The 243,903-nt window shown below is 44.3% G+C and overlaps 1 protein-coding gene across 2 annotated transcripts; it reads right to left on the bottom strand.

The window, feature by feature from the left end:
- Positions 1 to 12,538: 12,538 nt before the first annotated feature.
- UGGT2 (UDP-glucose glycoprotein glucosyltransferase 2) lies at positions 12,539 to 234,808 on the bottom strand. 2 transcript variants are annotated; one of them, XM_074989263.1, is made up of 39 exons: positions 234,567 to 234,808; positions 232,936 to 233,018; positions 221,078 to 221,208; positions 216,525 to 216,637; positions 212,180 to 212,354; positions 199,648 to 199,744; positions 197,476 to 197,548; positions 189,094 to 189,194; positions 183,831 to 183,930; positions 172,402 to 172,462; positions 168,622 to 168,713; positions 161,090 to 161,240; positions 153,925 to 154,044; positions 150,554 to 150,639; positions 149,518 to 149,653; positions 147,189 to 147,320; positions 144,640 to 144,804; positions 141,103 to 141,226; positions 140,925 to 141,023; positions 136,476 to 136,570; positions 128,796 to 129,002; positions 126,148 to 126,279; positions 121,876 to 122,003; positions 118,616 to 118,711; positions 102,778 to 102,880; positions 94,666 to 94,745; positions 93,571 to 93,760; positions 85,559 to 85,717; positions 84,206 to 84,291; positions 77,012 to 77,096; positions 74,356 to 74,435; positions 58,360 to 58,458; positions 57,588 to 57,672; positions 50,221 to 50,403; positions 45,671 to 45,831; positions 37,076 to 37,190; positions 32,242 to 32,358; positions 23,218 to 23,362; positions 12,539 to 15,167 (listed from the first exon to the last, which is right to left on the bottom strand). In XM_074989263.1, exons 1-39 carry the CDS (start codon positions 234,701 to 234,703, stop codon positions 15,145 to 15,147), a joined length of 4,545 nt encoding a protein of 1,514 aa, XP_074845364.1. In that variant the 5' UTR covers positions 234,704 to 234,808; the 3' UTR covers positions 12,539 to 15,144. The 2 variants fall into 2 exon arrangements, with proteins under 2 accessions (XP_074845364.1, XP_074845374.1); XM_074989273.1 differs by lacking the exons at positions 212,180 to 212,354; positions 216,525 to 216,637; positions 221,078 to 221,208; positions 232,936 to 233,018; positions 234,567 to 234,808 and adding an exon at positions 203,847 to 204,110.
- Between the last annotated feature and the right edge of the window lie 9,095 nt (positions 234,809 to 243,903).

Below are 243,903 nucleotides of genomic sequence, written 5' to 3' on the forward strand. Positions count from 1 at the left end.
GCTACAGTTGAGTTTGGGCATGTATGAAATTGATCTCCTTAGCCAGCATATTTTTATTGGTCCATTTACAGGTAGACATGACGGATGGTAGGGTTTGCCGTGTAATTTTTCTGAGGCCCAGGAGAGCCCCATTAAGAGGAATGTCTATTCTGGCCACTGAGGAAGAGTGTAGGATCTCGAGTTAGTGGAGAAAGTCAAGGACATTCACTAGAGGTGTCTGCAACTCACGTTGCAAAAGTGCTGGAAGTCATGAGCTAAAGATGGAGGCAGGGGCATGATTGCTTTATGTGAAGAGAAGGATATATTGGTCCTCAGAGTAACCTCTTCTTCAAATCTGCCGTGTACCTCCACAACCTCCTCTGGAAGCTGCAAGATTCTGGATGCCATAGCCAAGAGAGAATGTCTCAGGGTGTCATGGATGAGGATGGAAGCCCAAAGACTGTGAAGGTGATTACAATACTGCCAGGGATTCCAGTATGGTCACTGGGGCAGTGGAAATGGTGATGGCACCCCATGACTGGCAGTACCAAGGCAGTGGTTGGGGCGGTCTGAAGGTAAACCCGAGGAACTTCTTGATAGTGACCATCAGAGGAAGCTTAAGAGGAGTCATTAGAAATAATGTTTTTCTGGTTTGCTGGCTGATTCACCACTAGAAATTTGGAGGTGCATGGAAGGGACCGCAAAAGTCTGCTGTACTGGGGAAGACTCAGCATCCAAGTCCTGGAGCTAAGAGGAGGAGACTGGTATATCACTGTAACAAGGGACACTACTAGGAGTATCTCTACGTCAGGATAAACTGCTTAGATAGGGCTGCAGCAGCCCAAGACCCTGACTCCTCCACTATTAAGAAGGGCCCTACCAAATTGACAGCCATGCAGGATGCATAATGAACTGTTAAATCTGGTGTCCTCCCACAAAAAGACAGGTTACTCACCGTAGTAACGGTGTTTCTTCGAGATGTGTCCCCATGGGTGCTCCACATTAGGTGTCGGGCTCACCCGGCGCCGCAGATCAGATCTTCCAAGCAGTTTCTGCCGGACCGCGCATGCACCGGCGCGCGCCGCTCCCTTGCGCGCTCCTGGCCATGTGCGCGATCCGGTCCCCGCCAGTTCCTTGACCAACCGCCTCGGATGCCCCTGCAAAACACTAACAGAGATCCGAAGCGGGGAGGATGGGCGGGTAGTGGAGCACCCACGGGGACACATCTCGAAGAACCACCGTTACTATGGTGAGTAACCTGTCTTTCTTCTTCGAGTGTCCCCATGGGTGCTCCACATTAGGTGACTACCCAGCAGTAACCCAAGATAGGAGGTGGGTAATCGGATTATGTGCAGCTTGTCCCCGAGAGGACCGCTGTCGAGAGACGGGTATCCTCTTGGAATACCCTGTGAAGGGCGTAATGTTTGGCGAAGGTGTCGAAGGATGACCAGGTCGCCGCTCTGCAAATGTCTTTTAATGCAACGCCCTTGAAAAAGGCTGTTGATGCCACCACCGCCCTAGTGGAATGAGCCCCGGGAGTGGCCAATAAAGGAGTCTTTTTGAGCTCGTAGCACATTTTTGTGCAGGATACGATGTGCTTCAAGATTCTCTGCGAAGAGAGACCTTCTCCTTTCGATTTGGGAGCGAGGGAGACTAGGAGTCTATCCGTTTTCCGGAAGGACTTGGTCCTGTCTACGTAGAAGGCTAGCGCCCTCCTCACGTCCAGGAGGTGTAGGCGCGCCTCTTTGTTAGAGTTATGAGGCTTTGGATAAAACGAGGGTAGAACAAAAGGTTCGTTAATGTGAAACTCAGAAGAAACTTTGGGAACAAAGGCTGGATGCAGCCGTATGGTTACCGCTCCCTTGGAAAAAACAGTGCAGGGTGGCGTTGCCATAACCGCCGCAAGCTCGCTCACCCTGCGAGCTGACGTAAATGCAAGAAGAAAGGTCATCTTTATCGTAAGGAGGCGGAGGGGAACCGTGGCCAAGGGCTCGAACGGTGGTCCCGTTAGCGCGGTAAGCACCAGGTCCAAGTTCCACGAAGGTGGAATCGGTTTCCGAGGGGGGTATAGGTTTACCAACCCTTTGAGGAACCTGGTAACCATAGGATGGGCGAACACCATGTACCCTTCCTCCTCGTGTCTGAACGCCAAAATGGCGGCAAGGTGGACCTTTAACGAGGATAGTGAGAGTCCTCCTCTCTTGAGGTCCAGTAAATACTCTAGTATTGTAGGTATAGGCACCGAAAGGGGGGCCAGCTGTTTGGTAGAACACCAAGCCGTGAAGCGAGTCCATTTCTGCTTGTAGGTCTTCCTGGTGGAAGTCCTCCTGCTACTTTCTAGGACTTGCTGCACTTCCTCTGTGCATGTGCTCTCTAGGGAGCTGAGCCATGGATTAACCACGCTTGTAGTCGCAGGCCTTGGGGGTGCGGGTGCACTATGGACCCCTGGGCTTGCGTGAGCAGATCCGGCGCCACCGGAAGAGGCATCGGTGGACGGTCCGACATGCGCAGAAGTAGGGGGAACCATTGCTGTCGATCCCACGTTGGGACTATCAGGATCATCCGGGCTCCTTCCCTCCTGGCTTTCTGCAAGACTTTGTGGATCAGCACTGTGGGAGGAAAAGCATAAAGCAGGGGGCCCCTCCACGGGATCGCGAACGTGTCCCCCAGGGACCCCCATCCCAGTCCTGCCCTGGAGCAGAATCGTGGGCACTTCTTGTTGTGCTGAGTGGCAAACAGGTCTATCTGGGGAAAACCCCATGTGTGGAAAATCGGCCGTAGCAGATCGGGACGGATCTGCCACTCGTGCGTGAGTGCAAAACGCCTGCTCAGCTGGTCTGCCTTCACATTGTGCACGCCTGGTAAGTACGAGGCTTTCAAGATTATATTATTGGCGATGCACCAGTTCCATAATCGGACTGCTTCCGCACATAAGGCACGGGATCGAGCTCCTCCTTGCCGGTTTATATAAAACATGGTGGAGGTATTGTCTGTACTGATCCCGACGACTTTGCCTTGTATACGGTCTCGAAAGTGTCTGCAGGCGTTGAACACTGCTCTGAGCTCCAGTATATTTATGTGCAGTGACTGCTCCGTGGATGACCACAGCCCTTGAGTCACCTCTTTGCCCATGTGTGCTCCCCACCCTATGAGGGAGGCATCTGTAGTGAGAAAAACCGATATTTGTGGTTGGTGGAAGGGTACCCCTGTTAGCAAGTTCTTGGGGTTTACCCACCATTGCAGGGATTTGCGCACCTCCGCTGTGGGCGACACCACCCTGTGAACGGTGTGTACTGCCGGTTTGTATACACTCGCCAGCCAGTGCTGCATGCTGCGCACGTGCAACCTGGCATTCTGTACCACGAACGTCGCCGCTGCCATGTGGCCCAGCAGCTGTAAGCACGTCAGGACCGGCCCCGTAGGGCTGAAGGTGATGACCTGCACGAGGGAGCCGATGGCCCGAAAGCGAGTCTCTGGTAGATATACTCTCGCTGTAATAGAATTTATGCGAGCCCCTATGAACTCTATGTCCTGTGTGGGGTCTATCTTTGATTTTGCCAGATTGATAACCAGGCCGAGTGAAGAGAACGTGTTTGCTGTGACGCGTATCATGCGTAGTACCTCCCCCTTCGAGGCCCCTTTGAGCAGGCAGTCGTCCAGATACGGGAATATAAATACCCCCCGTCTGTGCAGGTAGGCTGACACCACTGCCAAGGTCTTGGTGAAGACTCTGGGGGCTGAGGAGAGGCCAAATGGTAGGACATTGTATTGAAAATGTTCGTTGCCTACCATGAACCGGAGGAATCGCCGGTGAGCCGGATGGATAGTTATGTGGAAATACGCGTCTTGTAAATCGAGGGCTGCGAACCAATCTCCATCGTCCAGTGCTGTAAGGATGGAGGCGATTGTGATCATCCGAAAGCGTTGCTTGCGCAGGTACCGGTTGAGGCCGCGAAGATCTAAGATGGGCCTCCAGCCTCCTGTCTTTTTCTCCGTGAGGAAGTACCTCGAGTAGAACCCTTTTCCTTGCAGTTGCTCCAGCACTCTTTCCACTGCCCCTATGAGCATGAGATGGTCTACCTCCTGCTTGAGCCTCGCTACATGGGAGGCCTCCTGGAGGTGGGGCCTGGGTGGAGGTCGTGGCGGTGGGAGCGACTGGAAGGGGATGGCATACGCCGTGGCTATGATCTCCAGCACCCATTTGTCTGTGGTGATCCTTTGCCACTGGTCGTAGAATGGTCGGAGGCGATGGTGGAATAGCCGCTTCGGATGACCTTGTGCGATGGTAGTGATGGCGCAGCCCTGGATCTGTGTGTCAAACTTGTGGCCTTTGGCCCTGCCCTGAGGACGCATGGCTCTGTTGTGAACATCGCCTGGGAGTTCTGTACTGCTGGTGCTGTTGATGTCGCCCTTGCTCGTAACCCCTGTGGTACTGGGGACGCTGTTGCTGGTACTGGTACCGTCTTTGTTGAGGGTAGTACTTTTTCTTTCTGTATGGAGGGGTGTAAATCCCCAGGGTCCTAAGTGTGGCTCTTGAATCTTTACTGGAATGAAGGACCGAGTCAGTTGATTCAGCAAAGAGCTTCTGCGAGTCGAAGGGAAGGTCGACTATCTTTGCCTGCAGGTCCCTCGGTATACCCGAAGTCTGGAGCCAGGACTCCCTTCGCATCACCACTGCCGTAGCTGTGGAACGTGCTGCTGTGTCCGCAACATCCAGGGCGATCTGAACTCCCGTCCTCGAGGCCGCGTAGCCTTCGAGAGATCTGGGACACTGGAGAGAGCGATTTGTGATAGTATTCCAGCGGTTCAAACCCCAGGAAGGGTGAAGGTGGTCCCAGCCAGGGCGAGGCTGGTTGTAAAAATGGAGAAGGGGGCTCCGGGTAGGCTAGGGGGGACCCCTGCCTTCTGGTTGGAGTCTGCAACATAAGCGGAGGGCTGAAAGAAAGCAACTCCACAGCCCTGTCTGGAGAGGGGCTGCGGTGCCTCGTCTTGTGTGCAGCCTTCCCCCTCCCTTGAGGAGGTAACTCCGCCCCCTGGCGTGTAGGGGATCTCTGCCCTGTCCGCGCCGTGCTCGGCACGCTCGAGGGCAGTGCCGCACGGACGGTGTCCTCCGGTGCCTGCAGGCTGCGTGCCTGCGCGCTCTGCACCACCGGTTCCCTGGGGGTCGGTGCCACTGCTTGCGGTGCCACCGGTACCGTCGCTTGTTTAGCCGCCGCCCTGCCTGCGGTGCGGGGTGGCTGTTTGATTATCGGAGGCTGAGCCGCTTCCACGTGGCTCTCCGTGCCGCCGCCGATCAGCTGTTGCTGTGGCTGGGGGCTGCGCGCTCCTCCCGTCCCGCTCGCTGTTGCTGCCGGCAGGGATCGGGCTGGGGAGGCTTTTCTCCGTTTTTGCGCTGATGGGGTGAGGGGAGGCAGCTTTCCTTTTATGGGCCCTGGAGGGTCCCTCCTGCTGCGGCCGCTCCGGCACATCTGGCTGGAGGGCCTTGTCGAAGAGCAGCATTTTAAGCCGCATCTCCCTGTCCTTCCTTGCTCTGGCTGTTAGTTTTGCACAGAAGGAGCATTTCTGCGTAACATGGGACTCCCCAAGGCACCTTATGCATAGACTGTGCCCATCAGATGCTGGCATTGCCTCTCGGCAGGACTCACATTTCTTAAATCCTGAAGAGGACATTGTTGGTGAGTCTTTCAGTTGTTAACGGGTACTTAGCACCTTCTCTGTGCTGTTTTTCCCCTTCTCTGATGGCCTGCCGCGGCAGGGGGGCTGATGGCCCTAGGCTCCTGGCCTCCGGCGCTTGTTACTGGGACTGGACTGAATGCCGTCCCGCTTGCTGTTTTTGTTTTGTTTTGTTTTTTTTTTTGAAAAACAACAACCGGCTAACTTGCAGTAGCCTAAGAACTTGAAAACTTTAAAGAAAAAACAGTTAAAACCATTGAATACGCTAACTTGGCCTTAGCCTAGTTCGGATTCCGTCTGCAGCCGACGGCGGTTAAGAGGAACTGGCGGGGACCGGATTGCGCACATGGCCAGGAGCACGCAAGGGAGCGGCGCGCGCCGGCGCATGCGCGGTCTGGCAGAAACTGCTTGGAAGATCCGATCTGCGGCGCCGGGCGAGCCCGACACCTAATGTGGAGCACCCACGGGGACACTCGAAGAAGAATCTGGACTTTTGTGTGCTTTTACCATAAGCTATACAGACTGCAGATGGGAGACCAGTGTTTCTCAAATTGGGCAAGCAAATTAACAGTTTGTTTTAGTGGGCAAAGTAGAATAAAAAGTTGTCCGTTACTTCCATTTCTAATTTGTGAAGGAGCCAAAAGCCTGGGCAGAGGAGAAGTAAATAGAAATCCAATATTTTAATGCTGTTTATTAGTTTCCCTTATTGTTGGAGGAAAAGTACACTAGAAAAGTCTGAGTTGACAAAATGGGTGGATGTAAGAAATAGATACGAAAAGAAAAGGGAAGAGTCTTTTAAAACTATTATATAATGTTTTGATAATAGGAAGTGTTCACATCTTAGCCCTAGCAAGTAGGGAATTCATGTGCTATTTAGCTCTAAACCAAAAATAAAACTGCTAACAGGTGATGCAGCCTTCTTTGACTCCTATTTGTTCTTTGAAAGAACATCATTCTTTACCTAACTGCTGGGAAAATCCCAGCTGGTGCTGAAATCCGTTACAGAATGGATGGATAAGTGTTCAGTCTTAGCAGGCTGAAAGCTAAGAGTAAGCAGTCCACCACATCTATTGTGCCAGTTCAGTATGCTGATGACCAGCAGTGTGTTTACCAATCTGAGATGGATCTTCAAGCTATCCTGAATATGTTTGCAGATGCTTACACACGTCTTGGTCTCTCACTCAACATCAAGAAGACCAAAGTGCTTCACCAGTCCTTTCCAAATGAGGTACCACATGCTTCATCTATTAAAACCAATGGAGAAGTAATGGAGAATGTTGACCATTTTCTCTATCTTGGAAGCCATCTCTCACCCAAGGCAGATATTGATGCAGAAATCCAACATCATCTGAGTTATGCCAGTGCAGGCTTTGCTCATCTACAGCACAGGGTTTTTGAAGATCATGACATTTGAACAGACACCAAGCTTGTTTTTTCAAGCCATTATTGTTGTATGGGTCTGAAATCTGGATAATCTATAGGACGTCTTTGAGAGGTATCACCAATGCTGCCTCTGCAAGATCTTGATGGTCAAATGGGAAGACAGATGCACCAATATTAGTGTTCAGGAATAAGCAGAGACCACCAGTATTGAGGCAATGATCATCCATCAGCAATGGATCCACTTGACTGATCATGTTGTCCAGGTGCCCGACCAGGCCCTCCCAAAACAGGTCCTTCTCTCAGTTGAAAGGAGGATATCCTAACATAGGAGGGCAATGGAAGTGTTATAAGGACTTCTTGAAGGATAATTTAAAGAAGTGCAATATTGACGTTGACACTTGGGAGACAGACACTTGCCTCAGATCCTTCAAAAATGAGAGAAGTAATACACAATAGTACCCTGCATTTTGAACTTGCACACCAACAAGCTGAGAAGAACAAGGAGAGATTGGCTTTCAGTTATGGTCAACAACCTCCTGCCGTACCTGGAAACATCTGTCCTGACTGTAATATAACTTTGTGGTTCAAGGATAGGCCTTATCAGCCACCTGAGATCCACAACTCCCATGGAAGATGATCATACTCAGCAATGAATGATTGACATCACAAAGCAAAAATATAACCACTTATATTGGTGAAAGGGTTACTAGCATCGCTGGTACATTTAAAAGTTCATTTTAGACCTCTTTTGAAAATAATGAGTGAGCTGTGGCTGGCATTTAAGAAGCCTTTGTGCCTCCAAACGTTTCCTTTGTTCGTTATTAAAAAGTGATGTGCTGTCTATTGGTGGTACAGAAAATTAGTTAATTATATAAACCACATACACAAGCTGAATAAAATCTCTATAAAAAGATATTTGTAGCATAGTAGTGTTTGATTACAGTACTGTTCAGCCCTAAAGTTTTAAAATTTTTAAAAAAGGCCAATTAAATCCCTTAAAATTGACAAGGCTTCATTATATTAACCTGACCGCTAGTGGCTTTTATATCTTATTTTAAGTAAGTTTAAAAATGGAAAATTGACATGTTAATGCTTAAGACAACGTTAAAATGTGTAATTCTGATTTATGGAAAATCCAACATTAAAACAGTCTTTGATTGAATTTATAAACTTGGGACAGCTTACAACTGCCCTTGTCATGTATTGTTAAGAGCAGGAAAATACCAGTTGTAACTAGACTGCTTTCAGGTATGTCATAAATGAAACTGTAAACAGGCTGATAAGGCAGAAAATGCTCTTTTTGACTAAAGGGATTACAGCCTTCAGTTTAAGGTGGTGATTCTACAGGAGGCTTCAGTGGCAAGTAGCCAGTCTGACAAAGGAAGTCGGTTATGTTTAAAACTAACTGCCTTAAACTGATCTTACTGTTAGTTCATCTTTGCAAAATAGTTTTATATAGAAGTTTTTTTCAAAAGAGTAATATCTGTATAGTCATGCACCTATATTGACTTTCACACATTTAAAGATACAGGAGTCACAAATTTGAAAAGCACCGCGGAGGTAAGGAGTAATAACTTGCCAAGGGATCAGAAATCTTTTTGCAGAGGATTTTCTGCTGACACATACTCTATTTTATGATAGTCACTCTGACATTATTTGATTCATTCAAAGAAGTCTAGCTACTGTATTTACATGGGCTTTTAATCAAATACAAAGCTTAGGAGAAGGTGAAATAAGTTAATTTATATTGGCCAAAGCAGAAATTTTATGCTTTAAGAACAAAAAATCTTTACACCTAACCTGGTGTAAAAACAGCTGAAATTGTAGAATGTTTTTTATGTAAAGCAAAAGAAACAAACACATAAGAATTTTAGCACCTAATTATATCACATTAGTAGATGTGCAAATGAACTAGTCCCTGTTAGTGTTGATGATGTGCCCCCTGCCATTGACATTAGCCAAACTGGGCTGTTTTTATTCAAAAACAAACACAAACAAACAAAAACAACAACAAAGGACAATTTCCAAGTCTATTATTGAGTGTCCAGGGAGATTGAAGTGTTGTACTAGTTTTTGAATGTTACCATCCTTAAAAGTCTGATGTGTCCTTTTTTGGTTTTGTTTGTGTTTGTTTTTGTTTTTGAATAAAAACAGTCCAGTTTGGCTACTGTAGATGGCAGAGGGGCATCGCTGAGATCTGTGACAGGAAGGAGAAATGAGTTTAGAGGCAGGAGGAATGAATGCATGGATCTCTTCTGTTGGTTGTACCCTTATGGGGTCCAGAATGGCCATGATTACGTAGAAGCTGGGTATGGTGCTGCAGGCCATAGAGATGACTATGTTCCTTTCAAGACTTCATAGCGTCCCCTCTTGTACAAGTATCCTCTGGAAATCTAATTACATTAATTAATAATTGTAACTAGAAACCTAAACTAATGAGAGAGAGAATCTGTGTGCAGAGATGCAGGTGCTGCAGAAGTTCCATCTCCCAGCCATAGGCAATAAGCAGAAACTTTGTTCTTGGCTATAGAATGCAGAAGGGCAACCAGGCACAGGCAGGGCCCTAACAGACACTGCTCTTGAGAGAGATTCTGATCTTGTATGCATGAGTAGGGCTGCCAATGGTGGGTGAGAGGAAACTGCTCCAGGGCCTGATGATATATAAGGGCTCAGGGCTCTTTGCAGAAGCCCTGACTGGAGTGCTGGGCCCTTTAAATCAGTGCTGAAACCCTGGCTGGCTTCCACCTGCTGGCACTGAAGGGCTGGCTAGGAAAGGCTAGTCCCCAGCCCTGCCCCTTCAGGCTGAGGCCCCTCCCCTCCTCTAGGCCCAGAGAAGTCTTCCTCAACCCTGTGACTGAGAGAAGAATTTACACTTCATTATCTGTAAGTTGCTCACTGTGCATAGATGCCTGTTGGTATGGAAGGAAGAGTGAAGGTTACTTCTACCCGTCTGAATGCGAGGTCACTCAGGTTACGTCTACACAGCAACGTTATTTTGGAGTAACGGCCGCTATTCCGAAATAACTTTGCAAATGTCTACAAAGCAAAACAGCTAATTCAAAATTTGGAAATAGTGGATGGCATGTGAGTTGTTCTAAGGTTTTAATACCTTTAATGTAAAATAGCTGAAATAGACGTGCAGAAATTAACAATGAAAAAAGTAAAACTCGTTACCTGACCCACAAACATTTAATATTCAAAATCTGACCTAGTTACCTATAAAAATCTCATTAAGTTTACCTTAAGTAAAAGATTAAGACCTGACCAAAGGAAAGCAACATGTGCTAAGTAATAAATGAGATTCAACATGTGTATTCTGAATTATACACTTTTGGGATAGATATTTAAGCTTACTCTTGTCTACTTTTTGTTCAGACTCCTTTTTGCAGACGGCTTTGGATCTAAAGGCTTTATTTCCTTTTCAATACAATGTGATGAGCATTCTTGGCAGCTCAATGAAATACATTAATACATTTAAATCATTTTATTAGTGTACAACAGCTGGAATTATCACTAATAGAGGAGGACATTCAGATGACTTTTTGGTGCAAAATGCTGGAACTGAAAGAAGCAAATTTATTCATGTGCCTTACAGTGACAATCTGTAACACATATTTTGCCAAGACAGGCTGACAGAGCTCTGTTCAAAGGGAACTGGGATTCAAATGAAGAATAACTTAGTCATCTTAAAGCACCTTACAAATACTAACATTCAAATAGGAATGTAACGAGCAACTCATCTTGTAGCAGGATAACCTGAGTATAAAAATTAGTGAAGGGTAAAGAGAATGTAGATCAGAAGCTTCCATCTCATAATGCAAGAAGGGTCATTCAATGAAATTGAAAGATGATAAAGTATTTCTTTTAACTGGTTTTGAATTTATCATACTGTGTAGTTATAGAACTCATTGCACCAGGAAGTAGCTGAGGCCAAAGCTTTAGCAAGATACAAATGAATTACATGACTGTCCAGAGGTAGAACAAAACAAAGCAGCAGAAATGTAGCATTTTAAAGACTAACAAAATGATTTATTTGGTGATCAGCTGTTGTGGGACAGACCTGCTTCAATGTGTCCCATGAAAGCTCATCAGTGAATAAATCATTGTTAGTCTTTAAAGTGCTGCATTTCTGCTGCTTTGTTTTGTTGGAGTACAGACTAACACAGCTACCTCTCTGTTACTATTCAGAGTTGGAATAGTCAATGTTACACAAGTAGTGGAAGAAAGAAAAAAGTGCAGGTCTAAAACCAATCTAACTATCTGGGATTCAAATAAGAGTTTCATGGGGCAAATTATCCCATGTATGCATATTGTAGGACTTCTGGCACTTCCCTCTGGGGCCGGCCGAATTGTTTAGTGGTTTAAATGAAAAGAAAAATGTGATAAGTAACCTAAACCAAACTCCTTATTTCTCAAATGAGACCTGGGTAAATTCACTTGAGCACACTTTACTCTTGACTACATTAGAGGCTGGCCACTATCAGAACTAGGATACTTGACTAAATGGACTCAGGATCAGATGCTGTATGGCAATTCCTATGGTCCTATGTACCTCAGCAACAGTTGGCTCAGCTTCTATACGAACCGTTTCTGTGTTTTGAAACCTGAATCAAAGGATAACAGCATAACGACAAGCCATGACCAGGAAACAAGTGAAGGTTAGCATCTCTGGGGTAGCCTAATCAAAAATGGACTTTTGTCTACAAGTGAGATGCATGTGCAATTGAAAAAAACAAAACAGAAAAAAAACAGTCCACCTGAAAAATGTTTTTCAGTTCCAACCACCCATGTTCACTTCAACATATTCTGAGCTACTCACTGGTTTCTTTATTTGCCTTTCTAACAGCAACGTTAAATGTACTCATCTTAAATCTAAACTGACAGGCGAGGCAGAAGAGGCCCAGAAACAACACATGCATATAAACAACCAGTTATATCAACTCTTCTTTTGAGCAGCTGCCTGATAGGCACCACAACTGTGTCTACACTCCAGCCTTAACCTTGCCTTTATACTGCCCCCCTTCACAGTGGGAAAGTGCCTAATATTTTGTTTTAGAGTACAGCTAGTTTAAAGATATGAGCCCTCATTGTAAATCAGGTGTGGGGAACTGATATGGTTCCTGGCTGTATGGACCATAAGTATGGGGTCTGGGCAGGAAGAAAGGTTCAGGAGCAGGCTGGGGATAGGTGATTGGGGCTGAAGTGGGGTGCAGGAGTGGGCTGAGGGGGGGGGGAATCTGTGCAGGAGGGGTATAGGAGAGGGTTGGGGGAAGCTGGGTGGAAGCAGGGGGGGCTGGAGCAGGCTGGGAGTGTGGGCCTAGGTGGGAGGAAGGGGCAGGAGGGTTTGGGGGGGGGGGGTCTGGAAAGGAGGGGGGGTCAAGGTGGAGGTGAGATGTCTGGGAGAAGGTGGGAAGGAGGTGCAGGAGAGGGGGGTGGGTTCTGGGCAGGAGGGGGTGGAGGGTTTGGGGCACAGGGTCTGGGAGGGAGGGTGCAAGTAGGGGGTGAAAGTGGGGTCTGGCTGGGAGGGGTGCAGGAGCAGTCGAGGGACATGGGGCCTGGCTGATGGCAGTACAGCTTCCCTGCCCACCTCCACTCCCAGGCACTGGCAATTCTGGCCAATCAGAGCAGTGTTAAGAAGCCTCTGGGCAGTACTGTTAAGGTCACCGCTGCTCCCCCTCCCATTTCCCCCACCTGGGGGAACAGCAGTGAATGGCAGTAGCACCCAGAGCCACGCCTGCCGCCCGGCAGAGCCTGCCATCTGGATCCGGCCCCAGCTTGGGGAAATAGTGGACGGCAGATGAGTTGTTCTAAGGTATGGAGCCACTAAATAGGTACTTGGACCATGCAGTAGACACACAAGATGAGGTGGTTGCCTTAGGGGGAACAGGAGGTAGGTGGAAGGCAGAGGAGTGAGAAGACAGAGTGAGGAGAATGTGGCACACTCAGGGCTGTGCTGGCCAGAGAAAGAGGTGACTTTCTCCAACTCCAGTGTTGCAGCTGCAGGGGAGAGACAGTGCTACTTCCCAGCCCCAGTACAGGGGCTGCTGTGGCAGGAAAAAAGAGAGCTCTTCCCAAAGTAATGCTTAAAGTTAATTGAAATCATTTGTCCAGACAAATAGCACTTTTATCCAAAGTGCTTTACAGTAGGTTTCTCACAGTATAAATAGCATTGGAAAACATCACTAAGTGTTCCACTGAGACTGCCCAGAAATTTTGCAAAGTGGTCTGTGAAACAAAAAATTTGAGAACCACTGCACTAGAGGCAATTCATTATTCTGTATACGTTGCTGTGCTGATCCCACCTCCAAGGCAAACAGGATTTTGTTTTATTAGGCCAATTCAGTGGCATCTGTAATATTCTGTATAATACACGCAGCCTGTTTCTTTTATCATAAAAGATCGATGATGATTCAAATACTGCCTTACTGAAGTCTTCGAGAAGTTGTTTATTGGAGCCTTTTATTCTAAAAGCAAAACAATACTTCAACCTGAAGGTTTCATATTAGTGGGCTTTTTTCTTGAAAGTATGCGTCCATAAATAGGAAAAGAAAAATTGTAAAATAGTACCTATAAATATAGGCAACATTACAAACAATAGAAGGAATCTTTCCCATTAAATCTTTTAAACCGTTCCCTGAAATTATTTTTATTTTAGAAAATAAATATTATTGAAACACTTTCTCAAAGAAAACTAGGATCTGTTTTCTTAACATTTAATCCAATGAAATGGGATGTTGAGAAGAGGATTGCACATACACCTTACAAATAGTTCTATGCAAATTAAAAATTTTCTGTGGCTTTGTAAGAGAAATTTCCCAGCTGGCTAAGGAAAAAAGGCTAATAAAGAGTTGCTTTAAATATGCAGCACTTTACCTATTCATTTCACAAGAGTTTCCCAGTAGAGATCTGAAATATGGAACTCCAAGAAAGAAATCATGAATGCAAAATGACGTAAGTGAAATCTCAAGAGAAACAGCAAGTTCTTGATTAGGAAGATGTTTCCTTTTTACATATGTATTATCATTTGTTCTCTTACACTTACTGCATCAATGGGAGCTGTGCACGTATATTCAACAGTCGAATCTGACTTTATGTAAGGCAGTTCTTCCAATACATTTCATTTTTTATAAATGTTCATGCATTCAGTGTTTCAAACACACCGATCCAGTTTCTGAAATCTATCCTAATTCTTTGTTAGATGCACTCAGATGTTGTTTTCAGATAGATTAATTATGGAACATAGTTACAATACTGTATTTCAAATATGATAAAGGAAATGAACATATAAAAGAACAGACACTGAAATTTTCAAATATCTTTTTAAAGTATTCTTTGTTCTGGATTAATATGTAATGAAATAAATAACAAAGTGTGACAGCTGTAAGATGACTTTTTAAAAATAGATAACAGTGCATCAGGCTTGCACAAATAAATTAAAAATAGCACCCTTGCTTCCGTAAAGCCTGGACCAATCCAATAATTTAAAATCAGTTTCAAAGCACTATATTTGAGTAATTAACTATGGTTTGCAACTGGACCTTGAAATGGTGTGAACTGTTCTTGGGAAACAGGTTCTATACAAGAAAAAACTGCTACATGTACATTATACTATTGAGTTTGAATATGCACAACTTTGATTATGTGTAGGATAATCAAAACAATGCAAACGATTTTCAAGTATCCCTTTAAATAGCTGACAGTGTGTAGCATCCTTTGACTACAACCAGCCAATCTGAAAAACAAAACAATACACTCTTACAACTTAAAGAGTCCGATCCAGCATTCTTTATAAACTGGGAGTTTTTGCTATTGGAGGGATGTAAGACCGGGTCTTAAATATCACTTGTCTTGGGCATAGGGTCAGTTAACAAAATAGAAAAGCCCACCTACCTTGGTAAAAACAAAACTATACAATCTTCATATACTGATCTTACATTAGCTATTATTCTCATTCTGTTTGACTGCTTTTGGCAACATACTAGTTATAAAATGTTTGACTTCACACTTGATGAAATGTTCAAAATAGTGTCTCTGCAGCATGTATATGGTCCACTCCATGTCACATAGAAGATTCCGTTGTGCCACCACAACTGCATTTTGGAAATGGTGCTAAAGTTCATCATGCTTAAAAACTGTAACCAAAAAAGAAAAATTACACGTTATTTGTTGGCATTTATGCAGCACTGCTGTAATAATGCTAAAAGGCCCCAATATTTTCAGAAGGCTTTTATTTCCAAGAGCTCTCATATTTAGAAATTGGCTGCATTTTGATAACAATTGATGATAAGCATTCACAAATAAGCAAAATGACTGAAGTGACACAAGCATTATTTAGGAAGAGAGTGCATTTATTTGGCTTCTAGTTTTTGAGCCCTTACAGGGCATGTTTTTCTCTACAATCAAAGGGGCTAAAACGTTTAAAAGTGGAAATTCTCATGTAACCACTCTGGGAGCTGGAACTTTAACAAAAAGCAAAAACTAAACAACTCCCTGCCGCACCAAACACTGCAAGCCTCCCAATCATGAGGGCTGTCAACAATGAGATTATGCTGAATTATATTACATGAAGTAAAAACCAATGCATCTGTAATTTAATGACCCATCATACTGTGATTTCATCACTTGTTAAAGGTGGATTAGTAGCCCAATGCTTTTCATTATAAGACCCCCATTTCAATTGCCTATAACTTTCTCAAACGCTCTGGGAAGATATTTAACATGCTGGACTAATATCTCATGCTGAACAATTTTGGAAATATCATCTTAGGTAATTCATGTTTCCAAGAATGAGACAAGGGGAAGTACGTTGTTTTGTCAGCATACAAAATGTTGGCAACTCTTCAGAGCCATTTATTTTGGAGCAGGGACTTGAAATTCAGTGTGTGGCTCTGGTGTCTGAGATATGTTTATTTGATATTTTCATGAAAATCCATTCAAATTTGAGCAGTTTATAAGCCTTTTAACCCCCATCCCTGCAATTTGCATGTGTTCAGTAGACACTTGCTAACCCATATCTAAACTCCCAAAGACTCCACTAATAATGGGCATGCTTCAGAAAACAGCTGACCAGGACTTGTCCTGCAATTGCAGATCTGCACTTCTGTGCTGAACCAAAGTTGGGGCAATGGAACTGCCAGAAGGGAGATAGTCTCTTGTACGTTCTCAGTGGCTCCAGGCAGTAATGAGAAGGAAACTCCCTGACGGGAATGCACAGAGGACAAGACCAAGACCAGCTTTATGAGGATGAGAGGAGGAGAAGATTTGGACAATGAGCCTGAAGATGAAAACTAGGATCTGGAGGCTGGTTTGGGGAAAGGAACAGAGAAACAGAGGCGGTGACTGGGAACTGAGTAAAGTGATAGTGACACTGGCTGTGCAAGAAGTCAGACTGGGAGGTGCAGAAGACGACTGGGAGCCAGGTGATGGGTGCAGGGGCAATTGAGATCAGATAGGAGCTGACAGAGGAGACTGGGCCTGGGAACAAGTGGGGTGGGAAGTAGGAAGTGACTATGGGTCACCAAAAAACATGGAACCAATAATCAGTGGATGGTGAGAAATGAAACACAGGGCCAGGCAAGGAGGGATTGGAAGTCAAGAAACATCACTGAAAGGTAATTGGGGTCAGGCTTAGGAATAAAAGGTGGAAGAAGCGTGCCCACTAGAGAACACTCCTCTAGAGGCTGGAATGGAGCCCAGGGTTTCTCATTCTCCACATTCCTGTGATGTTCTTAAATATCTGTCGAAATCCATTGGCAAAGTGTGTGTCTCATCTCCTTCTAATGATGATCCATATGGACGGTGACAACTATCTACTGCTATCAGTCAGTCTCTCAGCTCAAGTGGCAGAGATCTGCACAGGGACTCTAAAGAAGTGTCGATGAAACGTGGGTGTCAAAATGATACCACACTCTGGAAAAGGTTTAATTACATATGCAGTAACTGTTCCTTGAGTTTGGAAACATGTACCTTCCACTGTAGGTGTCTATGCACCCAATACACTTGAGCTGGACGCTTCCGCCATCCGTGCCAGTAGGTGGTGAGTGTGCCCCTGCTATATATACACTCGAGCCAAGTTGAGCATTTAAAGGGGCATGAATGCTGCCTCCCTCTTCATTTCTTTGTGCTGCCAGTAAGCAAAATCCAAAATTGCAAGGGCAGTGGAGGTGTGTAGTATTTATCTGTGGACCGTTTATATTGAAGAACAATAGTTACTGTACAGGTAATAAGAAATGAATGGTAAAAGGGGGCCTCACCATACTGACAGACACCAGAGAATTTGTGATGCAACAGGCAGACCAGTATATGTCTAATTTCTGTATTATGTGGAGATAATGTACAAGCTTCCACCTGGACTGAACATTTCTTCTACTTGGTTGCATGCTTCACTCTGATGGAATCTTTTCTGCTGTTCATCAGAATGATCTGGATGTTCTGGGAGCCAATCCTCTTCCTATTGCTCCATCAGCCATTATCTATCCATGAGCTGAAGAGACTGCAGATTAGGATACAGTGATTTGCCTTAATTTTGAGACAAGCAATATTTCACCAGCTGTATATCTATTGTTAGTTGAATTCAGAGTTGAGGTAAGCCTATGTGCCAAATTTGCCTTAACCAGATATGTGCTGAGGATTAAAGTTGGTTTTAGTTTCATGATTCCCCTCAAACAAAGGAACTGGAGAGGATGCATCCATCAGATGACTCCACCAGAGAAGAAGAGGCACTTCTGTCAGTGAACCCAGTCTGTAATCTGCTTTGGAGCAGAGCCTCCTGCATTTCTTGTTCAGGCTCATTACAAAGAGATCTATTATCATGTATCCACGATGATGGAGATATGCTGCAGAATGTCCCTCCTTACTGAACACTTGTGACGGTCTATGGAATTGTTGCTGAGGGAATACACAACAGTGTTCTTAATTCCTGGAAGGTGAGAGGCCTTTAGCAAGATATTGCTCTGTATATAGCAGTTCTGCAAGTGGAGTAACTCATTGAGCAGTGAGGCACCCTTTCTTGTTCAGATAAATCATAGCTGTGGTGGTGGTGAGAATTTGAATCACTTCTCTCCAATGGCGAAAATGAGCAGCCTCCAAGCCCAGAGAATACCTCAAAATGGCATTCCAGGCACTTGAATCTGAAGTTGACCAAGATAAGCCCCTTAACCATGACCTTGCCTAAACTAGTCAATCATTCAGAGCAAGGACCAAGTCATATGCTGGCTATTAAGAATGAAACAGCTGCTAATAAACAAGCAATGAGCAATCTGTTCACCGCATGAAGCATGGGTACAGTTGAGAAATACAAAATCATAATGTAATGAAATAACATTATAAAGCATATAAACAACAGGGCCAAATTAAAGGTTGTACAAGCATGTTCCAAATTTTCTGCTTGACTTCACAAACGTAAACATGTTCTTTCAATATTTTGGTGTGTAATTTGATCTCTCTCAACACTTTATAATACATTTACATCGTTGACTCGTTTCATTAAACTATATTTTGCAATACTATAAAATTTATACTAGAAAAAGTATCAAGAAATGTTTTCTACAGAATAAAATAAACAGTCAAGCAGGTGTGAAAAATTTCAAATGGAGGAAGAACCTTAACCAGACTACCATTACTACCCAAATAAGTTTTAATTTTGCGAACAGCAGTGAGATCACCACAAAATTAAACATTTTGGGTGATGTCCTGCCCCTACTGAAGGCAAAGTAAATTTTGCCACTGACATCAACAAGGCCAGGATTTGACCCTTTCAAAGTAGTTTTCGGGCACCAAGGCATCATGTAACTAAAGCAACATTTCTACTACGAAAAAAAACCCCATTTATTGAAGTCAACTTCTTACCACTAGATTTTTTTCATAAAGTCAAAGATGAGTGTCCACAAATGTCCAGAAAGTTGACATAGCGTGTCTCCATTGCCTGTGTCAGCAATGCATTGTGGGTACCCATCCCACAGTGCCTGCACTCCATTGCATTTTGGGGTTTTAAATGTGCCACAAGTGTTTGTGGGTGTCTGATGTCATCATCCCAGAACACATGTCCCCTGCCTCCTGCTGTTTGAAAGCAAACAGCCCAAGAAATTTCACTCCATTTTTCCGGCGTCTGCCCTGGCTCATGCCATTGCACAGTACTAGCAAGGATCCTGAACATCTTACAGCTGTTACAAAGTGTGTTATGGCCACTTCCTAAAGTGTCATGCATTATTTAATTAGACAAAGTGAGTGGGAAGATGTGAAGGTCGATTTGTATCATATTGAAGCATTGGAGACCAGGAATTCATAGCTGAGGGTTGCCCTGGCTGCGCTGCATGCAGTAGAGTGCCGGTTCTGGAGATGTAAAACCAGGACACACTGGTGAGACAGCATAGTTTTAGAGGCCTGGGACAATCAGCAGTAGCTGCAGCATTTCCACATGTGCAAGCCAACTTTCATGGATCTTTGTGATTTGCTGTCCCTTGGCCTAAAGTGCAGCAATACCAGAATGAGAGCTGCTTAGGCAGTTCACAAGTGAGTGGCAATTGCTCTGTGGAAGTTTGCAAGGCCCAACAGTGTGAAAGCAATTTGGGGTTGGCCGATCTAGAGTGAGGGACCCTGTGATCCATGTACCAAGACAATCAATAATTTGGCTGCTGTGAAAGCCATGACTCTGGGAAATGTGCAGGACATACTGGACAGCTTTGCTGCCACGGGTTTCCTAACTGTGGTGGGGGCAATAGATGGAACATACATCTCTATCCTGGCCCCAGTCCACTTGGCCTCAGACTACACAAACCACAAAGGGGTACTCCTCCATGGTGTTGCAGGAGGTGGTGGATCACAAAGGTCATTTCACTGACATCTACATGGAATGGTTGGGAAAGGTGCACAATGCATGCACCTTTAAAAATTCAGGTCTGTTCAGAAAGCTCCAGGATGGGACTTTCTTCCCAGACCAGAAAATAAAGATTGGAGCCCTAAAGATGCCCGTAGTGATACTGGATGACCTTGCTTACCCTCTGTTCCCTTGGCTCATGAAGCACCCTGGACTCCAGCAAGAAGCACAATAACAGGTTGAGCAAGTGCAGAATGGTGGTGGAATGTACCTTTGGCTGTTTAAAAGACAGATTCAGGTACCTTCTGACCCATTTGTACATCTGTGAAGCCAACATCTCCATTGTGGTTTCAGCTTGCTGTATTGTCCATAACAAAGCAAAGGGGAAAAATTTCATGCCAGACTGGGTGGCAGAGGCAGATGCCCTGGGCAGAGTTAATAAACAGTCAGACACAAGACCAATCAGCAGTCCACAGACAGATGCAATTAAAATCAGGAATGCTTTGAAAAAATAGCTTTATGAACGAGCAGACAGCCACATAAATCTGCTGTATTTAACTATTGTGATACAACCCCCCACCCTGCATGATGATGTGTGCTTGACCTTTATGAAAGCACCTCCAACAGCACCCCACCCCCACATTAACCAATAAACAACACTATGGTTTTCACAATGGCATTTTTTTATTTGGGGGGCTGAGGGTCAGGGGGTGGGAAAAAGAAAGGGAATCCTGCCATCATGTGGAGGAGAGATCCTGGGGGGTAGACTGTGAGTGTCCTTGTCCTTGTCCCCCATATGAGGGAAGGTTGGGCAACATCAAGGGGAAGTTGGATGACAGGGTACGAAAGCTGTATAACTGTGCATTCTGTGGTGGGTGTCCCTCTGCAGTTCCAGCATGGACCAGAGGATTTTGGTTTGTTCCTTGACAGCTGACAGAAGCTCTGCCGAGTCCTGGGCCCTTTGCTGAATCACGCTTTGCCACCACTGCTGGGTCTAGTTTCTGTCAGCAGCAGCTTGGGTTCAACTCCTTCTGGGCCTCTTGCAGCTGCTGCAGGAAAAGACCCTGCTTTGTTCTTTTCCTCCTGCGCATCACACCAACCCTGTCACCCCCATTCACGCTGCCTGTTGAAGACAGTCAAGGTCAAAATTTAGATACAATTTTAAAATGTGATACAATACACAGATCCATAAAATGAATGGACATCTGTTTGACAATCATTGCTACTTTTGTTTTCTAAGGCCACTTTTGGCTTCTTAAGGATGACAGAATCATCCTCTGCAGAAAAGAAGCTACAAACTTCTCCAGACAATTTCACTGCAGACATAGTAAGATCCTTGGGATTAAGGGAGGTGGGGGTGTTGAAACAAAGCCCTGTAAAATGTTAAGTGCAGAAAAAAAACAAACTTTATTGGCTTCTCCTCCTAAACCTGTAAAGGGAAACAAGCCTTTTAAAGGAGAGAAAGCCCATACTGAACATACCAGTGTCTGGGAGCAGTGTCCACACAGCCTGACAGACGCATGGTGGTAGTGGGAAGGGGGTGAGCCCGCTGGCCACATGGTGTGTTGGGGGAGCAGCCCTGTAAAAGGTAAAGCACAGAAAACAACTTTCTCAGGGTTTCCTCATAAATCCTTTGCAGCCATATGGTTGTGGGGGTGGGGTGGGGGTACCCAGACAGACTGCTAGGAGCATGGTGGGAGGGGAGGGGGCCAGGAGAGCATTCCAGCCACACAGGTGAGGTGGGAGATGGAGAGCCCACCAACCTTGTAGTGTGGTAGGGCAGTCCTGAAAAATTTAAATGGACATGGAGCAGTACAATAACGCTAAAGGGACAGATGTTCATGAAACCTCCCATGCTGCTTCTAGGTTGCAAAAAGAGACATCAGCCTCCTAAGAACAACAGAGAATGAAAAAGAAAACACATGCATACTCTGTGGGCACAAGTGTGTAAAAATTTGCCAGAACACTGTGTAGTGCCATGATGCCAGATTATTTACTGGTGGCTTGGCATGGCAAGGTGAGCTATCGTGGAAGCTGGAATAAATCAAGCTTCCCCAAAACCTTGTGAGAAAAATAGCAGAGTACCTGGCTGAGACCTTTATGGAGATCTCCAAAAGGATAAGCACTCCATCCCCAGAAATATTAACAAGCTGTTCTAGGAACCCTGGGCTGTGGATGCATAGATCCACCTCAGCCTACCCACAACCCACTTGTAGCAGTTTAAAAATATATGCTAAACAGAAGTAACCCCCACCCCAAACCAGCTACAACCCGCTCATAGCAGTTTAAAAAATATACTCACCAGAAGAGCCCTCTCCAGCACTGCTGGACTCCGGAGCATCCTGCAATGAGGGGACTGCCTCCAGAGTGATGAAGTGTTCCTGGCTGCTGGCAGGATCAGCTTCCTCAGACATATGCTGAATTGCTTGTTGACTGGCATCTTCCTCTTCATTGGCCTGTCTCCTTACCCTTGCTGCTCTCACCAGAGAGCCAAGCATTGTCTCCAGACGAGTCCATGCAATTCTTGGTGACTATGATTGTGTCCTTCCCAAGAATCGCATTGAGCTGCTCGTAGACGTGGCATGTTTTGGGACATAACCCAGATCACCCATTGGCTTCTTTCACCTTCTGATAATTCTGCCTGAGCTCATTGATTTTCATCCGGCATTGCTGAGCGTCCCTGGTGTGCCCCTTCACTACCATGCCCTGAGAAATCTTTTCATAAATGTCTGCATTTCTTTTGCTGGTTCGCAGTTTACTCAGCACATATTCATCCCCCTCCCACAGAAATGAGATCCTGCATTTCCTGATGGCTCCATGTGGGGGCTCTTTTGCAAACTGAGAACACTGATCAGAACTAGAACCTGAGACCTGATGATGGTTAGATGTGATCTCTCCATAGGTGCACTTCTGAGGTGTGCTAGCAACCCTTTTTTTTTAAATAAAAAGAAAATGCATTACAATTCCCGGGCTTCCTGTTACCTACTTCATGCATATCTGTAGAGCTGCAGAGGTGAAAGTGGCCAAAATGGACACATGTGGGACATTGTGGGATATCTCTGGGTTACCCCTGGAGGTGAATAAAATCATTTAAAAATAATGCTGTTTCCACACTAGCATTAATTTGACCTTTTGAATTCAAACTTTGCGTTATACCACCTCAGAGGGGGCGGGGCTAGAAAGTCAAACTTAGCACTCCTTAAAATCAATCTAACATGATGCACACAACTTTCTCAAGAATATGGAAAATGACTCAAGGCACAACATATATGTATATAACCCCATATGTTTTCTTAAATTACCAATGAGAAATCAGATAAGCATGCTTATTAAGTTGAACATGCAAGTGAAAATATTTATTCTCTTACCTTTTTGAGAAGTCCGAGCCAAGTTTTTCTTCCCTTTTCCAATTTGCTTTATTAGCTTTTGTATTTCAGAATCATACTGAGCCCATTCTGGTACTATCCTCAATGCAGCCTGTAGTTTGGGTTCTTTGGTTTTGGGGTTATTACACTGCAAGTATAATATATATCACACTCAAACAAAAAGAACAAATGAAAAACACATGAACCATGATAAGGAAATACATGTATTTTTCTGCTCATTGTTAGTGATGGAAGAATAATAGGTCACAAAACTGAACGCTGCTAAAAACTGGCTACAAAATTAAATACTAAGACAAGTGTTCCACTACGTAGCCCTTTTGAAATGAATGTGTACCGTTAATTCAAGGGGAAAAAATATGCCAAAATCAGTTTTGAAAGTTCTTAAAAATTAAATTAGCCATGCAAATTATTTGGATAAAAATCTAGCTATTAATATTTTACAGGAAAGCAGAACACAGTAGGACTATTATTTATCATATTTTTCAATCACCGCTATTTTAGTCAATCTAAACAACTGAGTAACATTTTTATATTTTACATACAGGACTGACCATTTGTCACCAGGCATGTCTTCAGTCTCCTATATAATCATTCATTTATCTAAATAACCTCAGACCTAATTAGCTGTTCTGTTAATGTTACAGATCACTTAAAGGGCAACATATATCTGGTAAACTACCTTGAGATTCATCAATAAAACAGTATGAAATGGTCTATAAAACAAAATCTGATGAAGTTATTTAAACCTTTTTGGCTACAGATATGCTTTGGAAAAACTTCAAAATGGCCATGCTAATGGCCAAAATGGAGAATACTAATGAGGTGCTGAAATGAATATTCAGCACCTCATTAGCATGCTGCCAGCCGTGGCACTTGCCGCATTTTGCTCACACGTGGCTCGTCTACATGGGGATCCTTTTCAAAAGGACCCTGCAAACATCAGCTGATAGGAATATGGGGATGTTCATGTTTGCAGGGTCCGTTCGAAAAGGATCCCCGTGTAGATGAGCCACGTGCGAGCGAAACGCGGCAAGTGCCGCAGCAGGCAGCATGCTAACGAGGTGCTGAATATTCATTGTAGCACTTCATTAGTATTCTCCGATTTGGCCATCAGCATGGGCATTTCAAAGTTTTTCCTAAGTGTAGACACAGCCTTTTAATTTAAATGCTCAATAGAAATGAAAGTTCCTCTGTGAAAAAATGATCAAATATTTTGTCAAGTACCCAGTGGTGGTACTATAAGCTTCGTTTGTTATTTCAGAAATTGCCAAGTATTAGAAATGTACTGGTACATTGAAACTAGGCAACAGATCTCAATTATCTAAGTCTACAAGTCTCTCTTGAGGGGAGTCTGCAAAAGATATTACCTACCTGGCTAAAAGAAGTGAAGTTAGATGTAAGTAATGGGAACAGGGAAAAGACCATAAGAAAAAGGAAAAAGTCAAACTGGTAAATTAACTGAAACTGCTTTAAAAAGTAACAGAGAGGGAGCCATGCCAGTCTGTATACTATCAAAACAAAAAAGCCTTTTTTGCTTTAAAAAGATCTCTAGTGCTTCAGATATGTGTCAGAGCAACAAAAGAATTTAAAAAAGTATTTTCCTGACCACTCTGTGATCTTTGGATTGGAAAAAAATTGAAGAATAATGAACTGATACTTACGTGATGGTACAAGGGAAGAAGGATGAGCAAAATAAATTCAAGGCTTTATATAAATTGAACCATTTTGAGTAAAGTAAAACGTAAATAATCCTCAAACAAAAACTTATCTATACCTGGGAAAGTTTGAACAAAGCATAGGATAGTGTGGCATCTTTTTCACTTTCATGTTGTTAGGGAGTAAACATTTGGTCCCTTTCTGTACATTTCTATTCTCTGAAATATTGCCTGATAATTAGAGATGGTCAAATAATGGAAAACTATTCACAATTTCTTCCTCCCCCTAATTTTTTGGCAAACATTTGTTTTGACAGAAATGTTCCTGCTACCTCCATAAGTAACCCTGGAAGTGGTTACAGCTGATATCCAGGAGGTAAGGTGCCCCACCCAGCAAGGTCTCCTCGCAAAGGCTCATTCTAATAAATCCAAAACCACTATGGGAGCTATAAAGCATACACCTTAAACCTTTGGTAACAGACACGGAATGATTATTTTTCCTCAGAACTATGGTTCTATAATCTGAGATTATGTTGGGTGAAGACTGCTAAACATATGTCTTCAGATATAAATTACACGTAAGGAACATTTTTCTCTCCCTTCTCCATGAAATTTTTACATTTTTAACAGTATGTTGTATATACATATAGACACTGTGACAGACCCAGCCTGATGGGATAAACTACTGTTGTAGAAGGCAGAGATACTAGCCACTAAATAAGCAGTTTTCTGTTCCCTAAATACATTAGATGGTGCGTCCGTTACCAATGAAAAGCATCTGATGCTGAGCCTGGACTGTGTTTCATGAATGAGCAGAACCTTTGAAACTTTCAGTTGGTTTGTGTGGCAAACAGGGCTAAATTGGGAAGACCCCAGTTCTGGAAAACTGATCAAGCCATGTCTGGTCTCAGCGACCACTTGCGAATGAGAAATGATCAACTGGGGCGATCTGCCAGGTCGTTCTGAATCCTGGGGAAATAAGATGCTTGTAAGTGAATTGAACTTTTGACACACAATTCCCATAGATCCAGGGCTTCCTTGCAGAGGGGAGAAGAACACACCCCACCATGCTTATGGGAAACATAGCTGATGTACTGTCCACCATTACTGCTGTACAGGTTCCCTGCATCTGTACTCTGCATGCCTGACATGCAAGTCTGACAGCCCTGAGTTCCTTCACATTACTGCGAAGATCCAGCTCCTGCTGGGACCACAACTCTCGAGTCCTCAGACTGCACAAATGAGTTCCCCAATGGAGTGCTGAAGCATTGGTCACCAGCGTCATTGCAGGCTGAGGCCTGGCAAAAGGCACCCCTGCATAGACCACATTGCTCTGATGCCACCACATGAAAGAGCGCAGGGTCGCTGGTGGGACGGTCAGAACTACATGCAATGGGTCCCAGCCTGATCTGTAGTTTTTTGCCAGCCACTTTAGTGGTCTGATCTGGAGTCTGATGTGGGGCACCATATGCCACCATATGCAAGTGCGTACGAGAGTGATGGGGTACTTGCAGAGATTCAAGCATGTTTTTTATTGACTGACAATGACACTCTGGTAGTGGCTCTGGCTAGATGAGAGTCCCTCTCTGAATCTATAAACTCTATGGTCTATGTGGATGTAAGGGTTGATTTGACTTAGTTGAGGATTAATCCCATCTCTTGGGATGTGTTCCTCATGAAGGTTACATGGTCCTCAGCCTGTTCTCAATACACAGCCTTGGTTACCCAGTTGTTGATATATGGGAACACCTGGACTCTGTGTTTGTGCAGGTAGGCTGCCATCACTGCCATACACTTTGTAAAAAACCTGGGGCAGGGGTCTGCAACCTGCTTGTGGCTCTTTAAGGAATTGTTTGTGGTTCCTGATGCTATAATTGCAAAGTAAAAAAGCAAACAAACAAACAAACAAAAAACACCTTCCTGATTTTTTTTGAGAAATGATGAACATCTAAAAAGCCAAACAAAGAAACATCTCATACCTAAATAGCAAATGATGTGATCTCAAAACACTGGACAACTCCCCCTTTAATATGTGCAGTGCACTGTGGGAGATTATACTGTATCTGTGTTTTGATCATTTTGCTATTTAAGTCCTGATTTGGAAAAGGAAGTTTGCAGCATTCCTGCTGTGAATGGCTACATGCATTTTAAGAAAGAAAATTGAAATTAAACATGAAGTTAAATTGGCATAATTAAACTGGGGATGGAATGGCTTCAAAAAAGAGGAAAATTTAAAACGAAAACAGAGAATTTCAAATGGAATGGACCCAGTCCTTCACAATTATATCTAGTTTGTACGGGCTGTCTTTATGTCTCATTTGCAATGAGAAATTCACCACCAACAAAAATGCAACCTTGAGAGGCATTTTCTTAAAAATGATACCACTTTTGCTGGTCAGTATCTAGCTGGTGATGCCAGAAAAAAAAAAAAGCCATGGAGGAGCTGCTACACAAAGCAGAGAAAAGTAAGAACACGTTCGCTAACTAGGTGAAGTCACCCAATATCAGAACTGTGGCTAGCTTTGTGGCAACTCAAGAGATTGTGAAATGAGGAAAGCTGTTCATGGATGGTGAATATATAAAAGAGTGCTTCATCAAAGTATCACAGCAGCTATACAGTGATTTCAAAAACAAAAATGAAGTAGAATACCATCCTCCAGAGAGAGAGAAAATTTGTGAGTGAAAGTTAGGAAGACAGTGGTTCAAACATACACGTGTAAAGTGTGAGGAAACAGAATATGTAAAAAGTTTGTGAATGTCCTGCAGTAAACATGTATCCCATTACAAATCATTGTGTGTGAGCTGTTCTTAAAATAGGGGTTACAAATGATACGGTTTGACATTATTTATTAAGGACTGTCTTGTATTCACATGCATTGCAGCTATTAAATGATTGAGTTTTTTACTGAATCCAAAAAAAAAAAAAAAAAAGCAAAAAAAAGGCTCTTCTTGCTATTTTGGTTGCTGACCCCTGCTCTGGTGGTTGATGAAAGGCCAAAAGGGGGAACCCTGAACTGATAGTGTTTTTTCCTGACTACAATATCCTGTGGGTCAGAGTGATGGCTATGTGCAAGAATGCAGCCTTCATGTTGAGGGTGGCACACCAGTCTCTGGGATTCAGGGAAGGAATTATAAACCCCAGCGTAACCATGTGAAACCACTTCTGTTCTTGGAAGGAATTGAGATAACGCAGGTCTAGGATAGACCGTACCCATTTGGCTTTTGGAATAAAATAAGGGGAATAAAACCCCTTACCCAAAAACTCCTGAGGACCCCTTGTATTGCTCACATGGAAAGGAGCAACTGCACCTCCTGAAATAAGAGATGCTCATGAGAAGGGTCCTTGAACAGGGACCGGGGTGGAGGATTGAAGGGGAGGGAGAAAAACTCAACAGAGTATCCTGATTCTACCAAGCTTAGGATCCAACAGTCCAAGGTGATGCAACACCAACACATGGTAGAACTGGGAAAAGTGATTCATGAAGGGAAGATGATTTGACAGAAAACTGGTATTCCAGCATCAGGAGCACCTTCAAAAGCTGGGTTTAGGGCCCTGGGATGGCTTGTTAGACGATGGGCCTCTACATGAGGATGACCTCGAGCAATGTCCCCTGCAATTGCTACCCTTGCACTGTCTCGGTTGGGCAGGATAATATCTGGGAGGGGGACAGATGTCTAAACTGCCTTCTCTGCGGTGCTGGGGTCTGTATTCCAAGGGACTTTTATGTGGCTTGTGAGTCCTTTAAACTATGTAAATGAAAATCTGTGTTGGCTGCCAATAAGCCCTGGCAGTCAAATCAGAGGTCTTGAATCATAGGTTGCACCTCGGGTCGACTCCCGAAGACATGAAGCCAGGCATTACATCTCATCACCACACCAGTAGCCATAGCATGAGCTGTGGAACCTGCTGTATCCTGGCCTGCTTGTAAGCTGGCCTGGGATACCACCTAGCCCTCCTCGAGGAGGGTTCCAAACTCTTGCTTAGAGTGAGAGGGAAGAAGGTCATGGGATTTCCTCAAGGCCGCCCAGCTGTTAAAAGCGCAGTGACTCTACACTGCTTGCTGATTTGCTATGTACACCTGCAATTCCCCAGAAGAATAAACTTTCTGTCCAAAGAGGTCAATTTTCTTTGCCTCTCTATTTTGAGGGTAGGCCTAGGTAGACTTTGTTGCTCCCTATGAACGGCTGCATCCATGACCAAAGTTCTTGGTTGCGGGTGGGTAAATAAATGTTTTTGCCCCACCTGGGGAACAAAGTATAACCTTTCAACCCCTCTAGTGGTCAGGGGAATGGACGCTGGTTATGGAAGTTGCGTTAATGTTTTTAATGAGAGGCAAGGCCATTCTAGAAGCGCCGTCCACTGCCAGTATATCCACCATGGGATTGGCCTCTTCCACCATCTCCTCCACCTAGATGCTGAGGCTAGCCTGTGCAGAAGGTCCTGTTGACCTATGAGGTCTGTAGTTGGCAAAGATGTAACCAAACCCCTAGGTACGGCTTCATCAGGGGAGGAGGAAGACAATGCTCGAGGCACTTCAAGTCCTCCAGCTCTCCAAGAAAGTCCTGTGAAATTGGAGCTTAGGTTGTGGGGTCAACTGGGACAACAGGTGTCCACCAACTGGCCCTACCGCTGAGGTTGCACTAGGTCAGGGGCTTTTATGGCCTCATTGTGAAAGACCTCTGTCACCAGTGGAGGACTCCTAGGTATGGAAACCATCAATATAGTCCAGAAATTCTGGCACTGAGCCTGGTGGAAGATCCAAGGGGTCCAAAATGGCCATCGCATGTTGCCCTGCCACTGAGGAGGCTAAGATGGAGCAGGTGCAGATTAGTGCATGTAATATTGGAGTTTTTTCTGTGCAATGCTGTGAGGGACAAATCAAGGCAAATTATTTAGAACAGGACTACTTGTAGCCCAAAACTGAGGGTCGTCCATCATGAGGCACAGCAAACCAGTCACACAGAGCACTTCTATTGCCACACTGGCCAGCAAGAAGTCACACAAACAATTCCCTTGCACAATCCAATTTTTCTTGTGCCACAATCAGTATCCCTCCTTATACAGGTGAGAGGTTATGGAAACCAATCCCACCAAGTCTGAACAGATTCTTCTTATCCCAAAGGACCAGCCACCTTCCCAGATCAATGTTTACCTCAGATCTTAGCCACAAGAGCACATTGTACCTACCCTTTAGAATCTAAAATCTAAAGATTCATTAATAGAAAGAAAGAAAGAAAGAAAATAGGTTGAGAGTAAAATTGTTAAAGTGATCAAATTACATACACCAATCACAAAGTTCTTGATGCAGGTTTGCAACAGAGGTGGAACAGGCTGCTATCTTAGAAGTCTCTGGAATACCTCCTTGTTAGGATGGGTCATCAATCCTTCTGGGCTCCGTTCACAGCACAGATGCTCCTGATGTGATGAGCTGGAATGAAGACCAGTGGAGGAACTCACCTGGCCCCCTTTGTACTCTTGCCCATGTGGAGGGAATTCCATTGTTCTCCCTGTGTTGAAGCATGTCCAAGATGGAGCCTGTTACATGGGCAAGTCCTTCATAGGCAATCTGCCATCGCCTGTCTGCTGAGTTACATGTTCACAGTTCAATTCCTCAGATGGTGACTGGAATCTGATAAGGCCCATTCTTTGTCAAGTACTGCTTCGTTTGACTAGGAACCCTTTCATGGTAGGTTGCCACACTTCCTGTTGAGGGCTCCCAGAAACGAACATTTCAAATACAGGGATAGAGTCGCTACTTATAACTCCATATATAATATTTCCAGCCTATGAGCAATATAAACAGATTCAGTGAATCGTACGCTTTCAGTAGGCATCTCACTTGACTGACTTTGCTCAAGATTTGGTGTAAACATAGAACAGTGGTTGCATTAAGGTTTTTGTATGGTCATCTTAAAATCCAGTAATGTCTTGGTGGGTATCCTGCTTCCAGGAGCGGTGCTGAGACTTGCGCCAAGAGCCGTGCTGAGACTTGTGCCAAGAGCCATGCTGAGAGTGATGCCGAGAGATGCTCCTATCAGAGACTGAAGAGTCAGAATCTGAGTACCCCTCAAATTCTGACCATAGCAGTGCTGATGTTGGGGTCCAGCTCTCCGGCGCTGAAGCACAGTGCTGAGGGGAAGTGAGCCCTTCCATAGCAAAGGGCTTCCCCCAGTGCTGGGTTGGCCTGCCCCCGAGGAGGTGTGACCGGTACCATACATGTAGGCAGTTGAAGAGGGGCTGTTGCCAGAGGTTGCTGGAGGGAAAATGGTGCTACAGGCACATGCACTGTGCACGTGGCTACAGTTTGAGGGCTCACCAATGCCAAGGACTGTGCTGTGGTCACTGATGTGCACGGAGCTGGTGTGAGCTATGGTGCTGCAATGCAAGTTAACACAGTATCGGACATTAGTTCGATCAGGTCCCGTGCAGCTTCAAATGTATTATGTGTAGCGGGCACTTTCAAATCACCATGGCCAGCATTAAGCGAATGAGTCACTGCATATTCATGGCAGCGCCTCATTAGCATCTGCCAAAGTGTCTCATTAGCACCCCCTTTTGAAAGGTGGGGGCTAGTGTAGACATAGTCATAGAGCAGGATGCTCCAAAGCAGGGGAAGGAGGGAGGGAAGTGGAGCACCCACAGGGACACACATGGCTTTCCAAAGCAGGCATGGTATCCTTGCACGTGGCACACAGCTTAAAACCCGGGGAGTGATGCAGCACTTCAGCTAACTAACTCTAACCCAACGAATCAAAACCGTTTTTTTGTAAATGCAGAACAAGGGTAGGCAACTTGGACTAGGGAACAGCTGAATATGAGCTACAAGCTAACTAGCTGACAAAATTCAAACTCTTTTGCAGAGACTGACGACGCTCCATCTGCAGCTCAGGACGGTAGAGAAGGAACTGAGGAGCCTGCACCGGGCATGCACCAGAGAGCACAAGGAGGCGCTTCTGCGCATGTGCAGGAAACCATGGCTATGCAAGAATCTCTGAGCGCTGGCGTGAAGATGCCCCAACACCCAGAGTGGAGCACCCATGGGACACTACTCGAAGAAGAAAGTGCTATTCCTGTAAGCTGCTCTGGGAGGAAAGGATGCGTATTACTGGGTTTTAGTCACTTATACATGGGGAGTTGGTACTACTGAACTTTCCAGCATAGCTGCTTCTGTCTCACTCAGTGGGTGATCTAAAATCAGTAGCCATCAGCACACTTGTACTTGAGAGGTCTTGGGGTCTTGTATCTGAGGGCCTTGTACTTGAGAGCACAGAGCTAAATATCACATCTGGTGAAAACTGAAGAAATCCAGGTTAATAAAATGACATTTTCATTAACTCCAAACTGACTTACCAAATCAATTGTTTTAGCTTTTTTCTTGGATTCATCATCACACCACGTTTCACACCAGAGCCATTCTTGCGGGAGAGATTTAATGGACAATTGATGAATCATATTATTGGGAAGATCCTGCACAAATTATGTAACAAATCACAAAATTAGTAACCTTGAATTCTGGTATGTGAATAACAGATTACCAAAAAAATGAATTATTAAACTACTATTACTTGAAGGAGACATAGAAAACACCCATCTCTGTTCCCATTTCTGTGACGTATTTTACTAAGTTTCTAAGTGTTTGTCTACTTATTTTTCAAATTAATTAATAACTGCTAAAGTCACTGGTATCCCATTCCATCTGTTAATTACAAATCACGTACAGAAGATTTCCTTGCAACGCCAAAAGGTGTGGTCTTTTCTTAGGCTGTGTCTACACTTGCATTCCTCCTTCAAAAGAGACATGCAAATGAGGGAAAACAAAATGCAAATGAGGTCCAGATGTACATTCATTTGCATATGCAATTTTCGAAAGAAAAAAAGCAATGTAGATGTGGCTTTTTCGAAAGTAAACCCCATCTTTGAAATAACCCTTCTTCTTAAAACAAAATAATATTTCCAAAATAATTATCTTCTTATTCTGAAATAAGATATTCTGAAATAGCTATTCTGAAATAGCTTATTTTGAAACAGTGCTGTTACACACAAAAATGCATTTTGAAAAAGCACTTAGCTATTTCAAAATACAGCATCTACACACATGAGCTACACCTACGCTATATTCCTCTTTTGAAAGAGAAATGCAAATGAGGGAAATCAGAAATGCAACTGAAGCTATAATTTACCTATCTCACACTTCATTTGCATAACCTCTTTTCAGAAGATATTCTTTCAAAAGAAAAAAAGCAGTTTAGATAAGGTTCTTTCAAAAATAAACCCCATATTTGAAAGAACGCGTATTCCTAATTCTTTTTAGGAATAAGGGTGCTTTTGAAAATGGGGTTTATTTTCAAAAGAACCACATCTACAACGCTTTTTCCTTTCCCAAGAATCTCTTATGGAAAGAGATTATGCAAATGAACGGTGAGATATGTAAATCAGCACTTCATTTGCATTTCCAATTTCTCTCATTTGCATTCCTCTTTCGAAAGAGGAATGTAATGTAGATGTAGCTATGAAGCCTATTGTGACTAGAGCCATTGGACGTACTATGGCTTTTTTCAAAATAGGCTCTATTCCCTGTCTTACAGGCACCTACATCAAAATAGCTGTAGCAAAACAGGTGCTATTCCTCATTGTTATGGGGAATCACTGGTATACATGCTTTAAGAAATGTTATAAGAAATTTTGTTCTCCTAGCTTAGCACTAGTCACTAAATTTGTTGAAGCCTTAGGCCCAGGTCAGGCTGACGTGAGCAGAATAATAGGGAGGCGGCTGCAAAACCAGTAGAAACTGGTTCTTGATGAGCAGAAAAGGAGTTTGAAAAGACAGCAATGAGAGAGGAATGCAAGGAGTTTGGATAACAATTGCTTGAAGATGATCGGGCGTCTACAGCAAGATCATCTTCCCAGCACCTGGATCCATCCAATTAGGAAGAGTGAAGACCCCTACTCAAGTTAGGGGATTGGACTCTGGGCAGGGGCATGGGCGGTGTTACAAACTGGGGGGGTATAATTGTTAATGGTTTCTGCAAGGCGGGGTCCCTCCCTGGAGGCACCCAGCTCGAGCTGTACTTCTGTACATCAATAAACCTGTGTTTTGGATCGGGCCCTTAATGTAGTATTTGCAGGATCCTAGAGTCGGACCTAGCCCTGTTGTGGTGGCCAGTGAGCAATTCCATAACACTCATGAAATGAGGGTTACCAATTTTAAAATAAGTCAACCATTATTTCAAATGTATCTCAAATTAGCAGTTGCGTTGTGTTGACACTAGCACAGTTATTTTAAAATAACGGCTCTTATTTCAAAATAACAGTGTGTTGTAGACCTATCCTTAGATTCAATTTATGTTGGTATATTTGATGCAAGTGATACTGCTTGTATCTGATATTTCTGGGCCTGCTTCTGCAACCTTATGTACAATAAGTGCTACTCTCAAAACTAGCAGACTGGGCAATGGCAGATGAATTTAATAATACTTATTGGGAAACAGGTAATGCTTATTGGGAAACAATTCAAACTATTAGCATAATATGGTGGGGACTAAATTGGCTGTCACCACTCGAGAGAGACTTTGGAGTTATTGTGGATAGCTCTCTGAAAACATCCACTCAATGTGCAGCAGCAATTTAAAAACACAAAACAAAACAAAACAAAACAAAACAAAACAACCACCAAACAGAATCTGAAATCACTGAGGGATAGAGAATAAGACAAAGAATATATTAATGCTTCTATATAAATCCATGGCATGGCCTACATGGTGCTGTGTGACTGTGGAATCTCCCATAGTTCTAGAGAAGAGTTTCTGACCATTAAATGGGAGGTTATCAATTGTGTTCTGAACTTCTTTCAAGAAACTTGCCACCTGGAACCATGACACTCTGCACATGACAATCACTATGTGTTGTATGTTCATCATCCAGGACATGTAATGATGTTTGGGAAGAGGCTCTGGCTAACAACTGACCCTCCTTACTGATGCCTTGGAAGTGCTTCCTATGCTCCTGTGCAACAAGTTCAATAAAGGTTGCAAACCTGTTGTAACTTATGGGCTACGTGTACACTAGCCCAAAACTTCAAAATGACCAGGCAAATGGCCGTTTCGAAGTTTACTAATGAAGCGCTGAAATACATATTCCGCGCCTCTTTAGCATGATGGCAGTCGCGGCACTTTGAAATTGCTACAGGTCGCTGCCGTGAGGCTCGTCCAGATGGGGCTCCTTTTCGAAAGGATCCTGGCAACTTCAAAATCCCTTTGTTCCTATCTGCTGTTAGGAACAAAGGGATTTCGAAGTTGCTGGTGTCCTTTCGAAAAGGAGCCCCGTCTGGATGAGCTGCACGGCGGCGAGCCGCAGCAATTTCGAAGTGCCGCAGCTGCTGGGCATGCTAATGAGGCGCTGAATATGTATTTCAGAGCTTCATTAGTAAACTTTGAAATGGCCATTTGCATGGTCATTTCGAAGTTTTGGGCTAGTGTAGACACGGCAATGAAGTTCTATCTGGCCATGAATACCTCACGGTTTTCAATATAAAACTGAAAGGTCATGAATGAATATGCCATTTGGCCAAAAATGTCCTCTTTCTTCTGATCCTTACTGTAAGGGGCAACCCCAGAGAAATGCTGTTCATCCCCATGTCCTTATGGTATCCATCACCAAGGAATCAGGTGGGGGATGGGAAAACAAAAATTCTGAGTACTTTCATGATACATGTACATGATAGCAGTTTTCAGGTATCTAAAAGGGTATCATAAGGCAGAGGGAGGGAACTTCTTCCTTGCCTCTGAGGATAGAACAAGAGGCAATGGACTGAAATTGCAGCAGGGGAGGTTCAGGTTGGACATTAGGAAAAAGTTCCTAACTGTCAGGGTGATCAAACACTGGAACAAATTGCCAAGGGAGGTGGTAGAATCTCCATCACTGGAGATATTTAAGAAGAGCTTAGATTGATGGCTTTCAGGGATGGTCTAGAAAGTGCTTGGTCCTGCCATGAGGGCAGGGGGCTGGACTCAATGGCCTCTCGAGGTCCCTTCCAGTCCTACTCTTCTATGATTCTATGATTCCAACTGGGTCATTAAGTAGTTCAGATTAGCTGAAGAAACATGATAGCACATGGCTGCTATGCTTGGGATCTTCAGGGTGGGACCTGGTAAGCCTATATCTCCCCTTCCAGGTCACCAGGGAAGTGGGGCTCATGTGCCTTCGGGTCCCTTTAGCTAAACTGATTTCAGTTTCCTGGGCCACTCCCAGAGGCGCCAGCCTTTACCAGAGTGTCACCTCTTTCTGTAGGACTGAAGTCATGCATCCCAGCAACCAGCCAGAAGCTTCTTCCCATTCCCTGTCTGACAGCAGTAAGCTCTCCAGGCTCTGGAGTAGACAAATACCACAGAAGCACCAACTGCGCTCCTCTGGCTCAAGTGAGGAATTGTCTCCGCAGGTCTTCTTCATACAGACCTCTCAGGCCCTGACTGGCAGCCTCCCACAGTCTCTCTGCTTGGTTAGCCTTTTGCAGAATCCCCCTGATTTGCTGCTCCCTGTGCAGTCTCTTGAGGCTACTTGGAGGACTTAAACTGTTCCTTTTCTGGGACAGGTATGGTAGAACACTGAGGTTTCCATCAGGGAGCATTGGGGCCTAGTCCATTCACCACACAATCCCATGTCTCAGTGACAGGATTTAAGCAATCTATGATTAACTATAGCAAATGTTGCAGTGTATATGAACAATAAGAACTGAAATTCTCTGCATTAAAAAGCTGAACAACAACAACTATAAAAATCAACAAATAGAACTCTCCTTGCATTTTGGTCTGTTTGTAATGAAGGGTGGTAGGCTGGATTCCACTGCACAGACTGCCCAAGAGAAGATTTACACACACTAGACAGTAGGAGAACTATTACCCGACATTCTATTTTCTTTAAAATGTGCATAATGCACATAATTTATTTGATAATATAATAAAAATACCTACCCCTGGATATTCTAGCTATACTTTAGTAAACCAATCACAACTTAAAAACATGATGTGACAACAGTACAGAAAGCACATTTTCAAACCTTGTGTGGAGAGCACCCCCTACGTTAATAAGAAAGTAACTACGTCTATATGGTAACCACAAATAGTAAAAACATTAGAGAAAAACGGGAAGAATATGTTAGAGAAAAAACGTTATTTATCTTCTTGAATACCTGATCTAGGTTTGATAGACTGTTTGGATCTTGACTTAGAGCCTGGTATTGGCCCCGAAGTCTGTCTCCTGCAGCAATCTTTCTGAACTTCTTAAGATCCACAACATATAAGGCACTACAAAAACAAAAAAATCATTAAGATTTTGCATATTTTGAGATAATTATTAGAAACAGGAAAAAACTTCATAACAAGGAGGCAAATGCCATATATGCATTAAAGGAAGGTTATTTTAACAAAGTAGCTGAAGCACAAACACAAGAAGTGAACTCAACATTTGCTAATCAGTCTATCACATGGATTTAGAGTGGATAAAAAATAAATATTTTGAAAATTTTAAATCAGTTTATTAACCAGATTTTTGATCTGTTATGTAAATGATCAGTTTTTCTTAAAAATAAACCTGTTTAAAATTAAATATAAGTTTAATACAGAATGTTAAGACAAAAAGTTATTACAATCTCTTAACATTTAAATAAAAATTAACATGCTGAATCCATAAGTCTCTATCAAATACTTTTAATTAAAGGCTATTTTTCTATATAATGAGAGAATCAGGTGGAAAACATCTACTTTTTGAGGTTAAACTTTATAAATATGTCACAATAGGTCATGCACCATACTGGGGGCTTGACTCAGTGGGGAACTTAAGGGCTGCATGACTGGGAGCAAGAAAGTAGCAAACACATTGCAGGAGTCAAGACCCAGCCACTGACCCCAAGAGACATACATCATCATGAATCTCATCCAGATCACCCAATGAGCCCATCTGTGTGAGATCATTCTCCTATTTTGCAGCTTCTTCCTGAGTTCTGATTGGCTCTAATTCTTATTATGAATATCTGTGACTCCACCCATCATGGAAACTTACTCTCTGGCTCAAGGAAAAATACCCATCGGCTGAGTAACTACCAGCCCTTTCTTCTGCATGTGCTCAGTACTTCAGGTAAAAGGCCTTATTCTGTGTCCTTGCATGTTTACACAGAGATACAAAAATAAATTCATGAATTTCTCAAGGTCTGTGTCTCTAAACAAAGAAAATACTGCAGGCTAAAAGACAGGAAGACAATATAAACAAAAGTTTTAGATTGTTGTGACTTGATCTGTCTGCTCTGGAGGTGAGACTTATATAACAAGGCAGAACGAGCAGAGTGTATAACCAGAAAGGAGCAAGACCAGTGGCAAAGCAGGGAAGAAGGGGCAAAATTATTCACAATGTAACCCTAGACATGGCTCACTTATTGAAAGCAGGCCACCTTTTCATCTGGCAGAAGAGACGCTGCAGGAAGACTACTGGGTACACTGAGAAAGAAATTAAATATTGTTCAGAAAATATTGAAGGGAAATTTGTTAATCTGAATCTTGATGAGTGGAGCAACACACACAACACAGCAGTATGTGCTCGTGTGATAAAAGAACGTGGAGTTACATATCTTGTAAAAACAACTAATACAAGTAATACTAATTACTAATACTAATTTAAAAGTATTAGCAACGAAGCAGAAGTAAAAGCTGTAGAAAACAGTGAACAAAAATTCAAGTGTGTAGATTTATCACAGGCAGTGTTGCAACTGCAGCAAAGCTAGAAAAAAATCTAGTAAAACATAATGGAGAGAACCTGAAATTTGTAACATAGGGTGTGTTTACAGTAGCAAGTACCTTTGAAATTCAGATCAGAAGACCGAGTTCTTTCGAAAGAAGCCATTGAGTGACTAAACTGACATGGCACTCTTTTGAAATTAACTTCGAAAGAACTCCCGTTCTTTCGAAGTCGGTCTGCGGTGGGACCGAGGGTGGCAGAGGAGAGCCAATGCTCCTGCAACCCAGACGGGGAACCCCAGATGCGGTCCCTGCAGGACCTCCGGGATGGGGTGGGAGGGACGGGGGGGGATCAGGGGGTCCCTCACTGGGACTAATAATGGCCTGTTCCTCTCCCCTTTTGTCTCCACAGCTCCAGCAGCCAGCAGCCGGCCCAGCCCCACGACAGGCACGGGGAGCCCGACTATCGAGGGAGAGGAGGAGCGGCCCAGGTCTTGGACAGGGCCAGCCCCTCCACTGGTGCCACCAGGCTGGGGAGGAGGAGGCAGGGGACATGGCCCACACGGCCGTCCTCAGGGAGCTGACGAGCACTGTGCGGCAGTGGCTTGCCATGGAGCAGCAGGCATGGGACCAGGTGGCATTCAACCTGGACACCCTCACCCAGCCTGTGGTTGGTCACCTGGCCCCTGCTGCCGCTCCATCATGAGTCACTCCCTCCCCTGGCGCCCCGCCACTCCCCCACCATCCCCCACGCCTGTGCACCCCCTCCCCCCAACAGCAGTTTCCCCCTGGCCCCAATTCCCCATCCCCCTGCCTCCCCCCGCAACAGCTCAACCTGAGGAGGCCAACCTTGAGGCTTTGCTCCCTCCCCACCTCCCCTGGCCAGCCTCATCTGCCTGGCCCACACCCTGCTACCCAGCGCTGGTCAGCTGGAGGCTGAGCCCACAACCCCCACTGCCCCCCCGTGCCAAGCCTGGCACAGGCGTGGGGACCGCACCCAAGCCGCACCCCTAACCTCCCTGTGCCACCAGCCCCAGCAGGGTCCCCGGACACGGAGAGCAAGGGGCAGGCGCAGGCAATAGGGCTCCCATCCATCGAGCCCCGTGGAGGGGTGAGGCCCCCCCATGCCGACTCCCTGTTCACCCTCCCCCCACCACATATATAGTTCTCCCCATTCACCTTCCCCCCGACGTATATAGTTCCCCCTAGAAAATGATGGGCACAGTTTTTTCAAAGTAAGTAGTTTATTTTTATGATTTACCCTGTGTCCCCTGCGCATGTGCACTGGTGGGTGCACGCATGTGCAGCGTGCAGGTGAAGGGGAGTGTGTGTGCTGGGTGAGGGTGGGGGGAGTGTGTGTGCAGCATGCAGGCGGGGGGAGTGTGTGTGCAGGGTGGGGGGGGAGTGTGCGTGCAGCGTGCAGGTGGGGGTGGGTGTGTGTGCAGGGTGCGGGTGGGGGAATGCGTGTGCAGCGTGCGGGTGGGGGTATGTGTGCGTGGCTTGCGGGTGGGGATGTGTGTGTGTGCAGCATGCAGGTGGGGGTAGTGCATGTGCAGCGCACGGGTGGGGGTAGTGCATGTGCAGCGTGCGGGTGGGGTGTGTGTGTGCGGCTTGCAGGTGGGGGTGTGTGTGTGCAGCATGGGGGTGGGGGTGGGGGTGGGGGTGTGTGCGCGCGGCTTGCGGGTGGGGATGTGTGTGTGTGCAGCGTGTGGGTGGGGGGAGTGCGTGTGCAGCGTGCAGGTGGGTATGTGTGTGTGTGCAGGGTGCGGGTGGGGGGGGACTGTACCAGGTGGGGGGGGTTACCATGGCCCCCGATCAAAGGCCTGGCACAGGGCCTCCCTTACATGCACACTGTCCCGCTGGGCCTGGTGGCACAGGGTGGCAGGGACCTGTTCATACCCGTGCCCCACCTCAGTGGCCCACCCCTGCATATAGGGTTCGTGTATGGCTGCATCAGCCAGGCCTGCAAGGGGTAGGCCACGTCCGCCACAATGCAGGGTGTCATCGTAGTGTCCCTGATAGGGAACTCCCACCGGGGCATGAAGGTCCCCTCAGCCATACAATGTCCCAGCCCTGAGCTCCTGAACACCCTCACATCAAGGGCGTGGCTGGACCAGTCCACGTAGATGTCCTCGAATCGGCCACTGGCATTGACCAGGGCCCGCAGAACCACCGAGTGGTAGCCCTTGTGATTCACATAGGCCCTGTGGCTGTGCTCCAGGGCCTGGATGGCGACGTACGTGGGTGCCATCCAGGGCCCCAAAGCAGTTGGGGAAGCCCAGCTGCTGGAATCCCCGTATGGCATCATTAAGGTCCCCGACATGAACCAGCTGCCTCAGGAGCACCTTGTTGATCGCCTGGACTACCTGCAGGGCATAGGGGGGTTCACTTGTGAGCGTGGGGTGGGGTGTGGCTTGCTTGTCCCTGCCCGTGCCCGTCCCCATCCCCGCCCCTATTCCCAGGGGCCCGCCCTTCTCCCAACAGTGCCCGTCGCCAGACTGCCCCCCTCATGCAGTCCAGGTGTGATCTGGGCACAGCTTACCTCAATGAGGACGGCCCTGACGGTGGCTTTGTCCACCCTGAACTGGTGGCTGATGGATCGGTAACTGTCTAGGGTGGCCAGCTTTCATAGGCCGATGGCCACCCTTTTGTGCAGGGGGAGCGCTGGTCTCAGGTGTGTGTCCCAGTGCTGGAGGACTGGGGTGAGCCAGTGGCACAGCTCCAGGAATGTCCCCTTAGACATCCTGAAGTTCTGTAGCCATCAATTGTTGCCCCAGTCCTTCAGCACCAGCCGGTGCCACCAGTCGCTGATTGAGGGGAAGCTTCAGAGGCAGCAGATGAACCGGGGGACCGGCTTAGGGCATTGCGCCCTAAGGATGGCATCCAGGAGGGTGGCTCTTGTGCTGGCCACCTGGAGCTGCTGCAGTACAGTGGCCAGGACTGTGGCCAGTGTGCTGGCCACAGCTGCGATGGAAGCGGAGGGTGCTGCTTGGGGTCCATGGGGGCCCGGAATGCCACCTCCACTGTCTCTCTTGCTTTCTCTCTGCCTGGTGACAGGGTTGCTGGCCCTCAGAGTGTGCAGGCTGAGGCACAGGAGGGGTCCCCTTTAAGGGGACGGTGGGCAGAGGCCCCGGAAGGGCTCGTCCGCCATTCAACCATGCCTGTGGCATTTCCTGCCCTGCTCTTTCGAAAGAGCGCCCTGGGATGTGCAGATGCTCTCTTTCGAAATTGCTCTGGAGGCCTTTCGAAAGAATGGACCAAACCTTCAGTCCCCGCTGGTGTGTGTGGACGCTCTGTTTCGAAAGACAATCTTTCGATGTTCTCTTTTGAAACAAAACTGTAGTGTAGACGCAGCCATACTGGTGCAGTACTCATTTAATGCATCTTTTAGCCTAATTATTCAAGTACAACTCCAGAAACGCTGCTGAAATTGAAAATACTTTTGCAACAACTACTTTGCTTCAGTTTTACTGAAGAAAGCAGGGGAAGCCCAAACTAATTTTCCTCCTAGATGTACAACAGAATTCAATTGTTGACTGTTTTGAGCTATTTATTAAGAACTGAGATATCCTGATGACAATTTACGGAAAAAATAGGACAAAATAGAAACAACTAGCACCGATTAAGTAGTCAACAACAGACTAAAGAGAAACATAGAAGATATGCTGAATACATTGAAATCTATTTCCATAGCTGTACCAAACCAAGAAAGATTGATTCTATGATATAGGCATCACCCATCAATCATGCTAAACATAATACAATTGGAAGGTTGGAGATGAACCATTTAAGTAATACATATCTCCTGATGATGTTTTAAAGAAAGTCACAGAACTGGTAAAGTCCTTAGCTGAGCACCTGGGACCAAAGTTTGTGGAAGTGCTAAACCAGCTTTTAACAGGAGCAGCCTAATTCGCAGACACAAAACATGTTTTCTTCATTTGGACTAATACTCTGAAAGTTGGGAAAGGGATCAGGATTTGAAAAAAAGCAAGAAAGCCTAGGTGTCTCTCTCTCCTAGTCCATGAATAAATGAGGATGGAAGGGATGAGGCCCACCAATTTGAAAAGTCTGAAGAACAGACTCAGGAACTTAGGAGACTTGTCTCATTTTCAAGGAGATTCAAACAAAAAGGAAAAAATGGTTACTAACCTTTCCTATCTGTTGTTCTTCAATATGTACTGTTCATGGCCTTTCCAACCAGGTGTGCATGTGTGCACAGAAATCAGAAGATTTTGCCTAGCACCATCTGTTGGAAAACCCTTTAGGCGCCTCCTGGAATGGTGCTGATATGGCGCCTTCCTGACCACCAATCCCCCCATTGCTTCTTGCCATTACTCCAACAGAGGGGAAGGTGAGTAGATATTAGAATGCACTTAAACAACACTTCCTGAAGTACAACAGTTATGAAATGTGAGTAACCATTTTTTCTTCTTTGAGTGCTTGTTCATGTGCATTCCAATAGGTGACTCACAAGCTAATGCTTTAGGAGTTGGGACTGGAGCTATGATCTGATCAGAGTACTGCCCTATTGAATGCTGTGTCATCTCTGGCCTGCTGGGTGATTGTGTAATGCGCAGCAAATGTGCAGATAGATGACCATATTGCCACCCTGCATATCTACTGAGTTGGGACGTGTGAGAAATGCTATGGATGAAGCCTGTGTCCTGGTAGAATGTGCTGTAGCTGCTGATACAGGGACTCATGCAAGGTGGTAACATCCAACAATACAGAAGACAGTCCATGAGATCTGCTGAGAATGTACAAGCTGGCCTTTCAGCCTATCTGCAGCAGTTAAAAATAACTGGACTGATTTCTAAATAGCTTAGTTCTCCTGGACCCCCATGATTTAGGGAAAATGGGTTACGAATATGAATATCAAAACAAAACGCAGTCAAGTAGCACTTTAAAGACTAGCAAAATAGTTTATTACTGAAAAGAAATTACCACACCGTTCTGGAAGGGGAAACAGCCGAGCTGGCTTTTATATTCAAATTTGGCACATTAACACATGGTTTAAATCATGATGGGAACTTTCTGAGTCACTATAGGGGCTCGTCTGCATACTTGGCTCAATCTAATTCTTGACCTTCCCCCCCACCCCTCCACTCTCTGATTTGCTCACCTTGATTATCTTTTTCTGATTTGTCCTCCGTGCCTTAAATATTGAGTCTGTTCTGGTCTGGCTATGGTCTGAAGAAGTGGGTCTGTCCCACGAAAGCTCACCTAATAAACTATTTTGCTAGTCTTTAAAGTGCTACTTGACTGCTTTTTGTTTTGATAGTGTATAGACTAGCACGGCTTCCTCCCTGTTACTATTGAATATGAATATGTGTAACTCAGAGATGCTTTGGACAAAATGCCTCTTGTTACCTAACATTTTCAATGATATAAGCTGCTGGATCTATAAATCCTATTTTTTGCATTTATCATTTTTGTAGTCAAATTTATAAGTATTACCTACATATTTGAGTTCCAAATGTACATCTCTGTGAAGACGTCAACAGGTGGTGTGGCTACCCTATTGTGAGGGGACAGCAGAACTTAGCTGACAAAGAGCCTTTAATGGGAGCCATTAACTGCTAATAAGATACTATTAAGAGTGTTCACATTAGTAAGAACAAGATATTTCAGCTGCTGTCATGGATTGTGGGAAGGGACTGGGGGGTTGGCGGATCAGCAGGACTATGTATTGGGCACCACAATGGCACTGCTTAAAGGGGGTCGTCCAGGATGATCCAAGCGATGCTGCTAGGCAAAATTTTCTGGTTTTCACACACACACACACACACACACACACACACACACACACACACACACACACACACACACACACACACACACACACACACACACACACAAGCACTTGAAGAAGAACTTATGCTCCCATCACTTTTCAGTGAGCACTATTGAAATTTTTTCCAGGTTGACTGGAAATATTCACTTTAATTTACTGACTACACTGAATCTTTCCATTCCTTAAACTGTTTAGTTGGAGATACACCATTCACCATTTTCAAGCATAATAAAATGTACAGTTAATAAGAATCTGAAAGTACTAAACTAGTTAATGGCGTACATAAATGCATATCATCATAAGTAGCAAAAGATACACCAAATATAGTGCAAAGGTTCTATGTAGCTGTAAATCAGTGTTAGGCACCCTGTGGTCCAACTGGGGCTTAACCTTTGGCCTGCAGACCCCCAGCTCTCCCCCTACCCCACACGTCTTACACACTGGGGCACCAGAGCCGCACACTTCCTTGTTCCTCTCCCTCTCTCCCAGCACTTTTGGAGCTGTGAATCACCTGATTTGCACTCCATCCCCACTCCTCCCCATCCCTCCCAGGGCTGGAATACCACACACAGCTGATTTACAGCATTCCAGCTCTGAGAGGGAGGAAGAGCAGGGATGGAGCATGAATCAGGCAATTCATGTGCTCCGAAAGTGCTGTGCAGTGGGAGGAGCAGCTTAGCATGGGGCTCTGGTGTCTCAGGACAGGAGAGGTGTGTGGGGGTTGAGGACAACTGGGGGGAGGTGTGGGGCAGCAGGTGGAGTCCCAGAGGGCCATGGGCTGCTGTGGCCTACCAAAGTGAGGTAGGGCCTCTCATGTGGCCCACCCACTATTTGGGGTTGTCCATCCCTTCTGTAAATTGCTGCATTTGAATGGTTATATTGACTAATGACAACACCCCTTTCTTTAGAAAATAACTGAAGTACAAATGGAAAACAGTAGAAATGTAGAATGGTTTAATTAGTCATTTTGTTAGTCTTTAAAGTGCTACATTTCTGCTGCTTGGTTTGCTGGAGTACAGAGTAACACGGCTACCTCTCTGTTACTACAAATGGAAAAGGTGATTACAATTGTTGATTTAAATCAAAGGTTTTCACTTAAGTAATTTAATGATTTAAACCAACCCACTTGCTTGGATTTTATGGTTTATTTCCATCTCTCTCAGGCTTTGTAAAACTATGTGATTGTTATTGCCTTACAGACAAAAGCCCATAATTTTAAACATTTCTACAAACAGTCCAAAATATAAATTAATGTTCTTACCTTATGTGGTATTTCTTTCTTCCAAGATGAGTCGCCCAATACCCTGATTTCCAGAAACGGTACCCATCCATATCTCTGCGACTGTCACAAAAGGGAGCATATCCATAGGGAGCTCCATTTAGATCTACATCTCTAAGTTCTTTGAGATCACTTCTTACAATCTAAACAACAGAAAAAACATAAACATATTTCTTTCTGGAATTTAATGAAGTTTCGACCCTTGTAGACAGATATATTCCAAATGTCAGCTCTGCTTCCACTGATTTATGGTAGAAATGAGTCTACAGCAGATACAGTATTATGTTTGAACATGTTTAACTAGCCATTGCTTGGGCAAAATCCACACTTTTATTGTGGCAGGGTCAGCCTTGCTGCACACTTCTGTGGCATTATTAATCTTGATTTTTTTTCCTTCATGTCTTCAGTGCTCAGCAGCCACCTCTAACATGGTCTAGTGCTAAAGTGACTGAGACTTCCATATACGGCAGGCCAAAGTTCCACATCTTCTGGCCTATTACCTCATAGGCTACGTCTACACGTGCCCCAAACTTCGAAATGGCTACGCAAATGGCCATTTTGAAGTTTACTAATGAAGCGCTGAAATGCATATTCAGCACTTCATTAGCATGTGGGTGGCAGCGGCACTTCGAAATTGACACGGCTTGCCGCCGCGCGTCTCGTCCAGACGGGGCTCCTTTTCGGAGGGACCCCGCCTACTTCGAAGTCCCCTTATTCCCATGAGCTGATGGGAATAAGGGGACTTCAAAGTAGGCGGGGTCCCTCCGAAAAGGAGCCCCGTCTGGACGAGACGCGCGGCGGCAAGCCGTGTCAATTTCGAAGTGCCGCTGCTGCCCGCATGCTAATGAAGCGCTGAATATGCATTTCAGTGCTTCATTAGTAAACTTCGAAATGGCCATTTGCGTGGCCATTTCGAAGTTTGGGGCACATGTAGACACGGCCATACAGTGCTGACTGTTCAGACTTTCTGGAGACTCAGTTCCTATCACATCTAAGCCGCGTCTACACGTGCCGACTACTTCGAAGTTGAAATCGACGTAAGGCAGCGAGACGTCGAAGTTGCTATCCACATCAGGGGATGGGAATAGCGCCCTACTTCGACGTTGAACGTCGAAGTAGGGCACGTGTAGCCGATCCGCGTCCCACAACATCAAAAGAGCAGGGTCCGCCATGGCGGCCATAAGCTGAGGGGTTGAGAGACGCTCTCTCCAGCCCCTGAGCTCTATGGTCGCCGCATGCAGCGGCCCCTTAAAGCTCCCCGCCCCCTGCCTTCCTGTGCAGGAAGCTGAGAGCGCGTGCAGGCAGCAGCACTGACACGCGGCCAGCCTGCATGCATCTCTGCAGCCCCAGGCCACCACCCCTGCAGCGATGGCCGCCCGCCAGCCCCCCAAGCGCCCCCAGGGCACCCCCCCCAAGGGGAGCCAGGGCTCCCAGCCTGGCAGCCAGGCCAGGAAAAGGCAGTGGGGCCCCTCCTGGACGGAGGCCGAGATCCGGGACCTGCTGGGACTCTGGAGCGAGGTGGAGGTGCTCCAGGTAATGGGGAGCAAGAGGCAGAATGCAGATGCGTTCGCTCAGCTGGCCGAGGGCCTGGCCGCCCGGGGTCACCCTGCCTGCACTCCTGACCACATCAGGAGTAAGGTCAAGGAGCTGCGGCAGGGTTACGCCCGGGCCCGGGATGCGGCCGGCCGATCTGGAGCCACACCCACCACTTGCCCCTTTTACAGGGAGCTCAGGTCTATCCTGGGCCCCCAGCACACCTCCTCCCCGCCGGCCACTCTTGACACCTCGGCCGACGAGCCCCAGCAGGCCCCGGAGGTGAAGGCCGCCCCGGAGGCAAGCCCTGCACCCCAGGGCCCCCCCAGGAGCCCACCCCTGGGGGACCGGAGGAGGAAGAGGAGGAAGGGGAATCCTCCTCCAGTGACGGGGGGCTCCACATCGCACTGCCGTCCTGGAGCTCTAGCAGGGCGTCTGCCCAGAGGGTGTCCCCCGACCGTGGGAGTGGACTGTCAGGTATGTACCCCCCCTGGTGCACACCCCCCGGGTAAAGGGGCGGGGACAACAGACATGACCAGGGCCCTCCACATGCCCAGATGACCATGGCCCCAAGGACAGCAGTGGCATGTCCCTCAGAAGAGCTCCAGGAATGTCTGCCGGCTCATGCGGAAATTCTGGAGCCAGTGCTCGTTCTCCCACTCGCCGAGCACCAGCCGCTCCCACCAGTCGGTGCTCGTGGGGTAGCTCCACAGCCGGCGGCATGCGGCGGGGGGGGTAATGAGGCGGGGGGCGGAGAACAGCAGGGTCTGGGGCTGCTTCCTCCTCCCCTGGGGGCAGCTCCTCTTCTGTGAATAAAAGGTGGTCAGCTGCCTCCTGCATAGCATTGAGCAGGGCAAGCACTGCTCCTGCAGGGGCGGCTGTGTGGACCTCTGGCTGCTGCTGCTGCTGCTGCCGGGGGTCCATACTGCTTCAATGGGTGTGCGTGCCTGTGGCTCTGCAGACCGCGTGCTGTGCAGGCTGTGTGTGTCTGGGAGGGGCCCTTTAAGGGAGAGGCTAGCTGTTGTCCCGGAAGCGCTAGTCCGCCCTGTGACCCTGTCTGCAGCTGTTCCTGGCACCCTTATTTCAATGTGTGTCGCTTTGGCGTGTAGACGCTCCCCTGCAGCGCCTACTTCGATGTGGTGCTGCCCAACGTCAACGTTGAACGTCAACGGCACCAGCCCTGGAGGACGTGTAGACGCTATTCATCAAAATAGCTTATTTCGATGTAGCCAACACGTGTAGATGTAGCTCTAGTGATCCCAAAAGCTTCCTACATAGGGGCTGTGTCTACACTACCTCCCTTCTTCTAAGGGAGGATGGTAAGTAGCGTGTCAGGAGATTACTAATGAAGAGCTGCGCTGCATATGCAGCACTTCATTAAGCTAATTCTCCCCCACGGCAACTTCAAAGCGTTAAACTTCAAAGTGCCAGCTCGCGTGTAGCCGCAGCTCACCCGCCAGTACTTTGAAGTGGCTGGGCAACATTGACGTCTCTTTACTCCTTTGAGTAAACAGCCTAGCACTCCTTTGAGGAGTAAAGGAAGTTGCCTAGGCACTTCGAAGTACCGGTGGGTTAGCTGCGGAGGTACTGCAGACAAGCCCAGGGTGTTTTTTTTTCCCTCCATTCTGGTTCTTCCCGGACTAGACCCTTATTTATAGTGTATATCCAAGGCATCTGCCTTAGTCATGGCCTTCTCGAAGGTCTGCCACAGGAGTTGCTTCCTTTCTTGCTTCTGTCTCTCTTTTGGTCCAGTTACAGGAATACACTCTCCTCCTTGTAGTTCTCCTCCTCAACTGAACTCTACTTGCCCTTAAGGGAAATCACTTGACTGCTTCCTAGCCGGGTCTGATAACTGACCCCAGCCAATCAGGATCAACTAGAGGTGGGTTGGGGGAGATGTGCAGTCACAGAAAAAGCTGAACTCAGCCCTTCTTAAAGGGCCAGCCCTCATGGTATAGGATATTATGTAATGTTTCACATGATCATATTTAGGCTTAAAAGGATTAGATTTTTACTGGTAAATGTAAACAAACATCAATTTCACCATACACGCAAATTGATGAAAAATATTTCTATCAATAATAACTGAAATTTGCAGATTGCCAAAATAAGAAAAGTGCTATCTGAGAAATAAGAATTTGATTTAAATATATTTACTTAATCTATTTTGGACCTGTGATAATGGCAATTTGTGTTTAATGGTTGTAAAGGCTTTAACTTTTTGAATCTTAGTGTTTACTCTCATTAAATAACTCTGATATGCCCTCAAAATTTCCTGCAACTTCAAAACTTTAAATCAATATTTTTTTTAAAAAAATTTAAATCCCATAATTTTGCACAAGAGTTAAAATTTAAATGGATATAAATAGGCACAAAAGCTTTAAAACAAACATATATAGACACCAAAATTATAAAAAATTGATTTCTACCAACTTAATTATATTTAATAAATAAAAGAAATTATAATGAGTCATAAGCATCATCATGGATGACACACCTTAAAGGGGTATAATTTCAAAAAAGTGATGCACACCTCCCTCCTGATAACCAAAACCTGTTACGTATGTCAGTTTGACCACCCAAACATTATGGTATTCACCTTTGCAAATCTAGGCAAAAAATACATGCAGCTTTCAAAAGTTTCTGAGGATGCTGTACAACAATATCTCATTTGGCACCAAAACACTTACAAAACCTATCCTGGAATTTTTAATGAATATGTTATCAAAACTTCAGCATCACATACCTTTGAGACAGCAAAATGGCTTCAAGTCTATGGTGCAAAGGTACTACTTAATTAATGAATAAGAATGGCTCTATACTGAATTTTGGACACCCAATCATGCAGTGTCTTCAGTAAAGCATAGTCAGGCCAATCTAGTTATTGAGACCTGATGAGATCAATATCTGAGATGGGCTAGCTATAGGAAATAGTAAGGGTTGACATGAAACAGTGCTAAACACTTGATTCCATTTTTTTTTCTAAAATTGCTTCTTACCTGGTCGGCATCAACAAATATGATTTTGTCCACAGCCAATGGAAAAAGAACATCCAGAAAAAGAATTTTGTAGCCCCAGATAATTCTCTGCTTTTCAGTTTGTTGATGAAGCCAGCGGGGCCACTTATACTGTACTAGCTCATAATGAAATTGATATTCTTTGGCCATGTGAGGAATAAACTCCTAAAAATGGAAACAAATCACAAAACATTATGCAGTGTAATATGCACAGAGGCTAAATGACATGAGCTAGGTGACACAGCAAACCTGACATTGTTGATACACAAACCCATAACTTCTAACACCCATTTCTATTACACCCATTCTTGTTTTCTCAATCTGCTATATATCTGAGAGAGTTTGTGCATCTCTCCATTCACGTGTCCGTCAATGAATCTGTTTGTTCAAGAACTCCTCCTAAATGGTAAGAGCTAGGACCACCAAATTTGGTATGAAGCTTCCTCTGACCATAACTTAAAGCAAGGTCAGAGTCTGGTTATACCAGAACAATGGAATGTGTGTGCAATGCAATTATTTCCCCTCAAATGGAAAGAGAGGATCGGGTAGCAGGGACAGTTATACTCCAAAATAACCACAGGAAGCACCAAAGAGAGCACCTCCACCAACCCTTCATAGCCATGGAATAGCTGCTGCCTGACCAGCATGGACCCCACAGTCCTGGCTGGCCCCTGGGAGCAATGCTGGCACCCAGGCAATATGGCTCCCATGCCCTGAACTGGCCTTGGGGAGCAGCTGCCACCCACCCCACATCCTTTCCTGACGGCCCAATTCTCTATCTGTCCTGAGTCCTTCTATGTCTCCAAGTCCTGCCCTGACTCTTACACCCTAACCTCCACCCCTGAGCCCTCCCACACCCTGCCCTGGCTCCTGCACCCCCACATTCCCAGCCCCTTCCCTGAGCCCCCCCATAGCTCTAAGTCCCCTACCCTGAAAGACCCAAGAAATGCTGGGTAAATATTCTAGTTGACTATATATTTGAGAGAGTTTTTCTGTCTAAGAACGCCTCCTAAATGGTCAGAGATAGGACACCAAATTCGGTAGGCAGCTTCCAGTTATAACTTAAAGCATGGTCAGGGTTTGGCTGTGCCAGGAAATTGGGATTGTGCTTGTAATGGAATCACTTCTCATAAAACCAAACAGAAGAGAGCCAGACTCATCAAGCAGGTGAAAGGGGCTGGTTGAAGGTGTTCCACCACCAGGCACCCTTCAGAGAGGATGGGCTGAAGCTACCTCCTCCCGATTTATACAGGGGACGTGGAGGGCTGTTCCCCTTTGTCAAGGAGCAAGAGGAAAGTGTCCAGTTTGCTCCAATCCTCGCTCTGGCCGAGGAGCACAAGGGGCACTCCAATCTGTACCTGCCCCAGCTGGAGGACATGCACCTTTCACCCAGGCCCGCCAACTGGAGCTGCAGCAGCCAGAGACAGGCACTTCTCAGCTGTCCCGAAGCTTCTGGGGTAGTCCTCTCTCCCCAGGACAGCCTGCATATTGAATTACTCAGCCCCACCAGAGCCTCCCTGAAGCATTCACCCCACCAATTTGTACGGGTACATTGCTGATCCAAGCAACACTGGGTAAATCTTCTAGTCCTACACATACTCTCATAGCTCAGTGGTTTGAGCATTGGCCTGCTTAACCCAGAGTTGTGAGCTCAGTCCATTGAGTGATCTGGGTCAAATAGATTAAAAAAAAATAAGTCAGAAATGGTGCTTGGTCCTGCTGTGAGTGCAGGGGAGTGGACTTAATGACCTTCTGAGGTTCCTTCAGATAGATGTATTCCCTCTTTTTAATGTGCTCCTGTAATTTTTTTCATCTTTTAGTCCTACCACATGCACATTAGTAGCACAATTATGCACAAAAATGTATTAATAGAGTTTGATGCAAAATGAAACTAACTAACATGACAAAGCTTTTCAGTTCAGCCTTGCAGCTGGCTCTAAAGGCGAAACATATCTGTGAAGGAACATAAGGCTATTCCCTATTACTCCTGATGATAATTTTATTCTCCTATTGCAAACAGGAGATTAAAAAAAATTGTCACCAGTTTAAGAAGAGCCCCAGGTGGAATATAGTGGATTACTAATTTTGACAGGTAAGGAAGATAAAACTCTTTAGTTCCATAAGAATGTGACACAAACCCTTAAAGGGAAGGTAACTGAGGAAATAATGAGTTCCAAGCACGCTGGCTTTTCTCCTGCTAGAAATAGGCATGGTCTCCTGATGCTATGATCCTATACATTTTAGCTGCATCTGCATGCGTACAAAACATCGAAATAAGCAGCCCTTTTACGAAAGAGTGGGATGAGCGTCCACGCATGTAACACTGCCTTTCGAAAGGAAATCAAAAGAACGGGGCACAGATGTCGGAATCTGAACCTCGATCCCAGATCAGGAAGATCGTCCCCTTTCGAAATACTAAATCGAAAGAGTACATGTGTGGACGCTCCACAGTCTGCTTTTTCGAAATATGGCTCCACCATGGCGCCAGTCAGCTAGAGCGTGGGGCCGCTCCAGCCGGCAGCAGAGGGGCTCTACGGTCCCTGCGTTTCTGTTGCCTTAAAGCTGCACATATGCAGGAAAGCCATGGCAGGAAGCTGAGAGCGTGCTAGGAGCAGCCTCTGCACGGGCTCCAGCCCCACGCTCCAGTGCTGGAGCATGGCCAGCAGCCAGCCCCCGTTCGAGTCCCATGCCCCCCCAACCCCGAGCCCCTGAAGGGCTCCCAAGGCTCCCAGGAGGAGAAAACTAAAAGGGCCCCCTCCTGGATGGAGCAGGAGCTGCGGGACCTCCTTGGCCTGTGGAAGGAGGCGGCGGTCCTGCATGAGATGGGGGTCAAGTGGCACAATGCTGCTGCCTTCGGCCACCTGGTGCAGGACCTCCAGACCAGAGGCCACCCGGAATGTACTGCAGAGCAGGTACTCTCCAAGGTAAAGGAGCTGCGGCAAGGCTATGCCTGGGCCAGGGACCAGGCCAGCTGCTCAGCGGCAGCTTCAGCCACATGCCCCTTCTTCTGGGTGCTCCAGGGCATCCTGGGTCCCTGGGACAGCTCCCCACCCCTGTCTTTCCTGGACACCTTGGACAAGGAGCTGCAGCTGGAAGAGAAAGAGCAGCCTGGATGGGGGACCCAGGAGGGCGAAGGGACCACAGAGTGGTCGAGTGAGGAGGAGGACCTCACCATCGTCCTCCCCTCCCACTCCTCCAGCTGGGCGACCGGGAGCCGGACAATCCCAGACATCGTCAAGGGACCCTCCAGTACGTACAGGGAGGGGCGCATATCTGCTCCATAGGGTGGGGGTGATGCAATAGCTGGTCACCCACACACAGGACCGGTGGTCCCAGGCCGCACACAGGCCACCCCCCACATGGGATGCGGGACCCCGCTTTGGCCCACCAGTGATGCCCAGCACCCGCCTTCGTGGATCACGCCGCAAGCTGCACAGGGGTGGTGGCCAGTCGGTGCCGGACAGCAGCTGGGGCCTGCACACTGCAGGCTGGGAAGGGCCACCTGCATGACAGACCCCTCGATGCACCCCCAGGCTGGGAGGCCCAGCAAGTGGGGGTGGGTCGGTGCCCCTTGGGGGGGTCAGTGTCCTGCAGGGGCCCCATGCGGTGGGCTCAGGTGGGTGGGCCACAGCCAGGTTGCTTCCGTCTGGGGCATATTAGTGACCTGCTCTCCTCCTCTCCACATAGCCACACCATCCATGGGCCGGGAGAACCCTACACCATCCCTCATCCTGAGAGCACCCCCCGCAGCCCTCGGAGGTGCCCAGACGCCACCCCACACAACGTGCCGTCTGGGCCACGGCCGGAGGGCCTCCCGCCTGGCCAAGGACCCAGCCAGCCAGGACCAGGCCAAGGGGGCCGAACAGCACCTGCAGCTCGCCCAGGCCGAGAAGGAGTGGCAGAGGGAAGCCTGGGAGAGGCTGTTGACTGTACTTGAGGGCATTGGTCACACCCTCCGGGACCATGCAGCCAACCTTGCCCGCCTCCTGGCCCCCTCGGCAGCTCCCCCGCTGAGCCCACACCCTCTGCCCCCGCTGAGCCTGCCTCCCCCACTGAGTCCACCTCCCGCTGCCCCCACTGAGCCTGCACACTCCACCTCCGCTGAACCCGCACCCCCCACCCCCACCAAGCCCACACCCTCCGCCCCCACCAGGCCCACTCTCCGGCATTACCTGCTGGTGCTACTCGCACCCTCTCCTCCCTGCCAGAGACCCCACACCCAGGGAGGCAGGGGATCCAGGGGCCAACGGGGCTCGCGGCCCACCACCCCTGCCCCAGAAGGAGCACCCTGCCCTCCTCCAAGTTAGGTTCCCCCCATTCCCAAAAGTTTGGTTCCCCCCGCCCCCCCCCAAGTTAGCTTCCCACCCCCTGTACATAGTTAACAAGAATAGTGTAGATAAATGTTTATTTTAATGTTCACCACTCCATGCTGTGCTCCTCAGGGGGGTGGTGGGTGGTGGATGTGTGGGTGCGGTGCTGGTGGGGGTGGCAGGGACGGTGGGTGGCAGATGTACGTGGAATAGGGGTGTGCATGCAGGTCAGAGGTGGCCATCTGCAAATGCCTGCCTGAGGGCTTCCTTGATGTGGTGGCTGTCCTGGTGGGCCTGGCAGATGGGAGCAGTGCCTGGCTCATCATAGTTAGCGCCAGCCAGAGGGCCCCACCCAGGACATAGGCATCCCCCTTTTCCTCCACATTGTGAGGATGCAACAGGTGCCCACCACCTGGGGTATGTCGAGGATCCCGACCTCCAGCCACATGTGGAGGCACCTCCACTGCCCCTTTAGGCGCCCGAAGGCCCACTCCATGATGTTGCGGGCGTGGTTGAGGCGCTGACTCAACGCCTCCCGGGTGGGGTCGAGGTGTCCCGTGTACGGCCTCCTGAGCTACGGGTGCAGGGGGTACGCCGCATCTGACACCATGCAGAGCGGCATGGGGACGTCCTCCGTCACCGGGATCTCCTGCTGGGAGATGAACGTGCCGGCCCCCATGCGCCGGCAGAGGCCGGAGTTCCAGAAGACCCGGGCATCGTGGGTGCGGCCAGCTGAGCCCACATAGATGTCGGTGAACCAGCCCCTCGCATCCACCAGGGCCTGGAGCACCACCTAGTGGTAGCCCTTCCTGTTGACGTACCGGCCGGCGCTGTGTGTCGGGGAGCAGATGGGGATGTACGTGCCATCCAAAGCGCTGATGCAGTTCAGAAAGCCCAGGTCCTGGAAACCAGCAACAGTGTTGTCCAGATGCCCCAGGCAGATGACCCTATGGAGCAGCATCACGTTGATGGCACTGATGACCTGCAGGAGGGGGAGAGGGACATGTGCTCTAGTGCAGGTGGCAGGCCATCTCCCCACCGCCTCGGGCCCATTCTGCCCCCTCCCATCCAGCCCCCGCCCCCACTCCCATCTGGCCCCTGCCCCATCCAGCCGCCTGCCCCCCTCCCATCTGGCCCTTTGAAGCGGTGGGTTCCCCTCACCCCAGCCCCCCACCCACCCATGGGGGACGCGTGACCCAGCCCCACCTTACCTCCATAAGTACTGCTCTGATGGTGGCCTTGCCCACCCCAAACTGCTGTCCCATGGAGCAGTAGGAGTCCGGGGTGGCCAGCTTCCAGATGGTGATCGTGACCTGCTTCTCCAGGGTGAGGGCTGGCCACATGCAGGTGTCCTGGTGCCGGAGTGCGGGGGCGAGCCAGTGGCAGATCTCCTTGAAGGTCTGCCTCGACATGTGGAAGGTCCACAGCCACCTTTCCTCACCCACTCCCCCAGCACCAGGCGCTCCCACCAGTTGGTGCTGCTGGGGTGGGTCCAGAGGCGTCGGGGGCAATCTCATCCAGGGGGACCGCCCAGCTACCCAATGAGATCAGGTGCAGCTGCAGCGATGGTGCACAGCACTGCCAGTAGGGTTTCCATAATGAGGGTGTCTTCCTGTGGGAGCTGTCGCTGTGCCTCCTTTGTGGGCATGGGTGGGCTCTGCCAGGTTGGGAAAGGCTGGGCAGCACTCGGCTTTTGCAGAGGGGAGGGTGGAGGGAGGGGCCCTTTAAAGTGGGCGCCTGGCTAAGGCCCTGGAAAGGCTTGTCGGCCATGGGACCCCATCCGCGGCATTTCTTGCCTCCCTTCTTTCGAAAGAGGGCTTGGAGCCGCGTGGACGCTCTCCTTCAAAAGACCTGCGGCGGCACTTCGAAAGAGCGCATCAAAATGCCGATCTGATAATGGCGTCGGGTGCTCCCTTTTGACGGCCACTATTTCAGTCACTGAACTTTAATTTTCGCCCTTTCGAAAGGGTGCTCACATGTAGACTCAGCTTTTCTGTTCTCCTTTACTGTTGCTTAAAAAAGATGGGTCAGTGAGTACACTTAACGTTTATCTGCTGCTCTGATAATTTCTACAGTGTTACTGGTATTCCCAACTATATACATTTTTCTGAAGTTGATAGACTCTATCAGGATAGAAAAAATTTTTAAAATGTACTATTCCACCTTGGTTTCAGAAGAAAAAATAGGTCTTATATAATGCCTGTTTCGAAAACCTTGATATTAATACATTCATCACTCGTTAAATGAGTACTTTACTTACGAGGACTTGCTAAAATGAGGGACACATATACCTACCTTTGTTCACTAGATGAGTGACCTCCCCTCCACTAATACAAGCCTTACCCCACTACCCACAGTCCCAACCCATGGCAGCCTTAACTCCCCCACCTGCCCCACAGCCCCAACTCGCTGCAGCCTGAAACCCTGCTGGCCTCACAGATCCAACCTGCTGCAGCCTTAACCCCGCAACCCGCTGCCCCATGGACCCAATCTGCAGTAGCCTGAACCCTCCCCCCACCTGCCCCACGGACCCAACCCACCACAGCCTTAACATCCTGCCCTCCCCATGGACCCATCCCACCACAGCCTTGACCCCCTCCACGCCCCACAGACACCACCCGCCCCCTGGTTTTAACCCTCCCTCCTGCTCATGGCCCCAAACTGTCCCCAGACTGTAACCCTCTCCAACCCCTCCCACCCCCCGCATCACAATGTTCACTCACCTTTCAAAAGCAGCGCTACATGCTGCACTCCTTCGCCAAATTAGGAGCACTTAGAAGGAATCAGAGACTTTTACATGTATTTTAATGGGAATTTAGTGTTCCTCTTACGAGTTTTCGCCATGAGCAGAAAGTTAGGAAACAATTGTGCTCATATAGCAAGGGATGAGTATATTTCCATAATGTAGTTATTTTAATACATTTGGTGATTTTGAATGATGAAAATATTAAATTTAGTAAAGTGACACTGCACTGTTATTTGTTTTACTATTCTGACATGAACAATACAAGCACAAAGCAAGAGGAACTTTATATCTACCTTAAATGTAGGAGAAAGATAATTTTTCAGAAACCAAAATTTAACTGGTGTCTTGGTATGACGCAGAACAGAAAGCATCATAACTCTGTGGAGAGATAAGTCTATTATAAACAAATCAATGTATTCATGAAGTCATATTTCAACCATAACATCAAAAGGGTTTTATAGTTTTAAGTCTCATTATACATTAGAAAAAAAAACTTGCAGCAAACTTGTTTTTATTTATGATTCTTGCTAATACCATTTTAAGCAAGGTTTAACTTCTATGATCATAAACTGCATTCTGGTATAGGTCTTTCTAGAATGCTTTTTAGACTGTTAAGAAAAACCACGCTGGCCAAACTTTACTTAAGCCACATTAAAAGGACCAGTGTTTAACTAAACATGGGTCTATTAAGAGGCTCTATTCTAAAGTACACACACATGTGATTGAAATGGGGCTGCTTTATAACAATTCATTCATAAACATTCTGTTAACTTGGTTATTGGGACATTTACCCTATAACTATACTGTAAAAACAAACAAACAGGAAGGAGACAGAATGGCTCAAGATTAGCCATTTTTGACCTTTGATCTTTCACTTTGATCTCAGTTGTTGAACCCAGAATAAATTTAATCCTTCCCACATACATTTTTTTCCTATGCCATGATATTACTTATACTATTTTCTTGAAAGGAAGAACCATACTTCCCAAAAACTGTTTTACTTTTTGATGAACTTTTAAAACACTCCCATTATATTCCTAAAGTTCTCCTTTTTGCTTAAATTACCTTAAAAAGCGTTCATATAAATGACCTGATGCAACCGAAAAAATATTTAGAACATCTTTTTTCTTCTCTTTTTCTTCTGCTTGAGTGTCTCCTGAAACACTTAAAAATAAATATCTGTTACAGGCTCTGTAACTAGTCAGAAAGACAAAGGCTGTGTCTACACATGCCCCGCCTTTTTGGAAGGAGCATATAAATGACATGGATCGGAACTGTTTAATGAGGCACTGATATGAATATTCAGTGTCTCATTAGCATAATGGCCACCTGTTGCACTTCAAAAGTACTGCTCTCAAAACACAAACTGGACATGTAGACAAGGGTGCTTCGAAATAAGCCTTGGACTTCGAAATTCCCTTATTCCCAAAAGAAATTTGGAGTAAGAGAATTTCAAAGTCTGGGGCTTATTTAGAAGCACCTGCACCTACACAGCCAGTTTGCATTTCAAAAGCAGCACTTTCAAAGCACGACTGGCCACCATTATGATAGTGAGGTGCTGAATATTTACAACAGCACCTCATTAAACAGTTCTGATCCTTTTCATTTACGCTTCCCTACCGAAAGGGAGGGGCACGTGTAGACACGGCCAAATAGCCCACAAAGCCACACAGAGTCAAAGAGCCACACAAAGAACTGCATTAATAGCAGGGTTATAAATTGACAGAATGGTAAGCAATGATTACTATACAAGTTCAGCTCTGCTCTCATCTTTTGCATTTGCACTGCAATACAGTCTTTAAAATTACATGTCAGCGTAACTATTTTTTCACAACACCCAGTGAATTTTCTTTTCAATGCACAGTGAATGAGACAGAGTGAGTGTGCATGAGTGTAAGACTTGTTTTTATAAACATTGCTCAGGAAGTGGATCACAGGATCTTACACTAACCACCATCCATCTAGTCTCCTGGAAGCTCAAATGTGCTCTTGATTAAGCCTTTTAAATTTTTAACGTATTGCTATATTACAAGTAGAAATTAGACTATGTGCCAAGGCGTAATGAGGCAGAGTGGCTGCCGACAAACTCAGAGGTGGAGGAACCTCTCCCATAGCCCTGGTAGGTGGAGGTAAGCCCAACTCTGCCTTCCTGCCGGAAGCCGGAGCAGGAGGAACAGGAAATATAAAAGGCAGGCCCAGGTGTTCAGTTGAAGCCCAGTCGATGGAGGAGCCAGACACCTTTTCTGAGCTCCTGAAGTGGAAACAAGGAACCAAGGACTGGCCAGGCCTGCCAGGATCATTGATGAACCCAGATCCAGAGTAGGTGGAAGCCCTGATGGAGTCTCCATTTCCCAATGACCCCGAGGACCTATTACCAAGTCAGGTATATCCAGAATGGAAGTTAGGAAGTAGTTTAGGAGTAGCTGACTCTGGTCTGGCTGAAATAGTGCCTGTGAACGAGTCAGCGCAGTGGTCAGAATCCCCACTGATCCAGAGTCAGATTGCTCCGCCACTGTTAGGGCCCTGGGCTGGGGCACAATGGAGCAGGTGGGTCTGCATACCCCACTGCCAAAGCAGTCTTGCTCCTTTTCCTAGGCAAAAATGCTTGCACTTGTCAGTTCTTCATAGAGCTAGAAGACCTGAACTGTTTTCTGCGCCATCCTGAATTAGGGCCTGGTCTTACTGACTGTCTAAAGGTTCAACCCAAATCTAGGCCTGAGCTCCTAAACTAACCGCCCCCACCCAGAGCCTGGACTGACTGTTCAGGCTGAGCAGAGGTTCCAGCTCCCCTGTCCTGACCTTGTGTTTGTGGGCTGGTCCCTGGCCAGAGGACTGTAGTCAGAACATCAGTCACCTGTCTGATTCCATGTGTTAAGCCCCCAAGTGTGCAGTGAGGTGGTGCAGCTGCTCTGAGGTGGAGCCACATTCCAACCAGACCGCACCAGCATAAGACACAAATCTACAGAATCCCTGTTTCATTCTCTACAATACAATACCCACTATGCACCATATACTTGTACACTGAATCATGAAGACAGGAATGGGGATATCCTGCAGAAAATATGGGGCTATAATCACATACTATGGCCCCTTTATGTCTCGAGAGATGGTGGTTAGCAGCAGCAGCAGTGAGGACACATGGGCAGTATTTGAGTCTGCAGCTTCTCTCGTGGCTTATCTGTCCAATATTGCATTTGCATGGTCAATTGTAATAACTGTATGTCAGTCTATTTCCGAATTCCTGAGTCTGAGAGTTTTTCCTTCTAAAACAAAGTTCTTTTGTGTGGCTTGCATGTATATTATTGAAGGGTGATGTGCCCTACCGTAGCAATTGTCACCAGGTATTTCGTTCTGATGATGTAGATTCCCAGGATGTTGAATCAATGTTGAATTTTTTCATGGCATTTTTGCATGTATCCTTGAATCTTAGCTTTTGGTCTTCCTCTTGTTCTCAACCCACATGATAGTTCACTGAAGATTTCTTTGGGAAGATGTTGGAGTTTAAGAGGGAGAGCAAGAGATCCTGCCGCAGCAGAAGCTACCAGGTGAGAGCGCTGGCTTTTGGGGTGAGTGAGTGTGCTTAACTGTTTGAATCTGTTTGAATTTGAACTGCCATTTTGATTTCAGGTGGGTCAGTTTCAGTTTCAGTTTCTGTGGCAGCTGGGACTGCCTGCCTGACCTTTGTTCCCTTGATTGGCCTTCCCCTGTGTGACTCACAGGCGGAGGGTCTGACCCAGGCCAGAAGGTTTTAAAAGCCAGAGGCAAGGGCGACCAGGGGAGTGAAGCGGACAGGGAGCTGCAGACAGGGGAGTTGGACAGAGGGAGGCCTACGATGGTTAGGAAGACCCACAACACCTGCCACCACTACTGCTGCCTCCTCCACCTGTGCCTGTAGCCAGACAGACTGCCTGACTATGGATGCCTCTACCCAGATCCTGGTGTGGCTTTGCAGGGACTGTAGCTTGCAATTCCCACTCACTGATATCCACGCTGGGGGGGGACCATCCAGTGTGAAAGGTGCCTGCTGGTGGAATCTCTCAGGCAGCGGGTATTAGAGCTACAGGAGGAGGTAGCCAGGTTGAGGAGTATCCCACTCCGTGAGCAGTTCCTGGATAGTATTCATGTGGAGACAGCGGAGGTAACTGTCCCAGCACACAGCACAGCTGATAAACCACTGCTGGAGGAGGAGACAGATCAGGGTGGACACTGGCAGCTTGTTACTTCAGGCAGCAGGCAATGTTCCACCCCTGCTCAGAACCCTCCCACTGTGGTACTAGGAAACCGTTATGCTGTACTTGATACAGGAGACAAAGGATCGCCCCGTACAGCAGAGGAGAAGCCTCGCACCCCCAAGGCTGGGAAGTCTGCTGCCACCACTGCGAGGAGGAAACGTAGAGTAGTGGTGGTTGGGGACTCTCTTCTGAGGGGGACGGAGGCGCCCATCTGTCGCCCTGACATTTCATCTCAGGAGGTGTGCTGCCTGCCTGGGGCCCGTATCCGAGACGTTACAGAGGCATTGTCGAGGATTATCAGGCCCTCTGACTACTATCCCATGCTTCTCATCCATGTGGGCACTAATGATACCGTGAGGTATGATGCTGAGCAGGTCAAGAGTGACTTCAGGGCTCTGGGGACGTGGGTGAAGGAGTCTGGGGTGCAGGTGGTATTCTCTTCAATCCTGCCTGTCAGGGGTAGGGGCCCAGGCAGAGACAGGTGCATCCTAGAGGTGAATGCCTGGCTTCGAAGATGGTGTCACCAGGAAGGCTTTGGCTTCCTTGACCACGGGATGCTATTCCAGGAAGGACTGCAAGGCAGAGATGGCGTTCACCTTTCAAGGAGGGGAAAGACCATATTTGGACACAGACTGGCTAACCTAGTGAGGAGGGCTTTAAACTAGGTTCGACGGGGGCAGGGGAGCAAAGCCCACAGGTAAGTGGAGAACATGGAAACCTGGGTGGTAGGTCAGAAATGGGAGGCAGCATGGGCAACAATGTCAGAGTAAAAAGAGTGTCAGGGCAAAACAGGGAGGCAAGATCAAATCAATATCTTAGATGCCTGTATACAAATGCAAGAAGTATGTGTAATAAGCAGGAAGAACTGAAATGCTAATAAATAAATATAACTATGACATCGTTGGCATCATGGAAACTTGGTGGGATAATACACATGATTGGAATGTGGGTATTGAAGGGTACAGCCTGCTTAGGAAGGACAGACAGGGAAGAAAGGGGGGAGGTGTTGCCTTATATATTAAAAATGTACACACTTGGACTGAGCTGGAGATGGACGTAGGAGATGGACGTGTTGAGAGTCTCTGGGTTAGACTAAGAGGGGCAAAAAACAAGGGTGATGTCCTGCTAGGCGTCTACTACAGGCCGCCTAGCCAGGTGGAAGAGGCGGATGAGGCTTTTTTTAAACAACTAACAAAGTCAAGCAGGGCCCCAGATTTGGTGGTGATGGGGGACTTCAGCTATCCAGATATATGTTGGGAAACTAATACAGCGAGGCACAGACTATCCAGTAAGTTCTTGGATTGTATTGGAGAAAATTTTTTATTCCAAAAGGTTGAAAAAGCTACTGGTGGGAAGCTGTTTTAGATTTGATTTTGACAAATCGGGAGGAATTGGTAGAGAACTTGAAGGCGGAAGGCAGCTTGGGTGAAAGTGATCATGAAATCACAGAGTTCACAATCCTAAGGAAGGGTAGAACAGAAAACAGCAAAATAGAGATAATGGATTTCAGGAGGGCAGATTTCGGTAAACTCAGAGAGCTGGTAGGTAAGGTCCCATGGGAAGCACAACTGAGGGGAAAAACAGCTGAAGAGAGTTGGAAGTTTTTCAAAGGGACATTATTAAGGGCCCAAAAGCAAGCTATCCTGCTGTGTAGGAAAGATAGAAAATATGAAAAAAGACAACCTTGGCTTAACCAGGAGATCTTGCATGATCTCAAATTAAAAAAGGAATTGTATAAAAAATGGAAACAAGGAAAAATTACAAAGGATGAATATAGGCAAACAACACAAGAATGCAGGAGAAAGATTAGAAAGGCTAAGGCACAAAATGAGCTCAAACTAGCTACAGGCATAAAGGGAAACAAAAAGGCTTTTTATAAATATATTACAAACAAGAGGAAGACCAGGGACAGGGTAGGGCCATTGCTCAGTGAGGAGGGAGAAACAGTAACAGGGAACTTGGAAATGGCAGAGATGCTTAATGACTTCTTTGTTTCGGTCTTCACTGAGAAGTCTGATGAAGGAATGCCCAACATAGTGAATGCTAGTGGGAAAGGGGTAGGGTTAGAAGTTGAAAAGAAAAAAGAACAAAGTTAAAAATCACTTAGAAAAATTAGATGTCTGCAAGTCACCAGGGCCTGATGAAATGCACCCTAGAATACTCAAGGAGCTGATAGAGGAGGTATCTGAGCCCTTATCTATCATCTTTGGAAAATCATGGGATACAGGAGAGATTCCAGAAGACTGGAAAAGGGCAAATATAGTCCCCATGTATAAAAAGGGGAATAAGAATAACCCAGGAAACTACAGGCCAGTCAGCTTAATTTCTGTGCCAGGAAAGAAAATGGAGCAGGTCATTAAAGAAATCATCTGCAAGCACTTGGAAGGTGGTAAGGTGATAGGGAACAGCCAGCACGCATTTGTAAAGAACAAATCATGTCAAACCAATCTGATAGCTTTCTTTGATAGGATAACAAGCCTTGGGGATAGGGGAAAAGCGGTAGATGTGGTATACCTAGACTTTAGTACAGCATTTGATACGGTCTCACATGATATTTTTATCAAAAAACTAGGCAAATACAATTTAGATGAGGCTACTATAAGGTGGGTGCATAACTTGCTGGATAACCATACTCAGAGAGTAGTTCTTAATGGTTCTCAATCCTGCTGGAAAAGTATAACAAGTGGGGTTCCGCAGGGGTCTGTTTTAGGACCGGTTCTGTTCAATATCTTCATCAACGATTTAGATATTGGCATAGAAAGTATGCTTATTACGTTTGCAGATAATACCAAGCTGGGAGGGGTTACAACTGCTTTGGAGGACAAGGTCATAATTCAAAATGATCTGGATAAATGGTCTGAGGCAAACAGGATGAAGTTTAATAAGGACAAATGCAAAGTGCTCCACTTGGGAAGGAACAATCAGTTTCACATATATAGAATGGGGAGAGACTGTCTAGGAATGACTACAGCAGAAAGGGATCTAGGGGTTATAGTGGACCACAAGCTAAATATGAGTCAACAGTGTGATGCTGTTGCAAAAAAAGCAAACATGATTCTAGGATGCATTAATAGGTGTGTTGTGAACAAGACACAAGAAGTCATTCTTCCGCTCTACTCTGCGCTGGTTAGGCCTCAGCTGGAGTATTGTGTCAAGTTCTGGGCACTGCAGTTCAAAAAAGATGTGGAGAAACTAGAGAGGGTCCAGAAAAGAGCGATAAGAATGATTAAAGGTCTAGAGAATGCGACCTATGAAAAAAGGTTGAAAGAATTGGGCTTGTTTAGTTTGGAAAGGAGAAGATTGAGGGGAGACATGATAGCGGTTTTCAGGTATCTAAAAGGGAGTCATAAGGAGGAAGGAGAGAACTTGTTCTTCTTGGCCTCTGAGGATAGAACAAGAGGCAACGGGCTTAAACTGCAGCAACGGAGGTTTAGGTTGGACATTAGGAAAAAGTTCCTGACTGTCAGGGCGGTCAAACAGTGGAATAAATTGCCAAGGCAGGTTGTAGAATCTCCATCGCTGGATATATTTAAGAACAGGTTAGATAGATGTCTGTCAGGGATGGTTTAGATTGTACTTGGTCCTGCCATTGGGGCAGTGGGCTGGACTCGATGGCCTCTCGAGGTCCCTTCCAGTCCTAGTGTTCTATGGTTCTATGATTCTCACACGACCAAGCCATCGTAGTCTTCTGCTGTTGAGGATCACTGTGTGGCTGGGTATGCTGGATCTTGACAGCACATCCGCATTTGAAACTTTATCTTGCCAGTTGATAGTCATAATTCTGTGGAGGTAGCGAAGATGGAAGCTGTTCAATTTTTTCTCCTGGTTCAAGTAGGTGGTTAATGCCTCAGAACCATATAGCAGGATATTCAATACACATGCCAGATAGATTAGTAATTTTGTTTTCACTGTCAGCTTAGGATGGTTCCGTGCTTGTTTCATGAGTCTGCTAAAAATAGTAGCTGCCTTCCCAATTCTGATGTTCAGTTCTTCATCTATGGATAGGTTTGTGGTGACAGAAGATTCAAGGCTGCGTCTACACATGCCCCCTCACTCTGGAGAGGGCACATTAATGAGGCAGTTTGGAAGATTCTAATGAGGCGCTGACGTGACTATGCACTGTCTCATTAGCATAATGACGGCCATGTGCAATTCAAAAGCATCGCTTTCGGAACGCATGCCATCCATGTAGACAGGGGTCTTTTGAAAGGACCCCATGACTTCAAAAGCCCATTCTTCCTAAAACCAAATAGGAAATCCCCCCACTGTAGAAGGCATGTGGACCCATCAGAAAGGGTTCAGCAGAAGGCAAATAAAATGATTAAGGGGCTGGAGCACATGACCTATGAGGAGAGGTTGAGAGATCTGGGCTTATTTAGTCTGCAGAAGAGAAGACTGAGGGGCAATTTTATAGCAGCCTTCAACTTTGTGAAAGGAGGCTCGCAAGAGGATGGAGAGACTATTCTCAATGATGACAGGTGACAGAACAAGGAGCAATGGTTTGAAGTTACAGAGGGAGATGGGTAGGTTGGATATTAGGAAAAACTATTTCACCGGGCGGGTGGTAAAGCACTGGAATGTGTTAGCGAGAGAGGTGGTGGAATCTCCATGCCTAGTCATGGCTGGGATGATTTAGTTTAGGTTGATCCTGGTTTAGGTAGGGGGCTGGACTAGATGACCTCCTGAGGTCCCTTCCAGCCCTAGAAGTCTATGATTCTATGAAATCATAAACTCCTCATAAACAGCTCACTAGGGCTACGTCTACACGTGAAGCCTACATCGAAATAGCTTATTTCGATGTAGCGACATCGAAATAGGCTATTTCGATGAATAACGTCTACACGTCCTCCAGGGCTGGCAACGTCGATGTTCAACTTCGACGTTGCACAGCACCACATCAAAATAGGCGCAGCGAGGGAACGTCTACACGCCAAAGTAGCACACATCGAAATAGGGATGCCAGGCACAGCTGCAGACAGGGTCACAGGGCGGACTAGCGCTTCCGGGGCAACAGCTAGCCGCTCCCTTAAAGGGCCCCTCCCAGACACACTCAGCCTGCACAGCATGCGGTCTGAGGAGCCATAGGCACACAGACCCCGGGCGACGCAGTCATGGACCCCCAGCAGCAGCAGCAACAGCCGCCAGAGGTCCACACAGCCCTCCCGGCAGGAGCAGGGCTTGCCCTGCTCCATGCCATGCGGGAGGCAGCTCAGCACCTCCTTGCTACACCGGAGGAGGAGCTGCCCCCAGGGCAGCAGGGCTCAACCCCCAACCCTGCAGCACCCCGCCCGCCCCCCACCTCACACGCCGGCGGCTGTGGAGCTACCCCACCAGCACCGACTGGTGGGAGCGGCTGGTGCTTGGGGAGTGGGACGACGACCGCTGGCTCAGGAACTTCAGAATGAGCTGGCAGACATTTATGGAGCTGTGCCAGTGGCTCACCCCCGCACTCAGGCACCAGGACACCGCCATGCGGCGTGCCCTCACAGTAGAGAAACGGGTCGGCATCGCTGTCTGGAAGCTGGCCACTCCCGACAGCTACCGATCCGTGGGACAGCAGTTTGGTGTCGGCAAGGCCACCGTCGGGGCTGTCCTCATGGAGGTAAGAGAACCCACGGGGGGAGGGCAGGGCAGGGGAGGGGGGCCCGGGCAGAGGAGGGTGGGGGAGGCCAGGCAGGGCAGGGCAGGGCAGGGCAGGGCCACGCACACCCTGCTCACCCCTCATTGGTGCTGTCCCATGTGCTTTCTCTGCAGGTTGTGCGTGCCATCAACACCATGCTCCTGCAGAGGCTCGTGAGGCTGGGGGACCCAGATGCCACCATCGCGGCCTTTGCCACCCTGGGCTTCCCCAACTGCTTCGGGGCTCTGGATGGGACTCACATCCCCATCCGCGCCCCGCAACACAGTGGAGGACGATACCTGAATCGCAAGGGCTACCATTCTGTGGTCCTCCAGGCCTTGGTGGACAGCCGGGGACGTTTCCAGGACGTTTATGTGGGCTGGCCTGGCAGCACCCACGACGCCCAGGTTTTCCGGAACTCGGGCCTGTGCCGCCGGCTTGAGGCGGGGACCTACATCCCCCAGCGGGAGATCCCTCTGGGGGACACCACCATGCCCCTCTGCGTCATCGCAGATGCGGCGTACCCCCTCCGGCCCTGGCTCATGCACCCGTACACGGGCCATCTCTCCGCTAGCCAGGAGCGCTTCAACGAGCGCCTGAACCACACGCGCCAGGTGGTGGAGCGCTCATTTGGCCGCCTGAAAGGACACTGGAGATGTCTCCTGACCCGCCTGGATGTGGGCCCCAACAACATCCCCCTGATTGTGGGTGCCTGCTGCGCCCTGCACAATTTGGTGGAGAGCAAGGGGGAGGCCTTTTTCCAGGGCTGGGCTGTGGAGGCCGGCAGGGCCAACGTGCAGCCACCCGCTGCCCCCAGTCGGCAGGTGGACCCCAAAGGGACCCGGGTCCGGGAGGCCCTGCGGGCCCACTTCGATGATGAGGCCGCGGGGTGAACTCTGCCAGGCCCCCCACTGCCCGCCCCTTCCTCCACCACACTCCTGCCCCAACGCCCACACCATGGAGCACCCAACCGCACCCCCCTCCCACTTTTCCTGGACAAATGACAGCACGCACTTGTGGCTGAACTTACACTTCTTTTTCTTTGAGAACTTTTTTTTTTAACTATAAGTATATAAAACAAGAACAAACTATATACAACATGTGGAACCAAAGTAATATGTACAAATAAAGCAATAGTAATAAAAAAGTGTCCTCATTAATAAAAAGAAAATCAGGGAGGATAAAGGGGAGAACTATTTACATGGGGGGGACGGGGCAAACGGGGGGCACAAAATAATAAGTTGAAACTATATACAAGGGGGGGGCCACGTCCCAGGCCCCTCGCCCCTACAGTCCGGCACTGGGCGTGGGCGGCCAGGAGCCCCGCTGCGGCCGCAGCCCTGTCCGGGGCTGGCTGGGGGCGGGCCGGACCGGAAGATATGCCCGGCGAGTCTCAGCTGGCTCCAGGGGTCCCTCGGCACTCCGGCCCTCGGCGGTGGGTGGCAGGGCGACGGCGGACGGGACGGCGATGGGCGGAGCAGCTGGTGGTGCGGCTGGTGGAGCAGGCACGGCGGGCGCTGCGGCGGCCAGCACGGCATGGGGGGCCAGGTAGTCCACCAGGCGGTTGAAAGTCTCCATGTAGGCCCCCCATGCCTCTTGGCACCAGGCCAGCGCCCGCTCCTGCAGCTGCAGGTGCTGCTCCGCGACCTCCAGCTGCCGTCGGTGGATGACCAGCAGCTGGGGGTCTGTCGCCATCGGCTGTTGGTGGCACGGGGTCCGCCGTCTAGCCCGCCGTGGGGCCGGTCGGTCCTCGGCCGAGGGGCTGGCCTGGAGCGATGGTCCCGGAGGGCTCTCCGGGACCACTGATGCCTCACTGGCGCTCTCTTCCGGTCCTTCTGATGGTGCAGGTGCGGGACACAGGAGAGGAGTGGGGGAAGAAGAATGGAGACAGGTGTTAGTGTGGGCCCCGAGCCGTGGCCTTTGTCCCCCCAGCCCTGTGCTGCAGGTTCCCCATCCCCGTCCCCGGGAGATGCTGCTGTGATGGATGGGGTTCAGGGGTCCCCCTGCCCTGCACCCCGTCCCCTGGTGGGAGCGACTCTCACTTCACTCCGCAGGGTCTGACAGCAGGAGAGGTTTCTTAGGCCACAGATGCCCAGTTTCTCCCAGGAGTGACAGCACCAGCTGTCGGAAGAGACAGTCCTTCCAACCCGTCATGGGGAGAAGACCCCAAGGGGTGCCCCTCTGGGATGCAGCTTTCCCCCTCCTCAGGCTGGCTGCCTTCCAGCTCTCCCTTCCCCTAGCCTCTACCTGTGGCCCCCGCCCTCCCCCCCCCGATTCCAAGCCAGCTCGGCTCCTCCCTCCTCTTTGTTCAGGGCAGAGGTGTCACCTGCCAGCTGTAGCCCCAGGATCATCCTTTGCCCCTGGGAGCTATTCGGCTCTTGTTGCTCATATGTAGCCTGAGTCTCCCTTTTGCACTCCCCCAACTCCATCACATGCTGCTGCTGCTGCTGTTGCTGCTGCTGCTGCTGCGGGGTGTCCCACCCCCTCCTCCCGGGGGCCCCTCGAGGTTCCGCTCCCCCCTGCCCCGGGGATGGGGCATGGCACTGTCGTGCGGGGTGGAGGGAGCAGGGGCTGATTCACTGCTGTGAGGGCCATGGCCCTGCTGTCCTTGGGGCCATGGCCATGTGAGCATGTGGGGGGCCCTGGACACATATCTATTACCCCCCGCCCCTCAAGCCCAGGGGTGTACACCAGAGGGGGGTACCTACCTGTCGGTCCACTCCCACGGTCTGGAGATCCCCGGGGGGCAGAGGCCCAGCTGCTGCTCCGGGATGGCAGGAGGAGGATCTGCAGCCTGGATTCTGCAGAGGAGGAGCCCCCTCCTCCTCCTCCTGCCGCGATGTCCCGGGGGTGGGCTCCAGGGGGGGGCCCCGGGGTGCGGGGCTTACTTCCGGGGCGGACTCCGGCTGCAGGGCCTGCTGGGGCTCGTTGGCCGAAGTATCAAGGGTGGCCGGAGGGGAGGAGGTGTGCCGGGGGCCCAGGATGTCCCTGAGCTCCCTGTAAAAGGGGCAAGTGACGGGGGCGGCCCCAGATCGGCTGGCCGCATCCTGGGCCCGGGAGTAACCCTGCCGCAGCTCCTTCACCTTACTCCTGATGTGATCAGGAGTGCGGGCAGGGTGACCCCGGGCAGCCAGGCCGTCGGCCAGCCGAGCAAACGCATCCGCATTCCGCCTCTTGCTCCCCATTACCTGGAGCACCTCCTCCTCGCTCCAGAGCCCCAGCAGGTCCTGCAGCTCGGCCTCCGTCCAGGAGGGGCCCTGCTGCCGCTTGCCAGCCTGGCTGCCCGCCTGGCTGGGCTGGCTGCCCTGGCTCCCCTTGGGGGGCGTCCCCTGGGGGGCACTGGGGGGGCTGCCGGGCAGCCATCGCAGCTGGGTGGGTGGCTGTGCTGGCTGAGGGACGTGCAGGCTGGCCGCGTGTCTGGGCTGCCGCCTGCACGTTCCGTCAGCTTCCTGCACAGGAATGGAGGGGGAGGGGACTTTAAGGGGCCGCTCCATGTGGCCACCATTGAGCTGAGGGGCTGGAGAGAGCGTCTCTCAACCCCTCATCTGATGGCCGCCATGGAGGACCCGGCAATTTCGACGTTGCGGGACGCGCAACGACTACACGGTTCCTACTTCGACTTTGAACGTCGAAGTAGGGCGCTATTCCTATCCCCTCATGGGGTTAGCGACTTCGACATCTCGCCGCCTAACATCGAAGTTAACTTCGAAATAGCGCCCGACGCGTGTAGCCGTGACGGGCGCTATTTCGAAGTTAGTGCCACTACTTCGAAGTAGCGTGCACGTGTAGACACGGCTTAGGAGGAATACTTTGTAGAAGATTTTATGCAAATATATACAAGTACAGTAAATTCTTTCATATCCGGCATTCTATTTGGAACTCTCAAATAAGCGGTTCGGTGGAAGTAAATACAACAAAATACAGCAAATACTGTCTAAGTTTACAGTGTACAATGCTACTGTTGTTGGTAAATAAAGAACTCTGGATACATTTTAGTTTGTTTCTTAATATCGAATCTTGTTTTCTTTAGTGTTATGCATTGCTAAGTATACCTCTCTATTATCCAGAATATCTGAACATCCAGCAACCTCCTGGTCCCAGGGCTGCCGGATATGAAAAAGTTTACTCTCTGTGTGTGTGTTTACACAGAGAGAGAGAAAGAGAGAGAGAATACCAGGAGTGATAAAAAGTTCTCAACCACTGGCTCTGCAGTGATTTCCAGGCATTGTGAATTGTTAGGCACAATTAAATTCATTTGCTAGGCATTGCTAGGTACACCTCTCTATTATTCAGAATATTTGAACATCTGGCAACCTTCTGGTCCCAGGACTGCCAGATATGAAAAAGTTTACTGTGTGTAACACACACACACACACACACACACACACACACACACACACACACACGGAGACAGAGAGTGGGGGGATACCAGGAATAATAGAAAGTTCTCCAGCATGGATCACACTGCACTGCCTTCCCTTTGTTTGCCTCTCTTCAACTCATGGTAGCAGCGTCTATTCAACTTGCACATGGACTAAACATCTTCATGTCCTCAGTTCCTTCTCTACCATGAAATCCTGTGAGATAAAACTCTGATGCAGAAGGGAAGGAGGGCAAATAGTGAAGTACTCACAGAGACACTCATCTTGAACTTAATTTACTGCACAAGATGAATAGTGTCCCTCTGGATGCTCAACTTAAGCAGCAGTAAGCTCACCAAGCAGTATACCATAAAAGAGGAACAGCTTTGGAGCTGGATCCAATACATAAGGACTGTCATGCCAACAGCAGGATTTGATTTAAAGGTACGTATGAAAGTAGAGTGTTTGGGAAAAAAATGCATGGATGTACAGGTTGTTGCTTTGCAAATTTCAGCAGTTGGCACATATTTTAACAGTGTCATGGAGTTAGCTGGGCTCTTTGTAGAATGAACTATTCAAGGCTCTGAACATTAGCAGACTGGCAAGAAGCCATAAATCCACTTTGAAAGTCTTTCTGTAGAGATTGCGGATCTTTCAGATCAGACCAAAACTGAGATAAGTAGTCCAGATGACTTTCTGAAGAACGCAGACAAAGCCAATGCACTTTTAGATCAGTGTGGCATTGGAGAGAGAATGCAGGATGAGAATATTTTAGGTATGACCTTCGGACATGGGCATAATGATATCTTATTCTTGAAGAAAACAGTGAATGGGCAGGAGAAAAATCACCTATTAATGACCTTGGTTTCTTGACTACACAAGCAAAAAGATGGCTATTGAGAATGCTATTGTTACAGGTTTAAGTGCATCAGAGGAAACTTCGCTAGTGGCCCAAAATGGGAAGAACAAAGATAGAATACTGCAGAGGGGAATGAAAGGCTGCAATAGCTGTCAAATAAAACCTCTGACGGAACTCATAGAAAGATCTGGCTTCTTGAAATCCAATAGGCAATCAAGAGCAGCATGGAGAGAAAAATTAACAGATGAAACCTTGTGACAGAGTACACCAATGGTAAAACCCCTTTCATCTTTGAAGATACATATTTCTATAAGACATGTTTCTATAGTTTAATAGAACCTGTTGTACCTCACACAGGAAACCTCTACTCCTAAGAACCATTGAAAAATCAAGCTCTGTGTTGGAGGATGGTTAAGTCAGATAGTGTTCAAGTGGAATCCTGAAACAGCAGACGGGAAATGGCCAATTTTGCCACTTGGACACCAGACCTGCCTTGGACAAGATGGTGCCACTGGAATGACTCTGACTTTGTCTTGTTTGAACTTATTTAATGCTCTCAGAAACAATAGCATCAGAGAATATGCACAAAGAAAGCCCCTCATCTAAAGAATGAGAAAGGTGCTTTCCAAGGACCGATAATCCAGATGCCCCTTCAGATCGAATTTCTTGCATTGTCTCCCAGCAACAGTTGTTAAGAGATCCACTTTTGGAAATGTACAAGGTCAGGAAATCTGTTTGTGAATCCAAGAACACCTGCCAGGACATTCTGCATGACTCAGCAGTTACCTAATATCACCTAGAATATTTGCGTCTATGCTCATCTGTCATCTATTTGAATTTTAAATTCTTTGGTGTAAGGCCAATGATGACACAGATGATGCAGCTCTCATTGCTCATAATGGAGACACAATATAGTCACTGATGGATTCTCTGTCCAGAGCCTGCAAGTTGTTTTCCCTTGACATAAGCATAAGAAAACTGTTATACTCACTCAATGCATACCACAGCGACCTAATGTCATTCTGGATAACAGCCCATTAGATGTGGTTCAGCAATTCTGATACCTTGGATCTACCATCACCACAAACCTATCCATGGACAGGATTGGGAAGGCAACTATTGTTTTTGTCAGACTTACGAAATGAGCATGGAACAATCCTCAACTGACAGTGAAAACAAACAAAATTACTGATCTACCTGGCATGTGTATTGAGTATCCCGCTATGTGGTTCTGAGGCATGGACCACCTACTCGAACCAGGAGAAAAAATTGAACAGCTTTCGTCTTCTCTGCCTCTGAAGAATTATGAATATCAACTGGCAGGATAAAGTTTCTAATGCAGATGTCCTGTCAAGATTTGGCATACCCAGCCTCACAGTGATCCTCAACAGCAGAATACTACGATGGCTTGGTCATGTGAGAAGAATGGGTGACCAACATCTTCCCAAAGAAATCCTCTTCAGTGAACTGTCATGTGGGTTGAGAACAGGTGAAAGACCAAAGCTAAGATTCAAGGATACATGCAAAAATGCCATGAAAATATTCAACATCGATTCAAAATCCTGGGAATCTACATCATCAGATCGAAATACCTGGTGATAATTGCTACGACAGGGCACATCATCCTTCGATAGTATACGTGCAAGCCATGCAAAAGAACTTTGTTTTAGAAGTAAAAACTCTCAGACTCAAGAATTTGGAAATAGACTGACATACAGTTATCACAATCGACCATGCAAATCCAATATTGGACAGATAAGCCACGAGAGAAGCTGCAGAAATACTGCTCACAGATCCTCACCAATGCTGCTAACCACCATCTCTTGAGACGAAAGGGGGCCAGGTTAGATGTAAGGTCTTCCTTTTCCTATGCATTTGTACAGTTTCTGACACATTTGGAAAACCAGAACGCTATTAAAGTAAAAAACCTAATAATCATTATAATCATGCTGTATTGGCATGATCCAAGTGGCAACAAACATCAGTTACCTTGTGATGGATTCCCGTGCTCCCTTTTCTTCCGTAACATCAAGGAGATCTTCATCAATTTTATCAGGTTTTTTTTGTACCTAGTCATTAGAACACAGTGCTTATGTAATCTGGGACATGAGCTAGTAAAGATACTATCTATAACATTGAAGTAAAATGGACTTATTGGCCAGACATCCGACAAGTCCTAGTTTTCTAATTCAGTGAGGTAATGCTTTAACTGTTTGAAATTACACTGTAACAACATAATTTCATACTATTCAAATATCAATATTTTGTACAGTGTACAATTAATGCTGTTCATCAAGATCTTGAAAAAGTGTCCACACTAGTGTATATTCTACAGTGTTATCTATATACTTTTCTCAGATTCATTCCTGTTCCTCTCTTAGATTTGTGACCCATCCTTTCTGTGTACTTCATAAAACTTGCTCCAGGTATGCCAGGGAGAATACAGGTTGAACCTTTCTAATCCAGAACTCTCTCATCTGGCAAATTCCATAATCCGGCATGATTTTAGGTAGCTGGACAACTATTTATCATGGATGTGGCCAAGTTTTCCGTGGTCCCATAAAGTTTGTTTACAGCTACCAGTCCTGGCTCACAACATTCTGTGCTGTTATTTAGCTGTAATTTATCCCTAAATGTCTTCTAAGAGCCCAGTAAGCAACAGAAGTGTTGGTAACAGGCTAGAAAATATTGACCTCCTGTCATCCGGCAAATTCTCTCATCCAGTACCAGTCAGGTCCCGAGGGGGCTGGGCAAGAGAGGTTCAACCTGTAGTAACTGATTATGTAATAGCTGATTACTCAAGATAAAATTGGGATTCGCATCTTCAAATCAAACAGCAGGCTGAATCCCTCTGTAAAGAGTAACTAATAATATACAAAATTAGTATTGCTCCTTCAATTTAATTAGCTTCAATTTAATTTGTTAGATGGTCCCACTCTCTGAACTACAGGGATAGCATTATCGTCAACACACATAGCTTTTCAAACACTTAAAATGTTTGAATGTATATGTAATTCTGTCCAAATTAATTCCAATTTTCTGTACTGTCAACCTGTTACCACCTTTATATCAGTACTGAAAAAAACAAAAGCCTGTGGCTTCACAGCAAATATCTCCAAAGATATATCCTGGGTTTGACTTACGAAAGCCAAGACTGCAGCCTAATTGAAAATTAGATACTATCTGCCACGTTCAATACAAGTCTATTTATTTAAATTTCCTGATTACAGCATGCAAAGGGATGCTAACTTTCCAACCAATATTGTTTACCTAAATTTAACCCAGATTGTGTGCTGAGGCTATTCATGCAGATCTCTCTGTATCTGCACAGTACAGGGTGGTGTCAGCTGCCTCCAAATTTATCCCCTTCCCATTGACCCTGGAAATTTACATCCATGGCACTGGGAAAGAGAATCAGAAGAATATAATGTTGCCTCTTCCCTGTAGAGCTGTATCCTTCTCAGCCTCTAAAGGTCCAGTACTGGTAAACACTGTATGAAGCAGACTCATAAGGAGAAACTTAAAAAAAAAAAAGCCAGAAATGTGAATTTGCAATGTGATGTAAGTAAAGGGACTTTTATTTTTTATGGAATGCAGGTAATTCTGGGACGAAAATGATTGATGCTTTTTAGAATGTTGGGAAGTTGAAAGGCATGCTTGTGGGAATGCCAAGTAAAAATTTCAAGAGGCAGAATAAGAGATGGAAAAACACCCTAGCAGCTCCAACAAAGCAAAGATACTGATAAAGAGACTGGATTGGAGGGATGGCAGAACTGATGCAGATAGCTTTGGTTTCCATTTGACTGTACAGAACCTGTTGATTGTGGGAGCTAAGCCCTGTTGTTTACTTCACCAGGAAGACCAGTCTTGCACCTTCACTGATTAAAGAAATCATAGGCCGCTTCTACACCGAAAGTGGCATGCTAACAAACAGCCCAAAATATGCTAATGAGGAGTGGATGTAAATTCCTGGTGCCTCATTAGCACAGGGTCACATGATTTGGAGTCCGGAAGAAACTCTTCCAGACTCCAAAACAGCGTGTAGAGGTGCAGGCCCTGGGGGAATCTTCCAGAAGGAAATCCTCCTTCTGGAGGCCCCTTCTTCCTGAAAATTTTCCTTCTGGAAGATCCCCCAGGGGCCGTGCCTCTATGAGCACTTTTGGAGTCCGGAAGAGCTTCCTCTGGTCTCCATATCACATCACCCTGTGCTAATGAGATGCCAGGAATTTACATGCATGCCTCATTAGCATATTTTGGGCTTTTTATTAGCATGCCACTTTCAGAGAAACCGGCATGTGTAGAAATGGTCATAGGGAATTCCATAAGGAAAAACTCAATTGCCCAATCACCTAAAATGATCTTTTCTATATAAGATACAAATTGGGGCTTAATCTTTATTCAACTGAAAAAAAGTACTTCCTCAAAAAAGTATCCTAATATGGTGTATTTTATGGCAATATAAAAACATGCAACAAATTAACTGATGGCATGCATCTTTGGATTTAGTTATCAAAAATATGAATAGTATAATCTGACATTCATCTTGCTGTTAAACATAACCTGAGGCACCTGAGCATTATCAGTACGTTTAAAGAAATCACACGCACGCACGCACGCACGCACACACAATTTTCTGTTTACGTACTTGGACTTTGAGGATTTTGCTTCTGAAGCTATTTAATAGCACAATAACATCTTCCAGGTCAGCTGGAGAATCTGCTCCTTCATGGCTATGAGGAAAAAAAAAACAGCTACATAAATTTATACACTCCTTAAAATGCTACATATACTGAATTTTATTTTTATTTTAGAACTGTTTATGTTTGTGGAAGCTAAAAATGTCTGCTAAAGCAGCACGCACTGCATTAGTTTTCTGATGTTAAAAACCTTTCTCAATTTTAAGTCATGGTGCTTAAGAGGAGTCTCTATATAGTTGTAGTAAAATGACTGACAGGTCCCCTCACAATAATTGGGCATCATTACTACATACCACAAGAGTGTCCTCATGTCCATGTAGGACTTTTCATTTTAAAATGCCAACACTTTGTTTGAGAAGAAGATTGTAAAGTGACATATTTTGCCGAAGTGTATACCTAAATATTCAATTTTTATTCCCTTGACTACTGTAGAATAACTGACAGGCTACACTATTTGAAGATTTTTCAGTCACAGGAGCATTGAAAACAAACAACCTATTTTATAATAAATGGGGATATTTATAAGGTTAAATGAATTTTCAGTTTTATTAAGTACTATGGTTAAATATATGATGAAAAATATTAAAGAAATTATTTGTTATATTAGAGACTGGTATCACTGTGTCTTCTTAAGGTTGCTCAATATTTCCCTGTAATGGGGTGCAAAAGAAATGGTTCCTCACCCTGTGCAGGAACTGCAGCTTATCAGGATGGCTGTGTCTACACGGGCACAAATCTTCGAAATAGCCATGTTCTGAAGATTACTAATGAGGCTCTGAATTGAATATTCAGCGCCTCATTAGCATTAGGATGCTTCCAGCAGCAGAGCTTTGAAAGCGCCGCTTTTGAAAGCTTGCGGCTCGGCGCAGCTACACGGGGGTCCTTTTCAAAAGGCTCCTGCATCTTTCAAAATCCCCTTATCCCGATCACTGAAAAGGACCCCTGTGTAGCCGTGCCGAGCCGCGCGCTTTCAAAAGCAGTGCTTTCGAAGTGCCGCAACTAGAAGTGTCCTAATGCTGATGAGGCGCTGAATATTCAATTCAGCGCCTCATAAGTAATCTTCGAAATATGGCTATTTCGAAGATTTGTGCCTGTGTAGACACAGCCGATGTGTCCCCCATCCCCACTCCCCATGGATGCTTGAGCCCTAGCCACCCTTGATGGGAGATTTTTCAAGCTGGCATCAGTTTGGCCCATGTATGCATGTTATTCCACCTCATGCTCCATGGAGTTACTATACAGCATTGTACAGACTAAGGCTGTGTCTACATTACGAGATAAAATCGATTTTAAGTCAGTTAGCCCTATTTTTCCCAGTGCCTGTTCTCACTGTAAATTTCATTAGCTGAATTTATGGACCACTAAAATCAACATGATATTGAAATCCTAAAATTGTAGTAACCCAACAGGTGTAGCATTCAGTTCTAATTTAAAATTCCAAATGAAGGGTACTGAGGATGTAGCATGTCTTTAAATAGAATTAATTAGCCTCCACAGATGTCCCATATGTGCCCCACAATGTACCACAGTTCTCTGCTCTTGCCTCTTACATCTCCACTGCTCTCAGGTGCACAGAAATTAAGCTACAGGACCGTTACAATTCAGCACCTGCAACCCCATGGCTGTAGGGTCATGAGAGGCTGAAAAACCTTCTCTGTCTTTTTGTTTGCTAGGAGTGCAGCTGTGGGATCTGTACTTCTGTGTCTACCCCTACTAGCTGCCTTTTTTTCCTGCGCTGCCTGGTGCCAGCTGCTGGCCCCCAGTACCATGTGGCAGCTAGGATGTGGGTGGGGGTCATGCTTGTCTGGTAGTACGAGAAACTTATTTTCAGCCACGTACATGTTGTCCTGACCCCCACATCCCCTCCCTTGTCTCCCCCCAGAGGCGCCACACAGTCTGGAACAGTCCCACGCCCAGCTGCATCATGTGGCTTGACCCCGAACCAATGAAAGGACGTGCTGCACAAGGTGCCCGGCAGATGGCGTGTGGTGAGGGTCACGATTTTCAGGGGCTGGCTGTCACTGGGAGTCTTGTAGCTGCCTGGGGGATGTCTCCCTTGGCAGTCACAATTTTCAGGGGCTGGCTGTAGCTGGGGCTCTTTTAGCTGCCCAAGAGATGTTTCCCTCAGCAGTCACGATTTTCAGGGGCTGGCTGTGGCTGGGGGTCTTGTAGCGGACCAGGGGACACCTCCCTTGGCAGTCAGGATTTCCGGAGGCTGACTGTTGCTGGGGGTTTTAAAGCCACCAGGGGGACATCTCCCTTGGCGGTCACGATTTTAGGGGGCTGACTGTAGGCAGGGCTCTTTTAGCTGCCTGGAGGATGTCTCCCTAAGTGGTCATGATTCTTAGGTGCTAGCTGTAGCCAGGGCTCTTTTAGCTGCCTGGGGAACGTCTCCCTCAGCAGTCACGATTTTTGGGATCTGGCTGTGGCCGGGGGTCTTGTAGCCACCCGAAGCCATACATGGCTTAATGAAGGCAATGTATTAGCTATACAATTACCACAGTTGTCAAAGTAAGACTTACAGCTGGGAATATTCTTGTCCTAAGGGTCTTCTTTTCCTGGTGCAAACCTGGCTGTAGTCTGGGGTCTTTTAGCCTAATGAATTTGAGTTTTAGTGTAGCAACCATATCTACTTAGACATAATGATCTTCATTGGTAGGAGGCCTAAATCCAGATTCAATGTCCTGAAAGGGTCTGCATGGGCAGTCACAATTTTCGTGGCTGTCAACAGTGTACCGTCTTTGAGCTGCCCTGGGCCATTACTGATGATCCATTCAAGTTTCAGTGTAGCAACCATGTCTACTCAGACATAAGGGTCTTCTTTTGCAGGTGGCCTAAATCCAGATTCAAGTTCCAGAAAGGGCCTCCGTGGGCAGTCATGATTTTCATGGGTGTCAAATTGTACTGCCTTTTAGCAGCTCTGGCCCATTACTGATGATTCATTCAAGTTTCAGTATAGAACCTGTGTCTACTTAAACATACTTAACACGGCAGGGGAAGAGGGGAATGAAATGTGGGAAGATGGCGTCATATACCCACATCTACTTGTGGGGCCAGAATGCAACGGGGCTCAGAGAACTGTGGGACAGGTTCCCACAATACACTGCAGCAGCACTCAATTTAAGCTACTTGTGTGTGGCAGCAGTAAGTCAATTTTGTGGGGAGCATGTGGGAACGTGAAGATGCTCAAAAAATCAAATGGATAAAACCCAGCGTTAAGAAACTGATTTTATCTTGTAGTATAGACGCAACCTAGCTGTCCTCAGTTCCTTCTCTGCCTCAAAGACACATGACAGGGAACTGTGAAGGAGAGGGGAGGATGCTGGGCAGTGGAGAAACCACAGGGGGACACATCTTGAAGAAGTGTAGTTACTGCATGCAATGAGTAAACATTTTCTTGGAGTCTTATCAGTGCTCTGCTCTTGGTGACTACTAAGCAGTTTTCCTTTAAAGATGAAGGGCTTTGGAGTCTATTCCAGCATGGAAGAAAGTAACAGCAGAGCTGAACACAATACTGGAAGCAGAGTCAGAAATTATTGCAGTGTTCAGAAAATGTATGCTTAGAAACTCACATTGCAGCTTTACATATTTCAATGATAGGAATGTTTTTAAGAAATATTGTGCAGGTGGAAACAGATCTCACAGAATATTCTCATGGGCCAGTCAATGCTTTAAGATTACCATATTGGTAGTAGTTATTAATACTGTCAGTTATCAACCTATAAAGTCTCTGTTGAGAAGCTGAAGCTCTTTTTGTTCTGTCATCAAAACAATCTCAAAGACTTCACGAAAGGTTTATAAGGCCAGGGTTATCTTGATATTAACAGTGTTGAACAATGCTTCTCTCTTATTTCAATGAGGTTTGGTTAAAAGATGCAGAAGTAAATAGGCTTGTTAATAAGGGAATGAGAAATTACTTTGACAAAAAACTCAGGGTGTGGACATCAGGTAACCTTATCTCTGAAAAATATTGTGAATAGAGATAAAGGAATAACTGAACCTATTTCTACCACTTATTGAGCTAATGAGATGCCAACCAGAAATGTTTTCATCGATAAATGGAGGAGTGAGCAGGGAACCACAGGTTCAAACAGTGATCTTGTAAAGCATGTAAGAATCAAACTGAGGTCCCAAACCAAGAGTAGGGCATTTAACTGGGTAAAAATAACTGCCTGGATGTTGGAGGAACCTGCTGGTGTTGGATGGACAAATATAGAGTAACCCTCTTTTGGGTAGTGGAAGGCTGATGGCTGCCAGAGGAACACTAATGGAGGTCAGTGATCACATGAGGTCTGTAGTTCTAGAATGTAGATCATTTCCTGCAGCATAGTAACATCCTTTTTACTTGCTGTGAACAGGTCGTTTGTATGTTTGTGAACCACTGAGTAGCCATGCTTTGAGTTAAAGTATTCTGAGACTGAGGTGAAAAATCTTCTTGGTCTCCTGAGAAAGTAGAGGTGGATTGGTATGGACACTGATCAGGAAGAACATACCCAACTGCATCAGCTAAGAAAGCGTGTTTTTCTGGGCCATGTTGTAGCAATCAGATAACTGTGGCCTGCCCTTTCTTATTTCAAGTATGACTTTGGGTATCTGAAGAGTTAGGGGGAATGCATACAGATGACTCAGTGAGCACCGGATGTGAAAGGCATCAACAGAGATTACTAGCCCAGGCCTGCTCTGCAGCAAAACTACGCATATTTCCTATTTGTTGCCAAAGGGAAGAGGTCTCACTGAGAAGTGTCCCACTGTCAGATTACATGGTGAAGAGTGGTGGAATTTATCTCTGATTCACAGTTTTCAAAGAAGTGGCAGCTGAGTCTGCCAATAGTCACATTCTGAATTTGTGAAAGCCAAGGTGCAGTGGTAACAATCTGTGTACACTCCACAAAAGGAGAGGTCTCTTGCTCCTACTTGCCACTTTATGGAAAACATGTTACATGTTGCCCATCATGGCATTTATGTGTTTGCCTCTGATTAGTGAGTTCCAGGAAGTTGATGTGCTGAGTGGTTTCTTAGGGCACCTGCCTACCTGAAGTGTGTAGGTGTCCAGAGACAAACCTCATCCTGACAAGCATCTGTTATGACAGTCACTTAAGGAGGGCGAGTGAAGGGAATTTTGGGGAGGGTTACTGCTGTCCAACTGAGGCCAGTTCTCACATGGCCTATGGGAAGACCCAGGCCCTCTCACTATTCCAAGATTCATGAACAGGAACCCCAAGAATAGCTCCCAACTGAAGTACCATCCAAAGTGGTCTGCCTTAGTTTCCCTCTAGTCCAGCCATAAAAAGAGTATAGTCTCTCTCACTGTCCATTCAGAGTCCCAGTCTGTGCATAACATATTCACACATTCATACAATGGCACATATAAACTTCAAAGTAAAGCTATTCTCCCAAATCCCACGGTAAAATATATCATGGCACAGTGAATTTTCATTCTCCTCTCCAAGGACACCATTTTCAGGTCACACACCCATGAGTCCACTAGCACTTGAATTCCAGTTCCTTGATGTCCTTGTTCCAGGACCCTACTCTCCAGGTCATCCACCCAAGAGTGTTCGGTCTTATGACTGTCCTACTCACACAGTCTAACAACTCAGTTATTTTCAATCAGCTCAGGAAGGCCAGCAAGTTAGGTCCTCCACGGGTTTCCTGGTCAACTCTTCTCTATTCCCTGGGAGGGCCTGCAGAGCTTTTTGCTTTCTCCAATGCGCTGGTCTCTCCCAGGCAGCTCTCACTTTCCCCTCTTCTCGCTCCTACAGTTTGTACTGTCAGATAGCTCCCACATGCCTTCTCTTATCTTCCATTTACACATGCTGGTGCCTTTTTAAGCCTAACTGGGAGCTAGCTAATGAGTAGGTGCACTAAGCTTTGTTTCTTCATAAAAGGGAACCCTCACAGACAGCCACCCTTCGGAACTGTTCTTTAAATTAGATATCACAGAGATAACTAGTGAATAATGACCTGACCTCTATTATTATTAATTACTGTGTGTTGCCTAGGAATCCTAGCCCCACCACTGGACCATGTCCTCATTGTGCTAGATGCTGTATAAAGCCAGAGCAAAGACAATCTCTGCCTTAAAAAAATTACATACATGCCTGTGTCACTTCTGGACCAGAAAACTACAGAAATGAAATGTATTTAGGCATGAAGCCATGAACCCTTAAGAACCTCCATCTAAGACAAAATGCAGCAGTGAAGTTCTCATCAACAAAAGCTACCACATACACATCAAATCTATCCTTTGCTCTCTACAAGCCACTTGTACACTGGATAAGATCTTTTTTCTTAATAACATGTCCTTTTAAATGATATTTGCAAAACAAAGAATTTTCAGCATTTCTGATTTATGTTACTGCTCAGTTAAAAAAACAAAAACAGCCTTGCACTTTAAATCACAGCATATTATACGCAGACTAGGGACCAGCGTTCCCTCTAATTTTTAACATTCATGTGCAAAATAAATTTTGTTACATACACCACTGCATGTACAGTTGTGCACCACCAATGTCTATTACTGCTCAGAATACAGCCCTGATTAACACTGTAGATGCAAGCGGATCTACTAAAAACAAGCATGATGTTGCAAGTTACATGATTCTGGCATGCCAGTCAAGAAGAGAAAACTGTCACAGTATTTATGGAACACACATTGTTCAAGATGTTTAACATAAAGATTTAGTGTAATGACACAGAAATGTTACCATAAATACAAGACTGCGGGCTGGCTCCATTATCCCCAGTCTCTATTTTATCTCCGCTAGCTACCAATTAACAAATGCAATTCAGGATGACCCTAATGAGGATTTTAAGTCTTTGCAAAATGTTACCTCATCCTCCCCACTTTATGAGGCTAAGCAGTAAACTTCTTAAGTAGTTTGCTCTACTTTTCGAAAACGCACTTATGTGAGAAGAGATTCTCACTGGTACTCAATTTAAAATTTAATCCATCCACAAGTATATTTTACCACTGCATGTGCTCAGGAGTATTACCATTATTGCAAGATTTTTTTCTTATTTGCGTATTTTTTATTCAGTAAATTCTACATTTTGTAAAAACTGTGATACTTTTTTTTATAAAGAATGTTTGTAATTTTAAGTTGCAATTGTGTTTGCTCAAAAATTAGGTTACCGCTTACACAAATATGTGGTAGATGTCTTCTGATCTTCCCTTGCGTAACCTTAGTGTCCATGCTCCTGGATTTGCTTTCAACTGAAAATACCCCTGTGAAGGAAGAGAGGTAACATCGCAATCTGGTTGTATCAAAACTTTGGAAATCACAGCCTTCATATATAAACACTGATTCTCCAGCATTCAGCATTATGAGTCTTGACTATACTAAAAAGTGTGTCAAGTTATGGTGAACAGTGCACAATAATGCCACCAGGTGGCCTGCACTTACTCTGAGCAAGTCCAACACTACCACATCATTATGTCAATGTGGACTGGTGCAGTGCAGGCACAGATTTAATAGCTGTAATGGTACCAATGTTGCCACTAGCATTATTCAGGTACACCCGTCACATCTTGGTTTTTCTGTATTCTGTTGGCCTGGACTTTTCAAAAACTTTTCATCTGGAGTTACTGGGTTAACACACTTACTTCTACATCACTGCATACATTTTCTTATCAGGATTCATCTCTTTAAGGCCACAGTGCAACTGAGCTGCTGCTGGAGTACTTCTCAGAAATGTATCTCGTATGTCCTAAGAGCATGCTGTCACACTCATAGGCTCAAGCTATCCATGAGCATGTTAAAAAACAAACTGTAAAATTTTCAAAAGCACCTAAGTCCTATTTTAAAAAAAATGATTCAAACACTTACAAGCCTCTGGTATGATTCACAGGAGACAACATATAACTCCTAGCTGATGTAAGCTCTTAAGCGCTTAGGTCTCTTTTGAAAATTTTACTCCAAAACAATGTATTTAACAAGATGCAAACTGAAAATTTCTACCCATGCTTCCACTAAACACAAATATAACAACGAACACTAATTCTGGTGAGACCACAGTATTCCATGTCCACAGACAGCAAAAAATGAGCTGAGGGCAAGATCTGTGTATTACCCTTTATAGACATGATCTCTGTGTGATTCACTATATATATCAAAGCATACAACTCTGAATAGTAACAGAGAGGAAGCCGTGCTAGTCTATACACCATCAAAACAAAAAGCAGTCAAGTAGCACTTTATAGACTAGCAAAATAGTTTATTAGGTGAGCTTTCATGGGACAGACTCACTTCTACGGTCTGAAGAAGTGGGTCTGTCCCACGAAAGCTCACCTAATAAACTATTTTGCTAGTCTATAAAGTGCTATTTGATTGCTTTTTGTTTTGATACAACTCTGAAGTACACCAACTATTTTAGGAGTCCAGATTTTGCTTGTTAGAAATAAATACTCAAAGAATGGACATTTTGAAGAAATTACACAAAGAAGAAGGAACATTTAAAAAAAAAAAACATTTTCCCCTAGTTTCAGTACCTACCAGATTGGCCATCACAGTGGTGTCAAACATAACAGGATTATTCTTCATGCCTAGAGTGAACTGTAATCCCCGAGGAGATTGTCCAGTGGTCACATCAAAGCAATGCCCCTCAAGTAGTAGATATTCCAGTTCAAACTCTGCTGCAACAATTCCTTCTACCTGTGGAAATCAACATTTTATATCTAGAACATATGAACCACTGAATCACTGAAGTAATCTCCCTCAAGCCTAAATCCTCCTATGGAAGGTTTAAGTTCAGGAATGAGAAAATACTTCGTTTCCAGGTACTCTCTGTTGTCAACAACAGTGCTAAGTGGTAAGATGATTTTAGAAATGTGGATACCTATCTGCCAAGGATTGGGATGACATCACTTGTGTAAGACGAAACAGCCCTCATCAGATAGTTTTCAAGCTGAATTACCTTGGCACCCATAACTCACAGGTAAAAAGCTTCATATACATTCATTAATTCCCTGGCAATCTAGTCCTCCAGTTTCATATGGAAATCCAATGTAAAAATTCAAGTTGAAAAACAATTATTTAAACTGAAGCTAAAAGTATGTTTAACAGGGCAAAAACACTTTAAACTGAATACAAAGCTGTATATTTCTGTGCAGACAATTTAGTACTGAGAAACTAAAAACCAGAAGGTTCCAAGTGTCTATATATTAAAGGTATACTGTTTTCTATTTGGCTATGTCTACATTAGACCAAATCTTCAAAATGGCCATGCAAATGGCCATTTTGAAGATTACTAATGAGGCACTGAAATGCATATTCAGCGCCTCATTAGCATGCTACCGGACACATCTCTTTAAAGTAGCTGCTTTTCGCTGCCACACGGCTCATACAGACAAGGGGCCCTTTTTGAAAGGACCCTGGGAAGTTCAAAATCCCCTTCGAAATCAGCAGATAGGAATAAGGGAATCTTGAAGTTCCCGGGGTCCTTTTGAAAAGGACCCATCTGGACGAGCTGCACGGCAGCAAAAAGCAGCAATTTCAAAGAGCTGCGGCCACCGGCATGCTAATGAGGTGCTGAATGTGTATTTCAGCACCTCATTAGTAATCTTCGAAATGGCCATTTGCACGGCCATTTCAAAGATTTGGGCTAGTGTAGACATGGCCCTTATGTCTAGCATTTGACTAAGCTCCATTTCTTTCCCTTTGGCTAGTTTCTATTAGTGCCAATACGTTTTCGCTAGTTTATACTAATCAGAGAGGCATGTAGTGACAACAAACATAATGAAATAACTATAACTCCATGTATGTTCACAAATAGACAAGGATTCTTGAATTTACATCAAAGCCTTTAAACAATTCAAATTCCAGATGCCATTTCTGTATTTCACACAGATTAAATAACTACCACAGCTAACACAAACTCTGCTAAGATGTGAAGTAATATTTCCCCCAATTCTTCCAGTCAAGGAGAAAGCTGTGAAGTGTCACCAGCTACAGACAACAGTGAGTAAGGGCAGAAGCAGCTAATGCGGAGACCTTGGGTCCTCTGGAGAATTTTTTAAAGTTCTGACTGGACTTTCTTGGCCTTTAAATGATTGGTTGTTTGCTCCAACCCTCCTATTTCCTTTCCTTCACAGATTCTTCACCACAGCATCACTCTTCCTTGCTCTGTTTACTTCAGTGTTCCTTTAGTTTATCCTCTCTTGTTGAAAAACAAAACAAAATGCGAGCCATTACATTGTTCTTTCTACTTCGCATTGTACTCTTTCCCCACCCTGTGGCTATCTTACACCCTAAAACTATAAACACTTCAAGGCAGAGTCTGTCTTTTTGTTGTGTTTTCATATCCACACAGCACAATACAGTGCCACTGACTGTGAGGCTGCTGTTGGTAGAGGAGTGAAGAGTCAGCTGTGTTATATCACCAGTAGACGGCAGCATGTTTGTAGGTTCAGGGAGCTTTTTGATACTGGACGTCTGGTTGGCTCTGGAGATGTTGAGGCATGGGCTTTCCCTTTCCCCTTACTTCCTGTGTCAGCACTGGCTTGTTTAGAGTCCTTATGTAAAAACACCAGAACATAAGAATGGTCATACTGGGTCCATCCAGCCCAGTATCCTGTCTGCCAGCAGTGGCCATACAAGGTGCCACAGAAGGAGTGAACCAAACAGGTAACAATCTCTCTTCTGCCATCCATCTCCAGCCTCTGACGTACAGAGGTAAGGGACACCATTCCAACCCATCCTGGATAGTAGCCATTAATGGACCTAACCTCCATGAATTTACTGAGCTCTTTTTAAACCCTGTATAGTCCAAAACTTCACAGACTCCTCTGGCAAGAGTTCCACAGGTTGACTGTGCGATGTGTGAAGAACTACCTTTTACTTGTTTTAAATCTGCTGCCCATTAATTTCATTTGGTGTTCCCTAGTTCTTATATTATGGAAACAAGTAAATAAGTTTTCCTTGTTCACTTTCTCCACACTACTCAATTTTATATACCTCTATCATATCCCCTCTTTTTTCTAAATCTCCTTTTTTCTAAGCTGAAAAGTCATAGTCTCTTTAATCTCACTTCATATAGGATCTGTTCCAAACATTTAATCATTTTAGTTGCCCTTTTCTGAAACTTTTCTAATGCCAATACATCTTTTTTGCGATGAGAAGACCACATCTGTACGCAGTATACATGATGTGGGCATAAAATTTTTTATATAAGGGCAATCAGACATTCTCCATCTTATTCTCTATCCCTTTTTAATGATTCCTAACATTCTGTTTGCTTTTTTGGTTGGTGCTGCACACTGCACAGATGAACTATCCACAATGACTGCAAGGTCTCTTTCTTGATTAGTTATAGGTAAATTAATCCCCGCACCCCGTCATATTGTATCTCTAGTTGGGGTTATTTTTTCCAATCTGCATTATTTTACATTTATGCACATTAAATTTCATTTACCAGTTTGTTGCCCAATCACTCAGTTTAATGAGATCTTTTCAAAGTTCTTCACAGTCTGTTTTGGCCTTAACTATTGCCACCTCACAGTTTAACCCCTTCTCCAGATTGTTTACGAATAAGTTGAATAGAACTGGTCCTAGGACCGACCCTTGGGGAACGCCACTAGTTACCCCCCTCCATTCTGAAAATTTACCATTTATTCCTCCCCTTTGGTTCACCTTCTTTTAACCACTTCTCCGTCCATGAAAGGATCTTATCCCATGACAACTTAATTTACGTAAGAGCCTTTGGTGAGGGACCCTGTCAAAGGCTTTCTGGAAATCTAAGTGCACTAATCTACTGGATTCCCCTTGTCCACATGTTTATTGACACCTTGGTAAGACATGATTTCCCTCAACAGAAACCAAGTTGACTTTTGCCTAACAAATTATGCTCTTCTATGTGTCTGGCAATTTTGTTCTTGATTACTGTTTCAGCTAATTTGCCTGGTACTGATGTTAAACTTAGTGGTCTGTAATCGATGGGACCACCTCTAGAGCCCTTTTTAAATATTGGCATTATGTTAGCTATCTTCCAGTCACTGGGAACAGAAGCTGATTTAAAGAATAGGTTACAAGCCGCAGTTAACAGTTCTGCAATTTCACATCTGAGTTCTTTCAGAACTCTTGGGGGAATGCCATCTCATCAGGGTGACTTGTTACTTTAAGTTTATCAATTTGTTCCAAAACCTCCTCTAGTTACACCTCAGTCTTGAGCAATTCCTCAGATTTGTCACCTACAAAGGACAGCTCAGGTTTGGGAATCTTCCTAACATACTCAGCTGTGAAGACCGAAGCAAAGAATTAATTTGGTTCCTTCACAATGAGTTGATCCTCTCTGAGTGCTCCTTTCGTATCTTGATCATCTAGGCGCCCCACTGGTTGTTTAGCAGGTTTCCTGCTTCTGATGTACTTAAAAAACATTTTGGTATTACTTTCCGAATTTTTGGCTATCTGCTCTTCAAACTCCTTTTTGGCTTTTCTTATTATATTTTTTACACTTAATTTGGCAGTGTTTATGCTCCTTTCTATGTTTTCTCACTAGGATTTGATTTCCACTATTTAGAAGATGCCTTTTTAGCTCTAATTACTTCTTTTACATGGGTGTTAAGCTCCGGTGGCTTTTTTTTTGGGTCCCTTACCGTGTCTTTTATTTAGGGGTATACAATTAAACTGGGCCTCTATTATGGTGTCTTTGAAAAGTTTCCATGCAGCTTGCAGGGATTTTACTTTAGTCACTGTACCTTTTAATTTCTGTTTAACTAACCTCCTCTTTTTCACATAGTTTCCCTTTCTGAAATTAAATGCCACAGTGCTGGACTGCTGAGATGTTTTTCCCACCACAAGAATGTTAAACATCATTATATTATGGTCACTATTTCTAAACAGTCCTGTTACAGTTACCTCTTTGACCAGGTCCTGCACTCCACTGAAAACGAATTCAAGAACTGCCTCTCCCTTTGTTGGTTCCTGTACAAGCTTCTCCAAGAAGCAGTCATTGAAGGTATCAAGAAATTTTATCTCTGCATCTTGTCCTTGGGTGACATGTACCCAGTCAATATGGTAATAACTGAAATCCCCTACTACTATCCCCTATTACTGATTTTTTTTTATTTTGATTGCTTCTCTAGTCTTCCTTAGCATTTCATGGTTAACTATCACTGTCCTGGTCAAGTGGTCGATCATATATCCCTATTACTATATTCTTATTTGAGCATAGAATTTCTATCCATAGAGATTATATGGAACATTTTGATTCATTTAAGATTCTTACTTCATTTGAGTCTACATTTTCTTTCACATATAGTGCTATTCCCTCATCTGCATGACCTGTTCTGTCCTTCCAATATATTTTGTACCCTGGTATGATTATGTCTCATTGCTTGTCCTCATTCCACCAGGTTTCTTTGAGGTCTATTATATCAATATCCTTCTCTAATACAAGGCCCTCTATTTCACCCATCTTATTATTGAGACTTCTAGCATTTGTGTATAAGCACTTTAAAAACTCTTCACTGCTCATATGTCTGCCCTTTCCAGATGCATTAGATTCTTTTTCATGTGATTGGTTTTTTTTCTGACCCAGCCCATACTTCATCCTCTTCCATCCTCTGCTCCAGACTAAAATCTAGAAAAGCTCTATTAATAGACTCTCCTCTAAGAAAAGTCTCAGTACAATCCATGTGCCTCCTCTGCACTTATCAGCTTTCCTCCATCTCTTAGTTTAAAAGCTGCTCTACAACCTTTTTAATGGTAAGCGCCAGCAGTCTGGTTCCACTTTGGTTCAGGTGGAACCCACCCTTCGTGTATAGGCTCCTCCTATCCCCAGTTCCTAATAAATCTAAACCCCTCCTCCTTACAGCATCGTCTCATCCATGCATTGAGATTCAGAATTTCTGCCTACAGGTGGAACTGGAAGCATTTCTGAGAATGCCATCATAGAGGTCCTGGATTTCAGTCTCATTCCTAGCAACCTAAATTTGGCCTCCAGGATGTCTTTCCTACCCTTCCCTATGCCATTGGTACCTACATGGCTTCTCCTCAGCACTACACACAAGTCTATCTAGATGCCTCAAGAGATCTGCAACCTTTGCACCAGTCAGACAAGTAACCATATGGTTTTCCTGATCATCACAAACCCAGTTATCTATGTTTCTAATGATCAAATGCCCCATTACTAACACCTGCCTTTTTCTACTGACTGAGTTCACTCCTCTGAAGAGGCATCCTTAGTACAAGAGGATACTACATCATCATCTGGAAGGAGGGTCCCGACTATGGGATGGTTTCCCTCTGTTTCCATTGACTGCTCTCCTTCCCTGAGCCTTTCATCCTCCTTAACAGTGCAGGGGCTGTCTGACTGGAGGTGGGACAATTCTACAGTGCCCCAGAAAGCCTCATCAACATTGAATCATAGAATCATAGAACAATAGAGCTGGAAGAGACCTAAAAAAGCCATCAAGTCCAGCCCCCTGCCCAAAGCAGGACCAAACCCATCAGATCAGCCCAATCAGGGCTATGTCGAAGCGAGGCTTAAACACCTCCAGGGATGGAGACTCCACTACTTCCCTGGGTAGACCATTCCAATGCTTCACCACCCTGCTAGTGAAAAAGTTTTTCCTAATGTTCAACCTGGAGCTTCCCAACCGCAACTTGAGACCATTGTTCCGTGTTTTGCGATCCATGACCACTGTGAGCAGCTTCTCTCCAGCCTCTTTGCAACCTCCCTCCAGTAAGTTGAAGGCTATTATCAAGTCCCCACTCAGTCTTCTCTTCTGCAGACTAAACGGTCCCAATTTCCTCAACCTTTCTTCATAGGCCATATGCTCCAGCCTCCTAATTATTTTGGTCATGGACCCTCTCCAGTGTAACCACATCCTTCCTATAATTGGGGGGCCCAGAACTGGACACAGTACTCCAGATGTGGCCTCACCAAAGCCGAATAAAGAGGAATAATCACTTCTCTGGATCTACTGGCAACGCTCCTCTTGATGCAACCTAATATGCCTAACATGCCTTCTTGGCTACAACAGCACGTCTTTCTGCCTTTCTTAGCTTCTCCAGTTCAGTCACCCTAGCCTTCAAAGCCTGCATTCAGTCTCCAAGGGCCAAGAGCTGCTTGCACTGAATGTACATATACACCACCTGGCCATGGGGTAGGTAATTATACACATTACTTTGTATGTAATAAACAGGATAACCCCCACTCTGCTGCTGGACTTCTGCCTGCATTTTCCATGGATAATTGGATTATATTATTATTATTTAAATGCAGTAGTTTGGAATACAGTTTAGTATAAAAGTTTTAAAGAACATCAAAAGTAACTAGCTCCCTCTCAACTCCCTCCTGTTTGCAATCGCGCTGGTCACTTACTAGCAGGCTTTATAAAACTCCAACCTTCCTGATTGGTAGCCCCGTCCCTTGGCTATGGCTCGACCAATGAGCAGAGAGTTATAGATTTTTCAAATCCTAATCACCAGTCTCAGCACATGGTCTCTCAAACACACAGACAAACACAAGCCCAGTACACAGTACAAGCAACCCCCAAACACAAACACATACTCCAGACAGACAGCCACTTACACCAAAGTCTTGTGAGTTGTGCCTCCTTCACGGGCAGAGTGCCCCTCTCAAACAACCCTCCTGTTAGCAATCACCCACTGGAAGATGCCAGTACCTCAATTGTAGAGATTGGCAGTACGATAGGTACCAAATGAGCATGCCAGCCTGGTGAACACCTCTATTTGACCATCACCAAAGCCTGTGAAGCAGGTTGCTTTTTAGCCATCTTTACAGCTGGTAAAGATGGTCTGCTGTCTGAGCCTTAAAAGGATAACCTCTCTCATTGGTGACATCTGTTCTGTAGGGGTCCTTGCTTCTGGCTCAGACATTGGACTGAGGGCCTTCTCTATCAAGAGTAATTTAAGTTGCAAGTCCCTGGATTTCTTGCCCTTGGTTTTTAACTTATTCCAGTGCAGATACTTTTAAGGGCTGTGTGCCTTGCCTAGGCAGGGGACACACTGAATCTGTGTGACACTGGTATCAACATCCTACACATGAGGAATGGTGTTCGAAGCCCAGGGAACCAGGCATGCCCCTGAGGAGAAGAAGGATAGAACTGGAGTTATTCTATGCTTAGTAAATTCTGAGATGTTGTTAAATGCTCTAACTCAATTATTAACAGATAATAAAATTAAGGATTCAAGAAAAGGATAACCTGGAACATCTACTTCACTGCTTCAGTCCTAACTCAAGAAGATGACAACATTATTGTTTCAATGTATAAAAATAATTGCTTTTAAAACTATTACACATTAAAAATTTTGTGATTCTTGTATAATTTGTTGCTAACTTCTTAACATTTTATTTATTTTTCTTTATTTTAAAAAGAAAAGAAGGCTGCTGAGAGATTTGGAAGGGAGAAGATGAGATTTAAAAGGGGGAATATTAGCAAAATAATTCACTGAAATAGTGAGCATTTATGCAAAATTTATCATTGACTTCTGCCTATATGATCCAGCTACAGATTTCAAGGTGTTTGGAAATGACTACTTACATCCTTTAAATTAATGTTATCGAGATCATAAGAACTGTTTACTGCTTCAACCAACCAGCTTTCAGGAATGATCATGTTTAGAGTTAAAAGTAGTGTTTCTGGCATTTCTAGGAACTTTGTCACAGGTTCAGAAGGAAAGAGGTTGTTGGCCCCAGATGTCAGTTCTGGCTCCAGAACAAAACGATAAAAGCTGTTGAAAATAAGTATATTGAAAGATTACATATTATGCAATATGCAGGCTGAATTTTAAGTAACCAGAAAGTTCTTATAAAAAACATGTTATAAGTCCATTTACTACATGAACAATGTTTGAGGGTCTGGCAGCTCCACGCATTTGTGAAATGCTTTCATGCAATACCTACCATTTAACACATGGGCTAAAGAGTAAGCATAGGAGGAATATTTCTCCTCTCACTCAGTCTGGCTTGGGAGAGTGAAGAGCCCTCTCTGTCAACATTCTCAGTGCTTCATAAAGTGAGGACCCAAGACAGGGAATCTGAAGTGGGAGGAGCAGTCTGGCTGTGGCGTTTATTAGACTCCCAGAATTCCTGCCAGTAGGTGAAGTAGCAGCAGCACCAGAAAGAAGCAGCAGCTCTTCAGGAAAGACATGCCTAACTCTAGTTTCAACATTAGAAGAGATACAAAGGGGAAGAGAGACATCTCCCTTCCTACCAACTACTACCCAAAAGGAACAGACCCCAGAAACAACAAAACTGGCCCTTTTGGCTTTTTTTTTTTCCACCTGCTGCTATGTACTCCATGCATGGCTCTATCAATTTTTTGATGCTTGAGAGATTAATTATTGCAGAAAAAACAATAGACGAGAAATTATCAGTGTTTATAAATGTAAATAGTTTTGTCATTTTTAATCTGGAAAATATAGTTACCCTAATTACTTCCATCTCACACAATATATTCTGTTATGTACAAATGCTACAGTACGATTCAATTTAAATTTACAGAAAATAACGAGTCAAGCAGCAAGAATCAACCTCATTGAAACATTACTGATTCCTGATGAGATTATATCACTGCAGCTCCTTTTAGTTTATTATATCACATATGTCAAAGAACAGTTTATAACTTGCCACTCACCTTTTCAAAGGTACTTCTGACAACTTAGATCTAGAGTTCATAAACAGCCTCAGTTTCATGTTGACAATCCCTCCAAGTACCTAACAGAAAAGAGATGTTTTCTTTATTAAAAACGGATTTGGGTAGTTATCAGCCTTCCTTTGCTTTGCAAACAAATTGTTCTCTTAACAAAACCTTTTTTCCCTCTCTGATGTGGTGTATTAACTCTACATTAGAACAGAAGGTGTTAAGGAGAAGTCCTCAGCCCAGGTGACTCCACTCCCCTAACTTGTAGACATGGGTGTGCAAAATGTGGGGGTGTACCTCCTTGGGGGGAGACATGAAATTTTATAAGGGGTCACAGCACGATCAGCTTATACTCCCTCTCACGGCTTCCACTACCTCCCCTGTGATCTCTGCTACCTCCCCCAAGCCTCCTCTCTGCCCTCATGGGAATGAGGCACATCATTTCCAGGAGACCGCTTGAGCGCTCCCTAATTCAGCACAGCACCTAAGCACATGCTTAGGGTTAAGTGTCATTGGAAGCCGGGACAGTGTACTCAACACCCAGAATGAAGCCAGAAGCCTGATAAAGCTACAAAGTGGTACACTATCTTAATTATGTGATGGCTGCTAATATTCCCAACCTTTCACAGTTCTATGGGTTTGAAGTCAGGCAACTGGTTAGGCCCTAACATAACCAAAATATTCATCAGTTTGAACTACATAACACAGGTTGGGTGTGGCCTTGATAATTGCTGGGACAAAAAGCAGAGCCTGACGTAAAAAGTTTGCTCTCTCCTGCTGTACAGCATGCTCCAGTTACAGCAAAGAGCCTTAAGTGGAACCAGACAACTCAGATAGGACAGATGAGAGAACAGGGTAGACCTGCCCTGGGAACTTCGGATCAAAGCTGCTAAAGCAGTGTCCACTGGGAAGGAAGAGATTACCTCAGTAGCCCCCATACCACTGAACCACTGGGAAGGAAGAGATTACCTCAGTAGCCCCCATACTGTGGGCTGCAACCCCTTCAGGAGGTGGGGTCGCAGATCCAATGGGCAAGATTTGGCTTGTGAGACAATGCTGTCTACCCACAAACATGTCCAAGCCTACTCCACATATGTCACACTTCCTGGGTTGACATTTGTGGATCAGACCCAGATATAATGGGTGTATAGAGGTGGCTGTGTGGACAGTACTTTGTCATTAGCACTAGTGAGCTATGCAAGCAATTATGTGAGAGACCTGAACACTGAAGATCCTCATTTGTGTGCAGCAAGCTTATCAAGAGAGCATCCTAGTTTTTTCTTTGGGCTTGTCTGTACAGTGGAGAAGATCAACCCGGTCAGGGTGAATCTTCCGGAGTTCGATTTTGCGCATCTGGTACAGGCGCGCAAAATCAATCTCTCTTGGATTGGCAGCTGACCCCTGTACTCTATGCTATCACACGGAGTAAGGGAGGTTGACACAAGAGTATAGAGGCTATATGCAAAAGCCGTATCTGAAATCGACTTATTTCTCTAGTGTAGATTTAGCTATAGATAAGAATTGCTAGTATCTCGTAAGCTCTTAAGGCACGCCTCTTATCTGCTTTTATATGACTGAGTATTTTGTTGGCATTTGGTAAGCAATTATTGTAAGCAGCATTTCCTCTAAGTTTTCCATTTATGGGCCAAATAAATTTTGTTGTGTGCACTAAGGCATGTGCTGATGTGCACCACCAATAGAATCGCACGTTGCTGGCTTTAGGCCTCTACTAATCAGTTAGGTGGTATCTGAATGTTTCCTGGGGGACAGCCTAAGTGCTCTGCTTACAAGGATCACTGATTGTAAGTCACTGTCTCTTCGTTGCAAACTCCTGGCTGACAATGACGTTATTCAGCCCCCACACAGGTGGCTGCTGAGCACCTTAGTCAGACAGAGCAACTGTTCAGAATCTTTTTGACCTGATTTGAATATGTCAAAGTCTGACTGTGTGTGAAATCTCTTTCATAGCAAGTCAGATGCCATGAATTTGCCAGTATCCCAAATCAAACTCATTGAAATGTCCTGCAATAAAGCCTTGCAAGTAATGTAAGTCCAGCTTTCTTCCCCAGAGTTTTTGTTCACTGTCAAGAATAAATATACCACACTCTCCGTATACGCCTTGAAACTGATGGTGCTAATTGTAAGCACAAATATTTGTGAAGCTGGGTTCAGTGCACTTGTGTCCAGGAGGTCACAATATTGACCTACCACTGATTTCACTAATGATCTATTTGAGAAAATCTGGGACACTGAAGAGATCCCACAAGACTGGAACCATGGCTACCTTACCAAGCTTACCAAAAAAAAGGAAACCTGAAGGAATGCAAGAACTGGAGGGGCATCATGTCACTGTCTTTTCCAGGAAAAGTGTTCAATAGGATTCCCTTGGAGAGAATGAAGACAGAAATTGATAAACAGCTCAGGGAAGAACAGGCCAGCTTCCGAAGCAAGAGACCCTGTACAGACTAAATCACAACTCTCAAAGTGATCATAGAACGGTCGCTCAAGCGGAACTCCCCACTGTACATAACCTTCATAGACTTTGAAAAAGCCTTTGACAGCGTCAATAGAGACACTTTGTGGAAACTGCTGCAACATCATAGCATCCCATCCAAAATTATTAACTTGATTCATTCAGTGTATGAACCCTTGATATACCAAGTTGTTCACAATGCTGTCTTGACAGAATCCTTCAGCATACTGTCGGGAGTGCGGCAAGGGTGCCTATTGTCACCTTGCCTGTTCTTGATCACAATGGACTGGATTATGAGCAGGACAACAGATGGCCATCAATGAGGCATTCAGCGGACACTTTTCAAACAGCTAGAGGACGTTAATTTTGCTGGTGATGTTGCCCTCCTTTCACACCAACATGAAAGCATGAAAGAAAAGGTCCCAACACTAGAAAAAACTGCCTCAATGGCTGCACTGAACATTAACAAGGGAAAAACGAAGCCAATGAGGATCAACCAGTCCAGCCAACACCATCAGCACACTGGAAGGGAATGAACTGGAAGATGTGGAGCAGCTCACCTACTTGGGGAGTATAATGGGCAGAGATGGAGGAACAGATAAGGATATGAATGCCAGGATAGAGAAAGCATTCTGCATCCCATATGGAGTTCACAAATAATATCTGCGAAGATGAAACCGTGGATCTTCAACACAAATGTGAAGAGTGTGCTCTTGTATGGATGTGAGACCTGGCGTACTAAAAAAATCTTCAAATCACAAGCTACAGACATTCATAAACAGATACCTGAGCTACATCCTTCACATAAAATGGCAAGACTTCATCACAAATGAGGAGCTTTGGAATACAGCAGGACAAGAACCCGCTGACATTGAAATCAAGAGAAGAAAGTGGGATTGGCTAGGCCACGCTCTCAGAAAACCATTATCCAGCATAGTTTGTCAAGCTCTCACATGCAAACGCAAAAGAAGACGACCTCAGACAATGTGAAGAAGATCCACTGAGGCTGGAGGACAAGAACTGGGATACAGCTGGGATCAGTTAGAAGTTTTGTCCCAAGACAGGGTGAAGTGGAAGAGACTTGTAGATGACCTATGCACCATGTGAAGTACAAAGGTTAAGTAGCAGTAGTAGTAATGTGACATCAGAGGTTAGATGTGCAATTTCCACCATACTGCCAGACTCAGATGTTATGGTGTAAGATGTAAGCCTACGTCTCATATTAAAAAGCATTAAATGGCATACTTAATGGTCAAATTACTTGAAGCATTTGCTGCGTTGTCTTGTACTCTCTGTGGTCACAGGAAACTGTATGTCTGCAAATGGAGTCAGGCAGACAAAAGTTTGGGAACTATGGACTGAAGATACAGTTATCCTCCTTTCTTCTCTTTTGCTATCTTAAGTTGGAATTTGAGACTGTGGCAGGGATGAATGGTAAGAAGAGACCCTGGGAGGCAGTCTTCAGCTATGCCTTGGTGCCTGCCATAGTTCGCTTCTCACAGGATCCTGGGTCAGAGCCTGATGGATTGGGAGGGCCTGGGCTTCCTTAAACAACACCCTTTTACCCCTCACAGGAGTAAAGAGAAGACACGGGCACTGAAAACCATGTGGCAAAGGCAAGCCACCTACAGGGGCTAGGAGTTGGTGCTCCTTCCCTCTTTAAAGAGCACAGGAATCTCTATAGTTCATTGGATACTGCTACACTAATTGAATTGAGGGAGAATGGAGCTAAGCTGAGCTGAGTTTCCATCCCTCAAAAGGCAGGCCATCCCAGGTTCTAGAAGAATTGTCAAGGAGGCCTAATTTTTTAGGTCATTATAGGGGCTTTTTTGCATATGTGGCTTAATCTAATTCTTGACTCCCTGCGTCTTCTTCCCCTTACTCTCTGATTTGCTCACCTTGATAATATTTTTCTGATTTGTCAACATTGATTATTATTTTTGGTTCTCTGTGCCTCAAACATCGAGTCTGGTATGGCTATAATCTGAAGAAGTGGGTCTGTCCCACGAAAGTTCACCACCTAATAAATTATATTGTTAGTCTTTAAAGTGCCACTGGACTACTTGCTCAGACTGTTTTTGAATGATCTGAAACTCCTAGCCCTGCCTTTGTAACCTAGGAAAGCCTGTTCATCCTGTTATGGTCTTAATACATAACAGTTTTAAGTTTCTTCAGTATAGTTTCGAGTGACTACCAAATGACATAAGGTATTATGAAAACAGAACGCTTTTACCAGAGCACATAAAAATCATGTATGATATTGATTAAAAACTGTTCACAAATGATTGCAATATTAATCATTTATTGGCAGATGAATCCTTAATGCCATAGAGAGTTACCATTATTAAGATCTGTAACAGAGAAGTAGTCATGCTAGTCTGTATTTTAACGGAACAAAACAGCAGTCAAGTAGCACTTTAAAGACTAACAAAATGATTTATTAGGTGACGAGCTTTAGTGGAACAGACCCACTTCTTCAGAAAGTATGACCCTTAGTAAGCAGATCTGAAGAAGTGGGCCTGTCCCACAAAAGCTCATCACCTAAAAAATCATTTTGTTAGTCTTTAAAGTGATACATGACTGCTGTTTTGTTGTATTATTATTTGTTGAATACCAGAAAAATGTTTGGTGCTTTGCCAAACAATATATCAATACAAACACAGCACAAAAGAGCTTATGGCCTTGACATATACCCAGAGATGGCCCAATTTGGTTACATGCTTGCTTAAACACATTAATTATCTTCTGGAGAAGGTGTGATGGTTTAATGTTTGTAGAGCATAAGGAAATAGGTACAGCCAAACAATTTTTCCACAGAAAATGCAATTTCTGATTTTTTTAATGAAGTTTGTTGAACTGACTCAAAATGTTCTGTTTTGACTCCTCTCGAAATTAATCTGCAACTCCCTATCATTGCGCGTTGCCTCTTGAGAGATGACATTCAGGTCCCATTCTCTCCTATGGTCTGGGCTCACTAGTTTGGTGGCCTTTTTCCTGATGCTTTGCAGCCTCCCCCCTAAGTGGCACAGTGCATCGTTGGAAATGTTCAGCCGCAGGTAAATCCAGGAGGATGTATTCCAGCTTGCGAGTCCAGTTCATAAAGGAGAACAGGAACCACAGACCTGAGCTAGAACTCCCATGAGGCAAGGTACCACAACAGAAAAATGCAGTTAGTGTATCAACCCACAACAAAAATATTTTGATTCAGAAACATCATCATGTCGTTCTCTGAAAAACAGATATTTCAACTTTCAACTGAGGATGAAAACAAATGTTGAAATACCAGAATTTCACATGAAATCAAAATTCTGATTTTTCTTAAATTCATCTTCAGGATAGTTGTGAGTGCAAAGTGAGTGGGACTCTGGCGTACTGAGACTGGAAGGACATTCCATTCACAGGCAATGCCGTGGAAAAAGACATGAAAATGGGAGTTGGAAAAAGAAACAAATGCGTGAGGTTTTTCAAGGAGAAGAAAATAAAGCAAATTATAACAGGAATCAAGACAAGCTAGAGAAAAAAATTTGCAGGGCTTTGATATTGAAGAAGGAATTTTAAATTTCACATGGTAATCTTAAAGGAATGGAATAATATGACTCATAAGAAAGGACGGCAATTTTAACAGCTTCATATCCATAACACTATTTTTCACAGCCATAGTTCTCCCTTTTGTTTCTAAACTCCAGAGCCCACCTGCATCAGAACAACTGTTTTTTCTACATATCCAGTAGATTAAAAGCTATATTAAATTCACAGTCATACACATCAACACACATATAATATAAAAAGAAAAGAATAAATATAAGTACATGAATTAAAAGTGGAATACTATGTTCAAATACTAATATGCCTGAGCCCCTTTGCATCAGGATGAAGCCCAAGTGCAAGCCCTACCATACAGGGCTCTCTGTGGTATGGGCCTTCAAGCAATTGCCCTGAATCCTTGGTGGGGAGAATGAGTTGTGATAGCAGGGTATAAAGGAAAGACAAGACTGAACTGGGGAGGGAGGCATTATTGAATCAGTGTTTTGGCTGTCTGCATATTAATGCAAGAAGTATGGTGAATAAACAAGAAGAACTTCAAATGGTAGTAAATAAACAAAACTATGACATAATTGATATTATAGAGACTTGGTGGGATAACACATGACTGTAATATTAGTATAGAAAGATACAGCTTACTCAGGAAAGACAGGCAGAGTAAAAAGCAAGGAGATATTTTAAAAATGTGTACACTTGGATTGAGGTTTAGATGGACAAAGGCAACAGACTTGTTGAGACTCTCTGGATAAGGATCAAAGGCATCAAAAACAAGGGTGTCATGGTAGAGGTCTACTACAGACCACCTAAGCAGTAAGAGGAGGATGACGCTTTAACTATCCAAATATCTGTTGGGAAAGTAAAACAGTAGGACTCAGATCATCCAATAAGTTTTTGTCGTATATTAGAGATATTTTTTATTTAAGAAGGTGGAGAAAGCTACTAAGGGGGAGATTATTTTATATTTGATTTTAACAAATAGGAAGTGACTGGTTGAGAATTTGAAAACGGAAGGCAGCTGGGGTGATCGTGATCATGAATCAGATAAGAGTTCATGCTTCTATGGAAGAAGAACAGTAAAATAAAGATAGTGGGTTTCAAGAAGGGAGACATTAGTAAACTCAAAGTTGGTAGGTAAGGTCTCGTGGGAAGCAAGACTAAGAGGAAAAACAACTGAAGATGGCAGTTTTTCAGAGAGACATTATTAAGTGTGTAAGAACAAATTATTCCACTGTGTAGAAAAGATCAGAAGTATGGCAAGATGTCACCCTGGCTTAACCAGGAGATTTTCAATGTCTAAAAACCAAAAAGGAGTTCTACAAAAAGTGAAAACTAAGTCAAATTACAAAAGATAAATATAAACAAATAATAAAAGTAGGTAGGGGCAAAATTAGAAAGGTGAAGGCACTAAACAAGCTCAAATTAGCTAGGGACATAAAGGGTAACAGAAAACATTCTACAAATATATTAGAAGAGGAGGACCAAGGACAGGGTAGGCCCATTACTCAATGAAGCAAGAAAACCAATAAAAGAAATGTGGAAATGGCAGAGGTACCAATAAGGTTGGTGATAGCTGGTTGCCTAGCAGAGTCAATACTGGAGAAAATGAGGCAGATTCAGAAGCTAAAATGATTCTGGGGAAGGAAGGAAGGAAGGAAAAGAATATGTTACAGAACACATTAGAAAAGTTAGATATCTTCAAGTCACCAGGGCCTGAAGAAATGCATCCTAGAATATTTAAGGAGATGACAAAGGAGGCATCTGAGTCATTAGCTATCATCTTTAAAAAGTCATGGAAGACATGAGAGATTCCAGAACACTTGAAAAGGGCAAAGATAGTCACCATCTATACAAGGGAAATAAGATATTCAATTCAAGCACTGATATGGGGTTAGATTTCATAGACATATCTTCTAAGGTAGACAATCATTTTTATATTGTTAAGCCTATATTAGACAATTTCAGTTAAACTAATCGGCCAGACGGTAATTTTACATTCTGTATTTAATGTACAAATAACAACAAATCAAAACATGCCTAATACAAGTTAAAGTACAAAAACTAGAAATTAAAAGAAACTGCCATTGTCTTACAATCAATAAATGTGCCATCTTCTGTGCTTCTCTTGTTAAAGGATCAACAATAGCAATAACATCATAGAATGGTTCATTTTGTTGAGGATCTATTTTTACTAGGCTGTTAAAAAAGATGTTAAACAGTGAAATAAAAAATTAAATTAATTTTTCAATTAAAGTTGTACAAATAGCAATTATCAATATGTTTGCTTAGTTCCAAATTTATCGTATTTTAGCATTTTACATCTCCTTTATGAATTTTTCAATACAAGACATTGCTCCAAACATCTGTCATAGTCAACTGTGAAGTGTCCAGAAAAGCATAGAAAAAAACGTTTCTTCTGCTCATTACAACCCTTTCATGAAAGCAATAGCCAACACCTCCTCCTGGAAGCAATAGCTGACAGAATGTTCCTCACTCTTCTACACACTACAAAGATGTGGTCACCTACTGATTGCTCCTTTGTAGTTGACTTTGGTACTCCCCACACTGCAAGTGAAGATCCCTCATGCTGCTTTTGCAAAAGTTGCAGGAGGAAGACCTGGGTCTTTTGCTATTGATCATCTTATAGATAGAATTTTTCTCCATCCTTTCTATATTTGCCTCCTTGTAGGAAGGGATCTCTGATCCCACTGATTACTCAAGTTTGAGGCTGCCCCCTGAGCATTTTCTCATAGCAAAGGGTTAAATGACAGGCATCCTGTCCCATTGACCCCCTCACATGCACCAGATAGTGTATATTAAAACTCATGGTACCTTTTTGTTGGGTTAATTTAATGACAAAGTTTACAGAAACCCCAGAATCTTCAATCATAAAGTATTGCAATCAGTCTTTGATATAATGTCCAAAAATTATAATCTCAACCTGAAGTCTCCAGCTCCCAGCCCCACTTTGCGACTTTCTCTATCCTCAATCATCAGATTTTGCAAGTGTCAGCAAAAGTCAACAGTGACAGAAATTTTATTTAAAAAATTAATTAAAATGGAAACTGAGTAATGTTTAATATAAGGAGAATTTATTCTGGCAAACCAGGTTAAAATGACATAATATATTAATCATAGGCCCTTGATTACAGGAAGATGGATCCATAGAAATGAACTACTGTAGGCCCTCATTAAATGTATAAGTTAATAAATCATGCATTGAATAGTGGATTTCCACTATTTGTATGAAGAGGAAGTTACTCACCTTGTGCAGCAATGACAATTCTTCACGATGTTTGTCCCCATGGGTGCTCCACTCTGGGTGTTGATGTGTCCTCGCACCAGCGCTCAAAGGTTCTTCTATAGCCATGGTTTCCTGTGCTATGAATGTGCAGAACCACCTCCTTGTGCTCTCTGGCATGTGCAGGGCACGGGCTCCTCCACTCCTTCTCTACCTGACAAAAAGAGCAGGATGCTCCAAAGCACGGGCAGGAGGGAGGGAAGTGGAGCACCCATGGGGACACACATCTTGAAGAACCATCGTTATTGCACAAGGTGAGTAACTTCCTTTTCTTCTTCAAGTAGCGACCCCAGGGGTGCTACTTGCTAGGTGCCTGTAAAGCACTAGTCGCAGAACAGAGGTGGGTTTGGAGCTCAGTCACTAACTCAGTAAACAACACAGATTGGCCCCCTAGGATAGAAGATGCGACAAATAAGAGAGCATAGTGCTGAACAAACGTGTTAGTGGAAGACCATGTGGCCGCCTTACAGATGTCTGTAAGAGGTACATTCTTGAGAAAGGTGGTAGTGGAAGATACAGCCCAGGTTGAGTGGGCTGTAATGGCACCAGCAGCTCCCCACAGTGAAGTGCATAACATGTGCAGACACAGGAGGAAACCCAATTGGAAAGGTGCTGGGATGAGACCGGCAGGCCTTTGGACTCCTCCATAAAGGACAGGAAGAGCCTGGGAGATTTGCGCCACAGTTTTATATGGTCAATGTATAAAGCCATTGCCTGTCAGATGTCTAACATGTGCCATCCTGTGTGCACAGGGTTGGAATGTGGCTTCAGGTAAAATGTTGGTAAGTGAATAGGTTCCTTAATGTGGAATGGCGAGGGAACCTTATGAAGAAACTTGGGATGAGGTCGTAAACTAGCTCTATCCTTGGTAAAGACCATATAGGGAGGCTCAGCCATTAGGGTTGCAAGCTCCCCTACATGCCTGGCCAATGTGATCACCATGAGGAACAATACCTTCATAGACCAGTGAAGCCAGGAGCATGTCGCCAAGGGTTTGAAAGGTGGCCTCAAAAGGCAATGAAGTACATGGTTGATGTCCCAGACAGGGACCAGGACACAGACTGATGTAAAGGTGTTTTGAAATCCCGTTAAGAAGTGTTTGGTGATGGGATGGGCCAGAAATGAAAACCCATCTTCTGGTTGGTGAAATGCTGCTAGGGCCACGGTGTGTGCTCGGCAGTGCTGAGGCTAAGGCCCGACTTGTAACAGTATAACCAATATGGTTTTTCTATAGCCATACTGAAATGGCCTTCCTCTACAGCCAGAATGAGGAGCAGCAGCTGTTAATTGTAGAACTACAAATCACATATTCACATTGCATCTAAAATCTCATTACAATAGTGTCACATCAGGCTGTTAAGTGGGAGACCACATCCTAATGCTACCCATTGTCACCAGATAAAGAAAGCAAGATGGCTAAAGAAAACTTAGTTAATAGCATTTCATCTGGCAAGCAATGACTTATCAATAGCTGAGGTTGTGGAATCACCTCTTTTACATACTTTTCTTTACCTGACTCTTGACTCCTCCCCCCCAGCTTCCCCTCTGCTCTTCTGATTTGCCCACCTTGATTACACTTTTTCTGATTTGTCAATCTTGATAATTTTTGGATCTCTGTGCCTTAAATATTGAGTTTGTTCTGGCATGAGTATGGTCTGAAGAAGAGGATCTGTCCCACGAAAGCTCACCACCTAACAAGTTATTTTGTTAGTCTTTAAAGTGCTACTGGACTGCCTTTTTCTTTTGATAGACTAGAGACTAACATGGCTGTCTCTCTGTTACCATTCTATGATGATTGTCTTCACTTTTCTACTGTTTTCTGTCTGATCTCTGCCTGCTTTGTAATTGTTTCTGTCTGCTGTACAATTAATTTTGCTAGGTGTAAATCAATTAAGGTGGTGGGTTATGACTGTTTAGGTAATCCTGTTACAGTAGATTACACTTGATTATTAAAATTATATTAAAATAATTAGTCAAGGTATAGCTAAGGAGGACTCAAGTTTCGTTACTTAAACTGGAGTCCAGGAAGGAAACCCAGAGGAGAGGAAAAGGAAGAGAAGGATGGAAGAGGGAAGGATGGAAAAAGAACATCAAAATGGGAAAAACCTGGGAGGACTCACCCCCAACACTAGAACTGCCAGACCCTGAGGTGCATCAACTAGCATTCAGAAACTGACTTAGTCTGTCCCAAAAGGGGGAGTCTGCCTACCTTTATCAGGATTGGGGAGCATGATACTGTGTGCTTAGCATGTATTCTGCTTTCTTGGTAATTGTAAATAAATAGAGAATAAGAATGTTACTGTGTAAGGCTTTTTCAGTGGCACAGATCCTGCATACACACAGGGAATTACTTGGAATTGGGTAAAGGTGGGAGTTTAAATTAACAGGGTCGTGCCTTGAGCCCTATGGTGTGGGTTAAGGTGTGTGTCCCTGAAGTGTGGAAGGGATAAAGACATTTGTGTGGATAACAGACTCACACAGGTGTGATAGATAGCCTAAAAGGATGGGCAAAGGCGTGGTATCAGGAGGGGTCGAATAATGGGTGTCTATCCAGTAAGAAAACTGCCACCTTTTACAAAGGTAAGACTTGCATGTAGATTCCCATCTACTGTTCATGAGGATCCTTTTTGCTCCCTCAGAGCACGTGGTTTCGGCATTTCGGGGCCATGAAGGAGCCATGCATGAAGATGCAGCCTGCAGGGATCAGAATGCAGAGTGCAGCCGAAGTCCAGAGGCAGAAGATCACAGTGAGGAGAAAACTGACAATGGGCTGCTACTGACATCCGAAAGAGGTAAGGCTACAAGGGCTGTCTGGGCCACGCCGGGGCTGCTAGGATGAGGACGGTTCAGTCTTCTCTGACCTTGAGTAATACTTTGTGGATCAGTGGAATGGGAGAGAATGCGTACAGCAGTAATGGTGCATTCCACATGATGGCGAAGGCATCCCTGGGGGGGTGCCTCCCAAGCCCCAGTCTGGAACAGTACAGGTGGCACTTTCTGTTGGTCCTGGTAGTGAACAGGTCTATGTGAGGGTGGCCCCACAGCTGGACCCCTGGATTGAGGGCAACTGTGCTGATTTCCCATTCATGACGGTTAGTGAACGAGTGGCTGAGAGCATCGGTCATCACATTGAGGACTCGGGGGAATGCACCCTGTCCATGGCCTTACAGCTTCTGCATTTAGAGATGGAGATCACACAGAAGACCAGCTTCAAAAACTGCTGGATCGGTTCTCCAACGCGTGCAAGGAATTTGGGCTCTCCATCAGCCTAAAGACGACAAACATACCCGATCAGGATGTTGCTGAATCCCCATCAATCAGCATTGACAACTATACGTTAGAGGTCGTCCACGAGTTCGTTTACCTCGGGTCCACCGTCACTGACACCCTGTCGTTGGACACTGAGCTAAATAGGAGGATTGGAAAAGCAGCCACAACTCTGTCCAGACTCAGCAAGAGAGTGTGGAATAACAACAAGCTGTACATTCACACCAAAATGCAAGTCTACAGAGCCTGCGTCCTCAGCACCCTCCTTTATGGCAGCGAGACTTGGACTCCGTATGCTCGCCAGGAAAAGAGGCTGAACGTCTTCCACTTGCGCTGCCTCAGGCGCATCCTTGGAATATCATGGAAGGACAGAGTGACCAACACCGCCGCCCTCGAGCAAGCTGGAATCCCAACCATGCACACCCTCCTCAGGCAGCGTCGACTCCGCTGGCTTGGCCACGACCACAGGATGAATGATGGAAGGATTCCAAAAGACATCCTGTATGGTGAGCTAGCCTCTGGCAAAAGACCTCCCGGATGCCCCCAGTTGTGCTACAAAGATGTCTGCAAGAGAGACCTCAGAGAGGTAGACATCGAGCTGGACAACTGGGAAGAACTAGCAGCCGACTGCAGCAGATGGAGGCAGGGGTTACACAAGGGCCTTCAGAAGGGCAAGATGAAGATCAGACAGCTAGCAGAGGAGAAGCGAGCGCACAGAAAGCACAATAAGGACTTGCCAGACACCTACTACATCTGCAAGAGATGCAGCAAGGACTGTCACTCTCGTGTGGGTCTTCATAGTCACAATAGACGCTGTAAATGAAGTCCTCAATTGAAACTTTAAAGGGCGCGATCCACAGTCTATGCAGACTGAAGGATGCTTACCTAGAGATGGAGAATGAACTCCTGCTCGGCAGTTGATGTAATATATCCAGGTGGTGTTGTCGGTGAGTATACGGACCAACCTGCTAGTTAGGCACTGCTGGAAATATTTGCAGGCATAGCAGGCTGCTCAGAGTTCCAATTGGTTGATATGAAGTGTTTGTTCAGTGAATGACCATCTGCTCTGCACCATGTGAGGACTGAGCTGTGTTCCTCAAACAAGGAGGCAGGCATCCATGGTGAGGGTGACCAATGATGATGGCTGATGAAAGGGCATGCCAGTGACGATGTTGCCCAGGCATGTCCATCACTGAAGTGAAGCGAGGACCCATGGAGGAATGGCTGTTGTCTCAGAGAGCAGGTCCCTAGCCAGGTCATGACTGCAGACAGCACACATGAAGCCTGGCTAGCTTGACCACCTGAGTGGTGGTGGTCTTATGGCCCAGCAATGCTAGGCAGGTGAGCACCACAGTGGTGGGTGACAGGTGCACTGCCTGAACAAGATTGCACAGGGTGCAAAATCTTTGGATAGGCAGGGTGGGCTGTGGAAGTGATGGTGTCTAGTGCACTCCTATGAACTCCAGAGCCTGAGTGAGGTGGACCGTGGATTTTGCATAGCTGAGTAGGAGATGCATGGTGAAATGCACCATGTATTGTGTTTTGGGGAGCTATGGTCCCTTTAGCAGGCAGTCATCCAGGTAGCAGAAGACAATGACCCCATGACATCACAGGTGAGTGGACAAACACCCTCAGGGTTATGGAAAACACATACAGAGATGAAACGGGAGGACCTAATATTGGTAGTGGGAGCTTCCCACTGTGAAATGGAAGAAGTGTTTGTGAGATGGATGGATGGTGATAAGGAAATATGCATCCTGTTGGCTGAGAGCTGCGAGCCAGTCGTTCTTCTCAAAGGCCAGAATAATGGTAGGGTTAGGGTTACCATCCTGAAACATCTGTAAATGACATACTTGTTGAGCCGTCTGAGATCCAAAATAGGTCTCCATCCACCACTCTTCTTCTGGGTGAGGAAGAAGGTGGAGTAAAAGCCCCTACCTCGGTATTCCTCAGGGACAGGCCCGACCACCCCCAAATAAAGGAGGTGCAGAACTTCCTGGTTGAACAGATTCTCGTGAGGAGGGTTCCTGAAGAGAGATGGTGTAGGGAGGTGGGTAGCGCATGTAGAAGTGAAGGGGATGAAGTAGCCTTGTGCCACCAATGCCACCACCTGTTTGTCCACAGTGATGGCTTTCTACTGGTGCAGGAAGGGCTGGAGACAGTGGCAAAATGGTTGTGTATCTGTGAAGCTCTGTTAAGAATGCTGGATCAGACTCTTGACCACACCCTCAAAATTGCTGCTTGGAAGACTGAAGGTGTGGTGCCAAGGGTCGCTCTGCCAGAGTGTCGGTGCTGTGATCGATGTTTCTGGCACTGTTCAAAGTGAGGATGTTGATCGGATTGTTGAAACAGGTCCTGAGGACACTGGTATGGCAAGTAGTGAGCTCGCTTAACCAGGGGCATGTACATCCCCAGGGTGTCTCATGAGGTTCGGGTGTCCTTCACTGAATGAAGCACGTTGTCGGTTTTGTCTGCGAGATGTTGGCAGTCAAAAAGTAGGTTTTTAACCTTCTGCTGCAGCTCTTTGGGCATCCCCAAGGGAATAAGCCACAATGTGCGGTGCATAACGGCTGCTGATGGCGTGACCCATGCCGCTGTGTCAGCAATGTCTATGGTGGATTGCACGGCCATACTGGAGATTGTGTGGCCTTCTTTGATAATGCTGCTTAATGTCTGGCGCTGATTCTTAGGCAGTTGTGAGACCAGTTCCTGTAATTTTAGAGATATTTTGAAAATCGTAGTCCGCCAGCATAGCCGTAGAGTTCGTGGCACAAAGAAGGAGGGTGTCAGAGAAATAAACCTTCCAACCCATATTGTTCCACGTTTTGCTGGGCTTGTCTTGCGGGGTTGAACAAAATGACTTTGTTTTGTTCAAGACTGCATCCACCACCAATGGAGTGGGATGTGGATGGTGAACAAGATGATGTTGATGAGGTGTGTTTGCGTTTTGGCGTGGAGTGCACCAATTTGGATGGAGTTGGAAGGGACAGTGCCAGGGAGCCGGAGGTTCTTCCTTCTAGCACAGCCTGCACAAACAGATCTGGAGGCCAGGAATGGGCAGGAGAAGGGCCCAACACCTTAGCAGGAAACTCCGTAGAGGCTGGGTGACACTTAGAGTACTCACCCTTAGCCTTGTCGTGGGCAGTCGGCATTACCAGAGATTTTGGATGTAGTAACTTTTCACAAAAAAAAGTCTTGAGCCTATTGGCTCGGTTCCTACAAGCTCTGGCCATTAGTCTAGAGCAGTGGATGTGACATTGCAGCTGGTGGCCTTTGCCAAGGCACTTTATACCAGACGCCTGACCATCTGAAACGGGCATGGCATCTTTGCATGCGGTGCATCACATAAAGACTGGAGAGCGTGGCACAGTGGTGATCCAGCTCTCTAAAGTAACAAAACCAATAACCTAACTATATTTTTTTAAATCTAAAAACAATGAACAAGGGTAACTAGCTTGGACTAGGGATCAGATATTCAAGAACTAGTAGCTAACTAACTAAAGTTGCGCTCTTTTGCAGGGACTCTAGATGTTCCATCTGCAGCTGAGGATGGTAGAGAGGGCACTGAGGAGCCCATGCTGCGTGCATGCTGCAGAGCACAAAGAGGTGCTTCTGCGCATGCACAGGAAACCACAGCTATGAAAGAATATCCAAGCACTGGTGCGAGGACACACCAACACACAAAGTGGAGCACCTACGGGGGGACTACTTGAAGAAATAATGTATCAGTTAGGTGCTGCCAGGAGTGTAGCCGCTGTGAATGATGTTCCACATCCTACCTGCCTTGGGAGAGTACTGTGTCAGCTCAGGTTCTCAGTAAGTTTTGAAATACTGATATTGTATTTGCAACTGGAAGTTGGTGCTGCTCTTCTTCCTCTCACTATGCTACAAAAGTAGGGCCAGACTCAGCACACTGTAGCAGCTTTGTCATTAAAACTGAACAGGAACTTGGGAGTGATGACTACAGAAGGATAAAAGAGCTTTCAGGAAGGTTCTTCTGATACTTCTTCAGTCTTGGTTCTAATGTTGCCCTGTCTTCCTTTAAAAATTAAAAAAGTCTCTGCACCCAGCCACTGCAAGAAAGTGAAACTAGAGCTGGCAACCATTAGCTTATCATTAAAAAGAAGATAGGAGTCTCGTTCGTGCTACCCCTCTTCTAGTCTTCCCAGTAAAGATTTACAGATGTGAACCACAGTCTCTTCCAGTTTCATTTAGCAACAGAAAGGCTCTACTGGCATACTGACTTTCACTGGCTCCCCATGTCTGGGGTCACTGAGACAGTGGGAGCAACAAACACACACACTCTAAACTCACTTCTAATGGCTTTTAAGCATAATGAAAATCTGCCTGATGGCTTTTAATATATTCTTCTTCTACGAGTGTCCCCGTGGGTGCTCCACAATAGGTGTCGGGCTCGCCCGGCACCACAGATCAGAGTTCTTCCAGCAGTTTCTCCTGGATTGCACATGCACCGGCGCGCGCTGCTCCCTTGCGCGTCCCCGGCCACGTGCGCGATCCGGTCCCCGCCAGTTCCTTCTCAATCACCATCGGCTGCAGACGGAATCCGCTCAGGCTACGGCCAGAGTCAGATTAGCTAGAGTTTTACGTGTAAATTGTTGTTTTTTTCTTTCTAAAAAAAAAAAAAAAAGAGAGAGAGAAAGCAAGAGAGCAAAAAAAAATAATAATAAAAATATATAATAAAAAGAGAGAGAAGAGCGGAGAAGACGCGTGGACGTGAAGGCCAGTAGGCCTCCCGCCGCTGCAGGCCAGTGTCCGCGACGGGTAAAAAGGCACGAATTAAGTGCTAAGTGCCCTATTAACAACAAAAAAAACTCACCACGATGTCCTCTTCAGGCTTTAAAAAGTGTGAGTCCTGCCACGAAGCTATGCCGGCCTCCGATGGGCAAAGCGAATGCATTCGGTGCCTGGGGGAATCACATGTTACCCAGAAGTGTTCCCACTGTGCTAAGCTCACAGCCAGGGCCAGGAAAGACAGAGAAATGTGGCTGAAAATGCTCCTGTTCGATAAGGCTCTCCAGCCCAACTTGCTGGAGAGGCCTCAACCAGAAGGGCCCTCTGGGCTCCACAAAAGGAATGTGGCTTCCCTTACCCCCTCGGTGCAGAAACGGAGGAAACTCTCCCCAGCCCGATCCCTGCTGGCGGTCTCAGCGAGTGGGACGGGCGGAGAACACAGCCCCCAGCCGCACACTCAAACAAGCGGCAGCGCAGCAGCGCACGTGGCAGAGGCTGAGCCTCCGATTACCAAACAGCCGGCATGCGTGGCACCTAGAGCGGCGACCAGGCAAGCGCTGGAACCGGCGGCACCGCCACAGACAGCACCGACCCCTGCGGCGCCAGCGGTGCAGGGCCAACAGGCACGGAGCCTGCAGGCACCGGAGGACGTTATCCGCGCGGCACCGCAGCTGAGCGGGCCGAGCGCGGCGCCGACAGAGGGGCCAAGATCCCCAGCACGGGAGGGGGCGGTGCCAGCCCCGCAGGGGAGGGGAAAGGCAAGAGCAAAAACCCGGCACCGCAGCCCTTCTCTGGACAGGGCTGCAATGCTGCTATCAACAAGCCCTGCCCTTATGCTGCACACGCCACCCAGAAGATCTGGGTCTCCACCGGCCTATCCAGAGCCTCCTTCTCCGTTCCTCCAACCTACGTCACCATGGCTTGGGCCACCTTCACCCTTTCTGGGATTGGATCCCTTGAAGTACTATCACAAACCAGCTTCACCGTTATCTGTATCGTCGCGGAGGTCTCGCTCTCCCAGACATCAGGGGGTACGCACCCCGAGGGTGGTCCAGGTCTCCATCCCCGGACCCGTGCCCGTGCTGCCATGGTCGTTCTTATCATGCTGGACACAGACACCCCAGGCCTACACCTAGGGGCAGGTCCCCCCCGGCCGTCCAATACCCCTGTGGACACTCCCGGCCGGGGACGGAAACACAGCTATCTCAAGGAGAGTTAATTTTAGAACCCCGAGATTTTCCTTCGCAATCCTCCAGCGAGCGGGTGTACCATCAGTCACAGGAACCTGAGAGTTCAAGGGAGGTTTACCCTAGTGGTTCCTCCTCGTCCTCCCCTGACGAGGCCACAGCCCCCGGGGACGTTGCTCCCCCGGATGACCTCAAACAGTTTCAGGAGCTGTTTAAAAGGGTGGCTTTCATGCAAGGCATCCAAACGGCAGAGGTGCAGGAGAAACATCACAAACTCCTGAAAAATTTGAGACCCCCGGCTTCATCCAAAATCGCTATCCCGCTCGACGAAGCCATCATGGAGTCAGCCACCACCATATGGCAGACCCCGGCCTCCGCTCCGCCTATAAACAAGAGAGCGGATAAGAAGTACTTCGTCCTGGCGAAGGACATGGAGTTCCTTTTTAGTCACCCACAACTAAACTCATTGGTGTTAGAATCGTCTCAGCAGAGATCAAAGACTTCTCAGCACAAATCGGGGGGTTCAGACAAAGATGCCAAGAAGCTAGAGCTGTTTGGCAGGAAGGTATATTCCTCCTCCACCTTGCTATTGAGAATGGCAAACTATGCAGCACATCTAGCGAACCATAATTTTGATAATTACTCCAGGCTTACTTCTCTCATGGATTTGCTTCCAGAAGATAAGAAGCCAGTGCTAAAGGCAATTGTGCAAGAGGGCTACGCAGCTTCGAGGACGGGAGTCCAGATAACCCTGGACGTGGCGGACACGGCGGCACGCTCAACGGCTACAGCATTGGTCAAGCGTAGAGAATCCTGGCTCCAGACAATGGGTATCCCGAGGGATCTGCAGGAGAAGATTGTGGATCTTCCCTTTGACACGCAGAAGTTGTTTGCAGACTCAACCGACTCGGTCCTTCACTCCAGTAAGGACTCCAGAGCTACACTTAGAACTCTGGGTATTTATACCCCTCCATATAGGAAGAAAAAGTATTACCCTCAGCAAAGACGATACCCGTACCAACCACAGCGTGCTCAGTACCAACGGGGCTACGACCAAGGGCGACATCAACAGCAGCAACAGTACAGAACTCCCAGGCGACATTATCAACAAAGCCGTGCACCCTCGGGGCAGGCCCAAAGGCAACAAGTTTGACGGGCATGTCGAGGGCTGCACTATCACTACCATCGTGCAATGCCATTCCCAGCTCATGTTCCATCATCGCCTCCGACCGTTTCACTCCCAATGGCAAAAGATCACCGCAGACAAATGGGTACTGGAGATCACAGCCACGGGTTATGCGATCCCCTTCCAGTCGCTCCCACCGCCGAAAACTCCTCCCAGGCCCCACCTCAGGGACGCTTCCCACAAGGCAAGACTCAAACAGCAGGTGGACCATCTTATGTTCACAGGGGCGGTGGAATGAGTGCTGGAACAATTCCAGGGGAAAGGCTTTTATTCACGCTACTTCCTCACAGAGAAGAAAACAGGAGGCTGGAGGCCCATCTTAGATCTTCGGGGCCTCAACCGGTACTTGCGCAAACAACGTTTTTGGATGATCACAGTCGCCTCCATACTCACGGCACTGGACGATGGAGATTGGTTTGCAGCCCTCGACTTACAAGATGCTTACTTTCATATAACGATCCACCCAGCACACAGGCGCTTCCTCTGTTTTATGGTCGGCAAGGAGCATTTCCAGTACAAGGTTCTCCCGTTCAGCCTCTCCTCGGCCCCCAGAGTCTTTACCAAAACCCTGGCAGTGGTGTCAGCCTACCTGCACAGACAGGGGGTATTTATATTCCCATACCTGGACGACTGCCTATTGAAAGGGGCCTTGAAGGCAGAGGTCCTACGCATGATACGCATAACAGCAGACACATTTTCTTCACTGGGCCTAGTCATCAACCTCGCGAAGTCAAAGACCGACCCCACACAAGACATAGAGTTTATAGGGGCACGTATAAACTCTATTACAGCAAGGGTGTATCTACCTGACGCCCGCTTTCGCACCATCAGTTCGCTGGTGCAAGTCATTACATACAGCCCCACAGTGCCAGTCTTAACGTGCTTGCAGCTGCTGAGCCACATGGCGGCGGCGACGTTTGTGGTGCAAAATGCCAGATTGCACATGCGCAGCCTACAACATTGGCTGGCGAGCGTCTACAAACCGGCATCCCACACTGTCCGCAGGGTGGTATCGTCCCCGACAGAGGTGTGCAGATCCCTGTAGTGGTGGGTAAACCCCAGGAACCTGCTAACAGGGGTACCCTTTCACCAACCACAAATCTTTATTTTTCTTACTACCGATGCTTCCCACACAGGATGAGGAGCACACATCGGCGACAAGGTGACGCAAGGACTATGGTCCCCTGCGGAACAGTCAATGCACATAAATATACTGGAGCTCAGAGCAGTGTTCAACGCCTGCAAACATTTTCGAGACCACATACAGGGCAAAGTAGTCGGGATCAATACAGACAATACCTCCACTATGTTTTATATAAATCGACAAGGGGGAGCCTGATCCCGTGCCCTATGTGCGGAAGCAGTCCGGCTGTGGAACTGGTGCATCACCAACAATATAACATTGAAAGCCTCATATTTGCCGGGCGCTCACAACGTGAAAGCAGACCAGCTGAGCAGGCGCTTCGCACTCACGTACGAATGGCAGATCTGCTCCGATCTGCTACAACCGATCTTTCACACATAGAGGTTTCCCCAGATCGACCTGTTTGCCACTCAGCACAACAAGAAGTGCCCCCAGTACTGCTCCAGGGCAGCATTGGGGCGGGGGTCCCTGGGGGACACATTCGCGATTTCATGGAAGGGCCCCCTACTTTACACGTTTCCCCCCACAGTGCTCATCCACAAGGTCTTGCAGAAAGCCAGAAGGGAGAGAGCCTGCATGATTCTAGTAGTCCCAATGTGGGATCGACAGCAATGGTTCCCCTTGCTTCTGCGCATGTCGGACCGCCCACCGCTCCCCCTTCCGGTGGCGCCAGACCTACTCACACAGGCCCAGGGGTCCATAGTGCACCCACACCCTCAAGGTCTGCGCCTACAAGCATGGCTAATCCATGGCTCAGCTCCCTAGAAAGCACATGTACGGAGGGAGTACAACAAGTCCTGGAAAGTAGCCGAAGGACCTCCACCAGGAAGACCTACAAGCAGAAATGGACTCGATTCACTGCCTGGTGTTCCGCCAAGCAGTTAGCTCCCCTTGACGTTCCTATACCTGTAATACTAGAATACTTATTGGACCTCAAGAGGGGCGGGCTTTCCCTATCCTCGCTAAAAGTCCACCTCGCCGCTATATCTGCTTTTCGGCATGCAGAGGAGGGGCCCACGGTATTTGCCCATCCTATTGTTACCAGGTTCCTGAAGGGGCAGGCAAACCTGTACCCCCTCGGAAACCACTTCCACCATCGTGGAACTTGGACCTGGTGCTCAGCACGCTAACGGGCCCACCGTTTGAACCCTTAGCCACAGTTTCCATACGTCTCCTTACGATAAAAACAACCTTCCTCCTTGCAATTACGTCAGCTCGCAGGGTGAGTGAGCTCGCAGCAGTTATGGCAAAGCCACCCTGCACAGTATTCTCAAAGGAGGCGGTAACTTTACGGCTGCACCCAGCCTTTGTTCCGAAAGTTTCTTCAGAGTTCCACCTTAACGAACCAATAGTTTTACCCTCGTCTTACCTGAAGCCTCACAGCTCCAGCAAGGAGGCACGCCTACATCTCCTTGACGTGAGGAGGGCATTGGCCTTCTACATAGACAGAACTAAGTCCTTCCGGAAAACGGACAGACTTCTAGTCTCTCTCGCTCCCAGGTAAAAAGGAAAGGGTCTCTCTTCACAGAGAATCTCTAAGCACATTGTGTCCTGTATAAAAATGTGCTATGAACTTCGAAAGACTCCTTTGCCGGCCCCGCCTAGGGCTCACTCCACCAGGGCGGTGGCAGCGTCAACAGCCTTCTTCAAGGGCATCGCGTTAAAGGACATCTGTACAGCGGCGACCTGGTCATCCTATGACACCTTCACCAAACATTATGCACTACATTGGGTATACCAAAAGGACACCCGTCTGTCGACAGCAGTCCTTTTGGGGGCAAGCTGCACATAAACCGATTACCCACCTCCTTACTTGGGTTACTGCTGGGTAGTCACCTACTGTGGAGCACCCACGGGGACACTCGTAGAAGAAAGAGAAGTTACTCACCGTAGTAACGGTGGTTCTTCGAGATGTGTCCCCATGGGTGCTCCACCACCCGCCCATCCTCCCCGCTTCAGATCTCTGTTTAGTGTTTTTCAGGAGCATCCGAGGCGGTTGGTCAAGGAACTGGCAGGGACCAGATCGCGCACGTGGCCGGGGACGCGCAAGGGAGCGGTGCGCCGGCGCATGCATGATCCAGGAGAAACTGCTGGAAGAATTCTGATCTGTGGCGCCCGGCGAGCCCGACACCTATTGTGGAGCACCCACGGGGACATATCTCGAAGAACCACCGTTACTACGGTGAGTAACTTCTCTTTTAGCAACCAAAGCACAACAGCCACCCTTATTGCAAATAGCATTAGTGGTGAGAAGTGGTACCATCATCCATCTGGAAGTGATATAATCCTGTGTTAGGATACTACTGAGTGCCAGAAGTGTTAGCAGAGGTGACATGCTGCCAATCCCTGTCTCCAGGGAACACATGATAACAATTATCATGACAACATGTATAGTAATTGGTAATCCACAACATTCAAAAATCTATAGCGGGCCTTCCCACATTAGTGAGGATTAGTGAGGCTCTCCTGTAGTATAGTTTACCTGTGATTTTGTTTAATAACTTCAGCTATGTTTATACTAGCATTCCTCTTTCGAAAGAGGCATGCAAATAAAGGAAATTGAAAATGTAAATGAGGTACAGATTTACATATCTGGCACCTTATTTGCATATTCTTCTTTTGAAAGAAGAAAAGCAGCGTAGACATGCCTCTTTCAAAAGTAAACCCTATATTCAGAAGAACCCTTTTTCCAAAAAGGAAATAGGAAGAAAGAGGAATGATAGTGTAGACGTAGCAGCCGTGTTTTGAATTTCGTAAGTAAATATAATGTATTGATTTACCTTCTTCTCTCCCAGTACCTCAGTTACACCCAATATAATTATATTTGTCACCTTTTTCAATGTTGCTTACAAATAGATAAAATTTGTAATCTTTTGCCAGTACTGACCAATATATCAGTAGTGATATTAAGATTGACTGTGTTACTCATTGGGTTCCTGAATTGTTTGTACAATCACAAAACCAATTTCTTCTTTTAGAAAAACAAATGTTTGTTGATGCTCTGGAAGATTTCATACAGTGCTTGAAGCATTAATAACTTTTCATATTAAGATGTCATAACTATATATTCGTTATGATGAAAGACTACACTTACCTGTGTTGCTCTTTGAGAAATTCAACATTTTGTCTAATGCCTGTTTTAGGCAATGAAGAGAGTAGGGCATCAACTTTCATGATCAAATCACTGCCACTGGTACAATAAAACAAACTTAGTTAATACATGATCTTTCTAATGGAAAGAGAATAAAAGATGTATTTTCAATGCATATCTGTCTAAAGGACTATGAAAATATGAGTATTTAAGGACACTATAGTCACAAGATTTTTAATCTTGAATCTCTAAACCTTTACATATGACTGTTCAAAAACTACTAAATCTATAGTTTTGAAGAGATGTGCCATGTTATACATTTACGAAAGGGAATGTACAATCCCTCAGTTTAAGTGCTAAACTCCACATGTATCCACAATTCTTGGTTCCTTTCTTGCTGTTGTTCACTGAAAAATTCAGCATCACAGAATAGAGTTTGACAATTAGCATGTGTCATAAAGATCTTAAATGGGATGGAGCAAGAACTTCCACCATGTGAGAAAGAGATATTAGCATTAATTGGGGCCCTAAAACATTGGGAATATTTAGGAGGATTATCTCCAATGCCTCTTAAAACGCCTGGTCTCTGGTAAAATGGGCTGACAGGGAAGATTAATGATGGTCAAGTTTTTAGTCCACAGGCAGCTTAATGGATATTTACATTATTAAATAAAAATGTGTCCATGGAAAAGGTGCCAGTCCTATCTCCATTTCTATATGGACTTATGACAGAAGTGGAAGATCACAAGTGGTCCCTTCTTGAAATTCTTCCAGAGGAATCTTAATTGTTCTAAGGTGGAGCAGTGTTCAGGGTGAGCAGAAAAAAGCAATTATAATCAAATATGTGGATGATGCTGATGATGCTGTAATGAAGGAAAACCATACACAAGACACTCTGTGATAAAGGTGTCCAGATACATAGTTTGACAAAACACCCCCTCTTTCAGTGGTCTCAGGGATCACAGATTTTTCCTCAGATGCCCACCACATCAACTGAGCCACCACTCCTGGATGCAACTCTTGGGGGGTGAGGTGATTGCCCAAAATCAATGGATTCAAAAGGAAGGTGTTGTTCAAAATCAATAGCTCTAAATATGGTATTGTGGATTCCTGCCATTCCAATGCTTCTCTCTCCCTCAAAATCTCTCTTCATCCTTTCATTTCCCCTTAACACCTCTCCTGAGCAAATCCTCTATAGCTTAGAGAAATATAACTGGAGGTACTTAATACACTATCCTTGTCGCTATTACTAGTTGACAACTGAATAGTTTCAATTCTAAATGTGTATACTCTTCAGCTTTTCACAGCTTTTTTTCAGGATTTCCCTTTGATAGCTTTTGTTTGGAAGGCTGAACCCATTCTGATACACATCTTTCTCCCTGATGAGTATCTAACAAACAGACAGTGGGGCTAGCCTTCTTTGTAGTTCTAACAGGTCATATATATGTTGGGCTGAGGACATCAGGTTTTTCATTGGTGTCTCTATATATCACCATGTTGCTAGTCTGCCACTCTTGTGGATGCAGGATTCATCTCACCTTTTTATACATTTCCATGGGCAGTGGGTATAATATGCCCCTCACCTGGTGTTGCCACCAGATGTTGGTTGTGGGTTTGGCAGGGGAAGTTTTGCTAATTAATATGCTCCACGCAGTTTCCAGGGCAGTTAATGAGGTGTTATCTGCTATTCAGTTTCGGATTTCTGATGAACCCAGGAAGCGGAGTAACACACACCACCTCCTCAGCCACCCTGGAATGCACGTGGTAATATTCCCGTTCTTGCACTCCACATTCCTTGACATTAGAAATGCTATTCTGAAACTGGTGAAACAAAGAATGAAATCACTGCATTTTCCAGGTAGAAGACTGTTTTTATGTGCATTGTGGGAGCGTAATGAACCCAAACATGTAGCACAAGGGTTTGATACTGAGCTGCAGATCATTGTCCATACTACAAGTGGAACCTTCACTACAAATAACAGAAGTGGCCACTGAAACAGCTTACTCCCACAAACAAGATCAGAGTAAGAGAATGTAGAAGTGGGGAGCTTATTTTGAAGCTGCCCCCATCTACTCTGTCAATCTGCAATTCAAAGTCTGCACTTCGCAATTCACGTGGCTGCCATTATGCTAATGAGGCACTGAATATGCATGTTAGTGCCTCATTAGCCTGCTTCGAATTGCCTCATTACCAAGGTACCTCTGACAGGAAGTGGCATGTGTAGAAGCCGCCTCAGTCTATGGCTACACTAAAAGTTTAACAGCAGCAGAACTGCAGCAATACAGCTGCACTGCTGGAAACACTCTAGGCTGCAGCTACACTACGCTCCCTTTTGGAAGTGACAGGTAAATGCAGCTCTTCAAAAATGCAAATGAGATGCAGATTTAAATATTTCACGTGGGATCTCGATTTGAAAAGGGGTTGCTTTTGAATCACAAGCAGCCGTGTAAGCTGGGATTCCTTTAAAATGAAACCCTGCTTTCAAAGGCACCCTTCTTCCCCCAAAAAAATATGGAAGAAGGGTGCTTTCAAAAGCAGGGTTCCCTTTTCAAAGGAAATCCACCTGCACAGCTGTTTGTGATTTGAAAGCAGCCCCTTTCGGAATCCAGAGCCCGCAGGAGTATGCAACTGAGGCACAAGATATTTACATCCACACCTCATTTGCATTTTCAAACACCTGCATTTACATGTCCCTGCCGAAAGGGAGTGGTAGTGTAGCCACAGCTTAGTAGCGTAACCTCTCCAAGCAGACAGAAGCAAGGTCTCCTGCCGGCTTAACAATTCAAATCCCATGTAAAGCAGCTGTGTCAGTGGGAAAGCTGGCTGACTACATCAATGGTGTAACTTCACATTGCTGAGGGAGGTTGCTTTTTCACATCCCTGAATGACATAGTAACATCATGGCAAGTACTAGTATAGGTGTAGCTGGAGACCCTGCCTAAGTGCTTACCAAAAGCCAGAGGCAGTAAGAAGGAACTAAACGACAGTTGGAGCTACTCCACCTTTTATACCTTTGGACGGTAGGCGTGAGGACACTTGGAGAACAAGGACAGTCCCTACAGAAGATGCTGGCGAAAAAAATACAAACTCAAACAGATGTGGCACATGTACATGAGAATGCACTACATATGGACAAAAACTGAAAGAAGATCTAGATATACTTTAGAAGAAAGTGAAATAATTACTTGCAGGTGATTAAAAAGAAACCCAGTGAATCTCAAACACACTCAGATAACATTACTAAAACCCAAAAGAGTATTACTGCTTAGAGCTGATCTCCATCTCTTTGACAATGACTTTAATCTTCTCTGCTGAGGTACTTAGTGTTATCTTTTCCAACAAATGAAAATCTTCTGTATGGAACTCATTTTCATTCAAAGGACCTAGGACCTGAAGAGAAAAATAAATGACACTATTTTAGTAGAAGCTAAGGTTTTCTCAAATATCTCTCTGTAAACAAAAAAAAAAAGCCCAATTTTTAATAAAATTTGTAGTACAGGTTGAACCACTCTAATGAGGCACTCTCTCATCTAGCAACATCCGTGGTCCAGCATTATTTTAGTTAGTAAGATGTCCACTTATTGGGGGTATGGCCACATTTCATGTGATCCCATAAAATTTGTTTATAGCCACCACTCCTGGTGCTCAGTGTTCTGTGCTTTTATATAGCTCTAACTTACCCATAAATGTCTTCTAAGAGCTCAGTAAGCAATAGCATGTTGGTGATGCTGTTAGACAATATTGACCTCCTGTGGTTGGGAAAATTCTCTGGTTCGGCTCCAAGGATCAGGTCCCAAGGATGCTGGGCTAGAGAGGTTCAACCCGCATGAAGAAGCTCTTTCCTGCATACCACTAGATTTTACTATGTCTACTGTGAAAACTCAAACATTTACAATATTCTATTAGCTAAACTGAACTTCAGAATATTTTATACATCCATTCCTCCTTTCAGGTGAATCCACAATAGCAATGAGCAAAACATCACATGGCAAACAAAGGATATATCTATTGTAAGAGAAAACAGTTACGACAGGAACATCCATGGATACACGTATGAGACTAACACAGCATTTCCATTACACATGCCTATTTATAGGAGTTTACTATTCATCAGCATAAATCCCTTTTAACCAAAACTGCAAAGAAAAAAGTATAAAATCTGAACACAAACCATCACCATTCTGCCTGGTGCTTTATTGTTTAATCCTGTAGTACCTTCATTGTGTCCTACTTCAGAACTATTTTAGTATATTTATGTGTACAAAGTCTGAAAAAAGAGAACTCAGTATAGTCTATTGTACACATGCCAATAACATCTAACAGTATGAATACATTCACAAACACACACACACACAATTTTTATAAAGAAAATAGTGAAGTTTCAGTGATCCAGTCTCAGTAGAAGCAGAAGTAAAAGGACAGGTAATGTTTTCAGAAGACTTAGGAGCAATGAAGGGCCTAACCAAAGCCACTAAAGTCAGTGGGAGTCTGTCAGTTGACTTCAATGGGTTTTGGATCAAACTGCAAAAACATTATGGCAATAGCACAAATTTTCAATTTCATTCTACAAAACTGCTGAAAAGGCAATGGGATGTAAAATAGGAGCCCTGCCGCTAACTTCTGTGGGGAATAGGATTTCAGAGAAGGTCTTAAAAGGTCTAATTATTATTCTTAAATTTTCAGTTACAATAATTGATTGAAAAGGAGAGAAATATAAACTGCCCTTTTGGTCAGGAAAATGATTCTGAAAAACCACATTATGCTATTGAACATATTAACTGCTGCGTGCATTTAGAAGTGAAAATACGTAACTTGGTTCTTGTTGAAATGGCTCTTTTACACCACATTGGACGTAATATGGCAAAAGCTTGTTGCACCTTTCATATTCTTGCACTGATGTCCTCTTCAGTGCCCCCATTCTTGCTGATAACACTCCCCAAGTACAAAAACTGGTCAACTTGTTTAGCAACTGATATATGGAGGGGAGGTCCCTTGGTGTAGGTTGGAGATTAGACTTTGAGAACTCTCCATCATGAAGAAACAAAGCTTTCCCTCTATATTTTTTCTGGCTCTTGATTTCATGGCCAGACTAGAGTTGCACTACTGCACAGCATATGATTGCCCAAGACAATAGATACATCAGGAGCATCCACCACTCACCAGGTTCACATCCTAGCATAACAGACTCAGTTGAAGTCAAGGGAACCTGGTATTCCCTCACAATAAGAAAAAACATAAAAGCTGTGTAACTGCTGTCAAAACAGTATGTAGAAAAAATGGGAAGAAACAAATTTTATTTTTTAAAGAGAGAAGGTATATTAAAAGTATTTACTATGAAAAACTAAACACTAAGGCTACGTCTACACGTGCCCCAAACTTCGAAATGGCCACGCAAATGGTCATTTCGAAGTTTACTAACGAAGCGCTGAAATGCATATTCAGCTCTTCATTAGCATGCAGGCGGCAGCGGCACTTCGAGATTGACATGCCTCGCCGCGCGCGGCGCATCCAGACGGGGCTCCTTTTCGAAAGGACCCCGCCTACTTCGAAGTCCCCTTATTCCAATGAGCTGATGGGAATAAGGGGACTTCGAAGTAGGCGGGGTCCTTTCGAAAAGGAGCCCCGTCTGGACGTGCTGCGCGGTGGCAAGGCGCGTCGATTTCGAAGCGCCGCAGCTGCCACATGCTAATGAAGCGCTGAATATGCATTTCAGCGCTTCATTAGTAAACTTCGAAATGGCCATTTGCGTGGCCATTTCGAAGTTTGGGGCACGTGTAGATACGGCCTCAGATTACTACTAATTATCAGTAAGAGAGAAAAACAGTCCCTCTTCTACAATATCTTTAGGATGAGAAACTATCTGCAGTGGAAGCTTTTTCTTAGGTACTGAGTTAGAACTTCTTCTATGGATCTTTTCTACAGCAGAATCTCCTCTTCTAGTAATAATCACTTTTGAATATGGATGGGAAAAAAGTTTGGAGGCAGCCTCAAGCAGAACTGGATACAGTACGCATTCTGCCCAATACCTAGAACCTACCTGTCAGATCATTATTTGTGTGGTCTATGAATAATTACTTCCTTTTCTTTGTTTTAAGCCTGCTGAATTCCAGTTTCATTGAGTGATCCTGGTTCTTGTGTTATGTGAAGGAGTAAATAATTCTTCTTTATTTACTTTCTTCACAGAAGTCATGACTTTGTACAATTTTATCACCTCTGCTTTGTTGAACTCTTTTCCAAGCTGAAAAGTCCCAACCTTTTTAATTTTTCCTCTCACAGAAGCTCCATACTCTCAATCAATTTTGTTGCATTTCTTTCCAATTCTAACACGTATTTTCTGAAACAACCTGATGAGAATTGCACACAATATGCTACGTCTAAGCATAGCGTGGGTTTATAAAATGGATTTATACTGTGGAATTATGATATTTTTGGTCTCATTATTGATCCCTTTCCTAATGATTCCTAATATTTTGTTAGCTTTTTTTAACACCGCTGAACACGGAACATATATTTTCAGAGAACCGACTATGATTCAAAGTTCTCTTTCTTGAGAGGTAACAGCTAAATTCAATCCCATCATTGTGTGTGCAAAACTGGGATTACATTTTACAATGTGCACTACTTTGCATTTATCAACATTGAATTTCATCTATTACTTTGATATTCAATAACCCAGTTTTGTGAGCTCTCTGTGACTCAGTCTACTTTGGGCATAACTAACTTGAATAAACTTTATGTCATTTTCAAAGTTTGCCACTTCACTGTTTACTTTTTCCAAGATAATTTATGAACACGTAGAACAGCACTGGTCCCAGTACAAATAACTGGGGAACACAACTACTTAATTCTCTCCATTCTGAAACCTGAGAGTTTACTCTTACCCTATCTTTTGTGTCTTTTAACCAGTTACTCCCATGAGAGGACCTTCCATTTTCTCTTTCTGGACAAGAGAGAAACCACAGATCCAGCTGTTGCTTCAGAAGCAACTGCCTCTTAGTAATACTAATAAAGTATTTTTACACTAAGAATTTGAAGGAAATTAAGGGTAAAAGTAAAAAGTCCTCTAGGTTCAGCAAAGGCTTAAATTTCCACACGTAGTCACATTAAGGAAATTAAACAAACGAACAAAAATGGCAGTGGCTGGGGCTGATTGTCCTTTATTAAATTGTCTGGAGTTTATCAATCTCAGACTGAGAACTGATGAGCACATTATATAAATATGTATTTTTATAAAAAAATTGTGTAAGGGATATAATCTGTTACACTATGGCAAAAGACTACCTCTAATTATTGGAGTTAGAGGAAATCATCCCTGGAAGCAGGAGAGCCCAGAACAGTTATTGCAGAATTTCTCAATTTTTTTTCACACGTCTGGACACTGCCAGAAACAAAAGATACTGAACCAGATGGAGCCCTGGTTAATTCCAGAATGGGGTTTCTTATCATCCTGAGTACTTACGTCTACAAATAAAAGTTCAAGGGAGGAAATGGAATATACATGGAAAATAAGAAAATGAACTGTTTGTTTACTTACCCTCCCATTGCTGACAACAGCCATTTGCCCAGGAAGTAGTTTAAGAACTTCTTGACAGTACATCTGCTGAGTTTGAATTATATCCACTCCTAAAGTATTGTATTTCTTCTCAAAAGTACTGTCATCCATTCCCTAAAGCAGAAATAAGGTGTAAGCTGATGGCCAGATACAACAAAACCAAAACAGACTGATAGCCAGGATTTTCTTCAAACTGTTTATAACAACAACAACAAAAGTCACACAAGATAAAAACATGGACAATGGGAGATAACTCCTCCACCCTTAACTTTAGACCCAGTCATATAATCGCAGGAATGAAGCCCTGTATTATCTACATTCCTCACGGTCTCTGCCACACAGCTAATTTGTATTTCTTTCCCCTTGAGCAACAGCACAACAGAAAAACCAGCCTGGGTCTGAGTTTAAGCACTCTTGGAAGTACTCAGAACACTGTCACATAAAGAATGATGTTTCTTACTAAAACAGAGTCTACTATATCATTCATTTACCCTATCTGGTTCTCTTAATCATAAAAAAAACCCATGGATTACATAGGAGGAAAAAGGAAAAATTTTCATTCACAGAAATGACAGGTACCCATTCGTAACTGGAGTTCTTCAAACTGTACTCTGCATATTCACACTTGGGCTCAGTTTATACTACAGAGATCTTTCGAAAGACGCTCTTTCAGAAGATCTCTTCCGAAAGAACTTCTTTTGAAAGCGTGCATCCACACACAAAAGTGGATTGAAAGAGTGATCTGCTCTTTCGAAACAGAGCGTCCACACAGCCCCCGCTCTTTCGAAAGCATGGGCTAGGGATCTACAATAAAGACTGTTCTTTTGAAAGAAGGGCCCTAGGAGTGTCTACACACGTTTTCTTTTGAAAGAAGCTTTTGAAAGGGGGTGCTTTTCCTGAAACAGGAAAGGAAGAGCAATTTTGAAAGGAGCACCACATCCTTCCAATTTACTTTCAAAACAATGCTTTTTGTGTGTAGATGCTCCATGGGCTCTTTTGAAAAATCTTCCAAAAGAACTTACTCGTGTAAGCACAGCCTTGTGGAATAAGCTGTTCAGGTGCAGTTTAAATGGTGAAACTTAAATAAGCAGTGCTTGTTGGAGCACATATGCATCACCCCCACCCTTCCTTTCAAAATGAATAGTGGGCCAGCCATTAATGCTTGCAGTTTGCAGACTCTTATTGCTTGAGTTGTAGACATTACTGGTTGTCTTAACAGACAACTAAAAGAAGGAACATTCACCCATAGCTATTTCATGAGTCAAAAGAGACCCAAACTAAGATTCCAAGAATTTATGCAGACTTTAATTGGAAGGTAAACATAAAATAATTCCTTAAGAAACTTGGTCACCATATCTTAACTAAATCGTGATTTCTCAAGACCCAAATAAAAAGCATATCACTGTAAAAAAATGCAAGATAACAAATGATAAGCAGATTTAAGATTGAGTAAGTAACCTAATATGAATTGAATAGATGCCACATGTGGAACAATACCCTTAGAAAGCCCTTTACCTAACATAACATATCTAATATAACATGTGTATTACCTAACATAACATGTATATGCAGACTCTTTCCTATCATTCGATAAAATCTACTCATTGACAGAACAAGTCCACTCTACATCCATTAAAATTCTATCCCACATCATGAGGTGGAGAGATCTCAAACCAGATTATAAACCTGTCCTTTCTGTTGTGTAAGTTTGGGGATGGGGGAAGGGGACATACGATTCCTCTGAACAGCTGAAACAGTTTGGAAAATACTGGTTACTTAATGTGGTAGCTCAAGATGTAGTTTGCAAAGATCTTATTCTACATGGGAATAAGCCTCATATATTATTTTTAACATCAATTTCCACTTGGGCCATGACTATGGCCTGTGTTTTCTCATGCTCCTGTAAAAAGACATAAATGGCACAACAACAAAAGACCTTTCTTCAGTTCCCTCCAAATTTGAGCTCACAAAGGAAGGGAGGGTGGGTCATGGGATACACACTGACATCTCAAAGAGCCACAGTACTAGTCTAAATAAGGTAGTGAAGACCAGGATCCAGCCAAAACATGGAACTGTTTCTGGACCTGGGAGGAAGGAACTGAGGCAGCTGGAGTGCCACACCCCTTTATATAGCTGCACACTTAAAATGTTCACTAATGCTGAAGAGAGGAGTACGAAGGGAACATGAGCACTCCAACAGGCACTACTTGTTGAGGTTCCGTTGTCTAAGCTACACCCAAACAAACATCTAAAATTGTAAATTAAGAAATGGCCTTAAATCTATCAGTGATGACTAGAGCTATTTGTCTCTCAATGACCTGCTATCCACATGGTTCAGTAAACTATGTTTTATTATTTATATAATAGAAAAATCTTTCAAAATACGAACAACATACCCACTAATTATATTTAAAAGTATTTATTTTATGGTTAAAATAATTTCCTTTGACTTCATGCTTCTTGACACCAGGCAATGGAAAGATAGTACATTTTTAGCTGAGTATCTGTCATAAAACTGAAGTAATGTATCTATGAAAAGGAAAAAAACACAAAAAAAAGAAGAAGAAATAGGCAATAGTTTATCTAAAACCAATAAGTGATTGTTATTCAATAAAATGTTATTCACTGACCGGAACAAGAAATTTCTTAATTTTAGTTCCTTTAGCAAGGGCTTTTGCTGTCTCCTCCTTAGCTATTTTACTCAGGAAACTTTTCAAGCTGTTGTTTTTCTGTGTTAGAAAGGCAGTCAAAATTGCCCTTGCAACGGCTGTGTTATCATCTGTTATTTTTGACAGTGGATTGTTCACAATCCCAAGTCGCGTATGACTGCTTGATTTCTGCAAAGAAAAATATATTATTGCAGTCTTATAATTCAACCTACTTACATGTGATCTTCATATATTTATCTTCTGAGTCCTCTGTGCAGTGGAATATCCTTATAAGATTGGTTTTCAACCTTTCCAGACTACTGTACCTGTCTGATTTGTCTTACAATTCTTTAAGTTTTACCTCACATAAAAATTACGTTGTTTAAAAATTAGACATAAAAATACAAGTGTCACAGCATTTGCTTATTTCTCAGTTACCATATAATTATAAAATAAATATAAATGTTTCACTTAATTTCAGTGATACCATGTAACAGTAAAAAAGCAGGATCAGCAAGTCATCCTATGAAATTTTATCAAAACAAAAAGCAGTCAAGTACCACTTTAAAGACTAGCAAAATAGTATTAGGTGAGCTTTCGTGGGACAGACCCACTTCTTCAGACCATAGCCAGACCAGAACAGACTCAATATTTAAGGCACAGAGAACCAAAAACAGTAAGCAAGGAGGACAAATCAGAAAAAGATAATCAAGGTGAGCGAATCAGAGAGTGGAGGGGTGGGGGGGAAGGTCGAGAATTAGATTGAGCCAAGTATGCAGACGAGCCCCTATGCTGACTCAGAAAGTTCCCATCACGATTTAAACCATGTGTTAATGTGCCAAATTTGAATATAAAAGCCAGCTCGGCTGCTTCCCTTTCCAGAACGGTGCGATAATTCTTCTTCAGTAACACACATACCTTTAGGTCACTGACAGAATGCCCCATTCCATTAAAATGCTGACTAACTGGTTTGTGGATCTGGAGTGTTTTGATGTCTGTTTTGTGCCCATTGACCCTTTGTCTAAGGGGGTTAGAAGTCTGTCCAATATACAAAGCATCTGGGCATTGTTGGCACATGATGGCATATATGATGTTAGTAGAGGAGCATGCCATCATGTGCCAACAATGCCCAGATGCTTTGTATATTGGACAGACTTCTAACCCCCTTAGACAAAGGGTCAATGGGCACAAAACAGACATCAAAACACTCCAGATCCACAAACCAGTTAGTCAGCATTTTAATGGAATGGGGCATTCTGTCAGTGACCTAAAGGTATGTGTGTTACTGAAGAAGAATTATCGCACCGTTCTGGAAAGGGAAGCAGCCGAGCTGGCTTTTATATTCAAATTTGGCACATTAACACATGGTTTAAATCGTGATGGGAACTTTCTGAGTCAGCATAGGGGCTCGTCTGCATACTTGGCTCAATCTAATTCTCGACCTTCCCCCCCACCCCTCCACTCTCTGATTCGCTCACCTTGATTATCTTTTTCTGATTTGTCCTCCTTGCTTACTGTTTTTGGTTCTCTGTGCCTTAAATATTGAGTCTGTTCTGGTCTGGCTATGGTCTGAAGAAGTGGGTCTGTCCCACGAAAGCTCACCTAATACTATTTTGCTAGTCTTTAAAGTGGTACTTGACTGCTTTTTGTTTTGATAGTGTATAGACTAGCACGGTTTCCTCTCTGTTACTATGAAATTTTAGTTTCTACAAAATTCACCAGTTCTTTTTCATGTAGCTGGTTGTAAAACTAGTCAAAAATCTAGACAAGTGACATAAATGCTGGAAGGCCTCTGCATACCCCTGGGGAACATCTATATCTGGTTGAGAACCACTGCCTTAACATGTTTATTTTTGGCTATTCATTTTAATGACAATATGTGTGTGACTACTAAATTTAGCTGTCCAGTAAGCAACAGAAAAAACAGACAGTACTCAGATATTTAGCCTGTACCAAATATTTAAAGATAAGATATTCTTCTTGGAATGGCCACTTTTGGGTACTCTGATAGTTCTAGTGAGTACAATTTTAATTAGTGTTAAGTACATGCCATATTTCACTTGCATAACTTTCAAAAATGACTTCATGGACTTTCTTCCTCTTCTTCAAATTTCTCTAAGAGGGGCAACTTTACTTATTATCCCCCAAATCTTAAACATAAATCAAAAAGGAAATCTGGAATAGTTATATTAAAGACAGTGATGTCATAAATGGCTCCGGAAGAAAAAGAAGATAAAAAACCATTACTCCTGAGAGATTAATGAATAAATACAGATTGATCAGGTGACTTTCTAGTCCTCTCAACTCAAGGAAAATCAAATGAAATGTATTGCCATCAAGGATTAAATAAGTAGCATTTAAATTGCAGCCTCTGAGAGTCTAAATTGTAGTCTTTGAGTATGACTCCTGCTGACCAAAAACACTGACCATATTTGCAGAGCTCTGCAAATCCACAGATACCTGTTTTATATTCATGGGCATCAGTATCCGTGGATGTGGATGCAAATACCTATGGGTTTTTTTTTGTTTCTTTGTTTGTTTCAGATGAGGATACAAATTTCATATCTACACAGGGCTCCACATATCTGAAACTAGCAACCTACATTTAAAACAGTCCATAGCCCAGTTCTTCAATCTGACTACTTTTCTGGGTAGCTAACTTACCAAGTGGTATGGGAAAATGAGACTTAATAAAAGTAGTCCTGGTATCAGTACAATATGCCACAGTTTCTCCAGTGATCATTATGTCTGGCTTTGTTTACGTGATGAGCTAAGGTTTTGATTCCAAGACCACAAACCCATATTCTCACTATCAGCATAGTTGCATGACCAGCAGCAGCTGAAACACAGATTAGCTGCGCCAAGCACAAATATGCCCAAATCCCAGGGGGTATGTGCATGGCATTGCAAAGTCATGCTGTCACTTTTGCAGCTACACTTCTCTAACGTACCAGCTCTTATTGAAGTAGCATGACCACATGTATGCAAGCTGCAAATCACCCCTCTAGCTCACAGTGCAGATATAGCCTTCAAAAGCAAATTTTAGAGGTAGGCTACATCTACACTATGAAATAAAGCTGAATTTAATGAAGCTGACCTTTCACTCTTAGATTTTATAAAGTCAAAGATGAGCATCCACAAATGTTCAGAAAGTTGACTTAGCGTGTTTCCATTGCCTTACCTATGTTCAACTGCATCAGCAATGCATTGTGGGCACCTATCCCACAGTGCCTGATGCCCTGTTGCATTGGGTTTTTGTGCCAGTAGTTTATGAGAAAAAAGAACCACAAGCGGGTGTCTGGTATCATCCCATTGTGCAAAACACCCACCCCACACTCGCTGGAAAACAAATAGACAGCAAAAGTGATTTTGTGCCATTTTTCAGGTCATCTTCCCAAAACCTGACCTTGGCTCATGTCTCTGTATGGCATGAGCATGAATCCTCAACAGCTTACACCATTCCACAATGTGTTATGGACACTTCCCGAAGTGTTGTGCAGTATTTATTTGGACAAAGACTGTGGGAGGATGAGGTGGATGAGGATAATTTTGATTATGATATTGAAGAACCGGAGAACAGGAATGCAGAACTGCTTGCCCTGGATGCATTGCTTACAATGGAGCGCCAGGTCTGGAGATACGAAACCAGCACACACTGGTGGGACCATATTGCTTTGGAGGTCTGGGATGACAATTAGTGGCCGCAGAACTTCTGCATGTGCAAGGCCACTTTTATGGAACTTTGTGATTTGCTGTTCTCTGCGCTGAAGCCCAGTGATAACAGAATGGGACTTGCTTTGACAGTAGCTTTGACAAGTGAGTGGCAATTGCTCTGTGGAAGTCTGCAATGCCCAACAGCTACCAGTCAGTGGGAAATTAATTTGGGGTGGGCAAATCTACAGTGAGGGCCGCAGTGGTACAGGTAGCAAATGTAATCTGTCACTGTCTGATGCAGAAGACTGTTTTTCTGGGATATACCCAGTACATGGTGGACAGATTTGCTGCCCTGGTTTTCCTAACTATGGTGGAGAGATAGATGGAATGCATATCCCCATCATCGCCCCGGAACACCTGGCCTCAGAATACATAAACTGCAAGGGATACTTCCTCATGGTTTTGCAGGTATTGGTAGGTCACAAAGGTCATTTCATCAACATGATGGCATGGTCAGGAAACGTGCACAATAAGCGCATCTTTAGAAATTCAGGTCTGTAAAGAAAGCTCTAGGATGGGACTTTCTTCCCAGACCAGAAAATCAAGACTGGTAAAGTGGAAATGCCCATACTGATACTGGGTAATTCTGCTTACCCTCTGCTCCCTAGGCTCATGCAGCCATACCCAGGCACCCTGGACTGCAGCAAGAAGAGCTTCAACTACAGGCTGAGCAAGTGCAGAATGGCAGTGGAATGTGCCATTGGCCATTTAAAAGCCAGATTCAGGTACCTTTTGACTCATTTGGACCTATCCTAAACCAATTTGCCCACTGTGGTTGCAGTGTGCTATATTCTTCACAACATTTGCAAATCAAATGAGGAAAATTTCATGACAGACTGGATTGCAGAGGCAGATGCCATGTGCAGGGCTTATGCACAGCTGGACAAAAGTGCATTCACCAATGCACATGCAGAAGCAATGGCAATCAGGGAGGCTTTGAAAAATAGCTTTATGAATGAACAGCCAGCCACATAATTCTGCTACATTCAACTATTGTGATACCACCCTACCCCCTACAATGATGTGTGCTTGCCCTTTATGAAGCACCTTCAACTGCACCTCACCCCACGTGAACCAACAAATGACAAATGACAAATGACACTGTGGTTTTCATTAAAAATATTTTTATTTTGGCTGGGATTAAGGAGTAGGGAAAAGAATGGAATCCTGGTACCTCGTGTGGTGGAATAGCCTTTTGCAGATGGGATAGGTAATGAGGGGTGGCTCTGGCTCTCTCCTTGTAAGGCTTCTCCAGCTGCTGCAGGATATGGTCCCGTTTTCATCTTTTTTTTCTCCTTATCACAGCAACCTTGCCTCCCACATTGACACTGCCTGCTGAAGATAATGAAGGTCAAAATTTAGATACAATTTTTAAATTTGACACAAAGTGTTTACCCATACAATGAATGGGTCCTTGTCTGACAACTTTGCAACTTTTGTTATCCAAGGCCAAAACTGTTGTTTTGGCTTCTTAAGGATGATAATGAATCAACCTCTGTAGAACATGACTTATGCAGACCATTTCTTTGTGGGCATGTTAAGATCCTCCTGGCTTAAAGATGGCAGGGGGTGGGGGTAGTGTGGGGTTGAAACAAAGCCCTGTAAACTGTAAAGTGTGTGGTGGGGGAGGGGTTGATCCTGCCAGCTGCATGACAGGGTGTGTGTGTGTGTCATTCTGGTACACTCTAAAGTGTGGGAAAAAAAACTCTCAGTAGCTCCTCCTCAATGCTGTGCAGTGCAAAAGCCATTTAAAGCAGGGAAAGCTCATGCTGGACATGCTGGTGTCCAGAAGCAGGGTCCACACAGCCCGGCAGCCGAGTGGCAGGTGGGGGGAGGGTCGAGCCTACTGACCGAATGGTGGGCTGGGAAAGGGGAGTTATTCCTATAAATTGTGAAGTGCAGGAAAAAAACCCTCATAAATCCTGTGACAGGAAAAAGCCAGCAGCATGGTGGGAGAGGACAATGCCAGGAGAGCCTGTAAGCTATTTGGAGGGGGGAGATAAAGAGCCCACCAGCCATGTGGTGCAGTAGGCCAGTCCTGGGAAATTTAAACGGACAGGGGCAGTGCGAAAAACTTTATAGTGGAAGTTCTTGTGCTTCTTCTCGTTGTAAAAAGAGACATCAGCCTCTTAAGAACGACAAAGGGTGAAAAAGAAAATATGCTCATACAGTGTGAGCACAGGGCTGGAAAATTTGCCATGATACCAGATTACTTACTGTTGCCTCGCATGGTAAGGTGTACTACCATGAAAGTGGTAATAAATCAGGCCCCCCAAACACCTTGTGCAAAAAATAAGAGTACCTGGCTGTGACCTTCATGGAGATCTCCAAAAAGGATAAGCATTTCATCCCCAGAAATAGTAAAAAGGTGTTTTAAAGAGTATAGATCCACCACACCTAAGCCACAACCTGCCTGTAGCAGTTTAAAAAATGTGCTTCACAGAAGTAAGCCTATACCCCATTTCAGCCACAATAAGCTTGTAGCATTCTAAAAAAATACTCACCAGAAGAGCTCTCTGCACCGTTGCTAGACCCAAAGAACCAGGTGTTGATGAAGGTGCTGGGTCAAGGTTGAGGGTGATAAAGAACTCTGGGATGGCAGGATCAGCTTTATCAAGTGCCCGCTGAATGTCAGTGTCCTCCTCTTCATCAGCCTCCACCTCCTGCTCCCTCTCTTGTCTCCCCCCAGAGTCCTAAGGATGGCCTCATAAAGAATCCCAGTTAGCCTCTAGGAGTAGGTTTGGGCCCCTCCCAAGAATGGCATCCAGCTGCTCGTAGTACTGAGATGTCTTGGGAAATGACCCAGATCACTCACTGGCTTCTTGGACTTTATGATAGGTCTGCTGGAGAGTCTTTGTTTTCACCCTGCATTACTGAGTGTCCCGGGAGCAACCTTTTTCAATCATGCCCCGCAAAATCTTCTCACAAATGTCTGCATTTCGCTTGCTGACTCGCAGTCTGCTCAGCACAGATTCCTCTCCCCGAACAGAAATGAGATCCAGGATCTCATTATGGCTCCCTGCTGAAGCTCTTTTGCAAACCTGAGAACTCAGATCAGAAGCCTGAGTAGTCACGATGACTAAATGTGATGATGGCTAGAGGCAATGCAAGGGATGGCTCCTTAGGTACGCTCCTGAAGTGCACTATCCATGCTGGTAAGGAAGAAAATGAATCCAAATTCCTGGCTTTGTGTTACCTACTTCCTGCGCACCTGGAAAGCAGGGAAGGTGAAAGTGGTCAGAACAGACACCTCTGGGGCACTGTGGGATACCTGTTGGAACCATATGGAGACCAATAAAACCAATTTAAAGAAACGCTGTTTCCACGCTAGCATTGACTCAATCTTTTAAATTTGAACTTGACATTATGCTGCATTAGACGGTTGATTCCTTAAAATTGACCTAATGGTATTCGCAATGAAGACAGTCACATTGTAAAATCGAGAGAACTACCTCAAAATCAACTTTAAGGCTATGTCTACAGTATAGCATAAAGTATTAAAATTTGTGTTATAGTTTACTGCAAAAAGTAAGATGTTTTGTCCACTCTTCTGAACAGTCCAAAAAGAGTTTAAGAAACTTCAAGGGAGATTGAGTAATTTTCTCTTCTGTACATTCCCCAGAAAGTTCTTTTGTAAAAATTGATCTTCAGATGGCATTAACATGCAGTCCTCTAAATTCTGTTGGAAACATTACAGAACTAACACAGAAATACACAATCTCAAATGCAGAAGATCCTTCATGTTTTCAAGAAAATGATGAGTCTATTAAAATGTCATATTATTTTACTAAGCCTGCCAGCGGTATTAAAACATTTATTTCTTCAATTAAGACTACTCTTATATCAGCTATAATTAAAAAAAAACCAGACTTGTGGACAGTATTCATATTCTTCAAAATGACAGACGCTAAAATCATTATTTTACAAAATGAATTCTTAGAAACTTACCAGGTGTTTCAAAGCTTTAGAAAGCAAATGTCTCCCAGGTGGCTTGTCAAAATCAGCGATAATCCAGATGGTAACAGGATATATTACATCGTCATCTGAGAACAATAAATTATGCAAAGAATTTCACTCTAAAAGTTTAAGCAGATGACATATATATATGCCAGATAACCAAATCAAGGAAAGGCTCTCATCAATATAACAGAATCAGATGATAAACATTAATATTTATTTAAGAAACTTATTCTCTCCTGTGATGTGCTCCCTACACATTACTTCTTATCTAGATCACCACTGCTCTTGGTCTCTGCTCCTGCCTGTTAGTAAGGTGGGAAAAAACCAGTTATTCACCTTTGCAACTGTTGTTCTTCAAGATGTGTTGTTCATATCTATTCCAATTAGGTGTGCATGCACCATGTGCACAGCTGCCAGGAAGTTTTTTACTAGCTGCTACCCACCAGGTAGGCTGTGCAGCCCCCTAGAATGGTGCTGGTGTAACACCCTATATATGCCCCCGCTAACCCAATCACCTCACAGCTCCTGGTTGCTGGCTGCTCCAACACGGGGGAAGGAGAGTGAGTATGGAATAGATACGAGCAACACATCTCAAAGAATAACAGTTACAAAGGTAACTTTTTTTCTTCTTCAGGTGAGGTCTTGGGTAAAAACCAGGGAGGAAGATGTCCTGACCAGTGTGGAAGCCAAAGACCACCTTTGGGAAGAAAACCAGCTGTGGGTGGAGCTGGACCTTGTCCTTACGGAAGCCCATAGAGAGAGGCTCTGACTTACGGCTGTAAAGCTCTGACACCCATCTGGCCAAGGTGATGGACAACAGGAAAGCCAACTTCCAGGAGAGATAAAGCAGGAAACAGGAGGCCAAGGGCTTGGGGCTGGGGGACCCAGAAGTGCCTTAAGGGCCAGGTTGAGATCACAAGCTGGTACTGGGCTCTGGGCTGATGGCAGGAGACGATCCATCCAGTTCAGGAAGCACCTGACCAAGTGGCTCATGAAAATGGAGCAACCCACATCCCCTGGGTCAAAAGCCACGATGGCTACTAGATGGATCTTCAGTGTGGAAGTTACTAGGCCTGCTGTTTTACAGAAACCAGCTAGTCCAGCACCTGGGAAATGGAGGCTGATAAGGGCTCCCGGTCACACTGGAGGCACCAAGAGAAATGCTTCCACTTAGCCAGATACATGAAACAGGTGGAGGGCTTCTAACTGCTAAGAAAAACGTGATGGACCTGTTCGGAGCAGGCCTGCTCAGCTGTATTTAGCCACAGAGCTGCCATGCCATGAGGTGAAGGCAGCAGAGCTTTGTGGGGAGAGGTGACCATGGTTCTGTGTGATGAGGTCTGGGAACAGGGGGAGTGGAATGGGTGGCTGCACAGAGAGTTCCAGCAAGGTGGGGTACTAGTGCTGGTGGGCTCAGGCCAGGAGTATGAGGATAATATCCATACAGACCCTACAAAGCTTGAAGAGTACCTTGTGAACCAACAGGAGTGGGGGAAAGAAGTACACCAGGCCCGAACTCCAAGATATCAGGAAAGCATTTGCTAGGAAGAAAGTCCAAGGCCCAAGAACAAGCAAAATTGTGAATACTTCCAATTGGCTTGGGTGGCGATAAGGTCCAATGGGGGAAACCCCCACGTCTGCAAGATGGAGTGAAGAATGTCCAGCTAGAACAACCATTTATGCATTAAGAACTGCTGACTGAAGCAATCTGCCGATGGGTTTTGGACCCACAGGAGATATGATGCCTGCAGGTGAATGGAATGGGCTATGCAAAGTTCCCATGGGCAGAGGGCTTTGGAAGAAAGCACATATGACCAGGTCCCAAGCTGCCTGTTTCTGTAGTACATCGCAGTCATTCTGCCTGTCAAGACAGCCACACAACAACCCTGAAGGTGAGGCAGGAATGTGAGACATGCAAGGCAGATCACTGTAGTTCTCCCACACTGATATGGAGAGACAGCTCTTCGGCTGTCCACATTCTCTACGTGGTGAGGCTCCCCAGATGCCCACCCTGCAAACCTCCACCCTCCGCTAACCCAAAGCAGACACATCTATGACTAGGCTAACATGGGTTGTGGGACATGGAAGGGAATGCTAACCATCACTGACAGAGGGTCCAGCCTCCATTAGAAAGTGTCAGTGATGTGACAGGGCACCACGATTACCATATTGCCCCAATAAACTCGTTCATTTGGGTGGAGATGAAGGTGGAGTTCCCAGAGTTTAGCCCTAGACCCAGTCTGTCAAGCCTGGACCTGCTAAGAGCAACATGTGCCTCCACCTGTTGTGAGGTGTGATCCCAGAGGCGCCAGTCACCCAGGCAGAGACAGACCCAGAACTCTTGGTGTTCGAGGAAGGCCACCACCACCGCCACACACTTAATAAGTACCTGGGATGCCATGGAAAGCCCCAAAAGAGAGGACGATGAATTGAAAGTGTGACCAAATAACATAAACTGGAGGTAATGCCTGTGTCAGGGCTTGATTGTGATGTGAAAATAAGTGTCTTTTAAGTTGAGGGCAGTGTATCAATCCCCTGGATCCAGGGAGGGGATGACAGAACCCAGGGTGACCATCTGGAACTTGCAGGTGACAATGAACCTGTTGAGGTCCTTGAGGTCAAGGTGCTTTGCACTGGGGATGAGGAAATATTGGGAGAAGAAATCCCTGCCCCTGTGCACCTGAGGAACTTCCTTCACTGCCAGCAGATCCAGGAGCACATAATCCTCCCGGAAGAGAAGCTTCTTGTAAGAGGAGGTCCTGACAAGGGGCGGGGAGGGGAAGAAAGCGAGGTGGGGGGCAGAGGGGATGAAATAACAGAGGAGGAGGAGGCTAATTTTCCCCCACAGCAACTTTGAAGTGTCAAACTTCGAAATGCCGTCATACGTGTAGCTGTAGGCACTTTGAAGTGCCCGTGTTACTTCAAAGTGCCTTTACTCCCCAAAATTCACTGCAGCACTTCATTAATAGTCTCCCATCACCCTGATTAATGTGCCCCCTTCGAAGCTGGGGGCAAGTGTAGACAAGCCCCCTCTTCTCCCAAGACACAATTATAATAGATGTAAAGACTAAACAAGTGTGATGGGTTCAGGGGTCCCCAAGCTCTGCACCCCATCCGCAGGCAGGAGTGACTCTCACTCAGCAGGAGAACAGTGTGTTTATTAGCCGACAGGGCACAGCGTCATACAGAAGAGTCAGTACAGCAGGCAAGGACAGTCAGTCCAATCCATGTTGGGGAGAGGAGGCCCAGAGGGACGCCCCAAGCTCAGGCCTTGCCCCCTCCTTTGTCCTTCTCTCCCAGCCCAGACTAACTGCTTTCCAAATTTCAGTTCCAATTCAAACCCCTCAGGCTCCACCTTCCCCTTTTTCTGCAGTGCAGAGGTGTCACCTGTTTCCTTAGGTTACCCTCAGCAGGAACCCCACACCCTCTGTGAGCCACTCACGTACACACATGTATCTCCTACTACATCACAGCATGGTAAACAGAGAAAAAGTTATCTTTAAAATAAGCAAAAGGAATTGAGAAAGTCCACAAGGCATGAACAGCCACAATATACAAGTTGATGGTTGGAATACCTCCAGTAATTTTAATATTAATAGAAATCACAGAGAGGCTACGGCTTTCTTTATACGTAATGCTGCAGCTAAGTTTCTGTTTTAAATCGAAATTTGCACTCTCTCTAAAATCCTCAAGTCCAGTCATATCAACCTTAAAATCAGATTTTTGTGGGGAAAATCTGAAGTAATTTAAATAAGGAGTTTCCAAAACAAAGCACCTTAAATATTAAATATTCTTGTAGGTGCAAAACCTTCCTATAATTTATGACTATCACTATACGGAAAAAAAGGCATTAGACATGTGACTAATGTGGTTAGATTCTGCTTCAGTAGTAAGTGTCATATTTTCTAGAGGAATCAGCATGTATTTGTTGAGAGAGTAGTGTGGTGGACTCTCATTCATGCTTCTTCAGTACCAGTCAATTTTGAATCAGTAGCCAAGTGACAACCATTTTCAAATTTACTATGGCTGAACTGGGCATCAAGAGATGATTGTGTCTGCAAGAACGAAGACAGATTTGTAAAATTAAGTAACAAAGCATTCTCTTAGTTTTTTGTTTGTAAGTAATCAGATTACTTTTTAAGATTACTTTTTGTTTTAACATAATCTAATTGCATTAAGCCATTGTTTTAACAACTATGATAGTGACTTCAACTCCATCATCAAACAAGTTTACTAAACTAGAGATGTTGAATGTTGTAAAACAAACAACCCCCCCAATCAGAGCTCACATATCGTTCTTAGACCTCACCTCAACCAACATGAACATTTCTTTATTATTCTTAATCTCCACATAATTACTCAATTGTATGGATTATTATCATAATTGCAAACAAACAGTATTTTACATAGTTAAAAGGTTGTGCAAAATAAATTTACCATTTTTTGTTAAATATTTCATGTTCTGTGAAATTACAGCACTTTTGTCATGTGCATCCAAAAAGGAGAAAGTGGAGAACTCTTCCACACCAACAGGAACTGTAAAATTTAAAATATAATTGGTTACAATTAGGAGTTGAAAAGACATGACAAGAAGACAGGCAACAAGAGTATTTACCTGTTGTGGATATGAAATTTATGTATCTTCTTTTAGTGTCAAGAACAGTGGGATTTATACGTGAAACTACATTGTGCTGATCCATGAGGAAATCTACTGCATCCATATGATCATTTAGCAAACCCTGTAATAGCAAAACAAATCCCACTTTTAATTCCCATTTAATTCAACAAGTTTAAAATCGATAAAAGATGAGCATTTATCAATAAAACAAAATTCAGGATCATGTCTGTGTGTCACTCTGAAGCCTAGAATGTCCGTGGGGTCACTGTGAAGAAATGGAAACAGCTGCAAGCATGGTTAAAAGTATTTTTCATTCAGAACATCTTTGGGTTCAATCATGACTGGACCTTGCAGCTGTTATTCTCCAAGTTTTAAGTTCTCAAGCCATTCTGACTTTATGAATTACATCGCTCGGACAGCAAATTAAAACAATTTACCAAGGGTCATAGCAGACTCTTCATCACTGACAAATTTTAAATCAAGATGGGATGTTTTTCAAGAAAATATTCTCCAAGGAAATTCTAGGACCTGTATTATACAGGAGGTCAGATTAGATGATCACAATTGTCTCTCATGGCCTTGGTTGAAACACTTTTTATTCAGAAGACCTTCAGGTTCAGTCATGACTGGGATTTGCAACTGTTACTCTCCAAGTTTTAAGTTCTCAAGTCATTCTGAGTTGTAAATTTTTTTGGGAAGGGTATATTCGAAATTGGGGTTTCCCTTCAAAGGAACCCCATCTACATGGCTAGTTTGAAATTTGAAAGCAGCACTTTCGACTCGCTGGGTGACCACCATTATGCAAATGAGGCACTGAATATTCAGCACCCGATTAGCATTTTCAAATTGCTGTATTTACATACCTCTTTTGAAAGGGAGAGGTAGCGTAGATGCAGTCATAGGGACCAGCATTTGAAGTAGCAGCAGCAGTTCTTAAAACCTTGTTTACCTGTCCTTTAAGCTTGGGAGTGAAAGACCAGCAATTAGAACACCCAGAGCAAGAGAAAGTATTCTTTGTCCAAACATTTAAGACACAATAGGCTTGTCTTCACTTGCCCCCAGCTTCAAAAGGAGCATATTAATCAGGGCAACAGGAGATTACTAATGAAGTGCTGCAGTGAATACACAGCACTTCGTTAGGCTAATTCTCCCCCACAGCAACTTCGAAGCGTCAAACTTCCAAGCACCGGCATACATGTAGCCAAGAGCACTTCGAAGTGCCTTTGATCCCCAATTTTGCAAAATTCTTGGGAGTAAAGGCACTTCGAAGTACCCGCAGCTACATGCATGCCGGCATTTGGAAGTTTGACACAAGTATATTCTCCAGCCATACCAAAAACTGTTCTCTCCTATAAACTACATTAAGGATGAACAACTATAGTTATGAAATTAACAAGGCAATAAATATGGAGAAAAGGGCTAGGGTGGTTAACTTCCAATCAGCCAAGGTGGTTGGAAGGAACTGAGGCAGAAGGCAGAGCATAGCCCTTGCCTTCAAGAACCTTCAAAGACACCTACAGAGGGACTAACAGGGAGCATATGTGTGGTCCAACCATTACCATTTGGAGAAGGTTTTACCAATAAGCACCATCAGGCAGTATATAGTACCCATAAATGGGAATATGCAGAACTACTCAAGAAGAAGCCCAAACACATGCAACCCCTCACACGCAGCACATATCCCTTATTTGACATCCAGACAACAACAAAATCAGCACACACAACAACCCTCCCAGGCTCTCAGGGCACACCATCCCCATCATGTGCAACTTGCACATAGCAACACAAGTTTTCCCAGTTTAATCTCCTAGACACATATGAAGACAACTGCCACGAAACAATATTCACACACAGTAACCCAGCTTGAAACCTAGAATATCTGTGGAATCAGCAAATAGCTACAAACATGACTGAGAACTCTTTTTGTTTAGAATGTCACCAAGTGGAACAACCACTGGGCTATTCAGAAGCTGTTACCATCCTATATTTAATTCTCAGCCATTTTTGACTTTTAAACATATACAGTTTACAAATTACCAGAGCTGTCCTTATCCACACACAGACTATGCAGCTGTGTAGGGCGCCCATAGATTTGGGGCAAAACTGGGTTCTAATATCTACCCATCTGCCTCTTCCTATCCTTTTTCCGTGGCTCTCCTCCAGCAAAGATCTAGTTAACAAGGAGAAAACGTGTGGTCCCCAGTGAAGAAGCAGGAAGAAAAGACATTCAACTTTCCACACTCAAGGTCCACCCGAGCCTAGGGAGACTGGGGATGATAGATTTTGTGGAGGGACCCTAGGCTCCAGGAAGCAGACACACCTGAGGGGGTCAGTGAGCAGGAGGGGGCTGCTGGAGAGTGGATTAGGGTGGGCGTGTGGGCAGGAGGTAGGGTACAGCAGTGAGCCTGAGGTGTGGGATCTGGGTGGTACACAGACGTCTGGACAGGCAAGAGGGTGCAGAAGGAGCATGGGAGTCGGGGGTTAGGAGGGAGGCAGGATGCTGGCATGGGCTGATGGTGGGGAGGTAGCGTCTGGAAGGAAGTGCAGTAGTGGGGAAAAGGTGGGGGCTTGATGGGACAGTGGGTGCAGGAGCAAGCTGGGTATAAGGATGCAGTGTCTGGGTGGGAAATAGCAAGGGACTGTATCCCTATATGGGCACCTATTTGGGGCAGCTCCAAGGGGAGCACATGCGGCTCTGCATGTGGGAGGGAAGTGCTTCCCACTGACACTGTCCCCCGCCATTCCCACTGGCTATTTCTTCCTCCCTGCCAGGCAGAGCCCACGTACCAGTTCAGGCCCTGGCTTGCCTGGATTGGGCCCATGTGGCTTAGGGCTCCCCCCGCAGTAGGATGCCAGGGCTGGTACTGGGATGCCAGATTGCACCCCATGGGGGGACCCTGAGCCTCATGGGCCCATTCTGGGCTGTAGGGTCCCCATTGCTGGTTAAAAGTTATTTTAAAAATATGTCATTAGTGTGTTGCTGAAGATTATAAAAGTTTCATCTCTTAAAAATTGTCCCGCTGCCCTCTTGGCTGCCACCAGGCGTAGGGGCACCTGTTTAACAGTACTGTGTAGGGCCCTATAAATGCTAAATATGGCACTGCAAATTACAGTTGTGTGACAGCACAGACAATCAGGCTAGTAGGAAGTTATGTTTCTGTTTAGTTTAGAGTTTTTATACATATGGTGCAAAGATAAAGGCAGCTTAAACAGAAAAGAAATATGTAAATAATACCTGCTTGAGATTTTAATATCTTAGGTCTACATGTTCTTATGAATGGCTACAATTGGGCTTTACTTTTTGGTTGAAAATATCTCAGATTAACACGTACTAAGTCATATCTTAGAACTTCAATGATCAACAAGACTTAAATTTCAAACTCATAACTGCAAATTAAAGTAATGATGTCATTTCAGCTTTCATAACAGTAATTTCATACCATCTCGTTATAAAAAATACAGGTCGTAAGCATGACTGTAACAATTTACTGACAAGTATTTCACCTTGTGTTCTTTCATAAATGCTAAACGTACCACGAAAACTGCTCTCTGGAAGAACCCCGTAGCATCAATGATCCTCTGGAGAATAACTGTCTCTAACTCTGCAGCAGCCATCTTTTTACCAATAAAGGGGACACCATTAAACAGAGCTTGAGGCAATGGACCCAGGCCAGTCTTTTTATAAAAGGTTGCTCCTGCCTGTTCAAATCAGGAATATCACAGAATTAAACAGAATGTGGTTGGCTGTATCAAGAAAGAAAACTAATATTATGAGACAATGAACATTAAAGTCTAAGTACTCTGTATTATGGCCTACTTTTATGAGTCATAAAGATTAAATTGAATTCACAGTTCTGTTAGGATTTTTCAGAATGCAGCTTGGAAAACTAAATCAGTTAAATAGTACATTTATCAAAAAAGGAAGAACAAAACAAGTGTACATCTATATTATATTAAGAAACTTTTTAGACCTTTGTTTTTATGCTACTTTGTGGCAGTCTTGCTAAGGGCTACTATTTATCATGCACTATTTAAAGGTATTAACGAAACACCGTACATAAGATTTTACAGATCAGATATGGTTGAAGATATATGGTTGAAATAACTCTTGTATAGACTTCCTCAGAAAATTATCTACATTATTACAACAGAAGAAAATATTGCCTTCCAGTACTATGCATAAAATTCAGTGTTCTATTTCCTGTTTCCCTTAACCATGCCACTTTGAACTTCACTAACAAGGAAGTATGGTGACTCTCCTCTGTGTACAGTGGTTGACCTTTGTTACAATAGTCTATCTCAAATACAGTAAACTCTTTCATATCTGGTAGCCATGGGACCAGGAGGTTGCCGGATATTCAAATATTCTGAATAATAGACAGGTGTACCTAGCAATCCATAACACTAAAAAAAAAAACCAAGGTTAGATATTAAGAAACTAAAATGTATGCAATCTATTTATCAACAGCAGTACTGTACACTCACTATACACTTATAAGCTGCATCTACACTAGTGACTACTTTCAAAATTTCAGGCTCTTTCAAAAGAGAGTGCAGAGCATCTGCACATACTGCACATGCTTTTGAAAGGAAAATGGAAGGAACACACCTCCCGCTTTCAAAATTGCTCTACCAAACTTGAAATAGGAAAAGCCCCCCTTTTCAAACGGCTCTTTTGAAAGAAAACGTGTGTAGACTCACAACGACCTGCTCTCTCAAAGGAGGAGGTCCGCCATTGCACTAGCCAGCTGGGATGCAGAGACCTGGTGCCCATTTGCAGACTGCTGTGAAAATTCCTCTTCATTAAAACGCAGACTTTTAAGTCATTAACAGAACGGCTCACTCCATTAAAATGTTGACTGACCGGTTTGTGAATCAGGAGTGTTCTTATGTCTATTTTGTGCCCATTAATTCTTTGTCTGAGAGAGTTTGAAGTCTGTCCAATATACAATTTTCATAACAGTCTGCAAAGAGAGGCTGCTGAACTCTCTTTTATATTCAAATTCAACACATTAACACATGGTTTGAACCGAGATGTGAATTTTCTGGGTCATTATAGGGGCTCTTTTGCATACTTGGCTTAATCTAAGTCTTGACCTCCCCCCCAGCCCCTCTACTCTCTGATTTGCTCACCCTGATAATTTTTTTTTCTTATTTGTCAACCTTGATTACGATTTTTGGTTCTCTGTGCCTTAAATATTGAGTCTGTTCTGGTATGGCTATGGTCTGAAAAAGTGGGTCTGCCCCAGGAAAGCTCCTCACCTAATAAATTGTTTTTTTAGTCTTTGAAGTGCTACTTGACTGATTTTTTGTTTTGATAGAAAAAACCAGCAGTTTCTCTTTATGCCAACAATTCACATGTATGCATCTCCAAAGTCTTCTAAATAATCCTGAATCCAAGACTTAACATTCTACTCTGGGGAATGCATAGTTAATTCCCTAAGAAGGTCTCTTGCTTTCATTTACCTGTCAAATACACATGCATATCAGCTAACCACATCTATATGCTTTAGAATTTATGATGTCATGATTGTAATCAAAATTTTCACAGTGCACAGTCACTGTCTAAAGAACATACACTTCAGATCAGATGACAGCTTGGAAAATAAAAAAGGTCTCTGCCAATCTCCCTGATTGGTCAACACTACATGCACATAAAATTTAATAATCCATTTGTGCCTTCAATACCACTCCACTCTCTTCCACTTGGAATCATGTCATTCTGAGTCAGAATGGCTGTACCCACCAGACAAATTCTCTCCCAAGAAGATCTGATTTGCCAAATAGATAGAATTTCTTCCTTCGCCAGGCTGTTTGGACAACCTAACACCTACAGAAAATGATACATATCCAATAGGCTTATCACTAGGTGCCTTCCATAGTAGCAGCAGTATATAGTGGATAGGAGTCAATACTAATTATTATTCTTGAGGAAAATAATCCAAATGAGCCCTTCCAACTCTGAAATATTCTGAAAAAAATCCAATCCAATTGCATTTAAGCATTTTAACTCTTAGAAATCACTAAATGAAAAATTAAGCTCTGTGCAGAGAACTATTTGTTGAACTCTTCTGTTAACATACCTTCCTTTTCTCATCATACTCAGAATCAGCTCCCAGTATACTCTGAATGTCAGCATGAGGAAACTCATTTCTAAGAACATTCCTCACATGGTTCACAGTCAAAACTTCTCCTTCTTCTATTTCATGGTACATCTGTAAAATTACAAAACAGATAAAAGATGAAGGTATTCTACCTGCATATTACTATTAGTTTATCATAACAATATGAACCGTTTTCAGTAGAATATAGGATTTTCAATCAGAGCACTGATATACCTACTGTCCTAATTTTGGTCAATATCTGATATCGCAGAGGAAAGTATATCCAATGCTCTGGATCAGTTAGCAACACTTTTAATGGCTGAGAAGAATTCCATTTTACTTTCTATTCAGTTCTTAGCATCAACTTCAGAAACGAAAGACATGAACTAGAAGGTATGTCCCTCCCCAGGTTACAGAGATCTGTCTCCCTCCATCACAAGCAACCCTGTCATACAGTCTCACTTATACATTTGTCCAGCTCTCTCCCAAAACTGATTAAGTTGTTTGCACAAAAAATATTGGATAACTGATCCAGAACCTCACTCCACCAATGGTTAAACACCTAATTTCCAATCTGCAAACATTCAGTTACTTTTTACCCATATGTTCTTGTGTTAACACTGTCCTTCAGCTTACATACCTCTTTACCCATCCTCACATTTACTGCCCCCACACACCTCTTATGTATTTGTATAGAGTAATCATAACTCCCCTCTGTCTTCTTTTTTGCTAGGACACACAAGTCAAGCTCTTCTAGACTTCTCTCAGAAGACACCCCTTCCATTCCCTTGATCAACCTAGCAGCTTTTTGCTATACCTGTTCCAGTTTGAATTCATTTTTCTTGAGCATGGGTCAACAGAACTGAACACAATATTCCCAGTGAGGTCTTACAAGTACCTTGTACATTGGCATTAATACTTCTCTTTCTCTACTGCAAATGCCTCACCTGATAGGACTGCAATTGCCTTTCTCACAGCCACATCATACTGGTCACTTATAGTCACTGTATGATCAATCCACGCACCCGTGTCTATCCTTTACTATAATTTCCAACTCATCAACCCTCAGCTCATAGAAGACATTATTATTATTATAGCATAAATGCATGACACGTGTTATACTGAATTTCATTTAATTTTTGTCATTCTAACTTTCAAGTTCATCCAGATTTTCCAGTATAATATTCCAGTCCTCCTTTGTACTAAAAATGCATCTCATCTTTGTACCATCAGAAACTTTCACTAGCACACTTCCACTTTTTCCCCAAAGATCTTTAATACAAATATTGAAAAAGATCGATCCCAAGACTGACCACTGAAGAACTCCACTAGAAACTTCCCTTGAATTGGAGAGTTCATTTTCAGCATCACCAATTGTCTTCCGCCTTTCAGCTAGCTCCTTACCCACCTTATTATTCTTGCCCCATCTTCTCTAACTTAGTTCCCAGTTTGTGTAAAATGCTCCACTGATGTTCAAGTATATTAGAACTACTGTATTTCTCCCAACACCTTAACTTTCTGTGCCCTTACTCCTAGAGAAGGAATGGCACAGGACAGTGAGAAGGAAAAAAAAAAACATAATTATATATGCTAACAGAATTTTTAAAAATCTACTTGCATTCCATGCTTCTGCTTTTCTTGTTTGTTTGGTTTTTGTTAGGAGTTCTCACAGGGATCTTGTTCTTCAAATCAACCAATTTATCTTATCTAAGTCCCTAAATAATACCTACATTTTCCTCCTGAAGCCACATCAGACTTTTCTCACAATCTCCGAGCACGTAAGATTTCCATGTTCTTTGAGAGACATGAAAAGAATCAAGCAGACTAGGTAAACACTTATCTAGTCTGCCCCATTTTCTATTGCACTGAGGACAAGGGAAGTCTTCTACACCATAAGGAATAACCATTTTTTTTTTTTTGGAATACCATTACTCCATTGTGTGCCAGAATACAGATGAAAAAGCAGTCAAGAAAAGGCCATATAGAGTCCAGAACTATGACACCTCATGAAAATACTGACTACTGAAAGGTGTACGTTTACCTTCTTTTAATCCTTGAAGAAAACATGTAGGACAGACAGTACTACTAGAATGAATTTGTTTGAGGAATAGAAAAATATTTTTCAGTAAAGGATCCTGCAGCAAACTAATAGCCATGCCTAGAACAACTTTGTTTCCAACTGAAGACAGTTGTTGTTGCACAGTAAACATACCTTGCAATCACAAGGAGGGAAATATTTTGAATTTACAGGTAAGTGAAAGCTTTAAAATATATAAATGATTATTTTTATCTATTTACAGGTACTAACATTTATCATGGAGGTAAAAGCTTGAGCGGTATCAGATTCTTCTGTAATATAGTTAAAAGCTCTCAAAAGAGCTACTCCAGCATCCTCATTTCCATCAATTTCTTCATCAGTATTTAAGATGAAAACAAATCCAATTCTGTAGAGGAAAAAGATTCCCTATAAATATTAATTATCTGGATTTTTAAACCTTATTAAAAACAGACTGAAGATATTCTAACTTCTCATAATTGTTCAGATACAAACAATGCAACGCTTTTCTAACAATATCCGATAAGTTAATATATCAAGATTCAATGGTATAAAACATGTGTAGATATATATTAAAACTGTTTGTGCTATTTCCTCTAAAGTTAGGCAGAGAGGACTAAAAATGAAACAATGTTCTACAATATTATTGCTTTATATATTTTGTGGTCTCCAGACTATTTGTAACGTACAAAAGTATTATTTAATCTATACTGTGCTATCCATGTAATTCATAGAACTGAGAATACAAGTACAATGCAATGTTGATTGATTATGGTAAAAGTTCAATTGGAAATAAACAGCAAAACTGATCCGAGGAAAATATGGGTGCTTGAAGTACTTGATTTAAAAGCTCCATTTAAAATGTAGGTTCTATATGTTTTTACAGTGCAGCAATAACTCGGGCTGAGATCTGAATTCATCAACACTCCCTATCTCATTGTACTCCAACTGTGTGCATGCTTTTCAAAGGTTTTGCTTTAAATACTGCCCCACATGGATATCCAATAGCATTATTTCTGATGCTAATACCCAGGAAAGTGTTCCCAGTCTATTCTCCACAAGCTAGTATAGGATAACTATGCCCTACCAGACTTTGGAAAACTTACTCCTACAGTATGTTAAAAACACCAAGGCCTAGTTGGTAAGCCTAGTGGTATTTTTTTACACCACCGTGAAGGACAATTGAGTTAACTTCACATCTTTAACTTTCAGATTTGGAGAGGAAGATGTCGAAGTAGTATTGATCTAAAAGCAATTACTGTCAATTAACACTGAAATTTTACCTTACCTAAGTGGTATATTGTGATGATAGAATAATTCTGCCAGTTTCACAAATTCAGTTGCATGTTTCTGGACAGGATCAATCAACAGAATCTAACAGAAAAATACATTTTATAAATAACATATAATACATATAGTTACTTTTAGATTTAAATTCCAATGTAGCATAATGATTCCAAAAGGAATTATGCAGCTCTCTATTGTCATCTCAGAAATTCATCACAAGAAAATATTAGGAATACATATGAAAACAACTTCAGAGTTTATCCATTTGTACTAACAGCTGGACATTTTGAGATAAACACCAAGTAAATTTCATCACAGCTATACAACTTCCATTCTCTTTTTTAAATTTACAGAACTATATCTTTTTCATAAACTTACACCTGGTTCTGAATATGCTGTCCCTGCCTGCAATACATCTTCTTGAAAAATGAAATCACCAATGGGTAAATCAATATACAAAGCCTAAACAACAACAACAACAACAACTAGAAATAGTTTTATTTTGTAAAAAAAAAACAAAAAAAAAACAAAAACCCTCTACCAGTGTTCTCTCTAACTTTTTCCATCCATGGGCAGAATAAATTTTGTTCTGTGTACCAAAGTATATGTGGATGTGAAACATATGCCTCCAGCTGTCGGTGCTCTACTAATCAGCTGGGCAGCACCTGAATCTCTTCTGGGTAGATACCTAAGTGCTCAGCTGACAGGAAACACTGACCTTCACCTTTTTCCCAGCTGCACTTTTGTTTTTAGTTTTTGTTGTTGCTCTTGTTGATTTGTTTGTTTTACCTTGAATGCAAAATCATCCTAGTTTAGTGTTCATCATAATTTACTTCCTATTTAACATACACTACATATAACCACATTTTAGAAAAAACCTCAAAGCTTATTTTTTGACTAAAAAACTATGATGCCTTTTCCTGTGTTATAAAGTTTCTACAACGTAAGAGTTATGTGTACAAATATGCACACCTGGACTTTGTTACATATAGGCTGTGTCTACCATGCCCCCTTTGAAGAAGGGGCTAGTGTAATCAGCACGAGCAGGGAATAATAATGAGGTGCTGCGACAAATATGCAGTACTCGTTAGGCTAATTCTGACCACAGCAACTTGGAAGTTGCGAACTTCGAAGCACTGGCAAGCCGTGTGCCGCAGGCACTTTGAAGTACCCATGCACCTTCAAAGTGCCCTTACTTAAAAAATTTTTGGAGTAAGGGCACTTTGAAGTTGCATGGGAACTTTGAAGTGCCCGTGGCTACAAGGCATGCCGGCACTTTGAAATTTGCAACTTTGAAGTTGCCGTGGTGAGAATTAGCCTGATGAGGTGCTGCATATTCATCACAGGACCTCATTATTATTCCCAGCTCTCACTGATTACTCATGCCCCCTTCAAAGAAGGGGGCTAGTGTAAACACAGCCCTAGACACATGTATGAGCACACATTTTAATTATAAACATATACTTTTTTATTTTATATAGTGTTATGTGTTTATGGTTGTCATGCATTTTTATTACCATATTAATAATTTTGTTTTTAGCAGAATCTTTTTCCCACCTAGTTTTGTAACATGTATAAAACTGAAAAGACTGTCAGCTAGACACAATATACTTCACATCAAAACAACCAATTAAAATGAGCAATTGTTTGTAACTAAATATTTTGAACTCTTCTTCTTAACTATTTAGTTAATAATGAATTTAAACCAGGTAGTATTACCTTCAATATTTTATGTGTTAACATTTCACAAAAGTAACTTTGTTAATGGAACATATATTTAACACTGCATGGTTAAGACAGTAAAAAAATGGAGAATTTCCATTACAAGACCATGTTTTCTGTTATTTTTAACTTTGTCAAGCACGGTCTGAAATGTTCTGTATCATGTTTCTGCCTCACTAACATTCAAAACAGTTTAACTCTTTCTCAGAATTAGATCAGGGAAGAATATAGTATTTTCCGATGTTAAAAAATTCTTCCAACCATGTCACTGAAAAGTTGTAATACCTTCATGCTTTGTAGCAGAGTCTTGGGCTACATCTATACCAGAAGCATCTGCCTACAGACGTTATTGTTGGAAGATATGTTCTGCCAAAACTTCTCTCACCAGATCCCATCTACCCATAAAAGCGGATCAATCTTTTGACCTGTTCTGTTGACAAAAGGGCCCCCCTGAGCATCTACACAGCATTTTTGTCAACGGTTTTTGTTGACAAAACACATTTTGTGTGTTGATGCTCTGTGAGTTTTGTTGACAAAACACCAGTTTTGTCTACAAAACTCTCTAGTGTAGACGTACCCTTTAAGTTTAATTAGGGGACGGGCATCAGGGACATGTTTTTTCCCAAGCTCGTGAAAATTCACCCAAATATGGTCAAGTTTTTTCCCTCTGAAAAAGGCAGTTTTTTGCACCTACTCAGTAGCAAATTATTAGAATTTAGAGGCTAAATTCTTCAAAGCTTCTGTTTGTAACAAGCATGCTCGAACACAGGGTCACTAGACTGAGAAAGAGTTTGCCACCAGTTGTTTCTCTCCACAGCCACAGGGCACTGGACGCAGGAACTAAGAGGAGAGAGAGGGCACCAGCAGCACTAATTTTGGAGCTTCCTAACTTTTAAGTGCTTTACTTTGCAAATTTTACATTCTTTTGATGTGATGTTACATATAATAAATAAAATAGAATTTCCAACACATGGGCATGCTAGGCAGTTAATTCTACTCATTTAACAATGATGGAGGCAATTCAAGCTTCCCTCCACCTCCTCCCCTATTTGCGACCACATTCTTTCTTTGAGTTCACACTCCTTTTGCTGGACTGCAGCAAAATTGCATTTTAACCAGTTTATTCTCCTTCCATCTGAGAAAGTGCAAAAATGTCAGAGTGTATTGCCCAATATTTATATCTGGTCACATCCCCATGCTGCCATGGGGCAGGTGAGGGCTCCAGCTCCAGCCCGTGCACTGCCATGGGGCAGACAAAGGCTCTGGTTACCAGCCCTGCGCTGCTTGGGCAGACAGGGGCTCTGGTTCCCGGAATACACTACCGAGGAGCAAACAGGGTCTGCGGCCCAACCTTGCGGACCCGAGAATGCTGGTCTGGCCCCAGACCTGGGATTCTCTGGTCCTGGAACATCAGGGTCACAGACGTTGCTGGATGAGAGAATACCAGATTTAACTGATGTGAGCTGTACACTAGAAAATTTTAACTCAGATCTCAAGGGCCTAAATGAAAAGTGGGAATTTCCAAAAAAACAAAACCTAAATGCAATGCTATAAATTTCCTCATAACATATAAGATCCATACATAGTTCCGTCCATACACGAGGCAGCAATGCATGAATATTCTCATAATGGAAGTAACTTAAAACTTACCAAATTATACAAATTGCGCCTAATTTGATGTATACCTCCTGGAAAGGTCTGCTTAAGCAATTCCTGGAAACTTGTGGGCCATTTGTTGTAGAAGTGATCATCTTCTATGTTATTAGCCCACTAAAAAAAGCAATACAAACCATGTGCATAATTCAAGGACACAAAGGTTTACCACTGGATCAAATACTTATAGGCAAAGCCATGCTAACAAACACTATTTTCTTACAAAAAGCTTCTTTCTAAACAGAGAGTAACAGAAAATAGACCCTCAAATATAACAAAAGAGAAATCCTGATTTGTTGCTGTATTTAACACCTTAAATATGTACAATTGTAAAGCCTGCTCTAACTTTAAATGTTTTCCTAGTATATCTACAGCAGCAAAACGTTGCTAATGTAGACGCAGCCTGTATTTGCAAAAAAATTACCCACACAAGTTGGGTGAGTGAAATATGTTATGCTTGTAAAAGTACTTTTACGCCACATTAATCACAGCTATACCAGCCATTTTGTTAGATATAAATGTCAACAAAAATTACTTCCTAACTGAAAGCACTATATGAACACAAATGTCGAGTGCAGACCTGGCCAAAGTTAAGTTTATTTGAAAAAACAGAAGTTGTCACCAAAATATTTTGTGTTTATTATCATTTATATCCATGTTTAAACGTGCTTAAAACTTTTTGACTTCACTTAAAAACTATTTATGCTCAATTGCTCTGTTGCGCATATTGAGTATGCTACTGAAGTATATAAAATAGGTTAGTGGGACTTGTTAAAATAGCAGAATTTCATTAACTGTGGTAAAATATGACGGCATATAATGATTAAAAATTAAATACAGCTAGCATATCAAATGTCCTGAAAATGCGGAGAAGCATGATTACTTTTAGGTTACCTTCTTTAATTCAAACCCTTAGCTTTCTGAATTAATATATGTAATGAAACATTGATTTAACAGAACCAAGGAAAACGAAAAAAATATCTTTAATTGACATGACCTTTATGCTATCAGAAGAAGTATATTATTAAAATTCTATGCTGCTGAATGACTAAAACCAATCTGAATTCTTGCAGAGCAGAAAAGTTATATAAAACAGGTAAAATAAATGCTTATCACTCATGGGAATACATAAATTGTGCCACTACGGATACACCTACATTATGAAACAAATTCAAATTTAAGGCGGTTAGCTCAATATTACCATGTAACTGTCTTCAATGTAAATACCATTAGCTTGATTTAGGAAGCACTAATATCGATGGCATAATATTCTCGAAACTGGCTGGGTGTAGCATCAAGTTCGAATTTAAATGTTAGAATGAAGGCCAGTGTGGAAGCGCCATGTCTTTGAATTAGATACATTAGCCCCAGAGCTGTTCTGTGTGTATCCCACAACCCCCACAGTGCTCCATTCTGTCTCCTTCCATCTCTGCTGCTCTCCAGGTGCACAGGAATTAGGTAACAGGAAGACCATGAATTTGCAAAGCTGTAGGGTCATGCTTGTGTGAGAGGCTGAGAAAATTCTTTCTGTCTTTGCTGTTACTTCAGTTCTGGTTCTGTCTCTACCTCTGCAAGCTGAGAACTTGTTTTCTTTTTCCTTCTTCTTCTTTTTTTTTTTTCTGAGCTGGTGCAAGCCCCTGTTCTGCCACACCACGTGTCAGCCAGGCTGTTAGGGGCATCATGCTTGTATAAGAGGCGCAGAAACTTCTTTCCTGTGCTTTACTTTTGTGCAGTGCACCCCCACCTTCCCCACAGGTGCCATGAAGTTGGGGTCTTTCACACACACAACCACATCAAGTGGCAAGCCCCCACCCTATAAGGCTCACTCCAGAGGCTAAGATTCAGGGGATCACAATCATCCACCCCTCCGGGACACCCAGCCGAGCCTCCTCCAGCTGAGTCTCACCCAAGCCCCAGGACTTCACAGCCGGTACATATAGGACAAGCGGGATGTTGCCAGGGATGGGGATGGGACCTATCAGGAACAGCCCCGCAGTCCACACACCTGGGGAAGGGGGAGAGAACACAGCCCAACCCTCACCTAGCAGGAACCCCTGGGCACCTGGGATCCCACAGGGCTCACAGGCCATCAGGCGGCAGGGGAGTGGGGTGGGGGCCAGTGCAGCAGGGGTCCTTGCCCCCCCATCCCCTCATGTCTCCACAGGTCCATCATCAGGAAGGTGCCACAGCCCACCGGAGCAGGCCGCAGCCACAGGGGGCTGAGTAGCTTCCCCATCGCCCCAGCCTACATCCCACCTATGGCTGTGGCAGGGCCTCCCACAGATGGCACTGAAAGGAGAAGGTGGCCACCAACTGGGCAATTGTATGGGAGATGACTGGGGTGCTCTAAGACTGGCTGGTGATGGAGTGGGACATGTGGGTGTGGCTGGCCAGCAGACTGGAAACTGTGGCCCAGGCCTTGGCCATCTGCCTTATCCAACCACTCGCTCCTCACCAGCCCAGCCTGCAGCTGCCCCCCCCACAGCTGCCTATCTCCCAGCAGAACTGTCACCATCCACCCGGCTCTAGCTGGGTTGGTGGCTACTGGCTGAGGTGGGCACACCTGGCCCAGCTCCAGTGGCACCCCCCTGCACACCGTAAGGAGGCTGAGCCTGTGGCACCTCCACCCCAGCCCTACCTCCCTGTGGTCCTGGCCCCATCACAGCCCCACAGGGGATCCCAGACCCAGGGCAGTAGGGGCAGCCATGGCCGACATGGCTCCCAGCCCCCCCACACCCCTGGCGACTGAGCCTTCCCCACCTAGCCCCACTCCTCCTTCCTGCGGAACGTTCCCCCACATGCACTCTGAATAGTTTCACATATTGCTCTGTTTGGTTTTGCACGACGAGTTTATTCCCCCGACAGTAAAGTTTGATGTTCTCACCCTAACTCTGTGTCCCCAGTGTTTGGTGGGAGAACTGGGAGACTGGCGGTGTGGTGAGTGGCTGGGAGGGTCAGGGCAGACCCTGTCCCCATCCCTCTGTGCCTCACAGCATGGGGCAGCAGGCAGCTACTCATACAGGGCCCCCAAGTCTGCAGCCTAGCCCTGGATGAAGGGGTCCTGCCAGCCCTCCAAGAGGTTGTGGAGGGCGCAGAAGGCGGTGATGACCATGGGGACATTCATGAGGCTGACATCCAGCCTGGTGAGGAGGCAGTGAAACCTCCCTTTCAGCCTCCCAAATGGTCGCTTGTTCGTACCCCTGGTATGGTTGAGGTGACTGTAAAAGGTGCCCTGGGCCAGTGTGGTGCGTCCAGTATAGGGCTGCGTGAGTCAGGAGTGCAGCAGATATGTGGCATTGGCCACGATGCAGGGGACCATCATGATGTCCCTGAGCTGGAGCTACTGCAGGGGGACAGACGTGTCCTCCTGTATCCGATGTCCCAGCCACAAATTCTGGAACACCCGGGCATCATGGACCCTGCCCAGCCACCCCATGCACATGTCCAGGAAACGGCCCCTCATGTCCACCAGGCCCTGGTGTACCACCAAGTGGTACCCCTTCCTCTTATTGTAGGCATCCCCACTGTAGTCTGCAGCCTGGATCACCACACGCATCCCCTCTAGAGCTCCGAAAAAACTGGGGGAACCCAGGTCCACAAACCCAGCAAGGGCACCATCCAGGTCCCCCAGGGTCACAACTCATGGCACGAGCACCCTGTTGATGGCTTGGATGACTCGCAGGGGGAAGGAAGACACGTCCATGAATGGCAGACCGAGAGGCCCCCACTACATCCTGCCCATCAGGGGCCCCTGTCCCCTGCCTGGTAACTCTCTCCCCAGAGTGGGTCCATGGAGGGGGCCAGACATACCTCAATCCTCACCACTCTAACAGTGGCTTTGCTGATGCTGAATTGGTGGCCAATGGACTGGAGGCTGTCGGGGGTGGCCAGCTGCCACAGGGCAATGGCCACCCTCTTTTGCACCAGAAGTGCTGGCTGCATCTGTGTGTCTAAGTGCTGGAGGCCTAGGGCAAGCGAGTGGCAGAGGTCTTCAAATGTCTGGCAGGTCATTCTGAAGTTCCCTAGCCACTGTTTGTCCTTCCAGTCCTCCAGCACCAGCCAGTCCCACCACTCGCTGCTGGTGGTGAAAGCCCACTGGCACCGGATCAGAGTGGTCCAGGGGAGATGCAGCAGTGCCATGGCCAGGGCCTGCAGGCTGGATCCCAGGTGGGCGACCCAGTTGCACCATTGGAAGATGAGGGCAACCAGCATGGCCAGCAGCCTGGTCAGGGTTGAGAGGACCTTGTCCTCGGGGAGGCTAGGAGCAGGCATGTCCCTTGCTCTTCTCTCCAGCACGTGCTCTGCTGCTGTCTGCAGCCTGGCAGCCTTGAGCATGTGCAGAGTGGGGGTGTTGGGAGGGGCCATTTAAGGGGTCGGCTGGTTGCAAGCCCGGAAGGACTTGTCAGCCTTGTGACCCCCTGCCTGCATCATTTCCTGGCCCCTTACTTTGAAGTAGGGGCTAATTGTATGTAGACGTTTAACTTCAAAGTAGGGGGAAACCTACTTCAAAGTAATGGAGGGTGCATTTTGTGTGTAGACACTCTGCTTCGAAGTTGTTTTGTAGCGTAGACATAGACTGTGTTTTTCCTGAAGGTAACAACATACTGTCAATTAATACTACTGTGAAATGTGCGTATTAACACTATATAAGGAATCATGGCTATTCACTGACAAACAGCTGTAGTCTCCCCAGACAGTAGGGTATGTCACAGATATCTGTCTCTTCCATAAATTAACCATGTTGGAATCAAACAAGGGAAGTCTGATTCATGGGATGGGAAGCCCAGAGAAAAGGAAGAACACAATGAGGACAGCCTGCCTCTTAAAGCAAGTTCACTGAACTTTGGGAGAGAGAAGCAAGGAGAAGCCATCTTTAACATCCACCACAGGACAGACTTAAGAAACTTGAGCTTTTGTAAGCAGACAAAATGGGTCCTTCGACCAAGAGGAGGATGAAGTCTCTGGAACTGAATATAGGTAACAAACCTGCTTAGATAAACAATTTTCACCTAAGATGACACTTAAAGCATTTTGCACTATCTTGGAAGGTCCTGATTAAGGAGAAAATCAGCTATGGCTGGGAAAAGAAGTGTGACTGGTGAGAAAAACCATATTGAATAAAGCTTATTTCTTGCTAGATAAAGTTTTAGATCTTTAGAAGCATATTTAGTTTTGTTTTAATTGTAACTTTCGATATTCAAACCGTATGCTTACTTATACTTAATTTACTTAATCTTAAATATATTTTGTTAATAAGCTTATTGTTACCATAAATCAGCTCAGTGCTGCATTCAAAGGCAAGGGTATATATGCCTCTAGTTAAATTAATAAGTGGTGGTGTGTTCTGTAACTTTAAAGGAATAAATGAAACATATTATTTCTCTGAAATAGAGTGGGGTGGATATTGCAGACCCTAAGGTTCTTGGATAATCTGGGACTGAGAGTGAGTTCAGATCATCCTGAAAATAGCTAGCAAAGCTGACAGAAGCCAGAGTGGGACTGCAGACAGGCTTCCGCAGTAAGAGCTGCTGAACCAGAGTTCTCTGGCACAGACACTCACGGTGTGACCTGTCTGCTGGCTGTGAGCAGCTACGGTTGGAAACTACCACAGCAAGGCTGTGGCCACACTTGGCCAAAACTCCGAAATGGCCATGCAAATGGCCATTTTGGAGATTACTAATGAGGTGCTGAATTGAATATTCAGTGCCCTATTAGTGTTAGGACACTTCCGGCCTCGGCTCTTGGAAAGCGTCGCTTTCGAACACTCGCGGCTCGGCACAGCTACATTGGGGTCCTTTTTGAAAGGACCCCGCACCTTTAGAAATCCCCTTATTCCTCTCAGCGGAGGGGAATATGGGGATTTCGAAAGGTGTGGGGTCCTTTTGAAAAGGACCCTCGTGTACCCGCGCCGAGCTGCGAGCGGTTGAAAGCAGCACTTTCGAAGTGCTGTGGCCAGAAGTGTCCTAATGCTAATGAGGTCCTGAATATTCAATTCAGCACCTCATTAGTAATCTTTGAAATGGCAGTTTGCATGGCCATTTCGAAGTTTTGGCCAAGTGTGTCCACAGCCCAAATAACTGTGAGGCACCCAAGGTTACAAGGTAGGAGGCGACAACCCCTTAGTGTTCTGAACTGAACCCACTAGACTGTGACAATAATATAAGTTGCAATAAACAAAAAACTAAAATTTGCTCAGTTATTATTAGTCTTCAATATAGAAGCAATTTGGCATTCCATGAGATTTTTTCTTTTCAAGTTTTTCCTCAATTAAAAGACACATAGCATTTGTCACTGCAGACGGTTCTTTAATTGTTTTTTCATGGAAGCCTAGGCATTGTAAATAAATTAAAGAATGAAATATGAAGCTTTCAGATAAGGAATGATTAATATTTAATGCTTTTTTCTATGTATACACAGAGCTTCTAAAGCAAAGTATACCAAATTCTTTGACAGAGCTTAAAAAAAAGACAGAGGGCTTCGTGGGTAAAACAGGGGTGCAGGAGTCAAAATTTCCGGATCCTATTCCTGACTGTCACTGAATTATTGAGTACTTATTGGCAGACAATCTCTGTGGCTTATCTCCTTCTTCTGTAAAATGGGTTTCACAGTCATCTGCCACAGAAAAATATGGTGAAGCTAAATTCATATTTGGTACAGACCTCAGATAGTCAAGATAAACATCCTTTTTAAGTGTAGATATGATTGTTCAACAGTGTAGTTGTACTCAGAGTAGACATTTAACACTTACTCTGAACTAGCGTAAACCCTTGCACATTCCAGAACTAGCTGCTCCAAGAAACAGTCATTAATAGTGTCCAGAGACTGTATCTCAAAATCCTGTCCTGAGGCAACATGTACTTGTTTATGCTGTATAGACAGGCATCCACATTTGTATCCCGAAATAGAAACCCCATAGCCAAACACTGCAATCAAAATATCAGAACTATTCTGATTGTGGTATTTCGTTCCCACCACCGCTCACTGTGAGAGGGACAGAGAGAAGTTCGAAATAAGTTATTTTGAGATAGTACTAGTCAAAAACATTAAGGCTAATAGAACAGAACAGAAAATATATAAGGAGAAGACATATAACTCAAAAACACAAAATGACAAATGCTGTCATCATTATATACAACAAATTTAGAATTAAGTGTTTACTCACTATTATCGAAGAGTGACGAATATCTAAAGCACAACTGTCATCCACAGGATGGATCTGTAATCTCATAAATTTTCTGAAGGCATCCTCTTTGATTCCAAGGTCATGAAGGCCATGAAGCACTTTTCCTTCCACTTTCAGAGTTTCCAAAATACTTTGTATTAAAACAGAATGCAAGTTTTATACACATACCCCGCCCTTTATAATGACATATTTAGCAAACTATGTTCCAAAAGTTGGAGGAAGAAATAGATATTTTTGGTGTTATATGTTAAAAATGCCTTCCTCTTGAAATCAAAGGCTTGAAACTAGATTTTAAAAAGGTAATTATTATTTTAAACTCCTTTCCAAAAAGCATTAAGACATGGTTTAACTACATTTATAATTTTTTTTCTAGAGATCAGTAATGGGTAAGGCAAGAAGTTTGTACCAGGAAATAGATGAAGTCACAGCTTTGTCAATCACAAAATCCAAGAATTCTAATTTATCTGAAAAATAAGGTACAGCAAACTTTTCCCCAAATATATTAAACTTTTTTTAAAAAAATGTATTAAATACACATTACATGCATTCAACTAGGAAAAATCCATAAATCGCACTGAATAATCATACAAAGTTTTTAATAATTATACAAGGCCTTTTTTGAAAAAAATGGTTACCTGAACTCTCACATAATTTCGAAACACATTTTTTATATAAACAAAAGAAGCACCCTGAAAGAGTCATAATCTTTGTTGACCAAATTAAGGATGACAGCGGAACATCACTTATGTACTTGGATCATATTTAGAAAAAATTTTGTTACAATAAAGTAATACACTTTTTTAAACACAGGAAAGCCGAAGAAGCTCAATACAGGACAACTGAGTAACCAATTTTAAGTAATGTTTCCTGAACTGCCACTGACTAGCCCTTCTCTGCTTGATTTAATTAGTCAACAGCCAAGCCATGAGCTGCTGGAACAAAAGGTCTGTCTGGAAGAAGAGGTGAAGACTCTGAAGAATGGGTCAAGAGTTGGAGGAACCAAAAACCAGCACTATCTCGAGTAAACCGGCATGATAAGAATTAAATTGGTATGCTCTGTTTCAATATGAGAATCACTTGTTGGGCAAATGAACTAGGGGTAATGGAAAACATGAGACTTGATCCTCCTCTCCAAAGAAGGGTGTTGCTCTATGAACCTGAAATGTTATCTATTCAGCAACAATATTGACAGCATGTATTGTAGTCTTTCATTGTACTTCAGACTTGAAAGATGGACCTGAACATGATGTTCTTGAGGGACCATTCGTGATTCTGAGAAAATCTCCTGTTAAGATGATCCGGCAACTGATGTTGGGAGCCTGGTTAGAGAGCAATGCCTTCCTTGATGTAAAAATCCCAGATTTATGCCTTCTGACAAAGAGGACTAGAACATGTCCCTCCCTGTCTGCTTAGGTAGTATGCAGTGGTTGCATTGTCAGTCAACGGCAGGATCAGTAACCCCAAGAAGTGAGGGAGAAAAGCATGGGAAGCTTTGTGAATTGCCCAGAGATTAAGGACACAGGATCACAAAACCACAGAATCACATGGTTAGCAGTATTGCAAGGGTCATCTAGTACAGAAGTCTTCAACCCGTGTGTCTGCAGACCATATCTAAGAGGTCTGTGAAAAACTGTGTCATATAACAGTGGTTTTCAACTTGTGGTCCACAGATCCTTGGTGCTCCACAGACTATGTCTAAGACTTCCACGGCGTCCACACTACCATCTGAAACTTGGCTTGGGGTGGGCTGCAAAGAAAAAAAATATCTAACCCCTGGTCAAGATGCAGCGTTTGTTGTGTCTAAATCATTGAAAAAAGAGGGCTAGCCAGCCTCTTTTTTGAAATCTCTAAAGATTCAACTACTTCCTTAGGCAGTTTGCCCCAATGTCCTCTTGCTAATACAGTTAAGAAGATTTTCCTAAGATTTACTCTAAATCCACCATGTTGTAGTTTGAATCCACTGCCTGTTGTCCTGTCCTCTGTGGTAAAAGAGAACAAATTCGCCCCATCTTTTTTATGTCACCCTTTCAAGTATTTAAATCAGCTATCATGTCCCGCGCCTTAATCTGTTGTTCACACTAAACATGCCCAGTTCCTTCAGTCTTTGCTCATATGACCTGAAATCCAATCCTTTGCTCACCTTTATTAGTTGCCTCTGGATCCTTTCCAGCTTCTACACCCTTTTTATACATTTGTGACCAAAACTAGGCACAGTACTCCAGCTAAGGCTTAACCAGTGCTGAGTAAAACGGTATTATAGTGTGAACCGCTAAAATCTGGGACACTCTGGTCTGGCAACATCCATGGTCCAGCAGGACCACAGATGTTCTGGGACCAGAGAACCACGTTGGCTGGGAAAGTGGGAAAACTGAGAGACCAGCAGTTGGGAGACCTGGCTGGTGCAGCCACACCCAAGCTGGCAGCCGGGGGGAGGAGATAGTGGCTGGGGAGCTGTGGCATGACAGCCACAGACAGGGAGCATCAGCCCAGGAGCTGCATCCATGGCTGGGAAGCCACTGGCCTTGGGCGAGGGCTGGGAAGTGGCTGGCCCATGAATGGGAAGCTAGCAGCCAGGTCCAGGGAAATGGGTCTGGAACTGGGGAGCCAGCAGCCAGGAAACAAGCAGACCATGGACAGTCTCAACCATGGCTAAAGCGTGAAGCCAGCAGACATGTCCAGAAAGTCAGGGCTGGGTCCAGGGAGCTGCAGCTGGGACTAGGAAGTTGGCAGCTCACAGCTGGCTGGGGCAAGAAGACACAAAGGCTTGGGGGGCAAATTAAAGCCTGTGGCCAGGAGAAAGGGTGGAAAGCCAGCAAAAGAGCATTGACCTCCCCTGGTCTGGCAAAATCCCTGGTCCAGGACCACTCAGGTCACAAGCGTGCTGGACAAAGGAGGTCAAACTTATACCACCTCCCATCACTTATATGCTATACCTCTGTTAATGTAACCAACAAATACATTTCCTTTTCTTGCAACAGAATCACATTTGTTGACTCCTGTTGAGGTTGTGATTCACTACAATTCCCTTATCCCTCTCAGAAGTTCTGCTGCCAAGCCTGTTATCTCTCATGTTGTATTTGTCCATTTCATTTTTCTTCCCTAAGTATATCAACTTACATTTGTCTTTGTTGAATTTAATTTTGTTGTCAGTAGGCCTGTTCAAAATTTATAATTTCTTTGAATGTTAATTCTACCAAGTGTTTGAAATCTGTCCCCTCCCAGCTTTGTATTATCTGCAAATTTGATCAGTATGCTCTCTATTCCTACATCCAAGTAATTAAATAAAGACGTTAAATAACATGAGACCCAGAATGGATCCCCGTGGAATCCCATTTAAGACCCCTTTCCCACTCAACATCTTTCCATTAATTACTTTGTGTACAGCTGTTTAACCAATTATATATCCATTTAATTGTAGTTCTGCTGAGCAGTACTCCAGTTTACCTATGATTATGTCATGGATCACTTTGTCAAAAGCCTTAATACAATTTAGCTATATTATGTCCACCACATTCCCTCAAGCCACCAAATTAGTTGCCATTTCAAATAAGAAAAATCAAGATCTTTTTTGGCCATGATTTATTTTTAGAATATCCATGATGGCTACTAGTGATCATCTCTTCAATCTACATTAGCTCTTGTCCAGTGTTCCAGGATCTCTACAGCATCCATGACTTAGCAATTATTTTTGCCCATGGCACAGAGATTTCCTTAGCTTATTTCTTCAGCAACCTGGAGTAAATAGTATCAGGTCCTTCTGAGTTGAACCAATTAAAATTAGTTAGAAGATCTCAGACTCAGGCTTTCCTTATGCTGACCTGCATTCCTTCCCCTTTGTGGTGTATGATAACTTCATTAATCATCTGGTCACATGTTTTGTGTGAAGACTGAAGCAAAGCAGGCATTGAGCAGCTTAACTTTTTTATCTTTCTTTGCTAGCTTGCCTTCCCTATCCAGAAGATCCACACTATCCCTGATCTTTCTTTTTTGTCTAATACATTTGTAGAAGCCTTTCTTGTTGTCTGACATTATGGCTTCCTAAGCATTGAGGAAATGGGATAATCTGTCCCCAGACGAGGGTGCGAGGTGGTAATTAAGAATATCACCAATGATGTATTGTTGTCCTTAAAGGAGAACTCAGATGAGCTGCTTACCCACATCTGACTAACAAGAAGCTGACAGTGTTGAGCAGAAAGGCTTTCTTTTCTGTGATTTGTGCTCCTTCCTTGAAAAGTTGCAGTGCTTCTGTGAATATATAAAGATTATCTATGGTACTGATGTTGATACTGTAACTGCAAGGGGCTACACAGAACCACAGTGGACGAAGTGTAGTACTAGTCTTTAAGTTAATGCAGATTCATCAGTTCTGTGCAATAACAAAAAACTGACCAACAAATGAGATGTCCTTCATGATTTGCTGGAGGCTCAATACTATGCCTGAGTTTGGAAACCATCAGGCTGTCCTGAATGTTATCATGAAAGAAAACCTCTAAAAGAAATTGCATCAAGTACATACTGGAGTGATGTCTTAACTCCCATATAACGTTCTACTGGAAAAGCCTTTTATTCCTTTCTGATGTTGTGTCCCAGTTGACAAAGTTATATTTAAATATCAATACACGCTGACTTGCTATCCTCCTCTGCAAAGAGGACTTGGAATAATTAAGTCTCTCGGCTCATTTTCTTTGAGAGTTTATTTAACTCTCCCCTGATGTGATGTCTTATTGGAAGACACAACTAGAAGAGCTTTTGAGACAGAATGGGAACAAAAACAGGTGAAGGCTTGCAGTGGGACATAATATTTTGTTGGTGTGGTTAGCTATAGGAACTAAAGAGGCTGACATGTGCCAGGGCTTTGTTGGTTCTACATAAGCCTCATTAACCAGGTATCCTCTGGGGGCAGCCACCTCAAGAAAGCTTGTGAGTGCTCGCTTGCACAAGCTCAGCAGGAATACATCAGGCCTCAGCCATTCTCCTTAGCAGCCCTGATAAGACTTAAAATCCTATGTAACTGGCAAAGAGTGTGGGATCATTGAGTTGACAGATGAGGAGGAACCTGGGTTGAGGACTTGATACAGCCTCCTGTGGTTCTTGTTTCCCCTACAGTACTGGCTGCTCCTGGAGACCAGTTTCTCTGTGTGCTTTCGACCTATGTGGCTGTGAAAACAACTTTGCCAAACACTTTAGTAACCCTGAACTTGACTGAACTGGTGATCGAAACATGGGAGGATCAGATGCACCCCAGCAGTAACATGGCTACTGAAGGACAGCATCTGGTATAAGACGCTGATACGTAAGAGGCCACTACAATCTATCTCTGCTGTATGAATGGTCTCACTCCAGGCACTCATATTCTCCTTCTGGAAGTCTCCCCAGGAGATTTTCTAAACTGATTGTGCCTAAAGAGGAGGCGAGGAAGGCCTGGAGGACCCTCAACTCAACTTCAAGGAACCGTCAAAATAGTCAGTTGGTTACTGTGGAGTAGCAAACCTCATGGGGCCATTAGCTGACCTGACTTATTTGCTGACCGTTGTGAAGATGCTAAGATTGGTACCGAATCAGAATTGGTTGATGGTACCAAAAAGGCATCCCAAGACACCAAAAGTATTTTCTCATAAATTGAGCCTCTGTGATACTCATCCTGATACTGAAGATGCAGAAAGACCTTGCAGTCAGTGCCAAAATACAAACTGTAATCAGTACCCACTTGACAAACATTCCAGTATCAAGGCCACAGACAAGAAGCCAGAGAAAATGAACAGTACTGATGTCAAAGACCAGTACTGGTGCTGACACTGTATGTGCTGGTGCTGAAGATGGTACTAGGGATAAATCTGTGCCACATTAGTTAACAGGTACTGATACTGGCAATGCTAACAGTCTCTGTACCAGAAGTGAGAAGCCAGGGAGGCCCAAGACAGTGGAAGCCACTGCAGTGGACTCCTGTATCATAGAAGAGTCTGAAATGGAAGACAGAGCAAATTCCTTAGCTGCCTCATAAGCTTTTGCCATTATCAATACTAAACAATGTTAATGCTGAAACAGAGTTCTTGGTACCAGAACTGACCACACCAAGGAGAGACAGGTTGGTGGCCCAGCTCTACCATGAATGACTGAAGAGTCCTAATGATGTTCCAAGTCCTTTTGTGAACCAGAGGAACCCTTATTGGACTTCAAGAGGCTGTACTCTATCTTATACACTCTCATTCAGGGAAGACCCTTGAAAAGATGACTGACTCCTCTTTCTCTGTGGAGAAGAATCTGAGCCTAGATTATGAAACATCAGTGGTAAAGTGGCAGGGCATACAAATGAGGGCCCTGAGGCTGATGTGGGCATCACCACCAGCTCTATGAGATGTGTGAGGCATATGTATTGTATGAGATGTATAAGGAGGAGATGTATTGGTTCTTTTATCAAAATAATAGCAGACACTAAACCTCTGCTTTATATGTTGCTCATCAAGACACAAAAGGCAGCACAGAGTGGAAGAGACATCCTACATGAGGAATAAGCCTGAAGTCTAGCAAATGCTGCATGCCACCGGTGCCAAGCATCAAAAACTGGTGTAAACAAACAACAAGACAAAGTAAAAAAAATTAACCTAACTTTTGGGTACTAACTATTGTAGCCATTTGCTGATAAAGTAGAGAGCTAAACTCACTGACTATGCAAAACAAAAACGCTTGAGGAAAATCTCCACAGGAAGCTATAACTCAGATTACTGGTGGCAAGAATGAACTGAGAGTGGGAAGGACAGAAGCCTCCTTTTTTAGCCACAATGATGTGTGGGCATTACTCACAGCCCTAATGGGTAGGACAACAGACTACTCTCCAGCTCCAGTCCATAGGATGAGGTGCACCGGCACACACACCAGAGTGCACCCTAGGTGCATGTAATCACACAGAGAACTGTACTGACTAGACAATCGTAATAAGAATGACTTGTCATGTTAAAAAAGCTTATTTCAGACATTCAAAAATATTCAATCACACAAAATTAAAAAATGAGCATTATTATGCTTCTTTCAGTGAAGATTAATAAACAATAAGTTGTGCAATAAAAATATTACATCACCCATCATGTCTCTCTTATGGAAAATGTGATACAAAATATAACTCCTCGAAGACTATTTTAACTTTCTGAAAATTATGAAGAGGAGAATGCTTATAATGTACCCTGAAAATAAACACCTTCACCACTGATTTTATATATGCATACAGAATTTGTTCCATTCTCTACTTTCACTTTACATAGCACGTTGTCGAAACTGTAAGCAAGATCTTCCAAGAGAACATTCTATCATATATCAGCATGAAACATTCACCTACAAGGCCATGTAACTTCCCACCAGTAGTTCATATATATTCTACAAGAATCCAAGCTGTGATACTGATTATAAATTTGACATATCTCAAATTATGGAACACATAAGATTATCGAACATTGTGAACACAAAAGAACTAATTCTACAAAACATAGCATTTATAAATTTAATAATGAAAATCTTACCTAAATGTATCATGAAAATCTAGATCAATAGGAAGGCCATTTAGAAACAAGCGTGCTTCTCCAGGCTGAATACCAAGTACTTCATGGAAATGCTTGATAGGGAAAGCAGAAAAATTGCGTGCTTTCTAAGATGTATGTCAATAATAAATCAACCACATATTCAGAATTTCAAGTAAATCCTACTATAATATCTGCATATCTACATATATATATATATATATATATATATATATGTTAACATATTATTAATGTTTCTTGTCAGAAAATTGACACTATTCAGCAATATAGGAAAGTGGCACTTAATTGTTCAAAAACAATCCATACCATTTTCTCCCACACCAGCAAAGCTGAACAAAACCCCACTTTTGTTGCATATTACTGAATTTTCACCCAGAACTAGTATATAAACACTGAAGTCAACTTCTTCAGATGTCAGCCTCTGTACTACAACATGCAAAACACTGAGTTTTGCAACATTTAAGAGACAAGGTGAAACTTAAAAGCACACTCGTGTATAAAGATTTTTTACCTTCTAATGTTACAGATAACCTGTGAAATCACTAAAACTCTAAAAAGTTAGTGGAAAATTATTTTTCTGTGTTTCCCCTGATTTGTTTCTTTTATGCATTTGACAACACTTGCTAGGCAGTTGCTATTCTGTTAACACTTCCTGTCTCACAAACTACATCATACTCCTGTACTGTTCTGGAAGGGGCTCATATATATATCCCTAGATCTGCAAAAGGGTGTGGTAGCAGCAGCAGCAGCAGAGCAGCTGCTCTGAGTGTTATGTGATATTGATATCTCTTTCTCTAATCTCCGTCCACCCCTTACTCTGTCCACCCAGGAAAACTGCACAGAAACACGGTAAGATGGATAAGTGGCTAATTCGCAGGAAATATTTCTTCATCTCTAAAACTCAGCATTGCATAGGGGAGCAATGACATTCTGAAAGGGGGAGACAGAGAGATTCTCAATCACTCTCAATCTCTGCTTGTAGCTGGAGTGCTTCCTCACATTCCTTTCACTGGACACCGTCCTCATACCAGCGAAAGCCATGCAACTTATCCATATGGACACAGATCACACAGGGAGAAGACATTCCATAATGAACTGAGAAAAAAGACAAATCTGGCAAAGAGAAAAGATAGTAGCAGCTGAGTGAGGGAGGACTACCACACATACTGCTGTGCTGAGTTACAACAGACCAACAGATACTGCCTCGGTTAGCTTTCTGAGGAAGACGATTATTTTAGACACTCGACTATTAATTCAACAATACCTGTCTTACGGCTTGTTAATTACAAAAACTCTAACAAAAAAGATTCATAAAAAAGTGCAAAATAAACAAAAAGTATTCTGTTTTTATAGATACCACCAAAGTCTGCCTTTTAAGCTGTGCTTGTAGTTTCCTCAGGGCTCTAAGGGCTTGTCCACCCCTCAGATGATGCAGCTGCACCAAATGTAGCACTTCAATGAAGATGGTTCCCCTGATGATAGGAGGGGTTCTCCAATCAGCACAGGCACTCCACCTCTCCAAGAGGCGGTAGCTAGACCACCAGGAGAATTCCGCCATTGACCAAGCGTTGTCTATACAGCGGGTAGGTGGGATTAACTGCATCACTAAGGGGCCACCAAGCCCAAGTGTAGACCAGTCCTTAGTTGCGAACCTTCTTCTCATGGCAGAAACACCAGCCACCCCGTGGAGCTGGGTGACAACTTATCACTCAGTCTGTATCTTCTCTTTAAGACAGAAACCCCAACTCTGCTCTGGGAGGCCGGCAATTCAGAGAGTCTGACAGCCTTTCTACTGATGTCCCTCAAAAAGCTTTTTTTACTCCTTACAGAGGCTGCTGGCATCATCCCATTCTGATGGAAGAGGCCAGCATTTACGCTGGCTTTCTCCCAGCTCATTCCTTGTTGGCAGGGTGAGAAAGAACCCCTGACCTCACCCTCTCTGCAAAGCTCCAGGACCCAGGTTTTTAAAGATATAGTAACAGAATCCCTACTAACTACTACTTCTTCCTGGGATCTCTCTTCTTTCTTCCCTTGTCTCCTGAACCTTTGTGCAGGGGCAATCCAAAACTCCTAAATAAACATAACAAGGTGACAGACAGTAAGCCATACAGCCCTTTAGAGGCAGACTACCTCATCACAGACACCTACTATCTCCTTCCTGCGCATAGTTTCAGCACCTTTTGGAAAACATAAATCCTTGGGGCTTCCCAGACTGTTCAGTGTGACTGTATACATATCAAATGTGCTGGATCCTCATGTCTTTCAAAAAAAAAAAGAACAGGAAATTTCTACTGTGTGTGCTCAAACTGAGCTTTCAGTTACTCAAATAGATCAAATACTTGTTGTTGACTGAGATGACTGCTCCTTTTTTTTGACGTAAATGTACAGTATCAGATAAAAAGTGAGTAGCCTTCTAGACCACAAGAACACAGGATATTTCATCAGTGGCCAGTTTTTAAATCAAGGTTCTGATGTTTTTTTCTTAAAATAAACAAATAAATGACCTAGGAACTAGCTTGTGGAAATTCTATGACCTGTGCTATACGTCAAACTTGATAATCAAAAATGTCCCTTCTGGCCTCGGTATCCATGAAGATCCAGAGCCTGAGAAGATTTTGAAAATTGCTGTACTCCTAAAGTGAAATAGCAGACAAGCAAACACTAACACTAGTAAAAGGAGGAAGAAGGATGATACACAGGTTGTTCCTAAACTTTATTCATGCATAAAAATCCTTCAGTAACCATCTTCAGGAGGGAACAGGCATCAGCCAACTAAGAAAAGAAAGCTGGGCAAGAAGTTCTTATAACTTGTATCACTTAACATATGGGCCTTTCAGGGAAATAAGGAGAAAGAAGGTCCATGTTTCTCTAAAGTGTTTAATAGGAGACTTTTCCTCAGAAGACTGACTGACCTATGCCTACCAGGGCATTGGATAAGGAATCTATACAGAACAAGATTATTGGCCATTAATTATTTGAAGGAGAGTTGGAAAGGACCAATATGGATAACATTACATTCCAGAAAGTGCAGCATCTTCTGAAATGGGAGCTGGTGACCAGCCCACAGACTGAATGAAACACATGACATAAAGCATGAAACACAGACATAAAGGGAGGATCTCAGACCTTAGAGTCTCTATGGAGAGACTGAGACTTCATCAATAATGGCAAAAAGATCAGCCTCTAGAACAGAGAGTCTGTGCTCACGAAAGCTCATGCTCAAAACATTTCTGTTAGTCTATAAGGTGCCACAGGACCCTTCGTTGCTGTTACAGATCCAGACTAACACGGCTACCCCTCTGATACTAGAACAGTAATGTGAACGAGTGGTTGAGTAAGTATTGCACGCAGATGAAAGCAAACTTCAGAAGGCAGAGCCTTAATTAGCTCCAAAGGTCAAGGAAAAGATACACCTGAGATGGTAATCCAGGCCATACAGCAACACCTTACAGAACTGACATATGATCTGTTCTCACCATCGACACTGAAACAGAATATTCCAGCTTTTTTGCAGACTTACAAAATCAGTGTCATGTCTTTTGTTTAACTGAGGACAGAGCACAGTAAGTGATTCAAACACAAGAGAAGTGAAAGAAAAGAAAGGATTTGAAATCAATTGTTCTAAGTTAGGAAAAGATCAAAATTCTAAATGAGTTTTCTCTTTATTAGAAATCAGTTCAAAGTAGCTACACTAATACAGAAGTATCCCATAGCTGTGATTTGGTTGTCACTTTATGCATAATTCAAGGAACAAAGGCATACCTTCTGATTTTTCTCTATTTCATTTCGCATTTGCTGGTTAACAGGAATTTTGGTCAATGATCTGTAGGAGTAAAATACGTTATTACTCACCCATTCTATATTTAAATAAATATTATACATAGATTATTTTAAGGCACGTTGACCTGAGTCTGAAATCACACGTACACTGCGAGCAAAATAACAGCAGCACATTTTTTTATTGTAATCAGTATTAAAAATCTCACACAGTCAAGGCAATGATCACATAACAGATTCAATCACCCCGGTCAGTTACATAAATGCAGCATGAGTATACAATTGCAAATGTCTAGTATACCATCATGCTCATGCTCCCTCTTGAAGACCTGATGAGTTGAAGGACCAGCCACAGTCTGCTGATGGTGAGAGGTGAAAGAGTATTATCGCAGAAGAAACATCAAAGATTCAGAGAAGTACTAGCACTAATAAAAATAGGTCTGACGAAGAAAAATCCACTCTCTGAGGAAAAAAAATTACTTTGAGGAAGGGGAATCCACCTTAATGCTGTTGGCTGTGGGGTGTTATAGGCCTTTTTTCATCATTTTGGCCCAGGCTCCTAAAACTAAAACTAGACTTCCGCACCTGTAGATTTTGAGAGTGCACACATCTAATTAGAGCATTAAACTTCAACACACCTTTGAATATGCATGAGATGTCACTTCACAGCCTCATAAACAAACTCCTAAAATGGCCATCCATGCTTAGACTGCCAGGAAGTACCACATGATGGCCCTAGGTGATCCTTGCCTCTACTTTACCGTAAAACAGGATGTCCAGTCTGACAGTGGGCCATTTTTGTCACTTTCAGATATCACACAAGGTAAAATGTTGCAGTCTACATCAGCACACTGGGCCCTTTGCAGTTAAACTAGTCGAGTTATAAGGGCTAGAAATCTCTACATACTCACACTTACTTAAATATATAAGTGCGAAAGTTAGCATCTTACAGTGTGATCTCCTGCAGATCCCTTGCACTACTACTAAAATAGAATATAACCGTGAAAGATTAAAGAGGATATGCTTAACTATAGGCTTACAAGCTATAAATCAAACACATATATATCCCTATAGGCTATAAGGGTACAGTGATCAGCCTTAAAAAACAAAACAAAACAAAACAGAGTTAAACATATAAGGTTATTACCCTTTGCCACTTGTCCATGTAGGAACAAATGACACAGCAAAGAATGACCTTGAGCAGATCACTACAGATTATGTAGCACTGGGAAGAAAGCTCAAGGAATATGGAGTGCAAGTGGTGTTCTGTTTACCATCCTCCCTGTTTAGGGAAGGGATCCAGGTAGGGATCATCAAACCCTGGAAGTAAATGAGAGGTTGTCCAGTTGGTATAGGAGAGAGAGGTTTGGTTTCTTTGACCATGGGATTCTGTTTCGGGCACAAGGATTGCTAGGAAGAAATGGGATCCACCTAATGAAGAGAGGACAGAGCATCTTTGCGGGCAGACTTGCAAACCCAGTGAGGAGGGCTTTAAACTAGGTTCATCCAGGGATGGTGACACAAGCCCTGAGGTAAGTGGGGAAGAGGTAAGTATCGAGAAGAAACACAAGGAGGCAGTAACAACAAAGGAGGACCCCTGATTTGAAATGAGATGGTAGGCCAGTAAGCTAATTATCTAAGGTGTTTGTACACTAATGCAAGAAGCCCGGGGAACAAACAGAAAGAATTAGAAGCCCTGGCACAGTCAAAGAAGTGTGAGGTGATTGGAATAACAGAGACTTGGGGGGATGACTCACATAACTGGAGCACCATCATGGAAGAGTATAAAGTGTCTAGGAAGGAGAGGCAAGGGAGAAAAGAAGTGGGAGTTGCCCTGTATGTAACAGAGCAATATGATTGCTCAGAGTTCCAGTACATGGGGGCAGAAAAGCCGGTTGAGAATCTTTGAATTAAGCTTAGAGGCAGAAGCAACAGATGTGATATTGTGGTTGGTATCTGCTACAGACCACCAGATCAGGTAGATGCGGTAGACAAGGCTTTCTTCAGACAACTAAGAGAAGCTTCCAAATCACAAGCTCTGGTTCTCATGGGGGACTTTAACCACCCTGACATTTGTTGGGAGACCAATACAGCAGCATACAGATAATTCAAAAGTTTTTGGGGAATGTTGGGGATAACCTCCTGGTACAAGTAATGAAGGAACCAACCAGGAACCATAAGCAGCACGACCTGCTGCTCAAAAACAGCGAGGAACTAGTAGGAGAAATAGAAGTGAGTGGCAAACTGGGCTGTAGCAATCATGAGATGACAGATTTCAGGATTCTGACAAAAGGAAGAAAGGTGAGCAGTAAAATACAGATCCTGGATTTCAGATGAGGAGACTTTGACTCCCTCAGAGAACTGATGGGCAGGATCCCTTGGGAAACTAATAAGAAGGGAAAAGGAGTCCAGAGAACTAGCAGTATTTTAAAGAAGTCTTACTGAAGACACAGGAATAAACCTTCCCAATGCACAGGAAGAAAAGCATATATGGTAGGCAACCAGCTTGGCTTACGAAGGAAATCCTTAGCGAGTTTAAACTAAAAAAGGACGCTTATAAGAAGTGGAAGCTTGGAGAGATGACTAAGAAAGAATATCAATATATTGCTTGAGAATGCAGGGGAATAATCAGGAAAGTGAAAGCACAACTGGAACCACAGCTGGCAAAGGATATGAAGGGTAACAAGAAGCGTTTTAACTGACATGTTAACAATAAGAGGTTGATCACGGTATGCGGCTGTTACTGGATGAGAGAGGTAACCTTGTGGCACAGAATGTGAGAAAAGCTGAAGTAATCAATGATTTTTTTAGCCTCTGTCTTCCCGGACAAGGTCAGCTCCCAGATTACTGCACTAGGCAATGCAGTATGAAAAGGAGGTGAGCAGCCCTCAGTGGAGAAAGAACACGTTAAGAGCTATTTAGAAAGCTAGAGATACACAAACACATGGGTCCAGATTTAATGCATCCAAGGGTACTGAGGGAATTGGAAATGTAATTGTACAGCCTTTGGCCATTATCTGTGGAACATTGTGCAGACCGGGAGAGGTCACAGATGAGTGGAAAAAGACAAACGTAGTGTCCATTTTTAAAAAAGGATAAAAGAACAATCCAGGGAACTATAGGCCAGTCAGCCTTACCTCAGTCCCTGGAAAAAACCCGGAGGGAATCCCCAAGGACTCCATTTGGAAGCACTTGGAAGAGGGGAAAGTGATCGGGAATAGTCAACATGGATTCACCAAGGGCAGGTCATGCCTGACCAATCTGATTAGCTTCTATGTTGAGATAACTGGCTTTGTGGACATGGGGAAGTCAATGGATGTGATAGACCTTGACTTTAGCAGAGCTTTTGATGCAATCTCCTACAATATTCTTGCCCCTAAGTTAAGGAAATATGGCTTGGATAAATGGACTGTAAGGTGGACAGAATGCGGGCTAGATGGATGGGCCCCGACGGGTAGTGAACAATGGCTAAATGGCTGGTTGGCAGTCAGTTTCAAATAGAGTACCCCAAGGATCAGTTCTAAGGCCAGTGTTGTTCGGCATCTTTATTAATGACTTGGATGAGGGGATGGATTGCACCCTCCGCAAATTTGCAGATGACACTAAGCTAGGGGAATAGGTAGATACATTGGAGGTAGAGATAGAGTCCAGAGTAACCTAGACAACTTGAAGGATTGGGCCAAAAGAAATCTGTTGAGGTTCAACAAAGATAAGTGAAGAGTCCTGCACTTGGGATGCCTTTCTCCTCTATAGTAAAATATTCTTCTCAGTGAGAACAGAAAAACTTAAAAGCCGTTGTTTGTTTTCTTTGATTTATCTTTCTCTTATTTCATGCTTTCAGATAAATTTCTATGGAAAGAAAATGGTGGTAAGATAACTCCACAAATATAGCCTCCCCAGACCTCTCCAGCAGCAGGAAGTCAGGGCCAGCTGGGAATCCAGTGGCCAGGAGCCCAGAGAGGGAAACTGGCTGGGGCTGGAGAGCCCTAACTAGGGTGGGGAAGCTGGTGGCCTGCAGCCCATGGCAGGGAGCAGCATCCAGAGTTGGGAAACTGATAGGAAGGGTCAGGGAGCAGTGATCCACTGTTGGGACTGGGAAGCCAGTGGCCTGCAGTCAGGGCCAAGAAGCCAGTGGCTGGAGCCAGGGAGCTGGAAGAACGTGACCTGAGCTGGTGGCTGGAGAGGGTCAGCAACTAAGAGGGGAGCCCTGGGAGTGGGGTAGCCAGGGCCAGTAGAGGAGCACTGATATCCTTGATCTGGCAAAATCCCCAGTTCAGGACCATTCAGGTCCCCAGAGTGCTGGACCAGGGAGGTCTAACCTGTATTAACTGTATGCATTTGTGATGACCTCTATGCTCACTCATGCCCTCACATCTCCTGAATAATGAAATCATCCCAAATTCATCCTTATAAAACTTTGATAACCAGAGGACCATGTACTTCTCTATGTACACAAAAACACACTGACTATCCTGCTATCTGTGTCAACTGGTGTTTCTAAAGTAACATTTTAATGAAGGAGAATAAGATGGAAACATTATTTTTTTTCAAAAATGCAAACAGATTTAAGTGAAAATTTATAATAAAAACAGAAACATAATGATTGATGAGAAAACCGGAAAGTAGTTTAGAGAGGCCAGCGAAACACTCATTGAGAAATGAGAAAAAAAACACCATTAAGTTAAAAGCCTGAAAGCAACTGGCTTTGCAGCAGAGTTTTGAGAGAGTCTGCTACCAGCAATAAGCATCATTTATAATGGGGGTGTCCAACATGTGACCCGCAGGCCAGAATCTAACCTGCGGAGCCTTTTTATCTGGCCTGCAGTGCCGGCAGCAGCACCATTTTTAAAAGGCTGCTGGGTGGCTCCAAGCCACATGTGGCTCCCGCCTCTGCCACCTGACTCCTCCTCTGGCTCCTGTACAGAGCAGCAGGGGCAGAGAGAAGCAGAAAGGGGTGATAAAGTAAAGTGCTCATAGCCATGGGAGTGGTGTGTGCTGCTTTGCGCATGCATCCCTCCCAGCATTTGGAGGGAGAAATGTGTGGCAGCGGCAATGGTGGTGGTAGCAGCAGTTGCAGCTCCAGTGAGTTGCTGGCATTGGATTATACTGGGAGGGGGCTGGCTCTGGAGGATGGGATAAGGTGTGGGGAGATTGGGTTAAAGCAGGGGGACTGGAGATGCCTGGCTCTGGACAAGAGGAGGGTGGACTGGGTTAAAGTGGAGGACTGGGGCTGCCTGGCTCTGGAGGAAAGGAGAGGGGATTGGGGATTTCACATGTCTGAAAATTGTGGGTACTGGGGGTACTTAATTGTTTTTTTGAAGAAGGGGTATTTTATAAAAAGAGGTTGAGAAACATGGGAGTAGAACTCAATTAAATTGGCTAAACCAGTACCTTTTTCCTAGCTGAAAAGGAGCCAGAATTCAAGTCCCACTGACAGCCTCAGCCCTGGGATCCCTGGCTCAGTCTCAGCTGTGGGACCCCCAGCTGGGGAGTGGGGAAGACCCCTCAGCCCCACAGATGGAAGCCAGCTGTGGCATGGAGCCCTGGCCAGCAGCATCATCCATGGGAACCCCAGCAAGGGGAAAAAGGGTGCCAGAACACAGTTCCACTGTGTTCCAGCAGAAAAAAGGCCCTGGGTTTAACGGCCAGCAGGAGGGATCCAGCTGTTAAACCAGTTAAACTCAGTCCTATTCTCTCAGCGCGGCAGGGTGCTGAGAGCTGCAGGGAGCCGCACAGCCACAGTGAAGAGAAGACGGCGCAGCAAAGGAGTAGCAGGGGGAGGCAACACACGGAGCTCCTGGGTAAGTTAATCCTGGGCTGGGGGGTTGGTTTGGGGCTGCGAGGGGAGTTAAGCTTGGAGGTGGGGGGCAGTTTGGGGCTTTGAAGGGTTTAAGCCCGGGGGCAGGAGGGCAGTTTGGAGCTGAGAAGGGTTTAAGCCAGTGCGGGGGGGAAGGAGAGGGTTTGGGGTTAGTTTGTGTTCGGCCCCAGTAACATGTAAAAAATTGCCATGTTGCCCCTATGAAAAAAGGCTGGGCACCTGTGATTTAGAAACGCTGAGTTTATATAACATTTTCCCAACCATAAGATATTTCTGTGTTTGATGGGAATTATTACTAAGAGTTAGTTTAGCCAAACGAATAATTTAGCCATTAAATAAGTAGGACGCACTAGGCTAAAACCTAAAGAGCAAAATATAATAAACACCAATACAGTACATAACTTTCTGTCCCTGTATCAATAATTTCAAACATTCTTGAAGTATCTAGTCATTATTTTAAGAAAAAGTAACTCAGTTTTATTTGAATCAGACTACAATTGGCATAATTTATAATTCATTACATTATTATTATTTATTTTATTAGTAAAAAAAATTAGCTCCTACAGGTCTCAAAGTGAATCAGCACCCCATCACGAGGAGCACTATCTACACATTAAACTACAAAACGGAACATAACATAGCACATGTTATCTTAAATGATTGTAAGGAAGGTGGTGTTTTGTTTTGTTCTTTGGTGTGGAAGCCGTCTTATATAGAAGCCATTTCACATTTCTTACTTCTGCATGCACACAAGAGCTTCAGCTTTTCCTCACCTATTTGGGAATGGCAGGGAGGATGAGCTCTATGGAACGCGCTAATGAACTGTTTGGATTTGGGGCTCCTACTCCCTGACACCTGTTCCTCCTTGCTGATAACAGTTTTCTCTCTGAAAATGATTTGTTTCTCTAACTAATCGCCTCTGGCACTGGACTTGTTTGTGTAAGGGTATAAAATAATAGAGTTAGCTGCATCAAGCAGCCTTGCTGGACCTGATTTTACCTGTGTCCAGTTTGGCTCATCTGCTGCCTTATTGAATTCAATAAAGCCGAATGTTAGCCGCCTAAACTCAGAGAAATCTTGTGCTTCAACATTGGTAAGAAGATAAATGAACAACAAATATTAATGAATCAATAACTGGCCCCTATGTCCAGCCATTATTAGGCATCGCGTTGTGTTTTGGGGAGGCAGGTTATAAAAATATGTTAACAACGCAGGATAGTTGTGTAGGACTGAGGAGAATGTTTCACGGATAAGAAGGAGAATAGAACAAGATGTAAAATTGCTTGTGGAAGACATGTCAAATATGGTCAAAATTTCATTACTGACCTGACAAAAAGTACAAATAATTAGGAATAATGCACAAAAATACTGTGACAGACACTGAGCTAAAATGTAGAACAGACTCTTTCTGGTTATGCTATGTTATAGTTGTCACCCTCCCCCCCGCATGCTTTATGAAAATTGTCTTATGAATATGAATATGCATAACTCGAAGACACTTTAGACAAAATGCTTCATGTAACATTGCTTTTAAAGTTATGATCTGCCAAATATGTATATTCTATTTTTGTGTGTATATCATTCTGGTATGTGAAGTTAGAAGTATGATATATGGCTCTATTTATACGTGCCAAGGAGGGCCATTACTGTACTGGTGGTCAAGGTAACAATCTGTAAATTGTTTTGTTTTTCCTGTAGGCCTGGATTGTGGTTGGTCATTCCAGGACATGTAGCCAGGATGCTGGAAGCCATTTTAGATCTGGTACTCTTCCACTCAAGGAAAGAAAAATATGAACTGGACACAAAGAATTCTCACTTTGGCAAAACGGATTTAAAAAGGAGAACCAAACACCAGATGCCAGGAGACCCCTGCTCACCACCCATGATGTCTTCTGGAAACATCTAAGACTGAACAAGGGGAAGGACTGGGCCCAAGCTAGGAGGCAGCCTAGCTTGCGAAAGAGATGATTAGCACAACTGTGAGGGTGAGAATTTGCATTTAACAAGTCTCCTACTCTATTAAGATTAGCTGGTGGGTTTTGTTTATTTTGGCTCAGTAACATACTTTGATTTGTCTATTTCAACTGCAGTCAATTAAATCCTAGTTTCTATATTTATTAAAACACTTTTGCTTATTATCAAGCCCAGTGTAAATAATTGTTATCTAGGGGGAACAACCACTGTGCATATCTCTTTTTTCATTGCTAAAGAGAGCAAACATAATCTTTTTCTTTGTAAAACTTTTACAAAGAGTAGGACAGATTTATTTGGGGTTTTGGTTCTCTTGGAGGCTATATTCCTGGGTGCTGTCAATGGCCTTATAGTTGAGTGCTCCCAGGCTGAGCTGGTTCAGCATCTGTAGTGCTCTGCTGTGGGCTCTTACCCCAATTTTGTGCGTTCGCTGGGGGAGGCCAGAGGTTCTGGCCCAGCCGACACAATCATGGGTGCACCAGAAAGCAGGTTGGTGAGCTCAATTGCATGACCAGCACACTAGGGCTACGTCTACACGTGCACCCAACTTCGAAATAGCTTATTTCGATGTTGCGACATCGAAATAGGCTATTTCGATGAATAACGTCTACACGTCCTCCAGGGCTGGCAACGTCGATGTTCAACTTCGACGTTGCTCAGCCCAACATCGAAATAGGCACAGCGAGGGAACGTCTACACGGCAAAGTAGCACACATCGAAATAAGGGAGCCAGGCACAGCTGCAGACAGGGTCACGGGGCGGACTCAACAGCAAGTCGCTCCCTTAAAGGGCCCCTCCCAGACACACTTTCATTAAACAGTGCAAGATACACAGAGCCAACAACTAGTTGCAGACCCTGTATATGCAGCACGGACCCCCAGCTGCAGCAGCAGCAGCCAGAAGCCCTGGGCTAAGGGCTGCTGCCCACGGTGACCACAGAGCCCCGCAAGGGCTGGAGAGAGAGTATCTCTCAACCCCCCAGCTGATGGCCGCCATGGAGGACCCCGCTATTTCGATGTTGCGGGACGCGGATCGTCTACACGTCCCTACTTCGATGTTGAACGTCGAAGTAGGGCGCTATTCCCATCCGCTCATGGGGTTAGCGACTTCGACGTCTCGCCGCCTAACGTCGATTTCAACTTCGAAATAGCGCCCAACACGTGTAGACGTGACGGGCGCTATTTCGAAGTTGGTGCCGCTACTTCGAAGTAGCGTGCACGTGTAGACGCAGCCTAGGTGACAGTCTCAAGTGGACCCCTGTGATCCAACCCATCACAATAATAATGGTCAGACTTTTCAGTTTTATTATTATAAACAACAAATTTAAATAAGAAAATGAGTCCCAAACACCATAAAGGAATCTGAATAGAATAAATAAAATAAAGAGCAGGACAACAAAATACATTTATTCGGAAAGCATCATTTCAGCTTACTTTGCTGCGTACAAGTTAAATGTGCAAGGGGAGAATATTAGGATACACAGAGCAATACAGTGTTCAGTGAATATTCCTGAATCCAACACAGAGACTTAAATTCACCTCCGTGTGCAGGTAAGTGGTTATTAATAAGATCACCGGGTGATTTTCAGAAGTTTTTGTAATATTTAAATGTGGTGTTTTACTTTCTTTACTCATCTTTTTTCTCTTCTATATGGAAAAATAAAAATGCTACTGAGATAAATGCACATTAAACTATAACTTTTAATATTCTCAAGATATTAACATTTGTAAGTTATCTATGGGACTCAGGAAATCCAGGCTATGCACTGGTACTACATATGGTTATAAGATTATGTAATAGCCAAATACTTAAAACTAATAAGTGGTATGTCAACTAACAATCTTCCAAATATGTCATGTATTTCACTGCTTATATGCTGTCAAATATACTGGTCTCTCTTACCTTAGAATATGTCATTTTGTAAATACTACAGTAATTCATATTGAACTTTCTTCTGGGAAATGAGATGAAAAGGAAGCTTACCAGCAGAAAGCCTGGGAAAAGGACACTTCTAAAGTTGTAATTTTTTTAAAGTAAAAGGACCATTTTGAGACACAAATCTCTCTTTTTTAATTTTAATTTGATAAATTTAACTTTTGTATTGATTTAAATGTTTATCTTCAGAATTTGCAACCCAAACTTAATTGCCCTAGTTCATGACAGCCAGAAAAGGACTGTTCCATTTTCACCATCCAAAATGGGTGATGTGCAAAAATAGCATAAACTACTTCGAAGTCCCCTTATTCCCATGAGCTCATGTTATTTCTGTCTAACTATTAAAGTATCATTGCTAATGCAAGTCAGAAAACTTAAATTTATTTTGTTCAGTGGCTGATTCTTCTCTGATTCACTCATTCAACTCTACTTACTGTCATGGAATTAATAAAAAAATCATGACAAATTATTGCAGTGGAGAATCAGAATACATGAATTCTTTTTACTTGATATTTTACAATATAAGGCTGCTATAAAAAGATTAGTGCAAAGGAATCGATTTCTATTTGTAATTTAGTTATGTCTATTTTCATTACAACTTATTCTCCCTGTCACTTGTGTGAGTCTTTCACAAAGCAAAAGGGATGACAAACACTTATATTAAATGGGAAAAAACAAGTATATGTGATTGTAGAAACACAAAAATTGCAGGCTTTAGGACTGGCGTAGTACCTGAAATTGCGTTTAATTCTTTTCTTTTTTCTTATAAAAATATTTGATGATTTAAAGTATTTCTTCACTTGATCATTTAACTGGATGATTTTTAACTCGATGAAACTGTCCCTTCTCACTCAATCTTTTTTAAATAATAAGAATAGAGAGAGGCTTATAACTTGTAATTTTGTACCTTTCCTCCTGCGTTCCAATAATGAGGTGCATTTTTCTAAGTGTTCACTTATGCCAGCTTAGTTGTTCTATATTTCTTTGCAATTATATTTTAGACATTTTTAAAAAAATGTTATTTACTCTTCTTTGTAATTAGACATGATTAAACTAGCTCTTACATTACGTGGCAGTTTTTCTTTAACAGAAAAACAACAGGGACAATAAAACAAAAAGGAGATCCTTACGTAAGGATCTGTAATATGCTGTGAGATGGTCTCAAGCAGAAAACCCTACTTAGCATCTCAGTTAACTCTGTAATTCACTTTAAACACTTTGGGACAAACTGTGACATGCAGTATCTGACACATACAAAAATTCCCAGTGATAAGGCATGTCTGGCTCTCAGAAAAGCAAACTTTTACATCAGCAGAGCTATAAATGTTCTAAAAGACAACTGGTTTCTAAATTAGAGGAAGCCTGGAATATCCACCAGTCCCACAGACATAAAGGAGGGCTAGTCCCATGAGCAAAGTTATTCACGTACAGAAGTGTTTGAAGGATTAAGCCCTGAGTTTATAAAGATCACCAGGCATCAGATAGACCATTAAGATATTGAGCTTCATTCCTTCTAGAAGTTACTCTCCTCTCACTGAAGTCTCTTGGACTCCTTCCCAGAATAACTGTGCAAGAGCATGATTATCTGTTTCCAGGATTCCACCAAAATCTCTAAAATAGTCATCAAATTCAAACACACCCATACATCAGTCATCAGTCAATACTCAAAAGGTAAACAATTTTATCATACCTGGCCTTTATTGGGAAGTTCTGAGCAATGTCTTTCATAACTTTTAAGGCACTGAAAACCGGTGTGGAGATAATTTGAGAAGCTGCTTGAAAACTTAAATCTGTAAGAAAAAAAGCCATCACTGGAGAACACAACTACAAATCAACATAGTTTATTATTTTATAAAACTCTTCAAATGCACACCAAAAAAATTGGAACTTTTCATAGTTAGAATAAAGCAGTATTTGACAACCATTATTAAGGTTATTAGACAACTTGGATGAAAAAATATCTTTTATTGAACCAACTTTTCTTGGTGATAGAGACAAGCTTTCAAGCCACATAAAACTTTTCTTCAGGTTTGGGAAAGGTGTGGCTCAAAAGATTGTCTCCCTCCCCCACAGAAGTTGGTACAATAAAAAAAAAAATTACCTCACTCACCTTGTTCAATATCTTGGAACCAACAGGCTAAACCACCTTGTATACAATATTAAGGGTGGAAAGTCAAGCACATAAAAGTTATGAAATGCCAGAATTAAGGCTGCTTTGTGTAATATCCTAGGTTTTTATAAAGGCAGACTTTCAAAACAGAAGTTCCATCATATGACATCACACTGACACACATGTGGCTTATTCGCTTATTCTCTGACAAAAATGCATGGGACAAGTATCTACAGTGGAATGAACATACAGAATCACTTTAAGAAGAACTTGAACTTCTAATGGGGGAGTATAACCCAAAATTTAATTTCATACCAATGAATGCTCAATGCACATCAAGGCAATCATTAATTAGTACCTCTAGAATTCATTTTATGCACCAAGATTAGAAATATTCACCTGTTTTTTTTGACAATAAATAGTCATAGCTAATAAATCAAAAGAAATAAAATCATATGGAATTATAAAGAATTAGAGTTACCAATTAATGTTACTGATTGTGAAAAATGGAGCATTTATATTCAGATTTTGAGATCCTATAATGTTTCCACTAGGAATCAAACGTTTCATCAAGCATGTATACATCCTGCACGAGACACAGCAGAGCAAACAGCCACCACAAACCTTGGCCGTGTCTACACGTGCCCCAAACTTCGAAATGGCCACGCAAATGGCCATTTCAAAGTTTACTAATGAAGCGCTGAAATGCATATTCAGCGCTTCATTAGAATGCGGGCGGCCGTGGCGCTTCGAAATTGACGCGCCTTGCCGCCGCGCGTCTCGTCCAGACGGGGCTCCTTTTCGAAAGGACTCCGGCTACTTCGAAGTCCCCTTATTCCTATGAGCTCATGGGAATAAGGGGACTTCGAAGTAGGCAGGGTCCTTTCGAAAAGGAGCCCCGTCTGGACGAGACGCGCGGCGGCAAGCCACGTCAATTTCGAAGCGCCGCGGCCTCCCGCATTCTAATGAAGCGCTGAATATGCATTTCAGCGCTTCATTAGTAAACTTCGAAATGGCCATTTGCGTAGCCATTTCGAAGTTTGGGGCACGTGTAGACGTAGCCCTTGGGTCCAGTGCTTAGGGAGGGACTGAGGATGGAGGAGTAGGGCTGAGGGAAATCAGACCATAGCACTACCTAGACAGCTGCCTGCCACTCCCAGCACTCAGACCCATGTGGATCAGTGATCCGATGGCAACTAAAAGGGGCCCAGAGCTCCAGCCACCACTTCTGCTGCAGTAGCAGTGGCTGGGAGCTCTGAGCCCCTTTGAATCTCCAGGTTCAGGTGCAATTGCCCTCATGGGCTGGGTAAACAAGAAACCATTTACTGAGCATTCAGTTTTGAATGTGCAGAGCTAAAACTTGTTATTCTATATTATACTTCTTTAACATCATCTTCTCCTGCTCAATCTCTTGGAGCCACAGAGAGTAACAATTTAACATATAATTCTCTAAACAGGACAGCTCTTTTATTAAGTAAGCATGCGCCTCCACAATACTCTTTTCCTCAAACAACCCACAAAAATGGTTATGCACATTGTAACTGTTGTTCTTCACCAATATATGTAACTCGTACCTATTCAAAGTAGGTGTGCACACACTGTGTGCACAGCTGTTGGAAAGTACTTACCTTAACTGTTACCCACTGGGTCAGCTGTGGAGTCCCTCTGGAGTAGCGCCAATGTGATGCCCTGTATATGACCCTGCCAACATGACTGCCCCTGAGTACCTTCTTGATAGCTTCTCCAACAATGGGGAAGAAGGGAGTGTACTGAACAGAGATGAGCTGCACATCTCAAAGATAAACAGTTATAAAGGTGAGTAACCATTTGTCTTCTTCAAGGGCTTGCTCATATCTATTCAAAGTAGGTGATTCACAAGCCTTACCTAGAAGAGTGGTCAGAGTCAACACATGGCTGACCCAAGAATAGCAGTACCAAAGGTCGCATCCTGTCTGGAATGTTGTGATGTGAAAGTATGTACAGAGGATCGTATCACAGCCCCGCAGAGTTCCTGGAGAAGAACTTGGGCCAACAAGGCACTCAAAGAGGCCTGTGCTCATGTAGAATGTACCATAACAGATGGCAAGACAACCTTAGTGAGGTCATAACACATGCATATGGAAGACATGATCCAGAAGGAAACGTGCTGTGATGAAACAGCTAACCTTTTCATGTGGTCAGTAACTCCCATAAAGTGCTGTGAGTACTTGTGGAAGGGCTTGATCCTGTCATAGAAAAGGAGTGCCCAACTAACATCAAGAGAATGCTGTCTTTGCTCCTGCAAGGAGCAATGAGGTTTAGAAGATGGGAAGGAAAATATCCTGACCACTAGGAAAACTGGAGACCACCTTTGGAAGGAAGGATGGATGTGGACGAAGCTGAACCTTGTCCTTACAGAAAAAGATATACTGGGCCCTGACAGGAGGGCACAGAACTTGGACACTGTTCCAGCAGAACTAATGGCATCAGCTGGATCTGTAACAGCAATGAAGGGTCCTGTGGCACCTTATAGACTAACAGAAAAGTTTTGAGCATGAGCTTTCGTGAGCACAGACTCACTTCATCAGATGCTGGACAAGGAGTTCATCCAGTTCTTCAAGTGCTTCTCACAATATGCAACACTCTTCGTGTGAGTCACAAGAAGTGTCTCTGTCAAGGAGGTGGGTATCTGGAGTCCTATGTGACAAAAAAAAAAAAAAATGCAGAAATGTCCTGGCCAACAAAAGCAGCAGTTTGTACTTATGTAATGCAAAGAGTTCTGTGAGTGTGAGACCTCTACATCTGTAACACTTCCCATAGAGCTGGGTAATGCAACTCCCACTTGGGTTCTGTGGAAAAATATCTGCTAGCAGATGGATAAATACCTATAGCCAGAGTTATTTACATAGGTATGCATGAGTTTTAGAGGGCAGTGGCCTTCACAAAGCTGTGAGAAACAGGATCCTCCCTGCTTGCTGACTCAGACCTCCATCACGTTGTCCAATAATAATTGGACTAACAGGCTGCAAACGCGGAAAGGAATTGCTTGCAGGCCAGCCTCACTGCTCTCAGTTCCAACATATGGATGTGGAATACAAATTACTAAAGGAGACTTCATCCCTTGCATTGCTTGTCTCTCCACATGTGCTCTCCAACCTATAAGAAAAGCATCCACAGTCAAAGCATCCCTATGCTGGAACAGACTGCCCACCCAATACGAAAGGGAGACTAAGATCTTCTTGTGAAACATGACTTGCAAGCCACGACCGTGCTTGTCTCTGGTGTGCAAACATGGGCCATAACCAAGTTTGAAGATATTTGAGAAGCCTTGAAAATGGGGACTTGAAGATATTTTCAGCTCTATAACTCCAAAAGTGTCAGGCAGGACCTTAAAATTGTCTTGGGACACATCAAGAAATGCAGCACGAATCTGATGATGGAGAGGAAGTGGTTATTTTGCAATCCAGCCTCACTTCAATAAATTTTATTGATTGGTGATTTTCAGGGTGAACTTGTCCAGGTTCTATCTGAGATCCATGCAGGCCTGTGAGATTCAGCACTTTGAATGGGTATGTATTCATGGTGGTTGGTCTTTATGCATGTCCCCCTTCTCCATGCCTGCCCTTGCTCTCTTCTCCCTACTCACTTGGAGCCAGGGGAGTTGGTGGTGGAAGTCTTAGAATAGGAACAGAAAAAGGAGCCATTCCTGCCTTCTTCAGACCATTGTGCAAGGCAGTCTTCTCAGCTATAGATTTTTCCTAACTTCATGAAGGAACCTTTGGTGTTAGAACCCACTCAGCTGCTTGATTACACTCTGGAGTAACATGCACATACAGCACCTAGAAGTGACATTAGTTTCCCTCAACCAGTCCAAGTGTCCTCATAGTAAGTGACCAAGGAGGGCTCGTGACCTTTGATGTGCCTTTTAAAGTTGAGTGCTGTTAGCATATTTTTCTGCAAATTAAGAGACCAGGAATTGAGGTGATGAGATGTGTTTGTACTTATAAAAATATCACTTCCTACCTGGGATTGGTGGTTCCTAGAGTTAGGGAACCAACTTCATACAATTATTTCATAACTAATTAACTATATTAAAAATATTTACAGAGAGATGTTAAGAAGTCAGTATAAACCATGAAGCTCCCAAGAGTAGTAAGGAGGAACCAAAAGAACTGCAGACCAGTAACTCCCTCTATTTCCCTGGAACAGAGCCTAAGGTGGCAGAAGTGTGAGCATTGGCAATATGGAGGCTGCTATGTAAATATTCCCCAGGTCCTGGTGTGCATGTGAAACCTAAAGTCCAGTACGCATATGGACAATCACCTAAAGAACACAAGTAGTTTTTGTTATAGCACCAGTGTTCATTAGGAATTCAAAGATGGACACACTTGTGGTTGTCATCTTTTCGAATTTCATATTTGCCACATTTGCCACAAAACTTCATAGAGCCAGGCACTCCCAGCCACCTCCCTCAAAACAAATGCCCCCTCCCCGCCCCAAGCAAGGCACCTCCAGCTCCCTCCCCATTCTAATTCAATGCTAGCGACTCACCAAAGTCACCAGGGCTGCTGCCACATGCTTCTCCCACAAAGAAGTGGGGCACTTGCGTGGAGTGGGTGGATGGCACTCCCCATGAGGAGCCACATTTAAAGGCTACAGTAACTGCATGCAGCTCAGGAGCCACAGGTTGGCCACCCCAATACTCACCACAACACAGTGTCCTATTCCCCACATGTGGTGAGTGATGAATATATAGGACACCCCTGCATTATAGCTTTTTATAATCACTAATACAAAAAAGAATTAAACAAAATGAGTGTCAATTCACAAACCAACAAACATACATAACATACCAAATACATACCTTGTAGCTCCCAGGGTTTCAGAGGTTCCAAGTTATTACTACTTTCAATTAGGTGTTTTCTAAACTCCTTCAGGTTATCTTTAAGGTCGGGATACATCTGTCTAGATCAAAACATTTGAAAAACAATCAAATTACTTCTCTCCATCACTTACAAAACTGTTTGTTGGCTTCATCATGCTTCTCTATATAAGATAACACACAAAAATTTAACCCTTTGAATTCACTTCTATAAACAGAGATTACGATTTGTGAATGTGGCCACAGCTTCAGGGCCTCCTCTTGAAAATGCTAAACACAAACAGCTTCTCCTCATGTTTCCAAGGAGAAGTATTTCTCTGACTTGGACCCTAAATAAGTTGAGTTATTTTAACATAATTTAGGTTTCTAATAATTAGACAAAATGATATTGTCATGAAATGAACTTTGTATTAAGTGAACTCAAGGTCTGGGAAAACGCTCACAAGTTTAGATGATTTAATGCAAACATGGGATTATGTATATCCATGATTACTTTCATGGAGTTACACAAAGATTGCATTTTGTGTATGTGCTTATGATATTTTCACCATAGTCACCCACCAAAATGTATTATATATTAGAAGGTCACACACTTTCTTGATTCTGCAGGCTGAACTCTTCACGTGCCATGGTTCCTTGAATCCCTCCATTCAACCCCAGAAGCTCCCTATGTTCTAGCCTCCTATTGCCCTCTGTTTTGAGACTCCCTGTAACCTCCCCACCCATGACAGGGCCTCTGTCTGTTCCCCATTCCTCTCCCATATACCAAGGTGCCCCATTTTCTCTATTCTTGTCAGGAGCTCTCTGTTCCTACCATTCTCCCTTTTCCTCTGCTTCTTCTAAAAGAAACAAAACAGCAGTCATGTAGCACTTTAAAGACTAATAAAATGATTTATTAGGTGATGAGCTTGCGTGGAAGACCCACTTCCTCAGATCTATAGACTTTCCAGTCCAGACCCAGTTATATAGTACAGAGGACCAAAAAAAATTGCAATAAAAATGGACAAATCAAATACATAGAATTGAATGAAGGGGTGAGGGAGGGAGCATGTTGAGAGGCTTGCCTGAGATAATTACAAACATCAAAGGAAGGGAAGCAGTCTTTGTAATGCATAAGATAATTGCTGTCTTTGTTCATGCCAAGTGTTAATGTGTTGAATCTGAGCATGAATCACAGTTCACAAGTCTCCCTATGTAATCTGCTTTAAAGTCTCTTTATTGTAGGATGCATATGCTCAGGTCTTTAACAGAATGGCCCCCTCCATTGAAATGCTCTGAAAAGTTCTGGAGGAGAGTAGAATGTGGCATCCATGTGGATACCACACCTCAAAGAACCAGAATTACAATGGAGGAAATAACCATTCTTTCTTCTCTGGGTGGTTGCCCACATGTATTTCCCCTCTCATGATTCATGAGCACTGAATTCAAGTCCTGGAGGTGAGTGTTTTGAGTTTATATAAGTAAAAACTATGGGGCAGCTTTGCTGAAGTGGGTGCTGGATCTGAACCTCTTCTACCAAAGAATGGCGCTGAGGTAAGGTGTGAACTGAATTCCAGGTAACTGCTTTGCAAATCTCTAGAACTTCACCACAGTGAACAAGACCTGGCTCAATTGGTCCTAACCTGCTCAAGTGGGGTTTAAAGGGACCATTGCCTACCATATCCTAATACGATCTGTGGTCCATTTATACAACCTTTGAATGGAGACAGCAAATGCTAGAAATAATTTAGAGTTCATCAAAGGCTTTGCTCCATACAGATAATAAGGCTATGTCTACACAATCACACAGTTTGGACTACAAGGATGTGAACTTCAGTGTATAGTAGCACGCTGCACTATAACTCCACCATGTGGATGCTGCTGGTACAAACCAAAACTCTTTAAACAGGACTATGTTAACACACACTAGGTAACTTTTTAGTTACCTAATGTGCGGTGGTGTAGATAAGCCTTAAGACAGAGATCTGAAAACATCCAGGATATGAAGTTTCCCTTCTACCCAAGTGTTGTGAGGAAGATCACCAAATTAAGGTTAAAATCAGAAACCACTTCAAATAAGAACCTTGCTGAGGTTTTGTTCTTATGGATTACTATAAAAGGTGGCCTCACCATAAGGATTTGAATTTCCCCTATCCTTCTAGCTAAGGTTACGGCTATTAAGCAGATGGTTCTCAAACAGCAGGTCACCAAACTCTCAAAAGGAGCTACCATCAAACTTGTTAAAACAACTCTGAGGTCTCAGGAAGAGAGAAGGTCTCTGCTAGTAAGACATGAAGGAGAACCTTGAGAAATCTATCCCCTGTCAGATGACAAGATACAATGTGGCCTTCCAGAAGGGAACAGGGAGGGAAGACAGCCACCAGGTGCATTCTTAGAGAGCTTAGGGAAAGACCTACACACTTTAAGTTGACCAAGTACTCTATAATATCAGCCCCCAGTGCTTTCAAGAGAGATAACCAATTCTTCAAATGCCTAAGAGAGAGAACCTCTTCTACTTAGCATCTTAAGTAAGTCTGGTAGAGTCCTCTCTCCTGAAAGCTAAGATATTTTCAACTACTAAGGAGCATGATCCATCAATGGATGTCAAACAACCACCATCTAATCTATGAAATAAAGAGATACTGCATCCAGAAAAGCTTTTCCCTTTCACTGCATCATCACTTTTGGTATTTTCAAAGTGTGATTAGGGGCCACGTTAACAGGTTAATGAGACCAGAGAACCAAAAGAGCTTGGGCCATGATCATAGGCATTTCTTGTTCAGGCTGATACACACAGGTCCAATCCTGGGTTTTCTAACAGTGAAAGATGTCTTGCAGATGGAGTCTTTGAGGCTGTGTCTATGCTATGAGATAAAATTGATTTTATGTCAGTCAGCCTGATTTTTCCCAGTGCCTGTCCTTACTGTAAATTCCATGAGCTCGATTTATGGACCACCAACATTAACATGATAACGAAATCCTAAAATCATAGTAACCTGACGGCTGTAGCATTCAATTCAAATTTAAAAATCCAAATGAAGAGTAGCAATGGTGCAGCATGTCTTTAAATCAAATGCATTAGCCTCCACAGATGTCCTGTATGTGCCCTACAATGCACCACAGTTCTCCGCTCTAGCCTCTTACATCTCCACAGTTCTCAAAGTGCATAGGAATTAGGCCACAGAACCATTACAATTCGGCACCAGCAAACCCGTGGCTGTAGGGTCATCAGAGGCTGAAAAATCTTCTGTCTCCTTCTTTGCTAGGAGCACAGCTGTGGGGTCCATGCTTATGTGTACACCCCTACTAGCTGCCTTTTATTCTGAGCTGCCTGGTGCCAGCTGCTGGCCCCACATAGCACGTGTCAGGTAGGCTGTAGGTGTGCGTGATGCTTGTCTGGTAGTATGAGAAACTTTTTTTCAGCTGTTTACATGTTATCTTGACCCCCACATCCCTTCCCTTCCCTTCCCTCCCCTTGGAGGCACCACACAGTCTGGAACATTCCCATCACGTAGCTTGACCCCGAACCAATAACAGGATGTGCTGCGCAAGGTGCCAGGCTGATTGCGTGTGGTGAGGGTCACAATTTTTGGGGCCTGGCTGGAGCCAGGGGTCTTGTCGCTGCCTGGGCAACGTTTCCCTTGGAGGTCAGGATTTTGAGGGGCTGGCTGAAGCTCTTTTAGCCACCCAGGGGATGTCGGCAGTCATGATTTTAGGGCTTTGGCTGTAACCGGAGGTCTTGTAGTCACTAGGGGAATATCTCCCTTGGCGGTCACAATTTTTGGTGTCTGGCTGTGGCTGGGGGTCTTGTAGCCACCCCGAGCCTGCATGTCTCAGTGAAGCCAATGTATTAGCTATACATTTACCACAGTTGTCAAAGTAAGGCTTGCAGTGGGGAAGTTCTAAAGGTCTTCTTTTCCAGGTGCAAATCTGGCTGTAGTCTGGGGCCTTTGAGCCTGATGAATCATTCAAATTTTAGTGTAACAACCATGTCTACTTGGACTTAAAGGTCTTCCCAGGTGGCCTAAATCCAGATTCAATGTCCTGAAAGGGCCTCTGTGGGCAGTCACGATTTTCGTGGCTGTCAAACATGTACTGCCTGTTAGCCACCCTGGCCCACTACTGATGCTTCATTCAAGTTTCAGTGTAGCACCTGTGTCTACTTAAACATACTTAACATGGCAGGGGAAAGAGGGGAATGAAATGTGGGAAGATGGCATCATATACCCACATCTACTTGTGGGGTCAGAGTGCAACAGGGCTCAGAGAACTATGGGATATGTTCCCACAATACACTACAACAGCACTCGATTTAAGCTACTTGTGTGTGGCAGCAGTAAGTAAGAGCTTTTGTGGGGCAGACCCACTTTGTCAGATCCGGAAATAGTGCTGAAAAGAAACTGAGATCATTGAAGAGGGAAACTGCTACTATGATTTGGCAATCTTAAGGATCCCTGGGTGGACAGGCAGCATGACTGGGGCCTGGGTGGAGTAAGTGTAATAGGATGGGATTTCTGTGCACACCTAGAGAAAACAATCCAGGGTACCTTGCTTAAAATCCAGGCCACTTACCGCCCTGGGATGGGATTTCCTTCTCACTAAGGCAAATCCAGCCAGCCACCACAGCACCTCTGCCAGCCCCACTGGCCAGCCAGAACCCACACAAGCAAACCCACAGACTTCTCAGCTGCTGTATCAGCCCAGACCAACAATCCCCAACATAAGGTGAGAGGCTCTTAAGCCTATTTCACCAAACACCACACAGATTCTTCCAGACCGCAAAGGGCCCAGCCCTAGACCCCAACCAATATATATTGGATCTTACCCAAACAACACACTCACCAATTCTTTATATCTAATATCTAAAGAGTTATTAATAAAAAAGAAAGAACAGGGTTAGGGAGAAGAATTGTTAAAGCAATACTTTATATACATCAGTCATAACTACCAATGCAGGCCAGCAATGTTGTTTGCTTATTCTTGGAAGTTTATTTCAGGTTACGTACATTCAGTTGTTAAAGCATTGTAGATATGACCCTCTGGGGTCCACATGCTGGCACATGGATCCTTGGAGAACAAAAGACAAAGGATCCAAGATGGACACTGCTAAGTCCACAGCACAGCTCTCTCCCTGTTATTATCTCTTCTGTACCTCCCAGTTCAGGGAAAAAGCCCATAGTCCCTTGAGGGTCCACCCCCACCTGAGTCAGGTTAGCTATTGTGGCAAACTGCCATTGGATGAATCCCAGGAGACAGTCTCCAATTTCTGAAATGGACCTATGTTCTATGGCTATGTTCTGAAGAAGTGGGTCTGTCCCATGAAAGCTCACCTAATAAATTATTTTGTTAGTCTTTAAAGTGCTACTTGACTGCTTTTTTGTTTTGAAATGGACCTGTCCCTTTGTTTCAAGCCAGGTCACCTGACAACTGGGCTGAATCCTATTGACATGTCCCAAGCATTTGAAATGTGGACTCAGTGTCTGAGCACCAGGTTTCCACCCTATCGTCCAGCCCAATGTCCTAGCTGAGGCTAAGTTCACACCACTGTTGTGAAGCTTTGCAATGAAACATTTTCTAATACAGCTACATAGCTCCAATCTATAACTTTACCTACATACTTGATACAGACATATGAGTTGCAAACATAGACTCAGAGCATCATTAGCTTTCATTAGACACCTCACATGGCCCCCCAGCACAATATTGGGGGCCAATAACCACACTAGCCATTAAAATAACTTCCACACTCAATATAAAAATCTAGTCACATGACAGTAGGATAACTTGTTGACAAAGTTGTCGGGCTCCTCCACAACATCCCTAGTTTTTAAGTTAAAGTTGGTTAACACAGTCTAAAGGAAGGCCTAGTGCTTCTTGAAATCACCATAGGGGGAGGGACTTGACACTATTTTGTCCACAGACAATGACAGTGAGTTCACCACTGAAGGAGAGGCAGATTCTCCTTCCTTCTCCAAGTACACCTCCTCAAGAGCTGAAGTCTGATGCACTGCCTCAGTTTTGGATTTGGTACCATGGTCTGACTCCTAAGAAAGTGCTGATGGGGGAAATTTGTCCAAGGCTGACAGAGAGCATTGATAGGAATACAGGACCAGCATTAAGCGTATGTCCCATGGCTTCCAGGATAGCCATTAAGTAGGGCTTCTCTGTTTTGTAGGCTGCTCCAACTGACTTGAGCCAGGGATGTGGGTGGTTTGACCTAGTGGTTAGAGTCAGAAACTGGCATAAGAAATAAGCATCAGAGCTAGAAACAGGAACTGGGAGTCAGAGACAAGCATCGGGGACAGAATCAGAAGCCTGGTAATGGAGCAGGATGGAAACAAAAATAGGTACTGGTACCAAAGGTGCTGGGGTTACTGCCACATTCTCTGGCTTGAGCTGGATTCCATTATATACCCAGTTTACAGTTTGGCCCAATTGTTCTCAGGACCCCTTCTATAAAAACTGTTCCAGCAGCACAAGAAACAAGGCAGGCACAAGGATGGAAACGAGGTGGGAGTGAGGCTGGGAATGAGGTGAAGACAGGGGACATTGCAGCTATGGCATAAGCATTAAGCAGCTGGCAACATGCTGCAACTGAGCTTAAAGGCAGACCTGTATGTTACTTGCAGCCAATGGGATCTGCTAGCCAATCAAGAGATCATGCCACAACTCAGATGAACTCATTAACCATCCTGAGGACTAAGCTGCTAGCTCCACACTGAGATGAGGTCTAAGCCATAGTACAACAGTTCCCAAACCTTTTCTGGTCATGGAACACTTGGACATCATGGCACTGTCCGCAGAACACTTCATCTTTTTTACGTCATACTAACTATAAGGAATATTACTAGCAAATAATATATCATAATAATATTAATTATAATTATTGGACAGTAAATGCAACTCAACAAATAATAATGAAACCAGACATTAACAAAACAAATATAGTAGGGATGACAGATAAAACATAAATAATATCAGTACACTTAATTAGTAAATTTAACATGATGGATGAGTGGGTTAGGGCTGCAGGGGGGCTAGAGACAGAATCGGAATCAGCTTCCAAGTTGCAGGTAGCTTAATCATATACTGTATTCCACTGTCGAGTACTATGGCAGTGGTTCCCAAACCGTGTTATAGCGGAACAGTGGTGTTCCGTGAGCTGTTGCAAAGTGTTCTGCCTGTGAAACTGATTAATGGCAGTCTCTTCCCCATTCTCAGGGAAGAAAATAAATAAAGTGGAGTTCAGCTGGGGCTGGGTGGAATTTAAGCCAGGGCTGGGGGGTTGAGCCATGGTTTACTGTTAGTTTAAACCAGAGGTGAGCAAAACTGTAAAACTGAGCAAATTGCATCCCAAAATTTATTTTCTTCCCTGATAATGGGGAAGAGACCACCATTAATCAATTTCACAGGCAGAACACTTTGCAATAGCCCACTGTTCCACCGGAACACCATTTGGGAACCACTGCCATAGTACTTGACACTGGAATACAGTATATGATTAAGCTACTGTAGGGTGCGAGAAGAGTTTGTAACGGTCTCATGAGAGCAGATCATCCCCTCTGTGAATCCTCAGGAGAATCTAAACAGACCAGTCTGTGCAAGGTGAAAGCTGCAAAATAACTAACCCTGCCATGGGAACAGCTGCAGAACAAGCCGCGCTTGCCAAGACTCCAAGGCTACGCTGGCAGTAGGCCACAAGAGATAGTGATAAGAAATGCATAGGCAATTTATGGCAATCTTATGCTAATGAGTTCAGCTTTATCAGCTAGTGTTAGGAGGCTTGTTACTGAGCCTCTCCCTGAGCGAAGCTCCGATGCGTCGGGTTTTCCCCCACGGCTGACGGCGGCTTCTCCGGGGCTCCCGCCGCGGGTGTCATGCACTTTCAATAAAGCGAATATAGCACTCGCCTTCGGGGTGCAGCCTCGTCTCTGGGGAACCCGAGCCTGGTTGGCTACAGCTACTTACAATTTGAAAGTTCACATGCTGATTCTAATAAATAGAAAATAGATTTCCAATTTCTGCCATGATTTATTTCAATAATGATTTTCTTTATTTTACTTTCTACCCTAGTTCAGGAAATCAGTTAATTTTAATTGTCTACATTCTGAGAGTATTAATCTACCAGCATTTTCTTTTAAAAATTAGGTTATGTTTATGCGCCAAGAATAAGAATGTCATAGTTAATAACCTGAAATGAGCAGAATAAGGAACTCATCAATACATTTAAACAGTGAAGTACACAAACAAAAAAGTTAGTATTTTAGCCAATGTTAGTTCAACTCATTGCCACAAAAGATTTTCATATCATATCTCTGGTCTTTTATCTTAAGCTCAAAACCAGGTATTTTACAAATGAAGAAGTTTAATCACAAATTAACTCACTTTAATTTACCAAAGAGGAATCCTTGGACTTCACTCTCATCATCATCTTCCTCTCCTGTTGTGTCATTTGTGGCTAAACACAGACAATACATAAAACACAAAGCAAGACATTTACCCGTACATTTTGTTCCCCAATATTATAAAACTGTTAAAGAACATCCTACCATTACAATTATACAATCCAAATGTATACTTCTCAAATGTGATTACAAACTGTAGATTAATATTTTGGCCTCAGCATGGCTGTCTGCAGAGGACATGTGATCCCAAAGTTTTACTCTAAAACAAACAATTAGAAAAAATGTCTATTTTCTCAAATTAAAATAAAAAATGTTAGCACAGAAAACAATTTCACTTTAAAAAATGACTTTTCCTCAGTTTGATCAAATGGTAACCATTGTGGATAACCAAATATTACTTGGTTCTATTATTTTTAAATGTGTGAATTTAAACCCATAAACATAAGATATTTACGGCTTTCGTTTTGAAGCAGGCACCATCCCAACTTCCACATGCTGCTCTATGTACTGACAAACAATTTAATTACATACAAATAATTTCAAAACAAAAAAGCAGTCAAGTAGCACTTTACAGGCTAACAAAATAATTTATTAGGTGAGCTTTTGTGGGACAGATCCACTTCTTCAGACCATAGCCATACCAGAACAGACTCAATATTGAAGGCACATATTGAGTCTGTTCTGGTCTGGCTATGGTCTGAAGAAGTGGGTCTGTCCCACGAAAGCTCACCTAATAAATTATTTTGTTAGTCTCTAAAGTGCTACATGACTGCTGTTTTGTTTTGATAGTATATAGACTAGCACAGCTCCCTCTCTGTTACTATACAAATAATTGTTTTTCTCTTTCACTCCCATTCATAAGCCTTATCTACTCTACAAAAGCTATCCAGTGTCAGAAACAGGATGTAGGCAATCTGACCTAGTGGTAAGAGCTGTGTTCAGGAGCTTAGAGCCAGAGCCATGGACCAAAGACAGATTCAGGAACCAGGAATCAAGCCAAGGGTCAGAGCCAGGACTCAGTAACCAGAGACAAAGATCACAGTCAGAATCTGAGCAATGGAAGAGGGCTGGAAAAAGACAAGAACAGAATGAAACTGGACAGGAACAAGTTGGGAGCAAGGGCTGGTACAACACAGACAGTTACAGATGTTAGTGTTGAGTAGCCAGTGGCCTGCTCTTGGTGCTGAACTGATATGGAAGTCTATGGGCTACTTTCAGCCAGGCAGGCAGGCAGGCTGGCCAGTTAGTCCAGCTGGGATCATTAACAGGCACGAAAGGTTGAAATAGTCAGCTCCTGGCTCAAGGGAGGGAACTCAGCTCTATGGTTCCAGTGCCTATGCCCTATGCCCCGTCCTGACAAAATGTGCTAGTAGTGGACTTAGCTGTATATAGTACAGGAACTCCAGACTTGATGTTGCAGTTTATGTTCCTGAAAAAAATGTTACTTTAAACAAAAAAATGTAAAGCAAATCCAATTTCCCCATAAGAATTAATATAAACAAGTTGGGGGTTAGGTTCCAGAGAATTTTTTCAGCAGACAAAACACAGTACAGATTGAACCTCTCTAATCCAGAACTCTCTCATCCGGCAACACCGGTAAGCCAGCATGATTTTAGTTAGCCAGATGACCACTTAGCACGCATGTGGACAAGTTTCACATTGTCCCTCTAACTTTGTTTACAGCCTCCAGTCCTGGCTCTCAGTGTTCTGTGCTGTTATTTAGCTGTAATTTACCCTTAAATGTCTTCTAAGAGCCCAGTAAGCAGTGGAAGTGTTTGTAATGTGCTAGACAATATTGACCTCCCATAGTCCAGCAAATTCTTTCGTGGCTATAAACAAACTTTATGAGACCACATGAAACTTGGCCAAGTTCATGACAAGCAGACATGCAGCTAACTAAAATAATGACAGACCACAGATGTTGCCTGATGAGTGTGTGCCTATCCTCTAAACATTGTTGTCTATAAAAACTCCCATGGTTGTAGATTTCCATGTTAATTCTCAAGCCTGAGACTTTTAACGTATCCTGTATAAATAAACTATATATGCCATGAAATTTTAACATACCCAGAGTATTATTCACAATTCAAGATGGTGGCAAATATTGTGAGATACCTTCTCCAGTAACACAGCACAGAGAACAAAATTATACCTTTAATATGAATGTCATCCACCGCTTTGTATTCTGTACTCTTTATTGCAAGTTCCACCCCATATCCAGACAAATACATTTTCCTGGAGCTTGGTTTCTAAACATTAACAAAATCAAAAATATAACTTATAAATGTCCTTAATTGAAAATCTACATAATCTAATGTAATCAAGACAAATATGAAAGAGACAATTTTTACTTATCAGTAAGAAACTGACATTTTCAATTACTCTTCACAATACAGCTTATTCTTGCTATGAGCCAGAAAAAAACCTACAAACCTGTTTTATAACTGTTGTTTTTCAAGAAACGTTGAACATCAATTTCGTTCTTCATCTCAGTGCACCCACTACATAGCTGTCAAAAACTTTTCTCTCAGCAGTACCCATAAATGACTCCCTCTGCTGCCACACTCCACTGCATGAAGGTGAAAGACTAAAGCTGCCCCTTGCCCCCCTCTTTCTTGCCACAGTTCTGACAAATAGGGTAGGACAGTGAGCTGTGGAGCAGACATGTGCAACACACCTTAACGACCAACAGTTATGGAACAGGATAAGGAAGATATTTCTTCTTCTTCGGGTTATTTTGAACAAGCATTCCACTCTCAAACCATAAGACACGAGGAAGGATCAGATTCTATGTCAACAAATATTAAAGAACAACTTCCACCCTAGCATTTTCTCTGAAGTCTTAAGGCTCAGCAGAAAGGGAGGCAAATGTAGGACCAAGATGTCATTCTGCAAACATCTTCAACTGGAGCTAGTTCCAGAAAGGCTGTCAACATGATTGTGACCTCAGTGAATGAACTGTGACTGTGTCAGTTGCACAACATTAGCCACATTATAGCACATGGGATCCAGGAAGAAATTCATTGGATGGAAGATGACTGATCTCTTAGGGCAGGTGTACATTAGACATTAAAGTCCATCTCCTGGCAAGCGTACATGTACCCTTACTCTGTCTGCCTCTGATATGACTAGCTAGGAAGATTTACAAAGTGACTGGTTCTGTGTAGAGTGTCAATGCTCTTCTGATGTCTAAGGCATGCAAATGCTCACCCTCCCTAGTTGTATATGGTTTGCGGGTACAATATGGGCAAATTGATGGTTAACTGGAAAGAGGAAATCTCCTTGGGGATGAACTTTGGGAAAGGACACAAATAAACACTGCCCTTAATAAAGACCATGTATGGAGGCATCACCATTAAGGCCCACAGCACTTCTGGACAAGATAATGTCCACCAAAATGGCCACCTTCATTGTAAGATGCAGCAGTGAGCAGCTAGCAAATGTTCCAAATTGATAATACTAATTTTACACACCACCGGAAAACAGAGGCATGCCCTTGAGGGTATAATTCACTATGCCCTTTAAAAACCTTGGCTACGTCTACACGTGCAGCCAACATCGAAATAGCTTATTTCGATGTTGCGACATCGAAATAGTCTATTTCGATGAATAACGTCTACACGTCCTCCAGGGCCGGCAACGTCGATGTTCAACTTCGACGTTGCTCAGCCCAACATCGAAATAGGCGCAGCGAGGGAACGTCTACACGTCAAAGTAGCACACATCGAAATAGGGATGCCAGGCACAGCTGCAGACAGGGTCACAGGGCGGACTCAACAGCCAGCCGCTCCCTTAAAGGGCCCCTCCCAGACACAGTTGCACTAAACAACACAAGATACACAGAGCTGACAACTGGTTGCAGACCCTGTGCCTGCAGCATAGATCCCCAGCTGCCGCAGAAGCAGCCAGAAGCCCTGGGCTAAGGGATGCTGCCCACGGTGACCATAGAGCCCCGCAGGGGCTGGAGAGAGAGCATCTCTCAACCCCCCAGCTGATGGCCGCCATGGAGGACCCAGCAATTTCGACGTTGCGGGACGCGGATCGTCTACACGGTCCCTACTTCGACGTTGAACGTCGAAGTAGGGCGCTATTCCTATCTCCTCATGAGGTTAGCGACTTCGACGTCTCGCCGCCTAACGTCGAAGTTAACTTCGAAATAGCACCCGACGCGTGTAGACGCGACGGGCGCTATTTCGAAGTTGGTGCCGCTACTTCGAAGTAGCGTGCACGTGTAGACGCAGCTCTTATGAGCATGTTGTGACATTGCCTAATTAAAATATGACCACATAGATCATGGCTGCAGTCTTGTAGAACTGCAACAAGTCTTGTAGAAAGTGTGTCATGTAAGATGTCCATGGAAAAGTTTGGATTTACTGAATATGATTATGCTATTTGTATGCATGTATCATCTGCATAGCTTAAGTTATGAATATTAACTCTGTACTGTATTTCAAGTGTTTGCTCTTATGATAACATCCATAAGGTATTTAGGCTGCAAGTGGTGAAGGGACTATTCAAGTTAAATGGCCAGGAAGGTACACTTACATCACAATGAACCATTGAAGAAGCTAATTTTCACTTCATGGACTTTCCTGTCAACATTCTAACTGTAGTGTGAGGAATGTCCTCTGCAATAACTGAATGAAGCATGCACAGACATGTGACTTGCCCATTTGATTCCAAACACCATCTTATGTCCTGTAATTTTCCACAGAGAGAACAATGGGATTCCCTTCACTTGGGAGGAGCTATAAAAGGCTGTTTAAATGTTTCTATTTTGCCTCTTTCCTGCTCAAATCTCTAGACTATGATCATACACTAATGGGAATTGTTCAGTTTGAAACCAAATGGAGAAAAATCTTATTTAACAACATAAGTAGTTGGTTGTGGGAGAACAAACAGAACCAAACAGAACACATCCATTGGCTGCAGCTATTTACCAATGTAGGGAGGTGAGAACATAGAACACCACTTTGTCTATGTGTACCCTGGAAGCATCTGTCGACAGAAGTTACTGTCGACAGGGAAATCTCAACAGAACCACTGTCAACAGATTGCATCTACACACAACTTGCTCTGTCGACAGAGAACTGCCAGATTGCACTGCCCTCTGGTGCCAGAAAGCGGAACCGAGGTCAGCAGGAAGGGCATGCCACTGCCAGACCCAAGGGATGGCCCCCGTGGACCCCCAGCTCCTGGCAGCTCTCCAGAGGCAGGTGGAGGTGGCCAAGGAGCAGCTCTGCTTTGAGCGTGAAGAGTCCACCTGGCGCCAGGCGCTGTGGCAAGAATTCATGGGCATGTTACAGGACATAGCCGGGTCACTCCAGGAGGCTGTCGCCCAGCTCCCACCCCCTGCTACCCTCCTTGTCATCCTCCCCGCCACACCACCCAATGCCCCCTGCCACCCCACCTGCCTCGTCCACCACCCCACCTGTCTCGCTGCCTCACCTGCCCTGCCACCTGCTGCACCACCTGCTGTCCCGCCTGCCAGTCCACCAGGATTGGAGCCCATTGGGGTTGAAGACCAGCCGGTGGAAGCATCCTGGCCTTACCTGCCAGTCCTCCTGGCCCACAGCCGGCCACGCTGGGGACCATGGACAAGATGTGGGCTGTGACCCGTACCCACCAGGGGCTGCACCCATCTACCCCCACCCCAGATTGATGGGCTGACAGCCGAGCCATCTGCTGGCCCCCCATTTGTATATAGTTGTTCCCCTTCGTATATTGCTTTCAGTTTTTGTTGTGCACATAAGACAGTTTACCAGTATTCAATAATCCACAGTTTTATTTTCCACAGAACCTGAGACATGTGCTTGTTGAGTGGATGGTGGGCAGATGGTGGGGGTGGTGTGTGGGAGGCCCTCTGGGGAAGGCCAGAGAGGTGCTCAGGGGTCTGCCTGATCAAAATGGGCCCGCAGGGTCTTGCAGACCCATAACCCCTCGCAGTGAGCCTGCAACTGGGTGCGGCAGCCGGCTGGGGGAAGCCTGCGCTGGCATTGACTGTGCACTCCTGGACGAAGGCCTCCCCCTTGCTCTCCACAATGTTGTGGAGCGTGCAGCACGCACCCACAGCCTCGTGGATGTTTTGGAGGCTGACGTCCAGGCGGGCAAGTAGGCACCGCCACCGGCCCATCAGGCGGCCATAGGTCCTCTCCACCACCTGGCGGGCGTGGTTCAGTCTGGCATTGTAGCACTACTGGCTGATGATGATGTGGCCAGTGTATGGGCAGATTAGCCAGGGCTGGAAGGGGTAGGCCGCGTCCACCACAAGGCAGAGGGGCACGGTGGTGTCCCCCAGAGGGATCTTCCTTTGGGGGATGTAGGTCCCTGCCTCCAGCCAGCGGTACACACCCAAGATCCTAAAAACGCAGGCATCGTGTGTACAGCCAGGCCAGCCCACATACACATACTGGAAGCAGCACCAGTTGTCCACCATGGCCTGCAGAACCACGGAGTGGTAGCCCCTCCGGTTGATGTATCTTCCCCCACTGTGGTCCACGGTGCGGATGGGGATGTGGGTCCTGTCTAGGGCCCTGAAGCAGTTCAGGAATCCCATAGCAGCAAATCTGGCAATGGCTGCATCCAGGTCCCTGATGCAGACAACCCTCTAGAGCAGCATGGCATTGAGCACACGGACCACCTGTGGGGAGGGGACACAAGCACCCATGAGGGTCTGCAGGTGTCCCCAGCCCCTCCCCCCAGGTCCCCCTCCTGGGCACCTCCCCAAGCACCCTCCCACCCAGCCCCTTCCTCCCCGACTCCCCCAGGCACCCCCTACTGGGCACGCCCCTGCCTAGCCCCTCCCTCCCCAGGCCTCCACCCGGCCTCCTCACTCCCCAGCATCCCTCCCTCCCCAGTCCCACACCTGGCCCCCCCACCCCCCAGTGGCTGCACGCCCAGGCCTCCTTAAGAAAGGTTACTTACCGTAGTAACGGTGGTTCTTCGAGATGTGTCCCCGTGGGTGCTCCACATTAGGTGTCGGGCTCGCCCGGCGCTGCAGATCGGATCTTCCAAGCAGTTTCTGCCGGACCACGCATGCGCCGGTGCGCGCCACTCCCCCGTGCGCTCCCGGCCATGTGCGCGATCCGGTCCCCGCCAGTTCCTTGACCAACCGCCTCGGATGCTCCTGCAAAACACTAAACAGAGATCCGGAGCGGGGAGGATGGGCGGGTAGTGGAGCACCCACGGGGACACATCTCGAAGAACCACCGTTACTACGGTGAGTAACCTTTCTTTCTTCTTCGAGTGTCCCCGTGGGTGCTCCACATTAGGTGACTACCCAGCAGTAACCCAAGATAGGAGGTGGGTAATCGGATTATGTGCCGCTTGTCCCCGAGAGGACCGCTGTCGAGAGACGGGTATCCTCTTGGAATACCCTGTGAAGGGCGTAATGTTTGGCGAAGGTGTCACAGGATGACCAGGTCGCCACTCTGCAAATGTCTTTTCGCGCAACGCCCTTGAAAAGGGGCTGTTGATGCTGCCACCACCCTAGTGGAATGAGCCCTGGGCATGGCCAGGAAAGGAGTCTTTTGAGTTTGTAGCACATTTTTATGCAAGATACGATGTGCTTCGAGATTCTCTGCGAAGAGAGACATTCTCTTTTTGATTTGGGAGCAATAGAGACTAGGAGTCTATCCGTTCTCTGGAAGGACTTGGTCCTGTCTATATAGAAAGCTAGCGCCTCCTCACGTCCAGGAGGTGTAGGCTCGCCTCTTTGTTAGAGTTATGAGGCTTTGGATAAAACGAGGGTAAACAATAGGTTCGTTAGTATGAAACTCAGCAAGAAACTTTAGGAACAAAGGCTGGATGCAGCCGTATGGTTACCGCCTCCTTGGAAAAAACAGCGCAGGGTGGCGTTGCCATAACTGCCGCAAGCTCGCTCACCCTGCGAGCTGACGTGATTGCGAGAAGAAAGATCGTCTTTATCATAAGGAGGCAGAGGGAAAACCGTGGCCAAAGGCTCGAACGGTGGTCCCCTTTTCGCATTAAGCACCAGGTCCAAGTTCCACGAGAGTGGAAGCGGTTTCCGAGGGGGGTATAGGTTTACCAGCCCTTTAAGGAACCTGGTAACCATGGGATGGGCGAACACCATGTGCCCTGTCTCTCCGTGTCTGAATGCCAAAAAGGCGGCAAGGTGGACCTTAAACGAGGATAGCGAGAGTCCTCCTCTCTTGAGGTCCAGTAAATACTCTAATATCACAGCCATAGGCACCGAAAAGGGGGGCTAGCTGTTTGGTAGAACACCATGCCGTAAAGCGAGTCCATTTCTGCTTGTAGGTCTTCCTGGTGGAAGTCCTCCTGCTACTTTCTAGGACTTGCCGCACTTCCTCCGTACATGTGCTCTCTAGGGAGCTGAGCCATGGATTAACCACGTTTGTAGTCGCAGGCCTTGGGGGTGCGGATGCACTATGGACCCCTGGGCTTGCGTGAGCAGATCCGGCGCCACCGGAAGGGGCATCGGTGGCCGGTCCGACATGCGCAGGAGTAGGGGGAACCATTGCTGTCGATCCCACGTTGGGACTATCAGGATCATTCAGGCTCCTTCCCTCCTGGCTTTCTGCAACACTATGTGGATGAGCACTGTGGGAGGGAAAGCGCAAAGCAGGGGGCCCCTCCATGAGATCGCGAAGGCGTCCCTCAGGGACCCCCGTCCCAGTCCTGCCCTGGAGCAGAATCGTGGGCACTTCTTGTTGTGCTGAGTAGCAAACATGTCTATCTGGGGAAAAACCCCATGCATGAAAAATCGGTTGCAGCAGATCGGGATGGATCTGCCACTCGTGCGTGAGTGCGAAAACGCGTGCTCAGCTGGTCTGCCTTCACATTGTGAGCGCCTAGGAAGTACGAGGCTTTCAAGGTTATATTGTTGGCAATGCAGCAGTTTCACGACCGGACTGCTTCTGCACATAAGGCACAGGACCGAGCTCCTCCTTGCCGATTTATATAAAACATGGTGGAGGTATTGTCTATCCTGATCCCGACTACTTTGCCTTTTATATGGTCTCGAAAGTGTCTGCAGGCATTGAACACTGCTCTGAGCTCCAGTATATTTGTGTGCAGTGACTGCTCCGTGGAGGACCACAGCCCTTGCGTCACCTCTTCGCCCATGTGTGCTCCCCACCCTATGAGGGAGGCATCTGTAGTAAGAAAAACCAATATGTGTGGTTGGTGGAAGGGTACCCGTTAGCAGGTTCTCGGGGTTTACCCACCATTGCAGGGATTTGCGCACCTCTGTTGTGGGCGACGCCACCCTGTGAACAGTGTGTGCTGCCGGGTTGTATACGCTCGCCAGCCAGTGCTGCATGCTGCGCATGTGTAACCTGGCGTTCTGTTCTACGAACGTCGCTGCTGCCATGTGGCCCCGCAGCTGTAAGCACGTCAGAACCAGCACCGTAGGGCTGAAGGTGAAGACTTGCACGAGGGAGCCGACGGCCCGAAAGTGAGTCTCTGGTAGATACTCCCTCGCTGTAATAGAATTTATGCGTGCCCCTACGAACTCTATGTCCTGCGTGGGGTCTATCTTTGATTTTGTCAGATTGATAACCAGGCCGAGCGAAGAGAACGTGCCTGCTGTGACGCATATGATGCGTAGTACCTCCTCCTTCGAGGCCCCTTTGAGTAGGCAGTCATCTGGATACTGGAATATAAATACCCCCTGTCTGTGCAGGTAGGCTGACACCACTGCCAAGGGCTCGGTGAAGACTCTGGGGGCCGAGGAGAGGCCAAACGGTAGGACCTTGTATTGAAAATGTTCTTTGCCTACCATGAAAAACCAGAGGAATCGTAGGTGAGCCGGATGAATAGTTATGTGAAAAGACGCGTCTTATAAGTCGAGGGCTGCGAACCAATCTCCATCGTCTAGTGCCGTAAGGATGGAGGCGATTGTGATCATCCGAAAGCGTTGCTTGCGCAGGTACCGGTTGAGGCCTCGAAAATCTAAGATGGACCTCCCGCCTCCTGTCTTTTTCCCCGTGAGGAAGTACCTCGAGTAGAACCCTCTCCCTTGCAGTTGCTCCGGCACTCTTTCCACTGCCCCTATGAGCATGAGATGGTCTACCTCCTGCTTGAGCCTCGCTACGTGGGAGGCCTCCTGGAGGTGGGGCCTGGGTGGAGGTCATGGCGGTGGGAGCGACCGGAAGGGGATGGCGTACCCCGTGGCTATGATCTCCAGCACCCATTTGTCTGTGGTGATCCTTTGCCACTGGTTATAGAATGGTCGGAGGCGATGGTGGAATAACCGCTTCGGATGACCTTGCGATGGTAGTGAAGGCGCAGCCCTGGATCTGTGTGTCAAACTTGTGGCCTTTGGCCCTGCCCCGAGGATGCACGGCTGTGTTGGGAACGACGCCTGGGAGTTCTGTACTGCTGGTGCTGTTGATGTCGCCCTTGCTCGTAACCCCTGTGGTACTGGGGACGCTGTTGCTGAGTCCGCAACATCCAAGGCGATCTGAACTCCCGTCCTCGAGGCCACGTAGCCTTCTTGCATGATGGCCTTGAGCACTGGTTTCTTGCCCTCTGGAAGCGAGTCCATGAGGGAGGTTAACCTAATGTGGTTATCGAAATTATGGTTCGCTAGATGCGCTGCGTAATTTGCCATTCGCAACAGTAGAGTGGAGGAGGAGTAGACCTTTCTGCCCAACAGCTCTAGCTTTTTGGCATGTTTGTCTGTTCCCCCACATTGCGACGACTCCACCACCAAGGAATTTGGTTGTGGGTGGCTGAACAGGAACTCCGTGCCCTTTGTCGGCACGAAGTTTGTTTTTGTTTTTTTGTTTTTTTTTTCCGCTCTCTTGTGGACAGGCGGAATAGTCGCAGGAGTCTGCCATATCATAGTGGCAGACTCCAAGATTGCGTCATCAAGCGGTATTGCTATTTTGGAGGAGGCCGGAGGTCTCAGATTTTTGAGGAGCTTATGGTGTTTCTCTTGCACCTTAGCTGTCTGGATGCCTTGCGTGAAGGCCACCCCCGTAAAACAGCTCTTGGAACTGTTTGAGATCGTCCGGAGGATGGACGTGCCCCAGGGCCGTAGCCTCATCCGGGGAGGAGAGCGAGGAACCGCTGGGGTACGTCTCTGTGGACCCTTCCGGTTCCTGCTGGTGATGGTACACCCTCTCACTAGAGGTTTGCGAGGGAAAATCTCGGGGTTCCATAACCAGTCCCCCCTGAGATGCTTGAGTCTCTGTCCCCGGTCGCAATTGCCCTCGGGGGTACGAGATCGTTTGTGGGGATCTTTCCCCAGTAGATAGCCGATGGTGTCTATGCCCCGCGTGGTAGGGGCGACCATGGCAGTATAGGCACTGTTCTTGGGAAGGTGCATACCCTCTGCGTCTGGGGGAGGGCTGGAGAGAGCGATTTTGCGTAATAGTCCAGCGGTTCAAACCCCAGGAAGGGCAAAGGTGGTCCCAGCCAGGGTGAGGCTGGTTGCAAAAAAAAATGGAGAAGGGGGCTCCGGGTAGGCTAGGGGGGACCCCTGCCTTCTGGTTGGAGTCTGCAACATAAGCGGAGGGCTGTGAGAAAGCAACTCCACAGCCCTGTGCGGAGAGGGGCTGCAATGCCTCCTCTTGTGTGCAGCCTTCCCCCTCCCTTGAGGAGGTAACTCCGCCCCCTGACGTACAGGGGATCCCGGCCCCGTCCGCACCGAGCTCGGCACGCTCCAGGGCGGTGCCGCAGGTGCGGTGTCCTCTGGTGCCTGCAGGATGCATGCCTGCGCGCTCTGCACCGCCGGTTCCCCGGGGGTCGGTGCCGCTGCCTGCGGTGCCGCCGGTACCGGCGCTTGTTTAGCCGCCGCCCTGTCTGCGGTGCGGGGCGGCTGGCTGATTATCAGAGGCTGAGCCGCTTCCACGTGGCTCTCCGTGCCGCCGCCAATCAGCTGTTGCTGCGGCTGGGGGCTGCTTGCTCCTCCCGTCCCGCTCGCTATTGTTGCCGGCAGGGATCGGGCTGGGGAGACTTTCCTCCGTTTTTGCGCTGATGGGGTGAGGGAGGCAGCTTTCCTTTTAAGGGCCCTGGAGGGTCCCTTCTGCTGCGGCCGCTCCGGCACGTCTGGCTGGAGGGCCTTATGAAAAGCAGTTTTAAGCCGCCGCCCTGCCTGCGGTGCGGGGCGGCTGGCTGATTATCGGAGGCTGAGCCGCTTCCACGTGGCTCTCCGTGCCGCCGCCAATCAGCTGTTGCTGCGGCTGGGGGCTGCTCGCTCCTCCCGTCCCGCTCGCTGTTGCTGCCGGCAGGGATCGGGTTGGGGAGACTTTCCTCCGTTTTTGCGCTGATGGAGTGAGGGAGGCAGCTCTCCTTTTATGGGCCCCGGAGGGTCCCTCCTGCTGCGGCCGCTCCGGCACGTCTGGCTGGAGGGCCTTATCAAAAGCAGCACTTTAAGCCGCATCTCCCTGTCTCTCCTTAATCGCCTCTGGGCAGGACTCACATTTTTTTTAAAGCCTGAAGAGGACATTGTTGGTGAGTCTTTCAGTTGTTAAGCGGGTACTTAGCACCTTCCCTGTGCTGTTTTCCCCGTCCGATGGCCTGCCTCAGCAGGAGGGCTGATGGCCCGATGCTCCTGGCCTCCGGTGCTTGTTACTGGGACTGGATTGAAGCTGTCCCGCTTGTAGTTTGTTTTGGTTTTTTTTTTTTGAAAAATAACAACCGGCTAACTTGCAGTAGCCTAAGTACTTGAAAAACTTTAAAGAAAAACAGTTAAAGTCATTGAATACGCTACTTGGCCTTAGCCTAGTTCGGATTCCGTCTGCAGCCGACGGCGGTTAAGAGGAACTGGCGGGGACCGGATCGCGCACGTGGCCGGGAGCGCGCGGGGGAGTGGCGCACACCGGCGCATGCGCGGTCCGGCAGAAACTGCTTGGAAGATCCGATCTGCGGCGCCGGGCGAGCCCGACACCTAATGTGGAGCACCCACGGGGACACTCGAAGAAGAACCTCCATGATGATGGCCCCAACCGTGGCCTTTCCCACTCCGAACTGGTGTCCCATGGAGCAGTAGCTGTCTGGAGTGGCCAGCTTCCAGATAGCTATTGCGATCCTCTTCTCAAGAGGGAGGGCACACCTGCATCTGGGTGTCCTGGTGCCTCAGCACGGGGATGAGGCACTGGTAGAGCTCCAGGAAGGTCTGTCAGCACATGCAGAAGTTCTGCAGAGACATGTCGTCATCCCACTCCCCCATGACCAGCTGCTCCCACCACTCGGAGCTGGTGTGGTAGCTCCAGAGGCGGCGGAACAACTGGCAGGGGAGGAACAGGGGAGTCTGGTGGTCGGGGCGCCCCCATCTGCCTCCGGGGAGGGCCCCCCTGCCAGGAGCTGCTAGGCAGCCTCTTGTGCAGCACCTAGCAGGGTGCTTGCTCCTTGGGTATCTACCTAGAAGGCTTCCGGGTGCTGCTGCTGCTGCTGCTGAGGGTCCATGGCTGCTGCACATCAGTCTGTGAGAGCGTGGCTAGCGTTCTCCAGACCTCGTGCTTTGCAGGCTGGGTGTGTCTGGGAGGGACCCTTTAAAGGAGTGTCTTGGTGTTGCCCAGGAAGGGCTAGTCCAGCCGGTGACCTTGTCTGTGGGTTTTCCGGGCCTCTTATTTCGACAGGGAGCGCTTGTGTGTGTGGACACTCCGCGCTTCCTTCCGGGACAGCTCCTTTCGACGTTCCCCATCACTACTTTGACACTGAACATTGATGGCACCAGCCCCGGAGGATGTGTGGATGATACACATCAAAGTAGCCTATTTTTATGTTGTTACTTCAAAACAGACTACTTTGACGTAGTGTCCTGCTAATAAAGTCTTGATTTTGAAAAGGAAAAGGAAGCATGTGGTATTCCTGCAATGAAGGGCAACATGCATTTTAAGAAAGAAAATTAAAATTAAAAGTGAAATAAAACTGGCATAGTTAAAGGGGATTCGGGAGTGAAAGTCAGGAAGACAGTGGTACAAACACACATGTAAAGTGTGAAGAAACAGAATATGTAAAACATTTGTGAACATCCTGAAGTAAACATTTATTGCATTACAAATTGTATGTGCACTATTCTTAAAACAGGGGTTACAAAAAGTATGGTTTGATGTTATTTATTAAGGACCATTTCATATTCACATGCATTGCAGCTCTTGAATTACTGAGTTTTTACAAAATTTGGGGCAGGGGGGAAGCTCTTCTTGTTACTTTGGTTGCCGAGGGAACGAGAAAGCGAGGGAGGAACTAAAGGAGGGAAAGTCTATTTGTCCAGATGGACAATGGCAATTCAGGAAAAAAATATTAATAAATTCATTGTTGATTAAATGACCCCATTGTTTATATCAGGCTGTAAAGTCTGGGGCTATAATTCTTAATATTGTTATACTACTAAGTTCGTAGCAATCTTTGTGAACTGACAATGACTTTGCCATACTATATGTTTTCAAATACTGCCTTCATAACTGCAAGCAATTAATTTTTATGTCTATGTTGTATTATTTTTAATAGAGAAAAAATATGGCAATTTTGGAACTAACAAATAGTTACACAACCCACAGTGGAAAATGCAAAATGTTACTATTGCCTTTTCCAGTTTCAAAGTCCATTTTAGGTGCTTCGATTTAGCTAATACGCTTCACAATGTGTGTAAATTGGGCACAGTACAAACTAGAGATATGCCCTGATCAAAAACCAAGATAAATACAATTCCAATAATGTTCATTGTATTATTGTGAATTTGAGTTGCTTACCTGAACATAATGCCGGAGAACATAAACAATTTCCTCCTTTTGCACTTTTTCAGACAAAACTGTGTGAAACTTAACAAAGTCTTTTGTTCCAATTTCTGCATAAAGAATAACCACTGGAACATTTTCATTGAGTGTAGGAAATTTATGCTCGTCTTTAAACAGATATGGCCTGGGCCTACAATTAAAAACAAGTAATTCTGGAATTATATTTTGAGTTGACACTGATGTTCAAATGAAAGTATAATAAAGAAGAAAATTAGCATAAACAACTGATGAATTAATTACATTTTACCAAGTCATTGCCAAAAATGTACAACGGAAGATCACACCTTCAGGTTCACAGCATTTTAATTACAGTAGAACCTCAGAGATATGAACACCAAAGTCATGAACTGACCATTCAACCACATATCTCATTTGGAGCTAGAAATACACAAATCAGGCAGTACCTGAGAGTCACAGACACCTCAGGAATGGTGGCTGTTTGTAACCCGGAAATATTCATAATTGTGAACAAAACATTCATTGCTTTTTTCGAAGGTTTACAGCTGAACATTGACTAAATACAGCTTTTAAATGTTACTATACACAAGAGAAATGACACTTTTAGCATTCTTAATTTAAATGAAAAAAAGCATAGAACAATTTTCTGACCTTGTCAAATCTTTTCTAAAAACATTCTCTTTATTGTTTGTAGTTTACTTTTAACACAAGTAATGTACTGTAGTTGCTTTTTTTCCTTTTTTCTTCTTCTTTTTTGTGGTTGACTGGTGAATCCATAATTTTGGTGTACATAACTCTGGGGCTCTACATTTTAGTACAACAGTCTAATCTACTAAGAGAAACTGCACAGAAATGACACCTCCTTTACATATTTAGGAGCTCCTAAAGCTAAAAGTCTAAACAACTTCCTAAATATCCAGAAACAAAGTTTAAAGCACCATTGAAATCTAGTTTATTGTTTCATTTCTCCCCAGTAAAGAAAGAGATTTCAGGGCCAAATTTCACTGATGTTAAGACACAAAGTCCAGCTCTAATGCCAATCCAATTTGACAATCCTCCCCTGTCTCCATCTGTGAAGGGGCAGGCATGCCAAATCACAGTAGTAGTGCAGCCACATGAGTCCAAGTCACTATGGCCAGGTCTACACAGAAAGTTGTTTCAAAATAGCAGCCGTTATTTCGAAATAACTATCCTACCATCAACACAACGCAACCGCTATTTCAAAATAGCAGCTGCCTTACTTTGAAGTTAGTCAAACTCATTCTACAAGGAATAACACTGATTTCGAAATAGGTACTGTTAAGACAAGGAGTAGAACCTGTTGCAAAATAAGCCATAGTGCATCCAATGGCTCTATTTTTAAAAAGGCTCTACAGCTGCATTTACACTAGCCCCCTCCTTTCGAAAGTGGCATGTTAATGAGGCAGTTCAGAAGGTGCTAATGAGGAGCTGACATGAATATGCAGTGCAGTATTAGCATAATGGTGCCCTCACGCGATTCAAAGTGCCACTTTCAGAATGCACGCCACACATGTAGACAGGGGCCTTTCGAAAGGACCCCCCTCACTTCAAAAGCCTCTTCTTCCTATTTGCTTTTAAGAAGAAGGAGCTTTCAAAGTCGGTGGGATCCTTTCAAAAGGCCCCCATCAACACGGGCAGCATGCATTACAAAAGCAGAACTTTCGAATCATGAGCAGCCACCATCAGGCTAATGAGGCACTGTGTATTCATGTCAGCACCTCATTAGCATCTTCTGAACTGCCTCATTAACATGCCCCTTCCAAAACGAAGGACTAGTGTAGACACAGCATACATACGTAGATCTGTACTGCAAAATAGCTAATCAATATTTTAAAATTCATTTTGGGTGTAGCTGTGTTATTTCAAAATGAGATATTTTAGAACAGCTCTTCCAGAACAGCTTATTTTGAAATAAGGCTACTGTGCGGACATACTCTGTGTCTGGAGCAGGAAACCAGGCCCAGGTTTCCGCCACTAATGCCATGACATGTATTATACTTTTCTATGAAAAAAAAAATTGTAGTCTCAGTCATGAAATTTAAAGTGGGAGTTAATTCAGAAATTTAAACTAAACAATGTCTCAGAAACTGTCCAAAATCACAAACTATGAAAGGCTATATTAAACTACACAATTTTATATGGTCAATGTAACATTTTTATTTTTGTTTTGCATGAAGCAAATATTCCTGGACCTACTTGCAAATCACAGAAAGGATAGCCTATGGCAATTGGGGATCACACTTCCTTTTTATAAGCTATGTTTGGACATTGCCAACTCACATTTTATTGCAAGTCTCCTGATATTTATTTCTCCTAAAGCTCCAGCTTCTGGAACCCTGTGATTATGGAAGAATCCCAAATTTCATTAAATTTTATGTCTCTAGCCCTCATAGGTGCAGAGTAAAGCTTACTAATCTGATTTAAGCACACTCTAAACATCCCCAAATGAAAAGGCAAATAAAAAAGTCTAATATTTTAGGGGCTTGTTTTTCTGTTTCCTGACTTCTTAGTCTGTCTCATGATTATTTTTAGTTTAACTAATTATCTTTGAGCACCTAAGGATTCTACTTGAGTATTTGGTCCTTTGATTTTCCTATAGGGCTCCTGAAGCTCATTAGTATCTGTGCAAATGTTACTATGCAAAAACCATCTTGCAGTAATACTTGCACTAATAACCAAAGAGTTTATAAAAAAGGCTGGATGCGAGAGACAAGGTCTCAAAATGCCCTAATACACTGGCAAAATTATTTAATTTTGTTTTTAAAGAGATAATATTCTGGTATATACTTTAAGTTAGTAGTAAGTTTTCAGAGAAGGACATACACTTGAGTTGCCAGAAGAAGCCTGATTCAACCACCACACTGAAGTATTCAGGTAGAAACCAGGGCATTCAACAGGCAAGCAACTGCATTATATACTGTCATTCCAGCAAGAGGCTGTGGTAATAGAAAAAGCATTTAAGTAAAACTTAGAAGGTTTCCGACACAAGTAGAATACAAAAAGAATACATTTATAGGCACATAATGGACACGTTTTGTGGTTTAAATTTTATACATAAAGTCTTGGATTTCTGCCTTGAAGGTATTTCTGTTAGTTAGTAACATTTACGTCTAAAGAGAAGTAGAGGTACTATACTGTTTCCCAAAGTTATTTACCATTAGAAAGAAAAACAAAAAATCCAGAACACTTAACACAGATCTTGTAAACCACATAAACTAATCTTCTTTTGCTCCTTATTACGTGTAGTTGTATTAGCTAGTTCTGTTCGTGTATTTAGTAAGTGACTGACTTGTTATACAGATTTTACCTTACAAAATAGATTATCTAGGGGCCATGCTGTTTTTTGCAGGTATAGATTACAGGACATCTCCAAAGGAGGGAAGTCTAGCAAGGCTGGAAGCAAGCTTTATTAGGTCTGTGAAAATCAGTCACAATCTCTACTCCACTGAGTGGCTACTGGGGTCCAGAAGTCGAAAACATGAATGACACTGACTGGATGAAGGAAGAAGTATAAGAAAAGAATACACCAATTCAGCATATTGGCTGAGGAACACCAGTGGAATGCAATGTAATGTTATGGGATGGATTAAATTTTCCTGAATCAGGTAGGTGCAACATCTGGTTGGTGTAATATCTGATCTTAATTCAAGTGCCTTGCATGTTGAATAGTAACAGAGAGGAAGCCGTGCTTGTAAAAAGGAAGTGAACTCTTTTGCAGCTAAGTGCTGGTTTGATAGGCGCTTGGAAGTACAAGCAACAAAAATAAATGGTCCCCTGAAGTTTGATTCCTGCTGAATTCAGGAAAACAAGATTTTATGTGCATTATAGGTAAAGAAACAGGACTGCAGCAAAACAAAAAACAAGCAAAAAAAAAAGCAAGCCTGATTCCATCACCTTTTTTCCCCTCCCAACTGAAGCAACTTGCTAGTCCCCAAATTTTCATTAACGATTTGGGTGAGTCAAAAAAAAAGACTAATAGTTATTTAAACCTATCCTCCCCTAAGAGATACCCAGTGAAATGGAAAGTATGCCTCTTTACATCAGGCTGCACAAATCCAACATTATATTTGGATTTCACATTTTAGTTAATTTCTGTTATAAGAGTTTATACCATTTCAAGATCAATAATAACACAGTTTTCAAAACAGTTAAATGATAAATAGATGAGGTCTTCAGCATAAGGCATATAAAACATGACTCATGTACTTCATAAAAAACAAATCAGGTAAGCGTACAGTCAATATATTACAGCTTTTGTAACGCAATACTACATACTCCTCTTTAATGATCTATTTTCCTTAAGACAATACAATATATTTACCTCCCAGCTGCCTTCTTCAGAAGTTTTTTAATTTCATTAGTCTTACAGGTGCGCTTTTCATGGATCACCACAAATGCACTGCAACCTTCTGGTGGAGGTTCATCAGCTGCAATCTTAATATTTCAACAATTACACTCAACCAATCTGCTTTAAATTGCAATAAAACTTAAAATTATTTTATTAAAAAAACTTATCAGCTACTACTAAGTTGCTCTTCTAATTAGATACGTTCAAATTAGGCATATGTCAAGACAACAATTAAAATGATTAAGACCATGTCTACACTGGGGCAAAACTTCGAAATGGAAACCGGAGAATACCAATGAGGTCCTGAAATGAATATTCAGCGCCTTATTAGCATGCCACTGGCTGCAGCACTTTGAAAGTGCAGACTTTCGCTCCGACACAGCTCACTTACACAGGGCCCTTTTTCAACAGGACCCTGCAAACATCAAAATCCCCTTATTCCTATCAGCTGGCCATTAGTGTGGCCATTTGGAAGTTTTGCCCCAGTGCAGATGTAACCTAAAAGAATAAAGCCACATAAATATATTTTTCAACAGAACAGTCTACCAAATTTAGTTATATTTGAAAGAGCATAAACATCTACATCTATTGTTTTATCTTTTTGGTGAAAGTAGGTGGCTCGATCTCTCACACATTTTGCATTTGGAAAGGAGGAATTTTACTTTGAGTCATGTCATGATAATGAGTAGTGATAGTTACATCACAGACTCGTAAGCTCATAAAAGTTTAGGGTTTGGAAGGAATCTCAGGAGATCTAATCTAACCCCTTTCTCAAAGCAGGACCAAACTCAACATAATCACTCCAGCCAGGGCTTTGTGGAACATGGCTTTAAAAAACTGTATGGATGGAAATTCATACAGATTTCTAAGGTTGCATCTACACTATGAGATAAATTCAAATTTAAGGCAGTCAGCTTGATATTACCATGTGATTGTCTTCACTGTAAATACCATTAGCTCAATTTAGGGAGCACTAATATCAAGATTACAAAATCACAGTTACCTGATGGGTTTAATGTCAAGCTCAAATTCAGAGGTACAATTAAAGACCAGTGTGGAAGCGTCACGTCTTAAAATTGAAGCGCCACGTCTTTATTAGCCTCCAGAGGTGTCCCATACGTAACCCACAATGCCCCTTTCACTGCTCCACCGCTCTCCAGTAACAAGAAGACCATAAATTTTAAAGTGGGAGCAGCGAGCCTTTGGTTGTGGGCTCCTGTTTGTATCAGAGCCTAAGAAATGTCTTTCTTTCTTTGCTATTAGTGCTGTGAACGCATCTACGCATTACAAATAGCCCTTACTGGGAGTATGTGGCTCTGTCTCTACACCAAGAAACTTCTCAGCAGTTTACATTTGTGTGCAAACCCTCTTCCCTCCCCCACAGGCGCCACACAGTCTGGGTCTTTCCGGTGCTCTGCCACATCAGGTGGGTAGCCTCCAACCCAGTAAAAGGACATGCCTGCCGTTTGGTGCTGACCAAGCTGCCAGGTAGCATCATGTCATAGATTGCGCGCATTTACAGCTCCAAGGCTGGAAGAGGTATTCGGGGGCTTGCGGCCACCATAGGGAAGTTCCCCTGGCTGCTAACACATTGGAGGGCTTGCAGCCGCTGTGAGGAAATCTCCCCTGGCAGCTAAGGTACACATGGACTTGCTGCTGCCGGAGGGATGTCTTCCCCAGCAGCTAAGATACTGGGGGTTTTGCTGCTGCCATGGGGAAATCTCCTCCGATGGCTAAGATACTCGGGGACAACCACGTCAGCTGGCTCCCCAAAGAACCCTCCTCCCCACCTGCCCCTAGCATGGGACCACTGGGGCTTGCTGCTGCCATGGGGCAGTCTCCCTCATCGGCTGAGATAGTCGGGGGGACTACTTCAGCTATGTCAGCTGCTGCAGATCTCAGTACCCCCCCCCACACCCCGCCAAAATATTTTCGGGGGCTTGCTGCCCTTTGCAGACACCTTTTGCATTTGTATTTCGGTTATAAAATATTTTTGGTAATATCTGCTAACTGTCTTCATGCTTTGACCCCCTCAGAAACACGCAGTGGTGGGGAAGGGTGCTAATTGAGATGCCTCGTTGTGTTATAAGTTCAGTGTATGAAATTTCACTGCCATCACCCATGTTGGCAATATCTGTATACTGAAGGGGAAAGTCGAAAATTCTTTTTTCCTAGACATTTCTATCCTCTTTCTTCTAACTTAACAATATAGTCCAGGCCCCTGCATTATTTTCAGAGATCACGTGCAATGATGGGAGGTGGGACACTCAGTGGATGGCCAGTTGAGAATACAGTCGTTGCACAGAAGCATTATAGTGCACCAGAGAACCAAAGACTCTCCCAGTCAGCAACTCTATTTTCTGAAAAACTTTCCTATCTCCTTTTTCTTCATGCTTTTCAGGTCCCTGTATTATTTTCAATAATGTCAAAAATCTTTTCTCCTAGACTTTTCTATCCTCTTTCTTCTAACTTTGAGAATACTGTCAGGGTCTCTGGATTATTTTCAGGGAATGGCATATTTTCAGGGATCACACGTGATCACAGAATAGCCAGTTGAGAATTCAGCTATAGAAGACAGGTATTTGGGTAAACCTTTTTGCTGTCTGTGTGCACGCCCTACTTCTCCTTCCTTTCAATGGGAAAAATGAACGTTTTCCTAGCCCTGGAGGGAATGAGGAAAATGCAACGTGGGAAGACGATTGCAAAGACCAGCGAGCATGAGGGAACTGTGGGATAGGTTCCCACAATGTACTACTGCAGCAGTCGATGGTTGTCAATTTGACTGTGACAGCAATAAGTTGACTTTGTAAGGACATGGGAAGAGAGGATGGTGAAATTCGATCTTATAAATTCCAGAATTACAAAATCAATATTAATAAATTTGAATTTACCTGGTAGTGTAGACGCAGCCTTCGTAGCCTATTCTGGTGCTTTACTACCCTTCCAGTGAAATAGATTTTTTTTTTTTTGCTAATATTCATTTTAGATCACCCCCACTACAAATTGAGACAATAGTTTCTTTTTCAGTCATCTGCCACCACTCAGAAAAGGTGGCAGAAGTCTGCTATCAAATCCTCCCCTTCCCTTCAATCTTCTCTTCTGCAGACTAAATAAGCCCAGTTCTCTCAGCTTTTCATCATAAATCACTGCTCTCTGCTGGACTGTCTCCTATTTGTCCATATCCTTTCTGTGGCAGGGGCCCAAAGCTAGACGCAATATCCGGGTGCAGCCTCACCAGTGCCGAACAGAGAATAATCACTTCCCTCGATCTGCTGGCAGTGCTCCTAGCAATGCAGCCAAATATGCCATTAGCCTTCTTGGCAACAAAGGCACACTGTTGACTCAATGTCCAGCTTCATTTCCACTGTAATCCCCAGCCCCTTTTCCACAGAACTGCCACTTAGTCCCCAGGTAGTCCCAGTTGGTCCCCAGCCTACAGCAGTGTGTGCAATTTTGCACTTGTCCTTGTTGAACCACATCAGATTTCTTTAGGCCTAATCCTCCAATTTGTTTAGGTCATTCTGGACATTACCTCTACCTTGCAGTTTATTTCTCTCTCCCCCCAGCTTCATGTCCTCCTCAATCTTACGGAGGGTGCAATCCATCCCACCATCCAGATAATTAATGAAGGCGTTTAAAAAAAAAGCAAGCAAGTAGCCAAAATTAAACAATACTACCCTCAAAATTAAACAACTCATATTTGTTTTTAATTTTTCCTTTCTTACCCCCATTCCGGTAGTTCTTCTCAGAGCACTGATCAAGTCCCTAGATATCATTAACTACTTCATCCTCTGCACCCCTTCCCTACTCTCTCTCAGTTACAGTCTTGGCTCTACTTTCACAGAGGAGAGCAAGAAAAAATAAGAAAGCGGCTTCCAAATTGGCCCATCATCACTAGAGAATGAGTTTGCTGCCAAAGAATTAAACTAGGAGATAGCTGAGGATCCCATTCAGACTACTAAAAATTCTTTCCTTATCTTGAGAGCTTCTTTGCTACAGTACAACAGGAGGGAGTACATGCTGAAGTGGTGGTATAAGAAGGGAAATGAAGCATGCACTCAGATCATTCATATCTTCCCCCTTTTCAGAAATGGAAAGAGGTAGAGATCTGACAGTGCTGCGCTCTATTTTTTCCTGAATATTCCCAAAATATAGAGTAGGACAAGAAATAAGAATCCCACTGAGACTGAATGCAGAATGCCAACAACAGGAAAGATTTTCTTGCTTGGGCAAAGCCTGAATTATCAAGAGAAAAGTGTATTCCAACAGCAGCACAGAAAATAAGCTTAAGCTCTGAATGGACTCCATAAAACTCCTTAAAAAGAAAAGCTATATAACCCATTAAACATACTTTCCCCTCACATCTTAATAAAATTCCTTTATAACATATGTTATAACCTATTAATTACCTTTACCATCATTGGCTTCAAGAAATGTCCATTAGAATCTACTGATTTTATAGACAACATGATTTACATTGAAGTATAGCAATGCAAACACCACATAAATCAGCTTATTTTACACACCTGTTGAAACATCTGAACAGTTGGTGAGTACGCCCTTATGGAAAGTGCAAACTTCAACAGATTGATCTGCAAATTGGACAAAAACTGTCCTGCTTTCTTCAGGATTAAGTTGTAATAAGAATGTTCAGAATCTGTTAAAAACAACATGAGGAAGATTTGATTATTTGACCCCAAATGGTATGGCATCTCCATTCCCATTCGGCAACATGCAAATATTACACCAGTATTGACTGTCAATGGAAAACAAAGGGATCTGAACAGTCTCACTTGGTGAACTATTCTACTTTGCACATCTAAAAGCTTCACACCAAAGGGGTTGGGGGGACATGCAAGTTTGAATTAAGTAGCCTCATATACCATCTCTCTGAACATTTTCAGGAACTGAAAAACCCTCTAAGACACGAAAGGCAATAATGCTTCTCTGTATAACCTTACTGCCAACAACTTATTAAGCAATATAAGGACATGCTGAAAACACCCATGAAAAAATGCAGCAACGGTGTCAACACTTGGGAGAACCTTGGCCAAGACTGTCCCAAGTGGAGAAGAGTAATATGTGAGCAGGTGGCACAATTTGAGAGATCCCACCACAGTGAGGATAATGAGAGGTGGGGAAGAATAAAAGAGCACCAAAAACTGCCCTGCGCCCCTCCAACAGCTACCCCTTCTGTGAGAAGATCTGCAGTCCAGAATTGGGCTGATCAGCCATCAATGCACGCACAAATAGGAGTGTGACATGAAGACATCCTACTCGTTATCGAGTGACCACCAACACAATTTATTTCAATTTTATTTATTAATCTGTTTTAGGCTTGGACTTTGTGCTGTTCAAAAACATTTTATATAAGATTGCTCATCTGCAAATGGAGTTCTTCGAGATGGCCTCTGCACATTTATTTTTGAGGTGCGCCATTACATAGCTTGGACTACAACAACTTAGACCACCAGGGTGCTCTCATGCACCCTGACCCTCCTTTCACAATGCCAAATGTTGGAGAGCAAAACAATGAAAGTGGGTATAGCATACCAGCCATCAATTCTTTCCTATGCTCCTCAGATTGTAAATTCAAATTAGAACTTCAGGGAGGAAAACAAGATGGGTATGGACTTAAGATAAGCATCTTGTTAATGGAAGATCTACATTTAATTATACTTTACCAATGATGTTATCTAAAAACAATGCTACTAATTTAAAATCTTAGTTTGTAATTGTCTAAATCAGTACTAAGGTTATGGCCTGCCCTAAAGGAACTGCCAGGGAAGAAAGCTAGCTCTGCTGACCCCTGAAAGGAAATGGATAGAGCTCTCTGATCGAGAAGAGGTAAACAAGCATTAAATCTTCAAAATCAAAAACACTATTAATTTAGAAGTGAGTGGCTACAGTAAAAGGATACATAGGTTGTCAAGGCTGGTAATGGGGGTCAGCTAATCAAACAAAACTCTCCTGGACCCTGTCTCTGCAGTTCCCAAAGAAAGAGAAGTTTTCCTAACTTCAGTCCTCCTTGAAATCAGTCAGGAGCTGCCGTCACCAAGTGTACAAAATCCCATTTTCCAGGAAATAAATCCCTTCAAATCTCTTCCCTGAGGGCAACCCTCCCCATCTCCCAAGGAGTTGAAAAGGAACAACAAAAGCACTCCACCAAAACACACACACACACACACGGGTAAAGACTCTGGTAACATGTCTGCAACCAGACACATAGTCTTGATCTAATAATAAAACAAGTCCTACAGGGGCTTAAAACTATCTTTGCAAACATTGTACATGGCTTACAAGAACCTGAATTAAAGCAAAAGACAGTGATTTTTCCCTGGATTAGATTATTGGTTTGTTGGTTACAGGAAATAACCAGCTCAGACACACCTACCAAGCCTCCAACCAATGAAAACAAAAAGTTTTATGCAACTACCTAAACTGTTCCCTACTCATAAATTCTGATGAGCCCAGGGAAGAAAGAGCTCACCTCTTTCCTTTGTGCCTGGAGAGATTCCGCCCTCTTTTCTATTTCTCTTTTTTCTCTAACAAAAGGGAGATGCTGATGTGATTCAATTTCAAGTTTGAATTTTTCCACTACTTCCTTTAGGCTCTTGGCCATTCCCTGCCCTCTCAAGGCTTTCCCTCAGAGGCAGGTTAGTTTAACCTTTCCTAATTCTCCAGATAAATTTAGGCTTTTCTTTGCAGCTGCCATTCAATACATAGGTACAATAAGGGTTGCACTTAAAAGGGAATGAAATGTCATAGCAAATTAAAGACTCATCAGTACAATAACAATCTTAGTTAATTCTACAGCATAAAACTATATAATCATATACTTAACACTCTATAACACAAAACGCTAACCATAGTAATTTAACATTTACTATTTAACTGTGCATATGCTATACATCCAGTAAATGCAAGCCACGTGATTACTAGATGAATAGAGGAAGATCTCACTCAGACCACAGGCACCCAGTTTTACTTACAAACCAAATGCATGTGTTCTTAGATTGTAAATAAAAGAAGATTAAACTTGCAAGGACTTTCTTAAAATCTCTTTAATATCTACTTTGATCATTTTGTTCTGTCTCGCATCTGGGAGCATTATTTGTTTGTCACTAATGGTGTGCCATTGGATACTGTAATAGTTGTTGCTGGCTGCTCCTGACGTAAAGCACTATTTCCCAGTAGCAGAGGCTGAAGCCATTTTGGACACTGGGCAGCGACTGGAGTAGCCCCCAGTGAGGTAGGTAACAGAAGCAGCAGTTGCTTAGGGCAACCTTGGAATGGTGCAGCTGCTGAAGCAAGCTCTTTTTGGGCTGCTTCTTTGCAGGCATCTGTTGCAGTTCCTGCAGCAACTTCTTAGGTAGTTTCTGCTTCCTTGCCAATATTTTGCACCATCTTCTCTCTTCAAGGTCACCAAACCCACTACAGGGTTGGCCTGTTGCTTGTCCTCCTGACATAGTAGCTGGTCACCCAAGTTCATACAATCACCTTTCAGATATTTGCATATGCTAATTTAGGCCACGTGTGCTGACATGTGACAACCCAGGCTTAGCAAATCAGTTTCCAGACGTTAGCATATACTAATTCAGTCGTGTACCAAAATGTGACATGCCATTCTATAAGTTAAACTAAAGCTCAGTGGTTTAAGCACTGGCCTTGTAAATCCAGGATTATGAGCTCAGTCCTTGAGGGGGCCCAACTAGGACAAATAGATGTTTAAAAAAAAAAAAAAAAAAAAAAAAAGCTGGGGGACAGAGGAATAGCTCAGAGGGCTGAGCATTGGCCTGCTAAACCAAGGATTATGAGCTCAATCCTTGTGGGGGGCATTTAGGGATCTCAGCCAAATATATTTAAAAAAAATCTATCAGGGATGGTGCTTGTTCCTGCCAAGAGGGCAGGGGCTGGACTCGACCTCCAATGGTTTCTTCCAGCTCTAAGAGATAAGTATATCTTCTATTTCCTATGGGCTACAACAGAGATGGCAACGATTTTCACAGAGGAGCCACTCCATAAATTTTGGTACTGGTTGTGGGCGAGTTCTGGGTCCCTCAGAAGGGACGGGGCTTTAGGCAGAAGTGTTGGGGTTGGGTGCAACAGTGAGAGACAAAGAGAGTATGAGTGTGAAAGAGAAACACTTTGGCTCTGTCTACACTACCTACCTATTTTGAAGGGAGAATGGTAAGTAGGGTGTCGGGAGATTATTAATGAAGAGCTGTGTTGCATATGTAGCACTTCATTAAGCTAATTCTCCCCTGCAGCAACTTCAACGTGCTAAATGTTAAACTTCAAAGTGCTGGCTCACGTGTAGGAGTAATTTTGAGGAGTAAAGGGACTTTGAAGTTGCCCAAGCACTTCGAAATACCGGCGGGTTAGCCGCAGCTACATGCAAGCTGGCACTTCGAAGTTTAACACTTTGGAGATGCCGCGGGGGATAATTAGCTTAATGAAGTGCTACATATGCACCACAGCACTTCATTAATAATCTCCCAACACCCTACTTACCATCTTCCCTTCGAAGTAAGGAAGTAATGTACACGAGCTTTTTGCGTGCGAGAAAGAGACTGACACAAAGGGTGTGCTGAAGTGTGTATGTCACACGGACTGTTTGTCGGGAGGGTTATGTGTGATGGTGACAGTGTGTGTGCGTGCTGGTTGCTGCTGGTAAGTTTCTGAGAGAAGCCACTCTCTGTCTCTTTACGGGAAATCTGTCCTTCTCTGTTGTCTCCTCACTCCCTACTCTGCACTCCTGAGTGTGTCACTTATCATCCATACTTCCAACTGAAGCAGCTCCACTATGCGTCTCCCTCCTCCGATCCCTGTCCTGCAGAGATGGGCTACGGGGCAGAGGAGCATTCTGACTTTAGCACTACCCTTTCCCCTCCACCTCAGCACAGCTAGCAGGAGAATCCTAGGAGCAACTTGACCGCAGACAGAACAAGTTGGGGGAGGCGCAGCTGACTACATGCTGCTGGCTATAAGTATGAACACTGTTAATTAGCCGAATGGGCTAGAGAGAAATACTTGGCAAGCTGGATCCACGCCCCGGGCCTAAATTGGCCCACCCCGAGCTACAATGTAAATCTATGCTATTTCTCAGGTGGTGAGTGAGTGACCCCTGGCTACTTCCTGTTTCAACTATAAGGAATTATGGAAGGCTCTAGAAGTCTCTTCATACTGGAAATGGAATTTACCATTATGTCACAGGAAACTTAATTATTGCACCAGAGGTGGTAGACTCGTATGCTCCTTACTGTGGAATCTTCCAACGGAAACAAGACTTTACATTACTGGTAATGGGGTTTTCCATTACATCACCCTATATCATCTGTTACTGTATTTTCTGTATTTAAATTATTTTTATTGAAGGAAAGTTTTATTCTTAAACTAATTACAAGTCTAAGCATTTCAAAAAATCTGAACACTCCCCATGCTTTTATGTAAAATTGAGCAAGTTATAATATTCCTGATTTTGAACCCACTTGCTGAGGTTTTTTTCTATAAGCCCTTTAATTAAAGTGCTACAGGGCATTTCAAGCAGCTGAGGCAAAATCCCTCACTATAATCTTAGAAATTCTGTTGGGGAATAACTTTCAGTTTTTCTTAAAATGATCTCTGCATATTCCCATTCTAGAAATTTTAGCAATCAGAACTCTTCCCTGCAGACAATGGGTCCTATTTAAATAAAAACTATTATACTTATTTGCAAAATTAGGCAGTTGGTCTATGCCAGACCTAAAGGATAACATTTTGTAAAAGTATCAATCAAATTCAAATGCCAGCTCTGTAAATTCCTAATATGAAAATATTTGTAAGGCAGGACACGAAAATAACCTTCATCCTAAATAAGAGAGTTCTAAAACCTCCTGCAAGAGGAACAGTGCTGTGTTTACAGCATTATTCAATATAGAGTCTCACACACATAGGAAGCCTTTGAAATGCAATTATCTGGTTTTCCCCATAAGAGACAAGCAGCCTCAGTGATCTCTTGTATTCCTTAGATCTATTCAGATAAGGCTAATGTTCTCTCAGCATCCCTGGTGATTTGCTAAGCTTTTCTTCAGTGAAAGTGAGGCCTAGGAAAAAATAGTGACAAATTTATGGACTGGTTTGGGTGACATGTTTTTACCACTTTTGAGAAAAAATTCAGATGTGAATAGAAGACCACTTTATCTTTGCGAAAATGCTCTGAAAGGTGCTTGCAATCAGGATAGCTTGAGGCTCATTCACTCTACTATCAGCTATAATATGGAGGCTTTGATAACTCACGTCTTAATTGAAGTATGAAACAGGCAGCATTCAATGCAGTTTCTGAGACAAAACAAAACCTCTCTAATCAGAAACTCTCTCATCTGGCAACATCCATAATGTGGCATGATTTTTTGACATTCATGATGGGCTAGCACCAGTGCTGGAATTTCCCTTCATGGCTTATTTGTAAGGTCAATGATTTGTAAATAGATTTGGTTTTTCGCCATAAGATTGGGAGACAGGATAAAATTTGTCCTACCAAAACATGTGGATAAATCATCTGATGCTGGTACCCATCTAGGACACTATTTGGGGTGCAAGCAGCCACTGCACAAACAGAACTACCCTTAGCCCTCTTTCACTCCAACAGCTTGGGGCCAGGTGAGAAGTGCCCCTCCACAGCCACCACAGCTCTGCTGGGCACAGCTAGGGGAGGGCTGCCTTCCCCCCAGCCAGGGCAGATCTGAACTAGGCTGGATGCATGCCTATCCACTGGCAGCAGCAGCATCTCCAGGGTGGGCACCATGGCCAGGGGAGAAGTGTACTTGGCCAGCTTCAATACATAGCTGCTGCAACCAGGGGAGAGTACCTCTGCCTGCCAGCCACAGGACAGAACTGCCATGGCTGTGGAGAGGAGTAGCCCTTCCTCAGCCCAGCATGGAACTCCCATGGCAGATAGAAAAGGGTCCCTCACCTGGGCCAAGCATGGAGCTGCCATGGGTAGGGAAGAGGCATCCCTCCATGTTGGCAGTCAGCCGACAGATTCAGCATTGTGCAGCAGCCCTAAGCCCCTGCACTGGATGTTAGGCAGCTGAACAATTTAGAGTAATCCTAATATATAAGGGGATTTCTGTGACCAAACCCATAACGGTCTCTATGTGCTGGAACCATGAAAGACTTGTGCTTTGAGTTGCAGAATCCAGACACTGAGATTAAGAGTGAATCTCTCACTTTGCAACTGGATGTAACAAGTGATCAAGACAGTCACTGATGAATAAAATGCTGTCTTTCTCAGGTAAGGTCACCATGTCTGCAAGGCCATGTGGGAGCAAGCAGTATGATGTTTGCGTTCTTTCCTCTTATTGTCAACAGACCTCAGTAATAAGAACAGGGGAGGGGGGCTGGGAAGCATAAAGATCCTCGTCCCAAGGAAAAAGCCATCCACTCCCCACCCTGGAGCAGTGCAATTAGACATCTCTTGCTCTAGTGAATAGCAAATAGATCTACTACTGGTGTTCCCCTGTTGGAATATGGTGTGGAGCAGCAGGACTATCTCCAAGTTGTGAGAATTGCCAACTCAGATGATCAACTGTCATGTTATGTATTCCCAGTATACAGACTGCTAATATGAGGACCTAGTGGGACAGTAAAGACTTAGCTGTCCAGCATGTTGATAAATGGGGGGCAGGGAGGTGCTCGGTAATCAAATATTACAGTTAACTAAGGATTAACCACAATAAGTGTAGGAAGGGGTGAAGGCTTTGGCTGGTGGAGGGGTGCAAGCTCCAGGATGGGGCCATGAACGAGTGTCCTGGCGTAAAGAAGAGGGCTCCATACCTGAGGAGGAGCACAGGAGCGCTTTTGGGCTGTCAGATAGAGGCAGTACTCACCTATCAGGCAACTTCCCAAAAGTAGAACAGCTTTTGGGCTGTCAGATAAAGGTCGTATTCACATATCAGGCAGCTTCCCGACAGTGGAACATGTTCTTGCTGCTCCTCGACAGAAGTGCAGCTAGGGAGTCCTGGGCAGTGCCTCTGCCCACAGGCTCTGCCCCCACAGCTCCCATTGGCCCCAGTTCCCAGCCAATGGGAGCTGCAGAGCCAGTGTGGGATAGGACAGGGTACCGGATGGAGCCTCTGTAGCTGTTCATCTGCTTAGGAGCATTAGGGACACATCACTGTTTCTGTGGACTCACACGCAGCCAGGTAGAAAGCCTACCAGGCCCATACCAACTAGACATTAAACTGGACTTTCCACAATTAGAAATTCCTGCTTTTACAGAATTTACGGGGTTGCAGAGTGCCAGATAAAACAGATTTTACTGCATCAAATGTTACGCCAAATTCCATACATACTGCCCCCAGCAGAATCCCTTTTTACCCACTAACGTTGTAATTGATTTCATACAAAAATTATAACATTTCTTAGGTGCGCCTTTTGACTGCTTTGCCCAAATTCCTCACTGCCATCAATTCCATTACTCTCATAATGATTATTTCTCTGAATACCAGTTCTACCATTTTACCAACTTTTAAAATTAAACTTACCAGAAAACAATCAGTCCTTTTATCTAAAAATAATACTTGAGTGTTTGATTTTTCCAATCTTGTGGTACCTTGTCTAGTTCTCCACAAGTCTTTATAAGTAATTGCCAGTAGGCTGGGATACAAATCCTCTAGCCATAATTAGTATACATTTAGTTCTATAGCTCCCAACTGTGCATTTTCTTACCTGTTTTAATATAAAAATTACTATACTAACCAGGACATTTTTATTTTCTGATTATCCCATATCACTTTTAAAAGGACAAACCTAAGTATTTCAGTCATACGTATCACCCTTTATCTGATTGCCTTCACCATTTGTTAACTGATCCACGTTTTCACTATAATTTGTTCTCCCCCACTTATATTAGTACTCATTCTTCTTAAAACATTTAAGTACAGTAAACTCTTCCATGTCTAGAACAAGAAGTCTTGTGGCACCTTATAGACTAACAGATATTTTGGAGCATAAGCTTTTGTGGGCAAAGACCCGCTTCATCAGATGCATAAGTTGGCGGGGGGGGGGCGCGTTTCAGAGGGGTATTTAAAGAATGGGGTCCCAGAAGAAGGGAGGGCCAGAGCTGACAAGGTCTATTCAGCAAGGTGGAAATGGCCCATTATCAACAGTAGGTATCAAAAGAGGAAAAAACAAGTCAGATCAGACAGGGGGATATGAGCCACTGTCAGAGTCTAATCGGGAGATCTGAACACCCAGGGCAGAGAAGCTGCCTTTGTAAGCTGTGAGCCACTCCCAGTCTCTGTTTAATCCTTGGTTAATGGAGTCAAATTTGCAAATAAATTGCAGCTCAGAGATTTCTCTCTCTATCTGATTTTTTAAATTTCTTTGTTTCAGGACTGCCACCCTTAAATCTGCTACTGAGTGTCCAGGCAGACTGAAGTGTTCCCCCACAGGCTTCTGTACATTACCATTCACGATGTCCGAGATGCAATTTGATCTGACTTGTTTTTAACTCTTTTGATACCCACTATTGATAATGGGCCATTTCCACCTTGCTGAATAGACCTTGTCAGCTCTGGCCCTCCCTTTTTCTGGGACCCCATTCTTTCAATACCCCTCTGAAACCACCCTCCCCTCACTCATGCATCTAATGAAGCAGGTCCTTGCCCATGAAAGCTTATGCTCCAAAATATCTGTTAGTCTATAAGGTGCCACAGGACTTCTTGTTGTTCTCAAAGCTACAGACTAACATGGCTACCTCTCTGATACTTGTCTTCCATATCTAGCTTTCTATTATCCAGAACTCTCAAATAATCGGCATTTTAACCATAAGTGAACTTTAGCTATGTTTTCTACAAGTACAGTATAGTGAAAATAAATACAAACACAGTATATGTTTACAGTGCACAATACTACAGTTGTTCATAAAGTACTCTGCATACATTTTTGTTTGTTTCTTAAGATCTCATCTCATTTTCCTTTAGTGTTATACATTGCTAGGTATACTGCTCTATTGTTCAGAATATTTGACTATCTCGCAACCTCCCGGTCCTGAGGCCAGATATGAGTTTACTGCACTTTGAACAACACTAACTCAGGCTACCAACCTACTTTGAAGGGATGAGGGTAAGTAGTGTGTTGGGAGTTTACTAACAAAGTGCTGCACTGCATATGCAGCACTTCATTAAGCAAATTCCCACCCCCCAAGGAAACTTCTAAGTTTTAAACTTCTAAGTGCCAGCTTGCATCTAGCCGTGGCTCACCCTTTGAAGTACCAGCAGGTGAGCTGCAGCTAGACATGAGCCAGAACTTCGAAGGTTAAAACTTCGAAGTCGCTGCAGGGGAGGAATTTGCCTAATGAAGTGCTACATATGCAATGCAGCACTTCATTAATAAACTCCCAACACCCTACTTATCATCCTCACTTCAAAGTAGTGAGCTAGTGTAGACATAGCCTCAGCAACGCATACGGAGTACAGAAAAGTTTGCTTCTTTTTCCTTCCTCTATTACACCCTACTTCTCTCTCACACACACATTATCTCTCTCCCTCCTCCCATCTTTGAGTAGCCCACACCGTTTTCTGCTCAGTAGTGAGCTGATCCTCCACTATTTAAGTCAATGGGATTTTTTCCAACCAACTTCTCCAAGAGGAGAACTGGCCCCTAGAATACTTTGAGTTTTCAAATGTTTTCTTTAACTTTGAGACTCATGAGCTCGTGTGTGTACGCCAAGAACCAAATTTTCAACATGGTCATTCAAGTAACATAGTCACACACATAAAGCTTCTTTATTACCCTACTGTTCTTAAAAAAAAGAAGTCTTATTTTTAGGAAATAAATCAAGGATAGCTTGTCCTCTTGTAGGACACAGAGAACAGGTGATAAAAATAGATTAACCAAATTCAGATTTATTCTCAATAGACATTTACATTGTTAAAAGTCACCATGGATTACTAGTTAACATGGCTTCAGTTCCTGTAAGTTAAGACCTTTGGTCATCATCTATTCCAGAAAGATATATTGAAAAAAAAAAAAAAAGTTGTGTAGTTCCTTTGTTTTTCTGTTTATGTATACTTATAATCCTTCACAACCACTTCTGAAAATACTTTTGACAATGTTTTTCTGTTTTTCCCAACTTCTGTCCTGCGTATACCCGTTACTTAATGCAGTGGTCCCACAAACATTTTAGGGTTACAACTTCCTTCACCTGTCTGCGCACACACCCTAAAGACAGAACCAGAACGAGGGCCACGGCTCCAAGGAAGGCAGGGAGAGATGCTGACAAGGGATAAGGGGTCCGAATGTGGGGCCACAGCTGACAGTGGGTCTGGGGCCAGAGCTGGAAATGGAGCCACAGCTGCAGAGGGTCCCAGAAGTAGAGTCACAGGGGCCCCAGTAGCCAAGGGGCTGCAGCAAGGCTGGCAATAGGGACAGGTTCTGGGCCAAGAGCTGAGGTGGCAGTACAGCTAGGAGCAAGGAGAGGGCTTTGTGGCCACTTCCTTCCCAGCCTTTGTACAGTCTGGCCCAGGATCATGTTCCCCCAAAACATTTCTCCACAACCCCCACAGGGGTGAACTGCACAGTTTAGGGACCACAGACTAAATGCTCAAATTATTGGAGTCATTCTACCACATCTATATAAAGATACAACTTCATGTTCTTGTAATTAGCTTAAAGAATTAACAGGAAATGTAAAATATAGCTTTTTGCTGCCTTTTTTATATTTAGAAGCAGATACAGTGATGTTCTCAGCATAGTAAACACTCAGCATGAGGCCTACTCTACAACTTTATAGGAGAGTTAGGGGCAGAGGCAATTCTCTTATCCCTCTTTAACAGGGAGAGAGCAACTATTGCTGAGCTCCTATGACACCTTCCAAAGTTTGCTGAACCAGCAAGGACACTGAGATGCACAAAGTGGTAAATATCAGCACCAGCTAAAGGGAGAATGGAGCAAAAGCTGACTTGGACTTTCAGTCATAATTTATTCCTGTTTTGCTCATGTGGAAGCACAGACTGTTTTCATTAGACTCTAAATAAAAACTTTAACTACTTTTTAAATGCGCTTGTGAATTCAACATTTCAGAGCTTTCACCCAGAGCAGAAACTCTCCCCAAAAGGAGAAGGGAAATATGTTGAGATTTTTCAAGGATCTCAAGGTCACACCATGCAATGTAATACACAAGCTAGATAAAGTCAGATGTCCCCAGCAGCAGTGTGCAATAAGGTAGGTATATTTGACATCAAAAACTCTTTAATTGTGTATAAGGTGTTGTCTCTGTAGCAGAAGAGACCCTACCAAGGATGAGATGAAGAGCAATAAATGTGTTAATGACAAGATTACAACTGTGCTTAATACAAGGTAGTAGTGTGTCAAACTGACATGCTTTTTAATTACTCACCTCTTTGCTTATAAATCGTTAATTCTCGTACAGTTTCCAAAAACTGCCAAAACTTCTCATTACCTTCTTCTGCAATAAATTCACTGTTTAAAAATAAATTAAAGTAATTTGTCCATATGTTGATCTTGTTAAAGTGAACAGCTCTGTAAAATCTACATTACACCAACTTGAAATTGTATTGCAAAATATGAGTGCTAAGTGGTATAGGCACTGAGTGCATCTATGAGTGCAAAGTCCAGCAACCTTCAACAGTACAATGATGAACACTGACCCAGCTGTATCTTTTTCAGTTAAAAGTAAGATTCAGAACCAAATATTCCCACTGTGACTCAAGCTCAGCAATCAGATCTGCATAGTACCATGACATTAGTATCTTGTATAGCAATCTTATAGTCTATTTTTAATTGTTTCACATACGTCAGAATACGAAACATATATACAATTAAACACACATTTCATCTCTATTTTTCACAATTAAACTACTCATTTGATCAGTAAAAGCATTTGAATTAGTTACAAAACTGCACAAGTGAAAATAACCCATCTACCATCTACACAGAATCTTTGAATATGGTTAATTTGTTACTACCACAATAGGAGAGGACAGTTACTTGGTTTTACTGAAAAGAACCGAAGTCCTCTCAGTTTACTTCATGTCATTCTTTCTAATCACATTCTTAGTGTTAAAATGATTAAGTGAAAATGTACCTCCTATTACTTTGTTTCCAATGTTTACTATACTTCTAAAATTAGATAATTTAATTCAAACTACAGCACTCTATACAGTCAACAAAAGAACTAATGTATGTCCCTTATCAGAGACGAACTGCTATACCAGTGGGAAGTTTTATTCAGCTACATCTCGGTTAAGACACCACAGCCAACATTTCAGGCCTTAAATCAGTCACTAAACTACTGGGACAAGTTTTTTTTGTTGTGGCGGGGGCATGGAGAAGAGGTGAGAAAAGCAGGCAAAAAAACATATTTTGCACCTTCCCGAGGCAACCACCAGTGGCCTCCAGCAGAGTTACTCAAATGGACAGACCACTGGTCTGATCCACTACTGCAGTGTTTCCCAAACTTCAAACATTTGCTTACCCTTCAGGGACTTCGGCTTCATTTGTTTACCCCCTCTCCCACTGCGTTCCCAGTTCTTAGCTCCTGATATTTAGTAGTTTATTTTCTGCTGCGTACCACCAATAGTACATGTACCATACTTTGGTAAACGCTGCACTACGGCAACTCCTTCGATCCTTCCCAGCAGTAACCTTGTAGGTGAGGGTTAGTGCTAAGAGGTCTCACGAAGTGAATCTCGCCCGCTCTCGATCAGTTTAAACACATGGGGGCAGGGAGTGCGCCTGGGGTACGGCCCGCACGGAGCGCACAGGCACGGTATCAGCCCAGCCACAGCTCCCCGTCCCCAGGGCGGATGGGACACTCAGTCGAAGGCCGGGCAGGAAGCGATTTCCCCGGGCTCACTCCCCTCACTGGGCGCTCCCCGGACACCGGGTCCGGGCAGTCCCGCAGCGGGAGGGGAAGCGGCACGGGGCGCTGAGACCACAAACCCTCCGGTGCCCGGCACGCCGCATCCGCTCCCTGCCCCGGGCCGGGAGCGTGTTACCCGCACGCACCTCGCCTCCAGCAGCAGGGGGGTCGCTGGCCACTTCGCCGCCAGACGGGCCGTCACGGCCTTGGGGGAGGCCGAGGCCCCGCACGGGAGCCTCCACGCACACAGCAGCAGCGCCACGGCCGCCGCCGCCGCCGCCATGAGGGGGCAGGACGCTTGGTGCTGCGGAGAGGGGTGCGAGGGCACAGCGCGGCCGAGCCGCTGCCACGCAGGAGAGGAGTAAATCGGCTTAGAACCAAACGCGACTTCGCTCTGACCTCCCTGCCCCGTTGATTCATAAACTAGCCCCGCCTATGAGCCCCCGCACCCCGCGCCCATTGGCCCGGAGAAGCGCTCTCTCTCCCTATTGGTCACGCAGACGACCAATCAGCGCAGTCAGCCCAACCGCGGCCAACCCAGGCGCCAGCTCCTCAGCGCCGGGGCGAGGTGATCCGGAGTGGTGTGGGGGGGGGTGAGCGCGAGAGGCTGGGCGTCATCAGGGGGCGGTGCCACAAGGGGGCGGGGCTCGCGGGCTCAGTGGTGTGAACCCCTGAGCTGGGACCGTTTTGTTCCGTCTTCGCCGCTGCCTGCGCTACCGGCCCCGGCACGGTGGGGTCTCCGCGCCAGTCCGTTCGTTCTTCCCGGCGGGGGAAGGGCGCTGCAGACCCGGCGACTCCCGCCACAGGGTCTATCGCGTCCCAGCCGCGCGCGGGAGCTGAGGGGGCCGCTTACAAACCCCGGTTGCAAAGGGCGGCGAAGGCAGAGTGGATGGAAAGTTATTTACGCCAGCGGGTGGCCAGGTGGGGGCTGCCGACAGCTCCTCGCGCGCGGCGAGAGGGCAGAGGGGTCCCAGCTTCTTAGCTTTGGAGCAGCTTTTTGAGATGGCGACCCATTCGGACAATTCCGTTAGAGTGTGTGACCCAGGGCAATTCACAACTAGCCGGGGGGGGGGAGGTTCTCCCCTGGAAAAAATATTTTATAAATCTTGAGTCAGCCCCCCCCCAATACTTAAACCCCTCTCAGCCCCAAACCATCCTCCACCCCCAGGCTCAAACCCCTCACAGCTCCAAACAATCACCACCCCCAGGCTCAAACCCCTGCCCTTCCCAAAACACCCCCCCGCCCTCAGGCTTAAACTCCTTGCAGCCCCCAAATGCCCCACACCTACCTCACGAGTACCACTGCTGCTCTTTTGTTGGGCTGATGCCTCTGCATGGCTGTCCACAGTCCTCTTATTCCCTTCCCCTCATCTGCAGCATGGGCAGGTCCTCGCCCTGCCGTGCTGAAAGGGGACTCAATTTAATTGGTTTAACAGCCAGGTCCCTCCTGTCAGCCATTAAACCAATTCAGTTGAGTTTCATTTCAGCGCAGCAGGGCAGGGACTGGAATGGAAGGAGAAATGAGCAGCAGCAGCGGTGGTGGGACCTGCAAATGGCTCCTTAAAGAGCCACATGTGGCTCACAGTTGGCAAGCTGGTGACCTTAGAAAATCTAAGGCGACCCATGTTTGCGTCCCGACCCACAGGTTGGGAAACTCCGCTTTAGAGTGTTGCCAACTCTTAGGATTTTATTGCAAAGCTCGGAATATGATGGCTGTGGGACTGAGAGAGCATCTGAGTCCTCATGGTTGTGAGGGAAAAAGTGTGAAGCAAATCTGTCCAAGAGGCGCAAGAAGTCACTGGATAAAAATAAAGTGCTTTAAGCCAGCCTCACAGCTGTGGTGATGTGACTCCAGGTTTCCCAATTTCTGATACTGGTAATACTGCTCATGGTATGGGAAGGCAGCAGGGTATGAAATATGCTGCGAACTACTGATTTACACTAAATGACAAACTCTTCAATTGAGACCATACTGGTTTGTGTCCCTCATTTTGAGTCTTGGTCACACATGCTCCACATTTGGTCTTTAGGAGCTGTTGAGATGTATTTGCAAAGCCAACATTACCACCTTTTGAATCTGTTTCAGTCACAAGGTTTTTAATGCCAAAACAAAAAAGCAGTCAAGTAGCACTTTAAAGACTAACAACATTATTTGGTGAGCTTTCGTGGGACAGACCCACTTCTTCAGACCATAGCCTTACCAGAACCGACTCAATATTTAAGGCACAGAGAACCAAAAACAATAATCAAGGTGGACAAATCAGAAAAAAACATTATCAAGGTGAGCAAATCAGAGAGCTGAGGGGCAGAAGGGCGGGGAGAAGTCAAGAATTAGATTAAGCCAAGTATGCAAACAAGCCCCTATAGTGACCCAGAAAATTACCATCCCGGCTCAAGCCACGTGTTAATGTGTCAAATTTGAATATAAAAGAGAGTTCAGCAGCCTCTCTTTCAAGAGTGTTGTGGAAATTCCTCTTCAGTAACGCACAAACTCTTAAGTCATTAACAGAATGGCCCACTCCATTAAAATGCCAGCTAACAGGTTTGTGGATCAGGAGTAAGTTTTTATGTCTGTTTTGTGCCCATTAACTCTTTGTCTAAGAGAGTTTGAAGTCTGCCCAATATACAAAGCATCTGGGCATTGTTGGCACATGATGGCATATATGATGTTAGTTGAGGAACATGAGAATGTGCCCATGATTCTGTGAATAACCTGGTTAGGTCCAGTGATGGTATCTTCAGAAAAGATATGTGGACAAAGTTAGCTGTGGGCTTTGTTGCAAGGAGAAGTTCCAGGACTGGTGTTCCTGCGGTATGGACTGTGGCTTTTGGTGAGAAATCTCCAAGATACCACTGACTTCCTGAGGAAATTACAAAACATCAGAAAAGTTCCTGACAATGCCATCCTTGCCACAATGGATGTAAAGGCTCTGTACACTAATATTCCACACGAAGACGGATTACAAGCAATCAGGAATACCATCCCTGATGTCACCACAGCCAGTCTGGTGTCTGACCTCTGTATCTTTGTTCTCACCCACAATTATTTCCAATTTGGGGACAATTTATAGCTCCACATTAGTGGAACTGCTATGGGCACCCACATGGCCCCACAATATGCTAATATATTTATGGCTGACCTGGAACAATGATTCCTCAGCTCTCGTCTCCTATTACCCCTCCTCTACTTAAGATACTTTGATGACATCTTTATGATTTGGACCCATGGTACAGAGGCTCTAGAAGAATTCCACAGAGACTTTAACAATCTGCACCCCACCATCAACTTATGCCTCGACTACTCCACACGAGAGATACATTTCCTGGACACTACAGTACAAATCAAGGATGGCCTGATTGGTACCACACTATACTGGAAACCCACTGATCACTATACTTACCTACACACTTCTAGCTTCCATCCTGCACACATAACTAGATCCTTTGTTTACAGTCAAGCCCTTAGGTACAATCGCATTTGCTCTGATCCTACTGACAGAGACCAAAAACTATAAGATCTTTACCAAATATTCATAAACCTGAATTACCCACCAGGAGAAATAAAAAAAGAAATCGACAGGGCCAGACAAATGCCCGGAGACCAGCTACGCCAAGATAGGCCCAAAAAAGCCAAGAACAGAACACCACTGGTCATCACCTACAGCCCCCAACTCAAACCACTGCAACGAATTATTAAAGACCTACAATCTATCCTTAATCAGGATGTCACACTCCAGAAGGCCCTAGGTGACAAGCCTGTTCTCTCCTACAGACAACCTCTCACCCTTATGAGGATTGTCACCAACAGCCAGTCTATACCGCAGGAACACCAGTCCTGTAACTTTTCCTTGCAACAAAGCCTGCTGCCAACTTTGTCCACATATCTTTTCTGGAGATACCACCACTGGACCTAACCAGGTTATTCACAGAATCACGGGCACGTGCTCATGTTCCTCAACTGACATCATATATGCCATCATGTGCCAACAATGCCCAAATACTTTGTATATTGGACAGACTTCAAACTGTCTTAGACAAAGAGTTAAGGGGCACAAAACAGACATAAAAACACTCCTGATCCGCAAACCTGTTAGCCGGCATTTTAATGGAGTGGGCCATTCTGTTAATGACTTAAGAGTTTGCGTGTTACTGAAGAGGAATTTTCACAACACTCTTGAAAGAGAGGCTGCTGAACTCTCTTTTATATTCAAATTCCACACATTAACACGTGGCTTGAGCCGGGATGGGAATTTTCTGGGTCACTATAGGGGCTCTTTTGCATTCTTGGTTTAAATCTAGTTCTTGACTTCCCCTCCACCTTCTGCCCCTCAACTCTCTGATTTGCTCACCTTGACAATGTTTTTTTCTGATTTGTCCACCTTGATTATTATTTTTGGTTCTCTGTGCCTTATATATTGAGTCTGTTCTGGTATGGCTATGGTCTGAAGAAGTGGATCTGTCCCATGAAAGCTCACCAAATAAACTATTTTGTTAGTCTTTAAAGTGCTACTTGACTGCTTTTTTATTTTGATAGTATATAGACAAGCACAGCTTTCTCTCTGTTACTACTCAACATGCAAGGTTTTTAATGTGGGTTTGTCTAATGATTTTGACCACTCACACATTGTTTTGTGGAGGGTTTTAAATATCCAACTCTTACAGTTTTATTATGTGAGAATCTTGCTTTTATTTTTTTTACGTTTCTGCTCATATGATTGTGGAGAATACTGAAAACACAAATCATACAGGATCCAGAACCAGAAAGCACATAGAAAAAAAAAACCAAAATGTAATGTTTGGCTTAAATCTTGTGATTTCCAAGTCATGATGTAATGATTTTTTGGGCTCTAATTAATTATTTTTCACTTGGTGTTGGCAATACTGAATTTGTGTTCAAGAATTAGATGAAATTATTTGTCTGGATTAAGCTATCCCAATTTTTTAAGATTTGTTTGGTAAGTGTTTTCTGGAAGTGCTAAAACTTAAGCGCTGGCAAGAGGATAAAGATTTTGAATTTCTGTCTTAACTGTCAGGGGACGTAAACTGGTCATATTATTTAGAGTTTATATTTCAGTAGCACCCAGAGGCTTCAATCAACATCAGACAACACTGTCTCTGTACAGCCTCGTTCCAAAAGATGTAGTCTCTACCCCAAGATACCTACAGCCTAGTGCCCCAATTCTGTAAACACTTATGCACATGCTCACCTTCAAGTAGTCCATATTAGTCCATAGACTGAAACCCAGTGGATTATAGATTTGCATATATCTACATAAATTATGTTTATTTGGGTAAATTTAATAATTCCATACCAAAATACAGAGGTGGTGGTTGGGCATAGACTGGGAAGAGTCAGAGACCCTGGCACTTCATTCTGTTCCCTCTTTTAGTCTTCATATCAGTATTTCATTTTTAATCTCCCCATCTTCCCTCTGTGTCAAAGAAAGTATTTAATTCTTCACCAACACAACTCCCCCTGCCCTGCAAACATGTATTTTAAAATAAATTGTGTTCTCCATCATCAACTATTATTTTCATTTAGGAAAAAACCCTCACACATTTTTAATTTTTAAAACACCCCTCAGACTTTACCCTTCTAAGACCTTTTTTAAAACTTGTTTAATTTCTGCCCTGTCTCTTTCACGAAAAAGTTGTGAAATACAAATCCATCTCAAATCCAGCCTCATAATTTAAAAATATAGACTCTCCAGTCCAATCTCATGTTTTAAAAAGACACTCTGTGCATGATATACTGTCAGTTTTATTATCTACACTGCAAACTTGTCCCACCCACAGCAGTTCTATTTACCCCTGACATGAAGGGGACAGAAGCTTTGTTCCATGTGCTTATAGACCAGAACCACTTATGGGACTACTGAATATCTCTGATTGACTGCCCTACTCCAAGAGGAGAGGGAAGGGCACCTAAAATCAGACAGTGATTTCTTGTAAGCTAGAGTTTTTCTGCCCTGTAGGCAGATCAACAGAGGAGTGTCAGAAACTATATCCAATGGAGAAAACCCATGGAGCTAGACAATCTGGGAGTCCCATTCAGGTCAGTGGGACTTGTCTACACGTTGAGTTCTTTATGAAATAGTTTGCGCAAATTATTTATGTGCTTACGCAAATTCCATGAATTATTCTGAAATTCCTTATTCCGAACTTGATGCTGTCCAAACAGCACCGAAGTTGGGAATAAGCAGCTATTCTGAAAGTTCCTCAACCCCTCATATGCCAAGGGGTACCACAACCAGCATACCATGCTCAACATGGCCGTGCTATTTTAAGCGCAGGGGAAAGCCTCAGCATTGCTATTTCAGGATACATTTGTATCAAAAGTAGCAATCACTGTGTAGACATAGACTAAGTCTGCTTAGCAACTTAAAACCAGGCATGTGCATTTGTAAAAATAAATTAAGATAGATGAAATGATAGGAGAGGGATGCAATCAAGATTTATAAAATGTGTATTTTAAATTATTACAAACAAATTTACATTAATTGCACCTGAATCTATCCATCATTAGATGTCTGTTTTTTTAGAGGTGTCACAGCAGAGGAAGGTTTGAAGAGCAGTATGAAAGAAAGAAGTGTCTGGGTTTTACAGATAAAATCTTTATAGCTTTTCATATTTTAAATTTATATGAGGAAATCTGGGACCTTCCTTCCTCTTGTGTTTTGGGAACCATATTTCCTGGTTTGTGTGTTTTGTGGTCTGGCTCCCACAGAATTTATTGTACTATACCATATTTATTTGGCAAAATTAAGCATTTGTGCTGTGAATATTGGCAGAACAGTCAATTCAGCAGTATCAACTTTTTCCATGTGAGACTTATTCTGTATTGGTTCATTTTGTACTTTAATTCGAATATTTTTGTCCTTTTCTATATTTCTTGAATGATTGCAAATATATTGCCTGTGTTATCAACACATATAATTTCCTTACATTCGGTATTTTCAAGCTCAATATTCTATGTTTGATTTTCTAATTTATATTTTTTCCAAATAGCATCAGAGTTTCTAGTGCAATGTCAAATAAGCGAAATGTGGAACTGTGTACATAGGGAATGATTGTAACATGCATCAGTGCATCTGTCACCGTGAAATATCTTATTACATTCTGTCAACTATGGTAATATATGAAACAAGGTGGTCACCTTTTGATAGTCTGTATTTATTAGGTTGATTAAATGAATGTAGGTTTTTAATATATTTCACCCTTTCCATTGCAGGCTTTTATCTTGTTTGATTTCATGAGGTACAGAAGAAATTAATGAGTCAGGTCAATAAATTCTCTCAGTTATGTAAGTTTAAAGATATTCTTGAACTCTGGGACTGCAGAAGGTGGAAGTTATAGATTAATCAGTATTTCTGAACCAACAATTCACTATTAGAGTGTCTGCTGTGCTAAAGGCATATTTGGCCTAATTGGCCTTTTAGGATACCACACTTTTCCAAAAGTTTCCCAGTGGTTTTTAGAAAGAACTAAAATAGAAGTTGGCATAGGTGAACTTTCCTCCTGCCAGTTTATTTATGGAACTCTGCATCTGAATCGATACCAGGCTGCATGTATGGCAACTGGAACGAGGCAGGGGACCAAACTTGATGACCTCTTGAGGTCCCTTCCAGTTCTAGTGGTCTATGATTCTATGATAAGATTGGCCTGCCTACCTCCCACACTCAAAGAAAGCTCAGGCCCAGGCAGGCTTGGTGTTGAGCAAGCTTGTGCAGTCTGACCCATAATGGGTCTGAATATTCCCAAGCAAGTGAAAGTGCTGAAGAAGGAAAAGCTTCTGCTTCTGTTGTGAGGGAGTAAGACAGAGGTATCCACGTGTACTGTCAAACCCCTGCTAGCTGATGTCAGGGAAGAGTCTACCTACATACGCAGTATTGGTCCGAAGCCTGTGTACCACCAGGAAGAAACCTGAAAAAAACCAGGAATTTTTTAGCTACAGATTTCCTTCAAATGTGGATCTCACAAGCGTTGATCTCAAAGGTTGACCAGAACTTTTCCATACAGACGGCCTTGGTTTACTCAGTAGCAAGGACAGTTTTATAGAATTTTCTGTAGCCCAGGTCCTCAGTCTTCCAGTGCATCCTAATTTTACCCAGTTATGGTAGAAACAATAGAAGGATCCTGAATGGTTTGGGCCCAGGTACACAGGAGACCATACTACTGGAAGTGGTGATTAGGAAATACTGGAAAGTCCTGTGGGTTTACCTCATTTCCTCCCTGCATTGTGTTTATAATTGAGCCACTTACTTTCAGCTTGGAGTCAAAGTTCCATTTGGACATATATATTCTACATCTGAACCAGAACTAGCCCTGTTAAGGGAATAACTTAATAAAACCTAGATAAAAGTTCTATCTGATGCTCTACCTTGCCTGCCGTATCCCCAGTACACTTTGCTGTTTTTGTTTTTACACACAAAAAAACCCTTTCTGACATGGCATGTACTTCAAGACACTCAGGCAAATAACAATAGGCAGCTGGTACCATTGGCGTTAACCCAGAACTTTTAGACTGAATATGATTTGGATATTAACCATAGCCTACTTCAAATCAGGATGGGGGATAAGTGAAGACAGACTCTAGAATTAGTTATGGTCACTCTGAATATTTGTTAATGCCCCTTGAACTCACCAGTGCCACCACCACTTTCCAGCCTTGTCAAAGATATATTTGAATAGATCATAAGCCAGTTAGTGGTAGCATATCATGACAATAACTTTGCATGCTCCAGTGATCAACCAAAGCCAACCATCGTGCCACTGAAGTTCTGACACAGTTTCACCAGCACAGGCTGCATGCAAAACTGGAAAAATGCATGTCAGTTTTTGGAGTTCATCTGTCAGTTCTATTCTCAGAAAGTGTTAGCAATTTGGAATTGGGAATAACTCAGACCATTTAAGACATCTGAAAATGTACAAGATTGTCAACTTTTACAGGAGGTTTATTTCAGACTTCCCAGGGGCCAAAGCCTCAATAACTGCCTACAATCTGACAAGACACTGAATTAATGGAAAGTACATTGGGTTCTATTCTTTTCACACACACCCTTTGCAACAAGAACAGAAAGGCTATTCATGGAGAGGGAAATATACAGAACCTGCTAAACCCTGAAGAAATACCATCTGGTATATTAAAATGACATAATTTCAGTTATGGACCTGTAGCCCTTGACTTTCTTTGCACATGTCCAGAAGCCCTTCCATATTATTTTTAACTTGTAACCTAATATGCCTACCTTACATCATTATTCTGAGTCATTGACTGCCATGGTAACAGCTACTTATACATCCTCAGCATGCCTCCAAGGTAAGGTGCTGTCCATATATCATGACACCTGCTGGGCAAATCATTTTAGACAATTCAAGACTTTGCGTGCTCTAGCACACTTGTTCTGGTGGGCACAAGTGCAGGAAGATGTCCAATACTCTAACACCTGCGCTACAACAAAAACAATCTTGAACAGCCCTTAT

Source organism: Carettochelys insculpta, chromosome 1 (assembly GCF_033958435.1).
Source record: "Carettochelys insculpta isolate YL-2023 chromosome 1, ASM3395843v1, whole genome shotgun sequence".
Lineage (NCBI taxonomy): Eukaryota > Metazoa > Chordata > Testudines > Carettochelyidae > Carettochelys > Carettochelys insculpta.

Bases quoted from the DNA above. Each gene is read 5' to 3' on its own strand.
- UGGT2 (XM_074989263.1), bottom strand. From the start codon at position 234,703: ATGGCGGCGGCGGCGGCGGCCGTGGCGCTGCTGCTGTGTGCGTGGAGG. The intron at 102,881-118,615 runs GTAAGTGTAGTC...CTTTTTTAACAG, and splicing joins TTTCTCAAAGAGCAACACAG to CCTAGTAAAAATAGATCCTC. The intron at 23,363-32,241 runs GTAAGTCAGTTT...TTATACTTGCAG, and splicing joins AAGCTAAAACAATTGATTTG to TGTAATAACCCCAAAACCAA.